This window comes from Chlorocebus sabaeus, chromosome 3 (assembly GCF_047675955.1).
Source record: "Chlorocebus sabaeus isolate Y175 chromosome 3, mChlSab1.0.hap1, whole genome shotgun sequence".
NCBI lineage: Eukaryota > Metazoa > Chordata > Mammalia > Primates > Cercopithecidae > Chlorocebus > Chlorocebus sabaeus.
The window spans coordinates 30,167,984-30,456,341 of NC_132906.1; the positions used below are offsets into that span (position 1 = coordinate 30,167,984).

Sequence of the window (288,358 nt, forward strand, 5' to 3'; positions counted from 1 at the left end):
CTATCATCGCCTCTCCTTTCTGATCCCACCTCCCTCTCAGAAACAACTTTGTGATTATCTGGGGCCACCCACATGGTCCAGGATCCTCTTGCCATGTCAAGACCCTTAATCACATGTGCAGGGCTCCTTCGGCCCTTCACAGGCTCTGAGGATTCAGAGGAGGATGTACTGGGGGTCACTGCTCTGCCTGCCGCAGAGTGTGGTGCTGGAGGCATGGAGTGGGCTGTCTGAATCCTCCATCAGAGTCAGGTGATAGCAATGGAACCTCACATGGAGCTGGCTGGATGATTCTTGGACAAGTCTCTGTTGGCAAATCCCGATGAGCCCCGGGCACTCTGCACTGCAGCCTGCCAACGCCAGCGGGGATGGGAGACTACACTTTTGACAAACCAAGTCCAGTCCTAGACACTGAGATCTGGGCAGCAACTCAGTCCTCCCTGCCCCATCTCCTGTGATGGGACCTCTCCAGAGACAGAATTCAAATGGGCTGGTAAGAAGCTGCTCTGTGAGCTGACAGGCTTCACTGCCACCACCACAGCCACCTGGGGCGATGGAACGGGTGGCTCGTTAAGGCCAGGAAAAACAAGTGTCAGTTGTGCCACACCCACACTGAGGTCGGGTGCCAGCCCACGGCCAAGCACCAGACCCTCAAGCAGCACATCTCACATGGAAAGTGCCGGCAGCCACCACTCAGATGCTTTGGGGCTGGGGCTGGGGACTTGAGAGTCACTGGTAAGACAAACAGCTCCAAAGCTGCCTTTTCAAAGAAGAGGAGAGAAAAAGAAGGGAAGAGAGAAGGAAGGGAAGGAAGAAAAGGAAGATGGAAGGAGAGAAGGGGGTGGAAGAAGAAAGAGGAGCGGAGAGGAGGGAAGGGAAGGGGAGGGGAGGACAGGGGGACAATTCCCCAAGCCCAATTAGCCCTCGGCCACCCCTGCAGAGATGAGCAGCTGTCCTCCAAAGCTAGGAGGCGCTCTGGTTCCATAGCAGGTGAACATCAAGAGAAAATCTCACCCACTGGCAGCAGTTTGGTCCTATTTTCCCCAGGTGGGTACCTACCTTTTGGCATCCCTCAGATGAAGCCCCTTTGGGGGCTCTATGAATTATCTCGAGTTAACAATAAGCATCAGGCACCCTCAGGGCTTGGGGCTGGGTAAAGAAGAGAAGGAACGACCTACTCCTGATCAGTTTTGAAAATCACCCCTTTCTCAACCTTTCAGCTACCCTCCCGCTTTGCAGCTGCTTCTCCCCAGTGCCCTGCCCTTTAGTCACTCCTGTCTGGGACTGGCCACCTGGTGGCCTTCTGGAGGTTGGCGCCATACTCAGACGTCATTTGGACTCTCCTCCCCCACTGTTTAAAACAAAACAACCAAAAAACCCCCTCAGGCCGGGCATAAGTGGCTCACACCTGTAATTCCAACTCTTTGCGAGGCCAAGGCAGGAGGATCACCTGAGCCCATGGGTTCCAGACAAGCCTGGGCAACATGGCTAGACCCCTTCTCTAAAACAAAAACAAAAACAAAAACCTCTTTTCCTCTTTCCCTCAGTCCCAGGAGAAGGGGTGCTGCGTCTGTTGAGGGTCTTCATAATAATGCCAGTGGGTTTGAGTCCAGGGATAGGGCCCCCATCTGCCTTGTTATTCTTCCTAGGACCCCCACTTCTGCAGTTTTGGGGCCACAGTTCAGAGAAGGGGGCAGGGAGGGGATGGTGGTGTCTCCTGAGTTGGGGGAAGAGAAAGAAGAAAGCACTGCCTGGCTGTGCCTGCTTCCTTCCCTCCTGCCTGCATTCTGCCTGTCCCCAAACAGTGTGGCTCCACTCAGCCTCCTCATGCCCTTTCCTGCTCTCCCCAGCAGCCAGGCTGCACCTCCCACTGCATGCAACGATCACACACCACCTGGATCATAAGCCCTCTCCTCCCCTCCTGAGCAAATCCCTCCTGTGCTTGACCTTACTCAGTTCTCACCCTCTCTGAGCAGCATTCCCAGAAGATTTCTTCTCTGTATCTGATATAAACTGTATTGCGGGAGGAGAGATTCTGTGGCCCCTCCAGTATGTTTGGGAAATGTGGATTCTATGCTGCAGGACTTCTCAGAACCTTTGATATAACAAGATCTGCCAGCAGTGGGTGAGCCAGTACATGTAAGGACCTCAGGCCCTTGACAACTCTTCCTCTGGGAAGCCTTCCTGGCATTACTAGAGATTACTCCTTTCTAAATTTCTCTTGCACTTTGAAGGAGTGCAGCACTGTTTAGCTCCTGCTTAGTCGCTCACTTGTTTTCCCAAAACTCCACTGCCTTTGTCTAGGCCCCCGCTAGCAAAGCAGCTTGAGGACAGGGGTCCTGTTTCATACCACGCTAAGCACCTGGCAGGAACATCACATTTCATCGACTGACTTCTAAAACTGATTTAAACTAGTAGAAAATAGCGTCAGCTTTCTGGCAGTTTCTCCACTTAATTGTCCTCCTACATCATCAGCAAAAGTACTGCCTGTGAACACTTTCCATAGAAACTGAAAGAAACGAGGAAGTGATTCTTAGAACAGACACTACCAAAGGTGGAATTAACTTTTTCTTTCCTTGTACTGATCTAGATGGTTTACCAACAGCAATACACACACCCCTACACATCACAGATGCACATACGCATACACACACACCCCTACACATACACACACACCCCTACACATAACACACACCCCCACACATCACACACACACATACACACATACACATACACACACACCCCTACACATACACACACACCCCTATACATAACACACACCCCTACACATCACACAGACACATACACACCTACACATACACACACACCCCTACATATCACACACACACATACACCCCTACACATAACACACACCCCTACACATCACACACACACATACACATACACACATACACACACACCCCTCCACATAACACACAAATACAGCCACACAGAGTTATCCCAGACAGCCCCTCAGTTCCAGTAGTTATAGAGACGCATAGAGATGTGTACCAGAGCCTTCCTTGGTAACTCATGCCCCTTCCACACTTCCTCTCACAACCTGCCAAGGAGAGATGCTCTGCCCGTTCTGCCCTGACCACGTGGCTTTCCCCTAAACACTCCTTTCCCACCCAGGCCTCCACCCTCATATTCTTCCATGAAATCACACTTCAGTGCCAGCCCAGATGCCACCTTTCCTCCCCAAAGCTGAGACCAGACATGATTTTTTCTCCTCACCAAATCCCTCTCCTAAGACACAGGAGTTCCTTCTGTCATTAGCTGTGTGTAGCAGTCTGTTTATGTGTGCAGTGGTGTATGGTGTGGTGCATCTGTGTATGTAAATATGTGTGGGGTATGTCTGCAGTGCATATGTGTCTATGTGTATGTGGTATGTGTGGCATATGTGTATGTGAGGTGTGTGTGGTATGTGACTGCTGTGTGTGTGGTATGTGGTGTGTGTAGTGACACATGTGTGGCGTGTGTCTATGAGTGTGTGGTATGTGCTGTGTGTGGCATGTGTGTGAGGTGTGTGTGTGGCATATATGTCTATGCGTGTGTGGTATGTGGTGTGGCGTGTGTGTGGCGTGTCTACGTGTGTGTGGTATGTGGTGTGTGTGGTGTGTGTGTTGTGTCTATGCGTGTGTAGTATGTGGTGTGTGTGGTGTACATGTGTGTGTCTTGTCTTCCCTGCATTGGTTGCTTGAGGCAGGCTCTGTGCCTTCCCTGAATCTTCCCAGGCTCAGTGTGGGCGCGGGACTCCCCTGGGGACCTGGAGATGGGAGCCCCTCCTGCAGTGACCTCCTTGCTGTGGCTTTTCTCTTCCTCACTCACAGTGGATGAAGCCACCTCCAGCTCCACAGCTCCTGCTCTGGTGACTTCCCAGTCACCGGGAGAGGCCAAGCTAACCTGGGTCCCTCCAGGAGATCCATTTCATAGGCAGTGGACACAACTCACTAGTCCTCCCCACTGCTGAGGTGAGGGCGTAGTCAGAGCAAAGCCATGGACGACACAGGAGAAAACCCTGGAGAATTAGAGCAGGCTGAACGTTTAGGCTCAGAAGGGAAGAGCCCGTGAGAGGCAAAAAGGTTAAGGCCCCTTCATGGTTGGGGCGTGTGTGTGTGTGTGTGTGTGTGTGTGTGTGTGTGTGCGCGCGCACGGTAGGTGGGGACAGGGGCATGCTGGGAGCAGAAGGAACGGAATTATCCTCTGAATGCTCTAAGGTGGGACAGGGAGCAAGGATAATTGACAGTGATAGCACAAGTAACATTAAAACATTACTAGATCATTCTTCGATGCATTTATACTTCTAAGCATCACGTGGCACATCACAGATATATACAATTTTATCTATCAATTTAAAAAATAAAATAATAAAGCAAACATACATAAAACACTGTTATTCAGAAAAACAAAGATTAACTAGAAATGGGTGGAGCTTTAAGGGGAAAACGAAGCCCCCAGCCTGAAGTGTCTAGTGCTTCATACTTTATAGAAAACCCCAATAAACCCAAATAAGTGTACCCTATGTCACAGACGGGCAATATCAGCTTCTTTGAGGCTCCCAGAAGTAACAAGTGTTAACATTTTTAGCTGGATCTAAACTTATGTAGATTTTGGCATTAATTCCGAACACTAAATAGGAAGGAGAAAATGGAAGTTTATAAAACACCCATATTCCTCCAAAATAAATAAATAAATAGACGATCCCATTACCGTTCCCCACCCCACCCCGGGAACTATTAATAGCAGGTTATTCTGTGATTAAATGCACACGATGCCACGGCCCACTCGTTGCTGTGATGGAAGTACCACACCACTGTGCTGGGTTTATATTTAGCCCCCAAAGCTGGGTCATCAGAAATAGCAGAGCAAGATTGTTCTATTTTAATAAAAAATTAGTACATTATTTAGGAATTCATATCTAAAGGTGATGTCATTCTGTCCTGGAGAAAACGGAAAGATATTTTAAAAGGTTGCTGAAAATGATCGAATTACTGAATATACGGCAGGTGGGCTGAATGAGACACGGTCCTGTCTTCTAAACCCAGACTGAAATGCCACATCAAAACTCATCACTTTCCTCATCTCCCCACTCTTGTTCACTAGCACCCTTTACACTCACGTCCTCAATCCCCACTGTGCACCGGCATCACTCAGGCAGTCAATAAATATTTTCCAGGAGCTTGCATCCCATTCCAGGGCCATCCCTGATACTCCCTGAGAGCTTTTACTTCTCCAGTCCCTCCTTGGGGAGGCCACATCAGTGCCATTCTAACGATAACTGCCTTTTATGAGTGTCCGCTGTGTGCCACGCACTGTGCTAGGCATTTTATATACATAATTCCACTTAACCTTCACAAGCCACTGAGGCAGCAGTGAACTCATTTTACACCGATTCAGACGCTCAGAATGGTGAATGACTTTCTTAAGGGGTACAGTCGGGTTTTGAACTCAGGTCTGCCCAACTCCAAGGCCAGTGCTGTTAACCTCCCCTACATTCTGTGGTCTTCCACTGGACTCAGGGCACACTGAAGTGTACACACGCAAAGACCACCAAGAAACAAGAGAACTGGGGATCTGGCCTGGTGTCCAGTAACTGGACAAATGCAGCTCTTTTTAAAAGCAAACTCTTGTTATCAGTCCACTAAGTCTCAGCAGCAGACCCCAAAATAGGAACTTCTTCTGCCCCAACATAGAAAGATGGCTTTTACCTGCTCCGGGAACAAAGGCTGAGGTGGGGTTTTTTGTTTTGCTTTTTTTTATTTGTTTGTTTTCTATAATACAGACATCATCACTCTTAACAGCAACGATGACAACAGCCGCTCGCATTTTTTGAGCACTCCGGATGTGCCAGGAACTATTCTAAGTGCTTTACTCAGACGACCTGAGCATACCCTCATGGCAGTGCTGTGAGACAGGAACTATTATTATCTCCATCCGTGTAGATGAGAAGGCTGAGGCCCTGACTGCACTTAATTGCGAAGAGATAGGATGATCTGAGGGAGACTGCACGACACATTCACTACCTGTTGAGATCACGTGTGACCACTGCGTACCTTGCACTTGTGTGCAGGTTTCCTGTGGACTGCCCCTTCCATTCTCCTAGCTCGGGGCAGTAACGAGAGCAGTTCTTATCAAACAGATGAGAAAATAGAGGTCTGGAGCAGGTAAAGTGGCCCCCGGGGCTTTGGTGAGGATCTGTTTTCTAAGCCACCAGGGTACCAGCTTTGTAATCAACTGCTGAAGACAGATTTCTGTCCAGGGGTTTGAGGTGGAGTCCTGTAGACCCAAACACAGGAGGTAGAACAGGCAGCTTTGGAGCCATCAAAAGTACTGTGAGCCCTTTAAAAACCCTTTCCTTTAAAAAAATGTTCAAGCCTTAAAAAAAGTTATCCAGGCCGGGTGTGGTGGCTCACGCCTATAATCCCAGCACTTTGGGAGGACAAGATGAGCGGATCATGAGGTCAGGAGATCGAGACCATCCTAACATGGTTAAACCCCGTCTCTACTTAAAATATAAAAATTAGCTGGGTATGGTGGTGTGCACCTGTAGTCCCAGCTGCTCAGGAGGCTGAGGCAGGAGAATCACTTGAACCCAGGAGGTGGAGGTTGCAGTGAGCTGAGATTGCGCCACTGCACTCCTGCCTGAGGACGGAGCAAGACTCCATCTCAAAAAAAAAAAAAAATTATATAAACTTGCAAGAATATTTAACATGAAGCTCAGATGCACATGATGATAAAAAGAAATACGGTGACTGTCGAGTCATCCCAACATGTACTCTGCACTAAATGTATGTCTGAGGCTCTAAAACCCTGGGCTGCAAGTATAGGTGTGGCATATATCGTAGCATGGAGGTATCCAGCGACAGGGCTAACCTCCAGCCTCTCGCTCTTCCCCTTCTCCCATGTTTTCCTTCTGATACTTGCATTTCTAGATGCATAAAAAATGATTAATTTGGCTCCAGCTGCAGACTAGGAGGTTGTTTTGGTCAGACAGACACCGGGTGGCTCTTGAGATAAGCCACACTGTCCTGCCAAAGGATACCTTTCCTGTCCACGGAAGGGGACCAAGGGATGCTGAGGAAGCAGATTCTCCTCCTAAGGAAAGCACCAGCATTCACCTTTGGGAGGAAGAGGGAGCTTTCCAGAGGGAGCATAACAGATTACAGGCTTTAGTGCCAGTGCCAAATGGATTTGAACACCCCTTCTATGTCCTGGACAGTCAGCTACACAACCTGAGGCTTGGTTCCCTGTCTGTGGAAATGGGAGAGTTATGCAAATAGCTCTCAGTGCCACTGTGAGGAGGGCCAGACAGGCAAGATAAGTGACAGAACCTGCCCAGGCACCCAGCACTCAGCAGCCTGGAGGTATTTGAGCATTGTCTGTCCCCTGACCTGACCGGAACCTGGATCTGCTCTCAACAGGCCTCTCTGAGGCCACTGCAGCACCTCCGTCTCAGATGGCTGCCACTTAGTCAGGTGCTGGTCAATAAGGAGCAGGAAGGCTTTGCTCCCTCCATGTCCCGATGTGGTCCATCCACAAAGGACATCCCTCCATGAACTCATGTTCATGGGCTTTCCTTGTGGGGCTGGGAAGGGAGTATTCGCCCTTCCCCCCTACTTCCTGTATTTCTATATGCTTACTTTTTTGCTATAAGACGTTATTATGTTTCAATTGAGAAGAGTTAATAGCCATCTCCACTTCAAAGGGCAAAAATGTTAAATTTCCATTAATTCTTTTCATTTTAGCCCTCGGATGGCTTTAAATCTCTGTTTATTCATCTTCCTGAATAAAGGATATTCTGGAATTTCACAGCATTTATTTAGCATTCTCATATTCTATCCTGTAATTTCAACCCCTGTCATTGTCTTCACACAAAGAAAAACAGCAAAGTAGACATCTCCCTCTGGAATGAAAGCCTGGACAATAGTGTTTACGTGCCTGCCCAAGGTGAGTTTGAAAATAAAGAAAATATAGCAGTTTGATTCCTCCTAGCTCCACAGTACTTTCCAATACCAAATCAGCTTCCTCACACATCAAGGTAATCTGCAAAGGGAAACTGACAGTCAGCATAAGTGGCTGCTTAAAGCATTTCTTTGCACATACGTTCCTTGTTGTTTTTAAAACAAAGACACAATTAAGAAAAATGTATGCAAATAAAAATTGTCTAACTCAATTGTATACACATTAGGAAATTTACCTACTAAAACACTGTCATAATTTTTAAGAGCAAAAAAAAAAAAAAAAAATCCTGCAATTCAATAATCTCTTTCTAATTAAACTATTTGGCTGATTTTGGTCTATGCTGGATTTATAAAAAATAAAAGTCATCTCTATTAATCTTGATTGCTTGGTAATCTAGCAGAATAATTTGAGAATCTATTTGCTAACATGTCAATTTCCAGATGTCATTTTTGAAAAAAAAAAAAATGAGAAGTACTGCATTTGTTTATTAAAAAGGTAATCCCATCACAATTCTTCACTAAGGTCTTAAAGACTAAAAGTTATTTGGAATGCTGTGATTTATTCTGCCTGAGGAATATATCAGGAAAATGTGATCAAGTTTTAGAAAGTATCCAAAGGATTATAAATGATTCTACTATAAAGACACATGCACACTATGCTTATTGCAGCACTGTTCACAATAGCAAAGGCTTGGAACCAACCCAAATGCCCATCAGTGATAGACTGGATAAAGAAAATGTGGCCCATGTACACCATGGAATACTATGCAGCCATAAAAAAGGATGAGTTCATCTCAAAAAAAAAAAAAAAAAGGATGAGTTCATGTCCTTTGCAGGGAGGGAACATGGATGAAGCTGGAAACCATCATTCTCAACAAACTAACACAAGAACAGAAAATCAAACACCGCATATTCTCACTCATAAGTGGGAGGTGAACAATGAGAACACATGGACACAGGGAGGGGAACATCACACACCGGGGCCTGTTGAGGGGTGAGGGATTAGGGGAGGGACAGCATTAGGAGAAATACCTAATGTAGATGACGGGTTGATGGGTGCAGCAAACCACCATGGCACATGTATACCTATGCAACAAACCTGCACACTCTGCACATGTACCTAGAATGTAAAGTATAACAACAACAACAACAAAAAAAGACAAAAAAGAAAGAAAGTATCTATCTTCTAAAGAAAGGGGATCCCTTCCTAAGGTAGTATCACCCTCACTTTTCACAATGGGACATGCACACAACATGAAATTTCTGTACCCAGGCATCTGGAAAAACAGTCAGGCAGGCATGGCATGAAGTCCTTCAGGGTGCGCTGGAGGGCGGGGCTGGCCATCTAGCTATGCAGTCACATTGAGCCATGAGATAATCACCTCAACGATTCGACAGAGAAGTGTAGGTACCAAGATGTGGATATGGGGGGAACCTTGAAATGTGATAAAGGACTATGCCACCAGCATGTCTCTGGAACCTATGATCGGGCAAGATTCTAAAGTAGACAGTCTGTGTCAATGCAGACTTCACAATGTCTATTTCCTTTTGAAGGAAGGTGAGTGCCGCCATGTCCCAGTTTGCCTGGATAGTCCCGGTTTATGCCAATTGTCCTGGCATAACTATTCATAGTGTTTCCTTCCACTCTTCAAAGTGTCCTGGTGTGGGTGAAGATTACACTGTCAACTCCCTTCAGGTGTGGCTCACTTATACCTCCCGGCCACCCCAAGATGCCCACAGAGCTTTCCCAGCAGAGCCCACTAGTCAAGATTTTTCTGCTCCTCCTCCTGACCCACTCCCTCAAGGCCAAGGAACCCCAAACATATCCCTCCTGATTAAGATGTGTTTGAGAACAGCCTTTTGCAGACACTCACCCTAGAATAGAGGGGTGCAAACGATGCGGTAATTCAAGCCCGTATCCAACCCAGGAGGGCAGGGACTTTGACAGGAGCTGCCTTTCAGCGTTCTCCCCACACACCACTGAGGCAGGCCTGCATTAGAGAAACGGACTTACACCAGTGCTGGGGATGGCAGATCAAGGGGGCTCTGCCCACCCTCATGTCCCCCGCTGTTAAAATCCCATCCTCCTCTGCCCCCTAAAAAGACATCAAGCCAAGCTAGTGCCTCACAGAAGCCCTCGTGAAGACAGGACGGCACTGGCCTCTGACCACGCATCTCACTCACAGGCAGATTTTGAGAGGAATGACAAGAACTTTATTCTAATATTGCATGAAATGTTTTTGAAGTAGAAATGGTTATCTGACAAAAAAATTCCTTACACTTTGACCATCTAAAAGGTTATTTTCTATAAAATTATATAAATATTTCCATGTCCATATAGGAACACAACGTTTACGGTCCTAAAAGTTTTAAAAATCAACAGAATTATATTCTTTAGATAATGATCAGCCTAGTCAGAAAACAACATTCCCCAAGCAAGCATAAAGAGAGGACACAGTTACTGACGGATAGCGGAAATGTGCTGCGGGCTGGAGTTGGGGGGCTGAAAACAATGAAAACACAATCACTGGGGCACTTGGATTTTATAAAATAAAACCTCGCAAAAACTATATGTAAAAAGTGAAACTAACCATCCAAGGTGAAGGTCAGATGACCTCCTGAATGAATTGCATTCTGAGTTGAAACAATGAATAGATCACCTGGTAGATTTGTTCTTCCAGGAGGCAAGGACCTTTTCCTTGTTTATTCTTATCAGGAAAACTTCTATTCAAGGTAGAAGGACAATTAGAGTGAAGCCTTCACAGCTGACAGACACGGCTTGTCCACTGGCTATGTCATCCTGGGCAAAGTCCTCAGCCTCTTGGAGCCTCTTTCTTTGCCTGTAAAATGTGGACAGTAATAGCTACCTTGTTGGTTGGTTGGGAAGATTAGAGGTAATCTATTGAAAGTGCTGCTAAAACTGCCCCTGGCAAGTAATGGACACTGAAAAAAGCCACTAAAACTATTTCGTGTGGGAGAAAAGGGTTTCACCCAGAATTTAATCCAACATCTACTAGTTTGCTCCCAAGGGGTTCTGTCAATCACAACCAACTTCAGAGTCTAAAACTGGACCCCTTCTGCTGCTCTGAGAGCCACGGCCAGGTAAACAGATGCTCCCTTCAGGATACTGTGGCCACTCCTTTCCTGAAGCCCCTGTGCGTGCATGCAGAAGGCAGGCAGGAGGCTGTGCTTTCCTCCTATTTGGGCAGTACCTAATCTCCAAGCCACACAAGGCCAGGTACTAGTGACATGAATTCTCTATTGAACCCCACAAGGTGACAGTCACACAGAAGACTGAAAACGAAGCTCCTGGGGCCATGCAGGGAGGCTCCTGCACACACGTCTCCCATGGAACAAACGTTTTGAGCACCACAGGCTGGGCAGGGATATGGAAGGACGTCCTGAATTGCGAGAACCTAGACCCCACAGGAGCCAAGTCTGGACTCTCAGGTCAGGCTCTGAGACCCTCACTCCAGCTGGTCAGCAACAACACTCTACTGAGAAGCCACCACTCCATGGAGAAGGGGGCTTTAAACAAAAAAAGAACTCTCCTGGACCTGAAGAATGGTGTGGCAAGCTCCCTGGCTGGGGATGTGCGAGCCAGGAAGCAGGTTCAAGCTGAAATGCACACTCCAGAGCACTGGAGAAGCGCCTGAGAGCAGCAGCAAGGACCACAAGGACACTGGTCTCGCCCTCCTAGGTGACAGGCAGGGTTCCAAGGGGTCCCCACGGACAAGCACACAGGAGAGAAAGGAACAGACTGTGCAGGAAGAAAGCAACAGGCACACCTGAGGTAAACTGTGGTCTCAGAAACATGATGCACACAGACAGGCGTCATCAGAAAGAGCCTGACAGTGAGGTCTGCAGTTCTCTGGAAAGGTCCAGTGAGGTTTTTTAGTCCTGATGAAACTGTTCTCCATTTCATAGCAGTCATCCTAAATACTCCAAGAAGAGGTTTGTGAGGAGGGTGACTCGCCTCTCACCTTCTACAGTACAGCCAAGGACTAGAGTCCAAGACAAAGCCCATGCTGATGGTTCAGTGATGCCAAGAGGCAGGCCAGGCCATCCTCTCTAGGGCAAGGCCAGTTGCACTCAGACAAGGCCACGTGCTGCACGGCAGGATGACTGGACATATCCAGGGAGTGGAAGTCCCCAAAGCTGGAGGCTAGCTCAGCCCATCCTGCTGCTGGCTGTCCTGCTCAGCTTGTGGCGAGTGGAGGCAAGTCCCTGCCCTGGCCCGCCTGCCTGGTGCCATCAGATGTACTGCTCCTCATCCCTGTCATTCAGGAGCAGAGACCACTTGTCCCCACCATCGTCCGCTGCAGTGCTGTGCCGAGATGGCTTGTCAGATGTCAGGGAGGACAGCGACACCTGGCTGACATAGCTGACCTGGTCCCATGGTGTGGCCCTGGGGGAGTCCCGCCGCCTGTCATCCATGCCGATGTGCACACTGACCTGCGATGCTGTCAGGGGCTTCATGTGGCCATGTGCCTGTGCCTCATACCTCTCCAGGTCAGGCTTCTTATAGCTGGAAAGCAGGAATGCAACAGCATCTGAGCCATTCTAGAAACAAGGCTCTTTTTTTTTCTCAGCCTGGTGAAGGCCTCTCATCCATCTTTTAATAATATTTAGTGTCAAAACCTCAAGAGTTTCCAAGGAAAAGGATATTAAACTCCCTATGGTTCCAGGAAAGCTCACCTGATTTAGAAACTTCCTAAGCAAATGCCTTGCACATTGTAGGCTGCCACTAACTTTTATTAAATGAATGCACTCATAAGTAAGTGAACATCTTTTTTAAAGAAAAAAATGATAGATAATACACAGGGACCCATGTCTGCTTGATGTTCACATTAACAGCCCTTGAGCAGCAGAGTAAGGGCAGCCCAGCATGTGGATGGGCAGCAGTGAATTGTCTGCTCATGGTGCTGATAAGTTACACGCATGCACACCAGGCTCCACGTGGGCTGCCACTGCAGCGTTTGTCCCAGGTGAATGACTGGGGAATGAGAGGCAAGTTCCACTGTTCCCTGAGCATGCAGAATGACAGGGCCTCCTGGGAGCCTCCAACAGATGCTCCGCCTGAGGGGACTCACCACTTGAGCTGCAGGGATGACAGCACCACAGACACAGAGGAGGCGGCCATGGCCGCTGAGCCCATCCAGGGCTGCAGCACAATGCCGATGGGCATGAAGACACCTGGGGAAGAAAGAACTCGCACTCACACCTAGGCCTGGGGAGAGGAGCCAGGAGAGGGCCTCAGGCACCGGGCTGGCCCCACCCTCAGTGGCCCCCGGTGAGGTCTCCACCTGGCGTGCTCGGAAGCCCCTGCTAGTGGATCTTGTTCACAGGCCCCCCAAAGTGAGGCTTCCTAGAAAGCTGGGTGTGGGGTGCTGTCGAGTGGGCCTGGCTCCCTTCCACTTGCCCTGACATTCCCAGAACCACCCACAGGTGGCATCCCATTTCAGGGCGAGCTCCAGGGCAGCGACGAACCACAGGGAGTGGGAGGAGAGGGACGAGAAAAGTGGCAGGAGGTGAGGGAGCCAGCTGCCCATCCTGCAGCCACAGTACCACAGAGGACAAACATGGCTGATGGCCATAGCCCTTGTCTAGCAGATGATCCCACCTCCAGGGTTTCATGACATCTTTAAAAGAGGAATGAGAGCCAGGTCCCAGGACAGGGTCAGGAGACAGGTATGGTCAACTTTGCGTGGCAGAGGCACACACACTGGGGGAATTAAGCTCCTGAGCCAGCTCTGGGGACAGGAAGTAAACCTGCCTAACTCACTGGGCTCAGGAGGCCAACACCCTGTTACACAAGTCACCACTAACCACTCAGACACAAGGGAGACTGAGGCAGGAATGCTGTGATTACAAACTTGATCTCTCCTCAGCCCATGGAGGAGCACTGCCTTGCAGAAGGGTCTGGAACTTTTCACTGCTATGTTCCCGGGGCAGGGAGCAGGGGGCAGGGGAGAGGCGTTTCTTGGGGAGGGGGAATGAGGGGGAATTACAAAGCAGAAAAATCTATTTCTTTTCTTTTTCTTTTTTCTGAGACAGGGTTTTACTCTTGCCCAGGCTACAGTACAGTGGTATAATCATGGGTCACCGCCACCTCCAACTCCTGGGCTCAATAAATCCTCCTGCCCCAGCCTCTGTACTCCCAGATAGGACTAAGGTGTATGCTACCATGCCCAGCTAATTTTAAAATTTTTGTAGAGATGAAGTCTCACTATGTTGCCCAGGTAAGTCTTGAACCCCTGAGCTCAAATGACCCTCCTGCCTCAGCCTCCCAAAGTGTTGGGATTACAGGCATGAGCTACCACACCTGGCCAAAAAGCCATTTCTTTCCATGATCATTTGTGTAATTCAGAGTGAAACTTGGGCAGGACTAAAGTTCAGGATAAGGTTCTGAAACACCAATAGTTGTGCCTAACATGTAGCAGATGCCCTATAATTCTTACTAATTAATTATTTCTCAGACTATATGTCTTAACAAATGGCTCTGAAAATAAGGCCACAGTAAAACAGGGCTCAGAAAATATAGCCAAGCATCTCCACTAGCTTTTTAGAAAGGAACAGAGTGAATGAAGTTTTCAGGTCCTCTTCATATTTTCTCATTTACCTTTAAAGACATATAAAGCAGGGGACATAAAAAAAAACCAGCCTTTCTAAAACATCTCTAGCCAGCCAGTGAGTGAGCCACTCACTAACCTCAGCAGAAACCTGGGAGACAGAAGCCTTTCTGGGCACAGCTGGAGCACAGTGGGTAAAAGCTGCCTACCTGCCGCGATGGGTATCCCAACCAGGTTATAAATCAGTGCCAGGACCAGGTTGATGCGTATCCTCCGGACAATCCTCTTGGAAAGGTGAATGCTAGCCACCACATCCAGCAAATCATTCTGATGGAGAGGAGCACACGGTGAGGAAGGCGTCTGCCCACCCCCCTCCCAGCACCCACAGCCTGGCTGCAGCCGCGCTCACTCTGATGAGGACAACATCGGCTGCCTCGATGGCCACATCCGTGCCAGTGCCAATGGCGACACCCATGTCTGCCTGAGCCAAGGCTGGGGAGTCATTGACCCCATCCCCCACCATGGCGACTCTCTTCCCTTCATTCTGGAGCTCCTGGACCTTGGCCACCTTGTGCGAAGGCAGCACCTCTGCAAAGACTTTGTTGATGCCAACCTAAGACAAAAGAAAGGCAACGCCTGGTGTTGGCAAAAGGTATCAGATAGCAGCAGAAGCCTCAAATTACCCTTGCCCCTCTGCCCTCAGCCTCTGGGTCCAGTCAGTGACGTTGGTCAGCCACACCCTGCAGGTTTGCTGTCACAGGGCCAGTTCATCCCTGGCTCCCGCCCCAACACCCTGTACTGGTTTAGGCCCTGTCCTTTTCTGGATGTGCAAACAACCCCCTTGCTGGTCTCCCTGTCCACAGCTCAGTACCCTAACTTTTTTCTCCATGTGCTATCCCCATGGTCTTTCCAAAGCATCTGTACGGCCATGGGTCCCTACTCTCCTGTCTCATGTCCTCCAGCAGACCCCATGCACCTCCCAGAGGAGGGCAGCTCAACTCTCAGGTCTGCTTCTGAGGTCCCCAGAGTCTCAGGGTCTGGCAGCTGGTGGTGCCACACTTGACCACACCATTCAGCTCCCTGCGGTGTCTCCAAATCGCTGTGCTATTCTGTGCCCCTGGGAAATGCTCCTGCTGCCTGCTCTGTCCTGGGAAGGTGCAGTTTTCGTTTCCTAGCCCCTCTCACGCTTCTCAGATATAAACCGTCACTGGTCCACCTTCTTGCAAGACTGTGAGCTGAGCCCCCTTCATTCCTCACAGAGCCTGGCCCCACACCTGCCTGTCACAATCGTGGTGCTTCGTAAGTGCCTGCTGAATGGATGAACAAGTGTTAGCCAGAAAAGGGGGGAAGGATGCTAAACAGGTCCACCATTAGCAAGGAGGACCATGGAAAACAGGGGTACTGCTGCTTCCCTCAAGGAACACAATTAAGCTTTCAGAAGCCTAGAGCTCTGCACACATTTGGAGGTGCATAATTTCTAGGAATCCAAACTGGAGCCACTGCTGTGTGAGGAGTCAGGCAGCCATCCAGTGGTACTGTCCTCACAGGCCAAACAGCCTCAGGGGCTGGGCTGCCGGAGAACTGCCCAGGACTGAGTCACTTATCTGAGCACCCAAGTGAGAAGAGCTGAGCTGGCAAAATCTTCCTTTAACATAAAGGTTAGAAAATGTCTATCTTAGCCCTTAAGCCACATACTTTTTTTCCATTGCAAAGACTGGGAAAAGGTTAGAGAACAATGGAACTCCTTTTTCGAGGATGCATGCACCCAAACCCCAGGAAGAGATCTTCGCACGGCACCAGTGCTCACGTGTGACACTACATGGCCACAGAATGAAGCACGTGGAGAGAAAAGCATCCAGGGAGGGGGAAAGAGCAGGAGTACAGTTCAGTGCTGGGCCAACTGGTGCTTATTTTTGTCTCTAACTGCTTTTATGAGCTTTATGCAGTTTGCAATATTAAAGGGCTGTACCTGGGTGGCAATGGCTCTGGCTGTCTTCCGGTTGTCCCCGGTGATCAGAACCACATCCACACCCATGCTTTGCAGCGTGTGCACAGCCAGGGCGGCCTCCTGCTTGACAGCGTCTGCGATAGCAATCATCCCACAGAGCACACCTGGAGTGAACCAGCCGGCATCAGCAGCTACACAGGATGGGCACCCCGCATCAAGACACCACACTTGCAATGTTCTCATCATATAATGTTACGTGCAAAAAACAAAACGCCAAATTATATAACACAATGGGGTTTTTTTGCTTTTTAAAAAGTACATGCATTTACAGACGTACAGAAAAGTCTGGAAGCAATATAATTAAAATCTTCACAGTGACTCCCCGAGGAATAGGATTATGAGTGATTTCATTTTCTCCTTTATAGCTGAATTTTCCAAACTTTCTGCAAGGAGCATGTATGACACTTTGCAAAGTACCTGGCTTGTAATAAGAATTCAATACACGTTAGCGACTAAAATTCAAGAAATATAACAGATATCACTTAAAGTGATAAATGTCCAAACTAGAAAATCAATCCTTCTTTGTCTTTTCCTACAGAAAACACTTTGGCAGAATTTCTCTTTGAGTGAATCTTTAGCTATAGAAGCAGGAGGGTTTTTAGGGCTGAGATGTGAATGAGAACACAGTGAGGGATGACATACGAGATGGCATGACTCCTTTACTTGTGCCAATTCTGGTTTGATAGCCGAGGAGAGGGTGGATTTACAAAGACTTACAAAAAGGGAAAAAAAAGAGAGAATGTGAGAGGAAGACATATTTGGCTGGAGCATTCAAAAGGTATCATAAATTTTATTTCTTGCTTGCATATACTGTTACTTCTATTAGCAGAAACTAACATTAACAAAGTAAAGACTCTAATCTCTCTGGCATGTAAAGCCCAGGATAGAATCTGAGCACTAAAACACATGCAGTCTTTTTTTTATTTGAGATGGAGTTTCATTCTGGTTGCCCAGGCTGGAGTGCAATGGCATGATCTCGGCTCACCACAACCTCCGACTCCCAGGTTCAAGCGATTCTCCTGCCTCAGCCTCCCCAGTAGCTGGGATTACAGGTGCCTGCCACCACGCCCGGTTAATATTTTTTTAGCAAAGACGGGGTTTCACAATGTTGGTCAGGCTGGTCTCAAACTCCCAATCTCAGGTGATCCAACCACCTCAGCCTCCCAAAGTGCTGGGATTACAGATGTGAGCCACTGCACCCAGCCAACACACACAGTCTTGAGACCTGTACTCCATGCAATACCCAGTCTGTATAAAGCAGACAGAAGGGCAGGCGTGGTGGCTCACGCCTGTAATCCCAGCACTTTGGGAGGCCAAGGCAGGGGGATTACCTGAGGTCAGGAGTTCGAGACCAGCCTGGTAAAACCCCATCTCTACTAAAAATACAAAATTTAGCTTGGCGTGGTGGTGGGGGCCTGTAATCCCAGCTACTCAGGAGTCTGAGGCAGGAGAATTGCTTGAACCCGAAGGCAGAGGTTGCAGTGAGACGAGATCGCACCACTGCACTACAGCCTGGGTGACAAGAGGGAAACTCGGTCTGAAAAAAAAAAAACAAAAGTAATAACAAATAAATAAAGCAGACAGAGAAGAGTGGCATGGATCTCATTGTTTAAATGCGTCCTGTAGTTAAACCTGTTGGGAAGTGAATTCCTGCTTTGTCTGCAGGGATGAATGAGAAGGATGACTCTGAACTGCCCACCCGGACAAGAGCAACGATGATGACAAAGACAGTTTAGAATTCCAAGGTCAAGAAGACTGAGGCCAGACCAGAGCTGGCTATGGGGCCAAGATGGAGACAGTGGGAAAGAATGAAGAGAAAAGACAAAAAGGCAATCTTTTGGGAAACAGGCCTGAAATTAAGAGAGGAAGGTTTTCATTTGTTTTCTTTTCTTTTTTAAAGGAGGACTCTTTTGCCTGATATCTGCAGAAAACTGCATTTCTGAGAGAGCAGAAGGAAGGCAGAAGCAGAAGATACCGTCAATAGCCACCAGGATGGCTGTCTGTCCTTTCATCTCGTGGTCTGTCATAGCGTCACTGACGTCACTGGAAATGGTTAAGCCGTTGCGCCTCAGCCATTCACGGTTTCCAATCAGTACAGAGAAGGTCTGGGGGGCTGCATCTATTCAAAAGAGGCTGTGGTTATTTCTAAATGGTCCAATTTCGCTGTTAACTAAAACCATGCAATCCTTTTAACCGCAAAATATCCTTTTAACCAATCTGAAAAACTGTAACCTTCCTCTTGTGACAGCATCCTTTAGGACAAGAAAAAAAAAAAAGTAAAATTAATGTGTAGGACATGTGGGTATGAATTAAGATGAGGCATTAATAGGACACGCTGTATGGGTGGAAATAGTATAAACGTATTAAACATAAGGCAACGTCCGTCTTTGTCTTAAAAGTATCCACTGATTCTTTTTCTGCAGGGATTAGAAGCACTTAGGTATTTGCCCAGCACACAAAGCAAGTGTTGACTACATTCATTACTGCTTGGTATCAACGACCCCAGGTGAATCAACGAATAATCAGGCAAGTCTACATGAAATGTTTAAAACTGTAATTCCTGAGGCTAATGCATCTCTCACCTGTCACTTTCAAACAGCGTGTGCTGCTAACTGAGATGTCACTGCGCGGCCAGGCTCTGGAAGCTCTCATGGAAAGGCCATCTGGGGTTTTAAAGGCTGGAAGGTGGTATGTGGCTTCTAACCACACAATCTAAGTCACAATTTCACTACCAACACTTAAGAAAAACACTAGTCATGGGTTTTGAGTGTTTTCCATCCTTTATTCTGGTGGCTGGCAAGCTACCTTGAGAATAAGAAAGGCCATTCTTCAAAAGCAGCTGTCCCTCCAAGCAGTGTCCCTTCCTGGCTTGGGCAGACATTTCCCTCTGCTTTCCCTGACTTTTTCTGCCTGCTCAGTAAATACCAGAGTTCTACCACACAGGATGGAAACAGGAAGAACAAAAGTGGAATTCCCATCTGCCAACTCTGTGGCTTATGAGAAGCAAGACCGATTTGGGATAAGAAAGAGATGAATCAAAATCACGGTCAGCTAAACAATGCTCTACGAATTTAAGGCAGCCATAAGCAACAAAATTTACATGCACCCAAGAACATGAGAGAAACTTTCCTGGGGGTGGGGAGGCAGGCTTGGGTGCCTTAGCCATGAACCGTCCGCTGCACAGCAGAGGCCATCACTGCTGGACGTGGTGCTCTCTGTGGTTTAGCCCACCTCTACTTTGAACCAGCTGCAGAGACAGAGGCCAGCAATACCTTTTTCTGCGGGAAGGTTGCCAGCCTCATTCAGGTGACTGGCAGGTGCACTCAAAGGGCGCTCACTGTGGGCCAGGATGCCTTCCACGTTGCTGACTTTGCACCCAATTCCACAGCCTGGCACCGCCTGGAAGTCCGTGCAGTATCCCAAGGTCTCTGTTCCAAGTTCCTGGGAAGGTGGAAAGAGAGGGAGAGGAACCTGTAAGCCAAGAGGGGTGAAGTGAGAGGGAGGGGTAGGCAGGAGAGGGACACAGGGTGAAGGTGGCAAGAGAACAGTGGAAAGTGGGAACTGAGAGAAAGGAGGAAAGGGAGGTGGAATGGATGGGAAAGGTTAAGATAGTGACTAGTAATTATTTCTCCCCCTTTGGTAAAGATACTATAGCTGTAAAGTTGAATGAGACTAAACAGCCTAAAATGTTTCCCTGGGTAGGTGCCTCATGACAGTGAACAGGTTACTGAATGGAAAGGAAAAAGGCAATTCATATCAAACACCTCAAATTAAAGAGGAGTGCAGGTGCCAAAGAGAGGGAGAAGTGAATTTTATGTTGCAAATGATTTCATAAAAACAATGGAATAAGTAGTGTTAACAAAGCTCTTTGAGGTTATCAAGAGATAATTGCCTGTATATCAGATCCCCGAGGAGGAGGGGACAAGGTGGCAGGGGAAAGGAATGGCTGGGGTTTCTAGACGGCCTGTCCTCCCCCAGGCTGTGAGCTCCTGAAGGGTAGAGTTCACATTCCACTCCTGTTGTTCTCCTGAGTCTGATGCCTGGTGATGTTCAGCAAATGCCTGTGACACCGACCTCCCTTTATGATAACCTAGAACTGTGGCAAGGGCTGACTGTGAGTCTCTTATCTCCACTTGCTGCAGATGAGCCTTCTAAGCGGTTTTCCAGACCATACAACAAATGAAGGATGACTGAGGGTGAGCGAGATTCTCCCTGAAATGTCAGCAGGGAGGTGTGAAACAGTGGGCTGTCTGACCCTACATGAAGGAAAAACTAGAAATGAGGTTTCTGGAAGAGCCTCTGACCACGAAGAGTTGTCAACCATTTTTCAAGGCAACGATATCACCTTTCTACATTTACTGCTAACAGTATTGCTCAGGCTGTTTAAAAATTGTCAGGGCAATATTCTGTGTGACACGTTCTGCTGCCCCTATATTCAGACTGAAATTGAGAGAAAACAAAACAGAACATTTCACGTGGAGAGACCAAAAGAGGGCATGCTTCTCTATGAAGTGCCAAGAACCTGCCGGGCGCTCTGGCTCACCTCAGCTGGTTCCTCTCTGTCCCAGGTGCTCCCAGGGGAGTAGATTTCTCCCTCCCACCCCAATACTCCCATTTCATGTTTGTGTCCCCTTGCACTAAGCACTGTCAAAGCACTGAGTTTCCAGACTGCCTGTACTCCCCAAGGCTGTGAGCTTCCAAAGGGTAGACTTCACATCCCACTCCTGTTGTTCTCCTGAGCCTGGTGCCTGGTGATGTTCAGCAAATGCCTGTGACACTGAACTCCCTTTGTGATAACCTGAAACTGTGGCAAGGGCTGACTGTGAGCCCTATCCCCGCCTGCTGCAGAGGGGCCTTCTAAGTGCTTTTCCAGACCACACAGAGAAGGCCTGCTCAAGGGCAGCTAGGAGAGAAGGCCATGGTGAGGAGTAAAGGAGCACTGGTGGGGAGGGCAGGGCCATGCCCAGGTCCACGTACCTCTTTACAGTATTTGGTGACTGCCACGCCCAAGGGGTGTTCGCTGCTGGCCTCCGCAGTCCCCACCACAGCCAGAACCTTCCTGAGGGGCAGGGTGGCCACATCCCCCAGTAGGAGCACTCGCATGACCCTGGGGACCCCATGGGTAATGGTGCCAGTCTTGTCAAACATCACAGTCTTTATCTGCCAAAAACATCCACAACTCAGTGACCACAATACAGATGGAGGCGCTTCCATAGTCACAGTCCTGATGCAGAACCTCACCCAACCTGCCTCAGACAGGAAACAAGACACCTGCACAGCTTCCTAATGTGATCCTCTGTCGTTGAATCTCAGGGTTCAACAACTCCCACTGCAAAGAAACTGTTTCCCTACATGTCCAGTCAAACCAGCCACACCGAGGCTTGACCGTGACCAGGCAAAGCCAGAAACCTTGGCTGTACAGGAGATGGCACAGCACTGTCCCAATAGTGACACCATCCACAGACTTCCTCACGTCAGGTCAGGAGTCAGGACCCTGAGGGACACCTGCCTCCCTGTCCACTGCCACACGCCGAGCCCAACCACAGCTTCCTCTTGCCTGCCTAAGTGCAAAAGCTACTGGGAACAGAGTCCTCACACTCTGAGTTCAAGAAAGGAAAGGACTATTCTATGGCCATAATGACAAACAAACCCCCGGAGCCAGTTTTAAGTTGGTCACACTTGGTCAATGGCAGTCTGCAGAGTCCCCACACCTCTGGGCTCAGATATGGGCAGCAGCTACAGGTACCTGCTCTTCCATGACCAGGGCCAGCCGAGCCCTAAGCCCTGCTTCTGAAAGTCCAGTAATCCCTGAAGTGTATAATTCGAACCCATTTAAGGCCAGCAGGTTGTTCTTCTCAGACCGTGTCCCACAGCAGGGTTCTATGCAGGGTTCTCCCTTACAATTGTGCAAACAATAATTCAGCTTTTTGTTTCTGATGCTGAGTGGTGGCCTTCCTTCAACACACTTAACTCATCTTCCTCCAGAGATTCTTGCCAGTTTTCAGTGCATCCTTCACTATGCAGCCAGAATGATCTTCCCAACACACGATCCGGTCACATCACGTGGGTATGCCATCCCCACGCGGCTTCTAGGGTAACGTTCACAACTCTTTACTAAATCTTCGGCCTTTGGATTCTGGTCCCTCCCTCAACAGCCTCATCTCTAGTTCCTCTCTCCCAATGATTTTCTTCCAGTTCCTCATTTGCTCATTCAACAGATAACTTCTGAATGCACTCGATGTCTCAGGCTAGATGCTGGGGATACCATGGGGAAGGGAAGTTCCACCTCCACAGGTCCTGTCCACCTGCTGTCCCCATGTTGGAACACTCTTCCCCAGCTCCGCTGTCCAGCTCTCACTCAACAGTAAGGTCTCAGATGAACATTCGCATTCGCTTCCCTGACCACCTGCAGCACCCTTGTCCCTGAGTCCAGCACCCCAAGTCTAGGATTGGCCCCTGTTCAAGTGTCCCCAGGGCATCAAGCACCACTGGTCAATACTCAATATTTCGTAATACTCACTCAGCTTTGCTATTTACTTTTTCACTGTCTGTCTTTCCCCCTAACCTGGTGGGCTCCTTGGCAGCTGGAAACCATGACCATCACCAGAACCCAGTGTGGGGCCCACATGCAGTGAGTGCCCAGCAAATGCTGATTAAATAGGTGCAAGTGTGAAAGGCCAGAGGTAAGTTAGGCAAAAGGAAGACACTTCACAAACACCGTCACTCACTCTTCACTCCCCGGGGTCACAGGACCCACCACTAATCCCACAGATGTCACGGTGGGGCTTTTGTCCTGGAGCCTGGCTACCTGGGTGTGAATCCCAGCTCTGCCTCTGGTTAGCTGCAGGCCTTTGGGCGAGTAACCTAATCTCCTCCTGCTGCAGTTTCCTCATCTGTAAAATGGGAATGATAAGCACCTACCACACAGAGTTGTTAATGCAATTAAATCAAGTAATGTTGATAGTGTTTCATTATATGACTGGTGGCTATTCTGTTGCTACTGTCCTTATTCCTAGTTAGACTTGACTTACTATTCTATGTAATTAACACTGCTGTCTTGAGTGGCTCTCAGGCTTTTCTCTCAATGTGAAATAGTAAACAGATACTACTTTCATCTCTCAGGACGGGGAAAGCCGTGGTACAGGCTGACCTTGTGTGCCATCTCCAGGGGCTTGCCTCCCTTGATGAGGATGCCATTCTGTGCAGCCACCCCGGTGCCCACCATGACGGCCGTGGGTGTGGCCAGCCCCAGGGAGCAGGGGCAGGCAATGCACAGCACCGTGATGGACGTCTGGAATGCAAACCGGATGATCACCTCTGTCTGGGAGATGTGCTTGTTGGGGTTCTGAAAACAGGACAGAGTCAGAGGCAGGTTAAGAGTTCAGTAAGGAAGCTCCCAGAACTCTAATCACATAAGGGCATTTCAGGGGGGCACTGGGCACAGCGTGACAAACTTGGGGTTAGGAAACAGATGGTATTCTGCACTGCTCTGCCATCATAGAGAACACATTACTGCTCTCCACATTCCAGCTATCCAACTTAATCCTACAGGTTTCCCTCAAAGAGGCATTACAGGAGTAGAGTCAAATAAAAGCCCTTGACAGGGGAAAGCAGACTCTGGAGATGGACCACACAGATCCAGATCCTGGTTTCCTCATACACAAAATGGAGATGATAATGCATAGCTCATAAATTGTGGTAAGGATTGAATGAGGCAATACACATATAAACATATACATATACACAGTACATAACACCGGGTATAGGAGCAGCATCTAAGAAACAGTAACTATTATCGTTATTTTTTTCATCATCAGGAAAGCTTAAAAAATGCTATTCTAAGGTGATAATCATATAAATGAGAAAAGATGCAAGAATATTTACCACAGTGTTTTGCTTTTGTAATGACAAAAAATGGAAACAATAGGAGATTGGTTAATTAAATTGTAGGTGTGGTGTATATAATAGGATATGAGGCAACTGTTGGAATGATGATGTGTATCTACATTTACTGATATGGAAAGGTACCAGCAGCACTGCAAAATTAAAAAGCAAGTACAAAATGGCATGTGCTGGATTTATTCATGCAAAAATCTCTGCCTATATCTGAATATAGCATTTCAACAATACTGGAAAGGTATCCACTAATGTGCAAAAACATTACTTCTAGGGATATGATTTGGAGGTATCTTTATTTTCTTCTCTGCATTTTTCACTATTTTTTCTTTGTAACCCCAAACAAAATATGAGTCTACTTTCCAGACACTTGGTATTATTTGTATTCTGAAAGCTTGAATTATCTCGGTTTATTTTTAAAAATGGCTGGTGGCTATGGAGTATAATCAGGAGATACTATGTTCACTTACTTACTGTAAAAAGCACAGTTGTCTAGGGTAAGGCTATGGACCACAACCTCCTTAGCTTCCATCTACATTTTATTATTTCACTCTGAAAGGCAGGATTCTAAAATAAGATATATTACTAAAGGGGTCTTTTAATTTTAATAGAAACAGTTATATTTAGGTAGAGGGATATATTGTTTAAGATTTTTAGAGATAAAGATTATGTAGTCTTTTTTAAAAACACACTAATTCTTGTCAAAATCACACTTGGCATTCTGACAGGACTGGGTGGACTTCTGGAAGTTACCATGAGCCCTTCTCTACAATGACTTTCGTACAGCAGAGAGATGATAGTATCTTAAAGGAACATGCAGTACCTCGTTTGCCAGCATCCTCCCTGATATTGCAGATAAAAACAAAAGAAGCCAAAGTAAGATAGAAAGGCATGGAACAGCAGAAAGCCACAGATTCCAACTTGTTTAGGACTGAGTCTTCCCATGGCCACAAGCCAACGCACTGCTCTCCCAAAAAAGCCGAAATTGTAGGCGGTCAGGTGCCATGGATAGCCACTGGCACATTCTACCAATATATCTGTAAGTTACTTTTTTTTTTTTTTTTTGAAACGGAGTCTGGCTCTGTCGCCCAGGCTGGAGTGCAGTGGCCGGATCTCAGCTCACTGCAAGCTCCGCCTCCCAGGTTTACGCCATTCTCCTGACTCAGCCTCCCGAGTAGCTGGGACTACAGGCGCCCGCCACTGCGCCCGGCTAGTTTTTTGTATTGTTTTAGTAGAGACGGGGTTTCACCGTGTTAGCCAGGATGGTCTCGATCTCCTGACCTCGTGATCCACCATCTCGGCCTCCCAAAGTGCTGGGATTACAGGCTTGAGCCACCGCGCCCGGCTGTAAGTTACTTTTAAGAGCACTGAGTTTCCTTAGATGTCAGAAAGTGTTTAACTTGAACATTTTTCAATTTAAGATGGAAAATTTGAGGGAGAAAATGACATCCTAGTAAATGACATGTGTCCTGAGAATATTTGATATACTTTTAATTATGTGCAGAATTGTTTTTAAAAGAAAAAAATTATCCATTCCATATTTGTACTTTTTGCTGTGTTACCCAGGCTGGAGTGCAGTGGCTATTCACAGGCACCGTCACAGCACACTACAGCCTCAAACTCCTGGACTCAAAGGATCCTCTGCCTTAGCCACCCGAGTAGCTGAGTCTACAGGTGCTTCGCCACACCCAGTTTGGTTTCTTATTCTATGGCTCTATGGTATAACAAGCATTAGACTGGGCTAGGAATAAGTTAAGGTAAAAACATTGTTCCGCTCACGGTGATGTGACCACTCATTGTTCTGCTCATTGTGCCGTTAACAGTACCAAATACTGTTCTAAGTGTGCCATTAGTTTTTTAAGTACTCAGTGCTACTGACATTTGGGGCTAGATAATTCTTTGTCGTAGGGGCCTGTGATGTGCCTTGTAGGATGTTTAGCAGCATCTCCTCAGTCACAAAAACCAAAAATGTCATAGCTCCCAACTGAGAATCACATATGTAATATAGATTTTATTCCTCAAGAAAATACGTTTTTTGAGGGGTGGCCTGTATTTTCCTTTCTTTTTCTGAGGTTTAATAAAATCATATTTCCTAAGACAGTGTTCTTCAACCACTTTTTTAAACTAAAAAATGTATATGCCATTGCCTCACATACAATGTTTAGAAAACATTTACTATAAAAGGCTATTCACGTCTGGGTGCAGTGTCTCACGCCTGAAATCCCAGCACTTTAGGAGGCCGAGACAGGCGGATCACCTGAGGTCAGAAGTTCAAGACCAGCCTGACTAACATGGTGAAACCCCATCTCTACTAAAAATACAAAAATTAGCTGGGCGTGGTGGCGTGTACCTGCAGTCCCAGCTACTCGGGAGGCTGAGACAGGAGAATTGCTTGAACCTGGGAGGCTGAGGTTGCAGTGAGCCGAGATTAAGCCACTGCACTCCAGCCTGGGCAACAGAGGGAGAGTCCATCTCAAAAGAATAAATAAATAAATAAGAAAACATAAAAAGCTATTCACATTACTTGGGAAGCTGGGAGGTCAAAGATGGTACTGGTAAATATATACATCTAAACATATTTTTCTTAAAATGTGTTAAATATTATTATCATGCCATTGACATTTAAAGTGAGCTATGTTCTATGACGTATGCCTCATAAACTCAAAAGGGACCAATAATACATATTGTAAATGCTTCAAGCATTACAACTGAGCACCAATTGATGTCTGTGAAAATCATCTAAGTAGAATGCAAAGGAGAACTTTAATAGAAACCTGCAGAAGGAGAGTGACTGTTTATCCCGCTCTGGCTTAAATTTTGCTGTCAATAAGAGAAGCAAGCAAATAAAATGCAATGAATAATTAAAGCCCAGTGAATCTAAGAGATGAAAGAATAGGATCAGTGTCAGTAAATTATTTAAAACACAACCACCATACAGCCCAAGGCATTCAACTTACAGGAAAGTACTTCTGAACAACACCAAAATCGATAAAACCGATTACAATCCATACCACCAACGTCAAAGTTGACATGATGATGATAAGTGGGACAAAATATCCACTAAACCGGTCAGCCAGTTGCTGAATGGGGGCCTATGAAAAGAAAACACCAAGACTGTGGGAAATTACAACCTATGAAGAAATAAACCACCACAAGCATTGATAAGGACTGGGATAATCTCCCTCATTTAACCACATTTACTAATCAATCTCTACTCAATAAAACTGTCTGTTTTCCCAGAACTCTTGATATAATTTCTAAAATGAGAAAGATGAAGTTAGTTTTAAAAATGTCTTCATTACCTTTGACATCTGAGCCTCTTCCACCAGTTTCACAATCTGAGCCAAAGTGGTGTCATTGCCCACATGGGTGGCTTTAATGAGCACAGAGCCATGTGCATTTATAGACCCCGCAATTACAGTGCTTCCGGGTTTCTTAGTGACTGGCATGGCTTCTCCTAGAAGTAGGAAAGAGACAACCATCATTTGCTCAGCCCCATCCAGCACTCATGTGACCTGAAAGCTGCTATGATATCTGCCTGAGGGAACATAAAACAAGCCGCCTCACCTGTGATGAGGGACTCATCAGCCATGGTATTGCCTTCCAGGACTTTCCCGTCCACTGGGAACTTTCCCCCAGGGACCACCTTGACGATATCGCCCCGCTGCACCAGCTCCATGGGGACTTGCTCCTCCCTGCAACAGACGCCACTCATCACTCATATGGCCACTCATTCGGTCACCAGGTCAGGTTCTAGGCCAGTTGTCACACTAGTTATACTGCGCTTGCTTATACTGAGCAACAGTATTCATTTGATCTGTTCATTTACAGATATTTATCGTGCAGCTGCTGAATGCCAGGCATTGTTCTAGGCACTGGTGACACAGCTGTGAATGGCACAGCAAAGGCCCTACTATCTCATGAAGACAAGTTCTGTGGTGGAAATGGACAACAAGATACAATCAGGCATTAAATATGAATAAGTGCTGTGATGAAAATAAACCAGGATAACGTGACTGGAGGGCTTCTTAGAGTGGCAGAGGGAGGAGGAGACTGGAAGGGCTTCTCTGGGAAGGTAACATTTAAGCTGAGACCTGCAAGCCAAGAAGGTCCAACACACAGGGAAAGGAAGTTCATGGAGAGAAAACAACTGACACAAAGGTTTAAGGCAGGCAGGAAGGGTACGTCTGAGAAACAGCAAGAAAGCAAGCATGGCTGGCAGTAAGTGACGTGCAAGTTGAGGTCAGAGAAGCAGGCAGAGTCCAGATCATGCTGGGTCTCCTGAAGCAGAGCATGGGTTTTCAATGTAAGGCTTTAGCAGGAAAGTGACACAATCTGATTCACATTTAAGTGATCTCTTTGGCTGGTGCATGAGAACGGGCTGTAGGGGTGATCACAGGAGTAAGGGGGAGAGTCAGGCTATTGCAGTAGCCCAAGCAGAAGATGGAAGTAACCTGGATGACAGAGCAAGGAAGAAGAAATACACAGCATATTCTTAGATCATGTGTCAACAAGATGTGAAAATGCACTAAATGTGAGGGTAAAGAAAGGAATCAAAGATGAGCTCCAAATTTTCATTTTTGAGCAACTGGGTGGATAGAGAAACCATTTAATGAGATGGAGATGATTATGGAGAAGCAGCTAAGGGAGGGTGAGGGAAGAGAAGGGGAAGAGATGGAGAGAAATGGTTCATTTTGACATGTCGGGTTTGAGATGCCTATTTGACTTCCACGTAGAAATATCAACCAGGGAGCTGAAAATAAGAGTCGGAAGTGGAAAGAAGAGGTCAGAGGTAGAGAACGAACCTGAGAGCTGTCACATGTAAATGGCATTTAAAGCCATGAAATCACATGAGCGTCCCTAGGAGTGAACGGAGAAACAGAGAAGGGGTCCTAGAATTCATCCCTGAGACACTCCACCATCCAAAGGCTGAGCAGAACCTGAAGGACTGGTCAGTGACACAGGAGGAAAATGAGGATGGGACTGAGGAGGAAGAGGAGGAGGGAGCACCCATCCAACAGCACCAAACGCTGCACAAGTAGTTCCACAGGGGCAAATATACACAAAATTCATCACACTCTACACATAGGGTTTGTATGCTGCAGTGAATGTGAGTTACACATTGAAAAAAGAAAAAAAATCAGACAGACAAGGGGGAAATATTTGTGAGAGACTGAAATGAGGACTGAACACAAGCAATGCTGGATTAGGGTATACAGAAATGATTTGATGGCTGTGGCCAAACCAAGTTCGGAAACTGGTAAAGGCAGAGGCTCAATTAGAATGGGCTGAGAGAGCACGGTGTGAGAAGGCAAAGACAACAGCAAAAGTCCCATTTTTAAAAAAGGCTTGTTGTGAAGGAACAGAAAAACAGAGCACTAGAAGGGAGGGTGGATTAAAGTGGGGATTGTGTCTTGTACATACTGTGCGCTGGTGGGACACATCCTGCAGAGACAGAGATTCTGTGGGCGAGAGAGGAGAAGACGGCAGGAACAGAGACAAAGCCAGAGGGAGGGCACCCATGACCCAGGGCCAGCTTCAGCAGCAGCTCACTAAAAGCATGGCATGGGCCCAACAGAATTAATTGTAGAGGTAACACTGGCTCATGAGCAAATGGTGAACAAGCCAGAAGAGCGTACATGGAAAGCAAGCAGGGCCCTGAGGTTATTTTACACTTTCCTTTCATTCTATGAAGACTACATTTAAACTACCACGGGGACAAAAGCCATCTCATTTACTTGAGAAGGAGAAATAGACATTTACTGTGTGCTAGAAACTGTGCTAGATTTTTACATGTTTTATCTCACTGAATCTTCCCAGAAACATACAAGGTGAGTCTTATTACCCCTATTTGAGCAAAACCTGAAGATGTCCTAGAAAGGCACAAAATTGAACATACATGCCCACTTATTAAAATGTTGCTACATGCAAATATATAAAACTTAGTAACTACCATATGCAGGTAGGTATGTTAAATATTTGCATCAATATTTTCCTTTGTAAAAACTGTTCAGGAACAGTCTCTGTGCTATGAGGATTCAAGGCTTGTCTGGCTACTTCCCAGGATTATGTGAGATGCTTAGTATGGCACCTGTACACAGTAAGTGCCCAGTGAATGCTGGTGATTTTTATTATCTCTTAATTGACATTTTCATATTGATTGGCCTCTTGTGTACCAGGCACCAGAGTAGCCTGGGGTTACAAACAGGACACAGTACAGCCTTCCTCTCAGGAGGTTTATAGCCTCTTAACTAAAAGCAGACACACAGATGGACAATTAAGACACACACAGTAAGTTCAATCATGGCAATCAAAATAAATGGAGCACTGAAAAGGAGACTTTCAAAGACTGAAGTCTTTAGTGCTGGGAGTATACCTTTGTTAATCTGTTTGGTGGCTGAGTGAGCCAGGAGAAGGGAAGGATCTCGACAACCCAAGAATATTCTATGCTTATTTTTAAAGTCCTCCAGGGATGGAGAAGTCCAGGCTCAACAACGCCCTTGAGGCCTCCTCTGTACAAACTGGAGGATTTATCATCCCACAGAGGTCTCCACATGGCCTGAGAAGCCCAAGTCAGGAGGAGGAGCTCCCTGCATTCAATTTAGAAATGAAAGACCCTAAGAACTAAAGGTCAGACCCTCCTCCAGCAGAACCTAATCACTAAGTTTTAAAATGTCCACTTCTGTAAGGAGACTTAAAAGTGGCACAAATGTACAATTGGGTGTCTAAGAAATCTTTAGTAATGGTAATCTCTGTTAAATCTAACTTTGAATTTCTCCTTTGATCTAAATTAACCACATATTTCTAACTTAAGAAGCTTAAGAAGAATAGTCCTTTATGGGAGTTAATGTGGCTCCTTCTGGTGAATCTCAATAGCATTTATTCTTCAGAATCTACTATTCCTCTCCAAGTGCTGAGGGATAGGAGCCCTCTTAATTAAAAGACAGTGGTTTGTTTCACAGCACTTCTTCATCTTTAAGAGTTTCTGACAGCAATCTGTTTACTTCACTTGTCTCCTCTCTTCTACTCCCCTTCCTCATTAAACACAAGTTAAGAAAACAAAGAAAAAACTTACAGCATTATGGTCACTGGTCTACATATGATATGTAATTTGTTTCCCTATCAATTATTAAAAACAAAAAACAAAAAACAAAATTTCAACGTGGGAGATTGGGGATGGGGATGTGCAAGCCTTTTAATATCAAGCACACCCATGTGTGCAATGTTGCTTTAACATCTGACAGCAGTTACATTCCACTAGTGAGTATCTCAGCGCCTGCCGTGTTTACATCCCAGGGCGGCTGAGGCACAGAGTGCTCTGAGAGCACTGAGGAGCCACAGCTGAGTCAGGCCTGGGGAATCAGGAAAGGCTTCTGGAGGATGCAACTTCCATGCTGAGCCCTGAAGGCAAGGAGCCAGGCAAAGGATGAGGAAGAAGGGAGTTCAAGGGGAAGGAAGGATGTGTGCAGAGGTCTGCAGAGAGAGGCAGCCCCTTCCTGGGACCTGCCAGTGGTGCAGGGCAGCTGGAGCACAACGCAGGGGATGGCAAGACAGGCTTGGCTCAATAGGCATGCAGGCAGACGCCAGGCCTCACTGCCACGTTAGGAAGGTGGTGTTGATCCTAAGGACAGCAGGCAGCCGTTGAAGGATTTTCCAATACAGAGTCATATGATCAATTTGTGCTTTCAGAAAGATCACTGGTTTGAATGTGGAAAAATACTGGATGGATACCTGACTGCAAGCAGTATAAGGAGACAGCTGCGGTGCTTTAAGGGCAAGGCCACGGTGGCCTGGACCAGCATGATGCCAGCAGATGACGCCCCTAGAGACAGAGGTGCTAGAACCATGAGAATGGAGTGTAGATGTGTGAATGAGGGCAGGGAGACATTGTAGAGGACACACTGGGAGCTGGCATGAGGGTGCCTTTCCCTGAGACAGAGAGGCACCAAGGAAGGGGAATATTTTTGGGGAAAAAGTGGGGGAAGGTGAAGAAAAATACAGACAGGCCGAGTCTGAGACTTTACCAGCCACCCGAGAGAAACGTTCCCACTGGCAGGTTGTCTCTGGGATCTAGATGTAGGTTTAAGAATGAGCTTTCTACAGCTGTTAACCAAAGACATGGGAGAGTCAGACGTCCCAGTGACGGTGTGTAACACACAAAGACAGAGGCACCACTACCAGAACCCCAAGGACTGTTCACAAGGGATAAGGAGAGAAGAAAGCCCATGGAGACTAAGCAGCAGCAGCAACAAGGGAAGAAACTACAGTGTGCCAGATGGATAGCACCTGGAAACGCTGCCAGCACCCAAGACTTGGAGTAAAGAGAAAGCACAAGTGTCCCCAGCAAAGGGATAGTCAGAGGAAGAGGCCCAAGCCTCAGTGAAAGAAGGCAGTTATGCGAGAAACTCTGGGGGCCTTCAGATGGTGCCATGGACCAAAGGCACAGGCAGAGGCCCAGACGCGGGATGGCCCTGTGGGAGGCAGAGTCACTGGGAGACCAGTGCCCAGTGCACCTCAAAGCACAGAATGGTTGAACTCAGGAAAGGCCTAGACTGCGGCAATCCAGGCAGCAGTGGGTGCAGCCTTGGCCCGGGACAGAGGGGTGCGCCCGGGGTGTGCTGTCAGGAGGCAAGTAGGAATGACCACACCCAAACTGTGAGCCAAAGGCAGACTGAACTCTGGTCTTCTGGCCCCACCTTAATAATGTCCTATCATGTTGCGTGGTAGTAGTCAGGCCATGTGTCCCCAGCCAAAAACATGAATCGGCATTCTTGGAAAAGAACTGAGTTATGACAGGTGCTGCACGCGCTCTGTGGGCACTTCGGCCGGCAGATGCCTTCTCCTCCTGTTCAGATCCCTGGAATAGTTCCAAGCAACTGCAGTCAGTGCCATCAGAGGCGCCTCAAACTGTACCGAAGACCCTAGCAAGGCGAGTCAGAGGAAACGTGAGTCAAAACCAACACAGCTGCCAGCGGCCTGGCTCCCCGTCTAAACGTTTTCACTTCTCAGAAACTTTCATGCAATTAATTTATAAGAGAGAAAAAAAGCAGCCCAGGCATGTGACTGCTGCAGACCCATGGCACACCAGAGCCCGGCATGCCAGGTGCTGTCACACAGGATCCTGTCTGGGGGCAGCACAGCACAGTGGCTGAGGGGGGCTCGGTGCCTCCAGGGGACCAATCCCAGCTCTGTTGCCTGCCTGCCATGGACTCTGGGGATATTACTCCACCTCACTGCACTTGGCTCTTCCTGAGGAAAGCTGCAATGATGACAGTGCTGCCTCACGGAACAGCTATAGAGTGGAACTAGACGATCTGTGGCAAGTGCTGGGGAGTGAGCCTGGAACACCAGAAGGACTCAAATCTCAGTTGCCATTCCTATAACTGCAATGATCATTTAAAAGCCAGCATCCAGAACAAAACCAGTGCCACCGCGCGGCAGCCAGCCTATGCCTCATGAACACTCACGCATCCGTGTGGCCCCAGTCAGTTCCTCTACTCACCTAGGGCGCGCCCAGGGCCAGGTGCACCAGCCCTGCAGACCCCATGGGGAAGCAAGGGGTCTGTCTCAGCCTTCACGCCCAGGGCTCCAGGACACAGCTAGGACAGGCGGGCTCCAGCAACAGTGTGATACATGGACAAGGGCATGCAGGGGAGGGGCAAGGCACGATGCCTCTGACAATGGGAGTGGTTAGAGTCCGCATGACATCGGAGGATAAGAATCAGAAACACCAAAAACCACTGAGAAAACCAACAGATTAAGATTCCCTGGTAGAGGCATAGGAGGAGACACCTCTCCCACCAACGGGGCAGGAGTGGGAGGTGCCACGGAGGACGCTAGCTGTGTAGGCTGAGGGACAGGCAACTGGAGGGTTTCCATCTGAACGCTTCTCCTTCCAGCAGTCCGAAGCGAGACCATAGGCTAATAGAAAATGTGGTGGGGCCAGGGAGAGATTTTAGGAATATGAAGGAGGGCTGAAATAACCATTGCCTAGAATATAAAAAAGAAGCTAACCCCAAGAAGCCTTAATTAGCAAAAATTTCCATATTATTAAATATGCATTAAGAGTTAGTGTGTATAAAGGTTAAGAAAATGGACTCTGGATCCACCAGCCTGGGTTACATCTCAATTCCATTAATGAATACCTGTGTGACCTTGGGCCAGTTGCTTAGCCTCTCTGAACCTCAGTTTCCTCATCTGTAAATTAAGAGTATTAATAGTACCTTCCTCAGAAAGTTTCCATCTTTGATTAGATTAAATACAAACAGATTAGTCTAGCAAACAACAAATGCAACAAGAGTTTCCAGGAATAATAATTATTATTATTTTTAATATCACGCAACCTTATGAGGAAGATAAATTTCTCCTTCAATTTTTATTCTTTAGCAAGTTGAAGTCCTTATCTCTCCGTCTGTCTGAATCTGTATCTTACTAGGAAGGCCTAGTTCATACTCTATGTTCTCTGTGAAGTTTCCCTTGACCACCACTAGCCTTCCTCTTAATTACTGGAATACTAATCATCTACACCTCCCATGTGCCATTTGACACACACACACCACCTACAAATCTTGCTTTATAGTTCAATGCTTTGCTTTTGTAACTGGATTGAGAGGGGGGATCTTACTGTGTCTCTGCCCACACTGACAAGGTCTACTGCAATGTCAATACAACATGGGCATCTGACGCAGCTCACACAGGTTGATAGATACCAACCCCAAAGACATTTGATAACCATAACCCACCTGATGATTAAATTGTCCTCACCAAGGGTCACAACGGTGGCTTCTGTGGCTTGGAGAGACATGAGTTTGGCCAGGGCTTCTGAGGTTTTGCTCTAGGAAATAACCAGAATGTGAAATGAGAGCTATTGAAAGCAGACCTGTCCAAACGCAGCCTGAGAGTCACAAGCGTGGTGTTAGAGACAGCTGGTGTGAGAGAAACAGTCGCATGGCACAATAAAAGGTTCTGCAGGTGGGCGTTACTTGCTATCCACCACACATGGCCACATGTGTCACTTTCACACTGATGTACAGTGCCTGTGCCACCAACGTCTGGGAATTACATTTCAGCTTGGAAACAAACAGTCTTCCCACTGATCCTTTTTTTTGCGGTTCAATCTAATTTCTTTTAGGGCCTGAGTTCCATTCTCTTATAAGATACGTTTCAGTGTTGGGGACAATGGAGGGTGTTAAAAATGGCATGACCTTGAGGAGGATATAGGGATTTCTAGACCAACTATATACTCAGTTTTGCACTAAGAGACAATATAGGCTCTGACCTGAAGGTCAGGGTTCTTTAGTTTACACAATACACCTGAACGATGGTTTTAATAATTAACCAGATTAGCTGGGATTTCAGAAGTAGTGACCAATTTGGAGATTAGTGACTAGAGCACCTTAATTATATGGAGGTTTCTTGTTTCTTTAAGTATGTCTCTATGCTGTGTATAATTAGTAATTCTAAACATGGTGTTCAGAGGAAGTGAGATTTGTTTACTGAAGGGGCAGCTCTTTTCTGAACCCGAAGCTGCTGTTACCTTTGCCAAGTGTTCCAGCCACCGCCCCAGGGCAATGAACACGAAGAGCATGGGGGGCGTGTCGAAGAATGTCACAGGGCTCCTCTCTGCCTTCTCGGCCACAGCAACCACCAGGATGACCAGAGAATAGACGTAAGCAATGCTCGTGGCCAGGACAATGAGCACGTCCATGTTGGCTGACCTGTGTCTCAGAGATTTGTAGGCCTGAACGTAGAAGTACCACCCGCCGAGGACCTGAAAGACGAGGACAGTGAAGGCTGCCAGCACGTAGGGAGGAGAGTTCAAGGAGCAACACAGGGCCGAGTGCCCTTGGGATGGCAAAGCCTCTAGCTTTGTGCACAGTCTTGACATTACTTCTTCCTCTGTGATGTGCGTTTATGAAATATACTTTCCCATTCAGAGGACTACTGTCCACAGGAATGGGATGACCAAGAGCATGTGAGACCCTGAAAGCCCAGTGCATACGACACAAATGTCTGCTAATAAGAGAATGGTGAAACATTAGGGGGAAAAATCACGACTCATTTATACCGTACACAGTACAAGGCATTCCACTCCCTAAAGAGAATGAGCTCTATCTATAAGCCACTGGCATAAAAGATGTCTAATACATGGTTAAGTGAAAAAGCCAGTTGCACATCAGTCTATCTCATATGATCCCATTTCAGTTAAAAAAGTCTGTATCTGTATTATGTGAACATACACATACACACAAGTGTGCATTTTCTCAATATAAAGATTTGGAGAGATTCATGCCCAAATGCCCAACTATTAATATTACCATAGCAACACTGGGGAATGAGATTGGGCAGGAGGCAGAATGTGATTAGTGAAAAGGCATCTTCCCCTTTTCTTCTAATACTTCAGTATGGTTTGACTTGTTAATAATAGTGTACATTACACTTATAATCAAACAAAATATAGAAAACCACAAATTCAGGTGGGGGGCAGTGGCTCACACCTGTCATCTCAGTGATTTGGGAGACTGAGGATGGAGGACTGCTGGAGGCCAGGAGTTTGAGACCAACCTGAGCACATAGCAACACCCTGTCTAGCCAGGCATGGTGGCAGGTGCCTGTGGTCCTAGCTACTCAGGAGGCTGAGGTGGGAGGATTGCTTGAGCCCAGAAATTCAAGACTACAGTGAGCAACGATCATATCACTGAACTCACACCACAGCCTGGGTGACAGGGTGAGATCCCGTCTCGGAAAAAAAAAAAAAAAAAATCCAGCCTACCAATGCTTGCCCCCAAATAGCCCCTGAACATTCCAATATTAGGACAGGGATTTAGTTTTATATTCCAAAACATATGCATAGAGGCACACTTCCCACCAGACGCACAGCTAGTTCCTTAATATCACCACCAAAGCAGACGTTTCATATCTTTCTCTTTAAATTATAACTTCGACCGGGCGCGGTGGCTCAAGCCTGTAATCCCAGCACTTTGGGAGGCCGAGACGGGCGGATCACGAGGTCAGGAGATCGAGACCATCCTGGCTAACACAGTGAAACCCCGTCTCTACTAAAAAATACAAAAAACTAGCCGGGCGTGGTGGCGGCGCCTGTAGTTCCAGCTACTCGGGAGGCTGAGGCAGGAGAATGGCGTAAACCCGGGAGGCGGAGCTTGCAGTGAGCTGAGATCCGGCCACTGCACTCCAGCCCGGGTGACAGAGCGAGACTCTGTCTCAAAAAAAAAAAAAAAAAAATTATAACTTCCTCAAAGATTAAGGACCATGTCTCCACCTTTTAAGATAGAACACTCAAGAGCAGCATGGGCTCAAGGGTGATCCAGTTGTTGCTTCCAACGATGAATGTAAATTAACCTAAACAATATGTAAATTGGAGACAGAGTTCACCACACCTTGCAGCAAGGAGGTTGCTATTCCAGGGACAGTCCTGATTACTTGAAATCAACTGAAACTGACAGTGAAACCAGGCCCTTACTAGTCCCCCACATTGGAGGGTCCCCAAGCCCCACCTACTAGTCATAAGAGAGAAAAAAAGCAGCAACTGCCTGGGTGGGGCATCAAAGCTGCAATAAAGTGCCATTTAAACAAGCTAAAGGGCTATGTTTGCGCTTAGCAGGCAGAACATCTGAGGGCCACACACAGCATGGAGGGGAGGGGTCTGCCCACCTAATACATACCTGGACAAAGGTGCACAAGATAAAGAAGATGAGATTTAGAATGGACAGTCCTGGAATGAGGTTGTGGTCCAGGACCATAGACTGGTGGGGCTGGTTGTTGGGTATCAGCATATAGATCATTAAGGCCATGACAGGGATGCCAAACACCAGGCTGCACAGGAAAGACTTCTTCCACCTGGAAAGCAAATGCAACAACACAGATATATCAGATGCTGCTTGTCACCTGGGTTACAAGCCACTCCCCTCCTGAGGACTCAGTTTAAGACCTGCCTTTGTCACATGCCTGGAACAGACCAAGGGTTAAAATGAAAGTAAGACCCTCTCTTTCTGACACTGGCCATCTGAGGGAGCATCTAGAGGTCTAAACATCACTACAAGGAGGTTCCAGAGATGTTGAGGCCCAGCCCCCACCTTCACATACTGTGGTTACCTTCCATTTATGGGTGAGACAACTGAGGCCCCAAAGCTGAGAATAGCCCCAAAGAGGACTACCATCCTCGGCCTATGGTTGCCTTAGCTCTCTTTTCAAAACGCAATCTTATACAGACTCCCAAAGAAAAAACAGATAAAAGCAGTATTTTATTGATATAAACTTATACATTCAATTTTTAAACAATTATTTAAAATAGAGTCCATGAGAACAGTGACCACTGGCTGTCTCAACGAACACCATAGTTTGGAATCAGGGGTCATGGCCAACAGCTGTGGTCTCATGTTAGCTGCAGCATCCATGAAATTCCAACTGAGTGGTTGTGGAACCTCAAATGCACCTAAAACATGACATGAAAACCACCGGCCTATGAGGCTGAAGTCTTAGGCTGTTAGACTGCTACTCAAGAACCAGACCACCAACTGGCTGTCCAGATGCCTCTCCTGTCAGCTCCTCCTGTGCCCCGGGCATGCCTACTGAACCAAGCCACAGCAGTCCCCGAGGGTACCCCCGACCAATTCCTTCAATCAAGCAAACTTCCACTCATTCTTTGAGGCTCAGATCTTATGTCCCCTGCTTGGAGTTTTCCTAGACCTTCCAGAATCTGCCAGAGCCATTGATTTCATTACTCACTCACTCTTTCTCAGCCAGACTACGGGCTCCTCCAAGACAGGGAAGATATTTATCCCCGCACCTAGCACATTGCCCTGAACACAGCAGCAGCCTTTATGGTGCTGAATGAGTAAGTGGCCATCTGAAACAATGAATGATCTCAGGTCTCCCGCTCCTGGGCCATTTTCTTTCCACTCAGTCATTATGCCTGTCCTCAAATTCTAGTTCTAGAACCCATGCAAATAAAGTTTGAAAACAATACCAAAGGAAAAAAATCTACACTCTCTCCCTCCCTCCCAACTTAAGTGCTGTCCAATCTGTTAGCCAAAGGTAGTTAAATTGAAATTCCTTAAAAATTAAAAATTAATTTCCATAGTCACACTAGCTGCATTTGCTACATGTGATTAGCGGCTATCACACTGGGCAGTGCAGACACAGAACACTGCCATCATTCCAGAACTTCTTTCAGACAGCACTGTTTTAGAGGGTTCATATTACAAGGGTAAAAGCAGCTAATCCAGGAGGAAGGCACCATGGGAAGACAGGACCAGCAGGCAGAGTTGGGCCCAGGTAGAAGAAGGCACTTAGATGAGAGCTAGAGTTTATATTTTGTGTTCTACCTACTGCTTTATTTCCATCTTGTGGTCCAAGTGATGAGCGTTGGGGATTCTCTGGGCCAGGGAAGCATGAAAGCCAATTTCCTTGTCATTAAAAAGAGAGGGGTGGGGGAAAAGGAGGAAGGTACTTGGTTAAAACATGCATTGGTAGAAAGCACTTTTCAGCTTTGGAAATTAGAAAGTTAATCTAAAAGTGCCTCAGAAGACTTTGTGGGCTTTCTGCTCACAATTTCTTTACCCTTAGCCCTACAAACCCTGTGCAGAAGTTTAGCACTTCTGGGAAGACAGCTTCCCCCGACCCCAAAGCTGAGCAGTGCTGACTTATAATTTATACTCAGCATTTCTGAGTGAAGGAATCCCAAATACCTAATGGCCAGAAACCTTCAATCCATGTATGAGGAAACAGAAGGTTGGAGAGGATAAATACCTTGCCCAAAACCCCAGCCTTCTCAGAAGAGCTGGACCCAGAGCTCCAGCCTCCAGCTTCCAGTCCAGGCTTCTTGCCACTGTGGCAGAACTTGGCTCCTTCAGCAACTGGAAGCACAGCTTCCGCTGTGCCCCAACAGAGTCTACACCGCAATCTTGTGCTTTGCTCACAGTTAAACTCGAGCGCTTTGTTACCACGTTCATCTGACCACTGTATCTCTGATACTCTTTATGAATAACACACAGGAAAAACTGCCAGGAATGCTCTTGTCTGGTAGCACAATTAAGAGAAGGGCCCCAGAACTCTGGTGCTGTGACTTTTACACAAAAATTAAAAGTTGGGGTGGGAGAAAGAGCAGCTGAGACTGTCTAAAGACAAATCCTTTTACAACTAATACCAGCCTAATTATATTAGGAAAAAAATGGCCCAGAGATGCAAGAATGGAGAACAGACATTAGCAATATTCCCCAAATAAGGTCAGCATGGATGCTGCACTACACTTAGCAGGTTGGGTAGGGTCGAAGCAAGTGAGATATCAGAAATCAGAAAGGGTTGGCCAGGCGTGGTGGCTCATACCTGTAATCCCAGCATTTTGGGAGGCCAAAGCAGGTGGATCACCTGAGGTCAGGAGTTTGAGACCAGCCTGACAAACATGGCGAAACCTCGTCTCCACTAAAAATACAAAAATTAGCTGGGTGTGGTGGTGCATACCTGTAATCCCAGCTACTTGGGAGGCTGAGGCAGGAGAATCACTTGAACCCGGGAGTCAGAGCTTGCAGTGAGCTGAGACTGTGCCACTGCACTCCAGCCTGAGCAACAAGAGCAAAATTCTATCTCAAAAAAAAAAGAAAAGAAAAAAATCAGAAACGGTGACAAAGCAATGTTCAAAGGCACCACGTGGGACTCTCCTTGCTGTTGACTGCATCAGTCTGATGTCTGAGCCTCATCAATGCCATATCACTACTGTTCTTTAAGATTTGTGGTGTACTAGACTCACAAAGGCCACTGAGCTCGAAAGCACAAGACCTGGGTTTGAGCACCAGTTCTGCTGTCCATGAGCTGGATACTGTGAGTAAAGTTACTTAACCTCTCTGAGCATCTTTCCTCAGCTGATAAAAAAGCTGTGTTGTCTGCCTTCAAGGGTGGAGCCCTGGACCATCAGCAGCAGGATCATTTCCACGTCAAAAAGCTCTCCCGGGGCTGGGCACAGTGGCTCACATCTGTAATCCCACCACTTTGGGAGGCCAAGGCTGGTGAATTACCTGACATCAGGAGTTGTAGACCAGCCTGGAAAACATGGTGAAACCCCGTCTCTACTAAAAATACAAAAATTAGCCAGGCATGGTGGCAGGCACCTGTAATCCCAGCTACCTGGGGGACCGAGGCAGGAGAATCACTTGAACCCGGGAGGCGAAGGTTGCAGCGAGGCAAGATCGCACCATCGCACTCCATCCTGGGGGACAAGAGCAAGACCTTGTCTCAAAAAAAAAAAAAAACCAAACCAAAACAAAAACTCTCCCAGGCCGGGCACAGTGGCTCACGCCTGTAATCCCAGAACTTTGGGAGACTAAGGCAGGCAGATCACCTGAGGTCAGGAGTTTGAGACCAGCCTGGCCAACATGGTGAAACCCCATCTCTAGTAAAAATACAAAAATTAGCCAGGCATGACGGCACACGCCTGTAGTCCCAGCTACTTGGGAGGCTGAGGTAGGAGAATTGCTTGAACCTGGGAGGCAGAGGTTGCAGTGAGCCGAAATCATGCCACTGCACTCCAGCCTGGACAACAGAGGGAGACTATCGCAGGAAAAAAAAAAAAAAAACCTCTCCCAGGCCATATAACAGACAGCATCTCTCTGTAAACACACACACACACACACACACACACACACAGAAGAGAAAATTCAGGATACTACATTAATCCTGCTATAATAGGTTTCATTTCATAGGCAATTTTATAACATGTAGTTCCCACTAAACTTAATTTATCCTTACTAGCTGTTACAATTTAGTCTTGTTCAGTTTTGACGGCCTTAACCCATTCAGATCACCACTGATGCTCATTCTCTTATAGTCTAGTATTGTATAAACTGTAAAAAGGAAATGGCATGTCTATGGACAAACTGGGAAGGGAGTAAGAGGCAGGGCATGCATGAAAATTCTCACTGATTTTCCAAAGCAGAAGCGGCCAAGCTCTCCACCACAAGACTGGCCAACTGGCCTGGCACAGTGGCAAAATGTGGTATCATTTTTCCCAAGGCCAACATTCCTTTGCTCTACAGATACTTGGTTTGGGCACAGATCACATTTAAAAATTACAATTAGGCACTTTAACCCTATGTACAGAGTATCTTGACAATATTGATATTTCTTAGGGAATATTTAAAATTAAAACAATAATAATAATGTCTTTTCCTCATCTTTCTCTTACCCATTCACTGATACCCTCTCTCAGATTATTTACTATTTACTTACCTTCCGTTTATTTTAAAATGCCTGAGCTTATTTCCATGGGAAAAGTCAAAGAATTTTAGGTTATTTTCATTTTTTCTCAGCTATATTTTCTCATTTCTCTTCACTGATTATATATTGCTGTTTTTAAAAAGGTGAGTACAATTTTTTATTGAATGACTTACCTCAATAATTTTGATAATATCCCGTGGACCGATAATTTCCGGGTCAAACTTAACAAGGGCTTTGCTGGTGGCAAGGGCAACGGAGGCATAAGTGATGCCATTCGTCCTCGTGAGTTTGGACTCTATGTTGTGGACACAGGACGCGCAGGTCATCCCTGTGATCTGCAACAAAGGATGGCAAGAATCCCACAGACCCAGGATCAAGGTGGCCTGTGAAAGACAGTCTGGGGAGTCTGGGTAACAGGCAGCTATGAGCCTTTCCCTCCTCAGCACTGCTCTCGAGACCCTGGACTATACCTCCAAACACCGCGTGTGAGATTCTCAACGTTCCTCCAGCGGCTTCAGGGACTAAACAGTAGCTCTTTCCCAAAACAGGCACAGAAGACAGCCAATCACGAAGCAGATGGCAACAGACCAAGGCTTGACTTCCGGCTCTGATACGGATGGGTTTTTATAAGCCCCTCTCCACTGTCTGTTACCTCACTGCAAAGCCGGGATACTAATGCCTGTATGGGGAAGTGAACTTCTGTGAAACTCGCTGCACTCCTGAAATACTCTCGGTAATCCCAAGTGTTGCTGGCATGTGGTCTGCAGCTACTGCTACCATCTTCCCTATTTTAGAGCTCTGCTGGCTCCAAGGGTGATGATGTTAATACCTCTTATTAATAGGAGAAAAGTGGCTGATGCAGGAGATGTAATCAAAGGTGGTCCCAAGGTACAAACAGGGTGTTGACAGGTGAAGGGAAGGATGCTACCAGAAGGAGAAGCTCGAAAAAGACAAAAGGCAGGATAGCATGAGGTGTTCAGGCAAACATCAAAAGCCAGGCTTATCTGGGCACAGGATGCCCAAGGGAGAGGATGGAAGGCTGCAGGGCTGGCTGGGTCCACAGCCTGAAGGCTTTTGAGCAGCCAGCTGAAGTGTTGCTAAGCTAGCACCTGATGTGAAGTCACTGAGGGGTAATGAGCACTGGAATGACGTGACTGGAGCTGCATGCTGAAATTCACATCAGTGATCCCAGAATACAGAGCCAAGGGTCCCGTCTGGAATTAGGGAGGAGGAAGAGGGGAGCTCATCTGTAATCAGAATGCATTCAACTTGGCCCAAGACCCAAGGTAAAAATGGGAATGCAAGGACCACTGGGCAAACTTAGGAGCTTACCTGTTGGCAGGTGACTGCCAACAGAATTTTAAAAATCAAGTCTCCAAATATTTCTATGGTACTTCTCTGCTCTCTGCTTGTTTTTATAACAACAATAATAAGAAGTAGCATTTATTGTGCACTTGCAAAGTGACTGGTGCTGTCCTAGGCCTTGTGCTGCTCACACCAAAACTAAGAGGTAGGTCTCAAAACCACAGTACTGAGAGGTTTAGGAACTTGTCCAAAGTCACACAACCAGTGACAGGTAGAGCTGAAGCACGTCCCCAAATGGGCTGGCTCCAGAATCTGCTTCAAGTCACTGCCATCTGCAGCATGAGACGAATCTTCTCAGACCAGGTTCGGAAGTACCCCTGCAGCGACAGGGCCAAAACCCAAACCCAGTTTTTAAAGCCTACACTGCTTGTGCCATACCATGCTGTGCGTCCTGACATGGGAAACGGAAGTCTTAAGTGTGACGTGCTATTCCTGGGATATATATTAGGCAAATATGAAGCAAATAGACAATTCACTCTTCTGAGGATCAGTGGTCAGCATTTCCTAGAAGACCAGTTAAATACAGAAGTTAACATAAAATCTGAATATGTGATGACAATGTAACTATTAATACAGCATGGTTTTTTTTAAAAAAGAACACTGCAATAAAAAAAACACTGTTTAAAAGAAATGTGCACCTTTTCCAATAATCCTCTTGCTTTAGATTTTCCACATAGAAGTCTGAGCAGGCAGAGATGTCCCCATGCAGATCCCAAGGTTTGCAGCAGATACCCTGCCCCTCTTGTTGGGCACCTCTTGTGGGGCTGACCAAAGCTGTGATGCAGCAAGTATTAGCTGTGCCCTCCAGACACAGAGAGGCCCTACCAGAGCGACGGGTTTGCTCCACAAAGAACATGGCTGCTCAGGAGCTCATGGGCCTCTGTGTCCTCAATGCTTTCCCCTCAAACATCCAGTTACCACTTATGACTGACAAAACACGAAGGAAGTAGAAACCCTCTGATGACCTGGGTAAAGCAGCGTCGTCCAATTCTCTGTGAGTTATTCTAAGTCTCCCTCTGCTTACACAAAAAGAGCTATACAAAAAGTACAGAAGTGCTTTCAAACATAGCATGTTCTATGCATCAGAGACACCCATTGTTTCCGATAATGTGTTAGCATGTAGACAGATAGGAAACAATACCTCCCCACCCCAAACACTGGCAACAATCACCACCTGGAACATTCCCCTCAGACTGAGTGTTGTGGAGCACTTTGGCCCTCTAGACACCCATGCACCTATCATAAGTCCTTTTCTCTTAGAACAGCACTTGCTACCACATGGACTTCCCTCTACTGCCTTGAGATAGTTGCAGGCATGCTAGTTTCTTTTTAGGCTTGAAGGACTGTGTTCATGTTCAACTCCCCCTAACCACCCAGCTCAGGGCAGTCCACCGTCTTTAATTCCTCTTTCTTCTATACTCCTGCAGCTCATCATCTCTTCCTCCTAACACCCCGAATACTCTCAGTGGGATCCTTCCCATGACTGTTTAACGTAACTGACCTTTCTCAAAACGAACAAGTCATTGTTGTCGGCTTCAAAGGAAGGTGAAACAAACAAAATACCCAACAACAACAAACCAGACATGTCCAAGATGGGGAAATTTACTAATCACAAAGATGGATGCTGTCCAAAATGCAAATTGTCAGAAGAAGCCTGTAACCCCGAAATGCACCCACCGTACTTACTGTCAGCTCAATGTTGCCATCGGAGCCTGCGGAGTCCTCCATGACTGCTGCCTCAAAGCCCAGTTCCTGGATTAACTGAGCTATCTCAAGCGGCTGAATGACCTCCGGGTCATATTTGACCTCTGCCTTTCCTGCCATCAAGGCAACCAACACGGAGAGAACACCTGGAACCATCAGGTCATGGCTGTAACACTCTGGGTGGGCAGGACCTCCAGGGTGACACAGTCAACATAACCGAACAAAGAAACACATCTTCCCAGAATCCTCTAGAACAGCAGTTTTCAAACACGGCTGCACATGAGGATTGCTTGGAGAGCCTTTAACAATCACGATGTCTGATCTCTAACCCAGACCAACCTAATCAGAGTCTCTCGGGGTAGGTGGCAGGCATCTTTCTTTCTTTCTTTTTTTTTTTGAGATGGAGTCTCATTCTGTCACCCAGGCTGGAGTGCAGTGGCATGATCTCAGTTCACTGCAACCTCTATCTCCAGGGTTCAAGCGATTCTCCTGCCTCAGCCTTCTGAGTAGTTGGGATTACAGGCATGTGCCACCATGCCTGGCTAATTTTTGTATTTTTAGTAGAGATGGGGTTTCACCATGTTGGTCAGGCTGGTCTTGAACTCCTGACCTCATGATCTGCCCGCCTCGGCCTCCCAAGGCATCACTTTTTTAAGAAAAGTTCCCCAGGTGATCCTAATGTACAGGGAAGTTTGACAGCCACTATTCTAGAAGAACGATGCTTCTCAAACTTTAATGGACATATGAATCACCCGAGGACCCTGTTAAAATAGAGCTTCTGACTAGTCGGTCTAGGAGGAGGTTTGAGTTCTGCAGGTCCATCCAGCCCCCAGGTGATGCTCATGCTGCCAGCATATGGACACATTCTCACTCAGGCTTTAGAAGACACCAATGGAGTAAGTAGTGTGGTCTGCAGTTATTGACTGCTGTTACAGAAAGGATATCTTTTTTTTTTTTTCCTCCAGACACTTTCATACAAGGAAAAAATAAAGAATTTTCAAAAGTGGTTTTCCTTACTATTTTATAGTTTCTAATGACTTTCAGGTATGAAAAAGAAATCCCACAATCTTGCTAACACTATTGTGTTAGTTTAACATGGGGAAAAAAGCCTCATGCAAATAAATGAAAGGAATGAAGTGCTTCAGAAAGGATGCCACACGGGATAAAAATGAGGATTCAAGTCAGGAACAGAAACATAGGCTACAGGAGATTATAGGCTAATTTTATGAGCAGTCAGACCATGAATAACAAATGATCTCCTATTAACACCTCTATCTGCTAACAGTCACTCTAGAGCTGCAGGAAGCTATAATGCATAGTGAACAAGAGGCTGGAAAAACATGTCATCTGAATTCAGGGTCGATTCTAAGGGCCAGGGAGTTCAAGTAAAAAGACACGTCACTGGGGTAAGAAAAGAGAAAGTGATTCTGGTGGCAAGGTAGAGTCATGGTTAAATTTTCCAAACAAATGGGACAGAATTTTGTTGTACTTTCAAGTTTAAAAGTATTGGAAATGCATTCTGGAGGACAAAACTTTGACATTTCCACACATTCCTGTCTTGTTGTTTCTGCAAACACTCTCTGGTTTATAGGAACAACAAGAAAGAATATTTGAAATTGGAACTTCTATACAAAATGCAGGTTATTTATTCATTTTATAGTAAGGGGTTGATAGGATGAGAGGGAACAAAATATGGAATAATACTAGCACAATCTAATTGAGAAGTCTATCCATAGAAGGTACCATGACCTTTAAACTGGATTTTCAATGGCTAACTTACTCAGAGATATATTTTATCTCAAACTAAATACTTCCTAAAGAACAGACTGCCAGTTATATGAGGACATTAGACAAACATCTATGCTATATAATGAACTTGCTACCTGGTTATCGGGGCTACTGATAAACACAGTTGCTGGATATTCTGAAGGGAGAATATGAGGTCTATAAGCAGCATTCCTAAGTTCAAGATGGGCGTTCACCTCTTACCAGCTTCCTTCTGCAGATTCCTTTCTATGTTGGACACACAGGACGCACAGGTCATGCCTTTGATCTGTAAGAAGCACTTCTGAGGTGCCACTGCTCTGGTTGATTCTGGGGACTTTGCCCAGATGTCCGGGAGATGGTTTGTAGGGAGACTCCCAGCGTGGAGAGCCACTTCCTGCACAGATGTAGGTGTACCACCTGTAGTTTGCACCATGGAATTCCCAGCACTGTGGTTTCCAAGAGGGCTAGTAGAACAGTTTTCTAGGATAAAATGTCAGAAAATATTCAAATCAGAAGAACAAATAATATGTTTTTCAGAACAAGAGGTTTCAGGGCTTTTGGTGAGGGTTCATGGTCCCGGCTCCCACCAAGCAGTCTCAGTCCCTGGGCTCCAGTAACAACCTTGTTCCTCAGCCACCATGGAGGAGGGGGCTTCCTGCTGTTGTTAATCTGTGGGGTTCTTCCCATTGCGTATTTGGATTTCCAGCTCTCTAACACCTTTGTAAATAGTTCTCTGTATTAAATCCCTCCACTGAGCTACCCTGTAACTTCACCTTAACTTTCATGTCCTTCAGGAATACCTACTGCATGCGGGGTGCTATTGAGTCCAAGGAGAAACAAAGAAACCGCAAGGCTGTCCTCAAGGAGCTCCTAATCAATCGAGAACGGCTCTTCAAATACAAACTGGCACACTAATGGTTTATTCTAAATTAAAGTTGCCAGGTAAAATACAAGACATCCAGTTAAATTTGATTTTCAGACAAATAACAAATAATTTTTACTATACATATGTCATGAATATTGAGCGGGACATGTTTATACTAAAACATCATTCATTGTTTATGAAAAATTAAAATTTAAGTAGATGTCCTATATTTTTATTTGCTAGGTCTGATACCCTAAATACCTCTTGGGCTAAACATAATTCTCATAATCCTGCCCAATCAAAAAAAAAAATCACTATTCTTTTCTTTCTAGGTTTATTTAATCAAATCGAGTTATTCTGTAATATGTAGCTTAACGCTAATTTCTTTTTACCACTTCATGTTAACTTCTTTTTACCTGATTGCACGGTTGAAAGACTTTAAACATCACACAAAAACAGGCAGATGTTTACCTTATACTATATTTCTCACCTTTTGTGTACAGGATTTACTGTTCTACTGTGTTTTCCTTATTGATTTTTGTTTTAAAGAAACTCCTTCCTGAAACTTGGTACAAAAGACAAAGCACAACACAGGCCCAGGCCACTTCACACGAATGCCCGCTCCCTTCAGCAGTGGGTGTGTGCTGTGGGCACAGAGGGGAGGCAGAAAACACTCACAGCTGAGTGAACTTTTCAAGGAACAAACTTTATCTCAGTGACCACAAGAAACTATGTGGGAAACCAAAGTCCAGCCATCCCTGAGCGCTGAGCTGCTGGTAGGCTTGCCTGTGCCGCCAAAGGCAGCTCTTTCTAGTGCTGGGCCCGCTGCCCCCTACAGTACCGAGTACCAGCCAAAAGGCCGAGGAAGCCAGCCATGTCCTGGTCCAGTCCACAAGACACGCACGTGCAGGGCCCATGTCTGGGACCTAATCGGTTACAACACACCACCCACAAGCTGCCCCTCACAACATGTGCCCCTTCCCTCCTTACCTTCAGCATTTCTCCCAACCATCTCCACTCACCTATCACCCTCTTTATCCCTAATTTAAGCTACTAGTGGTCTCCACCCTTACCACCAGCCAGGCTGGGCTCCCACCTTCCCAGGGTCCTGAAGCAGCTGCTGAGGTCTCCAACGGCCTCCCCTAGTTAACCCGGGAAGATACGACTCAGACTTTGGCCTCTGCAGCTTGCATTATGTCCAGGGTGACTAGGAGACCCCTCCCCCTCCCTCTGCTTCTTTCCCATCCCACAGTCACTCTTCCTAGGTCTCTGTCATCTTCCCACACTCAATTCTGCATTTCCAGCCTGACACTCTCCCTCAAAATTCAAGGCCCTTCTATTCCACTGTCCTCCAGCATCTCAGCTAGGGGCTCATCCCAGTTACCCCTTTCCTCCATGGCCCTCCCCATTACACACCCCTCTTGGTGACGCCAAGCCTGGTGGAGCTGCCCTCCTGAATGTCTTTCAAACCCACCTCTTTCTCACCTGTCCTCCTATGTGGTCTCACTGCCTCAACGGACACTGTACCGTGACACCACACTGGTCTTCTAAAATATAATCTGACTTCGTGCTTCCTCTGATTAAAACCCATGATGGTGGCTGAGCATAGTGGCTCATGCCTGGAATCCCAGCACTTTGGGAGGCTGAGGCAGGACTGCTAGAGGCTAGGAGTTCAAGACCAGCCTGGGGAACATAGCAACACCGCGTCTTTACAAAAACATAAAAATAAAAAAATGAACCAGGTGTGGTGGTGCACACCTGTAGTCCCAGCTACTCAGGAGGCTGAGGTGCGAGGATGGCCTGAGCCCAGCGGTTCAAGGCTGCGGTGACCTATGATCATGTCACTATCCTCCATCCTGGACAACAGGGCAAGACTGTGTCTCTAAAAAAAATTTTTTTTTATTTTTAATTAAAAAATAAAAAAGCCTGATGGCTCCCTCCCTTTACTTCTTCTCTTATATTCATCAAATGGGGAGAGAAACATCATTGATAAATCCTTTCCTTAACTCTCATTTTTACCAGCATAGCCTCTAAGTTATGACACTAAGGTTCTGTTGTCTAGCAATAAAACATTTTGAGAAGGTGATAATAGTTCTCTTGGTAAGAAAAGGGCCTGGATGGTCCCATAGTGTTCTATTTCAGGATATAGAATCAGAATTCTCTCCAGGAAAGAAGCCCAAATCCAAGGAGTTTAGCATTCCAGGCAGCCATGGTTTGAATGTGTCCCCCAAATTTCATATATTGGAAACATAATCCTCAATGTGGCAGTGTTAAAAGGTGAGGGCTTTAAGAGGTGACCGGATCATGAGGGTTCTACCCTCATGAATGGACTAATCCACTCATGGATTAATGGGTTATCAGAAGAGTGGCATCGAGGCTTTCTAAAAAGAAGAAGAGCCACCTGAGCAACCATGTGAGCATGCTCAGCAGCCCTGCCACGTGATACCCTGTGACACCAGAGTCCCCACTGGCAGCAGGCTCTCACCAGATGTGGCCCTCAACCTTAGACTTCTCAGTAACTATAAGAAATAAATTCAGTATCTTTATAAATTACCCAAATTCAGCCATTCTGTTATAAGCAACACAAAACAGACTAATACAAAATCCCAACTATATGAAAAGCAAAATCTAGACGCTTGGAAATTGTATTTCCTCTATCTTAACAAATTTAACATGCAAGGAAAGTTTGTAGGATTTTGTTCAACTGCTGACATGCGAGGCAGGGAGCAGGGCTCACCTACGCCACCATCCAGGAGCTATTAGACACAAAGAGAAAAGGAGACAAGCTCAGGACATACCTCAAACACACATCAACTACATACCAGAAACGACTGAAGCCTCAAATCCCATGTCTTCTATAGCAGCTCTGAGTTCTTCTGGGCTAATTACAGAGGGATTATAAAGAACTGTTCCAATCCCTTCGGCCAAAGACACCGATATTTGCTGCACCCCTTCCAGTTGGGAGATCATGCCTTCAATGGTATGGACACAGGATGCACAGGTCATGCCGGCAATGGCAATCAGAGTGGTACTGCATGTGCTCTGCCCCTGGTTTCTTGGGGAGGAGCCAGGGGAATGAGAACTGGAAGACCTGTGATCTGTCCCACTCCCTTCGGCTCCATCAGGAAGAGAAACTTTAAAGTTCCCAGGTGGAAGTGCCTCGATAGCCGTCTGCAGAGCCACTGGGCTGGTACGAGAAGGGTCATACTGTACTTGGGCAGTTTTGTTCTCCAAGGACACTCGAATACTTTGAACCCCTAGGAGTTGGCCGATATTTTCTTCAATATTCAAGACGCAAGACTTACAGTGCATTCCATCTATTCTCAGTTGGAGGGTGACCACATTCCTTCCTTGGTGTCCCAAGGTCTCAGAATTATTAAAATTCTGGTTAGCAGAAGATAAAGGTCTCTTTGGGTTAGTGCTTTCTAACCGCTCAATATCAATTGGTCCCAGGCTTAAGGGAGCCACTTTGTTCTTGATGGCAGCTTCAAATCCCATGTCATTTACATGGTCCCTGAGGTCTTCAGGCTGAATGAGATAAGGCTGATAAGTGATGACAGCCTCTTGGTTGCTGAGTGAGACTTTGACTTTCACTACTCCTTGCAGTTTCCGGACCTTGCCTTCAATGGAGCCAACACAGGACTGGCAGGTCATGCCCTCCACCCGGAGCTTGACCACAGCCTCCTGGGCAGGCAAGGACCTTGAGGGCCAGGAGGCTGCCTTTCCTTCTGCAATGCTGGCCTCGAAGCCCATGTCCCCAATTTGATGGCAAACCTGTTGCAGGCTCACAACTGATGGCACATATTTCACGGTGGCACTGCCTTGTTCCAGGGAAACCTTCATGCTCACGATGCCTTTCAAATTGGAAATTCTGTCCTCAATGGACTTCACACATGACTGGCAAGTCATGCCCAAGATCCTGATTGTGCTGGTGTCCACCTGAGAAGAAGGGCCCAGGCCATCCAGACCACCTTCGTAGCCAACATTGTCAAAAGCAAAACTCTTCTTCATTGCTGGTTCCCAGGCACGGGTGGGCAAAGAAAGCTTAGATAAGATCTAAAACGAAAAGAAATAACATTTTTTATCCTTTAAATATTTTCTACAACATCCCAGCTTCTCTGGCACTGAGAAAATGGAAAACAATGCCACTGGTGTCAAAACATCCCAAGGGTAGAAGAACATAAAATACACAGAAAGCAAGCTAAAGGCATCATCTATAAAATGAAGAGCTCTGACATTCTTCTCTGACAGAAGCTAACTGTCTGTCCTCCTTAGTGAAATGTCATTCTCACACAACAGACATGGAGGATTCTGAGGGAAAGAAGGAAAGCACGACACGGTTTCACACATGGAACGCAGCACGGCTGGCCTGCAGCACAGGCAGAGGGCACAGCGGCTCACAGTGGGAAGGCACAGGTATCCCCAAAGAGGTCCCCACCTCTGGCTGATACCTCCCCACAGAACTTAGTCCCTTCAACTCAAACTTTGGGGGTCCTGAGGAAATACAAACCCCAGAAGAGGCAACACCTTACTTCTATATCTCTTTCTAGGGGTGTCTGTCTGATTATCATAGCAGAGGTTAAACGTGCTTAACACCCTTCAGGTACACGCTCCAAATGCAGACTTTCCAGGCCCACACGCTCGGAATCCAAAGGTGGGCCACAAGCCTGTGAAAAAGCTTTGGAGGTATGCTCCCTGGGCGAGGTTTAATGAGCACCTGTGGCTGAGCCGAGGGGCAGGAGGGGAAAGGCTGGAAGAACAGGAAGTTGAGTTTCACGAGGAACTTCATAGTTCTGCCTGTGACTCGGTGTCACCGTCCTCCTGGGTGTTCAGAGAGCTGTAGCCATTACCTGAAATTTCAGGTGCATCACTTAATTAAAGAACCTGTTTTCTTAACATAACACAGTACAAGTGTTATTTCCTGGTTTCTACACGGGATGATGTAGTCTCAGTCATTCTATTAACAAGCAAAATCTTCCTTTCACAGGCTCCCAGCCTACAGCTGTCTTAACTAGATATACTTTTTATACCAGAACTTCTATGTGCTTCAGAAATTTGGAAACAGACCTTTATATATGACACATCACAAAAAAGCACATTTCTCCCTATTTGTACACAATCCTGCTTGTCTTCAGGTGAATCTCCTTCACATGGAATGATCTTCTCCTTTTTCCTGTGCATAAAATGCAGACCTTGCCAACTGGCTTTTGAGCAGCTTAACAACACAAATGTTTAAATAACTTCTAAAATGCAGACTGTATAAATGTTGATTTCTATATCCACAAAGGTTGGGGATTAATAATTACATGGAATTGTAAATATTCACTGTAGCATTTCCTAAGAGAAAAGAGGAATAATTAAGTAATTTGGGGGACAGCAGTTTAAAAGATATTGCTGAACTCAGTAAATACGTGAATGTTTAACAATGTTGTTTAAGGATGGTGATACATTCTGAGAAATGAGTCATCCTTGTGACTTCATCCTTGTGTGACCATCATGGAGTCACTTACACGCACCCAGATGATGTAGCCTACTACACACACCTGAGCTGTATGGGATAGCCTGTTGCTCCCAGGCCACACATCTATACAGCATGTTACTGTACTGAATACTGCATGCAATCGTAACACAATGGTAAGTACTTGTGTATCTAAACATAGCTGAACATAGAAAAGGTACAGTAAAAACACAATATAAAAGATTTTTAAAATGGTGCACCTGTATGGGGCACTTATCATGAATGGAGCTTGCAGGACTAGAAGTTGCTCTGAGTGAGTCAGTGAATGAGTGGTGAGTAGATGTGAAGATTTAGGACACTGCACTACTGTCAATTTTATAAACACTGTATACTTAGGCTCACTAAATTTATAAAAAACATTTTTCTTTCTTCAGCAATAAATTAACATAGCCAGACACAGTGGCTCATCGTAATCTCAATGCTTTGGGAGGCCGAGGCAGGAGGACTGCTTGAGCCCAGGAGTTCAAGGTTACAGTGAGCTATGACTGCACCACTATACTCTAGCCTGGGAGACAAAACAAGACCCTGTCTCTGAAAAAATAATAATAATTTATTAATTAACCTCGGCTTGCTGTAACTTTACTTCATAAACGTTTAATTTTTTTTTTTTTTACTTTCGACTCTTTTGTAATAACACTTAGCTTAAAGCACAAACACACTGGACAGCTGTATAAAATTTTCTTTCTTTATCTACTTATCCTATAAGTGTTAAAATTTTTTATTTTTAAACTAAGCCTTTTTGTTAAAAACTAAGACACAAACACATACATTAGCCTCGGCCTACACATGGTCGGGATCATCAATATAACTGTCTTCCATCTCTACATCTTCTCCCACTGGAAGGTCTTCGGGGCGATAACAGGCATGGGGCTGTCATCTCCTATAATAACAACACCTTCTTCTGGATACCTCCTAGGACCTGCCTAAGGCTATTTTACAGTTAACTTTTTCTTTTTATACGTAGAAGGAGTACACTCTAAAATAACAATGAAGAGTATAGTAAATACATAAACCAGTAACACATTTATTATTATTATCAAGTATTATGTACTGTACAGAATTGTATGTGCTCTATTTTTATATGACTGGCAGTACAGTAGGTTGGTTTACACCAGCTCACCAAAAATATATGAGTAATGCATTACTATGACATTATAACAGCTGTGAGATCACTAGGCAATAGGAATTTTTCAGTTTCATTGTAATATCACGGGACCAGTGTCATATGTGCAGTCCATCATTGACTAAAACATCATTATGAGGCACATGACTGTATAATAAGGATGACATGGTGTAACAATATTAACAGACAACTGACTAGCCACCTCAGACACCTATCTGGAAACCTATATGTCAAAAGACATTTCAGGCAGATCAAAGATTAAGATGTAAAAAAGAAATAACAAAAACACTAGAAGAAAACATAGGAGAATATCTACAATAATCTCAAATTGAGAAAAGCCTAAATATGACAAACAAACCAGAATAAAACCAAGAAAATCCAAAAGCTATAAAAAATTTGACATAACTAAATAAAATAAGGACAAAAAATTACTCAAATGAAGTCAAAAGATAAATAACTGGAGGACAAAAGATTTGCTTCACATAGCATACATTAAGAGCCAATTTCTTTAGTACACACAGAATTCCTCCAAAAAAGCAAAAGGCCAATAATCCAAACAAAAAAGAAGACAGTTCATCAAAAAGGAAATGCATGTGGTTTTTAAAATACATGAGAAAATATTAAAGAGAAATGTAACATTCCAACCACATTGTGGTACAGCGCTCACCATTTGCTGCAGTGCACAGTCCTCCTACATTGCTAGTGGGAGTGTAACCTCTCTGGAGGGCAATTTGCAATACCTATTAAAATTACAAATTTACATACTCTTTTACTCAGCAACTCTACTTCTAAGAATTTACCCAATAAATATATTTGTTCATGGGCAAAAGGAAGCATGCCATGGAGATATTGAATGCTGCGAAACATTAGAAACATCAACATCTGTCAATAAGAGGCTAGTTAATTATTGTTCAGCCATAAATGGAATATTATTCAGCTCTTAAAATGAATGATGTGGCTCTGTATGTACTGAAATAAGCTGATATCTAATATACTGCTCAGCAACAAAAGCAAGGCACAGAAAATACCATATATATAGTATGTGTTTGTTATCTGTTGCTACATGACAAACCAAATTTAGTAGCTTACTAGCAAAAGCTCACAATTTTTCAATTCGTTCAGGGCTTGGCAGGGAAAGCTTGTCTCTTCTCCACATAGCACCACTGGAGGTGGCCTGAATGGGGTTGGCAGTTCCACTTCCAAGAAGATGGTTCATTCATGACATGGCTGCCAAGTGGATGCTTGCTGCTGTCTAGGGGCTCAACTGAGGTTGTTGGCAGGGACCCAGTTCTCTTTCATGTGGCTTCTCTTTATGACTAGGTGGGGACCTCACAGCTGGGGGCTTCTAGGTACTGACAGGGGGTGTCACAATAGCAAGCACTCCTCTAGAACACATTTCAAAGTGCTAGCTCTTATCAAGCCTCTGTTTGCATAACACTTGTTAACTCCCATTGGCCAAAAGCAGTCACACAGCCAAGCACAGTCAATATGGGCAGGAATTACACCGAGCTTGAATACAAGGGCGTGTAGTTCACTACAATTCTATCACGGTGCTACCTGTGTGAAACAAGAGAATATCATACAAATGGATGCTTGTATAGGCATGGATTATCTCTGGGACAATGCAGAAGCTAGTAGAGAATTTGAGGAAGATTAGGCAGCTGAAGGGGACCAGGTGGCTGGGATACAGAGAAGAATTACTTTCACTGTATATCTTACTGTACAATACACACATTACCAAAACCTAAATATTAATTTAAAATTAAAATAACGAGCACAAAGAACACTCAGAACAGTGACTTGATTGTAGTTGGTGTTAATTAAATACTTGTTTAATTAAAAAGGAACCAAGGATAAAACAAAAACTAAGAAGATATTCAAAGACATTCATTTTCATATACTACCTTATTAAGCAAAACCTCTTCCTCATAATAAGACATAACCCTCAACCACCTAGTTTGTAGGAAAAACAAATCCCTCATGATATACTACCCAATTTACATTTTTTGGTCCTCGTTCCAACTACACAACTTAACAAACCCCAAACCACAACAGTGGCTCTTAATTTCTAGACTGTTGATTCTACGTTTCTGCCAAAATGGTTTGGAGAAGTACTGAAAGCAATTTCTTATTATCAAACACTACTCAGAGGCCCCCCTTTCTAGACACGCAGGTTTTTAAGGCCAAGCAGTTACAGAAGACAAAGCCTTGCAAACAACATATCTCTACAAAACACTAGAGTATCTGTTGGTCTAGGAACAACCTCATTAAACAACTGATAGTGTTTGGATAGTTTTAAGTGTAGACACAGGGCATATGTATGCTTTTAACTCCGTTCTTCAATTAAGATGATCTTTGGGGGAAAAAACTCTCCTGATGAGTTTTAAAAAACAAACAAAGGTTTAGATTTAAGGGTTCATCAAAGAGTCACAGAAACGGACGGCAGGCCAGGGTTCTACATAGGTATCCCAGAAAGCCTTGTGAAAGCCTGGTTTATCTAAATCCCACTAGATTCTGCACTCCTTGCAGACAGACATACGGAACATTTTCTCCAGACCCAACACCAGGCTTCAGAATGACTTTTTCTAGCTTTTGAATTTTTGATAAATGATGGTAGACATCAGGATGAGAAAGGACTGGAAGCACAGGAGGCCACAGAAGGGAGTCCAAAAGTGAATTTCAATTCTCTCTCTAGGTACCCAAGTCACATGGAATTTGCTGAGAGTGCCAGGGCTTGTAAAATAAAATATAGGTTAAAAAAATAACTATTGATTCACCAAGACGAAGCCAGAAAGGAAAACAAAATCTCTGGAGAAGCCATTCTGATATGAAGAAATCAGAAACTGGGTGACATGTTTTGATGAAGGGTTTCAAAGCCAATCTGATAGTGAAAAAGCAGAAACAACATGCCTTGTTAGAAAGTGGCTGTGATCACAAATCAAAAAATACTAACCCATGCACAAGTGAAGGACCACTAGCTACTTCGGAGGTCTCCTGATCACTCTTGGATTCCCATCAACCTTAAATAGGATATCACTCAATCCCCTGCCACCTATCCGCAAGAACTGTTTCACTTTGAAGGATGTGTAACACCCATAACAACTTATGAGGCAAACATGTTATACGTGCATGCAACTTTTCCAATACATCACCTCCCCCGATACAACTTAATACATCTGAACTTTCATGAGATTCAAAATACAAAAAAGTCTGGATTCTTTCATATGCACACAGATCGAATAATAACAAATAATTAATGATTCTGAGTGTTATTTTATGAGGATGGCATTTTATATCCCTCATGCTTAGGACAATTCTAGAAGGAGGTATTATCACCATTTCACTGTTGAAACTGACTCAGAAGCTTATCCAAGAGCACAAATCAACGTAAGCAACAGCTGGGATTCAAATGCTGCTCAGAAATCCGGGAGGCTCTGTATTTTTTAAAAACAGCTTTTAGAGTAACCTTTTCTTTTTAGCCATGTTAATTATAGGAAAAGACTACAATGCAGAAAAGTGAAATGAAAATAAACAGCCATACCTGCAAGCAGCAAGCCAGACTAACATGCAAGAGAGCTGAGCTGCCTGAGCCCTGACTTCACCCACCAGTATCTGTCACCTCAGAAAAACTACAGCAGAATATCCACACTTGCTCCACTTTCCTTGATATCCCTAATAAGGCAACCACACTTACAGGAGAAGGCTGGACACAAGTCAGAGGAGACAACAGCTCTGGACCACGTACATCCTGAATATCTGGAATGAGTACTGCCTTGCTCGGCCTTATCTAAGAATTCTCTGGATACCACAAATTCACAGGGGAGGGCACAGGTCAAAAATAATGCCTGACTCAAGAAAGGATCTCACCGAAACCACCCCAGGCATCCAGGCCAGTGGGGGTTGGTCTCTAAAACCCCCACTGAGGAAGAATCAATGTCCCATATTAACCTCTATGAACATAAGTATACAGGGGATATACTTAAATATTAGCAGAGAAAATTCAGGTTACCTTTGGGTGAGTTATGAAATACTGATTTTTAAAAATATCTGTACATATTTCCTAATTTTTCAAACTTAAATTTAAAAAAAAGTATTACTTTCATAAGCAGAAAATAAATGTGATTTTTCAGGCATCTCTGAAAAAAAGGCAGTAGCCCCCAGTCAGGGGCTTATAGATAAAACCACCCTCTCCCTGGGACAGAGCACCCGGGGGAAAGGGCAGCTGTGGGTGCAGCTTCAGCAGTCTTTTTTTTTTTTTTTTTTTGAGACGGAGTCTCGCTCTGTTGCCCAGGCTGGAGTGCAGTGGCCGGATCTCAGCTCACTGCAAGCTCCGCCTCTCGGGTTCACACTATTCTCCTGCCTCAGCCTCCCAAGTAGCTGGGACTACAGGTGCCCGCTGCCTCGCCCAGCTAGTTTTTTGTATTTTTTAGTAGAGACGGGGTTTCACCGGGTTAGCCAGGATGGTCTTGATCTCCTGACCTCGTGATCCGCCTGTCTCAGCCTCCCAAAGTGCTGGGATTACAGGCTTGAGCCACCGCGCCTGGCCTTCAGCAGTCTTAAAGGTCCCCACATGCCAGTTCTGAAGAGAGCAGTGGATCTCCCAGCACAGTGCTCGAGCTCTGCTAAGGGTGCCTTCTCAAGTGGGTCCCTGACCCCTGTGTCTCCTGACTAGGAGACACCTCCTAGCAGGGGCCAAAAGATACCTCATACAAGAGAGCTCCGGCTGGCATCTGGCAGGTGCCCCTCTGGGACGATGCTTCCAGGAAGGAACAGGCAGCAATCTTTGCTGTTTTGCAGCCTCTGCTGGTGATACTCAGGCAAACAAGGTCTGGAGTGGACCTCCAGCAAACTCTAGCAGACCTGCAGCAGAGGTGCCTGACTGTTAGAAGGAAAACTAACAAACAGAAAGGAATAATATCGATATCAACAAAAAGGACGTCCACTCAGAAACCTCATCCGAAGGTCACCAACATCAAAAAGCGAAGGTAGATAAATCCACGAAGATGTGGAGAAACCAGCACAAAAAGCCTGAAACTTCCAAAAACCAGAATGCCCCTTCTCTTCCAAAGGATCACAACTTCCTCGCCAGTAAGGGAACAAAACTGGACAGAGAATGAGTTTGACAAACTGACAGAAGTAGGCTTCAAAAGGTGGGTAATAAAAAATTCTGCCAAGCTAAAGGAGCATGTTCTAACCCAATGCAAGGAAGCTAAGAACCTTGAAAAAAGGTTAGAGGAATTGCTAACGAGAATAATCAGTTTAGAGAAGAACATAAATGACCTGATAGAGCTGAAAAACACAGCACAAGAACTTCGTGAAGCATACCCGAGTATCAACAGCTGAACTGATCAAGCGGAAGAAAGAATATCAGAGACTGAAGATCAACTTACTGAAATAAAGCATGAAGACAAGATTAGAGAAAAAAGAATGAAAAGGAACAAACAAAGCCTCCAAAAAATATGAGACTATGTGAAAAGACTAAACCTACGTTTGATTGGTGTGCCTAAAAGTGACGGGGATAAAGGAACCAAGTTGGAAAACACTCTTCGGGATATGAGCCAGGAGAACTTCCTCAACCTAGCAAGGCAGGCCAACATTCAAATTCAGGAAATACAGAGAACGCCACAAAGATACTCCTCAAGAAGAGCAACCCCAAGACACATAGTTGTCAGATTCACCAAGGTTGAAATGAAGGAAAAAATGTTAAGGGCAGCCAGAGAGAAAGGTCGGGTTACCCACAAAGAGAAGCTCATCAGACTTAACAGCAGATCTCTCTGTAGAAACCCTACATGCCAGAAGAGAATAGGGGCCAATACTCAACATTCTTAAAGAAAAGAATTTTCAACCCAGAATATCATATCCAGCCAAATTAAGCTTCATAAGCGAAGGAGAAATAAAATCCTCTACAGACAAGCAAATGCTAAGAGATGTTGTCACCACTAGGCCTGCCTTACAAGAGTTCCTGAAGGAAGCACTAAACATGGAAAGGAACAACTGGTATCAGCCACTGCCAAAACATACCAAATTGTAAAGACCATAGACACTATGAAGAAACTGCATCAACTAACGGGCAAAATAACCAGCTAGCATCATAATGACAGGCTCAGACTCACACATAACAGTATTAACCTTCAACGTAAACAGGCTAAATGCCCCAATTAAAAGACACAGACTGGCGAATTGGATAAAGAGTAAAGACTCATCGATGTGCTGTATTCAGGAGACCCATCTAATGTGCAAACACACACATAGGCTCAAAATAAGGGGATGGACAAAGATTTACCAAGCAAATGGAAAACAAAAAAAAAAGCAGGGGTGGCAATCCTAGTCTCAGATAAAAGAGATCAAAAAGATCAAAAGGGACAAAGAAGGACATTACATAATGGTAAAGGGATCGACGCAACAAGAGCTAACTATCCTAAATATATATGCACCCAATACAGGAGTACCCAGATTCATAAAGCAAGCTCTTAGAGACCTACAAAAAGACTTAGACTCCCACACAATAACAGTGGGAGACTTTAACACCCCACTGTCAATACTATACAGATCAATGAGGCAGAAAATTAAAGAGGATATTCAGGGCTTGAACTCAGCTCCGGACCAAACAGACTTAATAGACATCTACAGAACTCTCCACCCCAAATCAACAGAATATTCATTCTTCTCAGCACCACATCGCACTTACTCTAAAATTGACCACATAACTGAAAGTGAAACACTCCTCAGCAAATGCAAAAGAACAGAAATCATAACAAAGAGTCTCTCAGATCACAGTGCAATCAAATTAGAACTCAGGATTAAGAAACCCACTCAAAACTGCAAAACTACATGGAAACTGAACAACCTGCTCCTGAACGACTACTGGGTAAATAACGAAATTAAGGCAGAAATAAATAAGTTCTTTGAAGCCAATGAGAACAAAGATACAGCATGCCAGAACCTCTGGGACACAGTTAAAGCAGTGTTTAAAGGGAAATTTCTAGGACTAAGTGTCCACAAAAGAAAGCAGGAAAGCTCTAAAATCAACACCCTAACATCACAATTAAAAGAACTAAAGAAGCAAGAGCAAACAAATTCAAAAGCTAGCAGAAGGCAAGAAATAACTAAGATCAGAACAGAACTGAAGGAGACAGACACATGAAAAACCCTTCAAAAAAAATCAATGAATCCAGGAGCTGGTTTTTTGAAAAGATCAACGAAATAGATAGACTGCTAGCCAGACTAATAAAGAAAAAAGAGAGAAGAATCAAATAGATGCAATAAAAAATGATAAAGGAGATATCACCACCGATCCCACAGAAATACAAACTACCATCAGAGAATACTATAAACACCTCTATGCAAATGAACTAGAAAATCTAGAAGAAACTGATAAATTCCTGGACACACACACCCTCCAAAGTCTAAACTAGGAAGAAGTCAAATCCCTGAATAGACAAATAACAAGTTCTGAAATTGAGGGAGTAATTAATAGCCTACCAACCAAAAAAAGTCCACGATCAGGTGGATACACAGCCAAATTCTACCAGAGGTACAGAGGATCTGACACCATTCCTTCTAAAACTATTCCAAACAATAGAAAAAGAGGGACTCTTCCCTAACTCATTTTATGATGTCAGCATCATCCTGACACCAAAACCTGGCAGAGACAGAACAAAAAAAGAAAATTTCAGGCCAATATCCCTGATGGAACATTGATGCAAAAAACCTCAATACTGGCAAACTGAATCCAGCAGCACATCAAAAAGCTTATCCACCATGATCAAGTCGGCTTCATCCCTGGGATGCAAGGCTGGTTCAACATACACAAATCAATAAATGTAATCCATCACATAAACAGAACCAATGACAAAAACCACATGATTATCTCAACAGATGCAGAGAAGGACTTCGCCAAAATTCAACACCCCTTCACGATAAAAACTCTCAATAAACTAGATACTGATGGAATGTATCTCAAAATAATAACAGCTATTTATGACAAACCCAGAGTCAATATCACAGTGAATGGGCAAAAACTGGAAGCATTCCCTTTGAAAACTGACACAAGACAAGGATGCCCTCTCTCACCACTCCTATTCAACATAGTATTGGGAGTTCTGGCCAGAGCAATCAGGCAAGAGAAATAAATAAATAAAGGGTATTCAAATAGGAAGAGAGAAAGTCAAATTGTCTCTGTTTGCATATGACATGATCGTATATTTAGAAAACCCCATTATCTCAGCCAGAAATCTCCTTAAACTGATAAGCAACTTCAGCAAAGTCTCAGGATACAAAATCAATGTGCAAAACTCACAAGCATTCCTATATACCAATAATAGACAGAGAGCCAAATCATGAGTGAACTCCCATTCACAACTGCTACAAAGAGAATAAAATACCTAGGAATACAACTTACAAAGGATGTGAAGGACCTCTTCAAGGAGAACTACAAACCACTGCTCAAGGAAATAAGAGAGGACACAAACAAATGGAAAAACATTACACGCTCATGGATAAGAAGACTCAATATCGTGAAAATGGCCATACTGCCCAAAGTAATTTACAGATTCAATGCTATCCCCATCAAACTACCACTGACTTTCTTCACAGAATTGGAAAAAACTACTTTAAATTTCATATGGAACCAAAAAAGAGCCCATATAGCCAAGACAATCCTAAGCAAAAAGAACAAAGCTGGAGGCATCACACTACCTAACTTCAAACTATACTACATGGCTACAGTAACCAAAACAGCATGGTACTGGTACCAAAACAGACACATAGACCAATGGAACAGAACAGAGGCCTCAGAAATAACACCACACATCTACGACCATCTGATCTTTGACAAACCTGACAAAAACAAGCAATGGAGAAAGGATTCCCTATTTAATAAATGGTCTTGGGAAAACTGGCTAGCCATATGCAGAAAACTGAAACTAGACCCTTTCCTTACACCTTACACAAAAATTAACTCAAGATGGATTAAAACTTAAACGTAAGACCTAAAACCATAAATACCATTCAGGACATAGACATGGGCAACGACTTCATGACTAAAACACAAAAAGCAAGGGCAACAAAAGCCAAAATTGACAAATGGGATCTAATTAAACTAAAGAGCTTCTGCAGACCAAAAGAAACTATCATCAGAGTGAACAGGCAACTGACAGAATGCAAGAAAATTTCTGCAATCTATCCATCTGACAAAGGGCTAACATCCAGAATCTACAAAGAACTTAAACAAATTTACAAGAAAAAAAACAAACAACCCCCTCAAATAGTGGGCGAAGATTATGAACAGACATTTCTCAAAAGAAGACATTTATGCAGCCAGCAAACATGAAAAAAGCTCATCGTCACTGGTTATAATAGACATGCAAATCAAAACCACAATGAGATACCATCTCATGACATTTAGGATGGCAATCATTAAAAAGTCACGAAACAACAGATGCTGAAGAGGATGTGGAGAAATAGGAACGCTTTTACACTGTTGGTGGTAGTGTAAATTAGTTCAACCATTGGGGAAGATAGTGTGGTGATTCCTCAAGGATCTAGAACCAGAAATACCATTTGACCCAGCAATCCCATTACTGGGTATATACCCAGAAGATTATAAATTATTCTATGATAAAGACACATGCACACGTATGTTTACTGTGGCACTATTCACAATAGCAAAGACTTGGAACCAACTCAAATGCCCATTAACGACAGACTGGATAAAGAAAATGTGGCACATATACACCATGGAATACTATGCAGCCATAAAAAAGGATGAGTTCACATCCTTTGCAGGCACATGGATGAAGGTGGAAACCATCATTCTCAGCAAACTAACACAAGAACAGAAAACCAAACACTGCATGTTCTCACTCGTAAGTGGGAGCTAAACAATGAGAACACATGGACACAGGGAGAGGAACATCACACACTGGGGCCTGTCGGGGGTAGGGTGCTAGGGGAGGGATACCATTAGGAGAACCACCTAATGTAGATGACGGTTTGATGGGTGCAGCAAACCACCATGACATGTGTATACCTATGTAACAAACCTGCACATTCTGCACATGTATCCCAGAACTTAAAGTATAATTTAAAAAAAAAAAAAAAAAAGATTAACATCATACATGTTTGAAAATGAATGACTATGAGGACAAACATCACCTCATTTGATCTTCAAACATGACCCAGGATGGTTCTAGTACTTTACATAGTTTTCTCCATTTTACTGATAAGGCAAACTAATCATTAAAACTAGTGTACATATTCCCCCAAGCCCTTCACTCTGTCCTTGAACCCTGTTTCACAATGGTCCAGAAAGACTTTCCACTGTCAATTATTTAAATTGTATCTACTTTAAAAATGAAGGCATTCATTCAAACACATAGGAGGGCCTACTATGTGCCAGGGCTGTGTGTGCATTAGCCCCATCTCTGCCCTTCTGAGGACAGACTGTAAATCTTCTGGCTAATTCTGTACAAATGACTATTCATTGCCTATTTGCTTCTCTCAAGCACAGCAAGGGAAAGTATTAACCCTTACTGAGAAACAAAATGTAGCATATCTGATACTTGCCTAAAAAAAAAGTGAGTAAAATTAAAAACAAAATTAACAAACCTCACTACATATGTACATATAAACATGTTATTTTCAATATACAACAAAATGAAATTTAGAAATTCACAAACTATAAGACGGGGTAACTTCTCCAAGGAGGACTTCACAATATTATCTCAGAAAACCCATTCACAATCTCGTGCTACACAGGTTTATAATCAACCGTTTCAGAGAATGTGCTGCTTTCAAATTATGTCTATCGTAATAATTATTCCATCTAACTTTTATCAATTAACAGCACTTCCCTGCTTCAGAATCTTCTCTACTAACATTCCGTATTTCAAGCCTCTCCCAACAAAGAGGTTTTATTATTATTTTTTTTACTCTGTACTCCAAGGAGTATTGGTGTCTGCCTAGAATTATAGGTACGACACATAAAACAAATTTATTCCTTTAAGACATATACAAACCTAATGTTTATAAATTAGCACTACTCTATAAATGCATGATGTGAAATGCTACTTCAAATAACCCTTAGAAAAAGAAATATTAAGTATCTAATAAATCTTTTTTATAAAATAAATGTTATTTTATTAATTTTAAAAGTCTGATGATACAGTAAACAAGAGTATAAGGAAAAACAGTTTTTAACCACTGTTTGTAGAAAGGTAAATTTTGCCTAATTGCTCTTCAAAAAGTATTACTGCTTTTGTCCTAGGAATTCCACTTCTGGGAATTTTACCATATAGATATACAATTACATATTAATGTTCGCTGCTACATTCAAATAGTGAAAAACTGGAAACCAACTCAATATTCTTCTATAGAGAACTGGCTGCATAAAATATAGTCCACCAGATAGAAATCTATGTCATGATTTTTAAAAAATAGGTGAATTTACATGTATTGACGTGGAAAGACTTCCATGACGTTAAAAAGAAAAAAAAGTTGCAGAACTGTATTAAGACGGTCCTCTTTATCTAAGAGAGGAAAAGAACTACACTTCTATACTTTGCTACTAATGCTTGTATCCAGCAGATACTACTTTTAGGAATAACTAAATTCAAGAATCCACTTGAAATGTTCTCTACAAAAGCAAATAAAATAATAGTGATGCTGACCATTCCATAATGATAGGTAACTTCTTTAAATGACTAGATCACACCACTTCATTTATCGTTTTTCCTTTATTTTAGAAAGGATATATCTGTGCCAACCAGGTCATCCTGATTTCAACTAGGCAAAAATAAAACCGAACCCGGCCAGGCACCACGGCTCACACCTGTAATCCCAGCACTTTGGGAGGCCAAGGCAGGCGGATCACGAGGTCAAAAGACTGAGAACGTCCTGGACAACATGGTGAAACCTCATCTCTACTAAAAATACAAATATTAGTTGGGCAAGGTGACACGCGCCTGTAGTCCCAGCTTCTCGGGAGCCTGAGGCAGAAGAATCGATTGAGTTGAGCACAGGAGGCAGAGCTTGCAGTGAGCCAAGATCGCGCCACTGCACTCTAGCCTGGCGACAGAGCGAGACTCCTCTCATATTTAAAGAAAAAAAAAGAACCTAACTACCACTTACCTAAGAACAAAATTCCGTATTCTGGTCCCTAAAAATGCTGAGTCCACTACCTAACAACCTTATAGTCACCATTAGTTCAACGTGTCTAACATCAATCTCCCCTGCTGCAGTACAAATCTACTTCTAGTTCATTCATTTGTTCACTCAGTCAATAGCTTGATACCATGGACTGAACTCTGTCAGATACAGGATACGATGACAAATTAAAGCAGCAGCCAATGTGCACCTGCAGTCCCAGCTACTCAGGAGGCTAGGGTGGGAGGATCACTGATGGGAGGATCCCTTGAGCTCAGGAGGTGGAGGTCGCAGTGCAGCAAAGCAAAGATCTGCGGCAACTGCACTCCAACCTGGGTGACACAATAAGACCCTGTCAGAGAAAAAAAAAAAAAAACAGCAGCCAAGCTTGGCCAAAGAAGTCAACAGAGTCATGAGTAAGAAGGTATAAGCAGTTATTTCTGGAAACAAAGGGGAATTCTGTATACAGCTGGAACACGTTTCTAGTAACCTCCAACCATTTCCCACCTGCCAAGACAGACAGAGGAGAGAGGTAAGGAGGGGCTAGAGAAGGGAGAGCCTCAGAGGCAGGCACCCACTCCTCTCCAGCTCACCATCCTGGGCCTGAAAGGTTATCTGTGGAACCTTTGACAGGAACACCCGGGCCAAAGCACTGATCCCCTGCCTTCTACTCTGGTTAGCGTGCTCTCCTGGAGGGGATTTGTGGGGAAGGCCCTCCTCCCTATTTCCCCCTTTTCATAATTAATTCCTAGGAACCTCACCAGGCATAGCCCTGCTCACATCAGCAAATGGAAACTTTCTAACGTGGGAGGGCAGTTGGGGGAAATGCGCCCTCCAGACTTTGAGTTTTTACCAGTTATGCCTTTTAAAAAAGATCTTTTTCCCCTCTCTGCCTGTCTGAAACATAGAAGAATCCAAGAAATAGGTTTCCCAAAGTCATGATTTCATTCTACATTGTACAGAATGTACTCTGCATTGTATAAGAAATGTGAAATACAAGCAAACAAATCCGCTGGACATAAACAGCAATTTTTAAATGTTTTATTCATAGCAGCTGCCTGTGTCCTTTCTGAACAATGTGCCACCTAAAAGTTAACTTTCCATTCACTATGAATTAGCAGTTTTCCAATACTTTCAAAACTCTATTTCTCCCAGTGTATTAAATAATACTTCAGTGTTCCAATGGAAAAGCAAGGACTTGTCATCAGACAGACCTGGGATTAAATCTTTCAGGAAACCTAAGCTGTCAGTCAACTTTTTCATCTGTTAAAGGTGGACTGATGATGCCTACTAAAGTTGTTAAAATGATTAAGTGACAAGAGCAAGGTTTCTACCATATACCAAGTGCTAAATGTTAGTTCTCAAGGTGCCAAAGTTGATTTATAACAGACTTTGAGTCACAACTAAAATTAACTTTTGGGTTGGTTTTTATAATCATAAACCAGCAACTGCAAATTTCTTCTATTTAAGGATAATTAAATTCTTTCTAAAAATTAATCCTAAATGTAAAAGTGGAACTGCAATAAAAAATAATATAGGCCAGGCAGCATGGTTCACGCAAGTAATCCCAGCACTTTGGGAGGCCACGGCGAGTGGCTCACTTGAGGTCAGGAGTTTGAGACCAGCCTGGGCAACATGGTGAAACCTCATCTCTACTAAAAGTAGAAAAATTAGCTAGGTATGGTGGCAGTTGCCTGTAGTCCCAGCTACTCTGGAGGCTTAGGCAGGAGAATCACTTGAACCCAGGAGGTGGAGGTTGCAGTGAGCCAAGATTATGCCACTGCATTCTATAGCCTGGGTGACAGAGCAAGACTCTGTCTCAAAATAACAATAATAATAATAATACAGATGTACATATACATTGACATATAGAAATGTCCACAAAATATTCAGTAAGAAATGCAAAGTATAAGATAGTATGTAAAATTTGATCCCATGTTTATTTTAAAAACATACATTATGTACACATAAACATACATATACATATACACATTCGTATTTGTTGGGAGAATGATTGCTTTGGTTTTCTTCTTTATACTTTTTTGTATTCTCCTCGTTCCATCATAAATTTGTTTTTTACATAGAGTATATGTTACTTTTATAATCAGAGCTTTAGAAAAAATAGAGCTGCCAGGCCCGGTGGCTCACATCTATAATCCCAGTACTTTGGGAGGGGCAGGCAGGAGGATCATTTGAGCCCAGGAGTTTGAGACCAGCCTGGGTAACATAGGGAGACCACATCTTTACAAATAAAAAGAGAAATTGGACATGGTGGCTTGCGCCTGTGGTGGCAGCTATTCAGGGGGCTAAGGCAAGAAGATCACTTGAACTCGGGAGGTCAAGGGTGCCATGAGCCATGATCATGCCACTGCACTCCAGCCTCAGCATCAGCAAAAGACCACGTCCCAAAATAAAAAATTTAGAAAAAAAAAACAAACAAAGGAAAAACAGAGTTGCAACTGTGATCAGATAGACTACTGGGTTATCACAGTCCTATCCTGACATTCAGACAACACATCAAACATATCTCAGAGTTGGAAATCCTTCTGAAAAAGCATAATTTTGGCAGAAGTAACACTATTTTGCATTTGTATGATAATCTACAAAGTGCTTTCACAATCGTATGAGGCAGGATTTATCATCCGCTTTGCAATGAAGAATCTAAAGAAGAGTGTCCAAGACTCACCTGCCCAGGTCCCACAACCTGTAATGGGTCTGCACTCAGATCCCCTCCACCAAGGCGTCTTCCCCAGCCCTCCTTTCTGAAGAGGCTCCCCTACTCAGCTTCAGGTTGCCCTGCTAGTCACAGATTGGTACTGACCTTAAAAATCACTAGCATATGTCATATCTCAAAACTTCAGATACAGGCTGGAAATGGTAAAGTAACAGTTTGGACATTTTTTAAAAATGCCTCAAGCATTTGCACCCCAAAATATTTAGTATTTCATTATTTTAAACAACATGGGTAAAAGTATAAACGTTCACCGTATATTGTATAACCTGGCAACATATGAAAAGACTGATTAAAAGATTAAATGCTCTGTCACTCTTTAAAATTCCAAGTGATGTAACACATTAGTTTAGCTACTGGCTTAATACAGTTTAAAGAGATATGAAATGAAAATTATAAAACTACTTTAGAAAACAAAGCAATTAAAATTGTATCTATCACCTTACTTCCCTCCCCCAAAACCACTCGAACCTCTGTGGAGAAGCTACCCAAACTGGCAGCCACTGAACAATTCTACATTTCCTATTTTTGAATTTGCCTGGAAAGAAACTTTGAAAGAGTCTCTCGGGAATTTCCACAAATTCAGAACACCAAAAACCACTTTTAAATTTTAAAATAAATACATCTGAGCATAGTTACATCCTTGGTTAAAAACCTGATAGCAAAATGCAGAATCTTTAAATACTCAAAAGGAGCTTCTGTCTTCAATATCCAAGTACACTGTGATTTCAACATATGTAAATCTTTTGCACAGTACATTCAAAAGTTATTTTCACAAAATGTCCTTTAGTCTTTGGGACTTTAACCAATGAACAACATAAAAATAAGTCTTAGAGGAAGCAAGTACTTATGAAACCTTCCTTTGTATCTAACTAGTAAATGCCTTCAAAAGTCATTTTTTATTTTCGTCTGACTAGGTCAATGAAAAAGACCCCGTACATACCACCAGTTGTTCAGAAATGCTACTAAAAGGCACATTTTTACAAGATGTTATAGTACCTTACTTTTGGACATGACCTAACCTTTGGAGTAACAAAACTTTAATTTGCTTAAGAAAAGGAACTTCATTTTGCAGCATTTTCAAAATGTTTAATTAAAATGTACAGATTAACAAAATAAAGTATACACTATAAAACACATTAGTAAAAAGAAGGAAGGATTCATTTTTGTTTGACTTGCATTGTGGAAAACTTTTGCTTCATAGAGGCTTACAAAATATTCTGAAAACAAACAGCAACAAAACCCAAACTTCCAAGCCAGGTGCTACATTCACACTCTCATTCCACTCCCCAGACCTCCCCCAAGACCCCATACAAGAGATACGGAGAGAAACCTTTATCTTTAAACTGGGTCCAAGCCCTTCCAGGCTTTTTAGCCCATCTGCAATTGCACTGACCTGATTGGAACTCATTTCCCAGGTTCCATTCAAAACTCTCTGTGGAAATTCTCCTTCCTCTGACAGTGGAGTGCCTTCCACCACGGTAGACACTGGCCTGGCTGAGTGCCTAACCCCAGGGCTCTTCCTAAAGGACCACTGCTTGTGGACAGACAGCAGGGTCACATGTGGGTCACTCAGAGTTGCCAGGAAGGACTGCTCGGGGCTCTGGGGCACATCACCCCTGGCTTTCTCCATCGCTGACTCCATGGTCACGCCTTCCCTCCTCACTAAAGCAGTTCACCTTCAGCAGACCATTTGGCTGTATTAGAGAGAAATGCTTTAGAAGTGCCCTCCTAATTAGCAAGGGGAAGACACCCTTCTACTCCTGACCCAGCCCAGGAGAGGCTGCCGGCAGTCTTCAGTCTGGCAGCAAGCTTTGAGAACTTGGGCAGGCTGCACAGTACTGCACCTATTTGCTTTTGTTTATCTACACCCGTCCCAGCACTTGGCACCCTCTCGCTCAACACACTGCGTGCAGCACTGTAGATCTTTGCACATGGCCCGTGCACACCCTCACCCAGCGCAGACTGGACACCCGGCCAAGGTGTCCATGAGGACAGCATGTAATCACCTGCCAGAGTGCAGCACAGTTGCCTTTTGGCCATGTGCACTTCTAGAAACCCAGTCTAGAGGCAGGAGAGATATGCCACTTCCTTTTATTACCAAACTGCTAGCACTTTCTTGGAATAGCTTCAGTTGCCTCTTCCACAGTTCCAATGTTGGCAGGGTGCAGAATACTTGGTGAGAGAAGTATTCCCTAGGCAACATGACTTGCATTTTCAAGAAGGTGCAAGAAAGTTCCATGTTTCCTGTAGCTTTGTTTTCCCTTGGACCAAAGGCTTGACTTCAGTAAGAACTGACTGCACAAACTCACTGGCTAACAAGGCTCGTCTGTTTAAGTAGCACCACAGCCAGGAACTAAGGCACAATTCAGGCTTCTCAAGCTACCGGCTGTTCCACACGGGGATTAATAGGAGGAGACACACGACACTGTGGTAATTCCAGCAGCAGCCTCCTCTGTCGGGCAGCACTGCCTCCAGTCCCACCCTCCCCCCAACTCTACCCCACTCCACCCTACCCCACCACTCGAAGATCAGAAGGAAGGACCTCATCCCCCATGGCAGGAACAGGTCCACCACAGCCCCTAATCCCAGCCATACCTCCTGCCACCAAGTGTGTGTGGAATTGAGATCAGGGTAAAACGGTCTCTCTGTCTCTCCGTGTTATTCTTCACAGCAGAATGTACCAGCAAGGGGTCACTAAGGTGTGCACCCAGTGAGGGCACTCAGAACACACACCCAAGGTCACTGACGGCTGCCTCTTCATAGGTTGCCCACAATGACGCTTCCTCCCCCATTAACACTGTCATCCCTGCCCCAAGAACTCCCGACTGAGAGATCTGTTCTCTTTGAGGAAAGGCAACCCCAAGGCTGGTCCACGCACTGAAGCCCTTTCGTGCCTGCTTTATCCTGCTGCTTCTTACTGCACTCCGTGGGGGTTGCTATCACTTGTAAAGCACACGCTGAGCAACCAACTCCTCCAAAATGTGTCTGGGTTTGTTTCTTATCTTCTAAGTGCTGAGCCAAAAAACAAAGAACTTACCTCAATTTCCAAGAAATATCATTCAAACCCATTTTCATCAAAGGAAAGGTATATTTGATGTTAAAGGCCTTGGGCCCCAACCCTAGCCTCCCTGCCAGACAGAGGCTAGCACCGCGGGGCTGGGCAGCTGCCTCTATGGAAGCCCATGTAAACACATCAGGTGTATCTGCGATTGCTTTCTAGTGATTCTTCAGGTCTTGCTTATCTACGTCTCTCCCTTCCTGATAGGATCTATCAGGAGCTCCACATGCCCTGCTGACCACCTGACATTTCATTTATGGGGCATCAGAAGTAGGTTTTCCAGGTAACTGAGGCTTATCTCTTTAAGCATTAGATTTTTAAAAAATTAGTCATTCCGGGTGAAAATCTTCCCCAAAGGTAACATCTATTTTTCTGCTGCCTTTTAAAGCAAGTTATTGAACATATTTTAACTTTTCCTTGGTGACATGAGATCATTATAAATATAAATGCTGCTTCTGTGCTGTGCCTATGAATCGCTAATAAGGAAAATATATAGGGATCATATGTGCCACATGCTTTTAAATAGTCTACCCTGTTAGCTCCATGAAATTGAAATACTTCACCATTCAAACCACTTCTAGATGGTGGCTCAGATCCAGAAGACAGCCAGAAAAAGGGGCTGGGGCCAGGTTAGAAAGAGCAGAGTCTAGACTTTGTCCTGTGGGTGGTGTAGAATCACCAGGAGTTTCTGAGCACAGAACTCACAGAATCATATTTGTGATCTGGAAACAGTTTGGGCAGAAACAAGAATGAAGACTCAGGAAAGGGGGGATTACAAGGGGCAGGAAATTTAACTGTAGAATACGATTAAACAAACGAGGAGGCCTCCCAACTCAGTGACTGCTGGATCACAGCAGGTGACAAAAAGTGTGGGCCTGAAGATGACAATGCCATTTCTAGTTTCTCAGATTGGGCACATGGTGATGAGTACACTAAGATGAGGGGGGAGGGTAGGAAGAAGGCAAGTCTGGGGTAAATACAGTGGTTTCTCCTTTGCTCCCACAGAATCTAAGGGACCTGTGGAACAGTCAAGGCATGGGCCACCTTCCCAGGCTACAGCATTAAGTTCAAACTCCTCTTTCTAGCACCTTCCCCTTTCCTCACACCTGACCCTGGCTTCCCTGCTCCTCCCCTTCCCGGCACCATCTAATCCTTCTTATCCTTCAAGTCCTGCCTCTCTGTGGAATCCACCCAGCGGCTCTCTCCCTTATCTGAATGCCAACATCACTAATGTCAACATCAGGGTGCCAGCAGGGGGTCAGCCTGTAACACTGCTGGAGGACAAGTCTTCTCTGTCCACTGAGGCTGCAGTCAGCTCAGTCTACACTTGTTACTGATGCCTATGGGCATGTGCTCACTTTGGGAAACATGGTCAGATCCTACGAGGATCTCATATCTTAGCTGCCCACACACCTAACATGGTGATGAACAATATCAGACATTAAATAAGTATATTTAAGCAGTTATTTACATACTTACATTTTAATAAGTATATTTAACCATATTTTAAAAATGAGTTGAATTATATACTGCTCAGAATGTGCTTTCTACCTAGAATTTCATGGCACTTTTTGCCCCCCTTACCACAACGCAAGGGCAAACTCTATCAGTCCCTCATATATCCCTTCTAGAACAGGTCTTCAAGGGTTTCCTTGCACTAGATTATTCTGTCTTCCACATGTACAAATTTCACGAGCCATTTTCCAGAAGAAAATTCATCTTCTTTACCTCCTACTCACCTTCACAGTCTGTGGATCTTTCCTGTATACAAATAAATATCTCTTTGGTGTCCTAAACAATCTTGTTGCAACCTGAGAAGCCTGGGCCCAAAGGCAGATGGGCAGCTCATGTTTCCATGAACCTCCAGGACAAAGGGCTCTTTGGAGGAGGGACATCTGGTTAAAATATTTCAGCACTCACAAACATTACCTGCTCAGTCCAGCTAGAGGCTCACATTGGGCAGGGCTTCCCAGATGAAATCCCCAGGCCAGCCCTCCCAAGATGGGGAGAGGAGTCCCAGATCCTATGACAGGATAGGGGGGCAGAGCCTGACATTAAAGCTGCATACTCGGTTCCCAAGCAGAGAACGTGAGCACTGCAAACAGCACAGCCACCAACAGTCAGGGCTCCAGCAGCCCAGCCTTCAGAACAGAGGGGAGTGTTAACCAATGCAGATTATTTACAGCCTGAGAGCCAAGTATTTAAGTGTATGCACAACAGAAGACCAGAAGAGGAGCACAAGACACATACTGCTCTTGGAAGTTTACTGGCAAGTTAGGAGAGAAGAACAGTAGCAAAGGGCAGTATTCAATTCTGAATTCCTCAACCACTAGGTGCTGGGAGCGGCGGAGGGAAGGATGGTGGGCTTTAACATCGGCTTGGCTTCTCCTCCCCATACCGCTGCTGATCTCCAAGACTGAAACAACTAGTTCAGCAGGACTTTCATACCAGCTTATTAACAGGAGACAGGCACAAACAAACACATACCTAAGTAAGCTCACTGAAGGAGTGCTCTTAAATAAACTGCACTTGGCTGAACAGTCTTGAGTGAAAAATGATTACGATAGTTCTAAATTATGAAGAGACGGGATGCCAAAAAGAGAAATAACGGGATTATCAAAAAGTAAAAGCCAGTGTTTCCATTTCACAGTTCATTCCATGTACCTTTGACTTCACTGGCTGCCCTCATCATCTGGCAGCTACCTGCAAAACTTCAACACTGCTTTGCTCTCAGTTCCACTTGGCTTCACACCTGTCCTCCAGCAGCTCAACAAGAGTTTGACAGAACGCACATCCAGGCTGGCTGGCCGCACTCTGATTCAGCACCACTAACTGCGGGAGGACCCGTGCTGCCACCTGGCAGTCCAACTACCCCCTAGTCCTCTCACCCTTCGCTCTCCGAGACAGTGGTCCTATCCCCTCTCCGGCTCCTCAGGTCCCCACTGCCCACCCCCATCCTTACTCTCAGTCAGTGACACTCGCACTGCCCAAGGTGACCAGTCCTTGTCTCCAAGCTCAGCCTCCAAGTTGCCCCACCCTCCTGATTTTCCTCCTGTACTTCCCACCAACAGCTCCTACTCAGAGTCTTTCACCAGAGCCTCCAAGCCCCCAAACCTGCAAGTGCTGCAGTGGACCCCAGCTCGGCCCTTGGACCTCTTTTCCATCTCTGTTCATTCCTTGTGCACTCATCCAGGCCAGGAGAAGTATACCTTTCTTAGCTCACTCAGGCTGCTATCACAAAATACCTTAGACTGGATAATTTATAAACAACAAAAATTTATTGCTCACAGTTCAGGAGCCCGGGAAGTCCCAGATCAAGGAGCCAGCAGATTCGGTGTCTGCTGAAGGCCGTTCTGCTTCATAGATGGTGTCTTGCTGCGGCATCCTCAAATGGCAGAAGAGCAAAGTGGCTCCCTCAAGCCTCTTTTATGAAGGCACTAACCTCATTCGAGAAGGCAGAGCCCTCATGGCCAAATCACCTCCTAAAGTCCTCACCTCCTAATACCATCACCTTCAGGGTTACATTCCAACATATGAATTTGGCAGGGATATTAACATTCAGACTATATCACCACCTACAGCCTACAATTCCCAAACGCTACACTTACAGACCCAAACGTCTCATCACCATCTCCTCGGTGTTTCTTACACATCTCAAACTTAACTTGTCTACAACAGAGCTCCCAATATTCTGCCCTTCCCCTGCTGCTCCCACAGTCTTCCCCACCTTAGTGAATACAACTGTTTCCTTCCACTTGCCCAGGAAAAAAATCTGGATTCCTCTTTGATAAGAATCATTTCATCCAGGCACAGTAGCTCATGCCTGTAATCCCAGCACTTTGGAAGGCCAAGGCAGGAGGACCGCTTGAGCCCAGAAGTTTCAGACCAGCTTAGGCAACACAGTGAGACACCATCTCTTCAAAAAATAAAAAACTAGCTGGGCATGGTGGTGCACACTTGTAGTCCCAGGTACTCAGAAGGCTGAGGTAGGAGGATCACTTAAGCCCAGGAGGTGGATGGAGGTTGCAGTGATACGTGATTGGACCACTGCACTCTAGCCTGGATGACAGTGTGAGATTCTGTCTCAAAAATAATAATTAAAATTAATTTAAAATTAAAAAGTAAAAAAGAATCATCTCCTTCTTTCAAACCCACATATAAATGTTTAGCAAATTCTGTTAGTTCCACCATCAAAATGCATCCAGCATCCAATGACTTCAACACATCCACAAGAACCCTGGTCCAAGCCACCAGCTCATCTCAGCTGCACTATTGCTTAGAATCTCCTAACTGACCTCCTGGCTTCTGCTCTTAGCCCCTAAAGTCTATTCTCAACACAGAAATCAGATGAATGCCTTTAAGAGGAAGTCACAAGATGTCATTCCCCGAAAATGCCTCCAGGGGGTTCCCATGTGCTTGATAAAACCTAAAATCCTTACGACGACGATCTGTAAAACTATACAGTTGCAGCCCTCCCATTCATTACCTTCCAACTTATCCTCACACTCCTGGCCCCTTACTCACTCTGAAACAATCATTCTAATATTGCTGTTCCTTAGGTAAGCAAGGCGTAAACCTGCCTCCGGAACTTTCTACTAGCTTAGAAATACTTCCCTCCAACCTCCCATATTCAGAGGGCTTACCTCCTCACCTCCATGAGATTTTTGTTCAAATGTCTACTTCTCAGAGATTTCCCCCAAATGACCCTATCTAAATTTCATGCACTCCCAATTCCCTATCATCCTTCCCTGTCTTATTTTTCTCGAGAATTCTCAATCACCACCAAACGCAATAATATATCTTTTACTTACTCTTTTTTAACAACCATCTCCCCAGTTAGGATCTAAGTTTCACAAGTGCAGGAATCCTTCACTTTTTTTTTTTTAAAGGACAGTGTCTCACTCTGTCATCCAAGCTGGAGTGCACTGGTGTGATCTTGGCTCACTGCAGCCTCCGCCTCCCTGGCTCAAGTGATCCTCCCACCTCAGCCTCCCAAGTACCTGGGGCTACAGGTGCGTGCCACCATGCCCAGCTTGCTTGCTTGCTTGCTTATTTATTTATTTATTTATTTTTTATTGTTTAGTAGAGACAAGGGTTTCACTATGTTATCCACGCTGGCCTCAAACTCCTGAGCTCAAGCAATCCGCCTACTTTGGCCTCCCAAAGTGCTGGGATTACAGGTCTGAACCACCACACACAGCCTCTTTACATCTATTTTGTTCAGTCACTGTTGTATTCCAAGGTCTAAAACACTGCTTGACACTTACAGATTTTCTCAATAAATATTTGTTGAATGAATGACAAAGAATGCCAAGCCAAAACAACTTACAAATGTGCTTGCTGTAAAAAGACTGTTAAACTTTCAGACAATACTCAACATTCAGGGCCGGGTATGGGGGCTCATGCCTGTAATCCTAGCACTTTGAGAGGCTCAAATGGGAGGATCACTTGAGCCCAGGAGTTTAAAACCAGCCTGGGCAAAATGGTGAAACGCTGTCTCTACAAAAAAAAAAAAAAAAAAATTTAATTAGCTGGGCATGGTGGCACATGCCTGCAGTCCCAACTACTCAAGAAGCCGAGGTGGTAGGATCACCTGAGCCCAAGGAGAACCAGGCTGCAGTGAGCCTGCCACTGCATTCCAGCCTGGGCAACAGAGAACCTGTTAAAGAAGAGGGGAGGGGAGGGGAGCAGATGGGAGGGGAGCGGGAGGGGAGGGAGGGAGGGAAGGAAGAAAGGGAAGGAGGGAGGGAGCAAGCGAGCCTCATGCAAAAGCTGACTCCCTCCTCCCTCACTTACTCATTCCTTTATCCCTTCAAGCCAGGGATCTAAGCTCAAATACAGGGATCTCTCAGAGATATCATGGGTTTGGTTCTAGATCATCACAATAAAGCAAATATCCTAATAATGTGAGTGACACAAAGGTTTTGGTTTCCTTGTGCATATAAACGTTATGTTTATACTACAGTCTATTAAGTGTGCAATAGCATTATGTCTAAAAAAATACATATACCTTAATTTTAAAATATGTTATGGCAAAAAAATGCTAACAATCGTCTGAGCTGCCAGTAAGTCATGGTCTTTCTGCTAGTAGAAGGCCTTGCTTCAATGTTGAGGACCGTGCTCTGGACGAGGCTTTGGCTTAAGAGAATGTTGTGTCTGGTTTGATCTTATGTCCAAATCACTAAAACTTTTTCCATATCAGCAGTAAGGCTGTTTTGCTTTCTTATCATTCATGTGTTCACTGGAGTAGTACTTACTTTCCTTCAAGGACTTTACCTTTGCATTCACAACTTTGCTAACTGTTTGGCACCAGAGTCCTAGGTTTCAGCCAATCTCAGCTTTTGACAAGCCTTCCTCGCTAAGCTTAACCATTTCTAGCTTTTGATTTAAAGGGAGTGGACTCTTTCACTTGAACACTGAGAATCCATTGTAGGGTTATTAATTGGCCTAATTTTAATACTGTTGTGTCTCAGGAAACAGGGAGACCTGAGAGGGAGGGAGAGACAGAGACAGGAACTGCTGGAGTCAGTGCAGCAGTCAGAATGCACACATTTATAGATTAACTTTGCCATCTTATACAGGCCCCAAGATGATTATAATGGTAGCATCAAAGAGCACTGATCACAGATCACCATAACAGATATAATAATAATGAAAAATCTGAAATATTGTGAGAATTACCAAAATGTGGCATGAAGTGAGTACATGCTGTTACACAAATGGCATCAGTAGACTTGCTCAGTGCAGGGTTGCCAGAAACCTTCAACTGGTTAAAAAAAAAAAAAAATACAGCATCTGCAAAAGGGCAATAAAGCAAAGGTGTGCCTGTACTGTCACAAGTAGGCAGTGACTTAAATGAGCAGAACAGGCCATGTGGGGCTTGCGGCCACAGGAGGAGCTCATGCCCCACCTGGAGGAGGCAGCTGTTCCTCAGCTCCAGCCAACTGTTGTCAAAAGGCCTGGTGTCACCAGAGCTTCCAAGAGAAGGTGGATAGCTGGAGTTTTATACAGTAAAATCTTTCCATTTTAAGATGTTGAAAACTGGCCAAAGTTCTAGCCAATGGAATATAAGGCAAAGTTGTTTGTCAGGACTCCTAAGCAGGCTCCTTAAAAGACAGCGGGACTGGCTGGGCGTGGTGGCTCACGCCTGTAATCCCAGCACTTTGGGAGGCCAAGGCAGGCAGATTACCTGAGGTCAGGAGTTCAAGACCAGCCTGGCCAACATGGTGAAACCCCATCTCTACTAAAAATATATATATAAATTAGCCAGGTGTGGTGGCACATGCCTGTAAACCCAGCTACTCGGGAGGCTGAGGCGGGAGAACTGCTTGAGCCCAGGAGAGGGAGGTTGCAGTGAGCCGAGATCATGCCACTGCACTCCAGCCTGGCTGACAGAGCAAGACTCTGTCTCAAAAAAAAAAAAAAAGAGAGAGCAGGATTATCCTTGCCTTTCCCTTACTTCAGCGGTGTGCAAACTTGAAATACACAGCTGCAGCCCCAACAGCTGTCTTAGGCCATGAGGTATCAGGAAAATGGAGTTGCATCCTAACTTGTGTTAAAAAATCATTAATCAGGAAGCAATTAGGCTGAGAAGACTCCAGCACTTCAGGTTCCTATGTAAGCAAACCAAATCCAACTGAATACAAACAGTAAAACAAAGCTTAAGCGTAACCAAGCAGAATCCATCAACTACCTCTAACTAGAGACTTCATCAATCAGGAACCGCCAACTAAACTCTAACTAGGGTCTTTTTTATTCCTTATTTTTTATTTTTTCTCCAATCTCACGACAGCTTATAACTAGGCCTTTCTACTTTAACCAATCATTCTCTTTGTTTTGCTTCCCTGAACACTTTATAGTCTTTCCCTCATTCCCCCTAGATGGAGCCCTGAACTGTGTAGTCTGGCACTGCCCAATTCCTGACTCTGATGGTACCGCCCTAGTGGGGGCGCTCTGTGACAGCTCTTCCCCATAGACATTTTCTGCCTGGGCCCTGGGTCCTCCAAGACATCCTCCGAAATCTAGATGAAAGTAGCCACACTCCACAGCTCTTGAACTCTGCTCAGCTGCAGTTAGCACCACATGGACACCAAGTTTTACAGCCTGCACCTTCCAGAGCAGCAGCCCAAGCCACACCTGGGGTGGCCAAGGAGCACTGCAGAATGCAGGAAGCAGAGATTTGGGGTGGCCCTGGGCAACTAGACCCATGGCCCCACTGGCGGGGCATGGTCCTCTCCCTCCTGCCCTCATGGTCCAGGCACTCAGGGCCTGTGACAGGAGTAGCAGTCCCAAAGACCTCCCAAATCCCTTTAAGGTCATTCTTCCCAGCAGCCTTTTTATTCTTTATGATCTAGCCAGGCTGAACATTTTCCAAATCTTTGTAAGTTCTGCTTCCCTTTTGATTATAATTTCTGTCTTTAATTTGTTTTCTTCTTGTATTTTCTTACAAGCAATTAAGAGAAGCCATGCAGCACCCTGCACTCTCTGCTTAGAGATTTCTTCCACCAAATATCCTAGTTCATCACTCTTCATCTAGTTCCATCATCTATCCTCCACAAAGCATTAGGGCACAGACACAACTGACCCATGTTCTCTACCATTTAATAAATAAAAACAGAATGGGCTTTTCTCTAGTTCCCAATAAAATATTCCTCATTTCTAAGACCTCATCAAAATGACCTTTGCTGTCCATACTTCCACCAACATTCTGATCATGACCACTTAAGTAACCTCTAAGAAGATTCGGGTTCTGTCTACAGCTCTGTTCTTCTGGGCCCTCACTAAAATAATCCTTAATGCTTAGTTCATACTATCTAGGCTTTTGCCAGCATGTACCTCCAAACTCTTCCAGCCCCCTACCCTTTACCCAGTTCCAAAGCCAACTCTCCGTTTTCAGGGATCGGTTATAGCAACACTCCACTTCTTGGTACCAATTTCTATCTTAGTCCCTTTGTGCCTCTCTTGGGAACAAGCCCCCCAAAACTGGCCACAAACAAAATCTCTGCAGCACTGTGACATGTTCATGACGGCCATAACACCCACGTTGGAAGGTTGTGGGTTTACTAGAAGGAGGGCAAGGAACACCTGGCTGCCCAGGGCGGAAAACCGCTTAAAGACGTTCTTAAACTACAAACAACACCATGAGCGACCTGTGCCTAAAGGGCATGTTCCTGCTGCAGATAACTAGCCAGACCCACCCCTTTATTTCGGCACATCCCTTACTTTTAGTTAATCGAATCTCTATAGAAACAATGCTAATGACTGGCTTGCTGTTAATAAATTTGTGGGTAAATCTCTGTTCGGGACTCTCAGCTCTGAAGGCTGTGAGACCCCTGATTTCTCACTTTATATCTCTATATTTCTGTGTGTGTGTGTCTTTAATTCCTCTAATGCCGCTAGGTTAGGGTCTCCCAACTGAGCTGGTCTCACGCCTCTATAACAAACTACCACAGACTAGGTAGTTATAAACAATACAACTCTATTTCTCACAGTTCTGGAGGCTGGACAGTCCAAGATTAAGGCTCTGGTGAGTTAGTCAGTGTCTGGTGGGGGCTGCCCTGTTTTAAAATGGAGCCATGTTTTTGTGTCCTCCAGAGGAGAGAAACATTGTGTCCTCCCTCATGTGGCTGAAGAGGTGAAAAGGGGTAAACTCCCTCCATCCAGACCTTTCATAAGGGGACCTAGTCCCACTCATGAGGGCTTCAATCACCTCCTATAGGATTCACTTTTTAATACTGTTACTCTGGGGATTAACATTCAACATGAAATATGGGATGACAACACTCAAACCATAGCAAAGGCCATTCAAATAAGAACTGGGGAGGACCTGCCTTTGGTATTCATGGAAACCTAAACAAGAGAAGATTCAGGACAGCAGTGAAGGAAAAGCCAGAGGGCAATGGGAAAAGCACTGGACAGACTGCCTTTGTGTATCAGGAGACACAAACAAAAATGTTCACAACAGAGCTGCTCATAAAGTGCAAAAACCCACAGACCTCCAAGCATTCTTCAAGGAAACTGAATAAACTGTACTGTATACCCCCCAACAGCATTTAACACAGCCATGAATCTTAGAAATGCAATATCTAGTTAGAAAAGCTGGTCCTTTAAGACTAAACATACTATAATACCATATTTATGAGGCTCAGAAAGGAGGAAAACTAAATAATATATTATTCAAGCATTCACATATATGTAACAAAGCTTAATAGAAAATAGAAAGCTGGGTTACAATGAACACAATATCGAGCATGGTGGTCACCTCTGTGGTGGGCACTCCTATGGGTGATGCGAAAAGATAAGGAAGGAGTAGCTGGGAGGGTGCCATGGTGGTGATCACGCTCTTGTTCGTGAGTCAGGTGGGGTTCCTAGGCACTTTCTGTAAAAAAGCAAGTGCAGACTATTCTTTCTAGGAAACTGAGGGAAAAAGGGAGAAGAGAAATAGTGTAATAGCTAGTGACAGAAACAAAGTAATGGGAGAGATTTTAGAATAAAAGCAAATTGCACAGTGTCACAGGCAGAAAGAGAGAAATCAGCAGAAAAGGGGAAAGTGGAGAGAAGACATGGTCAATAACCAGTAGGCTCCAGAACAAGCAGAGAGGAAGGCGTCAAGGACACTGATAGAGGGGATGACCTTAAAAAGAAGACAGGCCTGTCCTCCGATTCTAGAGATAAGGAGACAAACATAAGTTGTCGGTCTAAATAAAATTTGGAATAGAATAAACAGACAACCTACAGAAGGGGAGAAAATATTTACAAAATATACATCAGACAAAGGTCTAAAATCCTGAATCTATAACAAACTTAAACAAATCAACAAGCAAAAAAGAACCCATTGAAAAATGGGCAAAGGACATAAATAGACACTTCTCAAAGAAAGACATACACGATACATGTGGCCAACAAGCATGTGAAAAAATGCTCAACATTACAAATCACCAGGGAAATACAAATCAAAACCACAGTGAGATACCATCTCACACCAGTCAGGATGACTATTGCTAAAAAGTCAAAAATAGCAGATGCTGGCAAGGTGGTGGAGAAAAGAAAATGCATACACACAACTGCTAGGAATGTAAATTAGTTCAGCTATTGTGGAAAGCAACCTGGAGATTTCTCAAAGAATTTAAAAATAGAACTATCATTTGGCCAGGCACAGTGGCTCTTGCCTGTAATCCCAGCACTTTAGGAGGCCAAGGAGGGAAGATGGCTTGAGATCAGGAGTTTCAGACCAGCCCAACTGGGCAACATGGCAAAACCCGTCCCCTAGAGAAAAAAAAAAAAAATTAGCTGGACGTGATGACATGTGACTGTAGTTGCAGCTACTCGGGAGGCTGAGATGGGAGGATCACTTGACCCCAAGGAGGTTGAGGCTGCAGTGAGCCGTCATCATGCCACTGTACTCCAGAGCCTAGGGAACAGAGTGAGACCTTGTCAAAAAACTAGTACCATTTGACCCCACAATCCCATTATTGAGTGTATACCCAAGGGAATATAAATCTTTCTACCATAAAGACAAATGCATGCATATGCTCATTTCAACACTATTCACAAAATAGCAAAAACAGAATCAACCTGGATGAGCATCAAAGGCAGAGTAGATAAAGAAAATGTGATACATATGCACCATGGAATACTACATAGCCATAAAAAAGAATGAGATCATATCCTTTGCAGCAACATGGATAGAGCTGGAAGTCATTATCCTAAGCAAATTAACACCAGAACCAAAAACCAAATACTGCATGTTGTCACTTATAAGTGGGAGCTAACCACTGAGTACACATGGACACTAAGAAAGAACAACAGACACTGGGGCCTACCTGGGGGTGGAGGGTGGGAGGAGGGTGAGGATTAAAAAACTACCTATGGGGTATCTGTACACCTACCCCCACAACACGCAATTTACCCATGTAACAAATCTACCTCTTGAAACAAAAAGAAAAGTTGGAAAGGAAAAGAAAAATTGAGGGAGAAGGTGGGTAGAGCTAGGCAGAAAGTTGAAGAAGAACATACTCAATGATGTCAATTTCCTTGAGTAAGAAGTAAAGTTACCTGTTGAAAACAAGGGACAGCAGAAATTGTGCAGAGGACTCACTCCAAATGGCAAAGGCTTGCCAAGAATCACACCAAGTTGATAAGGACAAGTAAAAGGCAACAGAAGGCACAACTGAGATTAGAAACAAGAAACTGCTAGCAGCACCATCCATGTTGTTGCCTGAATTTCTGGCTCCAACAAAGCTGCTATGTTCAGAAATGAAAGATTTCACAATTACTAGTGTTTTAAAAGTTGTATTTGTGGCCGGGCATGGTGGCTCATGTCTGTAATCTCAGCACTTTGGTAGGCCAAGGAGGGTGGATCACCTGAGGTAAGGAGTTCGAGACCAGCCTGGCCAACATGGTGAAACCCAGTCTCTATTTAAAATACAAAAATTAGCCAGGCTTGGGGGCGGATCCTGTAATCCCAGCTACTCAGGAGGCTGAAGCAGAATTGCTTCAACCCAGGAGGCAGAGGTTGAAGTGAGGCAAGATCAAGCCATTGCACTCCAGCCAGGCGACATAGCGAGACTCTGTCTAAAAAAAAAAAAAAATACACACATAAAACACAATACAAAAACAAAAACAAAAATCAAAAAAGCTGTATTTACTATGTTAGTTACATTGCAATAAAAAAGTCATTCTCTGCTTTGCCCCCTATCTCACTGACCTTTGATCTGCTCAGATTTTCTCCTTTAACTTAGCTTAAAAAAAAAAAAAAAAAAGAAAAAAGAAAAACCTATATAAGAAAAAAAAAGCTATGGACATTTCAGAACATCACTCATCACTATGCAATGATTCCAATTTTCTCCTATAGATAAAAATGATACTAAAGTCACCTGAACATGGATACTTCCTTGATACCTGTGCTATGACATCAGTGAGCAGTGTTCATGTTACTGGGCCATCTCCATCCCTCCCATTGAGAGGAAAATGTACGTCAGGTAAAGAAGCACTTAAAATCCATCTCTGTCACTTGCTTAGTTTATTTTACCCTGCTCTGTAGTTACCAACTGCACTCTGTTGCTGCTAAAACGACCACTGGCCTCTAATATTCAGGACAGTTGAGTTTAGACAGCCTAGTTTCTCTACCAAGAAGACAATTCCATAGAGAGTAAGAGTAGAAGACCTAACTTACAGCTCTTTTCCAGGCTTTTCAGCCACCTTTGGTCTGGATGGGGACGATCATTTCCAACAGTCTCTAGCTGGTCTCCCGCAGTTTCCTGCCCAGTTCACCCTCTGCCTTGCAGGAGTGACTTGGGCTGTTATCCTGTAGGGTAAAGTCCAAACTCCTAGCCTGATAAACAGGGTCTTCCATGGACCTTCCAGCCTTCCACTCTTCCAGCCTTGCCACGCCCCTCACAGTCCCCTAACTGCCTCTTTCCATTTCCAGTCCTCTGGACCTTTACACATGCTGGTCTCTGCCTCCAACGCCTTTCTCTCCGTGCTCCCATGTGCCTAGTCAACGCCCTTCTCTTCGTGCTCCCATGTGTCAACGCCTGCTCTTCCTGAAAGACCCACTCGAGCACCACTTCCCACTGAAGGAATTTTTGTACCCCTTCTGTCGGTGTTGTACTGTGTAGACAGCTCTGTCCCAGCACGCATCCAGCACAGGGGCTGACCTCTCTTCATCTTTGCCTCCCCCTGCTTGGCCCAGTACCAGGCAAACAGAAAGTGCTCCGCAATGTTTGTGGACTGAAGGCTGAATGACCAGGTCACTGCTGCCCCACAGAGAGGCCTCTGAAGATAAAACAATGTGGAGAAACCATGTCGAGAATTCATTCATTCAAGAACAACTGTAGTGTACTGTACCTATATGTGCTGTGGGAAATAGTTTTTTAAAGGGTACAAACCCGGTTCTCATTTCAAGAAGCACAAGAGTTGCAAATAAAAGCTATATTCATTAAATAATCATACCAGGTGGTATGACCAAGTGTCAAGTAAGTTTCGACAATAAAAAATAACTGAGAAAGTCAGGCAGGCCTGGCTAGGACTCAGTCCTAGGTCTGCCCCAGCCACTCTGGCTTTCTTATTGTTCCCCAAACTCTAACATCATGTCTTCTGTACTGTTTCCACTCATGACACTTCTGACACCAAATGTGTGGGGTTTTTTCCCACACCAACCAATGCTCACTCTCCAGACACTAACTGGGGGCCCTACAATTCAATTCAATTCCGACACCAACCATCTGGAGTTAGCACAGACCCCACAGGTAAGGGCTCAGGCCCACAAGAGTGCCCACACTTCACATGCCAGTCGCCGGGTCTGGGCCATGTGGACTCCTGACCAACTGTGAAGTCAGGAGTTTCCTACAATTGCCTCCTCAGGTTGGGTAATTTGCTAGAGCAGCTCGCAGAACTTAGGAAAGCACTTTATTTACTATCACCAGTTTATTATAAAAAATACAGCTAAGAAACCACCACATGGAAAAGATATGGCAAAATATGGGAATGGAGGTTTCCAGGAGCTTCCATGTCCTTTCCAGACACCACCTTCCCAACACCTTGATGTGTTCACCAACAGGAAGCTCTCCAAAACCCATCATTTAGGATTTTTAAGAAAGCTCTATTTGTGATCCACTGCGCTGGTTAAAAAAAAAAACGCCAGGCGCAGTGGCTCACGCTTGTAATCCCAACACTTTGGGTGGGCGGATCACGAGGTCAAGAGATAGAGATCATCCTGGCCAACATGGTGAAACCCCGTCTCTACTAAAAACACAAAAATTAGCTGGGTGTGGTGGTGGGCGCCTATAACCCCTGCTACTCAGGAAGCTGAGGCAGGAGAATCGCTTGCGCCCAGGAGGCATAGGTTGCAGTGAGCTGAGATCCCGCCACTGCACTCCAGCCTGGCCACAGAGACTACATCTCAAAATAAATAAATAAATAAAAATAAATAAAAATTTAAAGAAAGCTCTATTCTGCAGGCATGACTGATGAGATCATTGTCCACTGGTTACTGGCACAATCTCCAGAGGCTGGAGTACCGGGCTGAACACTCGAATCCCCTAATCACATGGTTGGTTCTTCTGGCAATCAGCCTCCATCCTGAAGCTATCTAGGGGCCTATCAAGAGCCCTCTCATTAACAGAAACTCAGGTAGGGGTGAAAGAGATTTGTTATGAATAACAACAGATGCTCTTATCACCTTCCTTCAGGAAATTACAATGGTTTGAGAAGCTCTACGTCAGGAACGTGGGACAAGACCAAGTATATATTTCTTCTTATCACATGACTGCCTTAGGACTCTCACACTAGATGGTTTCTGAACCTAGGATACTTCTCCGAAATCTGAATCATTCAAGGCTCTACTCAAATCCTACCCTCCCAGAGAAATCATTCCCTGACCACCTACTTAAAACCGCATCTTCCTCTCCACCCAAGTCATTCCCTTACTCTGCTTTTTTTTTTTTTTTTTTGTAGACAGGATCTTGCTTTGTCACTCAGGCTGAAGTGCAGTGGTAGGATCACAGCTCACTGCAGCCTCAAACTCCTGGGCTCAAGCCATCCTCCTGCCTCAGCCTTCAGAGTAGTCGGTTCAACAGGCACACATCACTACGCCCAGTTTTTTTTGGGTTTTTTTGTTTTTTTTTTTTTGGTAGAAACGATGTCTTGATATGCTGCCCAGGTCAGTCTTGAACTCCTGGACCCAAACTGCTTTATTTTCTTCACAGTACTAACTAGTACCTGAAATAAAGCCACTGAAGGAAACCAAAACATTTCACCTCAAAATAGACTTATTTGAAATATTTTGAGATGGCTGTTCAGAGGGTCTACAGACAAAAGCAGTCCTACTGTGAGGGAGATGAGCATCTGTAGAGAATCTCCACTGATGCAGCCAGTTTTTCTCAGAGGGCCCTTTCTTGTCTGGATCTGGGTGAGATCAGCTGAGTTTGGCACCTTCAAGGTCTGAAACATTTCTTCTCCCTGAGGGCTGCTACCTGTGAGGTTTCATCTACATAAGACCACCTTTGCTAGCTAGGTCTCCTCTTCTCTCCCTCCTATAACCTGATTTACAAACATAACCTGTTTTTGGCCAAGCTTAGAGCCCCTACTCTCTCTGTAACCTCAATATAGTATAAAAGTGGCAACCATCTTGCCTTCCTTTGAGATCGTATTTTGTAAGACTCTCACGGCACGTTAGTAAATGTGTATGCCTTCTCTCCTATTAATCTGCCATCTGTCAGTTGATTTTTCAGTGACGCTTCATAGGACACAGAAGAAGTTTTCCCTTAACTCCTAGGCTATATATTTGTTTACCCCCTTTTTTTTCCTATCTCCGACTAGGACGTAAATTCATGAAGGCAAGGTCCTGGTGCTACCTAAATCCCCAGTGTCTAAAACGCCTGGCACATAGCACTCAAAAAAATATTTGTTGAATAAATGTTGATAAAATATAATATCTACATCAAAGGGTTTTTGTGAGGATTAAACACAAGAGTGCACATAGAGGGATACGAGTGCCTAACGCAATGCCCAGCACACAGTAAGCTCAATAACGTTGGTCAACGCTATTATCAGAGGATTCCAGAAGACAGGTCAACATGGGCAGGAGCAGTTACAGAACGTTTCAAGGAGGTGGCAGGTCTTGAGCTTGATTTGGAAGGATCAGGACTTTTTTCTCTAGGTGGGGACATTGTAGGAAGTTGAAATCTCCGCTGCACAAGCCACCACTCCCAATATTTCTTCATACCCCTATCAAATGCATAGTCATCATACCGTACAAACCACCTACCAACCAGTCTCTCTCTATCCATCCACTAATCCATTAGTTTTCATTTCTGTATCACCGGAGCCTAGATGAATTCACTACTAAACGGCACCCAGCAATGTTGCTGAATTAGTTTCAGAAATCTGTGGAAAAGAAACAGCCTACTGTTCTGTCCAGCAATCCAGGCCTAAGTATCTATCCTAAAGAAACAGCGTCAGCATTAAAAATCATGTACAAAGACGTTCACTTCTAAGAGAGAGGGGAAAAAAGTAGCAAACAGAATGTCCACCACTAGGAAACCATGAATAAACTATGATGCGTTCAAACTGTGCAGAGGTTGCACTGAATTAGACAGTCAGTGAAACAATCTCTAAGATATATTGTTAAACTGAAAAAAGTTAGAGAATACACATACGGTGATCTCATTTAGGTAAAACAAAAATTTTAACACCTCACACAAACGAAATCTAAAGATTTCTCTTGAGTGTGTGCATATTACATATAGATACATGTATCAACTCTTCAACACTATGCCTGAAACATAGTAAGTTCTCAATAAATATCTGCCAAATGAAGACATACGTACATGAATAGAAAAATACTGAAAAATAGATCTGCTTTCCGTGCAAAATATTTCTGTGCTGTTTGCATTTTTAAAAGATTGTTTTAATGTATTACTTGTACAATCAAAATGAATTTAAAACAGTTATACAAGTTCCAGGGCCTCGATATACCATATCTGGTCCAAGCACCAGGCTCTGAGTAACTTCTCCAGGTAACTAACTTCATCGTTTTGAGCCATTAGGGCAAAACAGCAACTCGACGCTCACTTCACCTCTCCAGCATCAGATCCCTTAAAAGCATAAAGATGCATTTTGAGGTGCGGGGTTTTCCATCGTTCCCAAACACCAGTTGACCGCACGCTTTTTCTAAAGCGTCCTTTTCTCCCACGCCACGACGCCCCTGGAGCTGGGGGTCCGGCTCGGCCTTGCCTGCGCACCCCCTGGGGTCGAGTAAGCGTAGGACATGGGGAGGGAAGTCCTCCTGGTGGGAGTGAGCTCGCTGCGCGGGAGCGGGGTAACAAAACTCACTTTCCGACTGGCCCCCTCTCTGGCAGTGATCTGTCTCTCCCGCTCAGGCATCGTCCCGCGCGGACGCCGAATTCTTCTCTGATCCGGCTCAGAGCCAAAGGTCACCTGGTCGGCGGAGGAGAGTGCGGTGTTAAAATCCGGGGAGGGGAGGCGCGGAGCGCGAGGGCATCGGCGCGGCTCGGCTCTATGCCAAGAGGGGTCCGGGAATCGCCCCTTAATTAGGGACCGGGGAAGCTGCAGCCCTCGCCACACGGATGATTCAAAGTTGCGCGCCGCCGTCCTCCCGACCTGGGGGCGTGCGGATGAGAGCGCGAGGGGAGAGTAGGCCTCGGACCCTCGCCCACTCCCCAGGGGGCTGGGAGTGCCAACCCTGGAACTGCCGGCCCCGCCGGTGCCTAAGTGTCCTCTGCCGTGCCGGCGCCGCAGGGCGGAGGCCCGTCCTCCTCCGCGGTCTCAGTCACCTCGCGCTGGTGCGGTCCGACACTGTACTGGGATCTCAGGAGTGTGCGGGAGCGGGAGGGCAGGTGAGCGGCGCAGAGTCGGGCCGCAGACGCAGCTCCCAGGGCTCACCCACCGTCTGCGGGGAAGGTGCCGGGTGGCGCCACGTCGGGTCCGCTCTGCGCTGCCCCTTCCTCGGACTCTGCGACTGACTGCCGGGCGCCGCGGGTCCCAAAGGAAGCAACCGCGGCGACAGTGAACTCCGCACCTGGAAAATCGATCCGCGGTGCGCAAAGGCCAGCCAATGGCCTCCAACGGGCGACGGGCTCTGGGCCGCGGAGGGGGGCGCAGGCGCCCAGGCGGGGGCTTCCAGTGGAGGAGAGGGGCAAGGGAAGGAGCGACGGCTGTCAATCACAGGCCACGCCCTCCTCAGCCCAACCCCTGCTGCTGTCCCGCCCAACGGGGCGGGTGCCGTGTGCGCCAGGCCGAACACTAGTCTGCGTCTCGGCATATTCTATTGGCTGGAAGGCCGTGGGAAGCGGCTACCAGCAACCAATTGTAACGCGCAATTGGCCCGTGGGGGCGGAGCGAGCATGGCTCGGTTTCTCAGGAGCCAATAGAGAAGAGGAAAGTGAAGCGTTTCCTGAGTTCGGGGGTCGGCGGAAGATGGCGGACGGCGAAAGGAGCTGGTACCTGTGCAAGTTGTTGAGGTGAGGAGCCGGTCGTGGGGCTCACAGACGTTTTCTCTTCTGTAGTGGTACTTGCCCGTCCAGTGCGGCTAAATTTTGCGAGTAAATGGCCTTCCTTGTCATGAATCTAAGGTAATTTATCAGGCCAATGAGCAGTCTTCCTTTTTCTTGGGGGTGTTCTATATAGACTGGAACAGACTAGGTCTTAAAAACTCAATTTACCGCGTTTTCTTTTGTTTCACTGTTGGCTGAGTAGTCGAGTTACCTTTCCTGCTTCAGCTTTTTCTTTCTCTTTCACACTCCAGTTAGTCTGTCATAAATTATTCATATTCATTCCTCATTTTTCTTTACGATTGAGCTACGAGACATTTTCCAATCTATCATGTCTCTCTTCAGTAAAGAAGAAACCGGATCTTCCTTCTCATCTCTTAGTTTCTCCTCTTAAACTCACCAAAACTGCCATTGTTAACACGTCACTTCAATGTGAAGCTTATGTTGAATCCTCTGCTTTTTGATAATCTGTTATTTTAATTTTTATGATTGATGTAAGAAGTTGCATAAAATATTATTTTATTTGTATTACGTGTATACGCCGTTTCTTCTAGAAAAAGAATCTAGAAAATAGATGAGTAAAAGGAAAAACCCCCCGGAGTGCTACCATCCGGAGATAGCCACTGTTAACATTTTGGTGAAAAAACTCCCAGACTTTTTTCCACCTTCGTTGTTGTAGTACTACTGAATTTTAAATGCCTTGCCCTCCACTAATAAAACGGAAGGCCTAGTATATTCTACCTACCTAGGTTTTTTTACCACCTACATATTTTTGTTCAGGCTGAAAATTTATAATTAACACCATAGGTTCCTGAATAGCAGTATATACCTAATTCTCTCAAAAGTTCAGGCACTTCTTCATTTTTGTCCCCTCTACTTCAAATTCTGTAATCACTACTTTAAACATTTTGAATGAGAAAATCTATTATCAGAGCCTTTTGATTCTTCCCTGCCATACGAAATATTCCTCAGTGCTTTACATTATAATGGCTAAATAAACTCACTAACCAGACTTAAAGGACAGGTTTAACTTTAGTCATTATTCAGCTTTTAAGTTAAATGTTTAATAGTTCAGTTTGAAAAGCCTATCACATTAATTTTCCCACCTAAATTATTTGAAGGAATTGCCAGAAACGTCTTTTCATTATGGGTTAGCTGCATTTTAAATAAGCTTTTGAAAGCTTGTCCTGAGAAAACAAACTGTCCTCTGTAGTGTTGCTTTTATGAATTCATACATTCCAAATGTTAAATAAATGATAAATCTTACCACTTTTGTCAGACTGTGTTCGTCCTTTAAGGCAGTGGTTCTCAAATTGTGTTCCATGAACCATGCAGGTCCCGAGGCCCTTCAGTGGGTCCTCAACAAATCTGTTTTTGTAATAACATTAAGGTAATATTTGCCTATTTTACTATGTTGAGAAGTGCAAAAGTGATAGCAGATAAAACTAAGTGATAGTGGATTTTAATTAACAGTGTGAAAAGGTCATTAATAGGATTTCAGAGTCTGCATTGCAACTGACATTAAGAAATTGCATAACTTGTCAAATGTGGCCTAGCATCAAAGAACAATATCTGTAACTAGGTGAAAAATTAAATATATTTTAAATGTAAGCTCAATATGTATTAAAATATACTCCCTTTTCCTACTACATATCTAAGTTAGTCTGAATTTTCTTCATATACTTCAACAAAAACAACTTATCACTACAGATTGAATGCAGAAACAGAAAAGAGGAGCCACTGTCTGGTTTCACGTCAAGCCAGACATTAAAAAGATTTGCAAAATATGTAAATCATTGGCACCCTTCTTGCTAAATTTCTTTTTTTGGTTTGGAAAATATAGTTTTTTAATAAAAACATTCACTTAATGTGTTACGAAAGAATTTTTATTTTCAAATGAATTCATAAAAATTTTAAAGTTCTTTAGTTTTCATTTCTTATATGCTAAACATTGGTAGATATAAGCAGTGTAAACCACTGGTTCTCAATCGGGGTGATTTTTGCCCTTCACAAGGCATATGGCATTTGGCAATATCTGGAGGGTTTTTTTTTTTTTTAAATTACATTGTTTTAGAGATAGAGTCTTGCTCTGTTGCCCAGGCTGGAGTGCAGTGGCACGATCATAGCTTACTACAGCCTGGAACTCCTGGGCTCAAGCAATCCTCCCATCTCATTCTCCCAAAGTGTTGGGATTACAGGCATGAGCTACCATGCCCAACTGATAATTTTGATGGGGAGGGTGCTACTGGCATCTAGTGGGTCAAGACCAAAGATGCTACTAAATATAATACATAGTACAACCTCCTCAACAAAGAATTATTTAGTCCAAAATGTCAGTGGTGTCAAGGATGAGAAACTCTGATGTAAACAAAAGATTGGATCTTCAGTAAAATTTTTAAGGGTATAAAGGTGTGTAAAGACTATAAAGACCAAATTATTTTAGACCAATTATTTTAGCTTTGAAATAAAGTGCTCGTGTGGGATTTCAAATAGAGTCAAATACCTCTTAAAGTACACAATAGGAAGTCCCACATGAGATTTGTTCACAATAGGAAATCCCACATGAGAACTTCATTTCAAAACTAAATATCAATAAAATATTTACTTCTGGCCAGGTGCAGCAGCTCATGCCTGTAATCTCAATGCTTTGGAAGGCCAAGGCAGGAGGATTACTTGAGGCCAAGAGTTTGAGACCAGCCTGGGCAACATAGAAAAACCCCATTTCTACAAAAAAAAATTTTTAATTAGCTGGGTGTGGTAGCATGCACCTGTAGTCCCAGCTTCTCAGGAGCCTGAGGCAGGAGATCGCTTGAGCCAAGGAGTTTGGGGCTGCAGTGATTGCTATGATTGCACCACTGCACTCCAGCCTGGGTGACAGAGTGAGACCCTGTATCTAAAAAAAGCAAAATTTACTTTTCTGATGAATTTGTATGTTTTCATGTGGGCAGTGAAAACTATGTGATATGGTTTGGCCATGACCCCACCCAAACCTCAAGTTGAATTTTATCTCCCAGAATTCCCATGTGTTGTGGGAGGGACCCAGGAGGAGGTAATTGAATCATGGGGGCCAGTCATTCCCGTGCTATTCTCGTGATAGTGAATAAGTCTCACGAGATCTGATGGGGTTTATCAAAGGTTTCAGCTTTTGCTTCTTTCTCATTTTTCTCTTGCTGCCACCATGTAAGAAGTGCCTTACACCTCCCGCTATGATTCTGAGGCCTCATAGCCATGTGGAACTGTAAGTCCAATTAAACCTATTTTTATTCCCAGTTTCGAGTATGTCTTTATCAGCAGCATGAAAACGAACTAATATAGTAAATTGGTACCAGTAGAGTGGTGTGCTGCTGAAGAGATATCCAAAAATGCGGAAGCGACTTTGGAACTGGGCAACAGGCAGAGGCTGGAACAGTTTGGAGGGCTCGGAAGAAGAAGGAAAATGTGGGAAAGTTTGGAACTTCCTAGAGACTTGTTGAATGGCTTTGAACAAAATGCGGATAGTAATATGAACAGTGAAATCCAGGCTGAGGTGGTCTCAGATGGAGATGAAGAACTTGTTGGGAATTGGAGAAAGGTGACTCTTCTTATGTTTTAACAAAGGGATTGGAGGCATTTTGCCCCTGCCCTAGAGATTTGTGGAACTTTGAACTTGAAAGAGATGATTTAGGGTATCTGGTGTAAGAAATTTCTAAGCAGCAAAGCATTCAAGAAGTGACTTGGATGCTGTTAAAAAGCATTCCATTTTAATAGGGGAACAGAGCATAAAAGTTCAGAAAATTTGCAGCCTGACAATGCAGTAGAAAAGAAAGGCCCATTTTTTGAGGAGAAATTAAAGTTGGCTGCGGAAATTTGCATAAGTAGCAAGGCGCCTAATGTTATTCCCCAAGACCATGGGGAAAAATGTCTCCAGGCCATGTCAGAGACCTTCACAGCAGCCTCTTCCATCGCAGGCCTGGAGGCCCAGGAGGGAAAAGTGGTTTTGTGGGCCGGGCCCGGGGTCCCTGTGTTGTGTGCAGCGTAAGGACTTGGTGCCCTGTGTCCCAGCTGCTCCAGTTATGGCTGAAAGGGGCCAACGTAGAGCTAGTGCTGTGGCTTCAGAGGGTGAAAGCCCCAAGTCTTGGTAGCTTCACATGATGTTGAGCCTGCAAATGCACAGAAGTCAAGAATTGAGGTTTGGGAACCTCTGCCTACATTTCAGAAGATGTGTAGAAATGCCTGGATGCCCAGGCAAAAGCTTGCCACCGGGGCGGGGCCCTCATGGAGAACCTCTGCCAGGGCAGTGCAGAAGGGAAATGTGGGGTTGGAGCCCCCACGCAGAGTCCCTACTGGGACACTGCCTAGTGGAGCTATAAGAAGAGGGCCACTATCCTCTAGACCCCAGAGTGGTAGATCCACCAACAGCTTGCACCGTGTGCCTGGAAAAGCCTCAGACACTCAACACCAGCCCATGAAAGCAGCCAGGAGGGAGGCTGTACCCTGCAAATCCACAGGGGCAGAGCTGCTCAAGACCATGGGAACCCAGCTCTTTCTTCACTCTTTCATCACCGTGACCTGGATGTGAGACCTGGAGTCAAAGAAGATCATTTTGGAGCTTTAAAAATTTGACTGCCCTGCTGGATTTCGGACTTGCGTGGGCCCTGTAACCCCTTTGTTTTGGCCAATTTCTCCCATTTGGAACAGCTGTACTTACCTAATATCTGTACCCCCATTGTATCTGGGAAGTAACTAGCTTACTTTTGATTTTACAGGCTCATAGGCAGAAGGGACTTGCCTGGTCTCAGACGAGACTTTGGACTGTGAACTTTTGGGTTAATGCTGAAATCAGTTAAGACTTTGTGGGACTGTTGGGAAGGCATAATTGGTTTTGAAATGTGAGGACGTGAGATTTGGAGGGGCCGGGGCAGAATGACATGGCCATGTCCCCCGCAAATCTCAGTTTGAATTGTGTCTCCCAAAATTCCCATGTGTTGTGGAAGGGACCCAGGGGAAGGTAATTGAATCATGGGGGCCGGTCTTTCCCATGCTATTCTCATGATAATGAATAGGTCTCATGAGATCTGATGGGTTTATCAGGGGTTTCCACTTTTACTTATTCCTCATTTTTCTCTTGCCCACTGCCATGTAAGAAGTGCCTTACACCTCTTGCCATGATTCTGATGTCTCCCTAGTCATGTGGAACTGTAAGTCCAATTAAATCTCTTTTTGTTCCCCATTTTGGGTATGTCTTTATCAGCAGTGTGAAAATGAAATAATAAACTATGTAACTACACAAAACATCTCCCTATTTGCCTAGGCTAGTAAGCAGCCCAGAGCCCAATCTGGTGTTCACTACTATGTATGTAAATATAGCCTGCATACCTGTATCCGTCAGCAGCCACCATCCCAACATACACACCATCTTTATTCTATTTTCCCTGGTCCTGACTTTTTGTTATTTAACTTTTGGCATTTTATTGTTTTTAAATCCTATAAACCCTCCTCAAATCCTTTATAAAGGATAGGCAGAGTATGAAAAATATTAAGTTAGGTTCCAACTGTATTGGCAACCCTAAAAGAAAAGCACCTTGACATTTTATTTTAACATATTTTAAGCAACATCTGAAGAGATAATAAACTTTTGCCTCTGTCATATATTCATTGGATGCCTTCTCTGTGCCAGGCATTATACTTGGCATTGGGGATATGATACGAGCAAGCTTGGGCCCTTGCTTTTGTAGAGCTTCAATCAACCTGACAGTAATAGAGAACCTTTTAACAGTCACTTTGTGAATGAGTTTACTAATGAGTATTAAGTAGAACATCAGTGGGTTTTTGGCAGCTTATTCAGAGGCACATAAGGGAAGGTAGTAGTATTAGGTCATGTAAATAGAGCAAATACAGAACTCGAAATGGAAGTGAAGAAATCTAAGTTCCATTCCTTTATCCCAAAAATTGTTCTTCCTGAGGTGAAGCGACAGAATGAAAAAGATTTACTGTCTTACCAGACTTTAATGGAATATTGATCATTCAAAAGACATATTTTTTTTGGCATCTGACCCTCAAAATGACAGTATATAACACATTCTTAATCATGTCTGGTTTAGATTAATAGTTAAATTTGTTTTAATCCCATAAAATATATACTAAGTTAGGAGAAAGGGGATTCAATGTTGATTTTTACTGCTGATTAAAGTATGTTCATTTGGTAACATGCTACAGGAATTGGAATTAAAGGAGACTTATCCTTTCAATATTGAATTAGAATTAGAATTTTCATACTTGAGTATTTTGTTAGCAGACTTGTTAAAGACAATTCTCTCTTTGTTACTAATATATAAAGTAGATATGTAAAAGCAGACTTTAATTTGTAATTTTTTAAATGTATATATCACATTGATTCTCAACTTTGTCCTCTTATTTCAGGTTTTTTTATTCATTATTCTTCCCTGGGCTAATTGTATGTGGAACTTTATGTGTGTGTTTGGTCATTGTCCTTTGGGGAATCAGACTGCTGCTACAGAGAAAGAAAAAATTAGTTTCAACTAGCAAAAATGGGAAAAATCAAATGGTGATTGCATTTTTTCATCCATACTGCAATGCTGGTGGAGGAGGAGAAAGAGTTTTATGGTGTGCTTTAAGAGCCCTGCAGAAAAAGTAGGTATCCATCTTTCTTAGCTAATTTGCTATATTGTTCCATTTCTTAAAAATTATTACCCAGAAATTCATCTTTCTTTTTTTTTTTTTTTTTTTTGAAACAGAGTCTCACTCTGTCACCCAGGCTGGAGTGCAGTGGCACGATCTCGGCTCACTGCAAGCTCCATCTCCCAGGTTCATGCCATTCTCCTGCCTCAGCCTCCCGAGTAGCTGAGACTACAGTCACCCACCACCACGCCCGGCTAAGTTTTTGTATTTTTAGTAGAGACAGGGTTTCACCATGTTAGCCAGGATGGTCTTGATCTCCTGACCTTGTGATCCGCCTGCCTCGGCCTCCCAAAGTGCTGGGATTACAGGCGTGAGCCACCATGCCCGGCCTCATCTTTCTAAAGTACCTAAAGTAAAAAATGAATTCCTTTTTAAACTGTTCCTCAATAAGAAAATATTTCTTTCATGTGCCTGCATGCCTTATCTTATTTGATTTTAGTTACTATGATAAAGAAATAGACAAACCCGGGCATGGTGGCTCACACCTGTAATCCCAATATTTTGTGAAGCCATGGCAGGTGAATCACTTGAGCCCAAGAGTTTGAGACCAGCCTGGGCACCATGGTGAAACCCTGTCTCTACAAAAAATTATCTGGGTACGGTGATGCGCACCAGCTACTCCAGAGGCTGAAGTGGAAAGACTGACTGAGCCTGGGAGGTCAATGCTACAGTGAGCCGTGATTGTGCACTCACTGCACTTCAGCCTGGGTGACAGAGAGAGAACCCATCTCAAGGAAAAAAAAAAAAAGAAAAAGAAAGAAATGGACAGTGGATGGGGAAAACATCTGCCCCTTTATGGCATAATTTAATGGGAATAACTGGTCTCCTTGGGAGTGTATACAGAAGACTTAATAAATAATAAACAGAAATATACCAAGTACCTCAGAGCACTTTAAGCCTGAATACTTTCAGGCAGTTGTGGCACACAGGAGTAATCTTTATGACAGTATCTATTTGACTCAAATTTTTATATCATTACCAGCTGGATAGTCTCAAGTTACCATGTTAGAAGGAATATGGTGTTATACATCTTTTAAGATTTGAGGCTTCCTTATCTTCACCCTCCATGCCCCCAAAATATTTATGATTCCCTTTTAGAAAGGAAAAAGCATAGTAGGTTCCATTATTTTATCATATGAGGAAAACTGTTATTCTTCATGGTTACCCTACTTCCTAGTATGCACCCTTCATTCAGTACCAAGGCCTTCACACAGAATTCGCTCAGCTATACTTTTCTGTAATCTTGGCCCATCCTAGCTTCCAGCCCCTACCCCTGTATTTGCTCTGCCATCTTCTGTAACTGCCTAAATACAAAGAATTCTCATAATTCCCAACTCTGTGACGCTTTTCCTACTGTCATTGATACTAGTTTTTTCTTCTCTAACCAGATTATCTACCTCTTGAGGGCAGCAGTAAAGTTTCATATCTGTACACATAGTCCCCAGCAGCCTGTATTACTCCTAACCCATCTACAAGGATAAAAAAAACAAATCATTAATATGACTTGGAAGATACTTTTTCATCTTGCTCTGGCCACATCATGTTTCTCATCCCTCCCCATTCCTTCACACATACTCTGCTCCAACATGCAGAACAAGGAGCAGCTTCCCAAACACATCATGCTGTCTCTAGAGTCATTCCCTTTCTATATAGTGTTCTTTTCTTCTGAAATAACCTTATTCTCCCCAGTTAATTTCTACAAGTCTTTCCTAACTCAACACATACTACAGTGCACTTTTCTTTTTTTTTTTTTTTTTTGAGATAGAGTCTCTCTCTGTCGCCCAGGCTGGAGTGCAGTGGCGTGATCTCGGCTCACTGCGAGCTCCGCCTCCCAGGTTCATGCCATTCTCCTGCCTCAGCCTCCAAGTAGCTGGGACTACAGGCGCGCACCACCACGCCCGGCTAATTTTTTTTTTTTTTTTGTATTTTTAGTAGAGATGGGGTTTCACCGTGCAAAGTGCTGGGATTACAGGCATGAGCCACCGCGCCCGGCTACAGTGCACTTTTCATTCAACCTAGCAGTATTTACTGGGGACCTGGCTACATGTCAGGCACTGTTATAGAGGTTGAGATTAAGGGAACAAGATCGATCAACTCCTTCTGTCCTGGACATTTGATTTTAGTTGAGAGAGACAAGATAATAAACAAAGAAGAAAAATATCAAATAGTGAGAAGTGCTATATAAAAAGTTAAAATAGGGTAATATAGGAGTGTCTTGATACTTTAGATTGAGTGATCAGGGAAATCTCTGATAACACTTAACCAAAATCTGAATGACAAAAACAGCTGCATTCATGGCGTGATGATTGTATGTCAGGTATTGTTTGAAGTGCTTTACATGTGTTAGCTCACTTGATCCTCAGAACAGCCTTATGTAGTTGTTACTATTATCCTCATTTGACAAAGAAGAAAACTGGGGCACTAGAGCCTATGTTCTGAACCACATGCTAAACTGCTTGCCTTATGAAAAGACCAAGTGAAAATGACAAGAGAATTCAGAGTAGGGAGAACAACCACTGCAAGTTCCCTAAGGCTCGTTGGAGCTTGGCGTGTTCAAAGAAAAGGATGCCAGTTTGGCTGCACCCTGGAGGGCAAAGGAGAGCATGGGAAGGGAGGTGACGGAGTCAGGTTCCAGATCACACAGGACTTGAGTGATGAGGGAAAGTAGTTTAGATTTTATTCTAAGGGCTATAGTAAACCAGTTTTGGGGTTACTGTTCTGTGACGTAGTTTAGGGGCTGCCGTGTTTGGTCTCTATCATACTGTTGCAATTGGATGGCAGCTGGGGCTAGAGCCATCTGAAGCCTTTTTCACTCACATTCTGGTTCTTGGGCTGGGATAACTGGAACTGCTGGGGGCTGTTGGGCATTTCTGTCACTGAGGAGCTTCTTCATGTGACTTAGTTGGGCTTGCATACAACATAGCAGTCTCAGGCTGCTTGGACTCTGTACATGAGAGCTGTCTTCTCCTAGCATGAGCATTCCAAGAGACAGGAAGTAGGAGCTGCCAGTCCCTTAAGAGTCTATGTTGGGAAACTGGCACAATGTCACTTTTGCCATATTCTGTTGGTCAAAATAGCCAGCCCAGTGTTATTCCAGGGGAGGGGACTTAGATGTCACCTCTCAATGGGAAAAGTATCAAAGAATTTGTGGCCTAGCCAGGCACAGTGGCTCACACCAGTAATCCCAACACCTTCGGAGGCCAAGTCTGGCAGATCACTTGAGGCCAGGAGTTTGAGACCAGCCTGGTTAACATGGCAAAACCCCATCTCTACTGAAAAAATACAAAAATTAGCTGGGTATGGTGGCACACACCTATAATCCCAGCTACTCAGGAGGCTGAGGCATGAAAATCACTTGAACCTGAGAGGTGGAGGCTACGATATGCCAAGATCGTGCCACTGTACTCCCGCCTGGGCAACAGACAGAGCGAGACCCTGTCTTAAAAAAAGAAGGAAAAAAGCAAATGGAATTTGTGGGCATTTTTAGGCTACCAGAGATCACAATCTTTTTTTACATTTTAAAAGGCTCATTCTTGCTGCTGGGTAAAGAGTGACTGGGAAGGGGCCAGAGAGGAGCAGTTAGATTGTCATCCTTTAGCCTTCCACAGCATCCTGTGGGTGTCTTTATCAATGCATAGCACACAGTTTTGCAGTTATTTGTTTTGCATGTCTGTTTTCTCCACTGGACTGAGCCTCTGAAATAAAGATTCTCTCTCATCTCCATACCCCCAAAACCTGGCATCTCACACTAGATGCCTAATAAATGGGTTTTTTGTTTTGTTTTTCTTTTTCTTTTTTTTGAGATGGAGTTTCACTCTTGTTGCCCAGGTTAGAGTGCAATGGCATGATCTTGGCTCACCACAACCTCCGCCTACTGGGTTCAAGGGATTCTCCTGCCTCGGCCCCCTGCGTAGCTGGGATTATAGGCATGCGCCACCACGCCCGGCTAATTTTGCATTTTTAGTAGAGACAGAGTTTCTCCATGTTGGTCAGGCTGGTCTTGAACTCCCGACCTCAGGTGATCCACCCACCTTGGCCTCCCAAAGTGCTGGGATTACAGGCGTGAGCCATTGCATCTGGCCAATAAATGTTTTATGACTCAAAGAATAATTATAAACAGAGGGAGACCAAAGCATTACAAGTCATAAGAATATACTTTTGGATATTTTCATACTAATTATATCTAATTGTGATATAGGCACAAGATCTTGCTTTTAAAGCCTTTTTGCATTTTTCAGATAAAAACCCTGAGTATTGCTTTAGTACTGTGATCCTCTCTGAAGACAGGTTTGTTGAATCTTAACGCTTGTTTATGGTATTTTTTACTAAGAATACTGTCAAAATTTTTTAGTATTTCTTTAGAACATCTCATTCATAAATCAACACTTATTGTTGATGCCTATTCTGTGTGAAACCCTCAGTGGAGGAAATGGCAAAGAACTACATGTCACAGTCTCATTTGAAGGACTATACTTCTAATTCAATAAAAAATGTAGAAAACATCATTTTTAGTATGACCAACATGGAGAAACCCCGTCTCTACTAAAAATACCAAATTAGCCAGGCGTGGTGGTGCATGTCTGTAATTCCAGCTACTCGGGAGGCTAAGGCAGGAGAAGTACTTGAACCCGGGAGGCAGAGGTTGTGAGCCAAGATCGCGCCATTGCACTCCAGCCTGGACAACAAGTGTGAAACTCTGTCTCAAAAAAAAAAAAAACCAAATCTTCTTTATGACTGTAAAAAAATAGTTATCTACAACTTTTTGCTTGATTTTAACCTAATATATTCTTTCTTATTTATTTATTTATTTATTTATTTTGTTTGAGATGGAATTTTGCTCTTGTTGCCCAGGCAGGAGTGCAATGGCGTGATCTTCGCTCTCAGTCTCTCAGGGTAGGTAGCAGGCATCTTTTTTTTTTTTTTTTTTTTTTTTTTTTGAGATGGAGTCTCACTCTGTCGCCCAGGATGGAGTTCAGTGGCACAGTCTTGGCTCACTGCAACCTCCGCCTCCTGGGTTCAAGCGATTCTCCTGCCTCAGCCTCCTGAGTAGCTGGGATTACAGGCATGTGCCCCCATGTCTGGCTAATTTTTGTAACTTAATACATTCTTAACCATTACATTCTATTTTAGGTATCCTGAAGCAGTTTATGTTGTTTATACCGGCGATGTTAATGTCAGCGGTCAACAGATACTAGAAGGTGCTTTCAGAAGATTTAACATCAGATTAATTCACCCAGTGCAGTTTGTTTTTTTAAGGAAACGTTATCTTGTGGAAGATTCACTGTATCCTCACTTCACACTGCTGGGCCAAAGTCTAGGATCCATTTTTCTTGGCTGGGAAGCTCTAATGCAGTGTGTTCCTGATGTTTACATCGATTCAATGGGATACGCTTTTACACTTCCTCTGTTTAAGTATATAGGGGGTTGCCAAGTTGGAAGCTATGTTCATTATCCCACTATCAGCACCGACATGCTCTCTGTAGTGAAGAATCAAAATATTGGATTTAATAATGCAGCCTTCATTACCAGGAATCCTTTTCTCAGCAAAGTAAAGCTCATCTACTACTATTTATTTGCTTTTATTTATGGACTTGTTGGTTCTTGCAGTGATGTAGTCATGGTCAATTCTTCTTGGACACTAAACCATATTCTCTCACTATGGAAAGTTGGGAATTGCACTAACATTGTTTATCCACCTTGTGATGTGCAGACATTTCTGGATATTCCCTTACATGAGAAAAAGATGACTCCAGGACATTTGCTGGTTTCTGTTGGCCAGTTTAGGCCGGAAAAGAATCATCCATTGCAGATCAGAGCCTTTGCTAAATTGCTGAATAAGAAGATGGTTGAGTCATCTCCTTCTCTTAAACTTGTCCTCATTGGAGGTTGTCGTAACAAAGATGATGAACTTAGGGTAAACCAACTGAGAAGGCTCTCAGAGGATTTAGGAGTTCAAGAATATGTGGAATTTAAAATAAACATTCCATTTGATGAATTAAAGAAGTATTTGTCTGAAGCAACAATTGGTCTGCATACCATGTGGAACGAGCATTTTGGGATTGGTGAGTTTGGCCTTTAAACAACTTGTTTGGTGCCATGAGATACACATTTTAGGTTCTTTTGATAAAATGATAAAACTCTGGAAGTCTGCATCATGCCCTAATTCTCTTCCCCTCGTCCACCAAATACACTTTCCTCATTTGAGACTAAGTAGTTAACAATAGCAGCTAGTATTTATTGACCAATTCCTGTGTGTGGGCCACTGTGTTGAGATTTTTACATGTATTATCTAATTTAAGCCCCTCTAAACCCCTATTTGATAGGTGTTACTGTTATTCCTATTTTATAAATAAGGAAACTCAGGCACAGGAAGGTTTAGAAATTGCTCAAGTTCAGTTACACAGTAAGTAAATGGTAGAGCCCGGATTCTAACCCAGATAGCCCCTGCTCTTAACAGCAACATTTTCTCTCCCCATCTAACCCCACTACGTACTTACTGGTATAGATTCCTGGGCCTACCCTAGTCCTACGGAATGGCCAAATGAGAATCTCTGGACAAAGCCCAGGTAGATGTATTTTGATAATGCTGCTTAAGTGATTCTGTTATGCATCAAAAGTTGAGAACTGCTGTTTGCATAGGGACTTCTCACAGTAACTCTTTTAGTCTTTTATTGGTTCTACCCTCACCATGGACTGGCCCTCCTCTTTGTGCCAGATCGCATCATAAGTCTTCAGCTTAAATCTCCTTGCCTTTTAGCCTCTCTTGTTTATTCTGGCACAAACTACTATCTCTATTCTGACCTGTTAAGCACACATTTTACTGTAAAACCAAGTACTGCTTTGTGTTTAATTTGGGTCAACGTATATTTCTCAAGTGCTTTGTGCCTCACACTGTTAGTTGTTAGAGGAAATGAGGATAACATAAAAGTGACACTTCCTAAATGAAGACTACAATTTCTCTTATACTTTTTTCACTCCTAGTTAGTAGTATAGTACTAGGCCCAGGTTGACCCAACCTTTTGCCTGGGATCTGACCTGCTGTGCTTCCTTGCATAGAAACTTACTAAACATTCAGTCTGCTGAGCACTTGGGTGGATGCTAGGGATGTGGTGGAGACGGGAGCTGCTTGGCCTGTCAGAGACTTCCTGCCCTCTGGTGGAACCAACAGGCTACACAGGCAAGTGCTGTGTGCCAGGTGCTATGCTAAGGAGGTGCAGGGTGATGTGAAAGTGCCAAAGAGAAACCTAACACAGACTTGTGCAGGCAGAGAACAGTTGCCCAAGGAAGTGATGTGACACTTGAGCAGGACCTGAACAATAATTAGAGGTTAGCCAGGAGAGAGAGGAGAGTCTCCAGCAGAGGGAACAGCACTATGACAGGAGTGACAACAGATGCATCAATAGGAACATTAAGCAGGAAGACAACAGAGAGGTGATATGGGCCAGGTTAAGCCAGTGGAAAAGAACAGCAGGATTTTAAGTATTGTATGCAAAAGCTTTCTGATTTCTGCAGTCCATTCTGGCCACATGGGGAGTGGATCAGTGAAGAGCTGGGAGAGCAAGATTGGAAAAGCAGTAAGATGCGAGCCGGCTTACTGTAGCAGCCCAGATGGAGGTACTAGTGAGCTGAACTTGGTAGGTGAACATGCTTGAGAGACATTCTGCAGTGTATTGACCAGGACTTGGTGATTAACTGGATGTGTTAAATGAGGGAGGAAGAGAAGACCACCTAGGGTTTTGGGAGCTGGGCAGCTCTGAGAATGGTGTTGGCTTTCTCCTAGAGGGGAAATCCAAGAGCAGATACCATTGATGAGCCAAGTTTTGAACCTGCAGAGTCTGAGTTCATCTGTGGGACATGTGAGGGCATGCGTCCAGGAGGTAGTTTTGTATATAGGAGTCTGAAGTTGAGGAGAGGAATCTGGTCTGGAAATACAAAATGCGGATTGTCCTTGTGCAGGTAGTTATCAAAGCTCCCATGGATGTGGATAAGATCGCCTGGGGAATATGTACAGAGTGAGAAGAGGCTCTCAGTACAAAATGCAGAGAACAGAAACAGCTGAGAAATGGGGAGAAGAAATGGAGAAGGGGGAGAGCCAGCCAAGTGCAGTGTCTTAGAAACCAAGGAAGAGAGGTTTGGAGAAGAACGAAGAGGTCACAGATTCCGATGCTGCCCAGATGCTGGGGAAGGTAAGGTGACCTGGTCAAGAGCAGTCTTAAGGGAGAAGTAGAAGCAAAAGTCAGACTATGAGCAAAAATCAAAAGTTGAGCACTTAGAAGTGAACAAGTAGAGTTGGTAAGTGCAAACCACACTTTCAGTAAGTTTGTGAAGTACGGAGCGGGGAGAAGAGACAATGGCTAGGGGTGTGTGTTGCAGGACCTGAGGAGTGGCATGTGGCGCCCTAGCTTCAATGCTGATAGGAAGGAGCCAGTAGAGAGGGAAAGGGTAAAATTGGTTAGATGAAGGTCTCTGAGAAAGTACAGGATGCTCTCCAGCCTCAAGCAGAATACGATATGAGCTACTGAATTCTATTCCGCAGAGATTTCACCACTGTGTTAGAAACATTTGGAATTATGTAATTTCTCTCCTATACATCCAGGATGATATCAGCTCTGTACCATCCTTCAGATAATTGGGAAAGCAGTCACTTAAATCATTCTCTGAAGGGCTTAATTCTTCTAGGAATACAGCTAAGAAAGGCTGGCTAGATTAATTTATATTTCACGTGTATCATTTGGCAGAAACTAACCACAACTTTCATTTAGTTCAGCACTGTTGTTGGGCACGCAGTAGTCTCAAATATGCCAGAAATCCAGGCAGTAACATAAGCACGCAATAGTATGCTTCACTTAGGTGATTCACATTTTTTATTTTTTCTGCTAATGTAATTTGAACTATTAAAATTGTTTTTGATATCTTTTTACTCCTTTTGTTTTTCTAATACCTGTTAATATTCTACCATCTTGCTAACATTCTCTAGTCTTTTTTAATTATCTGCAATATATCTTTTTTAATAGGCTAGTCTTCCATCTACTTGTCTGTTTTAACTAAGAATAAAGCAACAGGCTGGGTGTGGTAGCTCATGCTGGTAAATCCCATCACTTTGGGAGGCCAAGATGGGAGGACCACTTGAGGCTAGGAGTTACAGGCCAGCCTGGGCAACATAGTGAGACCCTATCTCTCAAAAAAAAAAAAAATTGTATTATTATGAAGCTTTGAAAACTAAAAAACTTAAAATTATTTTATTTTGTACTATAGAAGTTAAATAAGCAAATGTCTACACATATAGACATTTAATTAAGTTTCTCGTAAGTCCCTTAAAATTTTTGAAGATTTCTATTCATCCTCATTGTTATGAACACACTCAAAAACTTAAAATACTACATGATTTTTGTTTTTTTCTCAGGAGTTGTGGAGTGTATGGCAGCTGGCACAATTATCCTTGCACACAATTCAGGGGGCCCAAAGCTTGACATTGTCGTTCCTCACGAAGGAGATATAACTGGCTTTCTGGCTGAGAGTGAAGAAGACTATGCTGAAACTATCGCTCACATTCTTTCCATGTCTGCAGAAAAGAGACTCCAAATCAGAAAAAGTGCTCGTGCATCTGTAAGCAGATTCTCTGATCAGGAATTTGAAGTGACATTCCTATCATCTGTGGAAAAGTTATTTAAGTAATGCCATATCTGGAAATTTAAAGATATTTTATATAAACTGGATATAAACACTTTCATATGTAAATATTTTTCTAAATTCAATCTCATTTGTCAAATCATTTTACTTTAGAAAACAGACAAGAAAATTTCCTTTTAGAATAAAAGGAAGTGTTGAAAAGCAAATGGATGACTAGCCTTCAGCTTCCATTCTTGGTACACATGAGAGAAGCTGGCTGCTGAGATGAATGTGAACCGGGTAGCAGAGAGCCTTCTGGCTTTGAGCCAACAGGAAGAATTAGTGGATTTGCCAAACAACTGCCCCTTGAGTGAGAATGAAGATGAGGGGGACAGTGATGGAGAGAGAAAGCATCAAAAGCTTCTGGAAGCAATCGGTTCCCTTGATGGAAAGAATAGGCGGAAATTGGCTGAGAGGTCTGAGGCTAGTCTGAAAGTGTCAGAGTTCAATGTCAGTTCTGAAGGATCAGGAGAAAAGCTGGTCCTTGCAGATCTACTTGAGACTGTTAAAACAACTTCTTCTTTGGCCACTATGAAAAAGCAACTGAACAGAGTCAAATCAAAGAAGGTGGTGGAGTTACCTCTTAACAAAGAAAAGATTGAACAGATCCACAGAGAAATAGCATTCGGTAAAACCTCACAAGTCCTCTCTAAATGGGACCCTATCGTCCTGAAGAACCAGCAGGCAGAGCAGCTAGCTTTTCCCCTGGGGAAGGAGCAGCCAACCATTGCTCCCATTGAACATGCGCTCAGTGGCTGGAAAGCAAGAACTCCCCTGGAGCAGGAAATTTTTAACGTCCTCCACAAGAACAAGCAGCCAGTAACAGACCCTTTACTGACTCCCATGGAAAAGGCCTGTCTCCGAGCCATGAGCCTGGAAGAGGCAAAGATGCACCGAGCAGAAGTTCAGAGGGCTCGGGCTCTGCAGTCCTACTATGAGGCCAAGGCTCGAAGAGAGAAGAAAATCAAAAGTAAAAAGTATCACAAAGTCGTGAAGAAAGGAAAGGCCAGGAAAGCCTCAAAAGAGTTGGAGCAGCTGCAGAAGGTTAATCCAACTGTGGCACTGGAAAAACTGGAAAAATTTGAAAATGCCAGAATGATGGAAAGAATGAGCCTTAAGCACCAAAACAGTGGGAAATGGGCTAAGTCAAAGGCAATTATGGCAAAATATGACCTGGAGGCTCGCCAAGCTATGCAGGAACAGTTGGCCAAGAACAAAGAACTGACACAGAAACTCCAGGTAGCCTCTGAGATTGAGGAAGAGGAGGGAGGCACAGAAGAAGTGGAAGAACTCCTTGTCCCCCATGTAGTGAATGAAGTGCAGATGAATGTGGACGGACCGAATCCCTGGATGCTCAGAAGCTGCACCAGTGACACCAGAGAGGCTGCAACACAGGAGGACCCTGAGCAACTGCCAGAGCCTGCGACTCATGAGGTTTCTGAAAGTGAGGGAGAAGAAAGACCAGTGGCAGAGGAAGAAATTTTGTTGAGAGACTTTGAGGAGAGGCGATCCCTTAGAAAAAGATCTGAGCTCTACCAGGATGCTGAGCCAGCAGGCATTCAGGAAACAAAAGATTCTAGCATCCAGGAGGTGCTGTCTGAATTGAGGGCACTATCTCAGAAATTGAAGGAAAACCATCAGTCCAGGAAGCAAAAAGCAAGTTCAGAGGGGACTGTTCCCCAGGTCCAGAGAGAGGAACCTGCTCCAGAAGAAGAGGCGCCCCTGTTGCTACAGAGGCCAGAGAGAGTACAAACTCTGGAAGAGCTAGAAGAGCTGGGAAAAGAAAATTGTTTTCAAAATAAGGAGCTTCCCAGACCTGTGTTAGAAGGGCAGCAGTCAGAGAGGACCCCAAATAATCGGCCTGATGCCCCTAAGGAGAAGAAAGAGAAGGAGCAACTGATCGACCTACAGAACCTCCTAACCACACAGTCTCCTTCCGTGAGGTCTTTGGCAGTTCCCACAACAATAGAGGAGCTGGAAGATGAAGAGGAGAGAGACCAAAGGCAGATGATAAAGGAAGCTTTTGCTGGGGATGATGTCATCAGAAATTTCTTGAAAGAGAAGAGAGAAGCTGTGGAGGTGAGTAAGCCAAAGGACGTGGACGTGACACTACCTGGCTGGGGCGAGTGGGGTGGTGTGGGCCTAAAGCCTAGTACCAAGAAAAGACGCCAGTTTCTCAAAGCCCCTGAGGGTCCTCCAAGAAAAGATAAGAATTTGCCAAATGTGATTATCAGTGAGAAGCGCAACATCCATGCAGCAGCTCATCAGGTGCAAGTGCTTCCATATCCATTTACCCACCATCGGCAATTTGAAAGGACCATCCAGACCCCTGTAGGATCCACATGGAACACCCAGAGGGCTTTCCAAAAGCTGACTACTCCCAAGGTCGTCACCAAGCCAGGTCATATCATTAAGCCCATAAAAGCAGAGGATGTGGGCTACCAGTCTTCCTCAAGGTCAGACCTGTCTGTCATACAGTGGAATCCAAAACGAATCACCACACGTCACAATAAAGAGTTGAAGAAAAACTCTGTAGGTTGAGTAGCTGGAAAAGTGACAGCCAGGAGTTCTGATTCCACTTCCTTTGGTCCAGTTTTACTCTGCTACAGGGTGGATTCCAGAACTGGCTCAGCACATTGCATGTAGTTGAGCCACATTTTTAAAAAAAGAAAATGGATGACCATTAATTAACTAGCATTTTAGAATTGATCAGACATTAGAACACAGAAAAATTCTGGTACATTTACATTCTAAACAATACAGTGGATGACCCTTTTGAATATACCTAATGATTTCCTTAAAAAAAATTTTAAACAGACTTGTGTAATCATGTTCTCAAAGCATACAGTCAAGAGGTGGGACTGACTGATGCTTTATAGGTGTGTGTAGGGCAGTAGAGGCCAAGGTGCTGCCAGCAGTCCTTTCCGTACTAGGTACTGGTGAAAATTGTTTTTGTTTAGTGCTGTCAGCACATTTGTGTGCGTCTCATTATCCCTTGACAGTACCACATCTCAGCCTGAAAGTCAGGTTTAAGTCATTCAAGAGAACCTCAAGTTGTTTTTCTGACAGTGATGATGTGATATACAGATACATCCACCGGGTATCTATTACCAGCATAATGCATTGTAAGATGGCAAGGTGGCATTTTGAAAAGAGCACTGGGCAAGCAGTTAGCATATCTGGGCCTACCTTCAGCTTCATCATTTACAAACTTCTGACCTTTTGACACTAATCTTTCTGAGTCTCAGATTCTTCATCTGTAATCTGGAGTTGTTAATTCCAGTCCTTACTACCTTTTGGAGTTGGAATAATGAGATGGAAAGTGGATGAAAGTACTTTGAAAATTATGACAGTTAAGGGCCGGGCACAGTGGCTCACGCCTGTAATCCCAACACCTTGGGAGGCCAAGGCAGGTGGATCATGAGGTCAGCAGTTAGAGACCAGCCTGAACAACATGGTGAAACCCTGTCTGTACTAAAAATACAAAAAAAAAATAGCTGGATCTGGTGGCAGGTGCCTGTAATCCCAGCTACTTGAGAGGCTGAGGCAGGAGAATCACTTGAAACCGGAAGGCGGAGGTTGCAGTAAGCCAAGATTGTGCCACTGCACTCTAGCCTGGGCAGTAAGCAAAACTCTGTCTCAAAAAAAAAAAAAAATTATGACAGTTACTTAAAGGGAGCATTACATACTAAATGTCTTCTATAATCCTATCTTTATTAATGCATTACAACTCTATGTAGATTCTTAGTTACTAGGCCAGTAGCTAGGAATTGGTATAAATTTAATGCACCTTCTATCCTGAATAACTAGCATGGAAAATTGAATATATGTGTGAGCAGATACGGCTGTAAAAACCTATAGCTTTTGCATTTTCTGCATATATAATCCTTTCTAGTTCAGTGAATTGACCCCATCCATAGCCTGATTCATCTTTGTGTTAAGGGGCAAATGAAAGGGTACATTATTCCTTTGCACTCTTCTCTCAGTCATTCATCAATGTGGCCAGCTTATCTACTCCCAGTTATGTTATTCATACGTCTCCAGGCCATCTGTCATCAGATCAAAAAGCAAACAGAGGACCAGTCACAGGATGTTCTGACACACCATTGTAACTTTGTGTTAGAGATGATTCCATTTAGAAAAAGACGGGTAGAAATTGGAGTGACAGGAACCCTACAGATTAGCCCAGTTCTCTCTTATTTTCAGCTTTACAGACCAGAACAATTTAAATTTAAAGAATTTAGTAGACTCCTTCAGTGTCACAAAGCTGTTCCATTAAAGAATCAAGATTATAACCTGGATATTCTGACTCCTGGCCCAGTGCTTTTTCTTACTTTGTAGCTACACTTTGAAGTAAGATTCAAACTGTTACCCATTCAATTGCCTTATTCCTGAGGAGGTAGTGAAGGAAGAAAAAGTTTTCTGGGATTCCATAAACTATAAGCTTATTTCTTTAAAATTATTTTCATACATCACAGATATGTCATTGGAAGATATAATTTGCATATATATTGATTATCAGTGTTCGTAATGTGGTATATGTCTTCTATTTTTTTCTGAATGATAGCATGAAAAGTGTCAAAGTGGCTTGTCCGCTAGCGTCTGTCTACAGAACTTTCAGGATGACTATTCCTCCCAGACATCATTTTTGAGTGGTCCAAGCCTGCTATGTTTTGAACCCACAGCAGTGGAGATTTATTCTTATTTACAGTTGTGTACTATAAAGTATGTGTTACATAGGTTTTGTGTAATTATTATTTGTAAATATGATTTAATTTGTATTTAGACATGATTTAGATCTAATAGATACAAAGTCTGTGTCTAAATATTATTTAAAGAAGTGATTTTTCATTCTCTTGGATTCCTTCCTTTTATATGCCTCACATAGTCTCCTTGTTCTACTAATATTCCCAAGCTCCATATGCCAATTAAAGAAGAAAGAAAAATAAAAGTTTGTCTTGCTTGTGAAACATTAAGAAGAGGCTGTCAGGTTTAATAAACTTTTTAATGAATATTTTGGACATAAACTGCAGAGCTTCGTACACTTGATTTAAATAATTCTCGAGGGATTTTATAAGGTCATCTTATAGGCAAAATTATGAGATAGAGACCAGTGTGATTATCAATAAAGAATATTTGTGTTTATGTAAATAAACCCCAGACTCTAGAACTGATATATTCATATATATTCACAGTGAGTATGTCTGTGCCAAATCTATCAGTACAATAGAAAAGTTAATTATATAACTACAACATGTTACACAAATGTTTAGAAGCAAATTATGTCCTGTAATTTACCTCCCCTCCCCCGCTGCTCCTCTGCTAACTCATTTTCCTCTTTTCTCACTCTAAATGTAAGGCAACCCTTGGCTTTGGAGATGCATCTGTTCCAATATTCTGGTGCTGTGTGCTCACTTGGACTATATGCAAATGTTACTAGACACGCAGGAGGTCAAAGTGTTGATACACTTACTGCTACTATTTACAGAATGATCAATTTGATAGCTATCATACATGGCTAGCAAGAGGCTGATTTTTCTAATAATTTTTTTCAATGCATACAGGTCTGATAAACAGTTTCAGTTTAACAGATGAGGCCAAGGCTAAAGCCAGAGCAAAGTAATCAGAGCCATGCCTCAGGAACATGATTTAGCTAATCGTGTGTGTAAAATGGGTAAGGTCTAGAATTAGGGACTAAAACCAGTTGAAAATGTTGCAGATATGTATACTTACCACAGTGAATACTTCCAATTTACAGCAAAGAATTCAAAATTGCTGAGTAAAGCTTGGTGACTATTACCTAAAATAGACTTTAGCTAAGCATCTTGTCATGGGAGCAAACCCCGTAACCTGACATGCCTAACTTTTTTTTTTTTTTGGAACAGGGTCTTACTCTGTCACTCAAGGTGGAGTGCAGTGATGCAATCACGGATTATGGCTCACTAGCCTCAACCTCCCATGCTGAAGCTAAAGTGATTCTCCCACCTCAGCCTCCTGAATAGCTGGGACCAGAGGTGCACACCAACACACCAGCCTTTTTTTTTTTTTTTTTTTGATGAGGGTGGTTAAAGATGGGTGTTTCCCTATCTTGCCCAGGCTGGTCTTGAACTCCTGGGCTCAAGCGATCCTCCTGCCTCAGTGTTTCAAAGTGTTGGGATTACAGGCGTGAGCCACCACACCTGGCCTGTTCATTTACCAACCTTAAACTTTTTTTTTTTTTTTTTTTTGGGCACTTAATTGACTTGTTTGGACGTTTGAGGTTTTTAGGGATCATGTTTCATTTCCCTTGCTTTCAAATACTGTTCAGAATAAGGATTACATGAAGTCACTAGCAGTTTTACTACGTCTGAACTAGTCCTGAAAGTAAACAAACATATGCACACCCTGAGCACTAAAACAGTTGGAGAATTAATGATACTCCAATCTCAGGCCATGTGTCAGTTGGAAACTAACACAATGGTGAGAACATTTTAAATATTTACAGCCTCATGATGTGAACAAACAGCATTCTCCCTAAAAGAGTAGATTGTAACTCTACATCAAGTTGAAAGAACAGTCTGTCAGACATCAGGAAATAGTCACAAAAAACTGAACATATCTCAGGTGACTCCTACGACGTGCATTCTCCACATTTAATGAAAATTATATGAAATGTAAATAGTAAACAGACCTTAGAAATCATCTGACCAACCTTACCTCATCTTTGTTTTCTCACTTTAACAGTGTATCAGTGAGACATTTTACTTTTATTGTAGAGCACATATTTCAGGCATCATTCTACCACCCTGAAATATAACCACCCTCTCCTTCCTAAGCCCAGACATACTCCTTAATATTTAAATAAACATCTGTTAAGCTCCAGGCCATGTTCAACGTTGGAATTGTTATGATCAATAAAAAAAAAAAAGTTAGTTTTCCTACACCAAACAGCTTACAGTCCTAATGAGGAAATGTTTTAGCATTTATTAATTCAAGAAAGATTTCTGGCACTGTGCTAATAACTGTATATAAAAAGATCATTGTAAGATATAAAGCCTATACACTTCAAACTGTTAGAAACTAATCCAATAAGACAAAATGGTCACAGTCATTTAGTGCATAATTAACACACCATGCCTTATTCTTCTTGCTCAATTGCCTTATTCCTATGTCAACATCAGCTTCAAAAAAGTGTATTCAATACAACAAGAAATTTCAAAATCAGTTTTATAAAATGGCAGATTGATTATGTTAAATGAATGAACCTGTATATTGTATTTGTTTTCTACTGCTGTCCTAACAAATTATCACAAACTTAGTTAACACAAATTTATTATCTTAACAGTTTCTGCAGGTCAGAAGTGTGAAATTGATCTCACTAGGCTAAAATTAACGTGTTCGCAGGGCTGTATTCCTTCTGGAGGCCCTAGGGAAGATCCATTTCTTTGCCTTTTCCAGATTCCAGAGGCTGTCTGAATTCTTAGTTTGTAGTCTTGTCCTCCATCTTCAAAGCCAGCAACATCAGGCTGAGTCCTTTTCATGCTGCCATATCTCTGGTTTTCTCTTTTGCTTTCCTCTTCCACTTGTAAGGACCCTTCTGATTACACTGCACCCACGTGGATAAACTAAGATAACCTCCCTATTTTAAGGTCAGCTGATGAGCAAACAATTTCACTTGCAACCTTAATTCTCCTTTGCCGTATTCACAAACTGGGGATTAGGATGGGACATGTTTTGGAGGGGGTGTTGAGCCACATTACTCTGCCTACCACATACATTAGTTGAAATATATATATATATATATATATATATATATATATATATATATATATTTTTTTTTTTTTTTTTTGAGACAGAGTTTTGCTCTTGTTGCCCAGGCTGGAGTGCAATGGTGCAATCTTGGCTCACGTGCAACTTCCATCTCCTGGGTTCAAGTGATTCTCTTGCCTCAGCCTCCCAAGTAACTGGGATTACAGGCAGGTGCCACCACGCCCGGCTAATTTTGTATTTTTAATAGAGACGGGGTTTCACCATGTTAGTTGGGCTGGTCTCAAACTCCTGACCTCATGATCTGCCCGCCTTGGCCTCCCAAAGTGATGGGATTGCCCAGCCTAAGATTTCTTAATAGAAACTTTAAAGTAAAAATAATAATGTCTATATTCAAAAGTTAGTTCTACTTCCTAAATTGAAAGAAAAATAAATCCTTGAGATTACTAGAAAACCCTTACAGTAAATAAGCATTTATGACTTGTACCCAAATAAATACTATAGGTAATAGACACTAGACACTAACTTATTACTTAAGAAAAAGTACAATAATCATACTTGTATATTTTGACTTGTTGATGTTCCTTGGTCTTCATCTGTAATACAAATGTGTTCATTAGATGTAGTAGAAATATTCTCCAAGCCTTCACTTAATTCTTCAGATTTCTGCATACTTATCCCCTCTCTTTCACTTGACTTTCCAGAGTCCTTAGAGGCACTGGAGGCCTCTCCTGTTTCTTCCTCTTTGAAAGTAGCAAGTTTTTTTAAGGATTCTACTACTTCATCTCTCAATTCATCTTCAGATTCTTCAAAATTTCTGAAATAATAAGCACTAAAAATCAGCGTTATGATATGAAAGCACTGAAGAATACCTATAAAAACTCATTTCCCTTTTCTCCATTCCCAGTTGAGCAATATAAAAGTTGCATTTTCACCCAGGTTTTTCTAAGCATGATAAACAACTAATGTTGGGAGAATCCATCTTCTGTTGAGTTGTACATTGCGTTAAACACCCTTTATTATATTTATTAACTTCCATCATCTAATGTTTAAGAGGAGAAGAAGAGAGAATTAAAAAAAAAAAAAAAAAAAAAAAAACAATTGCCATACATCGGGCCCTTACTATATGCCTATCACTATCCTAGGGCACTTATACCATATTTCACTTAATACTAACAACATTTTGAGGTAGATATTATCATCAAATTATAAGTAAAGAAGCTGAGGCTCAGAGAGGTTAAAAAAATGTGTTGAGGGTCTCACCACTACTGATTCATAGAACCAGGAATTAAAATTGTGTCTAAGACTGTAACATTGATATTTTTAGAAAGGAAAGGGAATAGATCAATAAGACAATCTGCACCAACCTAAATTAAACCTAAAAGTAACTGCACCAACCTAATATTTAAGTAGCAAGTGTGAGGTCAGGAGTTTGAGACCAGCCTGGCCAACATGGCAAAACTGCCTCTCTACTAAAAATACAAAAAATTAGGCATGGCGGTGCACACTTGTAGTTCCAGCTACTCAGGAGGCTGAGGCAGGAGAATCACTTGAACACAGGAGGCAGAAGTTGCAGTGAGCTGAAATCGCACCACTGCACTCCAGCCTGGGAGACAGAGCGAGACTCCATCTCAAAACAAAACAAAACAAAAAAAGTGGCAAGTGGAGGCGATTGAGAAAGAGCTGGTAAGAGCCAAGAAGATGTGTATCGTGGAAGCCAAGGGAGTAGCCAAATAGATGAGGACTGAGAAATGATTATTTGACTTGCCTATTTCAAAGTAATAGATGACTGTTGAAAGAATATTTCAGAGGAGTGCCACACAGCAGGAGCCAATGTACAGTGGGTCAAGAAAGCAATGGAGGTTAACAAAGTGGTGACAGGTGGGGACTACAGGCGAGCACCACCATGCCCAGGTTTTTGATTTTTAGCAGTTAGGAGGTCTCACTGTGTTGCCCAAGCTGGTCATAAACTCCTGTGTCCAAACAATACTCCCTCCGCAGCCTCTCAAAGTGCTGGGAGAGCTACTCAGGAGGCTGATGCAGGAGGATTGCTTGAGCCCAGGAGTTTACGGTTGTAATGAGCTATGATCATGCCACTGCACTCCAGCCTGGGCATCAGAGCAACACACTCATCTGAAGAAAAAAAAAAAAAGTGGTGACAATGAGTTTACACTCCTCTTTCAGTGAGCCTGACTCTGAAAGGAATGGTGTTATTTACAGAACATGGGGGCAATGATTTTTGGTGGTTGTTTTTAATGGGAGAGAGTTGGGCAGTTTATATGCTGAGGGAAACGAGCATATGATATTGAAAACAGGAGGCAGGTGGAATAACCAATAGGAGCCAGGTCACTGAAAAGAGGCTGGGTTTTAGAGCACCTGCAGAGCATGGGCTTTCAGCAGCAAGAGGGACAGTTTTTCCTAGGAAAAAGAACATAGGGAGAGAAAAGGAGAGAAGCACTCGTGGATATAGAGAAGTTATGGAGCTAGGAAACTGAGATGATTCCTTCTGCAGAACGCATACTGTCTCTGTGAAGGAGGAGGCACAGTCACACGATGAGTGCGTGCTGGACGGGAGTGAGCTGAGGGATGAGGGTTTGGAATCACAGATACACTGGGAAGGAAGCGGACCAGGCTTCGGATTGCTAGTCATCACGGAGGACCCCACTAAAACTGGAGACCATAAATTTGGGTGGACCAGTAAGTGCAGCTTGCACTTACTGTTGCCATTCCTGAGACATGTGCTTTACACACTTTCCTTTGTCTTTGTTCCTCTACTAAACTATGCTGTGTCTAGGTATAAATTTCTTTTCATTGTTGCTGCTTGATAATTGTCTTATTTCCCAGATATGAGGATTCCTGGCTTCGAATAATTATAGAAAGTTCACAGCTGGAATTGATTTGCATATTGTTTTCTCATATTCTTTTCTTCTGGAACTCCTTTTCATATACATTTGACTTCATGCCTCTTAACTTCTCTGTCACATTTTCCATCATGTTTTTCCTTAGACCTATCTTCCAGTTACTAACTCCTTCATTACCTGTATCTATTCTGTTTTTTAAACCATGAGTTGAATTTTAATTTCTATTCACAGATTTTTTTTCAACTTCCAGAAGTTCTAGTTAATTATAAAAATTTTTGCTATGGTCTGAATGTTTGTGCCCCTGTTCCCAATTCAGGTGTTGAAACCTAATCCTCAAAGTGATAGTATTAAGGGGTGGAGCCTTTAGGTGATTAGGTCATGAGAACCCAGCCCTCATGAGTGGGATTAGTGCCCTTATAAAAGAGGCCCAAGGAAGCTTGTTCACTCCTTCCACCAAGTGAGGACACAGCTAGCAGGTGCTGTGTATGGAGCCGAAAGTTAGCCCTTACCAGACACCAAATCTACTGGCACTTTTTTTTCGAGAGAAGTCTCGCTTTTGTCCCCCAGGCTTGAGTGCAATGGCTGGATCTTGGCTCACTGCAACCTCCGCCTGCCAGGTTCAAACGATTCTCCTGCCTCTGCCTCCCAAGTAGGTGGGATTAAGGCACCTGCCACCATGCCCAGCTAATTTTTGTATTTTTTAGTAGAGACGGGATTTCACCATGTTGACCAGGCTGGTCTCGAACTCCTGACCTCAGGTGATCCGCCCGTCTCGGCCTCCCAAAGTGCTGGGATTACAGGCGTGAGCCACCGCGCCCAGTCTCTACTGGCACCTTGATCTTGGACTTCCTAGCCTCTAGAACTAGAAGAAGTGTATTTCTGACATTTTTGTTAAGTCGTCTAAGGTACTGTGTTAGAGTAGCCCAAACAGGCTAAGAGAATCTTCCTGCTCTTTGCTGAGGGACTATATTTTTCTTATGTTTGGATTCCTCAATTTAATTAAATTAAATAATTTTAAATATACAATATTATAGTCTTTCTAAGATAATTACATTATCTGAAATTCTTTATGGTCTAATCAGCATTTGTTCTATTTGCAATCTCTCATAGTGGAGTCTGTTTTTAAATGTTCAATTGTAAGTTCATCTTCACCAGTGCTTTAGTGAAAAAATCCAACATTTATCCCTCCAGAGTGTCTTATATTTACTTCTAAAAATCCCAGGAGTATTGCCACCCCTTCTTGTTAATTTTAGTGTTAATTTCTCAACACAGATGTTTCCAGCCCATACAAGTATTGTAATTCAAGCTCCAAACACAAGTGAAGTCAAATCTCTGGTTATAAATGTCTTAGGGGGAATTTTTCTTCCAGAGATTGGGCTAAAACATACCAGCCACATTACTGGTATTTTTTTCCGAGACCACACTTGCTCTTCGAGGGTTCCAGCTAGTAAGAATGGAGGGGACCCAAGGAAGAAGACCCTGTTAGATATTTAGGAGGTACACAGAAGAGGAAGGAAATGAAGAAAAAGCAATTTTCAACCCTCCAAAACAAAAGGAGCCCACAAACTAAAATTCTAACACCTGAATAAATCTAATGGTAAGACAGATGGCATAAAATTAATACAAGAAAAAAACTGGACCATGAACTAACTCCAGAGGAAATTATTTTTTATGGAGGGTTTTGATAAGTCTCCTAAAGTAAGTATGCCCAAAAAGATAAACTAAAGCAAAGCATTTAAATTTTTTAATTATGAGAAATCTTTATGCATTAATGAAACAAGACTATATAAATATAAGAAAAAATAATTATCTTGGGCATGAAATGTATAATCATTTAAATTAAAAACTCAATAGATGGTACCCAGAATAGGCTTAGAAAACAGTATTCAAGGATTCATCCACGCCTGTAATCCCAGTACTTTGGGAGGCTGAGGCAGGTGGATCGCCTGAGGTCAGGAGTTCAAGACCAGCCTGGTCAACATGGTGAAACCCCGTCTCTGCTAAAAATACAAAAATTAGCTGGTTGTGGTGGCACATGCCTGTAATCCCAGTTACTCGGGAGGCTGAGGCAGGAGAATCACTTGAACCCAGGAGACACAGGTTGCAGTGAGCCAAGATCACACCACTGCACACCAGCCTGGGTGACAAGAGCAAAACTGTCTCAAAAAAAAAAAAAAAAAAAATTCACCTGGAAAGGAAGAAAGAAAAGAATAAAAAATATGAAAGTACAATTAGGTACTATTGGAGATAATTGAGAAGATAAAAAATACATCTAATATCTAATTGGAGGATCAAAATGGAGGCAATAAGAAAAGCAAATATTAAAATTTTCCAGGACTAAAGAAAGTCATGTATTCTCAAAAGAAAGTGAAGCAAGCAAGATAAAAGACATTTTTAGACCTAGACACACCATAGTGAAACATAAGAATGTAAGGAATTAAAAAAAATTATAAAAGTATCGGAGAAAGTTAGCATTCCTATAAAGGAAAAACAATGAGATGATAATTGATTTGTCATCAACAATAATAGAAGCCAGGAGAAAAAACAGTTGTCAACCTAAAATTATATGCCCAGCAAAATTACTGCTAAAGACTGAAGGCAAAACAAAAACAATCTTTGATAGGAAAATAAGAAAGTTTACTACTCACTGACATATCATAAATAATTATAGAGAATATACATCAACAAGAAAAAAACTGAAATCAGAGGGAAAGCATGGGATAGAAAAAAAATGGCAAGTTCAGAAAAATGATAAACTAAATTGGCAAAGTGAGTTACATTTGAGAATATGTATATATTAATGCATGTAATAATATAAGATTTTTGTTTGAAAAAAGGTAAAATTGGATGAAATGATTTGATGTCTGAGACTTAAAGTATTCCACACTTACAAAAAAAAGGGGGGGGGGGGGACATAAAGACAGAAAAGAAACAATGTTGATAATTGTTGAAGCTAGATGATGGATACTTGAGGGTTCATTATGCTGTTCTCTACTTGGACTATAAATATTTGAAGTTTTTAATAATAATAAAGCTTTTTAAGTAAAATTATATATAAAAATATCAGAATAAAAGGGTTGTGGTTATTTAAATTGTGCTTTTCATATTTGGGAGGAAGGAAGGAATACTGAGCAACTTTTGAATTTGTTAGATCAATTTGTAGGTAGTGTATAAAAGCTAACCATTAAAAGATTAGAAGTATAATCTGTATCTTCAAAATTATTATAGAGGGGAAAAAGTAATATAGAAAAGTTTGTCAACCAACAAAAGGCTAGGAAAGAACGGTAAAAAAGAAATAAGAAAAGATAAGGAATAGAAAACCAAAATGGTATGGTAGAGTGAAATCCAAATTTGTCAACAATTATAATAAATTTTACTAAATTAACATTAAAAGACATTTTCACATGACAAGGAGCACATAAACCGACTACATGCACTTTATAAGAAATACAGCATAACAAAATCCACAAAGAAATGATGAAAATAAAAGAATAGTAAAATACATATTATAAAAGTACTTAAAAAAATAAGGAAGTTGGAATAATAATATCTGTATTAGGCCAAATAGAATTTAATGCAAACAACATTAATAGGAACAAAAAGTGACAATGTAGAAAAGGGACACTTTACCAAATTGATATAACAATCATAAATTAGAACACAGCTTCTACGTATTTAAAGTATAATGAAAAGGAGAGCAAATGATGAGAAATCACCAAAACCACAAACACAATTGAAGATTTCAATGTATCTCTATTAGGAGGTGATGTTTTGTTTTAAAAAGGCTACAGAACATGTTAACAAAAAATGTTTAAGTTTGATATAATAATTACATATAACATATATATTCCCCAAATAGTAAGAATATGCATTTGTAACAGGCATAAAATTGACCCTGTGCTCAATAGTAAAAGAAGTACAATAAACCTTTAAAATCACTAAAATTCAGATGATAGTCCCTGTCCGAAGTACAAATAAATTAGAAATCCAGATTTTTTTTAAAAAGTGATTAAGGCCAGGTGCAGTGGCTCATGCCAATAATCCCAGCACTTTGGGAGGCTGAGGTGGGTGAATCACAAGGTCAGGAGTTCAAGCCCAGCCTGGCCAAGATAGTGAAACCCCGTCTCTACTAAAAATACAAAAAGGTCAGGAGTTCAAGCCCAGCCTGGCCAAGATAGTGAAACCCCGTCTCTACTAAAAATACAAAAAGTAGTCCGGTATGGTGGCAGGTGCCTGTAATCCCAGCTACTCGGGAGGCTGAGGCAGAGAATTGGCTTGAACCCCGGAGGCAGAGGTAGCAGTGAGCCAAGATCACACTGCTGCACTCCAGCCTGGGTGACAGAGCAAGATTCCATCTCAAAAAAACAAGAAAGAAAAAGTGATTAAAAAAATACATTAGTCAGAAATTTCAAACTTGAATCATACCATTAAGAAAATGAACACAAATACCCCAACGGTGAGAAAATGTTAGCAAAGCAGATATCTGACAAAGAACTAGTAGCAAAGATATATAAACAATTTTAAAATTATAAAGACACCACTTCACACGTAGTAGATGGGTTATAAATGTTAAAACTGACCATACCAAGTGTTGGTAAGGATGTTGAACAACTGGAACTCTTAAACACTGTTTGCAGGAATGTGAAATAGAATAACCACTTTGGAAAACAGTTTGGTAATTTTTTAAAAAGTTAAACATTTACCAACTGTGATGGTTAATACTGAGTGTCAACTTGATTGGATTGAAGGATTCAAAGTATTGATCCCGGGTGTGTCTGTGAGGGTGTTGCCAAAGGAGATTAACATTTGAATCAGTGGGCTGGGAAAGGCAGACCTACTCTTAATCTGTGTGGGCAAAATCTATTCAGCTGCCAGCACGGCTAGAATATAAGCAGGCAGAAAAATGTGAAAAGAGAGACTGGCCTAGCTTCCCAGCCTACAGCTTTCTCCCATGCTGGATGCTTCCTGCCCTTGAACATCAGACTCCAAGTTCTTCGGTTTTGAACTCGGACTGGCTCTCCTTTCTCCTCAGCCTGCAGACGGCCTATTGTGGGACCCTGTGACTGTGTGAGTTATACTTAATAAACTCCCCTTAATATTACATTAATTCGGCTGGGCGCGGTGGCTCACGCCTGTAATCCCAGCACCTTGGGAGGCTGAGGCGGGCGGATCACAAGGTCAGGAGATCGAGACCACGGTGAAACCCCGTCTCTACTAAAAACACAAAAAAATTAGCCGGGCGCGGTGGCGGGCGCCTGTAGTCCCAGCTACTCAGGAGGCTGAGGCAGGAGAATGGCATGATCCCGGGAGGCGGAGCTTGCAGTAAGCCGAGATCGCGCCACTGCACTCCAGCCTGGGGGACAGAGCGAGACTCTCTCTCAAAAAAAAAAAAAAAAAAAAAAAAAAAAAAAATTACATTAATTCTGTCCCTCTAGAGAAGTATATTCCATTACTTCTGTCCCTCTAGAGAACCCTAATACACCAACCATACAACTCCGCCATTCCTCTCCTAGGTATTTGCCCACAAGAAATGAAAACTTATGTTCACATAAAGACATATACACAAATATTCATAGCCAAAATCTGGAAACAACATAAATGTCCACCAACAGGTGAATCTACAAACAAATTGTGGTATATCTACACAATGGGATACTACTTAGCAATAAAAAGGAAATGAACTATCAATATATACAACAACATAAATGAGTCTCAAAATTATTCTCAAACAGTAGGGTTTCTAGGCAATTTAAGGGTATTGTTCCTCAGTAGTCTAAGCCAAAGCCCAAAAGAGAGAAGGGCCTATGTCAAAAGGTCTGGCTTTTATCTAACGAAGTGACTCCCAATAAGAGTTGCAGAGACCTGTAAGATTTCTGAAAGAAATATATATATATAGAAGCATAACCAGGTTGGACAGAAAGGGACACAGACAATATGAAATGAAAAGAGGCCTTTGGGTTCCAAAATTCTGCTAGCAAGGAGGCTAAGAAAAACTCCTTCTTTTCCTCTTTTCTTTGCTAGATAAGGTGATTCTAATGTTCATATGGAAAAATAAGCAAAACAAGCCTGAAAATTCTGAGAAAGAGTATTTAGGGGATGTAGCTCCCCAAAATAAACTATATTATAAACAATGTGTTTATAAATCAATAATTAGACTAGAAAGAATAGGAATTGAATGCAAATACATATAAAAATATACCATAACAGCAGCATTTCAAATTAGAATCAAAAATCTTTTTTTTTTTTTTGAGATGGAGTCTCTCTGTTCCCTAGGCTGGAGTGCAGTGGTGCCAGCACTTTGGGAGGCTGAGGCGGACGGATCACGAGGTCAGGAGATCGAGACCATCCTGGCTAACACAGTGAAACCCCGTCTCTACTAAAAATACAAAAAATTATTTTTTGTATTTCCGGGCATGGTGGCAGGCGCCTGTAGTCCCAGCTACTCGGGAGGCTGAGGCAGGAGAGTGGTGTGAACCTGGGAGGCAGAGCTTGCAGTGAGCCGAGATCGTGCCACTGCACTCCAGCCTGGGCAACAGAGCAAGACTCTGTCTCAAAAAAAAAAAAAAAAAAAAAGTTGGGGCCTGCATGGTGGCTCAAGCCTGGAATCCCAGCACTTTGGGAGGCTGAGGCGGGTGGATCACAAGGTCAGGGGTTCGAGACCAGCCTGACCAACATGGTACTACTCCATCTCTACTAAAAACACAAAAATTAGCCAGCCATGGTGGCACGCACCTGTAATCCCAGCTACTCAGGAGGCTGAGACAGGAGAACTGCTTGAACCCAGGAGGCGGAGGTTGCAGTGAGTCAATATCGTGCCACTGCACTCCACTCTGGGCGGCAGAGCGAGACTCCATCTCAAAAAAAAAAAAAATTGGATCCACACTTTGTAGTGCAATATGAATAAAGTTAAAGAGGAATAAAATATTTTGCTATCGAGAAAAGTAAATAATAAATATACTTTTAAAATCCTGGGATTGACAAGGCACAGTGGCTCATGCCTGTAATCGCAACCCCTTGGGGGGGCCAAGGCATGAAAATCACTTGAGTCTAGGAGTTCAAGACCAGCCTGGGCAACACAGCAAGACCCTGTCTCTACAAAAAAACAAAAAAATTAGCTGGGCAGGGTGGTGCATGCTTATAGTCCCAGCCACTTAGGAGGCTGAGGTAGGAGGATCACTTGGGCCCAGGAATTCAAGGTTACAGTGAGCCATAATCGGGCCACTGCATTCCAGCCTGGGGAACAAAGTAAGATCCTGTATGTTAAAAAAGAAGAAAGAAAAGAAAAAAAAAAAAAAAGAAAGAAAGAAAGAGAAAAAGAAAGAGTTCAAGACCAGTCTGGGCAATATGGTGAAATATCATCTCTACAAAAAATAAAAAATAAAATAATTAGCCAGCCATAGTGAAACATGCCTATGGTCCCAACTACTCAGCAGGCTGAAGTGGGAAGTTAGATTGAGCCCAGGGAGTCGAGGCTGCAGTAAGGTGCGATCACGCCACTGCACTCCAACATGGATAATAGAGGGACACCCTGTCTCACAAAACAAACAAACAAACAAACAAAAAACCCTAGATTCTTTGTTTTATAAAATAATTGATAAATCTAACTAAATAAAAATAACATGGCACAAGTCACCATAAACAACATAAAAGGCAAAAACTAAGCAAAATATTTTTGAATCATGGTACAGATAAAAGACTAATTTCCCTAAAGTGCTGAAAGTTCTCAAATCAATACAGTGTTAATACCTAAATTTTTAAAATGGCCCATGAACGACTTTTCCTGAAAGAGGAAATAAAGATGGTTCTTTAGCATATGGAAAGATAACCTCACTCATAAAAGAAATGCTAATTAAAACTATCATGAACTGACTTTTTTTAACCTATCAATTATCCAATAATCCAAAAATCTAACAACACACTGAGCAAGAGAATGGGGAAATAGACACTTCTATACACTGATGTTAATAGGTGTAAACTCTGTGAAGGACAATTTTATGATATCCAGTTTACAAGTGTACATGCTCTTTGGCCCAATACTTTTTGTTCTGGAAATTTAAACTATACATATGCTAGTTTTTGAAACAATAATATGTATTAAACATAATACTGTTAAATGAAAAAAAAGGAAATTACAGGACAGTGCACTATGGAACCATTTATATAAAAAGATACATTTACATTTATATTTTTGCTTATATTTGTATGGAATTCCTCTGGAGAAGTATACACAAGAAGCAGATTAGATTGGTTGACTGTAGGGAGGAGGACTGTGTAGCTGATATAAAGAGGTAGGTAGTAGGAAGACTGAAAAGGGTCTACTTAAAAAATTTGGGATGTATTTTAAAAGTAAATTATGAGCCAAGTGCAGTGGCTCATGATGTAATCCCAGCATTTGGCTCACAGTTTACTTCATGGGAGGCCCAAGTGGGAGGATCACTTGAGGCCAGGAGTTCAAGATGAGCCTGGGCAACATAGCAAGACCCCATCTCTACAAAAAACAAAAAAATTAGTTGGCCATGGTGGCATGCTACACCTGTAATCCCAGCTATTCTGGAGGCTGAGGCAAGAGGATCACTTGAGCCCAGGAGTTCAAGGCTGCAGTGAATATGATCATGCTGCCACACTCCAGCCTGGGCAACAGAGAAAGACCCTGTCTCAAAACAAATGTTAAGTAAATTATAATAAAATTTTAAAAATTCAAAGGACTCCAAAATTTAGAACTAATAAGAGAGTTTAGTGAAGTTACAGGATACATCAGTAGTGTTCTATACATTAGCAGTAGTGAATCTGAGAACACAAGAGGAAAAAAGGGAGAGATTTTTAAAGGACAGAAAATTACAGCTAGATAAGAGGAATAAATTCTAGTGTTTTATACCACTGTAGGATGACTATAGTTAATAGTAATATGGTATATAGTTTTAAATCACTAGAAGAAGGATATTAAATGGTCCCAACACAAAGAAACAATAAATGTTTGAGATGACAGATATGCTAATTACCCTGAACTGACTACTATACTTCATATGTATTGAAACATCACTGTGTACCCTATGAATATGTAAAATCATCATTTTTCAATTTAAAAAAAAATTAGGCAGGCACAGTGGCTCACGCCTATAATCCTAGCATTCTGGGAGGCTGAGATGGGAGGATCACTGGAGCCCAGGAGTTCAAGACCAGCCTGGGCAACACTGTGAGACCCCATCTCTATAAAAAATAAATAAAATTAAAATACAAAAAAATCCCATTTAAAATACCAACAACAACAAAATTAAGTGGTACCTATGCCATAAAGAAAATTATAAAAATATTTAAAAATACAAAGAAAAGAGAGACATAAATAGAGAGCTATACTATATTTATGGATGTTAAGATTCATAATCACATCAATGCATGAATGGATAAAGAAAATGTGGTATATATACAGGATGGAATACTATTCAGTCTTTAAAAAGAAGGAAATTCTGGCATTTGTGACAACATGGATGAACCTGGAAGGCATTCTGCCAAGTGAAATAAGTCAGACGACACAGAAAGACAAACGCCATATGAGCTCACTAACATGTGGAATTGAAAACAATCGAACTCATAGAAGCAGAGAGTAGAATGGTGGTTTCTAGGGCTGGGGGTGGGAGAAGGTGGAAGGGAAAGCCAGGAGATGTTGGTCAAAGAGTACAGAATTTCACTTAGACAGGTGGAATAATTTCAGAAGATCTATGGTACAGCATGGTGACTATAGTTAATAACAATTTATTGTATACTTGAAAATTGCTGAGAGTAGATTTTAAGTGCTCTCACCACAAATAAACGATAAGCATGTGAGGTAATGCATATATTTATTAGCTTGATTTGGCTATTCCACAATGTGTACATATTTCAAAACATCATGTTGTATACCATAAGTATATATTAATACAATTTTTATTTGCCAATTAAAAATAATTTTTAGGCCAAGTGCAGTGGCTCACACCTGTAATCCCAGCACTTTTGGTGGCCAAGGTGCGAGGACAACTTGAAGCTGGAGTTCAAGACCAGCCTGCACAACATAACAAGACCTCATCTCTACAAAAAATAAAAAAGATTAGCTGGGCATGGTGGCATATGCCTGTGGTCCCAGCTACTTAGGAAGCTGAGGTGGAGGATTGCTTTGAACCCAGGAGTTCGAGGCTGCAGTGAGCTGTGATTGTGCCACCACACTCCAGCCTGGGCAACAGAGTGAGAGTTTGTCTCAAATAATAATAATAACAATTTTAAAAGATTCATAATCCCAAATATGCCAATTCCCATAATTTAATCAATAAATAAAATGTCATTCCCACCAAAATCCCAACAAAGTTTCTCATACTTTGTAAGAGAATGCAAAGATGTACAGCAGGGGTGTCCAATCTTTTGGCTTCTCTGGCACATTGGAAGAACTGTCTTGGGCCACACGTAAAATACACTAACACTAATGATAGCTGATGAGCTAAAAAGAAAAAATTGCAAAAAAATCTCATAATGTTTTAAGAAAGTTTACAAACTTGTGTTGGGCCGCATTCAAAGCTGTCCTGGGCTGTGGCTTGGACAGCCTTGATATACAGTGTATGATGAGGAACGGGTAACAATAGTTAAGACAATTTTGAAGAAAAAGCTGTGAAGACTAGCACGAGGTGTGAGGACTAGCCCCACCAGGTATCAGGAGGTACGATGGAAGCCATGGAAGTTAAGACAGAATATCACTGATGCCAACGTAGAAAATGATGCCATTGGAGAAGAATGGGGAGCCCAGAACCAAACCCGTGCATTGTAAAACTTGATCTTTGTAGCTAGGTCTCAGTTGGCTATTTTGAATGTCTCAGCAGCAGCATTTTCACTTTGTACCAGTGCTTGACTTAGGTATCGGCAAATGATCTACTTACGTATCATCATCATCAGATCTTGGTTCTAGTTGCTCCTCATCTACTTCAATGCCAGAGACCATTTCTACCTTCCCTTCATCTTCTTCTTTGGGTAGCCATTGTTTTAATGTTCCCATTGCTAAAGAAATGACAGAGAAAGATATGAAAGCATCCCAGCCTATATACCCAATGAGGGCCATATACCAAAAACCTGATAGTGAACATCAATATAATGGTAAACCTTTTAGCCATTGCCATCAAAACAGAGAATAAGAAAGGGATGATAACACAAGCAGACAAGAAAAAGTGACAGGAATAAGGGTCAGATAGGAAGAGATAAAACACCTCCACTTTTGGGGTAGATAATTTCACTGTATTAGAAAAATTTTAAAAATCTTTGTGTTAAAAAAAAGATTTACCACAGTTGAACCACTCTTATTATCCACTGTTTCTATAATCTGAGTATCCCACCACGGTTAGGCTTCATCATGAATGCCTGTAGGGAAAACCCAAAGCACACACACCTTCATCTTTTTGTTTTGTTTTGTTTTGTTTCATATTGCAGGGTTTTTTGTTTTGTTTTGTTTTGTTTTGTTTTACTTAAAATGTGCTTTTCTTTCTCTCTTGGGAAAAGGACTAGACTGAAGATAGTACAATATTTCATTTCTTTTTTTTTTTTTTTTTTTTGAGACAGAGTCTCACTCTGTCACCCAGGCTGGAGTGCAGTGGTACGATCGGCTCACTGCAACCTCTGCCTCCCTGGTTCAAGCCACTCTCCTGCCTAAGCCTCCTGAGTAGCTGGGATTACAGGCACATGCCACCACGCCCAGCTAATTTTGGTATTTTTAGTAGAGATAGGGTTTCACCATGTTGGTGAGGCTGATCAATATTTCTTTATAGCAATGCAGCACCCCCTCAACTACCCTAAGATTCTACAATTGCTTTTATTTCATATATCATATGCTTTTATTTCATATTGCTTTTATTTCATATATCAATCACAAATAAAATGTTCCCAATGAAATGACATGTTTTCTTAGCCTTTAGAATTTATATTCCCTAAATATAAATCATTGATTTATATTTTATGAATATAAATTAGTATAAGAATGCTTTTAGACTCTTCTCAGTATACATTCTTAATCCTATATCACTCTTGCACATTTATAAGAAAAATATAAGTGAAATAAACTGGATACGATATAACTAAAATTCTTCATATCCAGTCTAACTCCTCCTATGAATTACTTTTTTTGGACATATCAAACTTTTTTGGATCCTGATTCAAACAAAAACACCATAATGAATGTCAGGCCTCTGAGCCCAAGCCAAGCCATCGCATCCCTTGTGACTTGCACATATATGCCCAGATGGCCTGAAGTAACTGAAGAATCACAAAAGATGTGCAAATGCCCTGCCCTGCCTTAACTGATGACATTCCACCACAAAAGAAGTGAAAATAGCCGGTCCTTTCCTTAAGCGATGACATTATCTTGTGAAAATCCTTTTCCTGGCTCATCCTGGCTCAAAAAGCTCCCCCACTGAGCACCTTGTGACCCCCACTCCTGCCCGCCAGAGAACAACCCCCCTTTGACTGTAATTTTCCTTTACCTACCCAAATCCTATAAAACAGCCCCACCCTTATCTCCCTTTGCTGACTCTCTTTTCGGACTCAGCCCGCCTGCACCCAGGTGAAATAAACAGCCATGTTGCTCACACAAAGCCTGTTCGGTGATCTCTTCACATGGACACGCATGACAGTGAAACAATTCATGAGACAATCAGGGACTCCTGAATTACTTTTTGAGTCCCTAATGTCCATTTTAAATTTAAATTTTATTTTTTCTGTATCTGAACTGTTTTCACTCACAACACTTCTGACACTAAATATGTACACATTTTTTTCCCCCATGATACAAGAGATAAAAAGAAATTATTTAGACTGATAGTAAGGGCAACAGAGTCCTCAGCGGAATGTCTCTTTTAACAAAAAGCAGCCCCCAAATCATTTCTTCTCTAACAAAGAGCAGCCTGAAAAATCGAGCTGCAGACATGGATAAGCAAGCTGGAAGCTTGCACAGGTGAATGCTGGCAGCTGTGCCAATGGAAAAGGGCTACCTTAAAGCCAGATATGTTCAACATGGAGGCTCCATCTTCCCTTTTCTTTGTCACCACATGTACAGTGAAAAACCAGGCAACATGGTACCAGCCAGGTAGAGAACCCATCTGCATAATAAAAGATTAGGGTGGGGTGGCCAGCTTCTTCAAGTGTTATGCAAATGGCACACCTGGTTCAACTAATCTTTCATGCCCTACGTAAATCAGATGCCGCCCCCTGAAGCTCATCTGTAAAAATACATTTCACTGTGGAAGCAGCAACCCATGTTCTCCAGGACCCCTCTCTGTAGCAGAGAGCTTTTCTCTTTCTTTTGAGGGAAGAGAGAGACCCTCTCATATTGTTTTATATTGTTTTATACTCACAAAAGGAAAGAGAAGCAAAACTAAAGGCAGGTAGCCCGGCGCCTAGGAACCAGACCCGAAACCAGGCCTGGGCCTGCCTGACCTAAGCCTGGTAGTTAAAATTCAACCCCTGACCTAGCAACTGATGTTATCTATAGATTCCAGACATTGTATGGAAAGACATTGTGAAACCTCCCGTTCTGTTGTTTCACTCTGACTACCGGTGCTTGCAGCCCCTGTCATGTACCCTCTGGCTTGCTCAATCAATCATGACCCTCTCACGCGGACCCCCTTAGAGTTGTGAGCCCTTAAAAGGGACAGAAGTTGAGCACTTGAAGAGCTCGGATATTAAGACGCTAGCCTGCTGATGCTCCCAGCTGATTAAAGCCACTCTCTTCACTATCTCGGTGTCTGAGGGGTTTTGTCCGTGGCTCATCCTGCCACACTTTCACCTAGTAAACTTCTGCTTTTAACCTCACTGTGGGGTCTGTCCACATCCTAGTTTTCCATGGCCGTGAAACAATGAATCTCGGGTATTCACCCAAGACAACAGCGCTGCTTCACCCACATCAACCAATTCTCTGACACCAACTGGGTGTCCTACAATTCAATTCAATTCCAGCACTAACTACCCAGAACTCCAAGGGTTAAAGGTTAAAGAAGGGATCAGTCTCAGAAGACTGCTCTCACTTCAGAGGCCAGTCTCAAGTAGCAAGTCTCCAAGTTACCCACACTTCTGTCTGCATTGGCTACATGGTTGGGGATTTCCACAACCTCCTCAGGTTAACAGTCTACTAGGATGGTTTACAGAACCCTGGAAAATACTATAACTGGTTTATTATTAAAAATACAAATGAAAAGCCAGATGGAAAAGTACATTGGGCAAAGGGTTCAAAGCACAGGGGCTTCTGTCCCTGTGGAATTTGTGGTACACCACCTTCCCACCACATGATGTGCACACCAACCCAGAAGCTCTCCAAACTTTGCCATATAGGGGTTTTTATAGAGGTTTCATTACCTGGGAATGGTTGGTCAAATCATTGGCCATTGGTGATTGAACTCAGTCTCCAGCCCCTCTGTCCCCCTGGAGATAGGGGGAAGGAGGCTGAAAGTTCCAATCTTAATCCTGCCTTGGTCTTTCTGATGACCAGCCCCCATCCTGAAACCATCAAGGGGCCCCCAACCACCAGTCATCCCATTGGCCTGCAAAAGACACTCTTACTACTTCACGGATTCTAAGGGCTTTAGGAGCTGTGTCCTAGGAAAAAGAAACAGAGACCAAATATGTATTCATCACATGATAAAAAACAGATAACATAAATTTACCCTCTACATTTTTTTTTTTTTGAAATGGAGTCTCACTCCATTGCCCAGGCTGAAGTGCAGTGGCGTAATCTTGGCTCACTGCAACCTCTGCCTCTCAGGTTCAAGCGATCCTCCCACCTCAGCCTCCCAAGTAGCTGAAAGTACAGGTGCACACCACCACACCCAGGTAATTTTTGTCTTTTTATTAGAGACAGGGTTTTGCCATGTTGGCCAGGCTGGTCTCGAACTCCTGGTGATCGGGCCGCCCTAGCCTCCCAAAGTGCTGGGATTACAGGCGTGAGCCACCACACCCAGTCTCTGCTTCCCTTTTAAATATAAATTCCAGTTTCAGATCATTTCTTTGCTCACACATATGAGCATAGGCTGTTAGAAGCAGCCAGGTCACATCTTGAACACTTTGCTGCTTAGAAATTTCTTCCACCAGATACCCTAAATCATCTCTCTCAATTTAACAGTTCCACAAATCCCTAGGGAAAGGGCACTATCCAACCTCTTTGTTAAAGCATAACAAAAGTGATCTTTACTCCAGTTCCCAGTAAGTTCCTCATTTCCATCTGAGACCTCCTCAGCCTGGACTTCATTGTCCATATCCCCATCAGTGTTTTGGTCACAATTTAACAAGTCTCTAGGAAGTTCCAAACTTTCCCTCATCTTCCTGTATTCTTCTGAGCCCTCCAAACTGTTCCAACCTCCACCTGTTACCCAGTTCCAAAGCTGCTTCCACATTTCTGTATCAGGACGAGCAGCAGACAAAACTCCTCAGACACCCAGTTAAAGAAGGAAGGGATTTATTCGGCCAGGGGCATCGGCAAGACTTCTGTCTCAAGAGCTGAGCTCCACGAGTGAGCAATTCCTGTCCCTTTTAAGGGCTCACAACTCTAAGGGGGTGCATGTGAGAGGGTCATGATTGATGAAGCAAGCAGTGGGTACATGACTGGGGGCTGCATACACCAGTAATTAGATCGGAACAAAACAAGATAGGGATTTTCACAGTGCATTTCTATACAATGTCTGTAATCTATAGATAACAGAACCAATTAGATCAGGGGTCGATCTTTAACTACCAGGCCCAGGGTGCGGCGCCGGGCTGTCTGCCTGTGGATTTCATTTCTGCCTTTTAGTTTTTACTTCTTCTTTCTTTGGAGGCAGAAATTGGGCATAAGACAATATGAGGGGTGGTCTCCTCCCTTATTTCCAGGTATCTTTATAGCAATGCCCCATTCTCAGTACCAATTTTCTGTATTAGTCCAATTTCAAACTGCTAAAGCTGGGTATTTTAAAGAGAAAATAGGTTTCACTGACTCTCAGTTCCACAGGCTGTACAGAAAGCATGATGCTGGCCATCTGCTCAGCTTCTGGGGAGGCCTCCAGAAACTTACAATCATGGCAGAAGGAAAAGGGGAAACAGGCATGTCTTACATGACCAGAGCAAAAGGAAGGGGGTGGGGGATGCCACACACTTTTAAACAACCAGATTTCATGAGAACTTTATCATGAGAACAGCACTAGGGGGATGGTGCTAAACCATGAGAAACCACCCCCATGATCCAATCACCTCCCACCAGATCCCACCTCCAGCATTGGAGATTACATTTCAACATGAAATTTGGATGGGGACACAGATCCAAACCATATCAAAACCCCTGTACACTATGCGTAGGAATGTAAATTAGTATAACTACTATGGAGAACAGTTTGGAGGTTCCCAAAGAAACTAAAAATAGACTACCATATGATTCAGCAGTCCCACTGATGGGTATATACTCAAAAGAAAGGAAAGCAGTATATCAAAGAGATAGCTGCACGCCTATGTTTGTTGCAGCACTGTTTATAATAGCTAAGATTTTAAAGCAACCTAAGTGTCCATCAACAGATGAATGGATAAAGAAAATGTGATGCATATATACAGTGGAGTTCTATTCGGCCATAAAAAAGAATGAGATCCAGTCATTTGCAACAACATGGATGGAACTGGAGATCACTGTATTAAGTGAAATCAGCCAGGCACAGAAAGACACACATCACATGTTCCCACTTATTTGTGGCACCTAAAAATCAAAACAATTGACCTCATGACATAGAGAATAGAATAGTTACCAGAGGCTGGAAAGAGTAGTGGGGGAATAGGGGAGAGGTGAGGATGGTTAATGGGTACAAAAAAATAGAATAAATTAGACCTACTATTTGCTATCACAACAGGGTGACTATAGTCAATTAAAACTTAACTGTACATTTTAAAGTAACCAGAGTACAACTGGATTGTCTGCAACTCAATGGATAAATTCTTGAGGGATAGATTCCTCATTCTTCATGATGTGCTTATCTCATATTGCATGCCTGTATCAAAACGTCCCATGTACCCCATAAATACATACACCTACCGTGTACCCACAAAATTTTTTTTAAAATAAAAAGTCCTATCAGGTGCTTCAGGTGAGTTCTCCTGAATTCAGCCCTCCTACTCTGGTTGAAAGTCTAAACTTTATTTTGGAGACTTTTAAAATTCTCTCTTAGTGAGGGCTTTGGTCTCGTCTTTGGGCAGGAAATTCGGGTACAGAGCTCTGTAGAAAATTGCCTCTTTTCTTCCTCTGTTTCACAGCAGAAGGTTGGGGTCAAGGTTTTTCATCTCTGCCTCAAGAGAAAGTTTGAATCAAAGGATTGGCAGTGCGGCACCAGTGGTCTCTTTTTACATAGCGTGCTTTTAAGATTGCAGCTGTTTTCTATTGTTTGAGATTGTGGGTTGGTTTTTCATTTGTGACCAATTTCAGTTAGTAAAACACCAGCTGGACTTATGTATAACATTTATGGGGTGTCCTCTTGTAAATATCTAGGAAACATAACTCACCTAACCCAGGATGGTCAAAAGCAGCAGTAGCCAAAATGAGATCCTTTCAAATGTCTAAATTAATTCATTTTGTGTGCACAATTGGGGAAAAAAAGAGCTAGTTTTAGAACTAGACAAACTGAATGGGACACCTATTTTATTTTTGTCCTGGTTGAAATCCAGTAAGAGATTTGGAAAGTTTTGTTTTTATTTGTTTGGTTGGTTGGGTTGCCTTTTTTTTTTTTTTTTTTTTTTGAGATGGAGTCTCGCTCTGTCGCCCAGACTGGAGTGCAGTGGCACAATCTCAGCTCACTGCAACCTCTGTCTCCCAGGTTCAAGCGATTCTCCTGCCTCAGCCTCCTGAGTAGCTGGGATTACAAGCATGTGCCACCATGCCCAGCTAATTTTTATATTTTTAGTAGAGATGGGGTTTTACCATGGTGGTCAGGCTGGTCTCGAACTCCTGACCTGATCTGCCTGCCTCGGCCTCCCAAAGTGCTGGGATTACAGACATGAGTCACCATGCCTGGCCCTAGTGTTCGTTTTTTAATCATACCACAAAGAATTATAAGACAGAGGCTTTTTTTTTTTTTTTTTTTTTTAGAACTCTGTGGTCAGAAGGCAGGTTAATTAAAAGTTTAATATTTAGGCTATAAACATTTTTTAAAGGCCTTTTCTGCTTTTTCTTCCTTTGGATGCTGTTTCCAGAAATTTCTTTGCTTCCTATCTTTTTGGCATGACTTCTACTGAGAAAAATGTACAACTTCTCATTGGCCTTTTAGGTAGCTTAAAAACCTCCCCAAATTGACTCCTGTACAACTTGTTCTTCTATTTCCTTCCACTTCTGGCTCCTCCTTCCTTTTGCCATTTTCAATAACACGTGGAGGAATCTGCAGGAGACTTCTAATGACTCTAAGACCCCCCCGAGGAATGCAGAAAAGGTGCCACTCATCCCTTCTTAGGTTGGTCTGTTTTCCTAGTGAAGTCACGGGCAGGTTCCTCTCAGATCTAAAGCTCTACTGTCTTTTGCAGTAAGTTACTTGATCAATCTGACTTTGGGGTACCAGAGATTACATTGTACTGTGAGAGAGAATTGATTTTTGTGTGTGCAATAGCTGACAAGTCACTGATAAAAGCTGTAGTTTTTGGAAGTGGCTGACAGTGGCTGCAGTTGTGAAAGCAAAATAAATCTCAGGACCAATTTATCACTAAGGCAAGAGAAAAGTTAAAGACTACGTCAGGCAAACCTGCCTCCGATCTTATTCCTAAATGAGACAGCTACAATCATGATAAAGCTACATACCTCCCTCACAATTTGCCCACAAGGAAGTTCCTTGTAGGCCTCAGGATCTTTACCCTAAAACTGTTCTGTTGAATTTCACCCTGGCAATGTAAATTGATAGTTGATCTCCACAGGTGCAGGACAGAAAGTCATCCCTCTGCTCACCTGAGACAAATGCATATCTGATTGCTTCTGTCCTATTGTTTATGTAAAAATGCAGATTCACTGAGCCAGACTAAATTGTGTATTCAGTGAAAGGCTGATCAAGGACTCAAAAGCATGCAAACTTTTTTCTCTTATCTACCTATGACCTGGAAGCCCTCCCCCCACCCCGGCCCCGCCTTGCTTCAATTGCCCCTCTTTTCTGGACCAAACCAATGTACAATTTACATGTAGTAATTGATGTCTCATGTCTCGCTAAAATGTATAAAAGCAAACTGTACCCTGACCACCCTGGACACATGTCATCAGGACCTCCTGAGGCTGTGTCATGGATGCATCTGTAACCTTGGCAAAATAAACTTTCTAAATTGATTGAGACCTATCTCAGATATTCTGGGTACACACAGTGAACGGTTATTACTGGATGGGGCTACTTACTTCTTTGTGCATTTAGATTAAAAGACAGGTTTGAACACCTGGAGGTTATGGGAACACTCACCACCAAGGTATAAGACTCTTGTTGGGGACGGCTGCTCGCAGAGTAGCCTGACTGGCATTAGGTTACCCACCAGCCTCAGGGGAATGTTTTGCAGGAAGGAGCAGTCTCCTGGTGTTTCCCTCTTTGTGGGGGACCCAGGATTCAATATAGAAGTGAGATCCTTGATTTTGAAAGATGTAGGTGCACTGCCTTCCAGTTTTGCCTGCTTTTCACATATTAAATATTAGGCCCTGTTTTAAAACTCTTCGTAAAAAAAAAAAAAAAAACATATCTATAAAGGAAATCTTCCATTTGTAAGGCCTCCCCCTACCTCAAGCCACCAGAAATTTTTAAGATGGGAAAGGCATTGGTTTAAAGTTCACATAACAAACCTTACCTTTGTTCCAAACACCTTTCTTGGCAATCTTGTCTTGACTAAACCTTGACCGTGCCCTTTTTTTTTGTCAGCAAATAATAGTGTTTAGATTTAAGTTCTGTACCCTTAAAAGTCATCCTTTCAGAAGTACAAATTGAGGGGTGGCTTGCTAACAATTGTTTAGGGCAATGGAACAGGTAATCAAGAGACTGATAGCCCAAAGTTGAAGGACGTGGTGGTTAAGGCCGGGCGCGGTGGCTCACGCCTGTAATCCCAGCACTTTGGGAGGCTGAGGCAGGTGGATCACTTGAGGTCAGGAGTTCGAAACCAGCCTGGCCAACATGGTGAAAGTGTGTACTGAAAATACAAAATTAGCTGGGTGTAGTGGCGCACGACTGTAATCCCAGCTGCTCCAGAGGCTGAGGCAGGAAAATCGCTTGAACCTGGCAGGTAGAGGGTGCAGTGAAGCCAAAACTCCAACCTGGGTGACAAAGTAAGACTCTGTCTCAAAAAAAATAAATAAAATAAGAAATAAAATAAAGTTGGAGGAAAAATTATTTGAAAACTGGCAAATGAAAGCCTTATGAAGCTATAAAATCTGCTTCTGCGTGTATGTTTATATGTATCATGTGTATGTGATTTTGTAACTGAGTGCCCTATTTTTAATTTTTTTCCTCCTGCAGCCCTCTGTATTAACTTTTTAGTAATGAAATAATAATCTTGACTTTCTTTCCACCAAGCACTCCCTTGCATTGCTGGCTTATCTAATTATGTTTGCTTAGAAGTTCCAGAGACTGAATCTTGAGACAATCCAGATGCCTATGAAATTCTACCCCACCAGGAGATTACAAGGCCGCAGCTAATTTACAGCCCAGACAAGCCTGAGATGGTACCAGCCCATTCACCAGATGGGGCAAAAACTTGAGTCATTGGAACAAGTCTCGTAGACTTGCACCATCTCGCCCCACATGCCCTCCATACCAAACTTCCCCTTCTTAAGCCCTAGCATTTCGCCTGAGAATTCTGAAGTGGTTTTATTAAGGCAGGAGCCTGAACCATCTCCCCACTGCTAGCACTGAAAAATAAAGGCACTTTCCTTCTACTGCACCTTGTCCTTGTTATTCAATTTTGCAAGCAGAGGGCAGCTGAACCTGTGTTTGATTGATATTTCACTACCAAAAAATATATGAAAGAGCTATAGTTAATTGGCTTAAAGAAAAAGTAGGTGCTTAAATGAAATATTTTATCAGAAAAGTAGAAATGAACTCAAATGCCTTTTAATTATTGTAACTTGGGTAAATTTTTGGTAAATAAGACTACTTTGTTGGTTTAATGAAATCAGCAGTGTAATTTGATCAGCAAAACATCCACGTATTAACCTTAGGGCTTTTGCTTTGGTGGTGAGTGCCTAACATTCACAAACTGTAGAAATGATTAATAAAGAAATAAGATGATGGCTAGATTTGCCAATGTTTCCTGAAAATTTCCAAACATAGTTGTTAAGAAAGAATAAATAAATGTAACGAAATAAGAGGTTTTTGTTTGTTTGTTTAGAGTTGGAGTCTCACTCCGTCACACTAACTGGCGTGCAGTGGCATGATCATGGCTCACGGCAGCCTCGAACTCCTGGGCTCAAGTGATCCTCCTGCCTCAGCCTCCCAAAGGGCTGGGATTACAGGCATGAGCCTGGTCAGGTAGAAGTTTTAATAATAATTAGGTTTTATAATGTGTTTACTTAAAAAAGGTTTTTAAAATCCTTTTGGTAACTTTTTCTCCTCGAGTTTTGCTAAGCTAAGTTAAATGATAGGTATTCATTAACTATCTAGATCATCTCCAAATAACATATAATGCTGAGACATTAATGACTAATTATGAGTTTATAATCTTAAACTTTTGGCTTCGTACTTCAGAGAAACAAAGATATTTAGATGTGTTAGTATAATGTCCTGTTCCACATAAAAAAATTCCATTAGAAAGCCTCTTTCAAACTATTATAAAATGTGTATTCACTAATTGTTGGGACTCAACTGACAGTTAGAAATTACTTTGTTTTTGTAGTGGTAATTAGCTTTGTAAACTTTTTTTTTTTTTGAGACGAAATCTCACTCTTGTCCCCCAGGCTGGAGTGCAATGGCCGATCTCAGCTTACTGCAACTTCTGCCTCCCAGGTTCAAGCATTTCTCCTGCCTCAACCTCCCAAGTAGCTGGGATTACAGGCACCTGCCACCATGCCCAGCTAATTTTTGTATTTTTAGTAGAGACGGGGTTTCACCACATTGGCCAGGCTGGTCTTGAACTCCTGACCTCAGGTGATCTGCCCGCCTCAGCCTCCCAAAGTGCTGGGATTATAGGCGTGAGCCACCACACCTGGCCTAACTCTGTAAACATTTATCAGCCTCCAAGAGTATCTAGTACCTTAGTTTTTCTACTTGTTGCTCAACCCCACTTCACCACAATACCAGGTCCCAGACCTCACACTCGTGGAGATGCTCCTGGGATCCCTGCTTGCCTGCAGTAGCTTTTCTTGTAGCACTTCACACTTGAATACCTAATATAAGACCAAACCCTCATTATGATGTGATTTCCCTCAAACTTTATTTTTAGAGACAAGTTCTTGCTCTGTCAGCCAGGCTGAAGAGCAGTGATCATAGTTCACAGCATCCTCCAACTCCTAGCCTCAAGAGATCCTCCTGCCTTGGCCTCCCAAAGTCCTGGTATTATAGGTGTGAGCCATTACATCCAGGCCCCTCAAATTTTAGAAAATGATGGTTGGCTTCCCTTAAAGCAGCAGTCCCCAACCTTTTTGGCACCAGGGACTAGTTTCATGGAAGACAATTTTTTGACGGGGGCAGGGAAGGGGGGTGGTTTCGGGTACCTCAGATCATCAGGCATTAGATTCTCATAAGGAGCACACAGCATAGATCTCTCACATGCACAGTTCACAATAGAGTTCATGCACCTATGAGATCTGAATGCAGCTGCTGATCTGACAGGAGGCAGAGCTCAGGCAGTAATGCTCACCTGCCTGCCACTCACCTCCTGCTGTGTGGCCTGGTTCCTAACAGGCCACAGACTGGTACTGGTCTGTGGCCCCAGGGTTGGGGACTCCTGCCTTAAAGTAAACAAAAGCAGAATCTTGCTAAAAATTGGAGGAAAAAAACAAATGATATTAGGGTGTATTTTTATTGTCCATGGGATAGTCCACTGAATAGCTGTCAGAAATAAACTAACTCAGGTAGAGCAAAACAATACTAGATCATCCGCTGCAAAGCCACTAGCCCTACTTAAACTTTTCACCAGTTGTCAGCTGATTGCATTAAAGAAAATTACACCACTCTCCTGGAAACCTCATGTCTTTTGTTAGTAGCATTTGGAATAGGATTGGACACAGCAAAATCTGCTTCTGAAAAGGCTAGACACCCTCCCAATTCTCTCTCCCAGCTGAAGATATTTTTATCCCCTTTCAGCATTTGCAAATCTTGACAAAATTCCTCTGGGGACTGGTTATGTTGTTAAAAATAAACTACATACCAAATTCTCCTTCATCGGCAGAAAATGAGCTACTCGTTAGATGTGCTGCTGCCAAAACACTCATTAAAGTTCCTGGAGCTTCATGCCGCCACTGTTTCCGGTTTTCTGGAATGCCTTCAATCACAATAACTTGACCATCTGAAGAGGAAAGTGTTATTAAAAATAAAAATGCTTCTTCACTTGCATTTGTATAAGATCACAGAATGTTAAAACTTTGGAGGTAACCTAATCCCACCTCTCATTTTACTAATAAAGAAGCTGAGATATAGAAAAGTTTAATGACTTCTTGTCACATAGCTGATGGGGGGAAGAGTCATTCGTTGCTTTGTAAACTGGCTTTATCGGTGTGATAAAATTTTTATTCTATTTGCCTATTTTAAATGGATTTATAACTTAATAAGATAATTGAGGGGAAACTCAATTTATACACATAATTGCTCATTTCAGTGATATACTTAAATATTTCATCTTACAGCACATGTACAAATTTTAGCTCCCTCTCGGCTCATGTTATCAAGAACATAGGAAACGAGTAATAAAAATCTTTACCACCTGTGAAGATAACATCCAGAGGTTGGAGGCTGTTATGGCCTTTTTTTTGTTTCTTTGAAGACACAGTCTCGCTCTGTCAGCCAGGCTGGAATGCAGTAGCACGATCTTGGTCTGCAACCTCCACCTCCCAGGTTCAAGCAATTCTCCTGCCTCAGCCTCCCGAGTAGCTGGGATTACAGGTGTGTGCCATCATGCCTGGCTAATTTTTCTATTTTTAGTAGAGATGGGGTTTCACCATGTTGGCCAGGCTGATCTTGAACTCCTGACCTCATGATCTGCCCACCTCAGCCTCCCAAAGTGCGGGGATTGCAGGCGTGAGCCACCGTGCCCAACCTGCTATGATCCTCTTCTAAGGAAAGGCTATGTGAGAGGTTCAAATGTAAACGAAGGAATTTAGGTAGAAAACATCATCATATCCTAAACACTTCTAACATTTAAATAGCACATTGGCTTCAAAGCAATTTATATGTATCTTTGAACTATTAACTTTCTAAATCTTGTAGAGATAGCTACTCTTTTAATTCTAATTTTACTGGTAGAAAAAAAATGACCCTATGAAATCCCAAAAAAAGTTGCTGAGCTGGCCTTGGAAAGTAAATCAAGTCAGCTGCCCTTCCTCATGCATTTTCCCTCACTCCGAGGAAGGTGGCATCCTGGATTTTTCCTCCTTTATATGTACATGTCTAGAGTGGTCGTCTATCCAGGATAATTAGCAGGCAAGTCTCTTTAGGAGTAGGGAGATATCAAAACAACATATTTGAAAGTGTCTGATACAAGTCTATAGGGGTTGTACTGAGAAGTAGACTATCACATCAGGATGAGCACCGGGCTGTACGGGTCCTTGGTCTTCCCTTCCTGACGACTGACACTAAGCACAGACTCACCGTCAGGCCCTGTGGGGCAGGTGGAGGTGATGTCGGCCACTGCCATCATGTGCAGCAGAGCCTGAGGCGCTCCTCCATCCCACTGCCTCCTGTTTCCCACAGCAGCTACAGTCTGCGTGGAAAACCCTGGGTGTAAGAAAACAACTCGTTAATTCAAAAGCAGTCAAAGTGTGACTCATTGCCCCAAACAGTTCTTAGGAACTCAGAGGTAGTTTATCAGCAGGTACGTTCAAAACCAGAAAAATCACCACCCTTGTTCTAACAGAAATAAGATTGAAATGACAAAAAGGTGTCAACACTGTTTTACTTTTACTCTTTAGTGTTTGATTGACTAGCCAATATTGCTAAATACTAAGGAAGTATCAGTGACACAAATGGACAAATTCCTTGAGGCATCTATGAGAACTTTCACTTTAGTCTTTTTCCACAGAAACACAATCTGTTCCATTTTCTTAATTTAAAAAATAACTTGTTCTGTCTTTTTCCTTATTACTGTTTTCACTATAGAAAATCTGAAAATAGCCAGGCACGGTGGCTCACGCCTCTAATCCCAGCACTTTGGGAGGCCAAAGTAGGCAGATCACCAGGTCAGGAGATCGAGACCATCCTGGCTAACACGGTGAAACCCCATCTCTGCTAAAAATACAAAAAATTAGCTGGGCGTGGTGGCAGGCGCCTGTAGTCCCAGCTACTCGGGAGACTGAGGCAGGAGAATGGTGTGAACCCTGGAGGCCGAGCTTGCAGCGAGCCGAGATCACGCCACTGCACTCCAGCCTGGGCGACAGAGCGAGACTCCGTCTCAAAAAATAATAATAATAATTAAAAAAAAAAAAAAATGAAAATCTGAAAATCAGGTAAGTAGAAGAAAAAAAAAATCACCCATAATCTCATTGTCCAGAGACTATAACAATTTCAATTTTTCCCTTCTGCATATGGTTTTTGCTTTGTTTTGAAACAAAAAATTGGACCACATACTAGATGTCCTCTTAGAGCTTGCTTTTTTCAATCAGCTACAGATCATATCCAGGTTATTAAATATTCTTCTATACAGCTATTTTAAAGCAAACATAATATTCTGCTTTATGAATGTAATATAACTAATCATTTCCTGCCAGATTTTTAGGTTACTAGTGATTTTTCACTATTAAAAATAATACCATCATATAATGACCTCATTTGTAACTAAATTTTTGTGGATATTTATGATTATTTAATCATAACGTATAATTCAATAGATACATTATTGAAAATGACAATTCTAGGGATTAGATATTATTTGCTTTACTACACAGCTTTTTGTTGTTAAAGTTGAATTATTACTAATTCTGTGATTTTTTTCCTATGTATTTTGAACAGCTAGCTCTTCCCTGTTAAAAAAAAATTACCTATATTCCTTTATTTCATTTTTGAATGTATAACTTTTTTACATATAAACTCTTTGATTTTTTAAATTTATTTTGTTGTATCATATTATATAGGGTCTGATTTCACAATCTTCCCCAAACTGTTAACCAATTGGCCCAGCAGCATTTATTTGAATAATCCTTTCTTTTCACACTGACTTGTGATGTTACTTTTCATTTGTGCTGAATTATGATACATACTAGGATTTGTTTCTAGCTTTCTCTTCTCACTGTTTTAACTATTTGGGTGCTACTATCATATTGTTTGAATGACCATAATTTCTGTAATATATTTTGACGTTTGGAAAGGTAAGTACCACTTCACTGTTCTTCTTTTTCAAAATTTTTGGCTACTTAAGAAGCTCCAGGATTCTCAACCTGCTGAGATCTCCCATACCATTAAAAAAAAAAAAAAAAAAAAAAAAAAAAAAAAATCCTACTGTGGTTTTGATTGAAATAGCCTTAAATCCACATATTGAGGGAGGAGAAGGAAAGAACCAGTTAGGCAGGCAGTTAGGGCAGGTCCTCAGTATTCTTTCAAACAAAAGAACAGTCTGAAAACTCAAGCTGCAGACACATATAAGGGAACTAGCACAGGAAGCTTGCCTAAAACATGCCCACAGCTGCACAGATAAGGGAGCAAGCCCAACACAGAAATGCCTTTGTCCTTTGTGCATCCGTGGGCCTCCAGCAAACAGTTCCTTCTCCTTTTGTGGGCATGTACATGGTGGCCTCCAATGAGCACATTCCCTTCCTTTTTGGGGCATACTTTGGACTGTGAGCCAAGCCTCTGTGAACCATCACTCTGACACTCAGCTGGTTGTGGGCCAAGGCTCCAATTGGTCTTTACACCATGTCAATTTTTTTTTTTTTTTTTTTTTTTTTTTTGAGATGGAGTCTTGCTTGTTCTGTCATGTGGCTGGAGTGACTGGAGTATGGTTGCACAATCTTGGCTCACTGCAACCTTCACCTCACAGGTCCAAGTGATTCTTGTGCTGCAGTTTCCCAAGTAGCTGAGATTACAGGTGTGCACCACCACACCTGGCTAATTTTTATATTTTTAGTAGAGATGGGCTTTTGCCATATTGGCCAGGCTAGTCTTGAATTCCTGGCCTTGAGAGATCTGTCCACCTTGGCCTCCCAAAGTGCTGGGATTACAGGCATGAGCTATCATGCCTGGTCAACCATCATGTCATTTTCTGAGTGGTGCCTTTTCCAAAAACAACCCCCAGCCAGTCAGCATACTAGGAGAACGGGGTGGAGCTGCCAGAAATTCACGCCTTATGCAAGTGAAACACCCAGCCCTATCAGGTTCCTCATAAAAGCCTTTGTACTCAGCTGTGAAATGGCAACTCTCTTGGGTCCCCTCTCCACAGTGAAGAGCTTTCCTCTTTCGTTTATTAAACTTTTGGTCCAAACTCACCCTTGGTGTCCACGCTCCTTATTCTTCTGGTCATGAGACAAAGAGTTCTGGGTAATACCTCAGACAATGATACTGCAATATTTATTTGGAAAAAATATTTCCAATATATAGCACTGCTATTTCTCTCCATTTATCCAAGTGGTCTATAAATACCTCAGCAAGGTTTTACAGTTTTCTTTCTATATGCCACACAATTCTCATAAAGTTTATTCCTTTATGAGAATGAAATACACATACACACTCATATATATTTGCGTTATTACTATAAATGAGATCTGACAACCAACTGAGGAAAACATTTGCAATACATATTACAGGCAAAGGTTTGATTTAAATCAGTCTTATAAAGAAAAAAACAAACATGTCATTTTCAGTAGAAAAAAGGATGAAGGGCATGAGTACATAATTCATAAGAGAAATATGAAGGGTTGGCTGGGCATGGTGGATCATGCCTGTAATCCCAGCACTTTGGGAGGCAGAGGTGGGAGGCAGAGGCATCACCTGAGATTAAGAGTTCGAATACCAGCCTGGCCAACATGGTGAAACCTCGTCTCTACTAAAAATATTTAAAAAATTAGCTAGGTGTTGTGGCGTGCACCTATCCCAGCTACTCAGAGAGGCTGAGGCAGGAGAATTGCTTGAATCCAGGAGGCGGAGGTTGCAGTGAGCCAAGATTGTGCCACTGCACTACAGCCTGGGTGACAGAGGGAGACTCAATCCCCAAAAAAAAAAAGAAAAGAAAAGAAAAGAAATATGAATGGTCAACAAACATATAGAAAAATTCTTCAGCCTGAATAATTATTACAGGAATACAGATTAAAATGAGAGACAATTTTCAGTATACTGCTAATGAAGGGCTTTTTTTCCTTTCATCTAAAAAACAGCCAACCTCCTCTGCTTTTCCCAGCAAACTGATGCAAAGACAACAGTGAATTTACCCCTCACACAGTTGACTGCTTTCCCTGAGGCCATTAACGGCTCCAGTAGGGCCAAATCCCACTCACCTCATCTGGCCTTTCTCCTCCAGTTGATGCTGCCAATTCCTGTGCCTCCTCCATGACCTGTCTCTCCTCCTTTGGCTTTACTCTCTCCTGATTCTCCAAAGTTTGTCTATATAGTGGTAGGGATATGTCCTAAGTCCCATTTCCCTCTCACTCCAGTCCTTCTGCATAGGTATTTTGACCATCACGAAGGTTAAAAACCACAGATATGCTAAGGGCCACCAAGCTATATCTTCATCCCTGATAGGCCCCAGGCCTTCAGTCTTATATAGCATCTGCAATTGATGCTATATAGATCTAAATCTCAACACGTTCCAAATTTAGATCGCTACCTTGTCTCTCTCGACCCCATTACCCTCCATGTGATATATTTGGGTTCATGAAAGCTTCATGCATTTGAATTAGCAAACTGGGAATATCCTTGAGCCCCTTCTCTTCCTCAGGTCCCACACTCAGTATCTATTCTTCCTGCACCACTCTGGCTCATGCACTTGGACTCTTCTCCTGCCTTCATTCTTGCCCTCCATGCCATCCTTTGCTCTGCAGCCAGCATGATCCTTCTCAATCACAAATATGATGGCATGCCAAACCCTGGAGGAGTGCAGACCTCCCTGACTCTCTACCCAGCTCGCACTTCAACAGTGATTAACATTTCAGGCTCAGAAAACATGTTCTGTGCCTCTTTTGCTCATAACCCTTCTGTGATATTGAGAACAGGGTCCAGATTTTATTCATCTTTGAGCTCCCTACCACCAAGCAATCTTTGGCACAAGGGAGATGCCTGCTGAATGGAGATTTTTCCAGAAGGAAATAAGGCAGAGAATATTCCAGGAAGAGGAAACTAAGCCAAGTCAGGTCTGTAAATGCTATAGGAGAAAATGGGCATTCCAGCTCTAGTAGAAAATGGGCATTCCAGCAGGCTGTATGGATCCCATTTTCCATGGAAGGAATGAGGCAGTGCTGGGATGAGAAAAGTGGGTCACAACAGAATTAGGCCATGTAGTGTAAAATGTGATAATATGTGGAATGGACCTTATTCTGCAGGTATTATCCAGAAAAAAATCTGAGCAGAGTAATAATATGCCAAGATAACTTTAGCAACTGATATGGTTTGGCTGTGTCCCCACCCAAATCTCATCTTGAATTCCTGTGTGTTGTTGGGGCGGGGCAGGGGGGCCCAGTGGGAGGTGGTTGAATCATGGGGGCGGGTCTTTCCCATGCTGTTCTCATGATGGTGAATGAATCTCATGAGATAAGATGGTTTTAAAAAGAGGAGTTCCTCTGCACAAGTTCTTTCTCTTTGCCTGCTGCCATCCATGTAAGATGTGACTTGCTTTTCCTTGCCTTCCACCATGATTGTGAGGCTTCCCCATCCGTGCGGAACTGTAAGTCCAATTAAACCTCTTTCTTTTGTAAATTGCTCAGTCTCAGGTATGTCTTTTTCAGCAGCATGAAAATGGACTAATACAGTAACCATTTAGAGAATGAAGGGGAAATACTAGAGAAAAGGATGTCACATAAGCAAATAAGGCAACACAGTGAGGGGAAGGCAAAGGGAAAATGAAAAGACAGCACTTATATTAGGCACCTAGTATGTGCCAGGTCGTTTATACATCAAAACTCACCTTGGTCCTCACAATAACCCTGTGTGGTTATTCCTACTACTATTACCCTCTGTTTCTAAGATGAAACTGAGATTCAGAGTGTTGGAATAACTTGTGAAAGAAAGGTCACATAACCAGAAAGTGGCAGCAACAGCTGAGATTCAAACTCCCATCTGTCTCTGAAGCCTACACTACACTACTGAGAGATGACAGAGCTCTAAACTAGTAACAGAGGGAAGGAAGGAAGAGGAAGACTCCAGAGATGTCTCAGAGTAGACACTATGCTGAGGGTACACCCTGGTGACAGCACTGACTGTGAAGTTCTCATAAGATAAGTAAACAACAACAAGGGAGGGGTCCCAGGTGGGGGTTGGGGGTGGGGGAACAACTGTTCTGAGAGATGACTAATCACAGATAAGCTGCTGGCACATCCTGTTCCCAAATACCTCATTCCTTCCACATGTAGCCCCAGCAGCAAAACCTTACCTGCACACCTTACTAGCATGTAGCTCCTCTAATAGGACCCTATAAAACTTCCCTCTAGCCCCTGCCTCTTGGCAGACAGCCCCTTCTCTGCTGTGCTGCCCACTGCACTCTTGCAACGTATCTTTGTCCCTTAATAAATCTGCCTTTCTTTACCTACAATTGTGTTCATAAATTCTTTTACTGCCCGCAACACTGGCCCCCAGCCAGTTGCACCTGTGACACTGACCAAAATAAAGGGTCACTGGAAAGGAAGAGCACAGAAGAGCTTGACTTTACACAGCTGAGTTTCAGATACCTGCAACACTTGTCCATGGAGGTTCCCAGAAGATAATGAGAAAGACTGGTAAGTCTGGAGCTCCCAGGAGAAGCTGAAGCTGCAGGAGGGAGTGGGTGTGGAGCAGGAGAGGAGGGCTGGATCTCAGGGAGTGTGGTCACTGCATGGGTGGCAGGAGAATAGGAAGTGTGTTTCTGCCTTGCTTAGAGCAGAGAGGGGTCAAGTAACAGTGGAGCCGAGGCAGATGCATGGGGACAGAGTTCAAGATGGGTTGCTAATAAAACAGTTCCTTCTCATTTACAGCTTTCAAGAGACACGTACCTGCTTCTGGGCAGTGAAGTTTCTCAAATGCTTTGTCTGTATAATCTCCACGCTCCTTTACACATTTATATTCCTTAAACTTCAGGCCATCCTCAAAGGTCAAAGTTTCATTTAGTATATCCATTGCCTAAATCAATTCCACAGTGTTTCATGATAAATTAGCCATATTTTGAAAGAAAGAAAAACCATGTTTTTGTGTTTCTAGTAAAACTAATTAGCAAGGTATATGGTAAATATTCAACATATGTTTACTAAACAAATAAATCCATAGAGTTTTAAAACTAGAGCTATGTTAGAATAAGATAAAAACAGAAATGTTTGCATTTCTTCTCCATGTTAACAGTGTCAAGCACTGGTCAGAAGGCAACTTAATTTTATCTAGACTTTCTGACTTCAATATTATTCCACTTCAGTTCCATTCCACAGTGCTCTCAAGCTTTTGTCATTCATGCCCTGTTTTAAGTGTACAACATTCTTAAACCAGCTCCCTAAATCTGCTCCTAGTATTTTGTAATCAATACCAAAATGACCACTTCAGTTTCAAGCAGATCACAGCAAAGAATAAGAAAGAGTGGCAGTTAAAACTTTTTGGACTCCATTCTTTCATTTCAGCAGGGCAATGTCAGCACCTCACTTCACAGAGGTCTGTGAGAGTACCACTTCTCAAGTTCCCACCCAGAAGCAGGTCCCCAGATCTGCTCCACTCTGATGTCACAACTCTGAGGCATTTAGGAACTTACAGTTGAACAGAGGTGAATGCTAACTATCACCACTCTAATGAAGTCTTTGTGTAGTAAATGCTCATAAAAATAAGAAATGCTAACATGAAAATGTTTTAAGCTAATGAAAAACATTAAATAGATTGAGCATCAGGTATAATTATTCATATTTATATTGACTTAAAAGGTGAATTCAGAAAAGGTAAAATGGAAAAATAAACCAGTTAATTTTGACATTTGTTACAGTTCTGATAAAACCAGGATAAAAAAAGATTTTAAAATCAACTAATAAAATGAAATTTGGATTTGCCGTATTGGATTTACTGTATTTACTCCTTGCTGTGGCAAGGAGAGCCCAAATGCATGAATGAGATTTACTCAAAGTTATCAATAACTAATTAAGACCTAAAATAAATGTGCCTGGTTTCGGGGTACCTGTTCAATTTTTCAGGTCAGTATATTAGTTGTTGACAATGTATCAGATCTTCTATTTTAATTTGGCTATGATAAAAATTAATATTACGAGTAAAATAGCTCCTTTAAAGAAAAGTACATTAAAATGTAACAATTTATCTAAAGAAATACCCCAATGAAGTAAAATGGGAGAATAAAAAGTATTTGGAAGACTCATTTGAACACCAAACATTTTTCTTTCTTTCTTTTTTTTTTTTTTTTTTGAGATGGAGTCTCACTCTGTCGCCCAGGCTCGAGTGCAGGTGATCTCAGCTCACTGCAACCTCCGCCTCCTGGATTCAAGTGATTCTCCTGCCTCAGCCTCCTAAGTAGCTGAGACTACAGGCAGGAGACACCAGGCCCAGCTAATTTTTTGTATTTTTAGTAGAGACAGGGTTTCACCATGTTAGCTGACCTCGTGATCCATCTCAGCCACCCAAAGTGCTGGGATTACAGCCATGAGACGCTATGCCCCGGCCTTGAGCATCAAACATTTTTCTAGAAATATTTTTAAAAATTCTAAACATCCAAATAAGAAAAGAAGAAGCCAAACCATCTCTTCACGGATATGATACTATACCTTGAAAACCCTGAAGACTCCACCCAAAGGTTGCAGGAACTGATGGACAACTTCAACAAAGTTTCAGGATACAATATCGAAGTAAAATAATCAATAGCATTCCTATACACCAATAACATTCAAGCACAGCACCAAATCAAGAATGTAATCCCATTTACAATAGCCACCAAAAAATAAAATAAAATACCTAGGAGTACATCTAACCAAGGAGGTGAAAGATCTCTACAAGAAGAACTACACAACACAGAAAGAAATTCTAGATGACACAAATGGAAAAACATTCTACACTCATGGATTGGAATAATCAATATCATTAAAATGGCCATACTGCTCAAAGTAATCTATAGATTAACACTACTCCTGTCAAACTACCAATGTCACTTTTCACAGGATTGGAAGAAAAAAAAAACTATTCTAAAATTCATATGTAAATAAAAAAGAGCCCAAATAGACAAAGTAATTCTAAGCAAAAAGAACAAAGCCAGAGTTGTCACATTACCCAACTTCAAACTACACCATAAGACTACAGTAATCAAAACAGTATGGTACAGGTTCAAAAACAAACACATAAACCAAGGAACAGAATAGAGAACCCAGAAATAAAGCCACCCATCTACAGCCATCTACTGTTTGACAAAATCAACAAAAATAAGCAATGGGGAAAGGATTTCCTATCCAATAAAAGGTGCTAGGATAGCTGGTTAGCTATATGCAGAAGAATGAAACTGGACCCCACCTTTCACTGTATACAAAAATTAACTCAAGATGACTTAACAATTTAAATATAAGACCTCAAACCATAAGAATCCTAGAAGAAAACCTAGGAAACACCATTCTGAACATGGGCCTTGGGAAAGAATTTGTGATTAAGTCCTCAAAAGCAACTGCAACAAAAACAAAATTGACAAGTGGGACCTAATTAAACTAAAGAGCTTCTGCACAGCAAAAGAAACTATCATCAGAGTGAACAGGCAACCTACAGAATGTGAGAAAATATTTGCAAACTATGCATCCAACAAAGGTCTAATATCTAGACTTTATAAGGAACTTAACTGAACAAGAAAAAATAACCCAAATTTTAAAGTGGACAAAAGACAGAAACAGACACTTCTCAAAAGAAGACATACAAGCAGCCAACAACTACATAAAAGAATACTCATCATCCCTAATTATCAGAGAAATACAAATCAAAACCACAATGAAATACCATCTTACATGAGTCAGAATGGCTACTACTAAAAAGTCAAAAAACAAATATTGGCGAGGCTGCAGAGAAAAGGGAATGTTTATGTAGTGTTGGTGGAAATGTAATGTAAATTAGTTCAACCACTGTAGGAAGCAGTTTGGATATTTCTCAAAGAACTTAAAACAGAACTGTTCAACCCAGCAATCCCATTACTGAGTATATACCCAAAAGAAAACAAATCATTCTACCAAAAAGACACATATACTCATATGTTCATCCCAGCACTATTCACAATAACGAAGTCATGGAATAAACCTAGGTGCCCATCAGTGGTGGTCGGGATAAAAAAAATGTGGTACATATACACCATGGAATACTATGCAGCCATAAAAAAGAATGAAATCATGCCCTTTGCAGCAACATGGATGCAGCTAGAGGCCACTATCCTAAGCAAATTACATAGGGTTAGAAAACCAAATTCTGCACGTTCTCACTTATAAGTGGGAGCTAAACATTGGGTACTCATGGACATAAAGATGGCAACAATAGATACTGGGAGCTACTACGGGGGGGTAAGAAAGGAGGGAAGCAAGGCTTGAAAAACTAACTACTGGGTATTATGCTCAGTACCTGAGTAACGGGATCATTCATATCCCAAACCTCAACATCACACAATATATCCAGGTAACAAATCTGCACAGTACCACCTGAATCTAAGATAAAAGTTGAAAACAATTATCCCTACAGCCTGTGAAATAATTTCATGAAACAAGCTATTAAGTAAGATATATGCATTTTCTCATACCTACTAATGGAAATTTAGACTTAATGGCATACCTCTTCCTCTTGGAGGATGTTTTCATCAGAAATACATTTGTCTAAATTAATTTCAAACTTTACCCCCTTCTAGGAGAAAGCAAAAAAAAAAAAAAAAAAAATCAGTTTGGCAATTCAATAAAAGCCTTAAAATTACAACTCCCTAGGTCAATTTGTTTGACATTATAGATTCTTTTTTTTTTGGAGACGGAGTCTCGCTCTGTTGCCCAGGCTGGAATGCAGGGGCCGGATCTCAGCTCACTGCAAGCTCCGCCTCCTGGGTTCACGCCATTCTCCTGCCTCAGCCTCCCAAGTAGCTGGGACTACAGACACCCGCCACCTCGCCTGGCTAGTTTTTTGTATTTTTTAGTAGAGACGGGGTTTCACCGGGTTAGCCAGGATGGTCTCGATCTCCTGACCTCGTGATCTGCCCGTCTTGGCCTCCCAAAGTGCTGGGATTACAGGCTTGAGCCACCGCGCCCAGCCTGACATTATAGATTCTTAAAACCATTAGTCTCACATCACAAAATAGAGCAATTCTATAAAATAGTTGGGGGAAAATCATGTAGGCAACCCAGATCACAAGGTGGTTCCCCAGCCAGCTATTTAATATGGAACCCAAAGACAAAAGTATTTCTTACCTTAGCTTTATATTTCTGTTCTAGATTTTTACTTTCTTTTGTGTTCTGAAGCCTCATTTGTTTCAAGTCTCTTTCAATGTCCTGAAAATTTAGAGAAAAATACAATTTTATCACTGTATGTTTACATGAGTTGATTTCCGGTTAAATCTGATGATTGATTTAAGAACAAAACAAGCTTTTATAATGGAAAGTTAATAATAATTCACTAAAAACTTGGGCACAGTATCCATTCTACATTTAACACTGGCACTTCAGTGGGTGAAATTCTATAATGTGACAATACTTATCACTCCAGTCCAACCCAATTCAATTCAAGAATGTAATTTTGACTACAGGATCTTTCCTTTAAGAGGCTTATGATCTTAATCCGGAAAATAAGCAAAGTGCACAACTCATGATGGTAGACAGGAAGGAGAGGGCTCTGAAAATTGGCAGGCAATTTCAAGGAGGAAGAGAAGAAAACTAAAAGTGGATAACAAGAATTTCAAAGGCACAGTTGAGATGTGAACTCCATATTCGGAGGTTTCTTAGCGTCCTATCTTGGGCCGTCTGCTCTTCTCTTCCCTAACACAAGGGATTTCACTCATTCCTATGGATTTAAACGCCACCGTTAAGCAGTGACTCTTAAATGTGTATCTTCAGGCTTCACTTTTCCTCTCCTCTGAGCTCTAGACTCACGTATCCAACTACCTACTTAGCATCATCTTCATCTTAATATTCACTTCACAAATTCACACTGAGCACGCCCTAGGGGCCAGACACCCACAAAATGGGTTAGCAGAGTGGACATGACCAGAAAGGTCCCTGCTGACATGGAGCTTACATTTTACTGCAGTAGGATAGGTAATAAATGAGTTAATAAACGACATAATTTCAGAAAGTGTTAAGTGCTATCAAGGGAACAAAATAGGATAACAGGACGGAAAATGAGTAGGGAGTGAGAGTAACATAGGCAAAGCTTATCTGACAATTGATTTAAGCCCTGGAATGATATTGGACCTTGGCACATGCAGGTCTAGGGAGAGCATTTTCCATGGAGAGGAAACAGTGGGGTAAAGGCTCCAGAGCAGGTATGTAAACTCTCACAACCTCTCTAACTCAATGTCCAAATGGAACTTGATTGCCCTCCACCCCTCCCCAGCAGAAGGCACTGAAATCATATGCTTTCAGCCAAGACAGAGTATTAGAAACCAGATTTAATTCCTCACCTAAAACAACCAAAGAGCCAGACAAAATATATACTTGATAAATGGTTTTTAATACATTAGACATCCAGCAATGAAAGACAGTAATCCCTGAGAAACAGAAAACCAATGAGACAAGCCCTGCAACTGCCTCAGCCTCCTGTCTTGAGAGTGTTTGCAGGCCATGGTGCGGGGATGGGGAACTGAAGAGGTGCGGGGATGGGGAACCGAAGATGAGTGTGGCCGACTCCCTGAGTTGATAAGACAAGGCTTGGGGGTATTAAGGTGCTACAGTCTGAAAGGCAAAGACCCAAAGAGGAGAGAGCTGCATAAAGAGAACTGAAACACTCATACAATGTCAAGGGGAGTATAACACAGTGTGACCATTCTGGAACACCATTTGGTAGTTCTTTGAAAGTTAAATATATACCTACTATATGATCCATCCATTCCAGTTCAATGTATTTACCCAAAAGAAAGAAAAGAAGCATATGACCACATAAAGATTTGTACATGATAGCCAGGCACGGTGGCTCACACCTGTAATCCCAGCACTTTGGGAGGCTCAGGTGGGTGGATTACCTCAGGTCGGGAGTTTGAGACCAGCCTGACCAACATGGTGAAACCCCGTCTCTACGAAAAATACAAAATTAGCCGGGCGTGGTGGCGCATGCCTGTAGTCTCAGCTACTTGGGAGGTTGAGTCAGAAGAATCACTTGAACCCAGGAGGCAGAGGTTGCGGTGAACTGAGATCGCACCATTGCACTCCAGCCTGGGCAACAAGCGTGAAGCTTGTCTCAAAAAAAAAAAAAAAAAAAAAAAAAGATTTGTAAATGAATGTTCCTAGCAGCTTTATTTATAACAGCCAAAAACTGGAGACAATCCAAATATCCATCTACAGTGAATGGATCAATACATTTTGATATATTCATACAATAGAATATACTCGGCAATAAAGAATAATGAACTATTAATATGTGCAACATGGATAAATCTCAACATTATTATGTGAATGAAAGTAGCCAGAAAAAAGAGCACATACAGCATGACTCCATTTATGTAATCCAAACAAATCTAGAAAATGCAAACCAACCTACAGCGACAGAAAGCAGATCTGTGGTGGCATGGGGATGAGATGGGAGGAGAGGCAGGGAGAATGAGAGAGAGGAGTTTACAAAAGGGCGCATCAAACTTTTGCAAGTGATGGCTACGCTCACTATATTGATCGTGGTGATGGTTTAATGGGTGTGTATGTCAATCATATAAAGCATACACATTAAATATGTGTGGTTTATTATGATCAATTATATCTCAATAAAATTGTTTTTTTTAAAAAGAGATGGGGGACTCAAGTCCTAATCTGTGGCAGTACATTGGAGAAGTGAGCAAGAGACTGCACACCAGCCTGGAGTTCCTGCCTCAAGATCCCAGATCCCATGGCTGCAAGGTTATCAGTCTTCACAGGGCCAAGAGGGCCTTTCAGATGACATGACCCTGGACAGCTTGACAGCAGACTAAGATTGAATGTCCCACCCACGGGTGTAGACTGGGGTTGGAATCTGAGATCGTTGTATTTTAAGGAAAGTAAAGTAATGGAGCACTTATTATACAATTGAGACAACCAGACTATCCAAGCATATCAGACAACCAACTTCACAAGTATAAGTAAGATACATAAGCCAGAGTCCTGATTTCAGACTTCACACTATTGCAAGGCAGAAAAACACCCTTCCCAAGGTTGCAGGGCAAATAGCTCATAATGCTTCAAACTGACACAGGCTGGTATATGAGGTATTTGGAAATGCTGTGGACACAGAGATGAGGCAGTTATTAATTCTAAGAGAGAAAGAGAAAAAAGCTGTGCGAGAAACTTCACCAGAAGGTCTGATACGATGTGTTCTGCAAGAAAAGAAGAGAGGGAAAGGAAATTTCGTGGAGGAATGAACATTTTACAAAGGCCTGGAGGTTAAAAGGAAGATGTCTTTTTAAATAAGTAGGGCTTTAAAAAGCAATTTGAAAAGTTTAGAGCTTTGGGTATGTTTGGGGGAAATGTGAGCGATGATGCTGGAACATTCTGTTAGGAACAATTCACAAAGGTCTAGCATGCCATGCTAAGGAAAATGGCAGTCACCATTGATTGTCATGTAGAGAAATAATGTGTTCAAATCAGTATTTTGGAAAGATAACTTTACAAGTAGAGACTTTTTTAAAGTGTCTTATTATATAGCTGCATATTTCCTTCAAAAAAGATAATTAAAACCTAAATTCAAAAATTAGACAAATTAAGTGATGATTATTTCCTTTACAAAAGTTTGCAAAGGGATCTGCTGCTGGATTGCTCTGGAGGACAGCCTTCAGGAAATATCAGATGCCTTTTTGTTTGTTTGTTTTAGAGATGGAGTCTCGCTATATTACCCAGGCTGGTCTCAAACTCCTCAGCCTCCCAAATAGCTGGAACTACAGTCTTGTGCCACCATTCCTGTCTTTCAGATGGCTTTTTTGTTTGAAGATATTGATTAGAATGCTGACAGAACTAAGGAATGGACACTTTATTATACATATTTGTAGTAAAAGTTCTGTAACCTTCTTATAAAAATATCTAAAAAGAAGAGAGACAATAATCACCCCAACTCATACCAATCCAGATACCATCAATTACCACCATTGGCATTTTGGTGTGTTTTCTTTCAAAGTTACTCCTCTTGCATAAAATATACAAAATTTTATTCACCCAATTCCTGATACAAACTTTTTGAGGGAAGGTACCATTATTTATTTGTGTTCTTCCAGTGGTTTATGTTTAATTACCTGACTTTAAAAAACTTTAAGGCACTGGATTTACTCTAACCAGGTGAAAAACATGTGAGAGAAAAACATGTCTGTAACATCTGAGCCGTGTTTTCACGGAATTTGACTGTGACTCTACTGGCACCTTTGAATGACAAGTTTATAATACCTTGAGGATTTTCCATTTCTAGTTGACGCTGGACCAAGTTCTAACAATAAATATAATTTAAAACACAGAGAATTACTCTAATTATAAAGATAACAAAAATTAGGCCAGGTGAGGTGGCTCACACCTGTAATCCCAGCACTTTGGGAGGCCGAAGAGGGTGGATCACCCGAGGTCAGGAGTTCAAGACCAGCCTGGCCAACATGGCAAGACCCTGTCTCTACTAAAATACAAAAAGTAGCTGGGCGTGATGGCAGGTGCCTGTAATCCCAGCTACTTGGGAGGCTGAGGCAGGAGAATCCCTTGAACTCGGGAGGCGGAGGTTGCGGTGAGCCGAGATCATGCCATTGCACTCCAGCCTGGGCAACAAGAGCAAAACTCCGTCTAAAAAAAAAAAAGAAGAAGAAAAGAAAAAAAGATAATAATTCTCAGTATGGGCCAAATCATTGAGAATCTGCTTACTAAGCAAAAATAAAAGCACGCTTGGGCTTCTTATTCACAAAATCAATGTAACTCCTTGAAAAGTAAAACATTTTATGACTTATGTAATGATTTTATGTCATCGTAAAAGCACTGTTTATCAGGTCATTTCACAGGTTGAATAATTCTCAGAATTGGTTGAAATCAACAGATTCATCTTGCATTATAATTGTATAATCTTTTCTTACAAGCGGAAAAAACTCTCTTGAGATTTATTTGTTATTTCAACTCTGCCCAGCCTCTTACCTCCACCAAAAACATAAGGTTAAAATGGAAGCAGATTTCCTGACCAATGTGTCTGAGACACTGACTTAGACCCTCCAGAGAGTGGAAAGTTCTTATGCTAAATAGCAGCAGTTGTCAAATTTGGCTGCACACTAAATCATCCAGCAAGCTTCTACAGACGGAATGCCTGGGCCCCATCCCAGACCATCTGAGGCAGAGAGAGGCATCTGAGTTTTTAAAAAGTTCTGATAAAAAGGTGGTGGCTCATGCCTGTAATCCCAGCACCTTAGGAGGCTGAGGCTGGTGGATCACGAGGTCAAGAGATCAAGACCATCCTGGCCAACATGGTGAAACCCTGTCTCTACTAAAAACACAAAAATTAGCTGGGCATGGTGGTGCATGCCTGTAGTCCCAGCTACTCGGGAGCCTGAGATAGGAAATCACTTGAACCCAGGAGGCAGAGGTTGCAGTGAGCCAAGATCATGCCACTGCACTCCAGCCTGGCAACAGAGTGAGACTCTGTCTCAAAAAAAAAAAAAAAAAAAAAAAAAAGTTCCCTACATGGTTCTGCTGCACAGAGAAGGGTAAGAGCCACTTGGGTAGAGCACACACACCGCAAGCACACACATGTCTAATCATAGCCATCATTACCTGCACAGGTGCTTCTCCCTCAGATGCATCTTGATGGACAGGCAGGTTACTCTTCTTCACCAAATAGGTTTTATGGTTTATTTTTGAGTTCTCCTTTAACACAATTATACACAGTCAACAAGATTGGTTCTGAGTGAGCTCTGAAGGCTACTTGGCTGATGCAGGATCAATGATGGAATGGCTGGACAGAACCCTTTTTATGGCTCCTTTTGCCCCCCGCAGCCTCAGTATTTCCCAAATCCTTCTTCCATAGTCTCTGTAGAAATGTCTGCTATCCATTTTTTCTGAGACGGAGTCTCGCTCTGTCACCCAGGCTGGAGTGCAGTGGTGCCATCTTGGCTCACTGCAAGCTCCGCCTCCCGGGTTCATGCCATTCTCCTGCCTCAGCCTCCCAAGTAGCTGGGACTACAGGCACACGCCACCACGCCCGGCTTTTTTTTTTTTTTTTTTTTTTTTTTGTATTTTTAGTAGAGACGGGGCTTCATTGTGTTAGCCAGGATGGTCTTGATCTCCTGACCTCGTGATCTGCCCGCCTCGGCCTCCCAAAGTGCTGGGATTACAGGTATGAGCCACCGTGCCCGGCCAATGTCTGCTACCCATTTTTGCAGGGCTCAGGCTGCCCATCCCAGATCAGCCTTAGACATATGGCTGATGGCTCCAGGCTGCCCACCATGAGCCAGGCCTCTGCTCTGGAGAGAACAACCTCCAGGCTGCCCCTCCCAGCACATGCAGTCCTCTATCCCAACCTTCGCATGGCTCTATCAGAATGCCCACCCTCCTCCCTTAACTCTGCCTCTCCATATTCCACTCTTCTTCTCAGACACAGTTTAGGCCCCACCCACTTCTTCCATAAACACCCGCTTCCTGCTCATTCTGCTCATCTTGGCTCCTGTGCACCTACAGGGCTTACTCTATGATTGTTTTATACATGTGTCTCATCATTCCAACCATTTACAAGTAGAATTGCATATGCCAGAAAGAATAGTGGTTATAATTGTATTTTTTTATTTTTTGAGACAGGGCCTCCCTCTGTTGCCCAGACTGGAATGCAGTGGAACAACCTCAGCCTTCCACCTCAGCCTCCTGAGTAGCTGGGACTAGAAGCATTTACCACCATGCCCCACTAATTTTTTTTAATTTTTTGTACAGATGGAGTCTCATTATGTTGCCCAGGCTGGTCTCAAACTCCTGGGCTCAAGCAATCCTTCTGCCTTGGCCTCCCAAAGTGCTAGGATTACAGGCATGAATGTGAGTAGGGGTTTTAAGAGTCAGATTTTTGTTTTATTTTACTTTATTTTATTTTTTTGAGACAGAATCTTGCTCTGTATCCTAGGCTGGGGCACAGTGGCATAATCATGGCTCACTGCAGCCTTTAGCTCCCAGCTCAAGCAATCCTCCTGCTTTAGCCTCCCAAGTAGCTAGGACTATAGGTGCAAACCACCATGCTCAGCTAATTTAAAATTTTTTTGTATATATCTGTGTATATACACAGATATATACACACATATATATGTTTAGAGCTAGGGTTTCCCTATGTTGCCCAGGCTGGTCTCAAATTCCTGGGCTCAAGCGATCCTCCCACCTCAACCTTTCAAACTGCTGGGATTACAGGCATGAACTACCATGCCCAGCCTAGAGTCAGATACTGAAATATTTAGTCTGCCTTGTAACAGCTACGTGACTTTGGATGAGCTACTTAACTTCTCTGCATAGGGGTAAATAAAAGAAAGTATGTATGTGATATGGTTTGGCTGTGTCCCTACCCAAATCTCACGCTGAACTGTAATAATCCCCATGTGTCAAGGGTGGGGCCAGGTGGAGATAACTGAATCATGGGGGCGGTTTCCCCCATACTGTTTCCATGGTAGTAAGACTCACAAGATCTGATGGTTTTGTAAATGAGAGTTCCCCTGCACAAGCTCTCTTGCCTGCCTTCATGTAAGGCATGACTTTGCTCCACCTTTGCCTTCTGCCATGATTGTGAGGCCTCCCTAGCCATGTGAAACTGTGAGTCTATTAAACCTCTTTTTCTTTATAAATTACTCAGTCTCGGGTATGTCTTTATTAGCAGTATGAGAACAGACTAATACAGTATGTGAAAACTCTGGTTCACAGCCTGGCAAAAAAAACTGAATTGCACCATACATTCATTTGACTTATATGAATTTATCTGTATGCACTGCGGTGGAAGAGAAAGAGAGAGCGATCAATTTCAGCAGCATGGTGGCTCTACTCAATGAGTGTGTGGCCAAGTCCATGTGGGATGGGAGACAGCCATCTCAGTGCCTGCAAGCTTCTCCTAAGAGAGCATTCCAGGGCACTGAGTGTGTTCCTAGTGTTTCAATAGCCATGTGTCTTTCTTACAACATGGTTTCCAAACATAGGCTGGCTATTTCATCTGCAGCTCTTCTAAAGAAGCAGTTATCTGTGCCAACTCTAGAGACCTTCTTGGGAGATGGAAGGATGAATTTCCAATGTGGCGCCTTTAAGAAATTTTTAAGAAGCAGTTCAACTGCACTCAGATTTTGCCTTAAATAGCCTTTAGAACCTTACCCTGCAGAGAGTTGAAAAAATGCTAGTGTGTTGTTGTTGTTGTTGTTTTGCTTTTTCTGGGCATGAACTTACACTCATTTTGTACTTTCTGCATCTGATCCAGTTCTGGTCTAAAGTTGCTGCTCAGTAAATACATATTGAGTGATTCATAAGAAAAACAATCAATAAGTACTTTTAATAATAACCATTCCTGAGAATCTCAGATATCCTTATTATCTTGTGTAGTCTCTCGTAAACCATAATAAACTGACGCTCCAATGAGGTCTGACAGCTTTCCTATTAAAAAAGAATTCTGCATGATTATCTCTATGATAAAACTTTATCTTTTCTATGACAAAATCATTACTTTTAATACCGGCTCAATTTAGTTAGCTCTAAATCAAGAGAACAATGTTTCCCCTAGAAGAATGAATTTACCTCTGGTTCTCTCCCCATCTTCTTTCTAATTTCTTTCATGTCATTGTGGTACTGTTGGCGTATTTCCTCTAACTGCTTCCAATATTCCTGGAAAGCAAACACAATCCAGAAACTTTAAATGTTTATGAACACCATAACCAAAATAATATTTATGCAGCCTACAATTTCAAAAGTGTGTAATATAAAATAAGGTTAGAAAAATATGTTGCTCCTAAAGATGATAATCTGTCTTATGTTTTGGCTCTGGTACTTCACACCCTGTGAGACAGTAGCTTCAGCTACAAAGCTCAATTTTATATACAACCCAAATGTGTTCATGACGTACACTGACTTTATAAATCCCACTTTTATATATAACCCTCTTATGCACTGAACTTTGTCCCTCCCCAAAAAGAGATATGTTGAAGTCCTAACCCCCAGTGCCTAAGAATGTGATCCCATTTGAAAACGGGGTCACTGCAGATGAGACTAGTTAAGGTGAGATCATACTGGTGGGCCCTTAGTTCAATATGACTGGTGTCCTTGCAAGAAGATGGCCATGTGAAGACGGACACACAGGAAGAACAGCATGTGATACAGGCAGAGAATGGAGTGATGTGACTGCAAGTAAAGGAATGCCAAAGACTGCCAGCGACACACCAGAAGCTGGGAAGAGGCAAGGAAGGATTCCCCTACAGGTTTCAGAGGGCACTTGGTACTGCTGACACCTTGATTTTGGATTTCCACTCTCCCAGAATTATGAGACAATACATTTCTATTGTGTTAAGCCACCTAGTTTGTTGAACTCTGTTACGGCAGCCCAGGAAACTAATACAAATCCCAAATCTGTTAATGAGGGACAGTTACTCTATGAATCTCAAGGTGAAAAGCTGTATGAACTTAGCCATATTGCATTATCTGAAAAAGTGAAATACCTAACTCTGTATCCCCTGTAACACTCAGCATGGTGTTGACAGATTCAAGGGCACTGTAGGAAACAGAAGTAACTTCCTATTACAGTACAAAAGACAGTAATACAAAGAAATACAAGGGTAGCCCTGGAATTAAAGTTTTTAACCTGTTCCTTCATTTCGTTTTTCCTAAATGGCCACTCCTGGAATCTAGGCTCTTCTCCATTACTTCTTAGCTCTTGTCTCTGGTTGTAATTTGGCTCGGCAGAAGATAGACGAAGACCCTATTTATTGAATGAAATAATTTATAAAGCATACTTTGATTTCAGAAACATCTTCATCTTCTGATTTGACTTTGACTTTTTCCTATAAATAAGAATTATATCACTAAGCAAACTCAGTATTTGGGAGTTTTTTGTAGTAAGTAGTAGAATTTTCTTAAGTATAAAACATTAAAACATATATATGTATTTTTCTGTTTGAGAGAGTCTCACTCTGTCACCCAGGCTGGAGTACAGGGGCATGATCTTGGCTCACTGCAGCCTCCAACTCCTGGGCTCATGCAATTGTCCTGCCTCAGCCTGAGTAGCTGCGACAACAAGCACACGCTGCCACGTCTGGCTAATTTTAAAATTTTTGGTAGAGATAAGGTCTCACTATGCTGCCAGGCTGGTTTTAAATTCCTGAGCTCAAGTGATCCTCCTGCCTCAGCCTTCCAAAGTGATTGGATTACAGGTGTGAGCCACTGTGCCACGCACATAGTAAACAATTTTTAAAAATTAATTCAATCATTTATATAATTTATTCTAAATGATCCATATGTTATGCTATCATTTGAGATATGTAGATTTATTTTTGGAATTGGTAACATAACTGTGATATCAAAGGTTTGTAAAGGGTTAGCAACCCCAGAGCATGAATTATGTAGGGGAATAGAACTATAGGTTTTCAACGGTTCAAAACAAGAGTGATATAAATAGGGTGCAAATCCCGCCTCTCTCAGCCCCAAAATTCTGACAGTATTTAAGGGTAAAGGTTAACTTTCATTTCAAATAAAGTACAACAGTCACTTTTTTTTTTTTTTTTTTTTTTTTGAGATGGAGTCTCGCTCTGTCACCTAGGCTGGAGCACAGTGGCCCGATCTCGGCTCACTGCAAGCTCCACCTCCCAGGTTCACGCCATTCTCCTGCCTCAAGCCTCCCAAGTAGCTGGGACTACAGGCACCTGCCACCAAGCCCGGCTAATTTTTTTGTATTTTCAGTAGAGACGGGGTTTCACCGTGTTAGCCAGGATGGTCTCAATCTCCTGACCTCGTGATCCGCCCACCCCTGTCTCCCAAAGTGCTGGGATTACAGGTGTGAGCCACCAAGCTGAGTCTTTTTTTTTTTAAGACAGAGTCTCACTCTCACCCAGGCTGGAATACAGTGGCACAATCTTAGCTCACTGTAACCTTTGCCTCCCGAGCTTAAGCAATCCCCCTGCCTCAGCCCCCTGAGTACCTGGGACAACAGGCACATGCCACAACACCCAGGTAATCTTTTTTTTTTTTTGTAGAGATAAGATCTCACTATGTCGCCCAGGCTAGTCTCGAACTCCTGGGCTGAAGCGATCTGCCCACCTCGGCCTCCCAAAGTGCTGGGATTACAGGCATGAGTCATCGTATCTGGCCTAATCACTTTTTTGTTGTTGTTGTTGTTTGTTGTTTTTTTGTTTTTTTGAGACAGAGTCTTGCTCTGTCGCCCAGGCTGGAGTGCAGTAGCACGATCTCGGCTCACTGCAACCTCCTCCTCCTGGGCTCAAGTAATTCTCCTGCCTCAGCCTCCTGAGTAGCTGGGATTACAGGCATGCACCACCACACCCAGCTAATTTTTGTATTTTTAATAAAGATAGGCTTTCACCATGTTGGTCAGGCTGGTCTCGAACTCCTGACCTCGTGATCTGCCTGCCTTGGCCTCCCAAAGTGCTGGGATTACAGGCGTGAGCCACCGCGCCCGGCCCCTTGTCACTTTTTTTTAATGTGCAGAAGAATCTTTAACAAAATAGAACCAAAGCACTATAGCACTTTAAGGAAATTTGAAGCTCACCTACTCTAAAAATTGTCATTTATAGAAAAGGAAATTAAGGCTCAGATAGGTTGAATGAACTGTCCAAGGTCCCACAGAAGAGATAAAGCCAAGGAAGAAGCCAGACTGCTAAGACTCTGATTCAACCCTTTCCCATTATTTTCTTTAGCTATTAAAAACTGGGGACTCGGGCCAGGTGCGGTGGCTCACACTTGTAATCCCAGCATTTTGGGAGACCTAGGTGGGTGGATCACCTGAGGTCAGGAGTTCAAGATCAGCCTGGACAACATGGTGAAACCCCGTCTCTACTAAAAATACAAAAGTTAGCCGGGCGTGGGGGTGGGAGCCTGTAATCCCAGCTACTCGGGAGGCTGGGGAAGGAGAACTGCTTGAACCTGGGAGGCGGAGGTTGCAGTGAGCCAAGCTCACGCCACTGTACTCCAACCTGGTGACAGAGCGAGACTCCGTCTCAGAAAAAAACAAAAAACAAAAAAAACCTGGGGACTAGTAGAGAGTAGTCTTGACCTTCTGATGGAATGAACTTTGACTTGAAAATCTGTGAACAGAAAAACTATTAGGAAATTCCTAATTGCTTCCCATATTTGGTATTTTACTTACCAATTGCTTCTCTACTTTCAGCTTATATTGTTGAGCTTCAAATTTTCTCTGAAGGTACTCAGCAGGCCTTAGAAAATAAGAATGTTCAGCTTAAGTAGAAACTTTAACAAATCTTAAGCACCAGTTTGACAAGTAGATTTTCAGTTTAGTAATGAGATTCACAATTCACTGGTGGCTTGAAGTTCCAAGTTCAAGAAGTAGTTCACAGTTACAGAATCTTTACATTGGAAAATAAAATTTTGGAATCAAGAGGAAAAAAGGATAAAGAGTAACAAGTGGGGATACAGGAGAGGATTAAACAGAAAAATATTCTTATCCAGTAATTTTTCTTCAGGGCAAGATTCAGTCCTTCTATTGTTGTGGGGAGGAAAACAGACCCAGACCCAGAAATTCTCATGCTTTGTGTAGGTGTCTAATGTACAGGTTGTTTCTCCTGATTTAACAATGGTGGCTGGATGTGGTGTCTCACACCTGTAATCCCAGCACTTTGGGAGGCCGAGGTGGGTGGATTGTCTGAGGTCAGGAGTTCGAGACCAGCCTGACCAACATGGTGAAACCCCGTCTCTGCTAAAAAAATATTAGCCGGGTGTGGTGGCAGGCGCCTGTAATCCCAGCTACTGGGGAGGCTGAGGCAGGAGAATCACTTGAACCTGGGAGGCAGAGGTAGCAGTGAGCCGAGATCACGTCACTGCACTCCAGCCTGAGTGACAGAGCGAGACTCCGTCTCGAAAAAAAAGAATGGCTGCATATCTGTTTCCTGCATTACATACTGAGCTCCCTGAGAGCAGAATGTGTCCCTCCATCCATCCCTTTATCTCCACACATAAATGCTTAATGAGAAAAGAAATCATGGGTTAGCTGTCTCTCCAAATGTTTAAGGTATTTTTCCAGCACAATTTTAGTCAATTCCAGTCAAACAATTTTCAAGTTTATACTCACATTTTACGTATCTATCTTTTTTTTTTGGTAGAATTTCCTGTAAAACATTTCTGTAACTACTGGTTGTTAATAAAAACCACATTTCAGATCATAAGTTTTTTGGAATATGAGTAACTTCTAAGGCTCCAAAGACAGAACTGTCATTTCAGAAATACCTCCTTTAGGAAGGAACATCATGATAAGCATCCCCAATTTACAAAGAGGCAAGTTAATAATCAGGGGCTTAGAAACAGGATGAAATGACAAGCTAAAGTCTTTGAGTCTTATTTCCTCAGCTGTAAAGTGGGCACGGTGCCATTTCACAGGAATTGATACAAGGATTAGAAGAGATTAGGGCTGTGAAGTGCCTGACACACAGATAGTTCCTGAATCAAATGAGGGTAAATTGTAAGCACTCATCTGTCTCAAAAGCCTAACTGGCACATATATCAATATCTTCATGAGAAAAATGATTCCGACACCCAGGGGCTGTCCAAAAGACATTCTCTATCTCTCTGTCTACCTACTCCCTTTCTACCCCCAAAATTCTACACAAATTCCTCTTCCTCAGCTGGGCACGGTGGCTCACTCCTGTAATCCCAGCACTTTGGGAGGCCGAGACGGGCGGATCACAAGGTCAGGAGATCGAGACCATCCTGGCTAACATGGTGAAACCCCATCTCTACTAAAAATACAAAAAATTAGCCAGGCATGGTGGCGGGCGCCTGTAGTCCCAGCTATCGAGAGGCTGAGGCAGGAGAATGGCATGAATCCGGGAGGCAGAGCTTGCAGTGAGCCGAGATGGGGCCACCACACTCCAGCCTGGGTGACAGAGTGAGATTGTCTCAAAAAAAAAAAAAAAATTCCTCTTCCTCCATCCCATGGCCTGTAATTAGACCTCCAGCAGAGAGAAAGTTGGGGATGGGGGAGTATACAAAGAGGAGGGGTTACCAGGCATCAAAGGGGCATCCAGGAAAGAGAAGGACCCTTCCTATTGTTTCATGTGAGAGCTTGGGAGATAAAATCACACATGGTCAAAATAATTGATAGCTTGACAGCTCTCAAATCCAGACAAACAGTGGAAGATATATTTTCCCAGTGGTTGAGAAAAGGGAAAGGGAGTTTTGTGGCTGCTCCCAGTTCATCTGTAAAATCTACATCCCTCACTAATTGAGTCCAGTATGGGTATTACAATTTGAATGAACGGAAGATGCAACTTTTGATAATTGTGGAGATAATTAAAAATGTGTTATGAAGATAGATAAAAACCACAACAGTGCCCAGTATCTTTAAAGATAAAACATCTGCTTTTCCCATTATATGTTTCTGAAGAAATTATTTTCTCATCATTCTTGCTTATCTCATTTTCACTATTAATGAGATTACCATCACATAGTCTCTTGTATTTTTCATAATTCATCCAAAATTTCAACAATAAATAACCACAGTTGTCAAAGTAACAAATTCCTAACCCTGAACAAAAAAATTTGATGACACACACTTTTTAAAAAGAACTCTTAGACTTAAGTCTTCAGGCCTGTGTTAGGTGTCAATTACTCTGGACACAGGAATATCGACATCAGTGTGAAAAAATTTTGAAAATATTGTAGATCTGTAGAAATCTATTATGGAGTAAAATTTTTGAAAATCTACCATAAGACCAATTTAAGAATACTATTTTCTTTCTAATCTGTCCATATTTTGAAGATCCCTAGAACATAAATGCTGAATGAAATGTATCTTATTTCTCAAAATGTCTCAAATGATCATTTGATTTTAATGATTCAATTATTGATTCATATTAGTAACCTCTTTGAGAAATGAAATATACTCAACTATTTTTTCACCTGCCATATAGTGGAATTTAGCAGGAGGAAGAAAGAATATTAAAAGGGCAGGGGTATGGGTCTGTGCCTATGGCTAAGCAGCTCTATGAATAAGAAAATAAGCTAGATCAGACTTGGTATGAAAAAGGGTTAAGGGGAAAAGAAGATAATTTATCAATTATTTATCAATTGTGATAATCTATCTACACATTTATGGCTTTATTTAATTACGAGACTTTGTTACTTCGATAGGCTAAATTATAATACACATTACACAATAATTATAACACTTCTTACAGTGTATGTAATTCCCACGTAATTTGTAAGAACATGTAATTGTTATATGCTTGAGATGTCAACAGATTTGATTTGTGTAATATATATGACATTCTGATGGAAATAAAAACAAAATATTTCTAACACACACACACACACAAAAAAAGGCTGGGCCTAGTGGCTTACGCCTGTAGTCCCAGCACTTTAGGAGGCCAAGGCAGGTGGATCACATGAGCTCAGTGGCTGCCTGGTGAGAGGGTACCTGAGAATTTGAAGAACCAACTAACGAGCTGGTGTAGGGCTGACATAGAAAGAGAGACTAACATGGCCAGGCACGGTGGTTCATGCCTGTAATCCCAGCACTTTGAGAGGCCAAGGCGGGCAGATCACCTGAGGTCAGGAGTTCGAGATCAGGTTGGCCAACATGGTGAAACCCTGTCTCTACTAAAAATACAAAAATTAGCCGGGCATAGTGGTGTACGCTTGTAGTCCCAGCTACTGGGAAGGCTGAGGCACGAGAATCGCTTGAACTCGGAAGGCGGAGGTTGCGGTGAGCTGAGATAGCGCCACTGCACTCCAGCCTAGGCAACAGAGCGAGACTCTGTCTACAAAAGCAAACAAAAGAAAAAGGTCAAGGGAACTATGTGTTTAAAATGAAGATTTGGAAAGTTCTTCTTGGATTATTTGTGTTAGGAGAATTTGGATTTCAGAATAATTAATGTTACTATATAAAGATATTTTCAGATTAATCAAAGCTTAAGCTAGACCACAATATTACCGTTGACTTGGGGATGGACCATGCCTCTCTTCCTGACCGTAATCCTCAACTCCAGTATTTTCTTGAGGAATAGGGTGATAACTTGGTTCCTGGGCTCTCCTCCTCAGCATATCAAGTTGAGCATAATAATAATCATAATGTCTACACACAGCAGCAAGTTTGGGCCTTTCTATCATTTTTATCTGAAGAAAAGAAGAGGGGATGTTTTTAAAAACCATAATACAGGCTGGGTGCAGTGGCTCACATCTGTAACCCTAGCACTTTGGGAGGCCAAGGCAGATGGATCACCTGAGGTCAGGAGTTCAAGACCAGCCTGGCCAACATGGCAAAACCTCGTCTCTACTAAAAATACAAAAATTAGCTAGGTGTGGTGGCACACATCTGTAATCCCAGCTAGCCAGGAGGCTGAGGAAGGAGAATCACTTGAATCCGGGAGGTGGAGGTTGCAGTGAGCTGAGATCATGCCACTGCACTCCAGCCTGTGCAACGTAAGTGAGACTCCATCTCAAAAAAAAAACATAATACAAATTTATAATACTTGACAATATGACAGTGACCATAGCTAAGACAAGGCACTGAAGGTGTATTTTTGCTGTTTTTCTACTACACTTGTTTTTCAGAATAAAATAATCTTAGAGTCCCCAAATCCTAGAGTACAAAAAGACCTAAGTACTATATAGTATAGTGGTTTACAATTTTGCTAAGGTATAGATATGAATCACGCATACTTCATGGCTAGTATGTAAAACGTACTTAGCTAGTGAGTATGCCCAGCCTATCCAAGATCCAAAACTAAACTCAGAATTATAGTTTTCTATTTTTCTTAAACTCATTTATACCTTACCATACTTTACAGGAAAATAAAAAGTATCGTGAAACTCACACATACGGGGATTTGCAACATTTTCAGTTTCTGATAAATTGACTAAACGCAAAATGGCATCACGACTTAAAGAAAATAAGATGCTGAATCAGAGTCATTCTTCCAGAGAAAATATTTAAAAAGGTCATATAACAGCTGTGATGGACATATTAGCATCCCAGCCCTCACCACCCAACCAGAACAGAATGAGAACAGGAGAACCAGAAATGACAGTTTATCTTAGAACTGAGTAGAAGCCACTGAGCTAGAAGATGAGAAATGGATCAAATTAAGATATAAAAGCCAGTCAAGACTTTCTTGCTAAAGAGCAAAGTGGGGTCAATTTAACCTGAAGTGTGGCAACTCTGTCTAGTTGACAGTTTACAGTTAATAATAAAAAGAGAAAAACAGATGAAACTACTGCAAAGACCTAGGAACTAATAGTTGGGAATATGAATAACGAAAACAATTAAAACCAAAATGTCCTCATGTAAAGAGGTAATATGTTATATCCTTTGTTCTTTTTACTGCTATCTGGTTCATACATATGTTAGATTGGACCATATGAAATTACACATAATTGGCCGGGTGCAGTGGCTCACGCCTGTAATCCCAGAACTTTGGGAGGCTGAGGCAGGCGGATCACGAGGTCAGGAGATCGAGACCATCCTGGCCAACATGGTGAAACCCCGTCTCTACTAAAAATACAAAAACAAAATTAGCCAGGGCGTGATGGAGGGTGCCTGGAGTCCCAGCTGTTCGGGAGGCTGAGGCGGGAGAATGACGTGAACCTGGGAGACAGAGCTTGCAGTGGGCCGAGATAGCACCATTGCACTCCAGCCTGAGTGACAGAGTGAGACACCATCTCAAAAAAAAAAAAAAAAAAAAAAGACACTTGCACAGAATTGACCATCATTAATCTAGAAAAATGGCACTTTCATATAGTTCTATTTAAATATTTAAGTAAATGTATAAAATTTAGTTTATTAATCTAAATACAAATTATATGTTTATTTTTTAAATATTTTCTTTTCTTTATAAATTCTGAGACAGGATCTCACTCTGTCACCCAGCCTGGAGGGTTGTGGTGTGATCATAGCTCATTGCAGCTTCAAACTCCTGGGCTCCAGGGATCCCCTGCCTCATCCTCCCAAGTAACTGGGACTACGGGCACATGCCATCGTGTCCAGCTAATTTTTTTAAAATTTTACTTTTTGTAGAGGTGGGGTCTCAATGTGTTGACCAGGCTGGTCTCGAACTCCTGGGCTGAAACGATCCTCCTGCCTCAGCCTCCCAAAATGTTGGATTACAGTCATGAGCCACTGCACCAGCCTATTTTTAAAATCTTTTAAAGTAAGAAGTAGTTTTCTTTGCTTTACAATTTCACCTGTATACAACCTAGAAGAAAATACTACTAATTACTTGTTGAAAAGTGGTTAGAAAGAGAAAAGTATTGAAAGGCAATAAAGAGTTTCTTTAAAATTTTTTTGGCCGGGCGCGGTGGCTCACGCCTATAATCCCAGCACTTTGGGAGGATGAGGCGGGTGGATCATGAGATCAGGAGATCAAGACCATCCTGGCTAACATGGTGAAACCCCGTCTCCACCAAAAATACAAAAAATTAGCTAGGTATGGTGGCGGGTGCCTGTAGTCGGGAGGCTGAGGCAGGAGAATGGCATGAACCCGGGAGGTGGAGCTTGCAGTGAGCCGAGATCACGCCACTGCACTCCAGCCTGGGGGACAGAGTGAGACTCCGTCTCAAAAAAAAAGAAAAAAAAAATTTTTTTTTCCCTAATAGCCCAACAGTAATAGGAATATCAGAGGTAGTTCCTGTGGAAATCAATTTTACCTTTTCAAGGAACTGGAAAAAATGTCAACGTGTTCAACAGTTCTCATAATTTAATTCATCCTCAAATCTTTTAGATGTGTTTTCTCTTCTACAGGTCTGATAAAGAGTCCTCTGAATCACAACATACTTTTCTTACTTCTTTAATAAAATTAAGCCCTTAGGCTAGGCACAGTGGCTCACGCCTATAATTCCAGCACTTTGGGAGGCTGAGGCGGGTACATCACTTGAGCCCAGGAGTTCGAGAACAGCCTGGGCAACACAGTGAGACCCTGACTCTACAAAAAATAAAAACTAGCTGGGCATCATGGTGCACACTGGTAGTACTAGCTATTCAGGAGGCTGAGGTGGGAGGATCACTTCAGCCTGGGAGGTCAAGTGATGTGATTTGGATTTGTGTCTCTGCCCAATCTCATGTTGAATTGTAATCCCCAATGTTGGGAGAGGAAGCCTGGTAAATGGATCATGGGGGAAGATTCCCCCCTTGCTGTTCTTGTGATAGTGAGTTTTCATGAGATCTGGTTGTTCAAAAGTTTGTAGCAGCTACCCCTTCACTCTTTCCCTCCTGCATGTAAGATGAGCCTGCTTCCCCTTCTGCCGTGATTATAAATTTCCTGAGGCCTCCTAGCCATGCTTCCTGTACAGGCTGCAGAACTGTGAGCCAATCAAACATCTTTTCTTTATAAATTACCCAGTCTCAGGTGTTCTTTATAGCAGGATAAGAACGCACTGACACAATACATTGGTACCAGGAGTGGGGAATTGTGTAAAGATACCTGAAAATGTGGAAGTCACTTTGGAACTGGGTAACGGGCAGAGGTTGGAAGAGTGTGGAGGGCTCAGAAGAAGACAGGAAGATGATGGAAAGTTTGGAATGTCCTAGAGACTTGTTAAAATCATAGTGACCAAATTCTGATAGTGATAAGGTCAATGAAGTCCAGGCTAAGGAGGTCTCAGACAGAGATGAGGAACTTATTGGGAAATGGAGCAAAGCTCACTTTTGTTATGCATTAGCAAAGAGGTTGGAGGCATTGTGCCACTACCCTAGTGATCTGTGGAACTTTGAACTTGAGAATGATGATTTAGGGCATCTGGCAGAAGAAATTTCTAAGCAGCAAAGTATTCAAGATGTGGCCTGGCTTCTCTAGCACCCTATGATCATATTTGTGAGCAAATAAATGATGTAAAACTGGAGCTTATACTTAAAAGAGAAGCAGAGTATAAAAGTTAGGAAAGTTTGCAGCCTGGAAAGAAAAACCCATTTTCTGGGGAGCAATTCAAACCAGCTGCAGAAATTTTCAAAAATAAAGAGAAGTCAAATGTTGCTAACCAAGATAATGGGGGAAATGCCTTGAAGGCATTTCAGAGACCTTTGAGGCAGCGCCTCTCATCACAGGCCCGGAGGCCTAGGAGGGAAGAATGGCTTTGAGGACCAAGCCCAGGGCCCCACTGCTCTGTGCAGCCTCAGGACATGGTGTCTTGCACTGTGGCTGCTCCAGCTCCAGCCACGGTTAAAAGGGCCTAAGGTACAGCTCAGGCCATTGCTTCAGAGGGTGCAAGCCATAAGTCTTGGTGGCTTCCACATAGTGTTAAGTCTGCAGGTGCACAGAGTGCAAGAGTTGAGGCATGGGAGCCTCCACCAAGATTTCAGAAGACATACGGAAAAGCCTAGACGTCCATGCAGAAGCCTGTTTCAGGGAGACCCTCCACTAGGGCAGTGCAGAGGGGTAATGTGGCATTGGAGCCTCCACACAGAGACCCCACTGGGGCACTGCCTAGTAGAGCTGTGAGAAGAGGACCACCATTCTCCTGACTCCAAAACGGTAGACTGAACGACAGCTTGCACCATGCACCTGGAAAAGCCGCAGGCACTAAACAGCAGCCTGTGAGAGCAGACGCAGGGGCTGTAGCCTGCAAAGCCTCAGGAGCAGGGCTGCCCAAGGCCTTAGGAGCCCACTCCTTGCACCAGCATGCCCTGGATGTGAGATATGGGGTCAAAGGAATTTGGAGCTTTAAGATTTAAGGACTGCCCTGCTAGGTTTTCAATTTGCATGGGGTCTATAAACCCTTTGTTTTGGCTGATTTCTCCCTTTTGAAATGGGTGTATTTACCAATGCCTGTACCCTCATTGTATTTTGGAAGTAACTAACTTGTTTTTTATTTTACAGACTCACAGGTGGAAAGGACTTGACTTGTCTCAGATGAGACTTTGAACTGTGGACTTTTGAGTTAAATGCTGGAATGAGTTAAGCCTTGGGGGACTGTTGAGAAGGGAACATTGTATTTTGCAATGTGAGAAGGACATGGGAATTGGGACGGGCCAGAGGTGGAATGATATAGTTTGGACTTGTGTCCCTGCCCAAATTTCATGTTGAATTGTAATCCCTGATGTTGGAGGAGGGGACTGGTGGAAGGTGATTAGATCATGCGGGCAGATTTCCCTCTTACTGTTCTTGTAATAGTGAGTATGTTCTCATGAGATCTGGTTGTTTACAAGTGTGTAGCACCTCCTCATTTGCTCTCTTCCTCCTGCTCTGGCCATTTAAGATGAGCCTGTTTCCTCTTCTGCCATGATTATAAGTTTCCTGAGGCCTCCTCAGCAATGCGTCCTGTACAGCCTGCAGAACTGTAAGCCAATTAAACCTCTTTTCTTTATAAACTACCCAGTCTCAAGTAGTTATTTATAGCAGTATGAGAACAGACTAATACATCAAGGTTGCAGTGAGCTGAGACATGCCACTGCACTCTAGCCTGGGTGACAGAGCAGGACCCTCTTTCAGATAAATAAATAAATAAATAAATAAATAAATAAATAAATAAGTTAAGCCCTTTATCAAATGAAGGGCAATAACTTAAACAATTGGTTTGTAAAAAAATGTTTACATACCAATACATTTTCTAAAATGTCTACATATCAAGTAAACAGTAAATATACTTCCAAATGGTTCTCTAATTTTACCATGAGCCTTCTTTAAAAATACAATTCTTTAATTAAAAGACAATAGCCATTTTATCATTTACATACCAGAAGCATTTCACTAGTATGACCTGAAAGATTCAACACTGTGCTGAAGTGAATTCAAATAACTAAACACAAAGAATCGCTAGGGAAATATCAATTATTATATCATACAAACTTCTCAATCCTATACATGTTAGAATTAAGAATATTAAATGCAGACTGTTTTCTGTTGCTATGTTACTCACTTTTCCTATACAGGAAAACCTTACTTATTAGCAATAAGAAGAATTTCAGTTATAAAAAGAAAATTAAACCTAAAGTATACTTGTAAGGGCATACAGCATCGTTTTATAAAATATTAAAAACTAGAAGTTGTCCAACAAAATACCATTATAATGCTCAGTACAGAATACTTTATTGTAAGTACAAAATTTGTGGACTCCAAACAATGAGCTTGTACCTCATGAACATGTGCAGATAGGTCTGTCAGAATATACCATAGCTTAATGGGTTAAAAAAAATAGAATAAGACCTACTATTTGATAGCACAATAGACTGCCTATAGTCAATGGTAACTTAATTGTACATTTTTAAATAACTTAAAGAATATAACTGGGTTGTCTGTAACTCAAAGGATAAATACTTGAGGGGACAGACACCCCATTCTCCATGATGTGCTTATTTCACATTGCATGCCTGTATCAAAACATCTCATGTACCCCATAAATATATATACTTAATATGTACCCACAAAATTTTTTTTAATTAAAAAATTAAAGAAAAAGACTATAACAGTCAGTTGCAGTGGCTTATGCCTGTAATACCAGCACTTTGGGAGGCTGAGGCAGGTGGATCACAAGGTCAGGAGTTCGAGACCAGTCTGACCAACATGGTAAAACCCTGTCTCTACTAAAAGTATAAAAATTAGCTGGGGCTGGGTGCGGTGGCTCACACCTGTAATCCCAGCACTTTGGGAGGCCCAGGCAGGCAGATCACAAGGTCAAGAGATCGAGACCATCTTGGCCAAAATGGTGAAACCCCATCTCTACTAAAACACAAACATTAGCTGGACATGGTGGCACACGTCTGTAGTCCTAGCTACTCAGGAGGCTGGGGCAGAAGAATCGCTTGAACCCGGGAGGCGGAGTTTGCAGTGAGTTGAGATCGCGCCACTGCACTCCAGCCTGGCGACAGAGTGAGACTTCATCTCAAAAAAAAAAAAAGAGAAAATAAAAGAATACACCATAGTTAAAAAAACACAAAGGAGGGTTTAGAATGACTTACGGATCTGGCCTTCTGGGCTCCAGCTGGTGGTCTCCATTCATTTCTATGCCATATAGCATTCCTTTTAATTGGCACAGATATCCTTGATCTTGGTGGGCACTTTCCCTGGAATTTCACTTTTTGTATTTTACACTCTTAATTAACCAAAATAAAACAGCTTCAATTTTTGAAAAATTGTACATCCTTAATACTGATACTTGTAAGAGTATAAACATAAGCTACATTTCATAACACAGTAAGTTTACTTTCTAGCCAGAGATATTTTACACACAGTGAGAGAAGTACTGATGAAAAATTAATATGCATTTTCTTTAAATGAAAAAAACCTTTTTTCAGAGTCCCTTTGTGTATTTCTAGTATATATAACATCACTTTTTCCCAGAAAAATAGAAATTAATATTAACCTTTACAGAAACAATATGTATGGGGTAATAATAAAAGTTATTAAATTTGGTCATTAGAGCTTGGGTTATCAGGCCACTTCATTCATGCCACATTGTTTGGAATTTATGAGTAGATCTTCTCTTTTTTTTTTTTGTTGGGACAGTCTCGCTTTGTCACCCAGGCTACATTACAGTGGCAGGGTCTCAGCTCACTGCAACCTTCACCTCCCGAGTTCATGCAATTCTCGTGCCTCAGCCACCCAAGTAGCTGGGATTACAGGCATGGGCCACTAGGTCCAGCTAATTTTTGTATTTCTAGTAGAGATGTGGTTTGGCCACGTTGGCCAGACTGGCATCAAACTCCTGGCCTCCAGTGATCTGCCCACCTTGGCCTCCCAAAGTGCTGAGATTGAGGTATGAGTAGATCTTCTAATGCTTGTCTTTATCTCCATCAAAATTTGTTCTTGGGCTGGGTAAGGTGGCTCACACCTGTAAACCCAGCAATTTGGGAGGTCAAGGTGGGAGGATTGTTTGAGCTCAGGAGTTTGAGACCAGCCTGGGCAACACAATGAGACCCCATCTCAATTAAAAAAAATTGTTCTTGTTCTCCTATCTTACCTATATTAGAAATATGGACAATACACTATCCCATACTTTGTACTTGTCTATTTTCTAAACATTCTCAGTCTAGACTGATATACAACAATGTCAGTCAAATTAAATGGCAAAGAGGCTCATTCATTTTCTCCTTAACTTTCCTCGATTTTAGAACCTGTCTCTCAATGGATAACATTTCCCTATCATGAATTCCTTTGAGAGGTTTTCTGCTTCTCCTAATATTGTAAGTCTAGGCATTCAGTTATGGCTAAATCCGGGGGCTTTGACTTTCACAGCATCAAATGAATTAGTAATTTTCTCTTTCTTAATGCACCCCTCCCTCTGACACACAGCTTAGCTGATTCCTGACACCAGGACTAAAACAGTTTTCTCCAATTATTACTACCATAAAGTATCTCCTGCCTTCTTTTGGAACCACAAAGTAACAGTTCTCACTGTTACCAACTAGGCCCCAAGATCCTAACTTCAGCTTCAATGGTCCTTTGTAACAGAATTCTTAATTGCCAGTCTATCCTATTTTAGAAAAATAAGTTTCATCTCATCGTCCATGTCTATCTGCAACCTTCTCTCACTCTATCCCTTCACTACACAAAAGTTAAGTTTGGGCTCAACCTCTTCAAGCATCTCTATTAGCATGTCCTCTGCTTCATGAAGGTTTCCTGACTAATGAGAAAAAACCCTGCAGGTCATGCATGAGCTAAATATACAACTTTCAGGCACACTCACTAGTTGCCATTTGACAAGATGATTGTTCTCCTGCTTATACTGCTTGTATTTCTTAAATGTCCACTTTCAAAATGTTTGGTGAAATTTCCTAAATGTTTGGTGAAATTTCCTTGCATTACTCTCTGTGTGAGACATGTGTAAAAAATGCTTTTGATTGCACAGCAAAGTCACACTTACTCTGGACCACCTTCCCAGCCTGTCGAGAAGCTGGCGCTCCTGCTCTGCATATAAGCATGTGATTAAATTCTTCCTGCATGACCTAAAACCGAACACACGTGTCAAGGACCTACAAACCAAAATCTCTGCCAAAATCCAAACAGTCACCTCAAAACTCACCTCAGGAGTCAAATATTTGGGAATAAGATTCTCTAAAAAGGGCCTTTTCAAAATGGAATTTATGGATGGTCGGTCTCGAGGAGATACTTGAAAGAGCTGAGATATCAAGGAATGTAGCTCACGTGAAAACCTTGGAGATATTGGGGCAAAATGTGCTTGACAAATCTTCAGAACCAGCTGCTGTAAGTTGTTACCCTCAAACTGAAAGGGCAAGGAGCAATCATACTAAATCAGAGAAAAGTTACTAAAGTAACAAATAATAAAAGTGTTAAAGTAACAAACATACCAAGAAGCAAAACAATGTTTTTAAATTGTAGTTAGAAGCAGTAGGGTCACCTGTAATCCCAGCAATTTGGGAGGCCAAGGCCGGAGGATCACTTGAGCCCAGGAGTTCAAGACCAGCCTGGGAAACATAGTATTAGACCTCATCTCTCCAAATCATGGTTTTTAAAAATTTGCTGGGCTTGGTGGCATGAGCCTGTGGTCCCAGCTACTTGGGAGGCTGAGGCAAGTAGACTGTCTAAGCCCAGGAGGTCAAAGCTGCAGTGAGCCGTGATCACGTCACTGCATTCCAGTCTGGGTGACAGAGTGAGATCCGGTCTCAATCAAAAAATAAAAAAGAAGCACTATGGTCCACCCTAAATTGTTTTCAACAACTAATCTTTCATGAACAGATACTGCAGTTACTCAACGAGATGCCATGTTATTTAAAACAAGTTTTTTTGTTTTAATTTTGTCTTATTATCAAAATAATGTTTACTCATAATAAAAAACTGGAAGGTATAGGAAGTTATAAAGACGGGAAAATATGTATAATATTACCCCACTCAGAGGTATAGCTCCTTCTGATCATTTTTTAAAATGATGTTTATTTTACAAAGTTGAGGTCATATTGATATGAAATTTTATCTCTTGCTTTTTAAAATTCACATAAACATTGTTTAATTTCCTCTAAAATGCTTCACAGACCAGAAAATCTTCTATTGTATGAAATCAATAGTTATTTATACATAATAATATTCAACACCATGGTGTAGCAATAAAGGTACACATTGGCCGGGCATGGTGGCTCACACCTGTAATCCCAGCACTCTGGGAGGCCGACATGGGGAGATCACCCAAGGTCAGGAGTTCAAGACCAACCTGGCCAACATGGTGAAACCCTGACTCTACTAAAAATACAAAAAAATTAGCCAAGCATGGTGGTGGGCACCTGTAATCCCAGCTCCTCGGGAGGCTGAGGCAAGAGAATTGCTTGAACCCAGGAGTCAGAGGTTGCAGTGAGCTGAGATCATGCCACTGCACTCCAGTCTGGGCGACAGAGCGGGACTCCATCTCCAAAAAAAAAAAAAAAAAAAAAAAAAAAAAAGTAGTACACATTTTGGTCAGAAATTGGCTGTGCCACCCTTGACAATAATTAATAATAACAATAATGACAGCTGTGGAGAAGAGTTGCTGTAGCAGGTTATCCTCAGAAAGGCCTGCTTACAATGTTGGCCCATGGCTGGTGTCTGGAAACTAAGATTTCAGAAGAATTCCCACCATTCCCTGAATGTTAAGAGTGGCTCTCTTGCCGGGCGCGGTGGCTCACGCCTGTAATCCCAGCACTTTGGGAGGCCGAGGCGGGCGGATCACAAGGTCAGGAGATCGAGACCATGGTGAAACCCCGTCTCTACTAAAAAATAGAAAAAAATTAGCCGGGCGCAGTGGCGGGCGCCTGTAGTCCCAGCTACTCGGGAGGCTGAGGCAGGAGAATGGCGTGAACCCGGGAGGCGGAGCTTGCAGTGAGCCGAGATCGCGCCACTGCACTCCAGCCTGGGCGACAGAGCGAGACTCCGTCTCAAAAAAAAAAGAGTGGCTCTCTTTGCCTCAGCTATTTATGTGAACAATATGGTTTATGCTGAACACCTGCTTTCTTTCCAGGAGTCTGGAAGTTTGGCATATGCCAGGTAGAGGGTACCTATGTGACCAGTTCCCAGTAAAAATCCTGGGCACTGGGTATATCCAATGAGCTTTCTTATAGGTCGCATTTCACAGGTGACGTGGGTAACAATGCTGGAGGATTTGGCACATCCCATGTGACCTCTGGGAAAAGACTCTTAAACACTTGTGCCTGGTTTCCTATGAACTTTGCCCATATACATTTTTCTTTTGCTGAACGTATCTATTCATACACTATTTATTTAATTATTTATTTTTACTTTTTTTTTTTTTTTTTTTGAGACAGAGTCTCGCTCTGTCACCCAGGCTGGAATGCAGTGGCGCGATCTCAGCTCACTGCAAGCTCCACGTCCTGGGTTCACACCATTTTCCTGCCTCAGCCTCCCAAGTAGCTGGGACTACAGGCGCCCGCCACCACGCCCAACTTTTTTTTTAATATTTTTAGTAGAGACAGGGTTTCACTGTGTTAGCCAGGATGGTCTCGATCTCCTGACCTTGTGATCCATCCGCCTCGGCCTCCCAAAGTGCTGGGATTACAGGTGTGAGCCACTGCGCCCGGCACTATTTATTTATTTTTTATTCTTTTGAGATGGAGTCTCGCTGTCACCCAGGCTGGAGAGCAATGGCGCGATCTCAGCTGATTGAAGCCTCCACCTCCGGGGTTCAAGCAATTCTCGTGCCTCAGCCTCCCAACTAGCTGGGGCTACAGGCACATGCCACCATGCCTGGCTAATTTTTGTATTTTTAGTAGATACAGGGTGTTACCATCATGTTGGCCAGGCTGGTCTCCAACTCCTGACCTCAAGTGATCTACCCGCCTCAGATTCCCAAAGTGCTGGGATTACAGGCATGAGCCACCATGCCAAGCCCACATAATTTATTTTTAATGGAAATATGCTACACATACTAGTCTCCAACTTGGACTTTTTACTTTATAATATTGTTTGGACACCTTTCCATGTCATCTATCATTATTTTAAGTAGCTCATCCATATAATTTTTAACAATCTAATAAAACCAAACATTAACCTTTTTCTCCTATAAGTTAACTTCTTTTCTACAATTCCAATAACTCAAGACTAGTCTGACAATGAGCATACTTACAGGATGTTTGAGTGTGCAGAGCTCATATAAGACACAGCCAAGAGACCAAATATCCCTAAAGAAGATAAGAGTTTACATGCCAAGAAAATATCCATAATTCTTAATAAAAGCTTTTATCCTTACAGTGCCTTAAATTTGTGTCACTTTACAATTTTATATAAGTTGATCAGTTTTTACAAATGCTTTCAGGTATATCATCAATTATTAGAAGATAAATGAAAATCATTTGTAGTTTGTCAGATTTCTAGTCGAAGAAAGGCACACAAACTTTGCTACAAGCTGGTGGTTTAATATTTAATTCAGCTTCCTGCTCAAAAACAGTGTATGTATGATGAAATGTTGAGCAATTTGGAGGAGGCAGGCAGAACTCAAACATGGATTTGTTTTGACTCAAAAGGTAATATTTGGTTGATTTTGAAAGATATATCCTACTCAAGGCTTTTGACAGAATCAAAGTTATATTATGTGATAAACATAGTATCTGATTCTCAATAAACATTAAAAAATATATTTAAAATATATATCATGAGCTTTGTTCTTTACAGATTTAGTACTTCATAAATATTTATATGTGATTGGTTTAATTGAGGAGTTATTTTATAGAACAAAAAGCACAATTAAATCTAAAAGATCAAAAAATGTATAATGAGAAGTCAAGGAGTCAAAGCAAGAAGGAATCATTAAAGTGAGGAGTGAGGTAAATGGCTCCTCTAGCAGCAACACTTTGTGTGTGCGTGAGAGAGTGTGTGTGTGTGTGTGTGTGTGTGTTTTTCAGACAGAAGGAGAGAAAGATAGACTTATACTAAGGGTTTGAGTACAAAAGATGGTAAGTACAACAGACAGTAAGATTGGTGGGAAACAAATTTGTGGGGTTTTTTAAAGATTTTTTTTTTTTTTTTTTTTTTTTTTTCAGAAACAAGGTTTCACCATGTTGCTCAGGCTGGTCTCAAACTCTTGAGCTCAAGCAATACTCCCCCCTTGGCCTCCCAAAGTCCTGGGATTACAGGTGTGGGCCACCTGCACCTGACCCAAGAAACAAACATGAACTTTCTAGACCTTCTAGAAATTCACTGACCATTTCACATTACACAGACTTTTGTCTTTACTAGTGCTTCCACAGACCCAAACTTCTCTTCTGTTCCCAGAGCACCCTCTGTAGCCAGGGTAGAGAATTCATATGCCCCCAGGGCTCAGGCCAGTACTGCAGCCACCTGGGGGTCAGGTGGGGCCAGGTGCAGGCCTGAGACCACTCTGCATAGTGAGGACTGTGGTGAACCAGTCCTCTAATGGAGCCAGCGGCTACCCACCTGATTATTGCTAATATCTTCCAATTTTCAGAGGCACCAACTATGCATATTTTAAAGTCTTTCAATATTTAATTTTTTTTTTATGTAGTTACAGGGTCCCACAATGTTGTCCAGGTTGGTCTTGAACCCCTGGACTCAAGCGATCATCACCCTCAGCCTACCAGTGCTGGGATTATAGGCATGAGCCACCACATCCATCAGTATTTAAATGTTGATTCAAATTCTTGAAAAGCAGTACAAGGAAACAAAACAACACAGCTGACCCAAGGCTGTCTGTGGCATGCCCTGCTCTGAACAGCCTACTTTCTGTCCAACACACCCTACCTGCATTCCTGCACAACTAACTTGAGGCCAAACTCCTTGGTGCCAGGGGATGTCTCAAAAAAGAAAAAAAAAAAAATCCCTGTTATTTTATTAGGCAGAGAAATTCTTACTATTCTTTTTGTAAATCTCTACCATCTGAACTTTGCCTTCCATTTATCTCCTTCAAAGTCCAATAGCCAAGTATCTCTCGGGCATTTTTCCTACACAAACTTCCAAAGGGAACTCAGTCTTCTTTATCGCCAACTTGTTCAATGGCAGCCAGCTTTGAAAAATGAGTTTTTTCCTTCTCCTTATAGGAAGCAAAAGCTCCTCTTCACCTTTTCTTGTAGTATACGTTAACATTACTGCTGAGCGCCAGGTGGAGTGGCTCACACCTGTAATCCCAGCACTTTGAGAGGCTGAGGCAGGCAGATCACCTGAGGTCAGGAATTCAAGACCAGCCTGGCCAATATGGTGAAACCCCGTTTCTACTAAAAATACAAAATATTAGCGGGGCATGGTGGCGCATGCCTGCAGTTCCAGGTACTTGGGAGGCTGAGGCAAGAGAATTGCTTGAACCTGGGAGGCAGAGGTTGCAGTCAGCTGAGATCACACCACTGCCCTCCAACCTGGATGACAGAGCCAGACTCCATCTCAAAAAAAAAAAGAAAAAAAAAATTACTGCTGAGAATCAGACTCTGATATCACATACATAAAAACTAACTGGGTTTTAAAGCTGGAAGACATCTTGAAGATTACCTAGTTGATACTTTCATTGTTATGAGTTAGGAACCTGAGGCCCACAGAGGTCAACTGACTTGGTCAAGTTAGCCAAGACTAGGATTCGTAGCTTCTAATCCAGTGAGCGGTCACCAGACCACACTGTCTTCTACTTCATCCTCTTCAATCTTTTCTTGCAATAGACTAAACAGTGCTTCAAAGGTATGAACATGTAATACAAAAATGGACGTCATAGTGACTGCAATTTGCAATGTTATTTTTTATACCACTTGTATCTTTAAATGAAGAGAAATGGCTTTCTTCTAAACAAGTTCGAAACCTTCAGGTAACACTGCTCAGAGATAGTCACTGGGATCTCCATTGTGTGGCAGGCCATGTCTTACTAACGCAGGCCTCCATCATAGCTGTTTCTATACTGACTGAGTGGTGAAGTTAAATATTAAAAGCTAAAAAAGCCACTGCCCGGCCAGGCACAGTGGCTCACACCTCAACACTTTGGGAGGCTGACGCGGGCAGATCACAAAGTCAGGAGTTTGAGACCAGCCTGGACATGGTGAAATCCCGTCTCTACTAAAAATACAAAACTTTAGCCAGGCATGGTGGCAGGCGCCTGTAATCCCAGATACTCAGGAGGCTGAGGCAGGAGAATTGCTTGAACCTGGGAGGCGGAGGTTGTAGTGAGCCGAGATCATGCCATTGCACTCTAGCCTGGGTGACAAGAGCAAGACACTGTCTCAAAAAAAAAAAAAAAAAAAAAAAAAGCCAGTGCCCTTATACAAAGGCTGTAATGTAAAAAAGCCCATCAAGAGTTTTGTCTAGGCCTTTCCTGGGCCTTAAAGCATGGCAGAATAACAAAGGAATTCTTAACAGGAGCCATTTAAGATTAAACAAGTTTTATTGGGGGTCTGAAGAAACTCCCCAGGCCTCCACAAACAAGTTTATTGGAGGTCTGAAAGAACTGCCTAAACCTCCATGATTTAGCAGGAGACAAAATAAGGGTAATCACCCCAGCACCTAGACCCATTTAGATTAAGTAAGCTTACTGAGGCTCTAGAAGAAAGTCTTCAGGACTCAGACCTTAGTTACAGATTAAAAGGAGTTAATCACTATGTCTTTAAATGAATGCACACTTACACATAGACATATAGCTTAGAAGGTGTATAAGCTCTGAAAAACTTTGTAATTTTGAGTTGGTCTGGCGATAATTTCCAGGCCTTCTCCCTGTACCAGTTACAGAAATAAAAACTCTCTTCCTCCCCAGTTCATCTGCATCTCGTTATTGGACCATGAGAAATAGCAGCCCAACCCTGTTTGGTCCGGGAACAATTTCACACATGAAGAAAATGAAATTACAAAAGTACCATGAGAAAGAAAGAAGAGATTTGAATTTCAGTTTCTGGAATCTTCATTCAGTGTCATCCATTGGATTTTACTGACACTTTCAAACTAAGAGTCAGCAACTTACGTTTTATTGTTGTAGGGTTTATTCTGACAGATCTCTGGGGACAGGTAGTAAGGTGTTCCAATACAAGTTCGAGCAAGTTCCATGGAACTAGTAAATTATATTAAATAATAAATCAGCATGAATTTTTATTGGAGTAAGAAAAGTCTTAAGACACGGACATGCAAGAAAAAATGTGAAAATGGATAACACAAGATTTGATGCATACATGTGTTAGAAGAAAGCAAAACACTGTATGTTGATAGAGTAACTAAATCAGCTGATTTTTAAACTTACAATTCACTTCCCCAAAATTTACACATTAAAATATATTTTTTATGGCTTAAAGACTCCACAAAGAGATGAAATTGTCATGTTATAAAAATCTCTCAGATGTAGAGATTATCAAATTGCAACTTCATGATTTAAAACTTGGAAAATACAAAAATGAATAAGGGAGAAAAAAGTTACCCAGAATCTTAGCACCTAAAACAACTATTGTTAAAATTCTGATATATTTCCTTCCTGTCTTTTTTCCACACATATTTTTCATGTAACTGTGATCACAATGTATTTAAAATTCAGAATTCCATTTTCTTTACGTAGTATAACAAAGTTATCAAGAAGTCTTCAAAACCATAAATGTTTATTATATATTCAGGTACATGGTCAGGCCAAGCTTCATTAAATTTAACCATTTCCCAATTATTTAGGCATTTACATTATTCCAAATTTCAAACTATTCCCTTGGAACAAATTCTCAGAAATAGAATATTAAAAAATCTCTTGATATATATTGCCACCAAATTGTCTTCCAAACAGGTGCACCAATTTAATCTGCTAGAAAGTGTGTAAACCAAAAATAAAATTCTGAGCCCCCCAACCAACTCATAAACCCTCCCTTTGGCCAAGGACATTCCAAAGTTAACGTGAAAAACCGGTTCAGGCCATGATGGGGAGCAGGGTTGGACATGCCTCATTATTTCCTCCTCCCCTTTGGAATTCAGGCACAGCTGACTGGCATTAACACTAAAACAGACCCTAAGACTGACAAAGCAGACTTCTTGTAGCAATAAGATACCAAAGTCCAGCCTGACTCTAGTATAACATCACATGACAGACAGCAGGCCTGAAAGAAATCAAAATATTTTACCCTACATCATGTTTCTTTGTCCATATATTGAAATAGTCCTGCAAAGGTATCTCTTGTGGGGAAACTCTACATTCTGAAGAAAATTCCCTTCTTTTTCCAAGTCTTTTTCCTGATCCCGGAAAAAATTAACTAAGAGTCTTTTTAAATCTGATAAGAAACATTTACAATCTATTCTCTCCGAGGCCTGCTACTTGGAGATTTTATCTGCATAATAAAATCCTTCATTTCCACAACCCCTTACCTTAACCCAGACACTCCCTTCCATTAATTCCAGGTCTTTAGATAGACTCTTTCAACCAACTGCCAATCAGAAAAGTTTTTAATCCACCTATGACCTGGAAGCTCCCTCCCACGCCTCCCAGCTTTGAGTTGTCCTGCTTTTCTGGACCAAACCCATGTACATCCTATTGGTGTCTTGTGTCTCCCTAAAATGTGCAAAACCAAGCTGTAGACCAGCCACTTTGGGTACATGTTCTTAGGATCTCCTGAGGGCTATGTCACAGGCACGGGCCTTTGGTCACTCGTATTTGGCTCAGAATAAATCTCTTCAAATATTTTACAGAGTTTGACTTTTTTCATTAAGAAGTGTAAACCTGCCTATTTCACTAAATTCTCTCTAGCTTTATGCATATTACAGTCACATCCATATTTGATAAACTGGAATTACACTACAGAACATTAGCAACATCATTCTATTACACCACAATTTATCTTGAGAATTTTAATCTCAAAGTACCATCTGATTTAATGCATTTACATAAAGCTACTTAAATTATTTAGACAACCAATATTTTAATATCTTCTTAATCCATGATACCTAAAAATACATATTTGGGCTATTTTGAATAGAAAGAAAAATTATTTTCAAAGTACTTACTTATTCAGGACTCTTGCTATACCAAAGTCCCCAAGCTTTGCAACCATTCCATTCTTGCTAAGAAAAATGTTCTATAAATGGAGAAAATGTCATGTTGTTTGAGATACTTCAAGAAAAGATCAATTCTGTCTTAGTCTTCTCTCTGAGCTGTTACCTGAGCTTTTATGTCCCTGTGTAATATCTTCCTGTCATGAATATGTTTTAGTCCTAGAGAAATCTGTACAAACCATCCGAGGATCTATAGAGAGAACACAAAACAAAGGCACTGAATAGCCTGGTAGTCACTGAAATGTCTTCATGGTAACATGCAAAAAGAAAGAAAGAAATTATCCACACACACACACACACATATAGTGTATGTGTATTTATAGAAATGAAGTTAATAGGTATACTTTATCATATTATTATTTTCATTTTACAACTAAAACAATGGAGGCACAGAAAAGTAATCCAAATATCACTGGTATCAAATGAATTCCACATGCAGAAAAAGATAAGTAGGGGCAAGGGAAAGACACATGCGTTCATAATTTTCTTTTTTCCTTACTTAACCCTGGGGTGCTAACTGCATCATAAACAGTACACAAGTAGCCCTGTTTCCTAATAACCTGGGAGCCATTGGTTCTTCCTTTACGGTGGAAGGAGGGTGTCAAGGGTGGGGAGAGAAAGAGGAAGAAATGGGGGATCTGTGAGGTTGTTAGGAATTGTAATAAAATATCAATATATCTAATATAAAACCAACAAATACTTTACTTTTAAAGTTTAATTTTATTTCTAAGTCATGATTTTATTTTATCTTTGTTGACCATGAGCCTCTTTCTGAAAATGTGTTCTATGCCTACAGAGATTTATATAAACTATTCTAAAATTCACTGGTTCTTTGTCTGCCAAATTATACAGAAAGAGGAAAATAATAGGAATAAAGCCATATTCCAGACATTATAATATTCAGTTGTAATTTTAGTTCATTCCCAACAAAAAGAAATGTAACTCAAAATTTTGTCAAGAGAAGCATTTTTATAAAATGTGGCAAAATAATACCTAAATAAGAAAAAAGAGTTTCTATGAATATGGAATTTAATATATAATATAAATGAGCATACAAAGAATGCTTGATTAATTTTTTTTTTTTTGAGACGGAGTCTCGCTCTGTCGCCCAGGCTGGAGTGCAGTGGCCACATCTCAGCTCACTGCAAACTCCGCCTCCTGGGTTCATGCCATTCTCCTGCCTCAGCCTCCCGAGTAGCTGGGACTACAGGTGCCCGCCACCTCGCCCGGCTAGTTTTTTGTATTTTTTAGTAGAGACGGGGTTTCACCGTGTTAGCCAGGATGGTCTCGATCTCCTGACCTCGTGATCTGCCCGTCTCGGCCTCCCAAAGTGCTGGGATTACAGACTTGAGCCACCGCGCCCGGCCCGATTAGTCTTACAGAAGTTAGAGATATTGATTCTTTAATCCTTCATATATTCAAAATATTAAACTTTAGGAGGAAATCATATGGGCATGAGGCTCTTAAATGCTAAAATAGAACAAAGAAACAAATGGCCAAAGGAAAAATGGTGGGCCTTGCCTGTGTGCTTCCTGAGGCAATGGCCTTACCATCAATCATATGGGCGCTAATTCAGATTCCTCTCCACACACACAAACCTGTCTCCTTCATGAGTACCACTCCCAAGAGGGTTCCAAGGAGGCTTGGAGTATAGAAGAGAAATACATTTGTGCAAAGAGAAAGTGGGAGAGATCATTATTCTTCATCTTTTATCTCCCCCTCTTAATAACCAATGAAACTAAATAGGCATTGCCAAGAGAAGCTTCTATCCTCCCTAGCAAAGTGGGATATCTACTTTAAAACAGAGCACCAAATGGTAAAAGAGAAAACAGTGGCCGGGCGCGGTGGCTCAAGCCTGTAATCCCAGCACTTTGGGAGGCCGAGACGGGCGGATCACGAGGTCAGGAGATCGAGACCATCCTGGCTAACGCAGTGAAACCCCGTCTCTACTGAAAAATACAAAAAACTAGCCGGGCGAGGTGGCGGGCGTCTGTAGTCCCAGCTACTCGGGAGGCTGAGGCAGGAGAATGGCGTGAACGGGGAAGGCGGAGCTTGCAGTGAGCTGAGATGTGGCCACTGCACTCCAGCCTGGGCGACAGAGCCAGACTCCGTCTCAAAAAAAAAAAAAAAAAAAAAGAAAAGAGTGAAGTTATAAACATGTCACATGTTAAATGGCTAAGGAACACTCACATTCAGATTTTTTTTTAGCCATGAAGATTTATCTCAGAGGCATCCTACATGAGATTGTCCAAACAGACTATCTTTTCTCAAGAAAATCTCACTCTCTAAAAAACAATTCAGTTTAAGTTCAATTGCAAACTTGTTCTGGACTGAATCTACCAAGAATATTGATCCACTATTTTATGGTTTGAATTTCTCTACCAAAACACATGCTTTATATCAACATAGTCTCCTACTTATGACATTATAAATTTAATTCTCTCCCCACCACACATACATAAAATTAAAAAGCAAATTAGAAGTTTTTACCTGATCTTCACTAAATAACACACCCCGTTGTCTATTGATCCTTTTCATGAGATCCCCTCCATCACAATATTCCATTACAATAAACAGCCTGCCGTTCTCTGTAAGAAAAGGAATCATTTGGTGCTGGAAGGATTTCAGTTATTTATCAGTCATGTTCTGGCTGTGGAATCAAAATGGACTGGGTTCTAATTCCACTATACCATTTATATTTCTTAGCTCTGTGACTCTGGGCAAGTCACTTTAACTTCTCTGTGCCTCATCACTTCATCTGTAAAATGGAAATAATATTATAGAAATTTCTTCTTCGGATTATTGGAAAGATTAAATGAGTTAATCCATGTCAGATGCTTAGAATAATGCCTGTAGATAATGAGAGTTTAAGAAATGTTGGCTATTTTTATTAATACATTCCTTTGAGAGATTAGAAATCTGCTGTAAAAATAGCAGCTGTGACTCTTTCCTAACACTCCAGGAAGAATTAATAGCCCCTCCTTGAATTTGCGCATAAAGCCATATTTATACGGCACTTATTCATCTACGTTGTTGAATACAATAGAAACTCTTATAACTGACCTCTGCCTAAAGCACTCACTAGATTACAGCACACTCTCCGTTGCTATTGTCCCATCAAGGTTACCACTAGTTACTACTAGGCTCTCTAGTATGTCCAAGTACCTCTGCTCCTACCAGTTGAACTGAATCTTACCAAGATCATTGTGTTTCTTCCCAAATATGTTTATGCCATTTATTCTTGTCTTTATAACAGAAACTGATGAAATATGAATAGAAAATAAAAGATGTGATTATTTTCCAAAAGCTATGCTGAATATTTTGGAGGACTCAGTAAAAGTGAGTAGTTTTTAAAAAAATAGCCATTGACCTAAACGTTGATGGGATGAACGAAATATAACTGGAAGACTTCTAAAAGGATTGTGTACAGACTATCCACAAATTCTTGCTCCACATTAAAGAAAAGAAACTAAAAGTTCTAAATAAGATGTATAGCTTACGTAAGAAAGAAAATTCAGAACTATAGTCAGTGGACTCATAATCTACCAACTATAGTGCTGAATTTTCTTGAACTGTAGTGAGTTATTCTTGTCTTTATTACATAAACTGATGAAATATGGATAGAAAATGAAAGATGTGATTATTTCTCCAAAAGCTATCCTGAATATTTTAGAGGACTCAGTAAAAGTGAGTTTAATAAATAAATAAATAAATAATCATTGACCTAAACGTTGAATGAAATGAATGAAATATAACTAGAAAATTTCTAAAGGATTGTGGACAGATTATCCACAAACACTGGCTCCATATTAAAGAAAAGAAACTATCCTTTGACAGATGTTGGTAATTTCCTTAAAATTTTTTTCTTTTTTTTTTTCTGGCCATTTCCACTCAAAGGATGACTATGTCTTCTTATGTTAAAATATGTTTGCATAACTGCTAGGATATTCTAGCCCCCACGGTGATGGTATTAGGAGGTATAGGGCTTTTGGAAGGTGACTAGGTCATGAGGGTGAAGCCCACATGAATGGACTGCTGTCCAAGAGAGAACCCTCTCCGCTTCCACCATGTGAAGTCACAATGAGGTGAACCATCTATGAACCAGAAAGTGAACCCTCAGCAGACAGTGAATCTGCCTGCACCCTGATCTTGCACTTCTCAGCCTCCAGAACTGTGAGAAATAAATTTCTGCTGTTTATAAGCCACCCAGTTTATGGTATTTTGTTATAGCTGCTGGAATAGACTTATAGCTGCTAGAATAGACTAAAACAGATGATTTTCCGCTTTAACCAGCTTTCTTAATTAGCCAACCAACTACCAGCTGGGATCTTGTTAGAAAAGAAGGATTTCTACTCACTTGTTTGTCTACACTTCATTCTTTTGTATCTAAAACAGTAGTTAGCACGTCAAAGGGGCTTAAATGTCTGTTGAGTGGATTCATTAAAAACAAACAAACAAAAAAACCCTGAAGGAACACAAAACATACACGCCAAAATCAGGCTTATAAGCAATTGTTAATAACATTTTCCCCTGTAGTCCCCACTAAATGCCAAACTCTCTTGCCAAATCTTTTGCTCTCCTACTCTTTAAATTACCCTAACCAACTTTACTGTGGATATCAGCAACCTGGCAGTGTCTACCCTTGGTTGCTTCTAATTCACAAACCATGCATCTTCTTTCACATATTTCAATTTTTCCACCTCTCTTCTTTAAGAGACAGATCCATTCATTTATTAACAAACTTCTATTGAGGACATGCAAAAGCAAGGAATGCTGTGTAGGAATAAAAAACAAATAAGCCATCCATTCTACTGTTAAAGAGTCAAAGTCTAGTTGGGGAGTCCCTCAGCATTGGGTGAGAAGTGCTGTGAAGAAGACTGTAGGCTGAAGGGTGAGGAGAAAGTGCCTGCAAGTCAAACTGGAGATCCAGGAAGGGTTCTGAGAAGATGCTTCCTGATACGCCCTAATATCTAGAGATCGGCTATTTTCAGGAATGTGTTACTTTTAGGAGAGTTGATGTTTCTTATCATTGAAGCTCAGTCATGCCACAGCATGTCTGAATTGATGTTTCTTATCATTGAAGCAAGTCTGCCACAGCAATGAAAGGATGGCAATTTCAAAACTATGGAAGAATCAGAACAATGAAACAGAGGAGAAAGGATTTCATCTCACTTCCTTTTCACCAACCTCCAACTCACTCAACCTTTCACTGGCTTTTGGTGAAAGAAACTGACTGACTCAAAATTCATCATGACAGAGGTATCTTAAAGAAACTACTGGCTGGGTGCAGTGGCTTATGCCTGTAATCCCAGCACTTTGGGAGGCCGAGGTGGGTGGATCACCTGAGGTCAGGAATTTGAGACCAGCTTGGCCAACATAGTGAAACCCCGTCTCCACTAAAAATACAAAAATTAGCCAGGTGTGGTGGCGGGCACCTGTAATCCCAGCTACTCAGGAGACTGAGGCAGGAGAATCGCTTGAACCCTGGAGGTGGAAGTGCAGTGAGCCAAGATCGCACCATTGCACTCCAGCCTGGGTGATAGAGTGAGACTCCGTTTCAAAAAAAAAGAAACTACTTAATGTCAATTAGCATTATCTGACTGTAAAATAAGGATTTTCCCCATTAGCCACTGTTAATTTTATATTTATTGGAAGTGTCCGGAAAAATCATTTATGCTCTCAAATTTTCCATCTGCTGTAAAGTTCATGGATCACTGACGCTTCAAAACAGTTGGGGGGCACTAAATAACCTTTTTGTCAAGTTCCAACATTTATTAAACAATTATTCTAATTCATTCTAAAATGCACTTTTAAAAAATCAAGGGCTTGGCACAGTGGCTCTCGCCTGTAATCCCAGCACTTCGGGAGGCCAAGGCTGAGGCAGGTGGATTTCTTGAACTCAGGTGTTTGAGACCAGCCTGGGCAACATGGCGAAACCCTGGCTCTATAAAGAAAAAAAATATAAAAATTAGCCAGGTGTGGGGATGCATGCCTGTAATCCCAGTACGCAGGAGACTGAGGTGGGAGGGTCACTTAAGCCCAGAAGGTCAAGGCTGCAGTGAGCTGTAATGGTACCACTGCCCTCCAGCCTGGGCAACAGAATGAGACTCTGTCTCAAAAAAAAAAAAAAAAAATTCAAGATTGTTTCTTACAGACCTTGGCATCTTCCAATCACTTGCTGTAGACCTGGCAGGCTTAATGTTTTCACTGCCTAAATAATTTTTAGAATACCTTAACCAACTTTGTTTGCTCATATTTTCTTTTTTATGTGTGCGTAAGAGTAATATAAAATAAAACTCTGTGTTTAAATAAATGTAAAAGAGCTCTTTCTGGCCAGGCACAGTGCTCACAGCACTTTTGGAGGCCATGGCAGAAGGATCACTTGAGGCCAGGAGTTCAAGGCTGCAGTGAGCCATGATCCAATTACCCCAATTGCAAGTAAATGAAATCTGTAACAACCTAAATAAGCTTGGAAGAAGACCATGAGCCACAGATAACAGTCCCAGCTGATACCTTGATTTCAACTGAGACTGTGGGCAGAGAATCCAGCTAAGCCAACCTCAGGCTTCTAACCTACAGAAATCAAGAGGTAATAAATATGTGTTGTTGTTAAGCCACTAAATTTGTGTTCATTTGCTATGTAGTAATAGAAAACAAATACAACAGCATGAGAATTTTTGCCTATTTTGTTTGCTGATATATCTCCAAGACTTAGAACATGCCTGGCATATAACAGACACTTAATGAATGTTTATTGATGGAATTCACATGGAATTAATTTAGTCTTAGGAAAATATCACTACATTCTCATTATTTCTCTTATGTTGCTTCAAACCAATAAAAACATCCTATTTTCTTTTTTTTGAGACAGAGTTTCGTTCTTGTTGCCCAGGCTGGAGTGCAGTGGCACAATCTCAGCTCACTGCAACCTTCGCCTCCCGGGTTCAAACGATTCTCCTACCTCAGCCTCCCAAGCAGCTGGGATGACAGGCGCGCACCAGCACACCTAGCTAATTTTTTTTGTATTTTCAGTAGAGACGGGGTTTCACCACGGCCAGGCTGGTCTTGAACTCCTGACCTCAGGTGATCTGCCTGCCTGGGCCTCCCAGGGTGCTGGGTTTACAGGCGTGAGCAACCGCGCCCGGCCGAAAACATCCTATTTTCGATAGACAAACACTAGAGCCATGGTTCTTATGATCAGAGATAAGCCATTTGAAGGAAAGCAAGCCTTTACCTACACTCTCTAAAAGACAGAGTCTACAAGGCCCTCTGAGGCTTTTAGATAAGCTCAGTAGTTCAAGTCCCAGCAATCTGCCAAGAAAACTCAAAGGCATCACAATAGCTGTAGCTTTCCTAAACACAGGGGTGCTCTACTTAAAAAGAGTCAGAAGAAAATGTAAACTTACAGTATCAACAAACACAGCAGAGGTTATTTATACTGTAAAAATGACCCTAGTTTTGCAAAAGCTTCCAGCGGTAAACTGTCCTCAAAAATCACTCTCACATGGTATAAGGAAATACTCCAGTCTCTAAAAATGGTCCAGTCCATTTGCTCATTCAGTAAATAGGTATTGAGCAGCCAATGTGTGCTAGATGCCAAGGATCAAGTGGTGAGCAAAACAGATGGAGCCCCAAAATTCATTAAGTTTACTATGAAAAGGGCGACAAATATGAAACAAATTCATAATCATATAAATAGACATATGTAAGTACAACTGCTGTGGAAGAGAACCAAAGGGAGCTGTAATTTGAATTGTGAGTTCAGAAAAGGCCTGAGGATGAGCAGGAGTTAGCCAGAGAGTCACAGTAATAACCTCAGACAAAATAAAGAAGAGAAAGATCATCTTACAGCATTACCAGTAGCCAATGAACACAAATGCAAGGCACTTTATTCAGTGGCTCTCCTTGAAAGTTATTCCATGCAACCCAATTCCAGACCATGTGTACTGTTCTGTTCCCAGGAAGACCTCAGAAGAGTCCCAAGAGCTCTTTTAAATACCCAGAAGCCAAAGAAGGGCCATATGCACAGAAGTACTTTGAATGTAGTGGTTTTAATCAGGAAGGAACACAGTGCCCTGCACAGTGCACATGCTTGAGACACAGTGGCTGTATTTATTTATTGACTGACTTTAACCCAACTGATGATGCTTGAAGATACTGAGGTTAACACTTCTGCTCCATGAACTACTTATCACTCTTAAAACAGCCCAGTGCTGGGGGCTGGGCTGGGGAATGACCCCTCATAAAACTGTCAGCACATACAGCCCTGTCACAACTTAAGACACACCTGACATACTGTAGATTTGTTTATTGTCTATCTCTTCCCACTAGAATATAAATTTCATGAAAACAGGAATTTTCATCTGCTTTGTTCACTCTTATATTCCTGACACCTAGAACAATGCCTGGCATATAGTAAGCACTCAATAAGTATCAGTTCAGTGAATGAAGGCTGTCTGACGGATGCTCCTTCATTTACTATTTATTTTTTACCTTTGGACTACAGTGATGGGTGGAGGCAGAATTGTATTCAGGTGTACAGAGGAAGGGAATTCCTCCCCTAAAGTTCTTCCCCTCTACATGGCAGTGTGCTAGGCTATGGTGTGTGGTTGTTTGCTGGCTCTCTGTAAGAGGATTACACCAGCCCCATCTGTTGCCTAAGGATATGCGGGATCTCATGTAAGCAGAGTACTCCCCCAACACACACACACAAACACACACATCCCAGCAGGACTTGGAGAGCGATAGTGTGGTGGGCTCTGTGTTTTCCTCTCTTGTTTTGCTTATGAGAACAGCTGGCTCCTTATCTGAGCTGCTCCTTCAGCCTGGGCCCCAGACTCAAGACCCCAGCCTACCACAGCTAGCATGTAATGTAAGGGAGAAATAGATGTGTATTATTCTAAGTCACTTAAATTTGTGGGTTGTTACTAGAGCAAAGAAGCTAATAAGCCAGTTATTAATTTTTTGGGAGAGTGAGAATTAAGGAGAGGCAGAAAAACAAGAAAACATAAGAAAGCTGTCTACAAAAACTTACTAGAGAGGAAATAGTGAGGAGGTCTCAAGCTGCAATTTAAGTAAATGGGGAAATGACCCATCTACAAAAATTAATTTATACACAGTCCTTACAAACAAATCTTTTTACATATGTCAACATGCCTATACTTTATAAAAATAGTTAAAGAATATTAGAAAATCAAACCTTGAAATGAATTGAAGAAGGCTACAATGTTGGGATGTTTCATCTTTGCCAGAAGAATGACTTCTTTCTTTGAAGCTTCTTTTTCTTGTATGGGCATCTAAATTACATTAACAGACAGAGTAGTCTATAAAGGTAACTTGGTTTCAAGAACATGCTTTCTGCTCATTTCCATCTCAAATTCTCTAGGATTTCACTGGCTTTTAATGTCACTTTGAAACCGATCTTTCAATGGCAGGAAACATTTTTAGAATTAGCAGAGTACCCTACATTACATCAATGGTTTGTCGACCATCATCATCAAGAAAATAAATATTTCTGGTGAAGTTTTGCTATATTAAAAGTTGGACTGGTGGTACTGTGTTCATTATCTAGCCATATGGAGCCATATTTTAATATCTATCTTTCAGTAGCAAAGGAATTCTTTATAAAAATACAACATTCCAGGAGCAATCACTGCTGAGAAGAAACAAAAGCAATGTAAAAAAAGAAAATGTGTCATATGCCACAGAAATCAGGCCAGTAAAATTTTGTATTAAGATGACTACATTTTTCATTTTCAAATAAAAATTGTCTTGCATGACTTCATTTTAGAAGTACTTGGGTGTATTTTCTTGTTCTACTTATCATCTATAGACAATACTTTCCAAGGGGTTTGGTGCCAGTATCAGTGGCCACACCTCATTTCTACATTTCTTCCTCACTCTTGATACTTTGCTGACTTGTCATTTTTACCCTGACTTCTAGCCCCTGACTGCCCCGCCTTTCTGATGTCCATGGGGCCTCCACCCATTAGAGGTCTTCAACATTGGCCAAATTTCTCATTCTCATATAAGACTTAAGAATTTTTTAAAAATTAATATTCTCAATTCTAGCTTCCCTACATCTCAGCTGAAGGATCCTTCAGTAAGGATCCTTCTAAGCTTCAGTGTTTCCTGCCCCAATTTAAATTGTATAGTCAGTACATAGACGTTTCAAAACAAAAACAGCTGAATTACTCCTATCAGCTGGATAGATTTAGCAACTTAAAAAGGTCCTAACTACTATTTATTCAAAAGAATATTATAAACAAAATTAAAAGGCAAACAAAAGGTTAGGTTACAATATTGGTACCATACATGACAAATATATTTATAATAATATAAAAATTGATGGCAAATAATTTTTAAAAAGGCAAACATCCCAACAGAAAAATAGCAAAGTACAAGAATAGTCAACTCAAAAAAAACAAGAGAAATAAAAATGTCTGATAGAAAAAATATTCAATCTTATGCAGTAATCAAAGGAATAAAAACTAAAGCAAAATTTGGCTGGGCGTGTGGTAGCTCAGGCCTGTAATCCCAGCACTTTGGGAAGCCAAGGCACGCAGATCATTTGAGGCCAGGAGTTCAAGACCAGCCTGGCCAACATGGCAAAACCCTGTCTCTACTAAAAATACAAAAAAGTAGTCAGGCGTGGTGGCACACACCTGTGGTCCCAGTTACTTGGAAGGCTGAGGCAGGAGAATGTCTTGAACCTGGGAGGTGGAGGCTGCAGTAAGCTAAAACCATGCCACTGTACTCCAGCCTGGGTGACAGAGTAAGACTCCATCTCAAAAAAAAAAAAGGGGGAATAAAAACTAAAATGTAATATAGTATTTCATGTACAAAATTGGCAAAGATGAAAAGAATGTCAATAACCACTATTGACCACAAAGTAGCAAAATGGACACTCATTTATTTCTGGTAAAAGAACACAAATTCATAAAATCCTTCTGGGAAGACAGTTTTACAATATAATAGGAATCTTTAAAATGTTCATTTTTGGGGGGTGTCTGTATCCTGATGAAGAAATGTTCCTTTTTTAAAAAATGTTTTTAAGACAAAGTATTGCTCTATCACCCAAGCTGGAGTGCAGTGGCATTGCACTGATCTTGGCTCACTGCAGCCTCTGCCCACTGAGCCCAAGTGATCCTCCCACCTCAGCCTCCTAAGTAGCTGGGACCACAGGCAAGTACCACCATGCCCGGCTAATTTTTTGTATTTTTAGTAGAGATGGGGGTCTCACCATGTTACCCAGGCTGGTCTCGAACTCCTGTCCTCAAGTGATCCAGCTGCCTCAGCCTCCCAAAGTGCTGGGATTACAGGCATGAGGGAAATGTTCCTCTTTTTGACTTACTAATTCTTCTAGAAATTTATCCAAAGAAGATAAGAAAAGTGTACAGAAGAGTTCTCATACAAAAGACTTTGTTACAGTGTTTTATTGCTAGTTTTTAAGTTACTCTAATAATGCATGCTTGTTTTAAGTCAAATAGAAATGAATAAGGTAAAAGTGAAACTTCCCTCTTTCTTTCTCATCTAGCCCACAGATGAAAGCCTACAGGTGGTAACTTTACTCTTAATGGCAAAAACGCAATTACTTTTGCGCCGACCTAATTCTATGTTCCCTAGGGATAACTGTTGTTAATAGAGCTTTTTAATTCATGCACATATAGGTAAGCATATATACATAGTTTTGTTTAATAAAAATGAATTACACTTTACATATTAAATATTATTGAATCGTAGCCAAAAAACCAACCAAACAATTTAATTATCTGAAAATAGAAAAAGAGTTAAATAAATTACAGGGGTTGTTTTGCTAGGGTTTTTTTTTTTTTTTTTTTTTTTAAGACAGAGTTCTGCTATGTTGTCTAAGCTGGGTTTTAACTCCTGGGGTCAAGGGATCCTCCCAACTCATTCTCCAGAATAGCTGGGACTACAGGCACCATGCCCAGCTAAATTATGTTATTTTTAACCTGCTACCACTTTAATGCTATGCAGTCATTAAAAATAAGGGTAGGCAACATATTATCATGGAAAGAGCAGAGAAAGACTTCGATGGATCCGCTGAGTACTGTGCATCCTGAAGCTAACTGCTTAACCTCTTTAGCCTCAGCTCTTTCACTTGTACAGTGAGAGTAATGAGAGCTACCTTTCAGAGTGGTTGTGAAGATTGAGTTGATATATATAATAAAACTCTCACGATGGTGTGACATACAATGGACACCCTGCAGGTAGTCCCTTTATCATTAGTGTGAACATTTAATATCATTATATGACAACATTATATAAAAATATTGAATGAGATGAGGAAATATTCAAAATATATTGCTAATAAAAAAAACTGTTACAAAAGAGTATATCCAGGCCGGGTATACAGGTGGCTCACACCTGTAATCCCAGCACTTTGGAAGGCTGAGGCGGACAGATCACGAGGTCAGGAGTTCCAGACCAGCCTGGCCAACATAGTGAAACCCTGTCTCTACTAAAAATACAAAAATTAGCTAGGCACGGTGGCATGTGCCTGTAGTCCCAGCTACTCAGGAGGCTGAGGAAGGAGAATTGTTTGAACCTGGGAGGCAGAAGTTGTAGTGAGCTGAGACTACGCCACTGCACTCCAGTCTGGGCAACAAAGCGAGACTCCGTCTCAAAAAAAAAGAGTATAGGCAGGGCGCGGTGGCTCATGCCTGTAATCCCAGCACTTTGGGAGGCCGAGGCGGGTGGATCACGAGGTCAGGAGATCGAGACCATACTGGCTAACACAGTGAAACCCTGTCTCTACTAAAAAATACAAAAAATTAGCCGGGCGTGGTGGTGGGTGCCTGTAGTCCCAGCTACTTGGGAGGCTGAGGCAGGAGAATGGCGTGAACCCAGGAGATGAAGCTTGCAGTGTGCCGAGTTGGAGCCACTGCACTCTAGCCTGGGCGACAGAGCTAGACTCCGTCTCAAAAAAAAAAAAAAACAGTATATCCACCATGACACCAATCATTCTAATAACTTATATATTTATACATTGAAAATAGTCTAGAGAGAAATTCAGCAAAATATTCATAGTGATTAAGAAAGAGGTTATATGCTATTTTTATTTTCCTCTAAATGGTCTTATTTTCCCCTTTGGTTCCTTTCAAAATTTCTACAATGAACATTTTTATTTTCATAATTGAGGAAAGATAAAACACTTCTATTTGAGCCCAGAAGGAAAAGAACATGCTTGATAATGGTAGGATGATAACAGAAAATACTAGCTTTTTGGTACCTGTAAGAAAATAAGCAATTTAGTTCTGGGGTCTAGTGTAGGGAGTACAGAGGCATTAGAGAGAAGAAATAGAAATTTCTCTAGATGAGAAGTAATGAAAAACTACATGAGAGTAGATAGGAAGAAAGAAGTAATAAATGTTAATATTGTGACACAGATGTTACAGGTAAATTCGACAACATAAAGAGATATGGGAAAACAAGAATAATGAGGTCTAATGTAAAATTCTACCTATTCATGGCATGGTGACAACGGTAGTTCATGAGTAAAGTGATGAAAAAATTGGTGCTCTATTACAAAACTATAATCAATTTTTGATTATATTAAAGAATGGGAGAGATGCTCTGAAATGAAGTAATGTACATTTTTATAGAGATTCACCTCTCAAATATTTTCTCCTTACATAGAATTAAAATGGTTTTATAATTCCTAAGTATATACCAGCTTCGCAATAGAGCAAGAGGGCCGGAAAGCATCTGTCCAGTGAATCATCTATCCAATAAGAAGTTATTGAATATCTCCTGGCACCAAGCATTATTCTTAGGTGCTGTGTGGAATACCAGCACGAAATTCACATGGACTCAGTCCTCACAGAACATGTTACAGCTAAATAAGGAGGAGAAAGCACAAAATAAACAGCCAAAGCACGCCCAGAAAGAAAGCAGTCAGTACTATAACAGAGGTTCCAATAAAAGTTACGCAAGTTTACAGAGAAAGAGAAATTCTTTAAAGTGGGAGGATTCTGGAGGTATGGTGGAACTCAGCCTTGAACAAGTGGGATCCTGATGCTGGGAGATCAGCAGGCAAGGACCTTAGGAGAAGCAAGCCCGTAAGCAAATGCAGAGGCTGGAGTGGGAAAAAAAAAAAGTAGGGTATGTGATAGGAGCCGTAATTTTGGAGCAAATCAGAGAGGGTCTCAAAACTTCTCTGAAGAGTGAAACAATATAAAAACACAAGGCAGACCAGGCACAGTGGCTCACACCTGTAATCCCAGCACTTTGGGAGGCCAAAGCGGGAGGATCACTTGAGGCCAGCCTGGGCAACATAACAAGATCCTGTCTCTAAAAAAAATTCAAAATTACCTGGGTGTGGTGGCGCATGCTTGCAGTCCTAGCTACTCAGGAGGCTGAGGCAGGAGGATGGCTTGTTCGAGGTTACAGTGAGCTATGATGATGCCACTGCACTCCTGCCTGGGCAACAGAATGAAACTCTGTCTCAAAAAAAAAAAAAAAGAAAGAAAGAAAGAAAAAAAAAAATGCACAAGGCAGGCCAGGCGCAGTGGCTCCTGCCTGTAATCCCAGCACTTTGGGAGGCTGAGATGGGCGGATCACGAGGTCAGGAAATCGAGACCATCCTGGCTAACACAATGAAACCCCGTCTCTACTAAAAATACAGAAAATTAGCCAGACGTGATGGGAGGTGCCTGTAGTCCCAGCTACTCAGGAGGCTGAGGCAGGAGAATGGTGCGAACCCGGGAGGCAGATCTTACAGTGAGCCAAGATTGCGCCACTGCACTCCAGCCTGGGCGACAGAGCGAGACTCCGTCTCAAAAGAAGAAAAAAAAAATGCACCAGGCAAACCCCACTTTCTACCTCAATAATAACAATCTGTGTCTCTTTTTCTTTGTACATATATGAACATATTTGTAGCTATACATATATATGGAGAATATATATATTTTTACAAAGATTATATCATTCTACGCTTACTATTTTTTCCAACATTGCAAACATTGAAATTTTCCCCATGTCAATGCTTTACCTACAACATGATTTCTAAAAGCCACCTAGTTTTTTATAAATTACTTAACAAATTACCTACAGTTGGACGTTTGTTTTCTAACTTTATCTGTGGGGTTTTGCTTTGAATAAACTCCTAATTTCTTAGTTTTCTAATGAGTTTTAAATTTTTGTATGATGACTTCATATATGGATTTTATCTTTTTATTGACTTAATAAAAGGTTAACACCATTAAGTCAATACTTGCAAATATTTTTGACACCTTTTCAGTTTTCTTTGAATTTATTTATAGTGTTTGTTTTGACATACAAACGTTTTCTATTTTTATGTAGTCAAACCTAGGCAGCTCTTCCTTTACAGCCTCTGTCCCAGTGAAGGTTTGGGGGCATGGCTGGAGCATTATTAAAATTGGGCTGGAGCCACTTGAAGGATCCAAGTGATCCAGGCCCTCGACAAAAGGACTGAAGCAAATTCAAGGAGGAGGAAGAGTCTACAGTATTCACCAAAGAATTGAATGTGGAGAAGGAATAAGCTCACAAATGATCCCAAGGTTTTGAGGCTGGCAGCCATAAGGACATTGATGACATTAATACAGCGCAGCACATAGGAGGTGGAGTGAGTCTGCTTACAACAAGGAAGAATTGCTATTAATACTTGTTTTTGGGTACAGTTGTGATACCTAGCCTCCAAGGTGGTCTCAATGATCATCATCCTAAATTCTTGATGCACAGGATCTCCAAGATAATAAATGTTTATTCTTTAAGCCACTAAGTTTGGGATAATATGTTACACAGCAATAGATTAATAACACAGATATTGGCCAGGCGTGGTGGCTCACGCCTGTAATCTCAGCACTTTGGGAGGCTGAGGCAGGTGGATCATGAGGTCAGGAGATCAAGACCATCCTGGCTAACACGGTGACACCCCGTCTCTACTAAAAATACAAAAAATTAGCCAGGCATGGTGGCAAGCACCTATAGTCCCAGCTACTCGGGAGGCTGAGGCAGGAGAATGGCGTGAACCTGGGAGGTGGAGCTTGCAGTGAGCCGAAATCGCACCACTGCACTCCAGCCTGGGTGACACAGCGAGACTCCATCTCAAAAAATAAAAAAAAAAAAAATAATAACAATAATAATAATAACACAGGCCGGGCACGGTGGCTCACGCCTGTAATCCCAGCATTTTGGGAGGCTGAGACGGGTGGATCACGAGGTCAGGAGATTGAGACCATCCTGGCTAACACGGTGAAATCCCGTCTCTACTAAGAAATACAAAAAACTAGCTGGGCAAGGTGGCAGGCACCTGTAGTCCCAGCTACTCAGGAGGCTGAGGCCGGAGAATAGCATGAACCTGGGAGGCGGAGCTTGCAGTGAGCTGAGATCCGGCCACTGCACTCCAGCCTGGGTGACAGAGCGAGACTCTGTCTCAAAAAAAAAAAAAATAATAATAATAATAACACAGATATTACCTGAAGTTATCTAGCTGGCAGAAGAAATGCAGAACTAGGGTATTGAACGATGTCAGGTATAGAGACAGAGATTTAAGAGTGATCTACTTAGTGGTAAACACTGAAGTGGGGCAGTTTAGGTGACAATGGACAGAAAGAGAAGGTCAGAAAAGCACACATGGTTGAGGACATATAGAGGGTGAAGAGAGAGATAAACCTGAGGGAGAGCAGTTAGATAAACAAAAGAGAGTGAGCAGAATAATGTCATGGAAGGAAGCTAGACTAGAATAAGAGGACATTATTATGAATATGCCATGGATTCACAAAAGAGACCTATACTGGGAAATAAATCATTATCCCTGGAAACCAGTTATCTACTCTCAAGTTTTAAGTTTGGGTAGGTTTTCTTGCAATTTTTTTGTGGTAAAATAAAATTTATATCATTTTAACCAAATTTTTAAGTGTACAATTCAATGGCATTAAGTATATTCACATGGTGTAACTTGGGTAGTCCCTTTTGCACACGCTTTGTATGGAACTTTTTATGCTACTCTCATTTATAAATTCTCTAGAAGCTGACCAACAAGACCTGCCTTAAAATTAATTCTAGCAAACAATGGACATTATTGTCCCAATATATTTTGAAATGAACATATCACTAAAGAGGGTGACATAAACACTGACTAAGGTGGATTTAGCAAAAATGATTAATTTTTAATTAACTATATTTATTTTCCAAAATCATCAGACCAACAATTACACATGGTTTTCCTCTATTCATTCAGTGCACTCAATAAATTTGTTTAGCATCTATTATGTGTCAGGAACTGTTCTGCATACTGAGGAAGACAAGCAATAAACAAATGAACAATTAAGACAGCAAAGTAATTACAGAGCATTATGCTAGTAAGAAAATAAGCCAGGCCAGGAGCAGAGGCTCACGCCTGTAATCCCAGCACTTTGGGAGGCTGAGGCAGGCAGATCACTTGAGTTCAGGAGTTCAAGACCAGCCTGGGCAACATGGTGAAACTCCATCTCTACTAAAAATACAAAAAATTAGCCAGGCGTGGTGGCATGCACCTGTAGTCCAGCTACTCGGGAGGCTGAGGTGGGAGAATTGCTTGAACCCTGGAGGTGGAGGTTGCAGTGAGCTGAGATCATGCCCCTGTACTCTAGCCTAAGTAACAGAGCGAAATTCCGCCTAAAAAAAAAAAAAAGAAAAGAAAAACAACAAAAAAGAAACCAGAAACCAGGGTGGTGTGATAAGGTGATAAGGTGTGATTGTGGCTGGGGAGCTACACTAGCTAGGATGTTTGCAGAAAACCCCTTGTTGAGGACCTGAATAAGGAGAGAGGAATTGTACCACAGAGAAAAGTCAGGGTAACACAGGAGGCTGGCATCTCATAAGGCCTTTCAGGGCACCCTAAGGAGGGCCATAGGAGCCACAGAAATGTGATCTTATTTCTTTTCTATTTTCATTAAAAAAATTTTTTTTTATAGGGACAGGGTCTTGCTATGTTGCCCAGGCTATCTCGAACTCCTGGCTTCACACAATCCTTCCACCTTGGCCGTCAAAAGTGCTGGGATTATAGGGGTGAGCCACTGTGTCCAGCCTCTTTTTAAAAACAAGATCATTGGTTGTGTTTGAACAATGGACTTAGAAGGTTGAATTAACAAAAATCAATTATGGCTTACAATTCGTAATTATAAAAAATAAAAATTTCCTTTTTATATTGGATTAAAAGCCAGCTGAATATCCCACTGAAAATTAACAGATATTTGAACTTCTTAACTTTACCTTTTCAAAATTGATCTCTTTTATGACACAGTGCTTGCTATCTGATTTCCCTTTAGCTAAGTATACTTTCCCGAAGGCACCTTGCCCGATGGCCTTAATCACATCGTACTTATCCATGGTCTCCAATGGGGTGAGGTTCCTGGAATTAGAGTAATGTAAATTTATCACACATGTCTCATAAAGACTAACAAAGTCAGAAAATTGATGACTAAAGTGTAAAAGAACTCACTTTGATAAAATTTTCCTCCCAGCCTTGCCAAGACAGAGACAAGTAACTTTCCTTGTGGCCACAGATAACAACTGAAATGAGACAGAGTTTCTTGGTCAGACATGGGTCACAGCTCAGCTTTGATACACTTTTGCCCTGCGTTCCTGGGTAAGTCACTTAACCTGGCAAAACCGCACTTTCCTAGTTTCTAAAATGGAATAACAATATCTGTTTTGCAAGTTTGTTCTGAGAATGAAAGATACTATATATCCGGTGCTTGGCAGCTTTATAAAGCAGGAATGTCCTCAGGCTTGTGTACTTTTCACAGTCCAGCCTTTCTTAATGGGGACGTACTGCCCCCTAGGGGGAATTTTGGAAATATATGGGGGTGGGGAAGCTGTTTCCCCGGGATTCAGAGGCAAGAGATTGACAGGTGGTTGGGGCCTGAGATGCTAGGATTCTGCGATTCGAGGGACAGTCCCGCACAATAAAGGATTACCCTGCGGCCCTCCAATCTTGTAGAGTCTTCCTATACACTCATGTGTGCGGAAAAATCCGTTTGTAATTATCTGTGGCTAGAACCAAACTCTATTTTACATCGAAATGCTAAGTATTTTTGCAGTTTTAATGAACACTGATTTTTTTTTTTTTCCCCCAAGGAATGCAACTACATGTAAATCAAGGCTTGATTGCACTTTGTTTGGTTTGGAGGTTTACCAAGAATTGTTCACCATTTGGGAAAATCACGCCCTTCACTGGCCACGCCACCCCGGTCCCGTAGACCTAACAATCTGCATTTGCTGCCGTCACGTTCAGGAGACGCCCAGGCGCGGCTACTGGCTGCTTCTCCACTTTTGCCAAGGGTAGTAGTGTCAAGCATTTTCAGATTGAAATATGTACTTTCTTACTTATTGCTTTCCCTCTATTTCCTCTTTATGCTACAGTTAGGGCATAATAGAGTTTTGTTGCTGTTGCTGCTGCTGTTGTTAATGCGGTGAGCGGGGGGTTGTTTTCGAATAATTTCATGTCAGGGTAGGAAGTGGGTACAATTAGATTGCAGGGGGCTGGGAACCAGCTCCGCAGCCAGGAGAGGCTGTAGACACCGGAGGACGGGGTTCTGAGAGAAACGCATACGGACTAGGGGCCGGGGGTGACCAGCCGGGAACTGCGGGCCCGCGACCCTCCCGCCCAAGTGGCACCAGAGGGTGGAAGCCCCCAAGTTAGGAAAATTCCTTCTCCCCTAGGGCCGCCCCTGGAGGCGGCCGCCGGTGGGTGGTGAGACGCTTACCCAGACCCGAGCTCAGCGTGAGGAGCGTTGCCATAGAGACCGACGCGTCCGGGACGCTACATCCATGCAGCCCGGGACGCTAGGCCTTTTCTGGGCCGCCCCCGCCGCCCCAGGCAGAGACTCCATCCCTTTCCCCGACCCTGCCGGGTTCCTGAAGCCCTGCGGGGGCTCCGGGCAAGGACTAAGGGCGGCCCCTGCAGCATACCTGCTCCGCCGGCTCCGCGGCGCCAACGAAGCGTCCCAGAAGGATCCGGGTTCCCGGGGCCGCTGCGCCTCCCCGCGGCCGGGCGGAGCCGCGCAAGGAAATGCAGGCGGGGCGCGAGGCTGGAATGGCCTGGGGACCCGTCCACAAAGTCCACCGCGAGGCAGGGTCAGGCGCCAGGGAGTTTGGAGACCCAACAGAGCCACCCCCACACCGTCCCGTTGCCTTGGGTCGGGATTGCTTTGCGTTGCACTCTACAGTAGCGCCCCCCGCTCTTGCTTACGGTGCACCAGACGCTTCGCAAACGTTCTCTCTTTTCTTTACAACCCCGCAAGGCAGTAGTCTCCTAGTTTTACAAATAAGCTAAACCAAGACAGGAAGAGTGTTTCTTGTACAAGGTCTCAAATATTGCCAAGAGGTGGACGTGAGACTGGAACCGCTTCCTACTCTTTGGGCCAAAGCGGCGACCTGCCAAGGGACTTTCTAACGCAACCGGCGCTGCCCAAGCGTCTGCACGCACGCCCCCTCCCCACCACACCCTGCCCCATTCTGGATTTGCACATCAAGCAGCTAAAACGTTTAAGTAGTTGAAAAAAATGTATTTTCCAGCAATTGTAAATAGTGACGCAAGTAAAATATATCCAATTGAATCTAAACACTACAGTGATATGGTACCCTCCATCGTCCATCACACACATGCAAAAGCACACGAAAAAGCTATTTTAAAAATCCTAAGTTTACATCACTACTTTTCCTTAAAATCATCTCTCCGCCATCCCCTCCCCGTCCCTGCCACAAAAAATTTCCTCTTCTTATAAGCACTATAGTCAAATTGGATTAGGACTGAACTGAAGGCCTCATTTTGATCTCATTGCATCTTTAAAGTCTCTATCTCCGAATACAGTCTCATTGTGAGTTACTGGTGTTAGATTTCAATATGTGAATTGGGAGTGGCCGGGGCAGGGGAGAATGCAGCCCATAACAGGAGTCCAAAAGTTGTTTATGAGTTGGAACAGCCAATGTTAGTTTCTTTGGCAGTGAAATTCCCTCAAAATATTAGCAAGTATATGATCTACTTGTTTTTGTTTAATTTCATGAGTCAGTGACCACACCCACATTTCTTCCCTAGAATTCTTGGACATGCTTTATTAAATCATATCTTCATTCTACTTTCGTCACAGAATTTTATCCCAGTTATCTTTTTCATGCTTGAAAGTCTTATTGATCATCCTGTCATACTGCTGAAAGAAGTATAGTAATGGAAATTTACATTTCCTGCTCACAGAATTTTTTTCTGGATTGTTAAAATTACTAGTACTACACAATTGATCACAATAAAATATATCACAATGCTGATAATTATATTAAATATAAAAAAATAAAATTGTATTGAAAATTCATCTCCTTAAGACCTGGATGGGCTCCCCATGCGTCATCAGTTCCTGTATCCATAGATGAATGCTAACTTCTTGCTACAATAAAGTTTAACACTGAGTCTCTTCCATTTTTTTTTTAAGGCCGTAAGTGCTGAGAAATAAGTACATAAGAATGAAAAGTTTTGTTAAAAGTGTCCCTCGATTTTTGTCTAGTTGTATCTCAAGAATCATATAGTAATCTATCATCAAAAATGGTTTATAATCATGAACTGGTAATTCCATTACTCTTCTGAAATTTTATTAAAAGCAAAACCCCATAAGCCATTCTGATTTTAAAAAGGATTATCCAATACTTATCCAGTCTCTCAGTAACTGTACATAATTTCAAGTTTTTTTGTTTGATGGTTTGGAAATGTTTATACCCTGGGGCAATGCTAAGATTGAAGATGACTAAGAAGTATAGAATACAGTATATATGGAAGCTCAGTATCTGGAAATATCCTTAGAATGATCCATGCCTGCTTTAACTTGAAAAATGTTCAAGAGGGTGGTAAGCTAATTTCAAAGAGCTAACCTAAATAATTTTGGGAAATGGTATTTGACTGGAAACCATGAGACAATAGGAAAGATACATAAACTCTGTACCTTAGTTGGTAAATTTGTATCTCTCAGGGGTATGGGTTAATGATTTGGAAACTGCTTTACAAGTAGACTAGGATCGAACAGCTAAGCAGGTGGTGGATGGTGCAAGCCAGTTTTCTCATTGTCAGGGACAGAAGTTATAGAAAAGCATGAGAAGGCGGCTAGAATGAACCTTGTAGTATTGGGTTAGTTGGAGACATCAGTATGGACCCATGCTTAATTTAATGTATGTACAGACGGAGAGATACAGAAATAACTGTAGAGATGTGTGGATGGTTCTACAATTATACAGTGTACACAGGTTAGTATACACACATATACTTCCTAGCTCTGCTGAGAGGGCCTAAAAGCAGTGACACCCCAGGAACAACAAGCACACCCAGCAACCAGATCTTGGTTTCTAAACCAGTGGGAACCTCGTTGAAATGGATGATTTTGGGGTTGGGGCAGAGAAGGTAAAGATGAGTCTGAACCATCTTGTAGTGCCACAAAGGAAGGAAGTGCTCCAAAAGAATAGGGGCACATCAAAGGGACATAGGAGGTGACCTGAAACAATTCCCAACAGCCAAAGCTAGAACGATTTAAGCAAGAAAACAAATAACTTATTATTAGCTGGAGTGTATGACTTGCTTATAGTGAACATAGCATGAACATGGAACATTACAAAGTTGATAGTGGAGAGCCTGGCAGACACTGCCTTCATCAAGTGATCAAGGTGAACGACACTGGGAAGAAGTCATGCTGATGCTGTGTACTCCCTGAAATGATGTGATGAGAAGGGCACTTCACCTTTGTGGTTTTCCCCAAAATCCGTAAGCTTAGTTCAATTGTGAGATAAACCCAAATTGAGCAGTAGTCTACAAAATACCTGAGAAGTACTCAAAAACATCAAGGTCCCGAAAAACAAGGAAAGATTTAGAGACTGCCAGAGACCACCGGAGATTAAAGATATCCAAATGTAAATACAGTGTATATGTGAGGTAGGGTTCTATACCACAGGGTTTTATACATTAAGATTTAAAAACTGTTAAATATTTAAAAGATGTATATTTTCCAGATTTCAGCAAGTGCTTGTTAATGACCCTAAATGTATTTTCCCCCTTCTCTTCACTTTAGCACTGTTCCCTGTATCTGTCTGGCTCATGTCTCTGTGAGTGTTGAGCGAAGCCTGTTTCTTCAGTGAAATATTCTCATCTCACTAAAGTGCACACTATTAGATGAGGTTAACACACACGACAGGACCCAGCACATGTGTGCCATGCGTCCCCCTATTTATTCCACATCACTCTCTAGTTTCTGATATTTACCATTTCTGCTCCTCACTCTGGCCTCTTCCTTCCTCATCTACAGGACTGCTATCTTCTGACAAGATCTGCAGACCACCCCATGCTTCCCAGGGCTGACCCTCCAACCCAGGCTCTTTTGTGCATCCTATGAGGGACTGTATTTAAGGACAGCTGGTGAAGACCATTGGAATGATCTTCAAACTACTCAGAATCAGGTCATATTGAAAAACTGCACACATTACCATATCAAAATTAAATATATTTAATTCTCAAGCCTTTAGGAAGTGTAAAAAGAGTCACATAATAATAAACACAAATCATAATGTGAATAACATACGGGCTGCTGTAATGGTCTATAGTCAGCATGCCTCTGAGGTAGGCATTATTATCTTCATTTTATGGTTAAGGAAATTGGGGCTCGAAGAGATTAAGTAATTTCCCACAATCACACAAGTAGGTAGTGGCAGGCTAGCATCCCATTTCTCTTCTATGGGACTGCAAAGCCCAATGCTCACACTCATTCCACTACACCTTCTCTCTCGAATTAAAAAACTTACAGGAGTTCTAGACTTTTCAAACTCATGATACTAATCAAGAACAATTTTAAGTATTAACAGTTTCCTCCGCTTCATTCTGTTTCCAAAGGAAAATATACATCGCATGAACTCATGATCATCTCAACATGAACTCCTGAGTGAAGCCTCTCCTCAGTGTGACTCAGGAACACTCCCTCAGGCATTATCCGTCACACAGGCCTTGCCATCCAGCTCGCTTCTTCAGCTCTGACACCCAGTCGGGGTTGTCATCTTCCTCCTCAAAGTCCCTGTGAAAAAACAATTTGGACCATAAACCTCTACATTAGGGGCACAGTATCTGTTGGTGAGTTCAAAGCAAGACACCACCATAACAATACTTAAGCTTTTGAAAAATGAGTTCCATAACGCAACTGAAGGGAAAAAATTGTCAGTTCTTCCAAAAGATCACTTCTTTGACTGTTTCTAACACTTTTAAAAATGTAAAACCTAATATATTAAAAAATAACAAGTTCAAGCTGAAAGGCTAGAGGTGTAGGGCTCAATCAGGAATTTTACAATCATATTGTTAGGTATTACCCATCCCAGACAAAAGATCAGGATATAAATACCCATTTATGATGGCCGGGCATGGTTGCTCATACCTGTAATCCCAGCACTTTGGGAGGCCAAGGTGGGCAGATCACGAGGTCGGGGGAGATTGAGACTCTAACACGGTGAAACCCTGTCTCTAGTAAAAATACAAAAAATTAGCCAGGCGTGGTGGCAGGTGCCTGTAGTCCCGGCTACTCGGGAGGTTGAGGCAGGAGAATGGCGTGAACCCAGGAGGTGGAGCTAGCAGTGAGCCGAGATCCCACCACCGCACTCCGGCCTGGGAGACAGAGAGAGACTCTGTCTAAAAAAGAAAAATTCCATTTATGATGAAAAGTAATCTAAGAGGTCCCTACCAAACCTGAAATTATCATGGTCTAATTTAAATCACACACACACACACAAACACACATACACTCCACCCCCAGCTAAAGCTTTCTACGCATATCACAACGTACGTGTCCTCCTCATCTAGCCCAGGCTCAAGTCGCTCTGGATCCAAAATGACAGAATCGTGACCTCCGTCGACACTGTCCGATGCTTCTGTTTCTTCAGACAGGGGGCCTTTCAAGAACCCTTCTGAACCTTCAGGAGATATTAACAGAAAATATACCAATTTAAACAGTATTTACTTATTTCATGCAGTTTGACTAAAATCTTCCATAAGCTTGCTGGCTGAGGACAATGTCATGTCCCATTACTCTTGTGTAGTGTCTCCCCACATTACCCAACCCCAACATGATTGTGGGCATAAAACAGGCCCCGGAAGCAGAAGCACTAGGACATGGACTAAATTTATAAACGGAACTTTCTTTATTCTTTTTTTTGAGTCAGGGTCTCACTCTGTCACCCAGGCTACAGTACAGTGGCTGATCATGGCTCAATGCAGCCTCGAACTCCCAGGCTCAAGAGCTCCTCCTACCTCAGACTCCCAAGTTGCTGGGACTAGAGGCGTCCAGAACCATGCCTGGCTAATTTTTTTAGTGGAGGCAAGGTCTCGCTATGTTGCCCAGACTTGTCTTGAACTCCTGAGCTCAAGCAATCCTCCCGCTTCAGCCTCCCAGAGTGCTGGGTTACAGGCATGAGCCACCACACCCAGCCTATAAACAGGATTTTCTTTAAGAGAAAAAAAAACTCGGAAAATTACCATAAAACCCTTCCAATATAAGAATGTATATTAAGGCATTAAAAGTTACCTTTGAAAGTTGGGTTATAGTAATTTCTTTTTTCCTTTGAACTTTCTCCTCCCAAGTTTTCACAATGGGGAGGAAGAAAAGTTGGAAACTGAAGGAAGACCATATGCATGCTTAAAAATTTTTTCCAGGTGTAATTACTTTTAGATTTCTCACAAACAGCATGAAAATCTACCCTAAAAACATGGGCCGAATCTTCTAAAAGGCATTTCAAAATAGAACTATGACATAGTTTTTAAACAGGGACTTTCCTAAAATGACAAAGACTTCATCACTGGACCAGACAGAAAATCCTGGACCTAAAATTGCAAAATTGAAATTCATAACCATTAACCTTCCTTAACATTTTCCTCCCATGCATTAGCATCTCCTTAGGGCTTCCATGACCTTTTGAGCACAGTTCTATCTGAATGCATATATTACAGGGCACTATAATTCCTTATCAGTGTGCTGACCTCCCATGTAATGAACCCCTTCATCCTTAGGGCAGGAACTGTGTTTTATTCTTTTTTTCATCTTAACCTATGTTAGGCATTCAATAAATACTGACCAAATAAACAAATACAACTAAATCGTTGCAATAAATATAGTCAGACTTGCCATACCATTACCTGCTCTACTTGGTGTAATTTATCTTAGATCTTAACCTAGCAAGGTGGCTTAGTAATTAAATTATCATAATTATAATACACATACACACATACATATCTAATACAGACCACTGGCCTAGATTTCTAAGGACGGTATTATAAAAAAATTATTTTACACAATGTTAGTAAAGATGTCTGTAAAAAAATTTAAAAATCAAATCCTAATTGTTCATCCTTTTTGAGCTCTATTCAATATAACAGAGTTCAGGTATACAGCAAAAGAAATCTTAGAGTTGTTGCTAAAGCAATGGCATATTTGCATGATAAAAATGGGCTCCTCTTCAAAGAAAGTAGTAGCAGGATTATGAAAATAAGCAAACAAATGAGCAAACAGAAGTAATGTAGCTCCATGAAAAATTTTAATTGTAGCTTAAGACTGGCTAGAAAAGATCAAAAAACACCTAAAAATACAATGCTATGAATTATTTTACAACTTTGAAATCAAAGCGTTTCTGGGAGGAGGGAAACCCTTTGAATTGAGTTGTGGAAGATGAGAACATTTCTGTGGATGGATACTGGTGATGGCTGCACAACAATGTGGTATACTTAGTACCACTGAACTGCATACTTTAAAAGGGTTCAAATGTAAATTTTATGTTATATATATTTACCACAATTTTCAAAAAGTCAAAGGGTTTCCAAGGTCACATACAGACATGAATTACCTGGTCTATATATCGTGTATGTTTGAAAGGCCAAGCTGAGATCAGCATTCTTAAGGAAGTTCAACAAAGTGTCAGGGGTCTCTTTGAGCCACTGCTTACGAGTAGTATTTTTGCTGTATTTTATTACAGAACCACCTAGTTGGAAAAAGACAAAAATTAGTGCCGAATAAAAAAAGATTTTTCAGCATGTACTTTCCAGATCATATTTTCAAGCAAAGTTAATTATATTTGACTGTTAACTAAAATCTGCTTCATTCACCTATATGAGCAATGCTCTGACGTGTGACGCCAAATACCCTTCACAGACATTAAAAGCCTCTAGTGCACTAAGTATTAGAAAAAGTTCTCTAGTAAAATAATAGTATTCAATCTGACTACTAACCTCTATCATCCTCTGCTGTTAAACTGGAGGTGAGTATGGATGCCTTTTCCAAAGCTGTAAGAGCTGTATTGGGTACATTTTTCTCCCACTGTCGTCTGTGAAGATTTGGTGAACTGGATTTCCTCAGATGGACTGACTCATTACCTGATTTTAAAACGTAAAAAAGGAATGCCAAGCATGTTATTTGATGTATCCATCTCTGTCCACACAGAGACTATCTAACAACAATATGGAAGTGTTTCTTTTCTCTTTCAAACTCAGATCTATGTTTGAGAGATCAATGTTCTTTCAAATCTAAGTAGCAAAGGAAATTAAAAAAAAAATCCAAAATGAAAAGTTAAAATGAATCATTATAGTGACCAAGTTAAAAAAAAAATATGTAGGCCAGGTGCAGCGGCTCACGCTGGTAATCCCAGCACTCTGGGAGGCCAAGGCAGGCGGATCATGAGGTCAGGAGATCGAGACCATCCTGGCTAACACGGTGAAACCCCGTCTCTACTGAAAACACACACACAAAAAATTAGCTACTTGGGAGGCTGAGGCAGGAGAATGGCGTGAACCCAGGAGGCGGAGCTTGCAGGGAGCCGAGATTGGGCCACTGTACTCCAGTCTGGGCAACAGAGTGAGACTCCATCTCAAAAAAAATAAAGAAATAAAAAAATAATAATAATATGTGTATACTTACATGTTACACATTGTGCAAGAATGAAGCCCTGGGAGGACTTACATACACACAGTATGCTATGCTTTTTAAGGTGGATAGCACAATAAATACCACTCTTTCTAATGGTTCTTACTGATAAATGCTATTCTCTCTTTTGTTGTAGGTAAATAAAATATTTCTAAAACATTAAATAAGGTACTAGATAAGCAAACAAATATCAGCTTGTACTCTTGTTTACGATACCTGAGACCTAGTAACATAAAAATTGGTATTCCCTCTGTACTCCCCAACTCCTCATATAAGAAATGATTAGAATTTGAATAACTTACCTTTTTCTTCTCTGTTTACTCTTCTCAATGCACTTTCAACTACATTTTCATTAATGCTTTCCAAATCAGTATGGTTACCCTTTCTATCTTGTTCTTCCTCTTGCTTTAAAAGAGATTAATAATGCAGATTAAATAATGCTTGAATTGCTACAAAAAAGGTAAACAAATATGCAAAGTCAGCCATTTCAATTTCAAATAAAAATTAATGGATTAAAAAACATGCGTAATCATAGAACCCCAAAGACATGTATATTAATAGCTATCTATATCTATATGTATTTAATAACATATATGTATATTAACAACCATAAACCTACATACATGTATATATTAATAGACGTATGCATTAATAGCCATTAATATCAATTATTATAAATACAAAGAGGATATATTAAAATGACAGATATTTGACAGGTCTTTACTAAGGAAAAGAGTAATGAAAAATTTCAATATGGTTTGCTGTACTGGGCTTTACAAACTGTAATATCAAAATGAGACATTTTATAAAGTTGCCATATAGAATCAAAATGTTCCCACTTAATTCAGTATCTTTCCAAATTATCTAAGCCCTTGATTTATTTCACGAAATATAGTAATACACTATCTAGTTTACTAAATCTGCATATATTTTGAGAAGGAGTACATATTGAATGCCTAAACAGTCCCAGGCAAAGAAGTTCTCAATTCTTTATTGAATGAATAAATAAACAGTAGGCTTGGGTGGCGTGGTGGGTTTTCTTATTTCTAAGCAGTGGTTCTGAAACTTCTCTTCCCACACATGTAGGGAACATAAAAATCTGTCACTTAACAGTGGTGGCTCACTTACAGCAGCGATTTCAAAGCCTCCTACACTCAAGAATGACATCAGAATCTTGGAGGAGGAGTGGTGAGGGGCAGCTGTGAAAAGCCCCCCAGGGGATTCCAGTCTTTCCTTCCCATTGAGGATCACTGCTTTCTGCCTCTGCAGTGGCCTCCCACGTTCCTCTGGGTGCTATTCAACTCTGCCTTCATTGCCATTGTCCTTTGCTGGCCTGCACACAAGTTTTCCTACCTCAAGTCCCTCATTCCCTGACTGACTTTTTGGCCTTTTCTCCATTTTGTTCACGTGTTGCACCCTTTTCATTTTGTGAACACATATTGCTGTGTCCACTACAGGTGGTATCAAACTATAGCGTATGGGCACAGATCATCTGCAAAGGGCACAAGGAAACATTTTAGGGGATGGAAATTCTTTTCTTTTTGAGACAGAGTCTTGCTGAGTTGCCCAGGCTGGAGCGCAGAAGTGTGATCATAGCTCACTGCGCCTCAACTTCCCAGGCTCAGGCAATCCTCCTGCCTCAGCTTCCCAGTAGCTGGGACTACAGGCATGTGTCACCATGCCCACCTAAAATTTTTAATTTTTTGTAGAGATGGGGTTTCACTGTGTTGCCCAGGTTGGACTCAAACTCCTGGCCTCAATCAGTGCTCCTGCCTCCGCCTCCCAGAGTGTTGGTATTACAGGCGTAAGCCACTCTGCCCTGCCTGGAAGTTCTATAAGATGACTGTGGCAGGGGTTATATGGATGTTTAAATACCATCACCAAAATGTATCAAATTGTGCACAAAAATGGGTAAATTTTGTGGCATGTAAATTATATCTCAAAAAGCTGGGAAAAAAAAACCAGACATTACAATGAAAAGAAAAAAAAAGTATAGAGGTCTGTATTCCATTTGTAGCAACATAATGATGGGATGCAGTTATTTATTTAGAACTTATGGTTCATTCAAAAAATTTACAAGTTTAATTACTAGTGCATTGCATGAAGAGAGCAATTTGTTGTCAGTACAACATCTTTTCCTTTTTGAATTGAAAGGTTAGGCCAGGCGAAGTGGCTCACACTTGTAAATTCCAGCACTTTGGGAGGCCAAGGTGAGAGGATCACTTAAGCCCAAGAGTTCAACACCAGCCTGGGCAACATAGTGAGATCTCATTCCTATAAAAAAATTTAAAAATTATCCGGGCATGGTGGCATGCACCTGTAGTTCCAGCTACTCAAGAGGCTGAGGTGGGAGAATCCCTTGAGCCCAGGAGGTCGAGTTTGCAGTGAGTGGTATTCAGGCCACTGCACTCCAGCCTGCGCAACAGAGAGAGAGAGAGAGAGAGAGAGAGAAGGAGAGAAGGAGAAAAAGAAAGGTTAACTGAAATACTGAAGAAAAAAATCAATTGTATACGATTTGCTAAAGGGGGTGTGACAACACTGAAACATGGATCAGTTGTTAATATCGACAGCTTTAGAGAAGCCTCAGTGTAAAAGAATGTCACAGTTGCCCAGGGCCAGACAGGATGAACAGGACCCCGAATGCCGGCCTGAAAATTGATTCTTGGGATAACAAGGAGGCACTACAAGGCATTGAACAGAAAAATGTTAAGATCTAAATAGTAATCTAAATGTTATTCAGCACAGCAATAAAAAGGAATGAAGTTCTGACGCACAGAAGAACTTAAAAACATTATGTAAGTGAAAGAAGCCAGACATAAAAGGACAAACATTGTATGATTCCCCTTATATGAAATACTTAGAATAGGCAAATTCACACAAACATTTGAGCAGCCACCAGGGGCTACCAGATTTGAGATTAGAGGCTGCCAGGGGCTGCAGTGGTGGAAGTGGGAGTTATTGTTTAACAGGTACAGAGTTTCTGTTTGGGATGATAAAAAGTTTCGGAAATAGATAGTAGTGATAGTTGCACAATATTATGAATGTAATTAACACCACTGAATTGTACACTTAGAATTGGCTAAAATGGCACATTTTATGTTATGCATATTGTACCACCATAAAAAAACAAAAAGCAGGCCATACATGGTGACTCACACCTGTAATCCTAGCACTTTGGGAAGCCAAGGCAGGCAGATCACATGAGGTCAGGAGTTCAAGACCAGCCTGGCCAACACAGCAAAACCCCACCTCTACTAAAAAGACAAAAACTTAGCTGGGCATGGTGGCTCATGCCTGTGTTCCTAGCTAACCAGGAGGCTGAGGCATGAGAATCGCTTGAACCCGGGAGGCAGAGGTTGCAGTGAGCCATGATTGCGCCACTGCACTCCAGTCTGGGTGGCAGAGGGAGATTCTGTTTCAAAATAAACAAACAAACAAACCAAAAAGCAGCCATGCCCAATGGCTCACACCTATAATCCCAGCACTTTGAGAGACTGAAGTAGGAGGATCACTTGAGCCCAGGAGTTCGAAGATGCAGTGAACCATGTTCACGCCACTGCACTCCAGTTTGGATGCCAAAGTGACACTCTACCTAAAAAAAAAAAAAAGCCAGCATAACACAAGATTTTCATGACTGAAAGCAAGACAAAATTCTTTCACATCTGTATTGAAACGACTGTCATCAATAATAAAAAATGGAGGCCAGGCGCAGTGGCTCACGCCTGTAATCCCAGCACTCTGGGAGGCTGAGGCAGGTACTCAGGAGGCTAAGGCAGGAGAATGGTGTGAACCCGGGAGGCGGGGCTTGCAGTGAGCCAAGATCGTGCCACTGCACTCCAGCCTGGGAGACAGAGTGAGACTCCGACTCAAAAAATAATAACAAATGGAAAAGTAAACAATAAATGGTGACCCAAAGTGGTTCAGCTGACAGTGCAGATGAACAGCTACCAGTTCTTTCACATCCAAAAGATGAAGGAAGAAGTACTTAACTGGAGGGACCAGGTCACAGTCTTCCAAATATCTTACAGCACTGAAGGGTACCCAGTATCCAGGAGGTAGATATTTCATAAATGTAATTTTTTTTTTTTTTTTTTGACATGGAGTTTCACTCTTGTTGCCCAGGCTGGAGTGCAATGGCGCAATCTCAGCTTGGCAACCTCCGTCTCCAGGTTCACTTGATTCTCCTGCCTCAACCTCCCGAGTAGCTGGGATTACAAGTGTATGCCAACATGCCTGGCTAATTTTTGTATTTTTAGTAGAGACGGGGTTTCACCATGTTGGCCAGGCAGGTCTCCAATTCCTGACCTCAGGTGATCCACCTGCTTCAGCCTCCCAAAGAGCTGGGATTACAGGCATGAGCCACCACGCCCAGCCTCATAAATGTAATTTTAAAGCACTTACCACTGTGCCTGCTTCATTTCCCAAAGTTATCCTGATTCTGCTGGGGTTTGCTTTTAAAAGAGAGAGAGAGAAGGTAGAAAGATAAAACACATAAAGGATCATCCTATTAAGTTCCTAATATGATCTGCATATAGCTGGAGAAGTGAGTGAGGTTATTAAAGTCAAAGAACCAAAGCTCTCTGATATCCTGAATGGGAATAACAAGCTTTAATCACCTAATAATACATCTCAGTTGTTGAAAGAGGTTATTTCCACTGTTTCATTCCTAAAGTTAAAATCTAAAAGTTAAAAGACATCTCTGCTCACTTATGCCAACCCATTTAAGCACTAAGAGGTAACATACTCTGCATACTTAAGGTCATTATCCCCTTTGGTGCATGCTAGCTAGTGGAGTCCATGCTTTTCCTGTCAGCTATCACAGCTGGTGGAACAGGTATCCCTAAGAAGAAGTGAGCTGTTTATTAACTCAGAAGAGACCAGCAGGAGGAGTCAGGAGAGAACTCTGGCAATTGATCCCTTTGGTAGGAATGGCTATGCCTCATTTTTCTCTGGCAGAGCCCTGTGGTTCTTGTCCGTTATTCACTCAACATTTTAAAAAATTGCTATTGAACATGGATGATGATACACTAAGAATACAAGAGTGAGCAAGTCAGATGCGATCCCTGCCCTGTTCCATTTCATTGTTCTGGTCTGTCTACAGATTAAACTGGAGATGCCATCAGACATATGGTCCCAGTTTGGTGGCATTTCTCTAACTACTTTATTCCTCTTAAGAAACTGTAACACTACACTTTTTCGGCCGGGTACAGTGGCTTATCCCTGTAATCCCAGCACTTTGGGAGGCCAAGGCAGGTGGATCACCTGAGGTCAGGAGTTTGAGACCAGTCTGGTCAACATGGTGAACCCTGTCTCTACCAAAAAAAAAAAAAAAAAAAAATTAGCCAAGTATGGTGGCACATGCCTGTAGTCCCAGCCACTCTGGAGGCTGAGGCACGAGAATTGCTTGAGCCCGGGAGGCAGGGGTTGCAATGAGTCAAGATCGTACCACTGCACTCCAGCCTGGAAGACATAGTGAGACTCTGTCTCAAAAACAAAATAAAGTTAATTTTTAAAAATCTACACTTTTCCAAACTACCTTGAAATTTTTCTTAGTCTCTTTTTTTTCTTGCCCAGCATTTTAAAACTAATTTCCCACTACCTTGGGATACGAACAAAAGCCACAGAATAACACCTACGCTAAAGCAAACTGGTAAAAGAAAGGTAACTGGCTATCTCTTAACTAATGGAGAAAAGGTTGAGTTGTAAGACTGAAGGGTTTGCATCCTTCCAAAAACAACATTTAAAAGTTTAAGAAAACAATACAAAATGTTTCTTTTGTAGTATCTGCATATAACATTATGATAAAGAGCACCAGGCAATGGAGGTTTTGCAACATGTCCCAGCAGTGGGTGATCTCCCACACTTCTAATTTTTCTCCTGTATTCTGTTCATAGCTACTAGCTCTGTTGGATTTCTTCAGAAGGAAATCACTGATGAGAAAGGAAAAGGAATAAAAATAGCTTTGAAAAAAATTCAGAGATGACAACTTCTAAAGAGACAATAAATTAAATTTGACATTTTCTCAGGATAGACTATAGATGTATGAAAATTTCATGCAGCTATTATGTGGATGATTCACAACTTTGGAAAAGCCTCTGGTTTTTGTTTTTAATTAGGATATTTTATTGTTTAAGAGCAGTTTTAGGCCAGGCACAGTGGCTCAGGCCTGTAATCCCAGCACTTCAGGAGGCCGAAGTGGGTGGATCACCTGAGGTCAGGAGTTCGAGACCAGCCTGACCAACATGGTGAAACCTCATCTCTGCTAAATTCAAACAATTAGCCAGGCATGGTAGCACATGGGAGGCTGAGGCAAGAGAATCGCTTGAACCTGGGAGGCAGAGGTTGCAGTGAGCCAAGATTGTGTCATTGCACTCCAGCCTGGGCAACAAGAGTGAAGCTCCATTTCAAAAAAAAACAAGCAGTTTTAGGTTCACCACAAAACTGAGTGGTGAGTACACAGAGTCCCATATACCACCTGTCCCCCGACACACAGTACCTCCCCAATATCAACATGCCGCTCCTTTACAGTCGATGAGCCTACTCTGACACATCACTACCACCCAGCACCCAGAGTCCACAGTTTACATTAGAAAAGCTTCTCTTTTAACCTAGAAGAAATGGATAAATTCCTGGACACATACACTCTACCAAGACTAAACCAGGAAGAAGTTGAATCTCTGAAGATACCAATAGCAGGCTCTGAAATTGAGGCAATAATTAATAGTCTACCAACCCAAAAAAGTCCAGGACCAGATGGATTCACAGCCGAATTCTACCAGAGGTACAAGGAGGAGCTGGTACCATTCCTTCTGAAACTATTCCAATCAATAGAAAAAGAGGGAATCCTCCCTAACTCATTTTATGAGGCCAACATCATCCTGATACCAAAGCCTGGCAGAGACACAACAAAAAAAGAGAATTTTAGACCAATATCCCTGATGAACATCGTTGCAAAAATCCTCAGTAAAATACTGGCAAACCGAATCCAGCACCACATCAAAAAGCTTGTCCACCATGATCAAGTGGGCTTCATCCCTGGGATGCAAGGCTGGTTCAACATACGCAAATATAAACAGAACCAAAGACAAAAAGCACATGATTATCTCAATAGATGCGGAAAAGGCCTTTGACAAAATTCAACAGCCCTTCATGCTAAAAACTCTCAATAAATTCGGTATTGATGGAACATATCTCAAAATAATGAGTTATTTACGACAAACCCACAGCCAGTATCACACTGAGTGGGCAAAAACTGGAAGCATTCCCCTTAAAAACTGCCACAAGACAGGGATGCCCTCTCTCATCACTCCTATTCAACATAGTGTTGGAAGTTCTGGCCAGGGCAATCAGGCAAGAGAAAGAAATACAGGGTATTCAATTAGGAAAAGAAGAAGTCAGACTGTCCCTGTTTGCAGATGACATGATTGGATATTTAGAAAACCCCATTGTCTCAGCCCAAAATCTCCTCAAGCTGATAAGAAACTTCAGCAAAGTCTCGGGATACAAAATCAACGTGCAAAAATCACAAGCATTCTTATACACCAGTAACAGACAAACAGAGCCAAATCATGAATGAACTCCCATTCACAATTGCTTCAAAGAGAATAAAATACCTAGGAATCCAACTTACAAGGGATGTGAAGGACCTCTTCAAGGAGAACTACAAACCACTGTGCAATGAAATAAAAGAGGACACAAACAAATGGAAGAACATTCCATGCTCATGGACAGGAAGAATCAATATTGTGAAAATGGCCATACTGCCCAAGGTAATTTACAGATTCAATGCCATCCCCATTAAGCTACCAATGACTTTCTTCACAGAATTGGAAAAAACTACTTTAAAGTTCATATGGAACCAAAAAAGAGCCCGCATTGCCAAGACAATCCTAAATCAAAAGAACAAAGCTGGAGGCATTACGCTACCTGACTTCAAACTATACAACAAGGCTACAGTAACCAAAACAGCATGGTACTGGTACCAAAACAGAGATATAAACCAATGGAACACAACAGAGCCCTCAGAAATAATACCATACATCTACAACCATCTGATCTTTGACAAATCTGACAGAAACAAGAAATGGGGAAAGGATTCCCTATTTAATAAATGGTGCTGGGAAAACTGGCTAGCCATAAGTAGAAAGCTGACACTGGATCCCTTCTTTACTTCTTATACAAAAATTAATTCAAGATGGATTAGTGACTTAAATGTTAGATCTAAAACCATAAAAACCCTAGAAGAAAATCTAGGCAATACCATTCAGGACATAGGCATGGGCAAAGACTTCATGTCTAAAACACCAAAAGCAATGGCAACAAAAGCCAAAATTGACAAATGGGATCTAACTAAACTAACAAGCTTTTGCACAGCAAAAGAAACTACCATCAGAGTGAACAGGCAACCTACAGAATGGGAGAAAATTTTTGCAATCTACTCATCTGACAAAGGGCTAATATGCAGAACCTATAAATAACTCAGACAAATTTACAAGAAAAAAACAAACGACCCCATCAAAAAGTGGGCAAAGGATATGAACAGACACTTCTCAAAAGAAGACATTTATGCTGGCAACAGACACATGAAAAAATGCTCATCATCACTCGACATCAGAGAAATGCAAATCAAAACCACAATGAGATACCATCTCACACCAGTTAGAATGGCGATCATTAAAAAAATCAGGAAACAACAGGTGCTGGAGAGGATGTGGAGAAATAGGAACACTTTCACACTGTTGGTGGGATTGTAAACTAGTTCAACCATTGTGGAAAACAGTGTGGCGATTCCTCAAGGATCTAAAACTAGAAATACCATTTGATCCAGCCATCCCATTACTGGGGATATACCCAAAGGATTATAAGTCATGCTGCTATAAAGATACATGCACATGTATGTTTACTGCGGCACTATTCACACCAGCAAAGACTTGGAATCAACCCAAATGTCCATCAGTGACAGACTGGAGTAAGAAAATGTGGCACATATACACCAGGGAATACTATGCAGCCATAAAAAACGATGAGTTAGTGTCCTTTGTAGGGACATGGATGCAGCTGGAAACCATCATTCTCAGCAAACTATCACAAGAACAGAAAACCAAACACCGCATGTTCTCACTCATAGGTGGGAATTGAATAATGAGATCACTTGGACACAGGAAGGGGAACATCACACACCGGGGCCTGTTGCGGGGTTGGGGGAGGGGGAAGGGATAGCATTAGGAGATATATCTAATGTAAATGACGAGTTAATGGGTGCAGCACACCTACATGGCACATGTATGCATATGTAACAAACCTGCACGTTGTGCACACGTACCCTAGAACATAAAGTATAATAACAACAATAATAATATATATAGATAAAAAAGAAAAGCTTCTCTTTTCAAAAAGTCTGTTTACATGATGGTTCTTCAGAAACTTGGGATACATTTTCCTACAAGATTAGTGCCATATTTTCCTGGACAGATTCTCAGGTCAGCCCACAGAAGAAGCCTTCTACCTGACCTACACAACAAGCCAGAGAAAATATGGTACTAATAATGACGGCATCATCTTTCCGTCATTAAAATATCCAAAACTAGGCTTTTTAAAACCCCAATTGTTTCAGGGATCAAAAAGGACAGTATTCAGTACAGAATTACATCTAAAATAACAAAAAGAAAATGTTCATTTGAGGAGTATCTCTGATAATCATCTCTAATAACCTAAAAATTATGTATTTCTTTTCTGTTATAGTATATTTTTAAAAGAGCACTTAACAAAATATACTCTGTCCAAAATTCTTACTTTTTTTTCTTGGTGTATTATACTTGGAATTTTTTATTTCTTCTAATACCTCCTCACCATATTCCATGATGATCTGAAATTTAAAGTTGAGAATTTAAAGATGTGAAAACATATTTTTCTATAGATACTGCTGTGATATCATTTCATCAGCATTTTCAGCACAATAATATTTCAAGTTGAAAAACAAAAGTGCCACTTAAAAAAGTACATATACACCGGGCATGGTGGCTCACACCTGTAATCCCAGCACTTTGGGAAGCCGAGGCGGGCAGATTGCTTGAGGTCAGGAGTTCGAGACCAGTCTGGCTAACATGGTGAAACCCTGTCTCTACTAATACAAAAAAATTAGCCGGACATGGTGGTGTGTGCCTGTAATCCCAGCTACTTGGGAGGCTGAGGCAGGGGAATTGCTTGAACCAGGGTGGTGGAGGTTGCAGTGAGCTAAGATCACGCCACTGCACTCCAGCCTGGGCGACAGAGCAAGACTCCATCTCAAAAAAAAAAAAGTACATATAATTTAGATAGACAAATGCAGACATTTATATATGTCTAAAAAAGGTCTGGAAGGATATACAAACTGTGATTATACTTGGGCAATAGCATTGTTGGGGGGAAAAGAGGAAGGAAAGGAGGTTTTAATTTTTTATTTTTAATATACTTCTGTACCATTTGGATTTTGATGAGCACATGTAATGTGTAATGTTAAAAGATAACAAACCATTTTACCATACACTTGAAAACTGTTCACAGCCAATCCAACACAGATCATACCTCGGGGGGTAGGCACTTGTGGACAAGCCGAGCTATGATGCCTTGAGAGAGAAGCGTTGTAGCCGAGGGGCGATGTGAGGGATTCCTTTTAAACATCTGCTTGACTAGGAACTGAAGTTCGTAGGAGTAATGAGATGGCAGAGGATTGATGGACCCTTGACACACTTTGAGGATAAGATTTTTCCAACTATTTGCCTGAAACTGAAAAGAAAAATTGAACTTTACAAGCAGATACAGGGGAAGAAATGGAAGTAAGAAACTACCAGTTATGTAGACTATTTTAATTTTATAAACATATCTGCTATCTGGTCATTTTTCTGTCTAGAGGTGCCGTTAACATACCATTATATAATCTTAAGGTGGTTTAGGAGAAAGTCAAGCATGAATGGTAAAAACCTTTGCCATCTAGAAAAAGTATTTCCATCAATGCCTGCTTTGTCTACCTTATTAGTCCTAATGATTTTGCAGATACACATTATAAGTATATATTGAAAATCAAAGTAATATATACATATGGCTTTTTAAAACATCAAATGATACTAAAAGGTTTATAATAAGTGTAATATCCCTTTGCTCCGCTCCTCCCCAGAAACTGCCAGGCCTGCTCCACAGCAACATGCACTTCAGACTTTTCTGGTTTTCTACAGGTGGTTTTTTGGCTTGAGTGCAACGGTGCAATCACAGCTCACTGCATCCTTGACCTCCCGGGCTCAAGTGCTCCTCCCACCTCAGCCTCCCAAATAGCTAGGACTACAGGCATATGCCACCATGCCCAGCTAATTTTTTAATTTTTTTTTTTTTTAGAGGCAGGGTCTTGCTATGTTGTCCAGGCTGGTCTTGAACTCCTGGGCTCAAACGATCCTCCCACTTTGGCTTCTCAAAGTGCTGAGATTACACGCATGAGCCACAGCACCTGGCCAGACTTTTCCAATTTTAAACTTCTACTGCAAAATCCTTTTTAACCATTCCTGTCATTAAAGCAGCTATTAAAATTTGACGAGTAACACTGTGGGATCTACAACGACAGACTGGAGTAAAATTTTTAAAGTTTTCAATGTATAATAAATACATCAGAACTAACATTAGATGTCAGCCTTGAAAATGCTTATGAAAGAATGTGTTAGCATTCTACCTTGAAAGTGTATTGCCCTAATACCTACGTGATGGGTTGATAGGTGCAGCAAATCACCAATGGCACACATTTACCTATGTAATAAAGTTGCATACTCTGAACATGTACCCCAGAACTTAAAATAAAAATTAAAAAAAAGATATTTGATTAATTCACTGCTAGTTACATTTGAAAATGTTTTCTGCTGATCTGTATATTATGTTTTTATTTATGGTATCTTTAAAATTTAGTATAGTCAAATTTATTCATCATTTTTCCTTAATAGTTTCTGCTTGTTGAATCTTGCTTAAGAAATGTTTCTACACCTCAAGGCTATGTTAGATGTTAATTACAGTTTGGCATATATGGAAGCTTTTTGTACTATCTTTGTAATTTTTCTGTAAATCTAAAACTGTTTTAAAATTTAAAAGAAGTTTATTTTCAAAAAAGTATATTGTCCTGTGAATAAAAAATGCAAGTGAATATATGAAAAAGAAAAATCAACAAGTAACAAAGTACAAATGCTGATAATGACAAATACTGCTGAATCTGCTTTGCCTCCGGCTTTTTAACCATTACACTAACTATCTGCATTTCCTAAAGGTTTGAGAAAAACTTTTGTCTTCGAGCAGACAAGGGATGACAGATCTCGTGCCAAATATTCTGGGCACTATAGTTCTTAATACTCATTCTTGCTAGAAAAAAGAAGAATGTGTACATGTAAGTTACAAAAAAAGATACAATCAGGAAGTAAAGAATTAAAAGATGTTGGAATTTTAAAAATAATTTTATTCATAGACTATGGTGGTTCTCAACTTGGGCTGTACATTGTAATCACCTGTTTTAAAAACAGTAATGCCCAGGACATTTTCAGAGATTTTATTTCAATCACTGTGCTGTGGGCCTAGGCATCAGCATTTTAAAGGTTCCGCAAGTTGTTCTAACTGTGTAGCTATCATTATAAACCACTTATATTCAAAGATAACCTCTCATTAATATCAGGTGTCTTCAGCAGTTTGAGTTACTTTCATCTGGTAGTGATGACGATTGTTTCTCAACCATTCACCCTCTTCTGAGCTCTATGTGCCCTCAAGTACATCTGCAAAAAAGTCAACTTTCAATCTGTGCCCAAAGAACAGAATTTATTTCTATGCAAAGCTAAGAACTAATAGGAATTAGCCCTGCAGTTGTTGTCTATGTAATAAACTATGGCTGAACAAGCGGGACAAGTTATTTAACCTTTTTTTGGTTCATATTTTTAAAAATATCTTGAAAAAACATATAACAGGGCAAAGTCTATGTTTTCATGATATGTCAGTTAGAGAGGAAACTCATATGATAAGTGAAATCTAACTGCAAAAAGCTGTGAGGAAAAAAATGATGCAGCCACTCTTGGCAAAGTTTGGTGCTTCCTCAAAAAGCTAAATACAATTCCCATATGACCCGGCAGTTCCACTGCTAGATACAGACCTCAAAATTCGGAATCAGGGACTCTAACAGATACTTGTACACCATTGTTCATAACAGCATTATTTACAACAGCCAAAAGACAGAAACAACTCAAGTGTCCCTCAACAGATGAATGGATAAACATGTCTATACACTCAATGGAATACTATTCAGCCATAAAAAGGAATGGAATCCTGATAGATGTTACAATATGAATGAACCTTGAAAACACTGTGCTAGTGAAATAAACCAGACACAAAAAGGCAAATGTTGTATAATTCCAGTTGTATGAAATATCTAGAATATGCAAATTCATGAGGCAGAAATTAGACTAGGGGGGCTGGGGAAAGGGAAGAAATGGGGAGTAACTGTTTAATGGGTACAGAATTTCTGGTTGGGGTAATGACAAAAGTTTTACAAAGAGATAGCAGTGGCTGGGCATAGTGGCTCACACCTGTAATCCCAGCACTTTGGGAGGCTGAGGCGAGTGGATCACCTGAGGTCAGAAGTTTGAGACCAGCCTGGTCAACATGGGGAAAATACAAAAAAATACAAAAATGTCTCTAGTAAAAACACACACATACAATTAGCTGGGCATGGTGGTATGCACCTGTACTCCCAGCTACTTGGGAGGCTGAGACAGGAGAATCACTTGAACCCAGGAGGTGGAGACTGCAGTGAGCTGAGATCGCGCCACTTCATTCCAGACTGGGTAACAGGGCAAGACTCTGTCTCTAAAACAAAACAAAACAAAACAAAACCCCCAAAGAGATAGTAGTGATGGTTTCACAATATTGTGAATGTAATTAATGACAATGAAATGTATACTTAAAAATGGATAAAATGGCAAATTTTATATTTATCAAAATAAAAAATTAAGAATAGCAAAAAGAAAGAAAAGAGGAATAGAGAAAGAAAAAGAGAGAGAGAAAGGTTATGTATTGCACAGCAAAACTAAATAATGGAAATTTCCTATTAGTATATGCTACAAAACTAACTCAGGGCAGATGACTGCACTGGGAACATATACAAACTTTTATAATGACTTCATCCTAGGGAAGCAAACTGCCAACTAGAATCTGTCACATTATTAGGACTCAGGTAGATATGACAAGCTGCCTTTTCCATTTTGCATGCCATACTTACTGGATGCCTAAGGGTACAGAGTTCATACAGAATGCATCCCAAGGACCAGATGTCACTGAAAGCATAAAGAAGCAATGTAATCACAAATGGGTTATGTATTTTCTAGTACAAAAAATAATTTCTTACCTTTAATAAGAAAAGAGATCACAAGTAATTCCCAGGTATTAAAACATATAATTTTGGTCTAACACCTAGATACTTCCTAAGAGTAATGTTCACAATAAAACTCTCTGCTCTTCAATCCCCACCCCTTCAAATCAGGGTGGTTAAAATATCACTTCAGTAGCATTTGGGAATTCAGTAGCAAGAGGGAAAATGTGCAGACTCAGCTGATCACAGCTGGAAGAAGGACTCTGGAAGGCATTCAGTGCAGCTTCTGTTCCCACCACCCTGGACACAGCACCCAGCCTTTGATCACATCTCCTGCTGGGCAGCTCTCTCTGCTTTCCACACAGTCTGCTGGATGGCTCTAAGGGATAGGATTCTTCCTTTTTTTTTTTGAGACGGAGTCTTGCTCTGTCGCCCTGGCTGGAGTGCAGTGGTGCAATCTCGGTTCACTTCAAGTTCTGCCTCCTGGGTTCAAGCCACTCTCCTGCCTCAGTCTCCCAAGTAGCTGGGACTACAGGCGCCCGCAACCACGCCTGGCTAATTTTTTTTTTTTTTTCTGTATTCTTTTTAGTAGAGACGGGGTTTCACCGTGTTAGCCACGATGGTCTTGATCTCCTGACCTCATGATCTGCTGGCCTCAGCCTCCCAAAGTGCTGGGATTACAGGCATGAGCCACTGCGCCCGGCCACCATTTTCTTTTTTTTAAGGGATGGGGTCTCACTGTGTTGCCCAGGCTGGAGTGCAGTGGTTATTCACAGGCATGATGTCACTGTACTGCTGCCTTGAACTCCTGGGCTCAAGCAATCCTCCTGCCTCTGCCTCCCAGGTAGCTGGGACTACAAGCACGCACCACCAGGCCCAGCTCCTCCAGACTTTTCTAAATGGTATTTTTAAATTTTAATTAATGGTTTTTACCAACTATTTCCCCTTTTAGTTTTCTATTTTAATTTCAAATCTACAGAAAAGTCGCAAATGTCCACATGCCCTTATCTAGGTTCCCCAGTCATTCTCATTGGCCATGTTTGGGTGCTAATCTCCCTCCTCTATATCTATCTGAATCTCTCGAAAAAAGGTTGCAGGCCGGGCGTGGTGGTTCACACCTGTAATCCTAGCACTGTGGGAGGCCCAGGAGGGCAGATCAGAAGGTCAGCAGTTCGAGACCAGCCTGGCCAATATGGTGAAACTCCGTCTCTACTAAGAAATATAAAAATTAGCCGGGTGTAGCGGCAGGTGCCTGTAGTCCCAGCTACTCAGGAAGCTGAGGCAGGAGAATCGCTTGAACCCATGAGGCGGAGTGCAGTGAGCCAAGATTGTGTCATTGCACTCAAGCCTGGGCAACAGAGTGAGACTCCATCTCAAAAAAAAAAAAAAAAAAAAAAGGTTGCAGGTATCAAATACTTCATCCCTACACACACATCAGCATGTATCTCCTAAGAACAAAGACGTACACTTTCCCTCATAAACACAATACTGTTATCACATCCAAGGAATTTAATCTCAATTCAGTAACATTATTTAATATTTACTGCATACCCAAATTTCCTCAGTTGTCCCAACAAGTCCCTGTAGAGCTGTTTTGCCCCCATTCAGTCCATTCTACTCTTTAAGAAACCTATTTAGTGTATTTGCTTTTCAGAAAGCAAGTCAGCATAAAGTAACAACAGTGTTGTTTCTCCTTCTAGGAATCCATGCCAAGAATGTGATATTAAACAAGGATAAATTTATATACAAAAGGTATGTTAATTACAGCACTGTTTATAAGACTGAAATCTCGAAATATAAGGCCAACAACAGAGGAATTACTAAGTAAATTTTGGAAGTGCCATATAGTAAAATATATGCAGCCATTAAAATTTATGAAGAGTTTAAGTATGTGGGGAAATGACTATAATATAAAATGACAAAAGCAAATTATATATAAAATATACTTTATATATATATAAAAAATATATATATATATACTTTTAGGGGGAAAAGTGAATGAAGAAAAAAACATTAAAATATTACTGGCAGTTGGGAAGAGTGGGTGATTTCCATGTCCTTTCTTACAGGTCTATTTCCAATCTTGCCTGCACGTCCATCCCCACAATAGGCACATATAACTTATATTCAGAAAAAAATACTGCATTTTAAATCATTAAGACCTTCATACTAACCTCCTTCAATCAATTTACCTATCAACCAAGTGCTTATAATCTAGCCCTGGAAATGCCAACTCAATGACACAATCTATTGATTATCAAATGTTGCTGTACATTGGAATCACCCAATGATCTTGAAAAATTACTGGTGCCTGCTTCTCACCCTTTGCCATTATGATTTAATTAGTGTAGATGCAACCTGGGATTTGGGATTTTTGTAAGTGGGAGCAGCAAAGTTTGGGAACTACTGATATAATTCATACCGTCCCTAGAATGACTGGCCTTTCTTTCAGCATTTGCTCCTCTCAGCTATCATTAATAGCAATTGGAAAACTATTACTTTTATCTAGCAGCCTAGCAATATAGATTAGAAATATAGATTCCAGACTGCTTTCAGATATATTTTTTAAAAACCAATATGATCCATGCATCTGTTTTGAAGTGACATCAGACTCTTGCATCATCTGCAGGCTAAAATGCCTGTCACCAAATGGGCACCCTTACATCAAATATGCAGCACTCACCTTTTATTGTTATAAGGCAGGTTTTCCCAAATTTCTGGAGGCACATAATAAGGTGTTCCCACATAGGTACAAGCAAATGCCATCTGACTAAAACCAAAAAAAGGCAAAGAATGATTACAGAACATTCCTGAAAATGGATGTTTTGATTACTGTCACTACCGTAGAACAGACATACATACTTGGAGAGAAGACGGGCAGATCCAAAGTCTCCCAATTTCACTTTTCCATTTTGAGTGAGGAAGATATTCTGCATTTGAAAAGAAGAACTCAGATTATGTCTTCCATCATCGAACATGAGGCAGATAAGCTGTCTTCCAAAGCCTGCTGATGACGGAGATCAAGGGTAGAAATGCTGACAGCTGAGTCCCAGAGTGGAACACAAAACACCAAGATCCCCTCTTGACAGCTAGACATTCCCCTGCATGGAAACTCAGGATGAGTGCTTCAAATCTAACAAGCAAGTTTTAGGTTGTATCAGCAGACTCCATCGAGCCGGTGAAAACCTGTGTCAGGGTGATGCCACATGGCAGGCCCAGGTGTCAACCGTTTTCCATCTGAGAACACATGGACTTAGTAAGTGGTCACTAAAAGAGAGCTAGGACACATTAACATACACAGTCACGTGCTGCATAACCATATTTCGGTCAACAACGGATGGCATATATGACAATGGTCCCAGAAGACTATAATACTATATTTTTACTGTACTTTTTCTACGTTTAAATACACAAATACTTACCATTGTACTACAATTGCCTAAGAAATTCAGTACAGTAACACGCTGTACAGGTTTGTAGCCAAGAACAAACAGGCTACACTATATAGCCTAGGTGTGTAACAGGCTATACCATCTAGGCTTGTGTAAGTACACTCGACGACGCTCACACAACAAAATCACCTTACGAAGCATTTCTGAGTACTTGTCCCCCATCACTAAGTGAGGCATGACTGTACTACTACAGAGATTTCAATGACTTTTTCTCAGGTATTACTTTATTTGGTTAGTATAAATATTAAGTAAAAGGGTACAAAGTTTCAGTTAGGACAAGTAAGTTCCAGTGATCTGTTGTACAACATGGTGACTATGGTTAATAATAATGCATAGAATACTTAATACTTAATAATGCATAGAATACTTAAAAAGTGCTGAGAGTGATCTTAAATGTCCTCACCACAAAGAAATAATAAGTATGTGAGGTGATAGATACGTTAATTACCTTGATTTAATCATTTTACAATGTGTGTGTATATATATAAAACATCATGTTATACATCATAAATATACATAATTTTTGTCAACTACATTTTAATAAAGGTGGGCGAAATTTTAATTTGAAAAGTAAGTAACAAATATTAAGCTGACAAATATTCCTAAACAAAAATGTCCCAAAATGCATGGGATAACACAGCAAAATTACTGAATTAAATAGTTTTTTTTTAAGTCCAAAATGTACTCCACTCACCTTGGACTTGATATCTCTGTGTAGCACACGTTTCTTGTGAATGTGATTTACCCCAAGGCACATTTGGGTAAACCAATTAAGTATCTGTAAGAAAAAGGTATGCAAAATCTTCAAGAATGCAGTAACTGGCTCATCTTAACCTAAAAGTCCAAAGAATCATCTCTAGGCCTTAGTCGACTAAGATTTTACATAATGCGAGTACAGAACTCCTGAAAATTACATAGTTCAACTAAGATTCAGTGTTACTTGGAGAAATTCAGAAAAGCTGTGACTCCCATATTCCAGCATCTTATACATGATCCAAATAGCAATTTATTTTAGTAAAACTTCCACTTATATTTTTCTTATATTCAACCAAATAAAAGTATTCTTAAATGCTTATATAAAGGTAGTTCACCAATAAGAAATGCACTACAGCTTTTCCAGTGTAATCATTATGTTGGATTTTCATTTACTTTTGCAGAATATCCGTATGATAACATTAAAATACTTCATTATATTATAAATAATCCTTTGAGGTCAATAGTTCCTGCTTGTAAGTCCAAGGTCAACAGTACCCAGAATTTCTAGGTGTCTTGAGGGCCTACAGTTAAATGTCAAATTAATTTTTTTTTCACTTTTGCTATGGAGATTCTTCCAGTTGAAGCCAAGGTTGACTTCCTTCTACAGAACCCATATTTTTAACAATACAATTTCTAAATGTATAATATTTATTTATATTTATTTACATACTTTCATAACATGCTATAACCTAAATCAAACTAAGCCTCATCGGAGCAATTTAAGTATTTTCCATAGCCAATACATTAAAAAATATTTAGTATGCAATTTTCCACTAAAAAGACAGCAAGTCTTAGACTGAAGGGACCACTTCAAGCTTTAGGAGGAAAAAGATTGAGAATAGGTACTCCCAAGAAACAGAAATGGCAAGCTTCATTCTTCTGATGTTTTAATAATACAAAATAAAATACACCTGTCTTCTAAAAATTTCAGTACGATAAAAATCAAGATTTTAGGCCGGGCGCGGTAGCTCCCGCCTGTAATCCCTGAATTTTGGGAGGATGAGGCGGGTGGATCATGAGATCAGGAGATCGAGACCATCCTGGCTGACACAGTGAAACCCCGTCTCTACTAAATATACAAAAAATTAGCCAGGCATGGTGGCGGGCGCCTGTAGTCCCAGCTACTCAGGAGGCTGAAGCAGGAGAATGGCATGAACCCGGGAGGATGAGCTTGCAGTGAGCCGAGATCGCACCACTGCACTCCAGCCTGGGCAACAGAGCAAGACTCTCTCTCAAAAAGAAAAAAAAGAAAAAGAAAAAGAAATCAAGATTTTAAATATCTAATACAAAATTTGGTGATACAATCTTGAAATTATTCTAAACATGAAAGTTTTATTTCTTAATAATTTATATAGATTTTATTTCCTAAAACCATTTCAGGCAGCCATCTCCTGGGGACACTAAGTGGTAACACCAATACAGAAATCAGTCATTTCTATTTACCTTCTCAGGTAATTACAAATATCAATGCTTTTGTTTTAACTTATACAAAGTTTATGAGAAAAGTGGCTTCTAAACCTTGAGAGAAACTATGTAAGTCAATCTCTTACCATGTCTTCAGGAAATAACTTTCCTTTTTGCTGTTTAATCTTTTGCATTAGATCCCCTCCATCACAGTATTCCATCACAATATAAAAGTGTCCTTCAGCTAAAACAGATACAAGCTCTTTAGAAAAGTTGTAGTGGCTATAAATCAAATTCAGAAATGCACGTATCTGGGGGAATTTGTATTTACCTTCAAATGATTCTTTGAAGGCAACAATATTGGGGTGTTTCATTTTGGCTAAAAGAACAGCCTCCTTCCTAGAATTCTGTGTATTAGAGAAAGACTAAAAAAACATTTTAAATAAGCATAAATTTAATACTGCATTTAAAATAGATAACTTTATAATAATATAGTTTACATGATACTTCAATGCTAGATGCAGTTTTATAACACTACACTTTGGCTCAACTTAAATTTGTGAAATGACAAGAGAAAATGCATGGTGATTTTCCAACTCTGGCTATATTTTCATGCTTGAGCTGACCCCTTCATCGTACTTTTATTTTCTTTTTTCATTGCCGTTGTTAGTTGGGTGTGGTGGCTACCCTCCCCAGTGGCTGGGACTATACTACACTTATAGTGTATACACCTATAGTCCCAGCCACTGGGGAGGCTGAGGTTGGAAGATCGCTTGAGCCCAGGAGTCTGAGCTGGAATGAGCTATGGTTGTGCCACTACACTCCAGCCTGGGCAATAGAGCAAGACTCCATCTATAAATTTAAAAAAAGAAAGAAAAGAAATCGTCATTGATTGTGTAGTAACACAAGGGTTCTCAGACCAGCAGCATCAGCACCAGCTGGGAACTTATTAAAAATGCAAATTCACAAGCCCACCTGGCCCTCCTCAGTCGGAAGCCTGGGGGTGAGGCATAGCAATCCATGGTTTAACAAGCCCTCCAGCTGATTATGATGCTCACTCAAGTTTGAAAATCACTGAATGAAGTCAAGAATACAGCGGGAAAAAAATACCTAGCACTCTGAGACGTTTATTAGACTGTGTTTTTTAAAAATTGATCCAAAGTATTATGACATAGTCTTCATGTAATGAATTCTTTCACAGGACAACTATGATACATAGTAATGGTCTACAAGGAAATAAAACCTATAAACTGATCCACAGAGTAGGTGTACTGGTACCAAAGGTTAGCATTTGTTCTTCATTGTATTTTTATGATCCTTTTTCATTAATAACTCACCTGAGTTGCTTTGGCAAAGATTTCCTACACCATTAGGTATACAAAAGTGGAAGTTATTACCAATTATTTGCTGAAATAAAATTAGCAGTAATCGCCTCCAAAACTTTTACTGTTTTTCTCCCATTGTTAATTACAATATCCTAAGAACCACATATAATGTATTGAGCCCTTGTAAAGCTAACGAATAAACCAATTCTATCTTTTGCATGAAGGAGAAATTCCATGTTAAAACTAAAAAACTTATTATTTATTTATTTACTTTTTGAGACAGAGTCTTATTTTGTCACCAAGGTTGGAGTGCGGTGGCACGATCTCAGCTTACTACAACCTCTGCCTCCCAGGTTCGGGTGATTCTCCTGCCTCAGCCTCCCGAATAACTGGGACTACAGGTGCACGCCACCACACCTGGCTAATTTTTTAAAAATTATTTTTACTAGAGACGGGTTTTCCCCATGTTGGCCAGGCTGGCCTCAAACTCCTGACCTCAGGCTGATCTCAAACTCCTGACCTCAGGTGATCTACCCGCCTCTGCCTCCCAAAGTGCTGGGATTACAGGTGTGAGCCACCATGCCTGGCCAAAAACTTATTCTTTTATATAAATTGCAGGTATACTTTCAAAGTGAGCTAATTTCTTTAGTAGTGACCTTGGGAAGCCTTATTTCTTTCATGGCAAACATCTGATTACTGCTTTCATGCCGAACCAAAAGAGCTCTGCCGAAGGAGCCCTCCCCGATCATCCTCAGGACCATGTAGTCATCCATGCTGGGGCATCCACACAGCTGGGCTCCACTCACGCAGTCACTATGGGCTCTCCCAAACTGCATTCCAAAGCAGAAACATTTGAGAATTAAATGTACTTTCAAAAAGCAGAAGTTAATTCAAAGTAGCTCTCATAACCATAAGAGAAAAGCAACTTATTCCTTTTGAAGGGGATCAGTGTATGCTACCCCAAAATATGCCACTTTCATGTAAGAATTGTTTTGAGCTGAAACTAATTTGCTCTTTGCCCTCCCTTTTTTGTATAAATGCAGGGCATAAATGTTCCTATGTACAGGTAATAAACATCCTTTTGTAAATGTGTCTTCCTTTCCAGTACCAGGAAGAGAGCAACTCTTACCAACGGGGAAGGCGCCAACTTGAGTCCACATAACAAACCTTACTGAATAACCCTTATCTTCTGTTAGCTTCCCCCATATATTTACCTTCCTACAATTTACCCAAGAAGAATTCCCCTGCTTTTGTCTAGTTACTTCTCTACAATTTATCGCTCTTTGTTAAAATGGCACGTGGGCCCGCTGTTCTAACCACTTCTTTACATTTATGCATAAACCTTTTTTCCTGTTAATCTATCTTTCATCAGTTTATTTTGCAGGGCCCAGCTACTGAACCTAAGAGGGTAGAGAAAAAAATGTTTTTCCTCCCCTATACTACATTCAACAGGTAGACACTGAGCACCAACTGAGTCAGATGTTATGATCTGAACAAATCTCTCATAATCCCTGCCATCATGGACATCCCATCAGAGATAACCATAAACCTCAACAAATGTAGGCTATTTAAGCTGAAACCTGAAGGATGAATGAAACTTGACTAGACAAAGAGGAGGAAAACAGTAATCATGGAAGAGGAAATTGCATATTTAAGAGCTAAAGAAATTACATTCAGTTCAAGAAATGGAAAGAATAATGTAACAGGCTGCTGAAGCATTTTAACCAAGAACGCAATATCATATTTGCACATTAGAAAAAACATTCACTCAGATTGCAGATTAAATGGACCAGTGGAGGAGGCGCAGGAAGGCCAGCTCAGAGACACAGGCCAGTTAGGAGGCTCCAACAACAGAAAAGGCAGGAAAATAATGAAATGGAATAGAGTGGAGGCAATGGGGCCAGAAAAAATGGGAAGGAAAGATGTAAGAACAGTTGACAGGATTTGTGGTGGCAGATTTATGGGGGGGCAAGCAGCGAAGAGGGCAAGGTTGACTCCCAGGTTTCTGGCATGAACCAGATGGTTTCTGGCACTCCCTGAGAGAGGAAAGGCACAAAGGTTGTGTGGGAGGTTTTTGTTTGTGTGATTTTTCTGGCAGCGGGAGTGTTGCAGGGGTGGGGCAAAACATATTGGCAGAAGAGACATGTGTTTCATTTTGGACGTGCCGAACTGGAGGTTACTGAGAGTCAAGAGAGATGTTAAACACACAGTTGTAGTCCTTGACTTCAGTCTCCCATCTGTGTTTCCAGGATGAAGCAGCTAATAGGACTGCTTAGCACATAAGAGAAAATGGATAAAAAGTTCCTAACACTGCCAGGTACATAGAAGGTCCTGAATAACCGGCAGCTATTATGATTATTAAAACCTTAGAAAAGTGATGCATTCTTTTTCATTGCAGGAAAAACACTGGAATGAATTTACTTGATTTTTCAAAAAGCTTATAGTGTTTGTTTTTTGTTTTTTATTTTGAGACGGAGTTTCGCTCCTGTTGCCCAGGCTGGAGTGCAATGGCGCGATCTCGGCTCACCGCAACCTCTACCTCCCAGGTTCGAGCGATTCTCCCGCCTCAGCCTCCCGAGTAGCTGGGATTACAGGCATGTGCCACCACACCAGGCTAATTTTGTATTTTTAGTAGAGATGAGGTTTGTTCATGTTGGTCAGGCTGGTCTCAAACTCCCAACCTCAGGTGATCCGCCCACTTTGGCCTCCCAAAGTTCTGGGATTATAGGCGTGAGCCACCGCATCCAGCCCTAGTGTTTGTTTTTTAATCATACCACAAAGAATTATAAGGAAGAGAGAGCATGACAGGCAAAGCAAAAAATCAAACTAAAACCTCTACTATAGTGACCTGCAAAAATTCCAGTTTGTATTCCTGCTTATCACAGAATTACAAGGAAATCCTAGAAATAATTTCTTCATATAACCAAATCAATCATACACATTGTCTTCGAAACAATGTTTTTCCAAGACTGATGAGGTCTTTGAGAGTACATGGATGTGAAAGAAACAAGTCCTTTACCACTATTCTAACACCTGGTATTTACACGGTTTAACATGGAAGCCAAGTTTTCCCATGTTCTTATTCTTCGTTTCTCCGGGGCTTTATTCTATGCAATGGAGAGTAACTGAAAAAATAAGAGCAACTAGACTTCTTAGCTGAAAACCACATTTGATCTTTTCTGCCCACATTTGCCTCTTACTCAATATTACACCCGTATGATCATTACAAGACCTGAATACACTCTGAACATGGCAAAAGTATATCGGCCCCTTCGCATGCCTGCGATAATTTTAAAAACCTAATAAAGTGATTTGCAAATACCCAGAAGAGGGATCACAGGTGAGACATGGGCTAAATTCAGAAAGTGCCCTGAAAACGCCTTTACAGATATATAAATAATGAGAGAAATCTAACACGACTGACTCATCTTGCTTGTAACCTCACGGGGTAAGATTTTGTGTTGTCGTTTTCTTATTCTAGCATAGAGGCTAGGGTAACTACGAGGGATTTCGTGTTAACTTCAAGACAAGGGAAACTGACCCCACCCCCTCCTGGGAACCAACGAAGCCGCTCAGAGTTTCAGACGCTCCTGTGATTTCATCCCCAGCCGGTCAATTGTTTTAGTTTCCCAGCCCTCTGCCGCCAAAATACTGTTTAAAACCCTCGACCCCGAATTCTCAGGGAGACAGGTCTGAGACCCTGTTCTGGTTTGGCCAGCCCTGCGCTTATTAACCTCTTTTTTGCTGCAACAGCGTTTCTCATTGGTTCTTTCCGGACAGCGAGCTAGAACCCGTTGGGTCGGGACAGGCGCCCGCGCGGCAACTGCACCACTGCGGAGCCCAGTCGCCCCGCTCACCTGTGAGGGCCCTTTCTCCTGGAAAAGCCGCTCCGCCCTGCTGGCCCCCACGGCGCCGCGCGCCCAGAGCCCAAGGCGGCGAGGGACCCAGACTGCGAGGCGGAAATGAGGGGCGCCGCCGCGCGCCTGGGGCGTGTCTCCCCCTCGCTCCCCGTCGCTCCCACTAGGCTCCGCGCCGCCACCACGCGCCGCGCTCCTCTTTCCAGAGGCGGCCCTCCAGGGCGGGGACCACTCACCCGCTTCCCCGGCAACCCTCATCCACTCCTTGGCCTGGCAACCAGCGGCTTCCGCGGGGCGGGCCCTGCGGGTCGTCTCTCGGGTTGCGGGTGAAGGAAGCCGCCTGGGTCTGGCGGGAGGCGCTGTTCTTGGAGTAGCCGGGCCTACGAAGAGCACGTTTTAAAGCTGTCGTTCCACGTTGCAGTGGAACAATGCTAATAATATTGAGGGAAAGTATCTCCCACTAACTGAGTTCTGTCTGCAGGTTAAGTGAAAGCCTATGTAGATAAATTTCATGGGCACAGCACTCAGTGCTAGCTAGCACTTACTAGCTGTGTGACCATGGGCAATTGTGGAAGGCAGGATAATGCCCCGCCTCAGGATGCCCACATCCTACTCCCTGGAACCTGTGCGTTTGTTCTCTTGCTTGGCAAAGGGGATTAGGATTGCAGATAGAATTAAGGTTGCTAATCAGCTGACTTTAAAATAAGGAGATGATCTTGGAGTATGTGGTTGGGCCCAGTGTAAATACAAGGGTTCTCTAAAGTGGGAGGGGGCCCGCAAAGGTCAGAATCAGAAAGCTATTTGAAGATGGAGGAAGGGGCAACAGCCAAAGAATGCAGCTGGCCTCAAGAAGCTGGAAGAGGAGCAGGCACAGTGTCTCATGTTTGCAATCCCAGTGCTTTGGGAGGCAGAGGCGGGAGAGGAACCCTCAAGCCCAGGAGTTCGAGATCAGCCTGGGTAACATAGTGATACCCTCGTCTCTACGAAAAATTAGCTAGACATGGCGGCAGGTGCTGTGGTCCCAGCTGTTCGGGGGACTGGGGCAGAAGGATCACTAGAGCTGGAGAGGGCCCATGATCCCACCACTGCAGTCCAGCTTTAGTGACAGAGCGAGACCCTGTTGCCATAAAAAAAAAAAAAAAAAGGAAAAGCTAGAAAAGGAGAAGGAAAAAAAAAATTGTTCCCCAGAGCTTCCAGAAGTAACAGTCCAGCTGATACCTTGATTTTTTTTTTTTTTTTTTTTTTTTTTTTTAAACAGGGTCTTGTTATGTTGCCAGGACTGGTTTTGAGCTCCTGGGCTCAAGCGATCCGTCCACCTCAGCTTTCTGAGTGGCTGGGACTCCAGGGAAGCACCACCGTGCATGCTAAAGCCTTGATTTTAACCCAGTGAGCTGTATTTCTGACCTCCAGAACTGTAAGGTAATAAATTCGTGTCGTTTTAGCCATTTAGGTTGTCATAGTTTGTTACAGAAGCCTTAGGAAACTAATACAGCAGAGTAAGTCCCTTTATATAAAAGTATAGAACCTACCTCATAGGATTATTGTGAACAATATCTGGTTACACTTTACTTGTAAGCGCTGAACATGTTCATTATAACGTGTCAACCAGAGACACAGAGACTGACATCCAAGTAAATAAGTTTATTGGCAGTCTGAGAATTGCAGTTCAAGGAACACAGATTCCGGAAGCATTTGAATTGTGTCTTGACCAGCTATTTTTGGGTAGGGTTTTTAAAGGAAGAAGTCAGTTCTCACTAGTTCATCCATAAATTTCATAACCATTTTGAAGATAAAGCATTATCATGACAGTTCATTGGTTTCTAGGCAAAAGTCCTTGATGAAGGGGTTTGAGAAAAGTTCAGTCCTCAGCAAAGTCCTTTTCATAAGTGGCAGCAATATTGTCTGCAACATCAGCAAGTACATTCTACAGTTTGGCAGTTGTAAAATGGCATTCAGGAACAAAATGACTTTGCTCTGGCCAGCTCCAATTACCTTCCTTCCACAATGTCAGAGTTAATGTACAACTATTCTGTAGTGTGGTGATAAGAGAAGGGAAATGCTACAGATCAACATTTGCAACATCTGCACTGCTTTCTTTGTACTCTAAACAAAGCCTAGTTTCAATTAACAACAAACAAGGCCAGGCACGGTGGCTTACGCCTGTAATCCCAGCACTTCGGGAGGCCGAGGTAGGCAGATCCCCTGAGGTCAGGAGTTTGTGACCAGCCATGGCCTAGATGGTGAAACTGTCCTACTAAAAAGCCAGACGTGGTGGCTGGCGCCTGTAACCCCAACTACTTGGGAGGCTGAGGCAGGAGAATCATTTGAACCTGGGAGGCGGAGCTTGCAGTGAACCGAGATCATGCCACTGCACTCCAGCCTGGGTGACAGAGCAAAACTCCGTCTCAAAAAACAAACAAACAAAAAACAGTACTACCCATACCCATACCTGTACTCTGGATGCTGCTCTTGAGAACTGAGCAACAGACACAGATTTTTATCAGATTAAATTTGTAACAGCATCAGGGGAGGAGATGACAAAGGTGCCTAATGCTTTTCTTTCCCACCCAATGTTGGCAGTCATGAAAGGGACTCTTTCCCTTGTTCCATCAGTGTATTAGTTTGCCAGGGCTGCTGCAACAAAGTCCCACAAGCTAAATGAATGGTTTAAACAAATTTATTATCTCATACTTCTGGAGGCTAGAGGTCCAAAATAAAGGTGTTGACAGTGTTGTTTCTTCTGAGGCCTGGAAGGAAAAGATCTGTTCCAGGCTTCTATACTTGACTTGTAGATGGCCTTCTTCTCCCTCACATTGCCTTTCCTTTATGTGCTGTCTCTGAATGTAAATTTCCCCTTGTATAAGGACACCAGTCATATCAGATTGAGGGACCACCCTAACCCAGTGTGGCCTCATCTTAACTAATTACATCTGCAACAACCCTATTTCCAAATAAGATCACATTCTGAGGTACTGCACATTAGGACTCCAGCATGTATTTTGCAGGGGATGCAATTCAACCTGTAACTCAGTAAGAATAGATTGGTGAGGGTAGGGGAGAAGGGATGGTGAGAGGTCTGGCCCCCTTTTTATGCAGCTGTTGCCAAGCTGTGGATACCCAGCCAGGAGAGCTTCTGGATATATACAGAAATATTTCTGGCAGCAACCAGAAATAAAACACCACTTCTCCTGAGATCACTGGGAGTTTTCATTCTGTATAACTGCTTTGTAGTCTACAGTTATAGACTTTCTTATACTTTTTAACTTTGGTTTAAGAGCTACAAGATGACTCACTGAATATATTTCCAGGCATTAAAATAGATGATCTGTGACCCTCACCAGGATTGTTATGTTTGGTTTTTGTTTTGTCAAAGGAAAAAAAAAAAAACTGAAAAAAAAAAAAAAAAAAAAGAGTAGAGGAAGCCCTACAACAAAAAGCAATTGTTCCTTGCTTTTTATCTCCCCAGCCTTAGTCCCACTTCCAAAGGGCAACCACTTTGACCTTTGTGGTTTTAAATTCTCCTGATCTTCAACTGTATGAATAGGATTAAGCTGCTATTTTGTGACACTGACTCCTGCAAGGACTGATAAAAAGTCAGCTTAATTCACCTCCCTAAGGTGCACATGGTAGTTAACACCACAATTTTTAGTCCTATTGTTCACTTTAGTTAACTTTAATATCCTTAAACTTTTGTTTTTAGTTCTATTAAATATAGACAGCACCTCTTGGTTCTCCATTTCATGACAGGAGAAACTCCTACTTCCCTTGAACTCCCCACCTCTGCTTCTACCTCCGTATTTCTTTAGAAATGAGGCCTCCCTCTGTTGACCAGGCTGGAGTACCTCTGGTGCAATCATAGCTCATTGCAGCCTCAAACCTCTGTACCTCCAAACTTTTCAAAGCTGTACTCTTAGATTTCCACGACTGATAACATTTATATTCCCATCTGTAACTAAGTCTTTTTTTTTTTTTTTTTTTTTTGAGATGGAGTCTCGCTCTGTTGCCAGGCTGGAGTGCAGTGGCACCGTCTCGGCTCACTGCAACCTCCGCCTCTGGGGTACAAGCAATTCTCCCGTCTCAGCCTCCTGTGTAGCTGGGACTATAGGCGCACACTACCATGCCCAGATAATTTTTGTATTTCTAATGGAGACGGGGTTTCACCATCTTGACCAGGATGGTCTCGATATCCGCCTGCCTTGGCCTCCCAAAGTGCTGGGATTACAGGCATAAGCCACCATACCTGGCCTAAGTCTTCTATAAGTTGATTCTAATAGATAGTAACCAATAAGCAGCATTAACATTATGAAAATGTTGGTCCACAGCAGAGCCAAGTAGTATGCTGTGACTGATTTTCCTCTGTGTAGTCACAATGTCTCAACCCTGTGCTGCTGTTTCTCAAAATCATGGTTACTTTGTTGTTGTCGCTTTGCCTAGTACTTTGTTGTTGAAAGAAATCTGTGCCATCTTACCCATTCTATTTTCTTGGAATATTTTTCTTTTGAAAGCCCATTGATGACTCAAGTTTTTTTTTTTTTTTTTTTTTTTTTTTTTTTTTTTTTGAGATGGAGTCTCACTCTGTCGCCCAGGCTGGAGTGCAGTGGCCGGATCTCAGCTCACTGCAAGCTCCGCCTCCCGGGTTCACGCCATTCTCCTGCCTCAGCCTCCTGAGTAGCTGGGACTACAGGCGCCCACCACCTCGCCCGGCTAGTTTTTTTTGTATTTTTTAGTAGAGAGGGGGTTTCACCGTGTTAGCCAGGATGGTCTCGATCTCCTGACCTCGTGATCCACTCGTCTCGGCCTCCCAAAGTGCTGGAATTACAGGCTTGAGCCACCGCGCCCGGCCAATGACTCAGTTTAATTCATATTTGAATTATAATTTTCTTGTAGAGTCTTTCAGAAAATAAAATTTCTAGGTGCTTTTCTTATTTTCATTTTCTTTGCCTGAAGTATATCTTCAAGTTCTTCCAACTGTATGTTCCATGAAATACCTTTGTTTCCTGGATCCTCCATTCTTGCTCAAATATGAACTTGTGGCTTAGTCACCCACAAAACTGACATTCTGGGTCACATCTGCAGCTGCCTGAATCCCATGGCTTCCTCAGGATACTCTGCTGTTTTACTGATGGAGTATATGCTCTAATAACTCCTCATGAAAAGGTGCCTGGCAGGTAAGCTTTCTGAGTCTTTGCATGTGTAACAATGTCTTTATATTGCCCTTGCAAGTAATTTGACTGGGTAGAGGTGTCACAAGTTGAAAATCATTTTCCCCCTGAACTTTCAAGCTATTATTCCACCATTTTTAGTGCAGCTGATGATCAATCTAATGCCAGCATGCCTTGTTTCTTGTGGAAGTTTGTGTTCCCCTGTTTCTGAAAAGCTTTTGAATAGCTTGGTCATTCATTGAACGAATTTGATTGAGCTCCTACTCTACGGCAGCCACAAGGACTAGGACCTAGAGACACAATGGTGAAGATTAGATTATTTCTAATGAAGTTTCCCACATGTCTACCAAAGACAATGCTTGAGGCATCTTCCTTTGTCTCAGAGGCAGAGACCAAATTAGCTTAACTTTGAAATACAGAGATTTTATTTTATTTATTTTTTGAGACAGTCTTGCTCTGTCACCAAGACTGGAGTAAAGTAGCACAATCTTGGCTCACTGCAACCTCCGCCTCCCAGGTTCAAGCAATTCTCCTGCCTCAACTTCCCAACTAGTTGGGATTACAGGCGACAGCCACCAAGCCTGGCTGATTTTTGTATATTTAGTGGAAGCCAGGTTTCACCATGTTGGCCAGGCTGGTCTCGAACTCCTGACCTCTGGTGATCTGCCTGCCTTGGCCTCCCAAAGTGCTGGGATTACAGGCGTAAACCACCGCACCCAGCCCAGAGATTTTAGTTAGAGCTTCAGAAGAGTGGGCTAGGTAGATAGTGAACATGTTAGATGCTGATATTAGCTCGCTGCAATATTAATTTAGATGTGTGATAATGGAGAAGAAAATAATTTAACAGAAAATCTTTCTGTTCATAGTGTTTTCCTCTACTTTCCACCCTTCTCATATCTGTTTTGGTCTGACACTCACTGTAGGGCACATCACTGTGAAATCAAAACAACCGAGCATGTACCCTTTGTCCTCAAAGGTTGGCATGCAGGCCTGTGAACTTGGAAAAAGAACAAAGCTTTCTGGTATAATAAACAAAGAAAATGAAGATTAAAAAGTCTGGTTTCCTCTTCCTGGCATCAGCAAATACCAGCTGTCAGAGAGCTCTGAGTAATCTACCCCTCCTGTTCCTAAAAGGTAATTAAAACATGCCAAAAGGAGCTATATTTTGATTTTCAATTAAAATGACACAAATGAAGTGGCAATGCAACAAATACGAGAGAAAAATTTTAAATTGTAGTATTTGCATTTGTGATGTTTTTCCCATCTAATTCCACTCTCTCCAATGGTCCCTGAAACATCACCAGCAGGCTGACATCCTGATAAACTCTAAAAGGAAGAAAGAAAACATAATCTAAAAGGCAGGCTGGGTGTGGCAGTTAGAGAGGTCACCATGAAAAAGAAGGAAAGTGCAGCTACTCAAGGGATACAGATAAGTCATTAGGGTCAAGGGTTGAAGGGAAGTACGTGAGATTGCAGACTGCCCATATAACTAATGACAGACTTCTAGTAAAGAACAAGACCTTTAGGTTCTTTTATTTAGCCCCTACTGCCAAACAAAGCAAGTTGCATGACCAGTCCTAACATTTCATCGAGCAGCAGGAAGCTTCCTTCCATTGGGAAAAACTAACAGAGGTGTCTCTTCATACTTTCTTATTAAAAAAAAAAATGGCCCAGCTTTCTCCTGATGTTTCTGCTATTACAGAAGATTTGTAGGATGGGCGTGGTGACTCACACCTGTAATCCCAGCACTTTGGGAGGCCAAGGCAGGCAGATCAACTGAGGTCAGGAGTTCAAGACCAGCCTGGCCAACATGGCCGAACTCCATCTCTTCTAAAAATACAAAAATTAGTCGGACGTGGTGGCAGGCACCTGTAATTCCAGCTACTCAGGAGGCTGAGGCACGAGAGTTGCTTGAACCCGGAAGGCAGAGGTTGCAGTGAGCCAAGATTGCGCCACTGCACTCCAGCTTGAGTGACAGAGTGAGACCCTGTCTCCAAAAAAAAAAAAGAAAAAAAAAAAAAGACTTGTAAAGTTTGTGATGGCAGTAGAAAGAGCATGATATTTAGAATAATTATCCATGCATGTCCTAGCCAATCCTGTTACTCTCCCTAAACCTCAAATGTCTTGTCTGTGGCCAGGCACGGTGAGGTACGCTTGTAATCCCAGTATTTTGGGAGGCCAAGGTGGGGGGATCACAAGGTCAGGATTTTGAGACCAGCCTGGCCAACACAGTGAAACCCTGTCTCTTCTAAAAATACAAAAATTAGCAGGGCATGATGGTGGGCACATGTAATCCCAGCTACTTGGGAGGCTGAGGCAGGAGAATCACTTGAACCCGGGAGGCAGAGGTTGCAGTGAGCCAAGATCGCACCACCGCACTCCAGCATGGATGACAGGGCTAGACTCTGTTGCCGGGGCGGAGGGGAGTCTGTAAAGTGTAGAAGACTGAAAACGCAAACAAAAGGGATTCTAAATTTCTACAAAGGCTTATTTCCTCTATTTCCTTCTTTAACTCATACTTCTAATTTAAAAAGCTTCGCCGGGCGCTGTAGCTGACACCTGTAATCCCTACACTTTGGGAGGCCAAGGCAGGTGGATCACAAGGTTAGGAGCTTAAGACTATCTTGGTCAATATGGTGAAACCCTGTCTCTACTAAAAATACAAAAATTAGCTCGGCATGGTGGCATGCGCCTGTAGTCCCAGTTACCTGGGAGGCCAAGGAAGAAGAATTGCTTGAAACCAGGAGGTGGAGGTTGCAGTGAGCTGAAATTGCGCCATTGCACTCCAGCCTGGCAACAGAGACAGTATCAAAAAAAAAAAAAAAAAAAGCTTAAACTGTAAAATTGTAAACTGTTCTACCTGCTTTATATATACCTAAAGTTAACTAACGCATTTTCTTTCTGAACAATATAATCAAGTTATGTTTAAGAACAACATCCATGCACCAGTTCCCCCGCTGAGGTCTCTGCTGCCAGTTTGGTTCAGGAACATGTAATCACCATCCTGGTCCCAGGTAGTGGCATAGTCAGTACCTACTGCCCATTTCCTCAGAAGACAATACTGTCCTTTCCAAAACAGTTACTATTTATTTGTTCAGAACAGATGGCTCTTCATTTGACTCACTACCTGAACCACCAGCTTCTTACATTATCTTTTTAAAACAGAATTAATTCATATAATTTTGTCAAGTCACCTGGACTCTAATCTGAAAGTTCTTCTTCAATATGTGTGGTATCACCATTTCTAAGTAGCTCAGCAGTCTAATGTCATAACTAACTAAATCAGCCAAATATGAAACCTCTTTGTTGCTGTCATTGCAAGAGTCAAATTCTTAATGTATTTATAACTTAATAAATTGCAATTCAGAGTTACGACACCAAGTTAACTTTGCTCCATCCCTTTTTAGTTAAGGTTCCAGATTTCTGCTTCAGGTTGGAAACTGCCAATGCAATGTTCAGAGCATGTCCTACTCAAAAGTCACATCTTAACTTTCATAGCGACATGACAGACCAAGCCCCATTTGCTCTTGTTTACATTTTATCATTGTTATTAGTAATAAATCAATAAAAATTGAATAACAAAGGGAAAAGCTCAAGATAAATAATTTCTTCCTTGTGAATTCAAACACATGCATACACACACATCTTCCTGTGTGTGTGTTACTTCCTCCTCACATTCTGTGCTACGGTACGAATAGTTACACAAAAGTCTACAAAACACGAGTAGCAGACCCCAGCTGTGTTAAGCTCAGCTGATTCTCAGTCTAGACCACCAGATTCTCCACGCTAAGTATACTTGTGGTTTCATCCTCTTCATTTGACCCAAAATATCCTGGGAGGGCCAGCATCCTCTGCTCAGCCTCAGTGAGGCCAAATGACGTGTTGTAATAGAAGGCAATCTCGGGGTGAGTGGGTAAGCTTTTGATGCTTGTCTTTTCTACACTGAGAAGGGCTCAGAAGACTGACCCTCTGGTAGCTATCTTTGGGGGATGTGGGAGAAGACTGCTTCCTTGAGACACTCTTGTGCCTGGGGGACGGTCCCCAATGAGCTCTGTGAGGCTCTGTTCTCTCAATTCCTGCCATTAATCCTGCCCGGCAATCTCCAAGGTCTGGTTTCCTCAAGGGCTGCCCCATGGGCCTTAATAAAAATTTTAAATATACTCTGCCACACACACTATATTCTAGAGAAGAACCATTATATCAAAATCCTAGATTTGAATAACTTATTAAATAATCAGTAACTAAAACCAAGCAATCTATCACACAAAAAAGGAAAAAGGTAATATTCTGAGTTATAAATTTTTTACCATCTGATAAAAATAGAAGCCTAAAAGTTTAAATTTTTTCCTGGATTTAAAATTAAAGATAAATTTGTTTTTCAGTGAAATATCCTCAATAGCAATTTTACCAAAGAGGCTGTCTTCTGAAGGCCACCTCTGAAATAATTAGAGGATAAATGTCAATGGCATGATATTAAGATATTACCTGGCCAGGTGTGGTGGCTCACACCTGTAATCCCAGCACTTTGGGAGGCCAAGGCGGGTGGATCACGAGGTCAAGAGTTCGAGACAAGCCTGGCCCACATGTGAAACCCCATCTCTACTAAATATACAAAAAATTAGCTGGGCGTGGTAGTGTGCACCTGTAATCCTAGCTACTCAGGAGACTGAGGCAGGAGAATTGCTTGAACCCGGGAGGTGGAAGTTGCAGTGAGCCAAGATCACACCATTGCACTCCAGCTTGGGCAACAGGGTGAGACTCCACCTCAAAAAATAAAAAAAAAAAAAGAAAAGAAAGATATTATTCAAGAAAAGAACTTAGGGGCCAGGTGCAGTGGTTCATATCTGTGATGCCAGCACTTTGGGAGGCCAAGGCAGTAGATCACTTGAGGCTGGGAGTTCAGGGACCAGTCTGGGCAATGTAGCAAGACCTCGTCTCAACAAAAAAAAAATGTTTAACGAATTAGCTCAGTATGGTGGCACCTGCCTGTAGTCCCAGCTACTCAGGAGACAGAGGCAGAAGGACAGCTTGAGCCCTGGAATTCAAGGCTGCAGTGAACTATGATGGTGCCATTGCACTCAAGCCTGGGTGACAGAGCAGGACTCCGTGCCGCCAGACCCCAAAAAAAGAAAAAAAAGAAAGGAATTTAGGCAGTTCTAAATAAAAACATCTTAGTATTTTCTATTGTTGAAAGAAAAAATATATTTTAAGTATATGTTAGTAAGCCAAGAGACTTTCTTAAATACTGTTAACATCTAGTACAATTTCCAGTAAAATTTAATTTTAGAACTTGCTTCAGAAGGAATTTCACTTTAATTGTAGATACTTGCTTATTCCAAAATATAATTATACAAAGGAATTAAAGTTTCTTAAAGAATAAAGTTACACTTAGAAACAAGATGGGATATAAAGCACACAGATATAGAGCTTTCATAGCATTCAATGCAGCATATTCAGCTTAGTTGAAGAACAGGATGTTCTCTAGTCAGTTAAATACAGTAAATTCCAAATGATAAAAAAGGAATGTGAAATCCTTCAGTTTCATCTACACCTTGCCGTTATTTCAATCATCACTATTTTAAAATGTTAAGTATAGATCTACTATCACATACTATGGTTAACAAAATAATAGAACTATAACTTAGTATTTAAAATTGAGTCATATCTCTTCTATAAAATGTATAAATGTAGAATTTTACTACTTATAAAGCTTACAATGAACTCAATTCAACAAATTAAACATCTACTATTTACAGTCCAAGCTCAACAAAAAGAGTAGCTATTGAATACCCTTTTCTTAGCATAGCAGTGGAATTAGATTGAGTTCGCAAGACTTTTTTGCATCAGCAACAGCAACCATGTAGAAAAAGATGAGTTTTTCGTCAGTTATGTACAGATCCTAGCAAATACACAAAGAATATGAATCAGTTTTAGATTTCTAAGTTTTCGAGTTTGTAGAAACACCAAATGGTTTTAAATTAGGAAAAGCTAATCCAAAACAGAATTCAAATAAATAATACTCTTGTACCTTCCTTTTGGCTTAACATTTAGCTTCTTTTTTTTTTTCTTTAAATACGTCGCGTTTATTTTCTTAAATAAAAACAAAGCAGAAAACTGCACCATTAACAAGAGGACACTGCAGAGGCTTATGTACAACACGTGTCCCGCAAGGCTGGCGCTAGACTGCCACTCCAAAATTTCTTTGGAGCAGAGAGACAGAATCATCCAGATAACAACTTTTACACTCAGCAAGCCAGACACAAAAAAGACCACCTGAAAAAAAAATATGTTTTGAAAATCTGCATTTAAAAAAGAATACTCAACAGCATTTGAAATTTTTTTCTGCGAAACACCATGAGATTTGGCCAAAAAAAAAGAAAAAAAAAAAAGCTTCATTTTTAAAGCTCTTCAGTCAATGAATAAAGCTGTGTCACAAAATTCATCTCCTTTTCTCATTAGCATAATCTATGTAATTTGGCCAGGTGCAGTGGCTCTCACCTGTAATCCCAGTATTTTGGGAGGCCAAGGAGGGTGGATCACCTGTGGTCAGGAGTTTGAGACCAGCCTGGCCAACATGGTGAAACTCAGTCTCTGCTAAAAATACAAAATTAGCCAGGCACGGTGGCACGTGCCTGTAGTCCCAGCTACCTGGGAGGCTGAGGCAGGAGAACTGCTTGAACCCAGGAGGAGAAGGCTGCAGTGAGCTGAGATCAAGCCACTGCACTCCAGCCTAGGCAACAAGAGAGAAACTCCGTCTAACCAAAAAAAAAAAAAAAAAAAATTCAGTTTTTCCCTATCCAGATTATTCATCAGAATAACTTTTTAAAGTTACAAAATACAGAAATACATTATTTTTTAATATAGACTGGGTATTGCTATGTTGTCCAGGCTGGACTCGATCTCCTGGGCTCATGTAATCCTCCAGCTTTGGCCTCCCAAAGTGCTGGGATTACAGGCATGAGCCACCGTGCCTGGCCACATTCATTTTTATAAAAAATACAAAGAGCATTTCATTTTAATACTCTGTCAAATAGTAAATATGATACTATTCTTTATCAGCTTACCCAATAACTATGAATGAAATCTATATACATTCTCCACCCAATGAAGGAAAATGAGACATCCATAAAATGTAAATGGGTGTTGCTCAACATGTCTGTCACACTTGAGCTACTTTACCTTGTATCAAAGACCAATTAAAAAATCCTCAAAGACAACCTTTATTTCATTTGACTAATTTGTCATGGGTAAAATGGATAAGTAACTGATTAAAAAGGGACAATATACTTTGGAAGAAAAATTACCACAGTAACTCCCAAGAAGAATGTGACAATAAGCTCTTTGACAATACTATCGTGCATCATCTGGTTTCTGTTCCAAAGCCCTAGTCAGCTCCTACAAAAACAAACATGTTGAGTGTCAGTAAAAGTTTTTAAAAGGCCATCAAATTCTAATTAAAATATAATTTTTAATCAAATAACTTAGAAACTATTCAGAGGAAAGATAACAGGGATGTAATCTTGGAGTTTTTCCCTCATAAGAAAATCTCCCCTTCCCCTCCTCCCAAAAGTAGACAATCTAATATAGTATCTCTGTACTGTAAAGCATTTAGTTCCTGGCCCATAGAACTCAATAAATGATAATTATTATCATCTCACATATTCTGAAGAGTTTAACTGATATACATTGACCATTACAGATTTTCTCCTTCTAATTTGGTGAAGATTCAAATACCATACAGAATTTGAGATTCCTAAGAAACGTGAAGCTGTCCAATAAAAAAAGACTAAAAGTTAAATCTAAAGCTCAGGGAGGTTAAGACAATCAATACATACACGTCAAGCTTACCTGGCCCTCTCTTATCCTCTATCAATAGCACACAACTCTAATAAAATGCAATTAAACATTCTTTTCAAAGCCCAGATACGATCTCATAGATGGCTACAGCAACTGATCAAGAGTTAACATTAGAGAGATTAAGACTTTTTTTACCCTGTTCAGTCACAACATATAGGTGTGGTAGGTGGAAAAATAATGATGTAAGAGATTACACAATTAGGGAAATCAAGGACAAGTGCAGGAACACTTTTATTTTCTGCCAACTGCCTATAAACTCTACAGATTTGGTAGTTCTCTTAAATAGTAAAATTATTTCAACAGCCGCATGTGTCATTGACTTAGCTTTAACCTAGTGTGACTCTCACAAAGCGACATATACAGATGCTCCTCAACACACATGGGGTTTCAGTCAATCAACAGAAAGTGTGGCTCAAACCAAGAGAGCAAAGAAGCTATAAGATGCTATTTCAAGGGCCTCACTTTGTACCTTGCAGGCTGTTACCCGGAATTTAGACCTTACGTGTAATGGAAAGTCATGGAAAGTTCATTATTAGTAGGAGAGAGACGTGGTCCTATTTACTTTTTTAAAATGTCATTCCGGTTGCTGTACAGTGAATACATTGTAAGAAATCAGTATTGGAAACAGAGACTTCTTAGGAAACTACTGCATTAAATCTAGGTTAGAAAAGGCTGTTAGCCACAGAGGTGATGAAGAGAAATACAATGAGCTGGAATATACTAGAACCAGCAAGACTTGATAATGGGTGAACATGTGGGATAAGAGAAACTGAAGATCACTCTATGGTTTTGGGCTTACTTAGATCTCTACCTGGCATGCAGTAAGCAGTTAAAGGATGATTTTTCTCCTTGCAGACTTTTTCAACCTTTTTCCCAATCTCTACTTTGACTGCATCTCCTTTGCCACAAAATATAAAAATATTTGCCTCTCTAGTCTTAATCTTCTCATATTTTGATGTTCACTTCCCATGTTTAGGTTCCTACTTCTCCACGCCGAAGACATGGTGAGAGAATACAGGGGGAGCTGAAGGCAAACAACATAAACTTATGTTTGAGAAGCACCTTTTACTCTATGAAATGAAGTGAGTGTAAGCAGTAAATGGAACAACAAGCTTTCAGAGTCACTGCAGGGCAAGAGCTGGGGAGGGAAGAGCTGGCTGGTCGGGGAGGATGCACTGGAGAGAAAAACCATCACTCAATTGGCCAGGACATTCCAGGACATCAGGGAGACCACACAACAGCCAGAGTGTCTCTTCTCCTCCAAATGACTGCAACACCTCTCCAGCAAGGGTACAGAACTGGGCTGAGGCTGAGTATTGCTGAGTCAATACCATTTAGAACGTAGGCACAGGTAAGGATTTCATGACAAAAACGCCAAAAGCAATTGCAACCAAAGCAAAAATTGGTAAATGGGATCTAATTAAACCTAAGAACACCTGCATATCAAAAGAAACTATCACCAGAGTGAACAGACAACCTACAGAATGGGAGATAATTTTTGCAATCTATCTGACAAAGGCCTAATATCCAGAATCTGTAAGGAACTTAAGCAAATTTACAAGAAAAAAAACAAGCAACCCCATTAAAAAGTAGGCGAAGAGGCTGGGTTAGGTGGCTCACGCCTATAATCCTAGCACTTTGGGAGGCCGAAGTGGGTGGATCGCGAGGTCAGGAGATCGAGACCATCCTGGCTAACACGGTGAAACCTCGTCTCTACTAAAAATACACAAAATTAGCCGGGCATGGTGGCAGGTGCCTGTAGTCCCAGCTACTGGGGAGGCTGAGGCAGGAGAATGGCATGAACCTGGGAGGCGGAGCTTGTAGTGAGCGGAGATCGTACCACTGAACTCCAGCCTGGGTGACAGAATGAGACTCTGTCTCAAAAAAAAGAAAAAAACAAAAGGCAAAAAACATGAACAGACACTTCTCAAAAGAAGGCATTCATGGGGCCAACAAACATATGAAAAAAAGCTTAATATCAGTGATCTTTAGAGAAAGGCAAATCAAAACCACAATGAGATATCATCTCATGCCAGTCAGAATGGCAATTATTAGAAAGTTCAGAAACAACAGATACTGGCGAGGTTGCAGAGAAAAAGGAACACTTTTACACTGTTGATGGGAATGTAAATTAGTTCAACCATTGTGGAAGACAGTATGGCAATTCCTCAAAGATATAGAGGCAGATATATCATTTGACACAGCAATCCCATTGCTAGGTATATACCCAAAGGAATATAAATCACTCTGTTATTAATATACATGCACCTGTATGTTTATTGCAGCACTATTCACAATAGCAAAGACATGGAATCAACCCAAATGCCTATCAATGATGGACTGGATAAAGACAACATGGTACATATACACCATGGAATAGTATGCAGCCATAAAAAGGAACGAGATAATGTCCTTTGTAGGGACACCGATGGATCTGGAAGCTGTTATCTTCAGCAAACTAACACAGGAACAGAAAACAAATCACTGCATGTTCTCACGTATAAGTGGGTGCTGAATGATGAGATCACGTGGACACATGGCATGGAACAAAACACACTGAGGCTCATTGCGGGGAGGGCCATAGGGGGAGGAAGAGCATCAGGAAGAATAGCCAATGGATGCTGGGCTTAATACCAAGGTGATGGGTTGATCTGTGCAGCAAACCACCATGGCACACATTTACCTATGTAACGAACCTGCACATCCTGCACATGTACCCCAGAACTTAAAAAAAAGTTATAGGATACAAAAACAAAAACAAAAATGAGGCCGGACACAGGGGCTCATGCTTGTAATCCCAGCACTTTGGGAGGCTGAGGCAGACGGTTCACGAGGTCAGGAGTTTGAGACCAGCCTGACCAACATGGTGAAACCCCATCTCTACTAAAAATACAAAAATTAGCCAGGCGTGGTGGGGGCACCTGTAATCCCAGCTACTCAGGAGGCTGAGGCAGGAGAATCACTTGAACCCGGGAGGTGGAGGTTGCAGTGAGCCGAGAGCACGCCATTACACTCCAACCTGGGCGACAGAGCGAGACTCCATCTCAAAACAAAACAAAACAAAAAATAAATAATCCTTTATAAATATTTGTTAAATTGGTAGGATTGTTAGCATAATTTTCAAAAATTTTATTCATATTAGTCTACAGCATATCTAAATAACATTCGTGTTAACAAATACCAACGGTTTTTTGATTTAAAAGTGGTGAAAGACAAACTAATCATAAGTTTTTTATACACCCATATATTTTCCAATAGCATGACACGGTCGAGATATTTAGAAATAGGCTATTTGGGAAAGAAAGAACTTGCTGAACTCCAGAAAATATAAAGTAGATACAATTCAAGGTTTTTGAACCTTGGAAAAGGAAGGGTAATTTTCTTTTTTTCTTTTTCTTTTTTTTCCAGACGGAGTCTCACTCTGTCGCCCAGGCTGGGGTGCAGTGGCATGATCTTGGCTCACTGCAAGCTCCGCCTCCCGGGTTCACACCATTCTCCTACTTCAGCCTCCTGAGTAGCTGGGACTACAGGCGCCCGCCACGACTCCTAGCTAATTTTTTGTGTTTTTAGTAGAGACGGGGTTTCACCGTGTCAGCCAGGATGGTCTTGATCTCCTGACCTCGTCATCCGCCGGCCTCGGCCTCGGCCTCCCAAAGAGATGGGATTACAGGCGTGAGCCACAAGGAAGGGTAATTTTCTATAAATAATTTTTTTCACAACTGTGTTTCTTATATTCATACAGAAGTATCTTAATTGGTGTATTACCAATTTGCTTCACTAGATGGAGATATGAGGCACAAGAACTACAAATTCCCTCAGAAGGGAAGTGTGACTCTTGATATTTTGAAAAACATAATTTATTTATCGAAGAGAAACTACAGCTTGTAAGACGTCATCTTAAGGGAGACCATCTTCCATGTGATAAATTGTTGGCCCCAGGGAGAAACGTTTGCTGGGACTGATGGTGAGTATTTTACTAGTTAATATTTCATCAGTGTTACTGAGTAGATTTCTTAATTTATTCATCCACTTATGTGGTTTTGTTTTTGAGACGAGGTTTCATCATGTTAGCCAAGATGGTCTCGATCTTCTGACCTCGTGATCTGCCCACCTCGGCCTCCCAAAGTGCTGGGATTACAAGCGTGAGTCACTGCGCCCGGCCTATATGTTCATTTTTTTATTCATTGACCAAACACTTAATTTACCCCACACTGTTAGTCACTGGGATACAAAAATAAGGAGGATACAATCCCCACTCCTCCAGAAGCTCACAGCCTCCAGACGAGTAGTATGTAAACTATTAATTAGAATATATTCAGGGCAGAATTATAGCATGGGTTAACCCAAGATTTGCTGGCTGCACCAGGAGAGAAACGACTGGCTCTTATTGAGTAAGAGAAAGTGCTTGGGATGAGTTTCAAGGGATGAGTAATTCAGAGGCATAAGACTATAGCAATAGTCCAGACAACACTTGGTGAGGGAGTTCACTTGAAGGAAACAAAAACAAAAACAAAAATAAGGCCAAGCGCCGTGGCTCACGCCTGTAATCCCAGCACTTTGGAAGGCCGAGGTGGGCGGTTCACAAGGTCAGGGGTTTGAGACCATCCTGACCAACATGGTGAAACCCCGTCTCTACTAAAAATACAAAAATTAGCTGGGCTTGGTGGCACGCACCTGTAATCCCAGCTACTCAAGAGGCTGAGGCAGGAGAATGTCTTGAACCCGGGAGGCAGAGGTGGCAGTGAGTCGAGATCAGGTGGGTACCTGTGGGGATAGAAAGGAGGAGGTAAGTGCACAAGATGTAGAGAAGGTAGAATATGTTAGACTTAATGGCTCAATGATTGTTGGGATCAAAAGGGAGGACATTTTCTAGATAGTTTGAAACAAGCACTGTGGAGGTCAGGATGAAAATTCAACATGACTAGGAGAAATTGAAAATAATTTTTTTTTTTTTTTTTTTTTGGAGACAGTCTCGCTCTGTTGCCCAGTCTGCAGTGCAGTGGTGCGATCTCCGCTCACTGCAACCTCAGCCTCCCAGGTTCGAGTAATTCTCCTGCCTCAGCCTCCTGAGTAGCAGGAACTAAAGGCACGCACCAGCATGCCTGGCTAATTTTTGTATTTTTAGTAAAGATGGCAGTTTCACCATGTTGGCCAGGCTGACCTTGAACTCCTGACCTCGTGATCCGCCCGACTTGCCCTCCCAAAGCGCTGGGACCACAGGTGTGAGCCAATGCACCCGGCCTTCCAATTACTTTTCAACCTGTAAGCTGCTCTACCCTACAGAATCCATGTGTGTATTTCGTTTTTTGGAATCTGCCATGCCATTTACCCTACACATCATACTTTCTATGATTGCAGCACACACTTTACACCTATCCGAGACTCACTGACTCAAGAGTTAACCAAAACTCTCTACCACCAGAGCTGACCAATGCATGACAGCCTTTTGTGGGTGAATTTCTTTTAAATTCAGCTCCACTGTGTAGGCAGTCATCCCTCTAATCCCACCTATGGCCCACTTCCTGGATCTCTCCATCACGTCTTTCCTTTCAGCCATCATGCTAGTCTTTCCAGGAGTCTAGTCCAGGAGACAAAGGCAAGTAGCTGCAGGTCTAAGGAAGAGCAGCATCCAATGAGGTGGTGTGCTTGTGTTTGTGTTTTAGCACCAACCTCATATGTTGACAGAGCTCAGGAGTGTGAGGGACAAGTCCATGTTCCATTAGCTCCATTCTTTCCCCAGGGCTTCACTGCTCCTTGTCAGCTGCTATCTCCTCTATGTTGCAAATAGGATTCTCTCCTCCCTTGTGTCAATCTGGTAGGCTCTCAAACTCAGGAAATCCGAGTCCCATAAGAAGGTGCTTACTAGGAACTAAGGGTGACAAATACAGTAACAAGAAGCAGCAGCTCTCCTAGGACCGGCTCCTTTTTATACAACTCCATTAGAAAAGGATGCAAGGCTCACGTTGTTGCATGTATTCAAGGTTCTCTTGCTTTGCTGACTAATAGTACACTGGACTGTATAGCACACTTTGTTTATCCATTCTTCTGCTGCCAGAATTTGGATTGTTTACAACTTGGGGCTATTAGGAATAAAGTCCTATGAATATTTAAGTACAAGTCTTTCTGTAGACATATGCTTTTATTTCTCTTGGGTAAATACCTAACAGTGGAGTTTTTTCTTTTTTGTTTTTGTTTTTGTTTTTTTTTTTGAGACGGAGTCTCTGTCTGTTGCCTAGGCTGGAGTGCAGTGGTGCGATCTCGGCTCACTGCAAGCTCCGCCTCCTGGGTTCACACCACTCTCCTGCCTCAACCTCCGGAGTAGCTGGGACAACAGGCACTTGCCACCACACCCGGCTAATTTCTTTTGTATTTTTAGTAGAGATGGGGTTTCACCGTGTTAGCCAGGATGGTCTCCATCTCCTGACGTCGGGATCAGCCTGTCTCGGCCTCGCAAAGTGCTGGGATTATAGGCGTGAGCCACCGCCTCCCTACCTAGCTGAAAATAATTTTAATAAGGCATCTCTATTCATATCTTAAATTGTAAACTGCCTTCTCACTCCCTTTTCTTGAGATCTCACCCCATTCTGTTTTTACTCTGGCATGTAAACGTATTCTTCCTGCCAAATGAGTCAGTCTCAGTCTAGATTTGTACTGACACGTATTAAATTTCCTGTAAAAATAAGAAACTAGTACATTATCTCTCTCTCTTTCCCCCTTTCCTCTATCTCTGTCTTACACACACACCATGCACATACATGCACACACCCTGACAAGTATATAGAAAAAGTATAGTGTCACCTTTACAGAAAATATATAGAATTACTATTCATAAGGCAGAAAAACAATCTTGTGCTCATAACATACCCCAGGAAACTGTGCAGTTGTTACTCTCCAGTGTTCTTAGATTCTGAAATGGAAGATAGGACTTACTGCAGACATTTCATACTCATCTATTTGGAATAGATTTTCTAGGTTTTTTTGTGTGTGTGTGAAGTCCTATTATTTATGCAAAGATTGGAAATCTAGAGGGGTTTTTTTGTTTGTTTCCAGTCTTTCTCTTAATTTCTGTGAATTTAACTCTGTTCTCATCTAACATCCATGTGTTTAATTTTATTCATCCCTAACACAGGGCGTATAATAATACACACCCAGTGAGTGCGTGAGATTCATGGAGAAGGACGTTTGCCATGACCCCTGAACCAGCCCAGACAGCTGACGGAGGCAACTTGAGGTGGGGAGAGAGAGAGAAGAAAAGTTGAAGTCACAGAGAGCACTTTCTCTACAGGCAGAGTCAAGAAAAGCCAGAAAAATTTAAACTTCAAAAATTCTGGACTTGCTTTTAAAGGCTTTCTGTTTTTTATTTGCATAGTGATGAAGAAAAAAGAATTTGGGTGTGTATATTTGAGTTCCATCTAGGGATTCTCACAGCCTCCCTATCCATGTCATCATCTGTATCCACATCACTTCTGTTTACATCCATACCCTTGTCTACACTTTAATCCACTTCCATATCTTCTCATCTTCCTCATGTCTGGATCATCCTGGTGGTACAAATAGGGTGGACGGAGGAGCACTGGGAGTAACATAAACGATGTTTGACGACTAGAACAAACTGAACAAGTACGAACTCCACCTGTCTTTGCAGTATATTTTTGAAAAACTTTGTAAAGGGTTCAAGTCTAAATTGTTTTACATATAACATGAGCCAATGGAAGGAGCACAAGAGTTTTACATCAGAAGGTCTTGTTTCATAGAATTCCTTGGAAAAGTGCTTGATTCTAGGACTGGGTCAGGGAAAATCTAATTGAGCATGAAAATCTTGTGATGTCACAAAATAAGGAAGGACTGAAAACAACGACAGCTACTCCCCAATGACAGGATCAAAAGCATACAAGACCCCACCTAAAGGGTTTACAATGGCCAAAGTTGGAACAATTTGACCAGGAAAATAATGATCGTATTTGATTCTAAACTAGTGGAATAAAATAAATATCCATCACTCCATACATATCAATATAAATAAATAAATGAATGAATAAATACATAAATTAATGGGGGGGGAAGAGATACTTCTGCCTTTCAGGAGAATTGTAATTAATAAATGCAGGAGATATGAGGAAAATACAAAGTCATTGTTCAGTAGACAACACAATAATAATTGTTGCAGGCAAAATCTACTGGTAGTCTAAAATCACTGGGTGAAAGTTTGAGGTAAAACAGAATATTAGCATAGGCCCAGTGTATCTCCTCCAAAGTATCTATCAATCACAAAGGAAAACATAGTAGGTTTACAGTGGAGAGACCTGACAGATGCCATCTGTTTTTTTTTTTTTTTTTTTTGAGACAGAGTCTCACTCCATCACCCAGGCTGGCGTGCAGTGGCACCATCTTGCCTCACTACAATCTCTGCCTCCTGGGTTCAAGCAATTCTTCTGCCTCAGCCTCTGGAGTAGCTGTGATTACAGGCATGCGCCACCACGCCCGGCTAATTGTTTTGTATTTTTAATAGAGATAGGGTTTCACCATGTTGGTCAGGCTGGTCTTGAACTCCTGACCTCAGGTGATCCACCCACCCCAGCCTCCCAAAGTGCTGACCCTGACTCTTCAAAAGGGTCAGGGTTTTGGAAGGCAGAGTGTGAGACAATCTCTCAGATTGGAGAAGACTGACAAGTGGAACCTAAATGCAATATGGGATTCCAAATCAGATCCAACAGGAAAAAAAAAAAAAAGACACAAGGGAGAAAACTCATAAAATTCAAATTAGGTCTGTAATTTAATAGTATTGTACCAGTGTGAATTAAGTTAATTTTCTGGTTTTGATCATTTAACTATAGCTGGGTAATTATTAACATTAGGGAAATCTGGGTGAAGGTTAGACATAAACTCTCTGCACTATTTTTGTAACTTTTCCATAAATCTAACGTTATTTAAAATTTTAAGTTTTATTTTTGAAGACCTTGGTTCGAGTCTGAGCTCTAGCACTTATTACCTCTGTAACCTTTCTGGGGCTCAGTTTTCTTCCTAAACAGTGAGTTAGGATGGCGACCCTTCGGCCCCTTCTGGAGAGATATGGAGAGGTTCTCTTACCCACAATGTTTACCTTCCTTTACTTCAGCAAGCTACACAGTCACTGATCAGCAGTTGTGGAAACGGAGAATCTTGAAAATAGTCATGAAATTTTATTTGCAGGTATTAATAATTTATCTCTGAGGTTCAACTTTCCACCTAAAGGCAGAGTGATCCAGGACTGGAGAACTATTCCCAGCTTGTTGGGCGTTAGAAGCTGCTTTAACAGATATTATGCCAACAGGAAACTCACCTAAAAGTCTTATTAAGGGAGTGTTTACACTAGAAGAAAACACAAAAATACCATATCACCTACTGAAGAGTAGTGGAATTGTGAGTGGTCATTTTGTTTCAAAGTTTCCTTAATTTTAACCTTGTCTTTTTAGAATTAAAAATGTGTTTACCAAAAAAATGCCTGTACTTGGAATAGATAGACATATTGTTGAAACTTACCAGCTCTCTAATCCTAACAACCAGGAAGAATATCCTGGGAATGCTTTGGCAGTTAAAAAACAAATCAGCTTGGCAGTGATCACTTCCCTTGATACCCTCCCACACGCCCACATACACATTTCTCTTGACCACTACGGACATTCCAGCCTCTCTCCTTCCAACAGCATCTGCCTCCCTGTGAGAATTCTTCCATGGGGCAGAAATACAGCATCTAATTAAAATAGAAATCTGAGTTCAGGGATGCAATACCTCAAACTAGGAGGGTTCTCCTTTTCATTATGCTATCTATTTTCAGCAAGATTTTCTTTAGTCTTTAAAATCAGAAGGTCTCTTCCTCTTGGCCATTCTGCCTTTTTCTCTTATTTGAAAATTCTACTCATCAAGCTGCTTCTTCAACACAACAAAGTGTCTCTAATACTTTACCTCTCCTTGTACAGTATTTGTTGTAGGAAGTTTAATTAGTTTTTTTTTCTCTCTCTCTCTCTTTTTTCAAGTTTACTGGAAAATTTAAATGATCAAATCTTCAGAGAACTGAGCTGAGTGTGGTGGCTTGGGCCTGTAGTCCTAGCTAACTGGGAGGCTGGTACAGGAGGACTGATTAAACCCAGGAATTCCAGGCTGCAGGGAGCTATGACCTACCACTGCATTTCACCCTGGGTGACAAAGTGAGACCTCATCTCTTAAAAAAAAAAAAAAAATTGTCCCAGCACGGTGGCTTATTCCTGCAATCCTAGTGCTTTGGGAGGCTGAGGTGGAAGGATCACTTAAGGCTGGGAGTTCAAGACCAACCTGGCCAACATAGTGAGACCTTGTCTAAAAAATATAAAAAATCAAAACAAAAATAAATATAGAGTAGAAATAACCCAGAAAACTCTCTGAGAGCCCATTTAGAATGGTTTGCTTTCAGAAGAATTAGCAAGACCTTTTTATGGCCTCACCCTGTGAAGTGCTCATACTCACGTGGCTCAAGGAAAGCACATGCTCTCTGAATCATTCAGCATCATTACAGCAATAAGAGAATGACATGTGGGCAGTCATGGTGCTAAGTCATTGCCTGTTAGTATTGCATGACTCGTTTTAGTTGCCTGAAGCGCCACATAGTTGTTTAATGTCAGTCGTTTTCTTGAAGGTTGCTCTTTTACCAGGCTCTACCATGGAGTGGCTTTAATCGTTGCCTGGATTGATCCAGATAGCTGATGTTTCACCCCTTTCAGCACCAAAACAAAAATATTTTCAAAACTGTTCTCTATGGAATTTATCCTGTATTTATCCTTCCTCACATTTAAAATAGAGTATATTACATTTTATTTAACATTTCTGGAAGAATGCTATTATAAAATGTGATGCCCTTTGTCTAGAAAAATGTATAGCCATGTCTGATTCGTGTCTCAATTACTCTAGGCCCACACTCGTTTTTAATTCTTAGGTCATACTTTTAGTGGTTTTAGTTTTCACCTTCACTGTCAAGGTATCTCAAGGTATACTCACTATTACCAATGTGCCACATTGTACTTTTCAGCTACTTCTAATTTGATGTAGGCTTGAAAATGAAATGTGTAGATCATAAAATAACATGTAAAATAAGAGTCCTTTAGGGAAGCATGTATGATAACCTCTCATTAATAACATACATGAGCTTTGAGTATGATCCAGGAGAAGTGAAGGAAGCTAGAAAGAAAATAAAATGATTCATTGGACTTGATTCTTGAAACTGTCTTTTTTGAGCAGCCAAGTTACAAAAACATAAGATCATATTATTCTTTGAGATATATTTCATACACAATAAAAAGCACAGCTCTTCAGTTTACAGTTTAATGAGTTTTGACAAATGTATACACCTTTGTAACCCAAAGCAGGATACAGAGCATTTGCATCAGCCCTGGAAGTTCCTTTGTGCCCTTTGATGCCAGTGTCCACGCCCTACACACACACACCCAGAGGCAATGGTTGTTCTGATTTCCATAGCTATAGATTGGTTTGCTTGGCTTTTAACTTTACATAGATAGAATCATACCACGGCCAGGAGTGGTGGCTCACGCCTGTAATCCCACCACTTTGGGATGCCGAGGCTGGCAGATCACAAGATCAGGAGTTCGAGAGCAGCCTGGCAAACATGGTGAAACCCCATGTCTACTAAAAACACAAAAATTAGCTGGGTGTGGTGGCGGGCACCTGTAATCCCAGCTACTTAGGAGGCTGAGGCAGGAGAATCATTTGAACCCGGGAGGCAGAGGTTGCAGGGAGCCGAGATTGTGCCATTGCACTCCAACCTGGACCACAGGGAAAGACTTCATCTCAAAAAAAAAAAAAAAAAAAAAAAATTAAAAAAAAATTCATACCATAAGCACTCTTCTATTAATATATTATCTGACTTCTTTTGTTCAATATATTATGTTGGAGGCTCACGTTGTTGCATGTATTCAAGGTTCTCTTGCTTTGCTGACTAATAGTATACTGGACTGTATAGCACACTTTGTTTATCCATTCTTCTGCTGCCAGAATTTGGGTTGTTTACAACTTGAGGCTGTTAGGAATAAAGTCCTACGAATATATAAGTACAAGTCTGTTTGTGGACATATGCTTTTATTTCTCTTGGGTAAACACCTAAGAGAGGAATTTTTTTTTTTTTTTTTTTTTTTGAGATGGAGTCTCGCTCTGGCAGTGGCATTATTTGGCTCACTTCAAGCTCCAAGCTCCGCCTCCCGGGTTCATGCCATCATTCTCCTGCCTCAGCCTCCCGAGTAGCTGGGACAATAGGTGCCCGCCACCACGCCCGGCTAATTTTTTGTATTTTTAGTAGAGATGGGGTTTCACCATGTTAGCCAGGATGGTCTCGATCTCCTGACCTCATGATCTGCCCACCTCGGCCTCCCAAAGAGCTGGGATTACAGGCGTGAGCCACCACATCTGGCCACTACTTGTTTTTATAATGACTCATATGCACAAAATAATTTCTTAAATGCTATTTATTGGCTTTTAACTTTTCTAACCTATAGACAAAACAAGTGAAATGTAACTGTAATTATAGAAGAGACTAAACAGTGGAGAAAAGAGCATGGTAGGTAAGAGGAACAGCTTGTGCAAAGGCCCTGAGGAAGAAAAGCTTTGATGTATTGAAGAACCTGAGACCATGTGACTAGAGTACAGTGTTTGAAAAGAATAGTGGTAGGTGATGAGGATGGCTGGAGTCCAGTTAAGAACAGCCTAGTAGGCCACATTAAGCATGTGCACCTGATGAATAGTTTCAGGAAGTAGAGTCATATGGTTCATTATTTTCTGTGGAGGGAATGCAAATATAAAAGGGGAAGGGGCTGGGCACGGTAGCTCACACCTGTAATCCCAGCACTTTGGGAACTCAGGTGGGTGAATCACCTGAGTTTGGGAGTTCGAGACCAGCCTGGCCAATCTGGTGAAACCTCGTCTCTACTAAAAATACAAAAATTAGGCTGGGCACAGTGGTGTGCAGTGGCTCACACCTGTAATCCCAGCACTTTGGGAGGCCAAGGCTGGCGGATCACGAGGTCACAAGATCAAGACCTTCCTGGCCAACATAGTGAAACCCCGTCCCTACTAAAAATACAAAAATTAGCTGGGCATGGTGGTGCATTCCTGTAATCCCACCTACTCAGGAGACTGAAGCAGGAGAATCACTTGAACCAGGGAGTTGGAGGTTGCAGTGAGCCGAGATCGCGCCACTGCACTCCAGACAGGGGACAGAGTGAGACTCCATCTAAAAACAAAATACAAAAATTAGCTGGGCATTGTGGCAGGTGCCTGTTATCCCAGCTACTCAGGAGGCTGAGGCAGGAGAATCACTTGAACCCGGGAGGCAGAGGTTGCAGTGAGCCGAGATGGCGCCATTGCACTCCAGCCTGGGTGACAGATTGAGACTCTGTCTAAAAAAAAAGAAAAGAAAAAAACAGAAAAGAAAAGAAAAAAAGAAAATGGGGAACAGAAGAAGCTCCTGTAGTAAATCTTCAGAGAGACAGACATACCATTAGGCTAGAGATGAAAAGACCTGGGCAGATTGAAACATATTTTGGAAGTAGAATTTGAGCTTATGGCATCTCCAAAAACAAATGAATTTTCATCTTAAAAAAAAAAAAAAAAAGAACAGGCCGGACGCGGTGGCTCACCCCTAGCACTTTGGGAGGCCGAGGCGGGCGGATCACGAGGTCAAGAGATTGAGACCATCCTAGCTAACACAGTGAAACCCCGTCTCTACTAAAAATACAAAAAATTAGCCGGGCGTGGTGGCAGGCGCCTGTAGTCCCAGCTACTCGGGAGGCTAAGGCAGGAGAATGGCGCGAACCCGGGAGCTGGAGCTGACAGTGAGCCGAGATTGCACCACTGCACTCCAGCCTGGGCGACAGAGCCAGACTCTGTCTCAAAAAAAAAAAACAAAAAACAAAAATTAGCGGGGCGTGGTGGTGGGAGGCTGAGGCAGAATTGCTACTTGGGAGGCTGAGGCAGAATTGCTGGAACCCGGGAGGTGGAGGTTGCAGTGAGCAGAGATTGCCTAATTGCTCTCAAGCCCGGGTCAACGACATCGAGACTTCATCTCAAAACAAAAAAAAGAAATTGTTAAGATGGTAACATTCATGTTATGTATTTTTTACCACAATAATAAAGGATTAAATTATGAAATTCACGTGAAGTATCTTCACCAGTGCCTTACACATGGTAATGCCTCAACGCTTGTTAGCTGGCATTATTTATACCAGTGGCCTAATGTAGACGCCAAGCAGATCAGTGTCTTTGGAGTTACTCTTTCAATGCCCACAGGATACCCATTTAGCTTTAATATTTAGAAATAAAAATAGTGGTCCTGAGTTATTGTACAAACACTGGCAAATTCTTTCTTTAACATCCTAGAATATCTTAAATGTAAGTAGTATATGGACTACTTACATATACTACTTATTACATATACTACTTACATATACTACTTACATATACTACTTGCAGCGACTTCTGCATGGATTGTCATTCTACAGGTTGATTTCAAGGCCCAGCTGGTTCCAGCTGGATCTTGTCACCCTTCTTGTCCTCTTTTAGCATGTCCTATCATCAGCACACCACCACCAACCGTAACAAAACCCTCTCAGGATGGCTCCTAGCCCATCCAAAATTTGCAGTCATCCCCTAGCCTGGCCGTGGTTTTACCAGCCTTGCTTTTTCTTTTCTTCTTTTCTTTTCTTTTCTTTTTTTTTCTTATTTTTTTTTCCAGATTCTCGCTCTATTGCCCAGGCTGGAGTGCAGTGGTGCGATCTTGGCTCACTGCAAGCTCCGCCTCCCAGGTTCATGACATTCTCCTGCCTCAGCCTCCCGAGGAGCTGGGACTACAGGTGCCCGCCACCACACCCGGCTAATTTTTTTGTATTTATAGTAGAGATGAGTTTTCACCGTGTTAGCCAGGATGGTCTCGATCTCCTGACCTCATGATCTGCTGGCCTTGGCCTCCCAAAGTGCTGGGATTACAGGCATGAGCCACCACGCCCAGCCAACAATTCTTAATTAATGAAAATACGCCTATCTGTAAGGGGCCCTGGACAATTACTCATCATGAGCCCTTCTTTTTTAAGTCTTTCACAGATCGTAGCAGTAAACAAAGCTTTAAGACAAATTAGATAAAGAAACATGCCCATCCACTCTGAAAGCTTGGTTAAACCAATTCTGAAAACTAAATTGTAACTTCAGACCAGTTTGCCATCCAAAGGTTTCTCTTTCTAGTTTTAGTTTCTTCTAAACCAGGAAGAAGTTTCAGGAGATTTACAGGTTATGTAAATGAGTAAAGCAAGATAATAGGGAGTGTTAGAAACTCTGGAAAACTGGATTGTATTGGCCCCGTCAAAAAATAATTCAAAATAAAATATTTTGTCCAAAATTCACCTGTGGGCCTGAGTCAGTGCTCAGGTAACCAGGCATCAGCCTTTGTTTTTCAAAAAGTTAGTATAGCTGAATGAAGTTTACATTAACTGGTATCCACAGCTGCTTTATGCAGCTCTTTGCTCAACTTCTCTTACTAAATTCCTAGATGTTTATTCAGAATTGACCTCTCTCCTGCTTCATCATCTCGCAACCATACTAACAGCATACATAGCCGGCTGCTGTCAGCAGAAAGGTACTAGTAAGGGATATGGCTAGCTGCTCTTAGGAACTCTTTAAAGCTACAGAGGAACTGCAGTCACGCAACATTCATCCAACAGGTATTTACAGAGCACCTACTCTGAGCATAACAAACATATCACAAAGGCATCTAGGGCAGGTTTTTCCATTTGTCCACCCCTATTTTACCAAAAGGATTTGGACTTAGCACATCAAGGCATCAGTTTCCTTTCTCAGTCCTTTGGATAAACTGGTGCCTTTCATTTACCAGGAGAAAAACATTTTTCCCTTGCTATTTATAACTAAAATCACAGCAAATCTGCTTCTCATCTTGTGTTTCTGAAATTGCTATGAAGGTATTCTGAACACTATACAAGACAGTTCAGTCGATACATATGGAGTGCAGGTACTCTACTCAACCATATGTGGAGAGTCAAACGGCCTTTGGCCCTTACGGAGTTTAGGATCTAAAATGACCACTTACGGCCAGGTGTGGTGGCTCATGCCTATAATTCCAGGACTTTGGAAGGCTGAGGCAGGATGATTGCTTGAGTCCAGGAGTTTGTCACCAGCCCGGACAACATAGTGAGATTTCATTGCTACCCAGACATGGTGGCGCATGCCTGTAGTCAGGGGGCTGAGGCAGGAGGACTGCGTGAGCCCAGTAGTTCAAGGTTGCAGTGAGCTATGGTCAAACCACTACTCCAGGATGGATGACAGTGTGAGACCCTGCCTCTAAAAAATATAAAAATGAAAATAATAAAATGACTGCCTACAACTCCACTACACATTAAATGAATATACAAAATTATAATTGCACAAAATACACAGAGCTTATTTTAGGATGGTAAAGCTTACAAATTGGTTGCCAAAACAGAGTATGGCTGATGCTTTAGTTCCACTTTTCTGTTTAATCTCAGAACTCAGATTATTTCTCTCCTCATTTTAGTTAAGGAAACTGAAGCCTGAAGGATTAAATGCCTCACAAAGTCCATAAAGATCAAGAGACAATAACTCGGAATTCTTGGTGGGTGACAAGCCACACTCTGCCACCACACTTAGATGGCATCTCCCTTTCTGCACTGAATAGCAACCACTCAATGCTGGACCACCGAGAAAGTATCTTAGGAACATTTTAAATGAGAATTTCATGTTAAATGTGAGGTGATGATGAAGAGTAGTATTTTTATTGTTCAACTTAATATACCGGAATAAACATTCTGTGCCAAGAAAAAAGTTCAAAAAGATGGTTAGAATGAAGTTTATTCCCTCCTGGGGCTCACAGATGCTTGAGGAAGATAGACATGTGAAAAGCAATTCCTGCCAATGCAATCAGTGCTGTAAATGAGGTACTTGTAGGAGAGGACGCAGAGGAATCTTCTGTTTCTGCCTGGGGATATCAGGGAAGACCTGAGTAGGAGCTCACCAGATAGACAAAGCGTGGAAGAGCATCTGTGCATTGGGAACAGCATGTACAAAGTACACTGGGAACAGCATGTACAAAGTACACTGGGAACAGCATGTACAAAGTACACTGGGAACAGCATGTGCAAAGGAGACAAGAAGGAGTGTGGCTTCTTTAAAGAATTATAAGTAATCCATACCATATGCAGAATATTTGTGTCAGGGTAGAGGATGTGACAGATCTTGAAGGGCCTTCCATACTGTGCCAAGAAGTTTGGATGATTTCTGCAGACAGCTGAGAATCACAAAAAGGGGGACTCTTTAAGGGGAGAAGCATGAGCAGTTTGGCGTTTTTAAATGAATGCTCTGGCTGCCACGTGTGGGATGAATTAGAGGAAGGCAAGACAGAGGCAAGGGAATTTTAGAAAGTGAGTGAAACAGGACAAGCTAGAAATGATAAGATGGTGCAGTGGGCAGAGAGCAAGCCGAGATAACATGGGCAGCTTGGTGTCCTACTGCTTCAGAGTGCTGGTGAGAGGAAGGAGTTCAAGGTGACTCTTCAGTTTCTGACTTGGGGAATCAGTTACATGTTGGTTCTTAACCTAAATACAGAGCAGTCTGGGGAGAAAAAACTGTGTTGTGATTTAAGACGGGAGGGGCCATTTCAATGATGGGAAGAGCACATTCAAGAGCTGGAAATATATGCTTGAGAATTTTCACCTTGTGGAAGGTATTCAAATCCCCGAGTATAGAGAAGCTTGTCTGGAAAAGCGTAGAATAGGAAGAGAAAGATAACAAGGACAACACCAGAATGGCCAATATTTAAGAGTAACAAGAAAAGAAGCTGGCAAAGGGAAATAAGAAAGTGGCATGAAAACAGGAGGAAACCCAAGAGAGAGTCTGGTCATGGAAGCACATGGAAGCAAGTGTCAAGTGTCCCTGCGAAGTCAAGGAGGACATGGAAAAGGACACAATGAATGTGGAGATAAGAAAATGCATTTATTTGTTCAAGTCAGTGAATATGCATGAAGCACCCATTAGGTGCATCTCCTATTCAAGGCACTGGGAATAAAGCAGTGAACAAAATAGGAAATAAAAATCCTGGCCAGGCATGGTGGCTCATGCCTGTAATCCCAGCACTTTGGGAGGCCGAGGTGGGCAGATCACGAGTTCAAGAGATGGAGACCATGCTGGCTAACACGGTGAACACACGTCTTTACTAAAAATACAAAAAATTAGCCGGGCGTGGTGGTGGGCGCCTGTAGTCCCAGCTACACAGGAGGCTGAGGCAGGAGAATGGCATGAACCTGGGTGGCGGAGCTTGCAGTGAGCCTAGATCATGCCACTGCACTCCAGCCTGGGTGACAGAGTGAGACTCTGTGTCAAAAAAAAAAAAAAAAAAAAAGAAGGAAAATCCCTGCCTTCTAGGATTACCTTCTAGCAGGGAACACAGACAATAAGCAAATAAATATGTGAAGATTTAATGTATTGAGTAAGTGCTCTGAAAAAATAAATCAGGTAAGGAGGATATGGAATTGGGGTTGGGAGAGATATGAATCCAATGTTTTAGAGTGATGAAAAGTTTCAGTGAGCAAGTGCAAAGGCTTTGAAATTAAACTGATTTTTCTGGAATGTGTTTCAATCTAGGGAAACCAAAAGCTAGGCTGCAATTAATTGAAGAGTAAATGGAAAAGGAAGGAAATTGCTAATAAAAGAGGACCAATGGAGTAAATAACTTCTCCAAGAAGCTTGATGCTAAAGGGAAAGCATGAGTTCCTAAACACAGGTAGAAGAGGTAAAGAAAAAGTAGTAAAAAACGGCTTAGAAACAGATAGGTGTGTAGGTTGGAGGATAGAAAGCCAGGCTGTCAAGTTGCACAGTCTCTCAGGGGCCACCTTTCACCCTGGTCTGTGAGAATGTTGCTCCCTAGAGTTGTGAAACAGATGTTACCAACTCACCCCCTACACTAACTCCATCTTTGCTATAAATTGGAAAGAAAGAACATCTATTCTCAATAGAGCAAGTACAGGCATATCATGGTGGTTTTGACTGGTTGAGATACAGACAATAAACAAAACGTATGTAGAATTTATCAAAGGAGCTAATGTCACAAAAAACAAAATATTGGCCCCATAGCATTGGAAGCTCAGAGGATGCTGGACCACTCATGGGGCCCTTTACTTACACGGTCTCATTTAGTGTTATCAAGAGTCCTGCAAGAAGATATTACTTTTTTGTAAATGACAAAACTGAAGTCCACAGTGGTGAAGTAACACGCACAAACTCATGTAGCTGGGAAGTGATAGAGCCAAGATTCCAAAGACAGTGAACTTTCCCCTGTAGCATATGGCTTGACATACAAAAAAGAATAGGATATATGCTCCCTGCTCTCAGAGCTTACACACTATTGGGGGGAAAAGATATATAAATAACTGTAAAACAATGAGATGAATGGGAAACTGGTTTATGAGCCAAGTACTATGGGAATATAGGCTTGTAAATCCATTCTCTCAGGCAGCTGTATATTTACCGTAGACAGGGAAGGAGAATAAGAACAACAAAGGTAAGATAGTAATACATTTCCATGATGATACAATGAATATCCTTCATTGCCATCTTATTTTTAAATAGGTATTCATAATTTACCATTTAGAACAAACAAGTTCTTAAGTTCATGAGGTTATTATGACCCTTATTTGCAGATATTTTAAGTAGAAAGAGAGTTTAAGATTCATGCATTTCAAGTAAGGTGCTTCAAGATTCCAGTATTGTTATATTCTGTGTAAGGAATGGAGGGAAATAAGAATATAAATATAAACGTATAAATATATAGCTTATTTTTGCATAAATATATACTGGAAGGTCAAATAAACCACCTCTGGGGTAGGAGTTTGGGGAATGGGGTAAAAGAGATAGGAATGGAAGCAAAACTTTTCTGAATATATATTTTTATAGACATTTTCTTTTTCTTTTTTTTTTTTTTTTTGAGACGGAGTCTCACTCTGTCGCCCAGGCTGGAGTGCAGTGGCCGGATCTCAGCTCACTGCAAGCTCCGCCTCCCGGGTTCCTGCCATTCTCCTGCCTCAGCCTCCCGAGTAGCTGGGACTACAGGCGCCCGCCACCTCTCCCGGCTAGTTTTTTGTATTTTTTAGTAAAGATGGGGTTTCACTGTGTTAGCCAGGATAGTCTCAATCTCCTGACCTCGTGATCCGCCCGTCTCGGCCTCCCAAAGTGCTCGGATTACAGGCTTGAGCCACCGCGCCCGGCCGACATTTTCTTTTTAATCCATGTAACTATTTTACATATTTAAAGAAAAACCAATGCCGAGCATGGTGGCTCACGCCTGTAATTCCAGCACTTTGGGAGGCCGAGGCAGGTGGATCACAGGGTCAGGAGTTCGAGATCAGCCTGGCCAACATAGTGAAACCCCATCTCTACTAAAAATACAAAAAATTAGCTGGGCGTGGTAGCACATGCCTGTAATCCTAGCTACTCGGGAGACTGAGGCAGGAGAACCTCTTGAACCTGGGAGGCAGAGGTTGAAGTGAGCGAATATCACGCCATTGCACTCCAGCCTGGGTGACAGTGCGAGACTCCATGTCAAAAGAAAAGAAAAGAAAAGAAAAGTCAAGCAAACACTAAAATTAAAAACAGACTGAAATGAATTACCCAAACTCTATATTGAATTGGTAATATAGCCACACAGAGACAAGAATTTTGAATGAATTTTGAATACTGTATAAGACATACATCTTACCACTGTATATTCTAAGGACAAAAAGAATTTCAACGACATATAGAACTTCATACCGTATCTTATTTTTAGTAGTAAATATAGCACTTTGATTTTGTGGCTATTTTGTGTATTTTTAGGAGAAAGCAAATATTTTGATATTATTAGAAACCAAGGTGATCAGTATGAGAAAAAGTGTTCAAATATCAAATTATAGAAGCTAATATATAAAGTTAAAATCTGACTTGATCTGTGCATGAAAAAACACAATCAACAGAGTTAAAAGGCAATGCACAGAATGAGAAAAAATATCTGTAAATCAAACATCTGACAAGGGGTTAATATACAAATATACAATGAACTCCTACAGCTCAATTAAAAACAACTCAATTTTTTTTTAATGAGCAAAAGATCTGAAAAGACATTGCCCCAAAGAAGATATACACATGCCCACAAGCATTTCACTAATGATTAGGGAAATACAAACCAAAAACACAATGAGGCTGGGCGCGGTGGCTCACACCTGTAATCCCAGCACTTTAGAAGGTCGAGGCGGGTGTATCATTTGAGGTCAGAGTTCAAGACCAGCCTAGTCAACATGGTGAAATCCTGTCTCTACTAAAAATACAAGTTAGGCTGGGTGCGGTGGCTCACGCCTGTAATCCCAGTATTTTGGGGGGCCGAGGAGGGTGGATCACATCAGGAGATCAAGTCCATCCTGGCTAACATGGTGAAACCCCGTCTCTATTAAAAATACAAAAAAGTAGCCGGGCGTGGTGGCACGTGCCTGTAGTCCCAGCTACTCAGGAGGTTGAATCAGGAGAATCGCTTGAACCCAGGAGGTGGAGGTTGCAGTGAGCCAAGATCACGCTACTGCTCTCCAGCCTGGGCGACAGAGTACACCGTCTTGTACACTGTTGGTGGGAATGTACCATGGTGTCGTGCTATGAAAAACAGCATGATGGTGCCCCAAAAAAACTAAGAATAGAAATAACCATATGATCCAGCAATTCCACTTCTGGGCATATAGCCAAAAGAATTGATAGCAGGATCTCAAAGAAATATTCGTACAGCCATATTCATAACAGCATTATTCACAATAGCCAAGAGATGGAAGCATTACCAATGTTTAATGATGAATGAATGGATAAGAAAAATGTGGCATGTTTGCAACATACAACATGTATGTTGTAAATATACAATGGAACATTATTCATCCTTACAAAGGACATTCTGACACATGGTACAACATGAATGAACCTTGAGGACATCATGCTAAGTGAAATAAACCAGTCACAAAAAGACAAATACTGTGTGATTTCTCTCATGTAAGGTTCCCTAAAGTGCTCAAATTCCTAGAAACAGAAAGCCAGAATAGTGGTTGCCAGGAGCTGGAGGGAGAGGGAAATGGGGAGGTGTTGGTTAATGGGTATAGAGTTTCAGTTTTGCAAGATGAAAACGTTTCAGAGATTGGTTCCACAACAATGTAAATATACTTAACACTACTGAACTCTACAATTAACAATGGTAAATTTTATATGCTCTTTACAATAAAAAGATTTTAAATTACTTGGCTGCAGAGGGAGAAGTCTTCACCTTCTAAGGCTGTTTTATCTAAACATCCTTGAAAAGATAGTCCAGAAAAAAATAAAGGGCAATCTACATTCTACAAGACAACCGGCCCCATCAATTTAAAAAGTCAATGTCATTTCTAACAAAAGGGTATGTGGGGGTTAATGTAGAATGAAAGAAGCCATAATCAAGTACAATGCATGAATCTTGATTGGATTCTGAATCAGAAAAAGAAGGGCTATAAAAAACATTTTGTGGGCACTTCGGGAAATCTGAAAATAGACTGGATATTAGTTTTTTTAGGGAATTGCTTTCTTAGGTATAATAATTATATTTTGGGTTTTGTAGGGAAGCACAAGCTTATTTTTAGAAGTTACACTCTGAAGTGTCATGGGTATCTGAAAGAAATCTTCAAATTATTCAACAACACATGTACAGTAAATTGAACTACATTAAATTGTTTCTATTCAATTTTTATTATAATTTCTTTTTTGTTATTTGTTTTTGTTTTTGAGACGGAGTCTCACTCTGTCGCCCAGGCCGGAGTGCAGTGGTGCGATCGCAGTTCACTGCACATTCCGCCTCCCAGGTTCACGCCATTCTCCTGCCTCAGCCTCCCGAGTAGCTGAGACTTCAGGCGTCCGCCAACATGCCTGGCTAATTTTTTGTATTTTTTTTTTTTTTAGTAGAGACGGGATTTCATGTTGGCCCTGCTGCTCTTGAACTCCTGACCTCAGGTGATCCACCCACCTTGGCCTCCCAACCTGCTGGGATTATAGGCATCAACCACCGTGCCCAGGCTATATAACCATCTAATTTAATATTGACCAAATGAGATTTCCTTCTGTACCCCAAGCTGATGAATAGGAATGGAGCAATTTTGTTTCCAAATGTTCTATAATGAGCATATATTACTTTATTATTAAGGAAAAATTATTTTTAAAGTGGTTCTATGGTATAAAACTCACAAAAAGTAAAATTTTAATTACTTGTAATTATATCATTGTGAGCTAAATAGTGAACTTTTAAGTTCATACATTTGACCTTTTATCAATTAATTTATAGTAATAAAAAGACACATGATATGTTTTGGCAGCAGTTGAGGGAGAAACTGGCAACAGCAGTAGCAGCAGGATGGGGGGGCACCACATCCACCCACCCACACTGGCAGCAGAGGTGGCATCCTGAGAAGAGGCAGGCAGGGGGAGACTGCCGCAGTTGGAAGGACCAGAGAACCATCAGCAGGGCAGGGCAGCTGTGGGCATGAACCATCTAGATCTCCAAGGAAGGGAAAAAATGGCGTGGGGGAGGTTGGAGATCCAGTAACACTAGGAGCAAATCCTCCTCCCGTGGCTAACCCTTTTCTTAACATCTCAGACTTACCTTTTTTTTATCTTTCAGAGACAGGGTTTTGCTATGTTGCCAGGCTGGAGTATAGGAGCTATTCACAGGCATGATCACAGTGTACGCTAGCCTTGAACTCCTGGGCTCAAGTGACTCTCCTGCCTCACCCTACTGAGTAGTTGGAGCTATAGGTATGTGCCACCATGCCTGGCTAGATTTTTTTTTCCCCCCACTGGAATAAAACCTTCATGATTAGTTTCAGATAAATTTATGAGTGGTAAACTGAATCCTTCCTTGCTTGTTTAAAAATGTTTTAGGCCAGACGTTCTTCGCCGAGAGTCGTCGGGGTTTCCTGCTTCAACAGTGCTTGGACGGCACCCAGCCCTCGTCCCCCATCCTGGCGGGCCACCCATAGCCAGGCCTCCGTCATCTCTTCACCGCGCCCTTGGACCGCCCCAAGGCCACCGCCGCCGCCGCCACCGCCACCGCCTGTCCTTAGCCTCCGCCATGATCACCGCGTCCACCTCGCAGGTGCGCCGGAACTAACACCAGGACGCAGAGGCCGCCATCAACCGCCAGATCAGCCTGGAGCTCTGCGCCTCCAGCGTTTACCTGTCCATGTCTTGCTACTTCCACCGCGATGATGTGGCCTTGAAGAATTTTGCCAAATACTTTCTTCACCAATCTCATGAGGAGAGGGAACATGCCGAGAAACTGATGAAGCTGCAGAACAACTAGGTGGCCGAATCTTCCTTCAGGATATCAAGAAACCAGACTATGAGGACTGGGGTGGGAGAGCGGGCTGAATGCGATAGAGTGTGCATTACATTTGGAAAAAAATGTGAATCAGTCACTACTGGAACTGCACAAACTGGCCACTGATAAAAATGACCCTCATTTGTGTGACTTCATTGAGACACATTACCTGAATGAGCAGGTGAAAGCCATCAAAGAATTAGGTGACCACGTGACCAACTTGCGCAAGATAGGAGCACCCGAATCAGGCTTGGCAGAGTATCTCTTTGACAAGCACACCCTGGGAGACAGTGATAATGAAAGCTAAGCCTCAGGCTAATTTCCCCATAGCCATGGGGTGACTTCCCTGGTCACCAAGGCAGTGCATGCATGTTGGGGTATCCTTTACCTTTTCCATGAGTTGTACCAAAACGTCCACTTAAGTTCTTTGATTTGTACCATTCCTTCAAATAAAGAAATTTGGTATCCCCCACACACAAAAAAATTTTTTTAGGCCGGGGGCGATGGCTCAGGTCTGTAGTCCCAGCACTTTGGGAGGCCAAGGTGGGCGGATCACCTGAGGTTAGGAGTTCAAAACCAGCCTGGCCAACATGGCGAAACCCCACCTCTACTAAAAATACAAAAATTAGCTGGGCATGGTGGTGGGCACCTGTAATGTCAGCTACTCAAGAGGCTCTCCTGCCTCAGCCCACCCGCCTCGGCCTCCCAAAGTGTTGGGATTACAGGCGTGAGACACTGCGCCCAGCTGGAAGACAGGGTTTTTAATGGCAGGGGTACCCTTTAGGAAAGTGGAAGTTACAGACAAAATCATAAATCAATACATGGAGGTTATAATTGGTTTGGCCCAAAAAGGTGGTTACCTGGAAGCAGGGGCTTACAGGTCATAGGTAGATTCAGAGCTTTGCAATGGATAAAGTGGGGCTTTGTCTAAAAACCTGGGGTCAGCAGAAAGGCATGTTAAGATTTGGCCTGTGGGCATGATTCTCTCTAGGCCCCTCAGGAAGAAATTTAGAACAAAGAATCATGGTTAGAGTCAGCCTGTTTCCCCTTATCTGAGGTCCATGTTACAGTGGTTCGCATTTTCATCTGGTATGGATCTGTGTTTCTAAAACATTCAACATGTCAAGATGTTATCTTTCATTTCTATAGGGAAATCAAACATTTTTTCTTTATTCCAGGCTGCTCAATTTACTGTTTTGAGGCTAGCTAGGTACCTGGAATTTCCCTTGAAGAGACTCAAGATTTTTCCTTTATTACTATGCATGGGAAGATCCAAGCAGGCCCTTAAGAGGGGTCCCTGTTATGTCTCTACTGGATGCTTATGCACGGTATCACATCATTTAGCTTGGAACAAACCTAGGGGAGAGATAACATAGCTGTCCTTAAGCATCAGAAAAGGAGTAAGACCTCTGGTTGAATGTTAGAACTAGGACTATTTAGAGACAGATTTTCCCCTCAGGTAAAAGTTCTATCTTGAGTTCTCTTTACAAAGGCATTTCAAGCTATGCTATAGACAAATGAATTATATTGTATGGATATTAAAAAGCTGAGAGTGTATCAAAGCTTGAACTTTATTTCAAAATGGCATTATTTTGGGTCAAAGTATGAAAAAAGGCATAGTTATGTTTTTGTTAAAGTGAAAAAAATTAGGTAAAGTTTATATAAGTAGACTGATGATTTTTGAAAATACACCATTAAGCATGTACTTCAGTGTCAAAAACCTCAAGTCGAATCTTAACAATGTATTTCATATTTCAAAAGGAAAGCTAAAATTCATTCACTGTGGTTAAACTGCATTTCATAAAATAATTGTTGAAATAAACTTCATTAAAACATCATTATACAGATATTTTAATTGTATATATATCAGGTACACAGAATAAAAGTCCTACTCTCTACAACAAAGAAGTCAATAAATAGAAAAAGAGATATACAAACGGAATGAACATAAAAACGACTAAGCATGTGATCTTCAACCACATTCATACAGTTTTTAAACTAATCTTTTACAATTAAAAAGTCACTTATTTGAAACTGCAGAGTTGACAGATATGTGCCATATAATTATTAGTTTGGAACCTTACAAAACAACTTTAGTAGTGTTATTTATGTGTGGAGAGAAAACTGTGTATGTAACTATCATGTTTCAGGGGACATGACTTAACTGAAGTTTTTATGTTACAGGGAACAAAAAAAGTATTAGTATCAGGTATTTTAGAAATGCTGTCTAAACTAGAATGACATTTATTCAGTATGATATATTCTTTCTCTAACTCCATTCTAATTGTTTAAAATCTATCAAGTGAAGTTACAGAAGTTAAACCACTACATCTGGCATCTTTCCTTTCTCACACAAAGTATCTTCTCTTAGAAATGGGATATTTAATTAAGTATCCTTCTTGGTGACCCCAATTATAATCTAAAGAGGCCACGAGACCACAGACTACTACTGACAAAAAGTGACAGTACACTTTTCATCAATCAACATGCAGTCCAAGGGACACAAGAGAACACAAGTCTGGGTAACATGAATTTGGTAAGAAAGCAAGCTAAACCTCCTGTGTCTTAGTACTCCAAGTGAGTCATTCTATACAATTTTTGATTAATCCAAGAAAGGCCAAAAAAAAAAAAAAAGCATTCTGTTTAAAGGCAGAGGTACATCATCACTTTTAAAAACATGTCAAGGCAAACATACACATTTTACCTAGAATACCTCATTTGCTAATGATGCATCATTACTGTACTTATATTTAGTAAAGTGAACAGGGTAGTATTATAACCTGTTTATATTCAAGGAACACAGTAAACTAGCTGACAAAATTTACCTATCTTAAAGAAAAAAAAACGGTTGGTTGAGATTGACAAGGTGGGATTAGCTTTCCAATGCACAGCAGGACAACTCTTGCCATAACATGAATGTTAATAAAGGAGCTCACTGCCATGAATACTTAGGATACATAGGTACATGGCCAACTTCAGACCTAAGGGCAATATAAAGCTAATCAAAACAAAATACCCCACACATAATAAAAACCCCCTTCCCTATCAGAACTTTATTTCTCTTATGGTATTTCAGCCTCATAGTACACCCGGCACAGTGCTGCATTAGGGCGGCATACAAAAGCATCAGTTTCTCTTCCCAACTCCGTTAGCTGTTCCAATGAAGACACACAAGGATAATGATCTTTTAACATATCTGGCAATTTAGAAGTTTTCTCTTGAAGACGTCGAGAACGTCTCACTGGTGTTAAAAACTTCAGCTCTTTAAATGCAGAATTTGTTTCATCAAACTGCACCTTCTTTTTCACACTGAAAATTAAAACAATATTCCCAGAGTTCAAAAACATGTTAACATTTTTACTCTGTACTTTCATGATATGTACCATACTATATAGCTTGTATGTTATAACCACGTAAAAGCATGTAATTGTCTTTTAGAGAGGTACTATAAGCTCATTGAAGTGAGAAACTTACCCTTTTCTCAATCTGTCATTACAACTTGTACACAGTAGATACCTGAGTATCTGTAGAACTGGCTAATTCCTGAATGCCAAAACCTACTCTTATTAATAACACACAGATTCAAGTAAAATAAAAAAAAAGTTTTCTTTTTCAAAATGGCAATAGTTAGTGAAAGTAAATACAGTATTTAAGAGGTGAAATGTTCTCATGACATTCTAGTTGTTTAAAAACTTTTCTGTTTTCTTTTTTGTTCTGAGACAGGGTCTTGCTCTGTCATCCAGGCTGGAGTGCAGTGACATGATCCTGGCTCACAGCAACCCCTGCCTCCTGAGATCAAGTGATCCTCCCACCTCAGCCTCCCAGGTAGCTGGGCCTACAGGCACACACCACCTTGCCCAGACAATTTTTTTGTACTTTTTTGTAGAGATGGGGATTTGCCATGTTGCCCAGGATAGTCTTGAACTCCTGGGCTCAAGTGATCTGTCTGCCTCGGCCTCCCAAAGTGCTGAAATTACAGGCATAAGCCACCATGCCCGGCCTGAAAACTTTTCTATATTAATACATGGTAGCTGTAATCTGAAGCTATCTCAAAGATTTTTAAATGCCATATTTATTATCCCCAAGCATGAAAACAAATCATAGTATATTTTAAAAGTTTACCTTTGCAAGTATGGCGTACTAGACACATTATATTTAATCAAGCAACTTGTCCTCGTTTCTGTATTGGGGGTTTTAACATCATGGGTTGGATCTTTTGTTTTGTTCTCTTGCTCTTTTTCACAATCTTGAAATAGCAAATTTCTATGTTTACTCTCCATTTCCAGTTTTTCTGGATCTACACCAACACCTGTATCTTCAATACTGACTTCTTTGACTTCTTCCTTGGTTGCACAAGCCTTCTCCATATTTTCTCCTATAGAAGATACATTTATAGATTAAGCTTTTGGCTGAATTTTAAGAACAAAATCAGAAGACATTAAAGGTGTTCCTAGTTGGCTAAATTTTCAAAATAAAAGAACACAATTGCCATCTCTGAACCATTTCTTTTCCTCAGCAAATACTGCTGCCAACTATATAACAAATAATATTATGAAATGAAATAAATGCTACATATGAAATAAGAACAAAGGATTATTAAAACCCACAAAAAGAAACAACTAACTTTGCTTGTGCTATAGGGAGATGGTTAGGGAATGCTTGACAAGCGACATTTAGGCTGGGTCTTAAAAATGAGTACTTGACCAAGACCAAGGAAGACAACCTTCATATGGCACATAAAAGAAAATGATCTATTAACATAACATTAAAGAGCCAGTGTGTTTAGAATATAGGGTAAGGAGCAAGGTTAGGAGTGGGAGCAGGAGGTATTGAGCTTAGATAGGTAAGCAAGAGTTGGATTTTAATGAGATTTATATGAAAGAAGTTTGGTAAAAACAATTCACCAGAGACAGATATAATTAAATTTGGTCAATGTAAAGGACTGTCTAGAATGGCAGAGAATGAAAAGTAACAATCTGTGATGGCAAGATGACAAGGTTGTTGTAAGAGCCTAAGTAAGGAAGAGGTCGGACAGGAAGGAAGGGTCCAATCTGAGAAATATTTCTGAGAACACTCTTTTTTTTTTTTTAGAGACAGGGTGTCTGCTGTTCTGTCACCCAGGATGGAGTGCAGTGGCATAATCTTAGCTCACTGCAGCCCCAAATTCCCAGGTTCACGTGATCCTCCTGCCAAAGCCTCCCAAGTAGCTGGGACTACAGGTGTGTGCCACCATACCCAGCTAATTTTTACATTTTTTGGTAGAGATGGGGTCTCACTATGTTGCCAAGGCTGGTCTCGAATTCTTGACCTCAAGCGATTCTTCCACCTTGGCCTTCTGGTGTTGGGATTATAGGCGTGAGCCACCACATCCACCCAAGTCAGAACTTATTAACAAATGAATGCATGACTGTGTAGAAATGAGTGTGCAAATGTGTTAGGAGCATCTTGTCTACAATTTCTTAAGAGTCATAAATGCCAGAGAAGGGTTTTTCTTTTCTTTTTTGGGAGAAAGGGATGTTGGGTACGGGAAAGGGATGTTGGGTATGGGAATGCAGTGAGGGCAGACAAAGGGTTCAAAACAAAACATGTTAGGCTGGAAATACTTGTGAGACATCCTAGTAAATCCACTGAGCTGAAAAAAACCTCTGAATTATTAGGAAAATTATTAAAAGTTTTTACTAAGAGAAGTTTTAGTTGCACAACAGTGACTGAGTTTTAAGTGGAAGTTGAAGAAGAGAGAAAAGAATATAGATTAATTCAACAAATATTTAAGTGCCAAATATGTGCCAGGCATTGCATTAGCACAGGAGTCTCAATAGTCACGAACATCAGACATTGTCCTTATCTATTGAGTTTACATAATGCAAAAGACAGGACAAACAACTAAATAGAAAGCAATCAAATGCATCAAATATTGCATAGGGAAGAAAAAGGGAGCACAAAACAGGTGCACTAAACCTAGGCTGAAAGGAGAGGGGATGGGAAATCATCAGGGAAGGCTACTCCAAGGAAGTGACATTTGAATTGAAGTCTAAAGGATAAGTAGAAATTAAGAAAAAGCAGAAGATTGTCTCAGAGAGACCTGGAAGGAAAAGAGAGTATAACCCCTTTCAGGAAATGGAAAAAAAGAAAGAGAAATTCAGGGATGTAGGGGAGAGGGAAAGAGAAGAGGTTGGACTCAGGAATTTATGCAGATGAGTGACAGAGCATTTAGGCTGCAGTGTTGAGAATGGATTGGAATGAAGCAAGAGCAGAGAGGCAGGAAACTTAAGTTTGAAGGCCACTGTTATAGTCTAGGTAAGAGTGTAGGTCATCTTGACTATAGAAAAGAGAGTAAGGATGGAGTGAAGTAGATAGATCTTAAGAGATACTTAGGAAGTTAAACTGAATTTGATCAGCTGGGGAAAAAGGGTTGGGAAATGGGAAAGAAGGAGTAAACAATCACACCAAGATTCTGACCTGGACAACCAGACAGGGCCATTCATTAAGACAGAGAACTAAAAGAAGAATCAAGTTTAGGGGAAAATTATGTGTTCAAGTTTGGCTATTTGTGTTTGAGGTAGCTGTGAAACACCCACGTGATGCTTGTTTCTTATTATTTGTCCTTTTTTTTTTTCACCCTCTTCTGAACTACTTCGACCACTTACGGTCTTTTGCTGTTCACAAATAACTGATTTGTGAAATTGGTTTTATATCCAGAACTTACAATTATACATTTAAGAAAACCAAGTTTATGGATAGCTCCTTCCCCTATCTAAAGACTAATCAAATATTATACCTGCTAGAAAACACCAACTAGTATTATCCTATAAGATAGGAAGAGCAACTTAATTAGAATACTGCTTTCATCTTTCCACGTATCTCCAGAGACAGAATTATAAGAGAAGACCTTTCTATGAAATTTGAATTTCCACTTAGCTGTCTTTTGTGAATAAGAGACAGGACAGGCGGGAGGCTGAGGCAGGAGAATTGCGCGAACCCGGGAGGCGGAGCTTGCAGTGAGCAGAGAGCGGGCCACTGCACTCCAGCCTGGGTGACAGAGCGAGACTCCGTCTCAAAAAAAAAAAAAAAAAAAAAAAAAAAAAAGAGACAGGACAGGGTTATTCTTTTTTTTTTTTTTTTCTTTTTCTTTTTGACACGGAGTCTCACTCTGTCACCAGGTTGGAATGCAGTGGTGCAATCTCGGCTCACTGCAACCTCCACTTCCCGGGTTCAAGATATTCTCCTGCCTCAGCCCCCCGAGTAGCTGGGATTACAGGCATGTGCAACCACGGCCAGCTAATTTTTGTAGTTTTAGTGGAGACAGGGTTTCATCATGTTGGCCAGCATGGTCTCAATCTCTTGACCTCGTGATCCACCCGCCTCGGCCTCCCAAAGTGCTGGGATTACAGAGGCATGAGCCACTGTGCCCGGCCTGGACTGGGTTATTCTTAAACTTTTCTTTTCCTTTTGTTTGTGGTATACTAGTCTTTCCTCGGTTTCCCCTTCTCTCCTTGCTTCTCAAGCTCCTTCACTAAATACTACTAGTAAGATCAGATCATATAGATGTTCCGTATGTTACCTTGGTACATATTAGCAGTCACCATATATTAAAATAATCCCTGATGAACTAAGCATGCTGCCATTAGAAGCATGACCTCCAACATAGCCATTAGCATAGTAATTAGCACAGCCATTAACATATTAACACCAATGAACAGATTTTTGTTTTTTTCAGTTAATACATGTAATCAAACACTCACATAATATACTTAATTTAGACCTTTTTTTTTTTTTTGAGACACAGTCTTGCTCTGTTGCCCAGGCTGGAGTGCATTAGCACAATCTCAGCTCACTGCAAGCTCTGCCTCCCGGGTTCACGCCATTCTCCTGCCTCAGCCTCTCAAGTAGCTGGGACTACAGGCGCCCGCCACCACACCCAGCTAATTTTTTGTATTTTTAGTAGAGACGGGGTTTCACTGTGTTAGCCAGGATGGTCTCCATATCCTGACCTGGTGATCTGCCCACCTCGGCCTCCCAAAGTGCTGGGATTACAGGCGTGAGCCACCGAGCCTGGCCTTAATTTAGAACTTTAGTATGCTCTTCAATTTTTTTTTTTAAGGTTTAGTCCTTCAACCTAGATCTCTACATCTTAAATTAATTTTGCATACTAAAAGGGTACTAATACTGTTCTGGAAAGCAATCTGGCAGCATATATCAGGAGATCTGAAAAGTTCAAACTGTTGGCCGGGCACTGTGGCTCTCACCTGTCATCCCAGCACTTTGGAAGGCCAAGATGGACGGATACCTGAGGTCAGGAGGTAAAGACCAGCCTGCCTAACATGGCAAAACCCCATCTCTACTAAAAATACAAAATTAGACGGGCTTGGTGGCGCATGCCTGTAATCCCAGCTACTCAGGAGGCTGAGGCAGGAGAATCGCTTGAACCCAGGAGGTGGAGGCTGCAGTAAGCCGAGATCGCGCCCCTGAATTCCAGCCTGGGCAACAGAGCAAGACTCTTTCAAAAAAAAAAAGAAAGAAAAAGTTCAAACTGTTTGACTCTTGTTAAAATTAATAAAAAGAAAACAACTAGATACATAGGCGATGGTATATAATATGCACTCAAATATTTGACTGTAAAATATACAGTTATAGCAAATAATTGGAAACCATTTTTCTAAAGTTAATTAATGACTACAGTTTAATGAATTTGCTATGTGTCATCAACTATGATACTTTATATTATTTCATTCAATGGTCCCCAAAAATCTGTATTTACAGAAAAGAGGGTATTTTTTGCCTAAAGTCATATCAACTGGCATAAACTTTATCTGAATCTTAAAATGTTTTTATGACTGGCAACTAATGAATCTCTTATCTCCATCTACTATCCCCAGCAAAGAGAATTCCTGAATGAGCTCTTCTAGCCAACACAACAGATCACAGAATTTAACAGGTGAAAAGTCTAGATATCTAGTCAAACTGCCTCATTTTTAAGGCAGACGATTAAAGCCTAGAGAGACGATGCAACTTTCACAGACATTCAGTGACAAATCTAAATATTGAGCCAGATCTCCTGATTAAAAATACTACATAAAGCCACTTTATCTCAGAGGTAGGTCAACAGAAGTAGGAGGAAAGAAAACAACCTATATATTTTAATAATCAAAAAAGATAAAAGAAAAACTAACTCAGCAAAGAAACAGTAAAACTACAATTCACAATGAAATACCATTTCACACCAGTCAGAATGGCTATCCTTAAAAGGACAAAAAATAACAGATGCTGGCACAGTTGTGGAGAAAACAGAATGCGTTTACATTGTTAGTGGGAGTGTATAAATTAGTTCAACCATTGTGGAAGACAGTGTGGCAATTCCTCAAAGACCTAGAGACAGAAATACTTTCAATCTAGTAATCCCATTACTGGGTATATACCCAAAGGATTATAAATCATTCTACTATAAAGACACATGCACGCATATGTTTACTGCA

General features: G+C 42.0%; 6 protein-coding genes, 1 long non-coding RNA gene and 1 pseudogene across 23 annotated transcripts in view; 4 read left to right on the forward strand and 4 right to left on the reverse strand.

Annotated features, from left to right (window-relative positions):
* Positions 1–10,143: 10,143 nt before the first annotated feature.
* Positions 10,144–91,635, reverse strand: ATP7B (ATPase copper transporting beta). Of its 6 annotated transcripts, none has more exons than XR_005236456.2 (22): positions 90,779–91,634; positions 51,189–52,422; positions 47,724–47,981; positions 45,717–45,880; positions 42,839–43,000; positions 39,786–39,862; positions 38,120–38,294; positions 35,974–36,207; positions 35,180–35,271; positions 28,005–28,132; positions 27,740–27,894; positions 27,395–27,529; positions 23,692–23,886; positions 21,519–21,701; positions 19,814–19,982; positions 18,517–18,660; positions 16,503–16,645; positions 14,943–15,146; positions 14,743–14,860; positions 13,055–13,157; positions 11,750–12,489; positions 10,144–10,801 (listed from the first exon to the last, which is right to left on the reverse strand). XR_005236456.2 is itself a non-coding variant. In XM_037986661.2 (22 exons), the coding sequence occupies exons 2-22, from the start codon at positions 90,827–90,829 to the stop codon at positions 12,216–12,218; spliced, it is 4,398 nt and encodes a 1,465-aa protein (XP_037842589.2). In that variant the 5' UTR covers positions 90,830–90,883; positions 91,485–91,634; the 3' UTR covers positions 10,144–12,215. The 6 variants fall into 6 exon arrangements, 5 of the variants coding, with proteins under 5 accessions (XP_037842589.2, XP_037842588.2, XP_072870464.1 ...); XM_037986661.2 differs by having other exon boundaries at positions 10,144–12,489; positions 90,779–90,883; positions 91,485–91,634; XM_037986660.2 differs by having other exon boundaries at positions 10,144–12,489; positions 90,779–90,883; positions 91,353–91,634.
* A 206-nt stretch (positions 91,636–91,841) lies between these two features.
* Positions 91,842–113,330, forward strand: ALG11 (ALG11 alpha-1,2-mannosyltransferase). Of its 3 annotated transcripts, none has more exons than XM_007960455.3 (4): positions 91,842–91,926; positions 98,356–98,586; positions 103,765–104,696; positions 108,038–113,330. In XM_007960455.3, the coding sequence occupies exons 1-4, from the start codon at positions 91,883–91,885 to the stop codon at positions 108,307–108,309; spliced, it is 1,479 nt and encodes a 492-aa protein (XP_007958646.3). In that variant the 5' UTR covers positions 91,842–91,882; the 3' UTR covers positions 108,310–113,330. The 3 variants fall into 3 exon arrangements, with proteins under 3 accessions (XP_007958646.3, XP_072870468.1, XP_072870467.1); XM_073014366.1 differs by lacking the exon at positions 91,842–91,926 and adding an exon at positions 91,933–92,037; XM_073014367.1 differs by lacking the exon at positions 98,356–98,586 and having other exon boundaries at positions 91,873–91,926.
* On the forward strand, positions 108,529–113,330 carry UTP14C (UTP14C small subunit processome component). 2 transcript variants are annotated; one of them, XM_007960452.3, is made up of 2 exons: positions 108,620–108,701; positions 108,767–113,330. In XM_007960452.3, exons 1-2 carry the CDS (start codon positions 108,620–108,622, stop codon positions 110,842–110,844), a joined length of 2,160 nt encoding a protein of 719 aa, XP_007958643.3. In that variant the 3' UTR covers positions 110,845–113,330. The 2 variants fall into 2 exon arrangements, with proteins under 2 accessions (XP_072870466.1, XP_007958643.3); XM_073014365.1 differs by having other exon boundaries at positions 108,529–113,330.
* Positions 113,331–116,586: 3,256 nt separating this feature from the next.
* Positions 116,587–206,939, reverse strand: NEK5 (NIMA related kinase 5). Its single transcript, XM_007960468.3, has 23 exons — positions 206,800–206,939; positions 206,571–206,709; positions 197,533–197,629; positions 190,824–190,921; positions 188,440–188,523; positions 188,286–188,356; positions 186,280–186,366; positions 182,464–182,518; positions 179,419–179,619; positions 179,260–179,341; positions 177,356–177,489; positions 170,402–170,583; positions 166,604–166,670; positions 164,090–164,206; positions 163,033–163,119; positions 160,063–160,155; positions 154,570–154,650; positions 153,950–154,018; positions 150,175–150,301; positions 143,663–143,788; positions 142,227–142,364; positions 129,809–129,926; positions 116,587–116,866 (listed from the first exon to the last, which is right to left on the reverse strand). Exons 2-23 carry the CDS (start codon positions 206,685–206,687, stop codon positions 116,602–116,604), a joined length of 2,496 nt encoding a protein of 831 aa, XP_007958659.2. The 5' UTR covers positions 206,688–206,709; positions 206,800–206,939; the 3' UTR covers positions 116,587–116,601.
* A 4,879-nt stretch (positions 206,940–211,818) lies between these two features.
* On the reverse strand, positions 211,819–241,985 carry NEK3 (NIMA related kinase 3). Of its 6 annotated transcripts, none has more exons than XM_007960475.3 (16): positions 241,667–241,742; positions 238,230–238,403; positions 236,580–236,673; positions 236,395–236,492; positions 234,783–234,866; positions 233,499–233,566; positions 233,320–233,406; positions 230,547–230,601; positions 226,841–227,041; positions 226,070–226,142; positions 220,679–220,728; positions 216,580–216,682; positions 215,587–215,730; positions 215,205–215,339; positions 213,155–213,281; positions 211,819–212,395 (listed from the first exon to the last, which is right to left on the reverse strand). In XM_007960475.3, exons 2-16 carry the CDS (start codon positions 238,344–238,346, stop codon positions 212,311–212,313), a joined length of 1,521 nt encoding a protein of 506 aa, XP_007958666.3. In that variant the 5' UTR covers positions 238,347–238,403; positions 241,667–241,742; the 3' UTR covers positions 211,819–212,310. The 6 variants fall into 6 exon arrangements, with proteins under 6 accessions (XP_007958666.3, XP_007958665.3, XP_037842586.1 ...); XM_007960474.3 differs by lacking the exon at positions 241,667–241,742 and adding an exon at positions 241,431–241,649; XM_037986658.2 differs by lacking the exon at positions 236,580–236,673 and having other exon boundaries at positions 241,667–241,985.
* Positions 241,986–257,957: 15,972 nt separating this feature from the next.
* Positions 257,958–262,722, forward strand: LOC103214476 (uncharacterized). The gene is made up of 3 exons (XR_489557.3): positions 257,958–258,138; positions 258,231–258,413; positions 261,579–262,722. It is a non-coding gene; the product is annotated as an uncharacterized lncRNA (long non-coding RNA).
* A 15,914-nt stretch (positions 262,723–278,636) lies between these two features.
* On the forward strand, positions 278,637–279,308 carry LOC103214550 (ferritin heavy chain pseudogene; annotated as a pseudogene).
* A 1,130-nt stretch (positions 279,309–280,438) lies between these two features.
* The window catches only part of CKAP2 (cytoskeleton associated protein 2), a 21,418-nt gene continuing 13,498 nt past the window's right edge, over positions 280,439–288,358 (reverse strand). For all 4 annotated transcript variants that reach the window (XM_007960478.3, XM_007960477.3, XM_007960482.3 and 1 more), the window contains exons 8-9: positions 283,008–283,260; positions 280,439–282,194 (exon numbers count right to left, since the gene is read on the reverse strand). In XM_007960478.3, coding sequence (XP_007958669.3) covers positions 281,948–282,194; positions 283,008–283,260 — 500 coding nt within the window. In that variant the 3' untranslated portion in view covers positions 280,439–281,947. The remainder of the gene's footprint in view (positions 282,195–283,007; positions 283,261–288,358) is intronic.

Coding starts and splice junctions, on each gene's coding strand:
- ALG11 (XM_007960455.3), top strand. CDS start 91,883: ATGGCGGACGGCGAAAGGAGCTGGTACCTGTGCAAGTTGTTGAG. Junction 98,587..103,764: donor TTAAGAGCCCTGCAGAAAAA/GTAGGTATCCAT, acceptor ATTCTATTTTAG/GTATCCTGAAGCAGTTTATG. Junction 104,697..108,037: donor GAACGAGCATTTTGGGATTG/GTGAGTTTGGCC, acceptor TTTTTTTCTCAG/GAGTTGTGGAGTGTATGGCA.
- NEK3 (XM_007960473.3), bottom strand. CDS start 238,409: ATGCAGTTTGGGAGAGCCCATAGTGACTGCGTGAGTGGAGCCCAGCTG. Junction 230,602..233,319: donor CTGCCTTATAACAATAAAAG/GTGAGTGCTGCA, acceptor TTATGCTTTCAG/TGACATCTGGTCCTTGGGAT. Junction 215,731..216,579: donor AGTAAACAGAGAAGAAAAAG/GTAAGTTATTCA, acceptor TTTTAAAATCAG/GTAATGAGTCAGTCCATCTG.
- NEK5 (XM_007960468.3), bottom strand. CDS start 206,687: ATGGATAAGTACGATGTGATTAAGGCCATCGGGCAAGGTGCCTTCGGG. Junction 179,620..182,463: donor TCTGCACACTCAAACATCCT/GTAAGTATGCTC, acceptor TTGCCCTTTCAG/TTTGAGGGTAACAACTTACA. Junction 177,490..179,259: donor GGCTGGGAAGGTGGTCCAGA/GTAAGTGTGACT, acceptor TGGTTAATTAAG/AGTGTAAAATACAAAAAGTG.
- ATP7B (XM_037986661.2), bottom strand. CDS start 90,829: ATGCCTGAGCGGGAGAGACAGATCACTGCCAGAGAGGGGGCCAGTCGG. Junction 19,983..21,518: donor TCACCAAATACTGTAAAGAG/GTACGTGGACCT, acceptor CCACCTTCCCAG/GAACTTGGAACAGAGACCTT. Junction 15,147..16,502: donor CCAGAGCCATTGCCACCCAG/GTACAGCCCTTT, acceptor CTTTTGTCTTAG/GTTGGCATCAACAAAGTCTT.
- UTP14C (XM_073014365.1), top strand. CDS start 108,529: ATGAATGTGAACCGGGTAGCAGAGAGCCTTCTGGCTTTGAGCCAACAG.